Source organism: Mesoplodon bidens, assembly GCF_964165515.1.
Source record: "Mesoplodon bidens genome assembly, chromosome: 5".
Taxonomy (NCBI): domain Eukaryota; kingdom Metazoa; phylum Chordata; class Mammalia; order Artiodactyla; family Ziphiidae; genus Mesoplodon; species Mesoplodon bidens.
This window is the reverse complement of record NC_138161.1, coordinates 138,113,396-138,401,753: the sequence shown is the minus strand read 5'-3', so window position 1 is coordinate 138,401,753 and position 288,358 is coordinate 138,113,396. Positions and strand designations below refer to the sequence as shown.

The following is a 288,358-nucleotide window of genomic DNA, read 5'->3' as shown; positions in this document are numbered from 1 at the left end:
ACTTACATTTTAAGGGACTTCCCTGGAGGTCCAGTGGTTAGGACCCCACACTTCCACTGCAGGGGGCACGGGTTCGATCCCTGGTCGGGGAACTAAGATCCTACAAGCCGCACAGTGCGGCCAATAAAGCAAAAAAACAAAAACAAAAAACAACCCACCGCTTACATTTTAGATTTTTTCCAACAATGCGTTATGTCCAGTCCACATTGTTCATATTGTTCATTTTTATTTATATTTTCTTATACTCTAGGAAAGAAAGTTGAAGTTGAGTGGAGAGTAAAAAAGATGGTGAAAGACTTTGCCTAAAAGACCTAAGAGGAATTCAGTTGAATTCAATAAGGATTTATTAAGTACCTACTGTGCTAGAGACTATGGGTGTAAAGATGATTAAGAAGCATCCAAAGACAGCCCACAGAATAGGGGAAAATATTTGCAGATTATATTTCTGAGAAGGGACTTGTATCTAGAATATGTAAAAACTCTTATAACTTAATAATAAAAAGACAAATAACCCAATTAAAAAACTGGCAAAGGGAAAAAAATGGGCAAATCACAGCATCCAAGACCCCAGTAGTGGGGTCAGACTCCAGTGTAATCTTGTGACCTTCCTCAGGATTCCAGGGGGTTCCATCCAAAGAGCAGGGCAGCCGCATCACTGGGGAGCTTGGAGCTTGGTGTTAAGTCATAGAAGTCAGTGTGGCAGGAGCCTCAGGGAGCAGTCACAGGGCCCTTGGAGATTAGATGATGACATGAGGCCAAAACATGAGCTGACCAGGCCGCAAGGCTGGACAGCTCCCAGGAGTAGGGGAGGGAAGATGGTGGAGAAGGACTCTGAACAAAGAGGGCCGAGCAGGTGGATTGCCTCTTCCTTGGTGGCCACAGATGCTGGAAGATGGCATCTAAGACCACAGCATGCTTAGGCTTCTAGTCCACGCATGGTCTTCTGGTCCGTACCAGCAGAGGGTGGTATCCTAGGCTCCCTGCTGGTTGACGATTCCAGAGCAGAGCAGGTTGAAGATTGTGGGGCCACCGCAGAGAAAGAAATGGACTGACATCTTGAGCAACCACAGTGGAGCCAGGGCCAGGCAGATTTCAAAGTATGATTCTCCTTCTGGGAAAAGAATATTCACAAAAGCTCTGCTTCAAACGTGGTGTGACCTTGAGAAGGTTGCGTGGCTCAAATTCATGGCAGTTGTCTCCTTCGCCTGTATGCCCCATGGCATGCTCCACTGTGTGAATTCCATGAATGAGGCCAATGGATACTCTTGTCAGTGATTCTCAAACATTTCCATCCAAGAGCCTCTAACAGTAGAGGAGAGAAAACTTGGATTCTGGAAACTCTGGCAGACGTGGCTCTAAATAGTACGTCCAAAGCATAAAATCTGCTTCATGTGTTCCATTTACCTTAGGAACCTGGGTGTACTTTGTATTCTAGTAATAGCAGGACAGGAGACCTTAAACTGTGCTCAACTTTTGGCTACGTTTTAGTCAGTTCTGTAATTTTCCACTGTTGCTGTAAAAATCACCACATACTTGGTGGCTTAAAATACATACTTATTGATAGAGGAGACAAGATGGCAGAGTAGAAGGACGTGAGCTCACCTCTTCTTACGGAAACACCAAAATCACAACTGACTGCTGAACAAGCATTGATAAAATACATACTTATTATCTGACTGTTGTGCGTGTCAGAAGTTTGACATGGGTCCCACTGGGCTAAAGTCAAGGTGTCAGCAGGGCTGTGTTTCTTTCTGGGGGCTCCAGGGGAGAACGCTTTTCCCCACCCTCCCCAGCTCTAGAAGCTGGCCCCCTTCCTTGTCTCGCGGCTCTCGTCCTCCCTCTTCAAAGCCAGTGATAGTGTGTCCGCATGGCCCGTCTTCCATAGTCACGGCCCCCTCTCACTGGCTCCCTGCTTTGAAGGACTCCTGTGATTACATTGTGCTCACCCAGATAATCCAGCATAATCTCCCCCTCTCAAGGTCCATGACCTTAATCACTTCTGCAGAGCCCCCTTTGCCATGTAAAGTGACATGTTCACAGGTTCTAGGGATTAGGACGTGGACGTCTTTGCGGGGGGGAGCCATCATTCTGCCAACCAGAATTGGTGAGGCCAGAAGCCCTTCTGTCAATCCTAGGGAAGAAATAGAGTGATTTCCCATCTTCCCGAGCAGGTAGCTAGGCCTGGTATATATCTAGACACTTCTTATCATCAAGGGTCTAGACTTTGCTGAGTATTGCCAAGAGTTAGCAACTGCCTCCCCCCGCCCCAGATGTGCTTCTGAGAATGTTTTGCAAAAGAAAGTAGCTGGGTAAAACTCTATTTGGGTGGGTTGAAAAGACGAGGCAGCCACTCTGGATAGATGTCTGGTCTGGGAAGAAGCTCTGGTGGTTTCTGTAGGAAAGGGAGATGCAGTGCTCCTAGGAAGGCAGAATATTTAAATATATATATATATATATATAGAGAGAGAGAGAGAGAGAGAGACAGAGAGAGAGACAGAGAGAGAGAGACAGAGAAGGCTTTGAGAGGGTTGGTCAGAGTCAGTCCTGGGGACACAGGTGGGGAGTGGCCACAGAGGTGCCCCCTGGGGATGGAAGGTCTGGGCCTGGACAGCTGATATTGGACCACCTGTGCTGGGAAGGGGCAAACACTGGCCCGTGGAGGATGCAGGGATGTGAGCATTGGAGAAGGTGGAGTTAGGATGCAGGGATGTGAACATTGAAGAAGGTGGAGTTAGGATGCAGGGATGTGAGCATTGGAGAAGGTGGAGTTAGGATGCAGGGATGTGAGCATTGGAGAAGGTGGAGTTAGGATGCAGGGCTGTGAGCATTGGAGAAGGTGGAGCTCTGCTCTGGCTGCCGCCCTTCCGTCCCACACGATCTGAAGCCAAGCAGACCTCACGGTGCGAGGAAAGAGTCCTCTTTTCCCGGCCCCATCTGCCTGCACGTGCGATTCACGGTGCTTCTGTTCATTCAACACTGAGCTGCTTTCGTGTGAACTAATTCTCCTGCCTCGCTGTGCAAGGAGAGTATTCTCCCGTCTCCCCATCGGGTTCCATCTCTGAGCTGGCATGCGTTGGCGTGTTACTTCTCCCTGAACTCAGAAAATCTGTAGAAGGGTGTGGTGTGTGGGTGAGCGTGCGTGCGTGCGTGTTGGGGGCCGGAGGCGTGGGAGGGTGGGATCCCGCTCCTCTCCCAAGTGCCCGTCCCCGTGCCTGACACGCAGTAGCTTTCCAACATTAGTTCCTTCCCCACCCCTCCCTTACCCACTCCAACCGCTTAGCTTCCTCCCCAAGCCCCAATCTTGGTGGCAACTGAAAACACCCCCGTGGAGTTCCCAAAGGCCTCTCAGGGGACAAGATCATCCGCATGGAGAACTTGTGCTCAGAGCCTATGAGCAGAGGGCAGTGCCTGTCCTCTGCAGGGGCTGGGGTGGCAGTTTCTGGCTTACTGAGGCCACTGTATGGGAAGAGATTTCCTGGAACAACCCCCGACTGGCAGCCAGTTCCCTAAGTAGTGACTTGATTTTTTTACCAGTGAGAGCGATCACCTCCCAAACTCCTGCCGTTCAGCCTTTGACCACGTTCTGCCCAAGGCAGGGGCTCACATCGGCGGTTCTCAGTCCTGTCTGCACGTCAGAATCACAGGGACCTTAAACATACTGACACCTAGCTTCTCACCCCAGAGACTCTCACTTAACTGGCTTGGCTAAGGCTTCCAGGGATCAGCCGGCAGGGCTAACCAGTTACCAGGAGACTTTCTTTGTGAATACCCTTGAGGCTGGGGTGCCGGTGAGGGTAGCAGCATTGAAATAAACGTTTCCCAGTAGCTGGGAAGTTTCTTTGTTAGCTCCTCCCCTTTCATTTATTCTACCCTTTCTCCTTTGCTCCCTTCTACCCATTTTTATTATAATTACTTAGAATTCATTGTACAGTTGCCTTTTGTTCATCCAAGCTGTTGTTCCACTGCAACAAAGGGGGAGGATGAGAAAAGGCAGCACACTCTACAGCTTCTTAACGTTTTTATTTCCTCTTGGCTTGAAAGTCTTGCTGAATGAGCAGAGGGGAGTTGGGGTGAGACGCTCAGACTCAGGGTAAATAGGAAATGAGTCAATGTCCAGTGTGGCCCAGCCTGGTCTGCTCCATGTAGCCAACCATCGACTTTCTAGAAAGCACAGGCCAAGGGCATGTCTCAAACTCTCGGGGTTTCCTTTATGGCGTAGTGCTCAGGTCTGAAGGAGACTAAGGCTCAAGGCTCCTACACATACCCGGTAGATTTCACAATCTCTGAAAGAAGGCACTGTCTACTGTGAATGTTTTATTCTGCTGTCTGCCAGGAGGAAATTAGTGTGGGAAAACAGCCAGCTCAGCACTTCCACTACTAGCTTTTATAAAGGAAGAGTCAAAGAATTATTCTTCATTTTTGTTGCAAAGCCTGGGTTTCAGAATATTATTCTTTCATAGTCTCATTACATTTACCGAAGAGGCTTTTTTAAAAAAATAAATTTACTTATTTATTTTTTTTTTGGCTGCGTTGCGTCTTTGTTGCTGAGCATGGGATTTTTCTAGTTGCAGCGAGCGGGGGCCACTCTTTGTTTCAGTGCACGGGCTTCACGGTGCAGTGGCTTCTCTTGTTGCGGAGCACGGGCTCTAGGCACATGGGCTTCAGTAGTTGTGGCACATGGGCTCAGTAGTTGTGGCTCACGGGTTCTAGAGTGCAGGCTCAGTAGTTGTGCACGGGCTTAGTTGCTCTGCGGCATGTGGGATCTTCCCGGACCAGGGATCGAACCCGTGTCGCCGTGCATTGGCAGGTAGATTCTTAACCATTGTGCCACCAGGGAAGCCCCAAGGATCTTAAACTTGGTGGTGCTGGTTTAGAAGTCATATGGTGTGTGCATTCTGTGTGGGTGGGCATTTATGCCATCATGGAAATTGTAGTTGTGCATCTTAGATTATATGCTCCTAGAATTAGGATTAGAGATAAAATGAGAGGAAAGAAATGGTGTCCATGTCCAAAGGCTGGTTGATATGTTTTCTGATTTAAAAAATAAAAGTGTCATTTAATTGGCAATAGTTATTATATTAGCAATAGTTTATGGCTCACTTGCAACTGATCTTAACCCATTAAGATAACCCTGGCTCAACTGGCCAAGACTATGGCTCCAATTTAATCTGAGTGCACACAGAGCTGCAGAGGTATACACATATATATTCATATTATACATAGACACATATATTTAACCTAAGGAATGTCCATACAATGTGTAATGCTATGTACATGTTGCTCGGGTCATAGGCCCATTGGTTTCAGATCCATTCCTTACCTTCCCCTGCTCTGCTCTGTGTCTCAGGGGGACTGGCCACTGTGGCTTTTCCAGGCTGCCAGATCACCTGTGTTCCAGCTGGGCTCAGCCAATGAGAAGCGCTGGGCTGGGGGAAGGGAAAGGCCAGGGTGTTTCTCTCCCAGGAAGCCTCCGGCCCTTCTATGACATTTCTGACTGTAGCTGTAGCAAGGCTCCAGCTCCTGCCAGGAGGGCTAGCTGTGCTTCCAGCTGACATCAGTGACATCAGTGCCCAGAGTCGCTGGTCTCCGGTAACAGCACCTCCTCTGATTTTCCCTCTGGCCCAAGCTTGGCAGTGACATCCACGGTCACTCATGTAAACTTCTCAGAGTGTCCATCAACTGTATAACCAATTACCTGCATTAAATTCCCTCTGTTATAAATATGTGTGGTCATTTCTGTTGTTCTGGGTAGACCCTGACTGATAACATATGTCATGGTGAAAAGGTATTTTTAACACAACATTGTAAATCAACTCCAATTTTTAAAAAAAAGTATTTTTCTTTAACGTAGGTTAGCCACTAGCAAATTCTTTAATTAGCATTGTGGTTACCAATGTAGTATTATCTGTAATTATTTGTTTGAAGAGCAGTTCAGAATCTATTGAAGTTATTCTTGCCAGTAATAAGCATTTTAAAATGCTTAAATAAATAAATGGTTGTGAATTCTATCATCTTGAGCCTCAAAGCAGTGGCCTGATTTTACTCAGTACATTCATAGGATAAATGTAATGGAAATAGTGCATCACGAGCCCACGGATGGTGGTTTTTCAAACTAGAACTACCACTCTTTTGTATTTTTCAAAAATAGCTCACGTTCATTCTTGAGCTAAAGTCCATACTGACTTCCAGCAATAATATCACAGAGGAATGGTCTGGTAGTAGTCACAGTAAAAGAAATACTCATAATAACTACATTGAAACTGGGACGTAAGTTACATCTCCCTCTCTAAGTGACTTACGTTTATCATTACTTGCAATATATTTCCTGAACCTTTGCCTAAAGCCCTCACTGCTGCTGACTGCAAATTCAGATCGACTGTATCATTCCAGGAGGGGAACGCATTAGTAGACTATCTTCTAAGAGCCTTCAACTATAGCAAGTCACTTTGGCTACCACTTCCTGTCTTCCCTCCCTTCTGCATCTTGCCCAAGTTTTTTTGTGTGTGGTTGTTTTTTTTATAAATTTATTTATTTATATTCTATTTTTGGCTGTGTCGGGTCTTCGTTGCTGTGCACAGGCTTTCTCTAGTTGCAGCGAGCAGGGGCTACGCTCCGTTGCAGTGCATGGGGCTTCTCGTTGCAGTGGCTTCTCTTGTTGCGGAGCACGGGCTCTAGGCGTGCGGGCTTCAGCAGTTATGGCATGCAGGCTCGGTAGCTGTGGCTCGCAGGCTCTAGAGTGCAGGCCCAGTAGTTGTGGCGCACGGGCTTAGTTGCTCAGCGGCATGTGTGACCTTCCCGGACCAGGGCTTGAGCCCTTGTCCCCTGCATTGGCAGATGGATTCTTAACCACTGCGCCACCAGGGAAGTCCCTTGCCCAAGTTTAAAGGACCCTACAAGTGAAAGAAATGCGTGTAAAAGAGCCAGGATTTCAAACACAGAACTGGCACTGTATCTATCAAGAGAGTGTATGGATGTCTGATTAAAGATGGCAGATGAAGCATGCTTGATTCTATCCTCACCAAAAACCCCACTAAAATGATAAGAATGACATTTAAAAAGTGATAAATACTCAGTAATGGCAAAGGGACTCTCAGCAGATAAGAGATTTCAAAGAATTTCTGGAGGGTAGAGAGTGGATAGAGGAGTGATGGTAGAAGAAAGAGAATAGAGGAAGCTAAGCTTATGTGGGTGGGGATTTGAAGGCAGATAGGACAGAGAAGGAAATCTTTTGCAAGACAGAACTTGGGATACCAGGCAATTCATAAACAGCAGCTGTGAGAGTGATGGGGCTGAAACTATGGTGACTGATAAAACGGCACAAAGGAGCAGTTGGCCTCTCACCCCACTTGACAGCCAGATAGGCCGCCCCTGACACATTCCCCCTTCCTATAAAAGACAACTACCTTGTTCTTCTCTCTACAAAATGTAATGGCCCCAAAGATAAGACCCTGACATGCTGGGATTTAGGAGTTCCCTAGCTGGGTCTTTGCCAGGTAATTATAGTAAAAAGCAAAAGAAGCAGTAAATAGTTATATAACACTGTAATGAATACATTACATATTAATTCATTTAATGTTCACAACAGCTCTAGGAGAAACTGAAGAACAGAGTGGTTAGATAACTTGCCTAAGGTCACACAGCAAGTAACTAGCAGAGCTAGATCACCACAATGTAAACGCGCAACTAATAAGCCCCCTCCATGTGCAATAAAAAAGTACCAATTAGCATCTTATTGCCTCATTCTGAAGTAAAGACAACTGAGGATGTTGTGAAGAAAGGTCACAACATCAAACCTAGATGGAAATAAACACAGGTGTGATCCAGAGGAAAAGAGTAAAGACACGAAACACAAAGAAAGAAACCTCCAATTCGTGTCCTCAGAGAAATCTGAAAAGAGATTTCATCGTAAAAGAACAGGATACAATGAATGAAAAAGAAATAACCAGAGAAGTGTAAATAGCCCCTTCAAACTAACAACCACACTTATATTAAAAAATTCAACAGAAGCATTAGAATATAAATTCAAAGAAATCTCCCAGAGGAAGGACAAAGGGATGGAAATCGTAAGAGAAAAAAGTCTTAGAGGCTAATCCAGGATGTCCTACATCTGACCAACAGAAGTTACAGGAAGAAAAATTAGATAATGTGAAATATAAGATGTTTCCCAGAGGTGACGGGCATGAGTCTTCTAGACATATAATCATAAATTTTACACATCGAGGATGTAGAAGAGGTCCCCTATGATGTTTATAATCTGTTCTGAGATCAAAACTAAGTCTTTGGTGCTCTCTCAATAGTCTAGAAGTTGAAAATGAGTAACAGGGTCTACATTACTGTGACCGTGAAAATATTGTGTGCCGTTGGGCTAGTAATCACTCTGATGACATGTTTTTTCCTGTAGAGCTTTTTGGTTTTTTCCCTCCCTGGAGTTTGTATTTGCCTTTGTGAGAATCTTTGCCATTATTTAATTCTCAAGTCTACCTAATCTCCTTATCTGATCAGGCGTTCTTTCAAATCCCCTTCTTTGCTCCTGAGACACTCCTATTTGGACAGTTTGCTCTCCAGTCTCCTGCACCAGAATCACTCGGTATCTTCCCTGGATTCAATTGCTTCGTGGACCCCACATCTTGTTCTATATGGTCTTACTCCCTTGGTTTACTGAAGCAGATCCTCAGGTACCTTCTTTAGAAAGGATGTGTAGGCAATCAATTTTCTTCCACCTTGTATTCAATTTTCACATTTAATTGATACCTTGGCTAGCAGGAGATTTTAACGTTGAAATCTTTTTTCTGGGAATGTTGAAAAATTGCTCCAATGTCTTTTAGCATCCAGTGTTGCTAATGACAGGTCAGATATAATTCAGATTTTTGTTCTGTTGGTAAGCTCACTTCTCTTCTCTACTCTCACCCTCTTAAAATGGGTACCTCATGCCATAGCAACATAAGCATATTGTTAAAAGGTATGGAGATGTCTACCAGAAGAAATGTCTTGGAAGGTAAGAAGTGGTTGCCTCTGCAGAGTGGGACTGGGAAAGACAGAAAACCATGGCTTTTATTTTTTTTCTTAACAATGTGCATGATTATTTGGACAAAACTTTAAAAATTATAAGACATGGGTTGCAAAACTATAAAGAAAAGCAGGTGAAAGATGATCACACAAGTCAGAATTGTGTTACCTTTGGGTCAGGGAGAGAGCTGTGCCCAGGACTCAGGAAGGGGATGCTGGGGGCTCCTGCAGAGCTGACCTCACTGCCATTTGACTTGGGGGGCGCTATTAACCAGTTGCTTGCCTTACACTTATCCTTTATAAGTATAAAGTCTTTGCTTTATATTTACACTTACATGTTTCATGAATTCTTCTGACAAATGAGTCACACTTTTTTTAAAAAAGGCATATGACATACTTTCATTCCAAAGCCCAATTTAAATACATAGTCCAAGTCCAATATACAATACAAAACAATTAGAAAAAATTATAAATAACATCCATCTCCCCTTTTTGTTTCTCTCAGATTCAATATCATAAACTGAAAATATTAAGTGTAATCTTCATCTAACAATGTATTATTTTTATCTGAGTTAAGCTGGTATTTTTTGAGGTTTTAAAAATCTCCATGGAAAAGAAAGAGAAGATGCAGTTTGAACCTCAGGTTGCTCAAGATTTCAACACAAAGTGAAAGCCTCGCTTTTTGAGGTTATATTTCAAGAAGTAGACTTCCAATTCTTTAATTCAGTTCCACATTGACTGTGTACCTGAAACTACCAGGAATTCATATACTCATAAGTATTTATGCCAGCCTGATTCTAGGCCTGAGGTACAGCTGGGGTCCTTGTCCTCATAGAGCTTACATTCTAGGGGAGCAGGGAAGGCAGATATTCAGCAATTTAATAAATCAATGTATAATATATCAGGTGATAAAGCAAAATAAAGCAGGAAAATGAGCTGGGGAGTGGGCAGGAGGGCTGCTTTTCCCTGTAAGACCGGAATGCAGTGAGGGAGGAGCCATGGGGTTATACTGGGGAAGGAGAATCATCCCAGCACCTTGCCTGCTTCTGGGGACACACAAACGTCTATATTTCTGTCCTCGAGGTGTGTATAGGCTATGAAAGAACCAGGTGATCTTTTGACCTCTCAGAATCCAAATGTCATGGAATCCTAGGATTCAAAGTATGTTGTAGAGTGAAGATATATAGATGAGGAGAAGGTCAGTGGAAGGGCTTCAAGTTGAAAGAAAGATGAGGAAGGAAACAGAAGTGGAAGAAACATTCATCAAGGGATGGCTGGCTAGACTGAGCAGAGGGAAGGGATAAAAAAAAATGGCAGAAACAACAGTATTGGTGTGTGAGGGGCCTGGGGAAGAACTTCAAGCCATGCTGTCGTCATAAAGGTCATATCTGTAATCATTACAGGCCCACAGGCCAACGAATGGGCTCTGACATCAAACATGCACAGAGAAGGCTGAGGAAACTTGACCACATAATTGAAGCAGGAACACCCCCAAATAAGACTAAGCTGCCTTCAGGCTTAGTACTGATTTGCAGCCCCCAAAAAACCCCCAAACAGTGGGAAAACCTTCCTCCCCACCCAAGAGCCTTGAAAAGTAGCCCAGTGTAGGCCACGGTGGGAGCGCAACACAGCATAACACAGCAAAGCTTCCTCCAAAGGGACAGCAGTCCCTTCCGCCACCCGTCTGCTCACTCACCAGGACTGCTCAGACCCTCTCTCTCTTCCTCTCCCCTCCAAGCTCTCTGTCTCCATCACCCTCGCTGTTTCTCTTCCTCCCTCCTTCCTCTCCCTCTTTTACCCAACCCTAATCCTCTCTTCTTTCAGGGAGATCTGACCCCATTCCCCAAAGGGGGATTCCCCCCTTCTCCAGCCTGTTCCCTTTTGCATCCCTTACCTCAGCTCAGACAAACCAAAGACCCTTCCTCCCACCCACACCCCTTAGAAGAAACAGAGAAGGAAGGAATTCTAGAAACTTCTTGTTGAATGTCTTCACTTATATGTTACTAGACAGAAAGCAAGAGTTGACACTGGAACTCATGGAAGAAAACTGGGAACCAGTCACCTACCAATACAAGAGCGAATTCAGTTTTCCAGTGGGTGGGGATGGTGAGGAAGGGAGAGGGGGAAAAAGGAAAGAGAGGACAGTGGCTCTGAGCTACCATCCTCCCTGTGCACGTCTGTCTCATTCTTGGAGTCGGCACCTTCCATAGCGCCTTAGTGCATACAAATACCTGAATGAAGGAGTGCATTTGAGTGAATGAGTGAACGAGCAAGGTCACAGGGCAAAATCAGACACTGAGTGCAGTGAGGTTGCCCCCAGGTGCCACTTACTCACCTTTAGCTGGGACGGTTTCTCGGAAGCTGTGCTGCACTCCAGCAGTTGTCTCCAGGGACACTCCCTTTATTCCTCCTGCAAGTGTGGTCTTGCAGGACGACATGGTCATCAGCCAACTTCCACAGTTTCTCACGACCACTTTATGAAGCTAACACTTGGGCACTTGGTCTTAGGCTGGTCCCCAGGTTCCTCCAACCCAGACCCTCCTGATTGGACTTGTTGATTTCCTAAATCAACAATCCCTTTCCTCTCCTTTACTAATAGTATGGATTAAGTCACATCAAGGAATAAGCCTCTTTAGAAGCTCTATGCACAACACACACAATGCTTGCGTCTCAAAGTCAACTTTTTTTTTGAATACCAGAGGCATCATTACAAAAAAATCATTACTAACCCAGAGAACCTCTAACACTTGGCATCTCTCATGGGAGCTGCCTGCTAATCCACCTTAAACTCTGCTTTCATCATGGAGTTCTCGTGCTGGAAACTTAACCACCTCATGTCTGAACTCTGCTGCCCAGCATTGAAAGCCATGCACGATCTGGTCCCACCCTCCAGATCGAACTCCCGTGTTCCCCTGGTACTCCCAGCATCACCATCTATCTCACAACCAAGCAGTGAGCATTCTCACCTCTGTCCCTTTTTCAAGTCCCTGGAAAGTTCTCCTTCCCTTCCACCCTTCTCTTCCAGCCAACTGAAATCAGGAAACTGGATGGGACAAGGGTTTCCTCCCAGGATGCCTCCTCCAGGGAGACTTCCCTGACTCATCCAGTCTTTGTGGCTCCCTGGGTTCCCTGTGTTTTACCTATCACCTCGGCCCCATTCTGCATTTCATGGCCCATAGTCTCTCTTTTTTTTTTTTTTTGCGGTACGCAGGCCTCTCACTGTTGTGGCCTCTGCCGTTGCGGAGCACAGGCTCCGGACGTGCAGGCTCAGCGGCCATGGCTCACGGGCCCAGCCGCTCCGCGGCATGTGGGATCCTCCCGGACCGGGGTACGAACCCGTGTCCCCTGCATCGGCAGGCGGACTCTCAACCACTGCGCCACCAGGGAAGCCCTGGCCCATAGTCTTATATCTCCAGTGAGCTGGTTGGTGCCTTCCTCCTGGAAGGACCATATCTTTTACTTCTCTGTATCTGCAGAGTGTACCACATTGCCTTTTTGTGCAGTGAGTGTTAATTTAAAACTCTGACTCGAACTAAATCCCTTTGTGTAGGGACTTGCAGTTCATCCAGTTGTCCCCAGATGTACCTCCTGGGCAGTGGAAGAGTTACTAGTGTCATCAAGATTTAGGCCTAGGCTGGTGTCCCCAATTCCAGACCCCATTTTCATGATTCTTCTCACTCTCTTTTTTTTTTTTTGACCATGCCGCACAGCATGCGGGATTTTAGTTCCCGACCAGGGATAGAACCCAGGCCCCCTGCATTGGGAGCGTGGAGTCTTACCCAATGGACCACCAGGGAAGTCCCCTGCATGTTGTTTAGACAAGAGAGAATTTCTAAGAGGTGAATATTATGGTCAGAGGAAGGAGTTTAGGGAGCTCTGCTCAAAATGTAGGAGCCCCTCTCATTCCAAGGGGAAATTCCATAGATTACATTATAGAGAGAAATGCGGGTGACAGGTAAGAATTGCTCCACCATACCCAGGTGCAAAGGATGCTACATTTTTCTATGTCTCTAAAATCAAATTAAACTTGGCTTCAAATTTCCTACTCACCAAGGTTGGGGAAGAGTCCAATATCATGGTTATTGGGTCTCCCTGTCCTGGCTCCCAGGCTCTAACAGGCCCAGGAAAGAGGGGATGTCCTGATTCGTAGGTCATGGTGGGTGCCATGGTTACCACTGCTTCTTCTGCTACCCCATGTGCTGGCCTTTTCTGGCTTGGAGGACCATGGAGAGGCTTCTTGTTGCTATGTTCCTCTTGCCACTGGCCACAGGTAGCCATGGAAACCCCCATCCACGCTCTCAAAGCAGGAGTGTGTGGTGTCCAGCCCCCGCTGGCTTTCAGGTAGCCTCTCACCTGAGTTCCTGCAGAGATGGTGGGACACAGACGCCCCTGCCACCCTGGAAACCTGCACCCACTACCTCTACATATGCACACGCGCACACACACACACACACACACACACACAGAATTCTCCATCTCAGGGAAGCCACCAATAAGCCTGGGCCAAATATCCCTCCTTTCAAACAGCAACTGTTTCCGCCTGAAAAATTCTTCTTAGTATGACTGGTTTCTAACCGAAGATCTGAGTGAAGGACCTTCACCTGGGACCTAGAAATGTCTCTGTTTAAGACTCTGAAGCACAAAGGACTATTTCTTTTCCCCTGAGGAAGACAAGCCCAGAACTTAAAACTGAAGGCCGAGATGAAAATTACCTTATCATTCTTTTTCACTGATAAGGGCACAACAGTAAAAAGGATAAGACACCAATTGACTTCTCCGTCACTCTCTGTTTCATGGGTGAACACTGAGCCTGTGGGGTGTGTCTTTGTGTGTGTGTGCTGGGGGGAGCGGTGAAGTGGCTAAAAGCATTAACGCAGGAGATTTGGACCCCTGATGAAATCTCAAAGGGCAGCTTAGCAGGAGCAGCCAGGAAAGAAACCCAAGCCACGTGTCTGCAGCATTAACTGTAGCAGGTGCCACTGTGTCCTGTGACCATTCGAAATGAGGAAACGGCAATTTGCAAAGATTTCCTGTGCAGCCGTTGGTCTAGGGCTCGTGTGAGGAACAGGGCTGCTAGTATAGTGGCCCGGGGGTCAGGAGGGCCTGAAGAGCCCCTGTGCTCCACTCACAGAGCCCTGCAGCCTGGCAGGGGGCTGTGCCTGAGGGGACACCCTTTTCTAACTCATCAAATGTGTTATAGGACTGATATGGCCCTATTTAGGAAGGACAGTGGGATAAAGGAATAGACCAGGCTCAGGAAAAGTCTGCGTATTTGGTGGACTGTAAAGATTATAAAACTCTTTACTGAGACCCAACCTTATATTAAAGTAGGGAAACCAACAGCAGGGAAATGAAAAGCATCCATACAACTGAGCCTTGATCAAGGGAAGCCAGGCAGAAGGAAATCGGGACACAGCAACTACCCCATCCTCTCCTCCCTCTCTTCCCTGGTCCCTCCCCCACCCTTGCCCCTCCCCATAGAGGCAGTCAGTTGGTTGTGCACCATATTAAGAAGAAGCCAGGTAATATGGCTAATATCAGTTCAGGCAAACAAAGGAGAATTTTAAAATTAAATTCTCACTTAAAGAAATAGAGTAGGGCTTTTCAAGACGATTGATCCTGCCAGGATTCCTTATTCAGTATTGTAAGCAACCTGAAAATTATCTTTAAAAGTGTACTCAGGGGGGCTTCCCTGGTGGCGCAGTGGTTAAGAATCCGCCTGCCAATGCAGGAGACATGGGTTCGAGCCCTGGTCCAGGAAGATCCCACGTGCCGCAGAGCAACTAAGCCCATGAGCCACAACTACTGAGCCTGAGCTCTAGAGCCTTCGAGCCACAGCTACTGAAGCCCATGCTCCTAGAGCCCGTGCTCTGCAACAAGAGAAGCCACTGCAATGAGAAGCCCGTGCACCACAACGAAGAGTAGCCCCCCCTCACTGCAACTAGAGAAAGCCCGCACACAGCAACAAAGACCCAACGCAGAAAGAAAGAAAGAAAGAAAGAAAGAAAAAGAAAAAAGGGAGAAAGAAAAAGTGTACTCAGTATAAGCCTCTTAGAATGGGGAAATTGGGATAGGAGGGATTTGAGATTTCCTTCATTAACCATCAAGAATGGTTTTTTTAAAGTTGATTTGGGAATTATGAATGTAATACCTGTTCGTGGCAGAAAATAGTTAGATCCTACGAAATTGCTCTTTAAAAATTATACATATTAGGGGCTTCCCTGGTGGCGCAGTGGTTGAGAGTCCGCCTGCCGACGCAGGGGACACGGGTTCGTGCCCCAGTCCGGGAGGATCCCACGTGCCGCGGAGTGGCTGGGCCCGTGAGCCATGGCTGCTGAGCCTGTGCGTCCGGAGCCTGTGCTCCGCAATGGGAGAGGCCACAACACTGAGAGACCTGCGTACCGCCAAAAAAAAAAAAAAAAATTATACATATTAAAATATATATGCAACACTACTATATGTTTGATCTTTTCCCCATATTCTTGACAGTTATGGATAGTCTCAATCTTTTCCATGGTGGTCCATCTGACAAGCAAAAAACCTTCATTGCATTGTCTCCATTTCCCTGATGCTAACGATGTTGAGCATCTTTCATACACTGTCATTTCTATTTTTTCTATGAATCACTTGTTCATATTCTTTGCCCTTTTTAATGTGTTGTTTTTTAGTTAGTACTGATATTCATCTTTTTTTTTTTTTTTTTTTGCTGTACGCAGGCCTCTCACTGTTGTGGCCTCTGCCGTTACGGAGCACAGGCTCCGGACGCGCAGGCTCAGCGGCCATGGCTCACGGGCCCAGCCTCTCCGCGGCACGTGGGATCCTCCCAGACCGGGGCACGAACCCGTGTCCCCTGCGTCGGCAGGCGGACTCTCAACCACTGCACCACCAGGGAAGCCCGATATTCATCTTTTAATTATTATAACTCTTGAAAATATCTTCTCAGAGTCTGTCATTTGTCCTTTAACTTTGTTTATGGTATATTTTGCCATCCAGAAGGCTTAGGTCTTTATGGAGAGAAATCCATCACTGACTTTTTTTTAATATATTTTCTATTATTTATTTATTTTATTTATTTTTGACTCTGTCGGGTCTTAGATGCGGCATGCGGGATCTTCGTGGAGGCATGCAGGATCTTTAGTTGCGGCATGTGAGCTTCTCTCTAGTTGTGGCCCACAGGTTCCAGGGCACATGGGCTCTGTAGTTGTGGCACGAAGGTTCCAGAGTGCGTGGGCTCTGTAGTTTGTGGCACGCAGGCTCTAGTTGAGGCACGCGAGCTCAGTAGTTGTGGCACACGGACTTAGCTGCCCCACAGCATGTGGGATCTTATTTCCCTGACCAGGGATCGAGCCCTTGTCCCCCGCATTGTAAGGCGGATTCTTTACTGCTGGACCACCAAGGAAGCCCCCATCACTGACTTTCTTCATGGCACCTGGGATTTTGTGATATATTTAGGAAGGTTTCCTCCATCATAGGATTATAAAAAATATTCTCTTTTATTTTTTTAAAGGCTTTTATAGTCTTTAAAAATGTGTGTATAATCAACCTAGCTTTTACTTATGTGACGTATAACACAGGGCTTCATTAACCACTAGACCATTCATTAACACAGACCATTCATTTAAAGCACCTAAGCCCATTTTTCCAGGCATTCTGGAGAAAAAGGGAAACGAAGCTCTTTCATCCACCTGAGAGACAGTGGTAAACACTCTGCAAGGGAGGAAAGGATATGTAGCACTAGTCTATGTCTGACAGAGATGGTCCGCTCTCATGGGAAGACTATTATGGCAACCGCATAACTTAAACTCTCTGAAATGGTCTTGATTTGCAATATTCTTTCTTCCTGACACATTGTTACCACCCAACTTTTGATCTGGAAACTGTGGAGCTAATACAGTCAATGAGGTTGTGTGTCTATAAGCCTGTAAAAGGGACAGATAAACACCACATGAAGTATGTTGAATGCTGTGAATTCAGAGGAGCAAGGGACAATTCTGCCTGGGAAGATGAGGGAGAACATTTGAACTGGACCTTGAAGGCAAGTTAAATTTTGAGAGACCAGGGTGGTGGGAGAGATTCTAGGCCTCTAGGCCAAGAGAACATAGGAGCAAAGACAGAGAAGCAGAAAAGCATGGGTTGTATTTCTGGAACCACTCATGATCTGTTTGATTGTCTGCCTTATAGGGAAGTAGCGAAGGATTAAGTTAGATGGTAGTTTGAGGCTGGAGGATGGTAAGCCTTGAATACCAAGGTAATGAATTCATGCTTTATTCTCTAGGTAATGGATGACCACTGAAGGTTTTATTTTTTTAAATAACTTTACTGAGATATAATTCATATACCATACACTTTACCCACTTAAAGTATACAGTTCAATGTTTTTTAGTGTATTCACAAATATGTACAACCATCATCACAGTCAATTTTAGAACATTTTCATCACCTCAGAAAGAAATCTTATACCCTTTGTCTGTCTCCCCCTAACCCTCCATTCCCATCCCAGGCCTAAGAAACTACTAATCTATTTTCTGTCCCTATAGATTTCCCTGTTCTGGACATTTCATATGAAAGGAATCGTATAATATGTGGTCTTCTGTGACTAGCTTCTTTTGCTTGGTATAATATTACCAGTGATGGTGTATGCAACAGAATTCTCCAATCAAAGTGGCTCTAGAGAGAATGTTCTAGATACAGGATGATGGAAGGGGGCTGGATGGTGGAAGGGGGCTGGAAGGCCAAGGAGAGCCATTACGAGGCCATAAAAGTAAGTAGCTGTTTTGGGGTCATGTGAGTGCTCAATAAGGAAGCTTTGGGCTGCAAGTAAGAAGACACTGAACTATAAATGGCTTAAGTAACAGGGACATATTATCTTACTCACAGGAAATCTGGAGATGGGACTAGATTTGATCCATGGCTTACCAGTGTTGCCAAGGACCCACATTCTTCCATCTTTCTCTCTATCATCTTAGTGTAGTGTGTTTTGTGCTCTGACTTTTCTCCTCATTGTTGCAAGATGCCTTGTTGCTCTTTAAGGTATCACCTCTTCATATAGTTGCTTATAAAATATGCATCTTTGTTTTATAAGAGAGCAAACTTTTTCCCTGTAGCCCACCCAACAGACTTTCCCTCATGGACCACTGGTCAGGACCACAGCATATATCTGTGCCTTAGCTTAGGTAGGCCGAAGATGTGTCTATGTGATATTATCATCTTCTGTGATGGGTGGTGGTCTCTGCTAGCAAGAAGGAAGGGAGATGGACGTGTTCTTGGGTAGGCAAACAATGATGTTTGCTATAAGGGCCAAAGAAGAGTCAGGCTAGACCAGCATCTTTAGTCCAACAAAGGACAGTGAAGATGGGAGTGACCAGTAGGGTCAAATGGCACAGTGAGGGCAAGAAGGATCAAGACCAAGAAAAAGGTGATGGAATTGGTTAGTAGTTGGTTACTGGTAACCTTTAATTACTATCTTCCAGTAACAGGAAAGAAGATAGTAAATTAGAGTTTTGAGAAGAGAGGAGATAGATGGCAAAAAAAGAATGGGACCTTTTAAAGAGAAAGCAGGAGAGAAATCGGGCAACAGGATCAAATGAAAAGTGTTTTTCAAGATGGGAAGATTCCTGTGGATAACAAGATAACTTATTGAGACGTTAATTTGCGGTTTTTGTTCTCACTACCATAGGTCATGATCATGGAGATTTAAATAGTGGAGTAAAATAAATAATTAAAAAATATATTTCCAAATTAGGAGTACATTTGTTTAACGTTAAAGCAAAAGGGATCTTAGGCAAGACATGAAACACAGAAGCCATAAAGGAAAGTGTTTGACTACATACAGATTTAAATGTGTTGTATATGTAAGTATATACAACACACAAAGTCAAAAGACCAGTGATAGGGCTTCCCTGGTGGCGCAGTGGTTGAGAGTCCGCCTGCCGATGCAGGGGACACGGGTTCGTGCCCCGGTCCAGGAATATCCCACATGCCGTGGAGCGGCTGGGCCCGTGAGCCATGGCCGCTGAGCCTGCGCATCCGGAGCCTGTGCTCCACAACGGGAGAGGCCGTGACAGTGAGAGGCCCACGTACCGGGAAAAAAAAAAAAAAAAAAAGACCAATGATAGAGAAAAGTGCGTATTTGCAACACACAGCTAATATGTGCCTAAAGATACGTATATTAGGTATCAAAGAGAACCTACAAATTGATAAGAAAATGACAAACAAATCAATCGAAAAATAGGCAAAGGATATGGAAAGGCAATTCACAAAAGAGACATAAAAATGGTCAGTAAACTTACTAAAAGTTATTCAAACTCACCCATAATACTAACCCCTATACAGTGCTCATTATAAGCCAGGCACTTTTCATAGAGCTTTACATATATTTACTCATGTAATCCTCATAGCAACCCTGTAAGGGGGTACTTTGATTATCTCCATTTGACAGATGTGAAAAGTATCTTAAGACTCTTGATTAAGGAAATACAGCCATTAAGTGTCAATATTTGGGCTTCAGACTCTGCTTTTAACCACTATACTTAGGGTCAGGGAAATGCAAATTAAAAGAAAAGCAAGATGCCAATTTTTACCCATCAGATTGGTAAAACTTAAAAAGAGTGATAATACACAGTGATGGCAAAGATGTGAGAGAATGTTGTCTTATATATTGCTGGTAGGAGTATGACGTGCTTCAGCTTTTTTGAAAACCATCTGGAAATATCTATAAAATTAAAAATACACACAAAAAATTTGAGTCAACAATCTCACTTTGGACAGTCTATTCCATAGGAATAAAATATGAAAGTATAAGTGCAAGGATATCTATTGCAGCATTACTCTAATGGCAAAACAAACAAATGAACAAAAATATCTGGGAAAAAAAAGACACGGGTTCGTGCCCCGGTCCAGGAATATCCCACATGCCGCGGAGCGGCTGGGCCCGTGAGCCATGGCCGCTGAGCCTGCGCGTCCAGAGCCTGTGTGCCGCAATGGGAGAGGCCACGGCAGTGAGAGGCCTGCATATAGCAAAAAAAAAAAAAAAAAAAAAAAGTGAACTCTCAAGTGTCAGAGAGATATTAAAGACACACACCACGTGATGCAGTGTCATTTGATGCCTTGTTATAGGCCATCTAATCTCCTTAGAGCCCACAATACCGAGCATCCCCAACTTCTGGAAACATACAGGAGATCCTTATCTGAAGGATCTGAAGAGAGATTCACAATTTACTAAATTAAAAGAAAAAGCAAATTGTTGTCAATTCCAGCTTTTGTACAACAAGCAAAGTTAAAAGGACCCTCCTTATGTGGATTGAAGTTTGTCTCGGTAAGCACATGGAGAAGTGGATGAATATCTTTTTTTTTCAATATGATTTTTTCAAAGAGCTTTTATTTATTTATTTATTTATTTGTTTGTTTGTTTTGGCCTCTCAGCATGCGGGATCTTAGTTCCCTGACCAGGGATCGAACCTGTGCCCCCTGCAGTGGAGGCATGGAATCTTAACCACTGGACCACCAGGGAAGTCCCATGAATATCTTAAGTATTACCACAGGACATTGCCATTTATGTAAGTCAGAAATGATCTAAAGTTGGCATTTTAATATAGCCCCACCTAATAAACCACTAAGGATGTTAACTGATTATGTGAAGGAGTGATGGAAAATCTTTTATTACATTGCTTTTTTTTTTTTTTGCTGTACGCGGGCCTCTCACCGTTGTGGCCTCTCCCGTTGCGGAGCACAGGCTCCGGATGCGCAGGCTCAGCGGCCACGGCTCACGGGCCCAGCCGCTCTGCGGCATGTGGGATCTTCCCGGACCGGGGCACGAACCCGCGTCCCCTGCATCGGCAGGCGGACTCTCAACCACTGCGCCACCAGGGAAGCCCTATTACATTGCTTTTAATTATAAGCATGTATTACTTTTGAATTTTTCTCAATTCTAATAAAAACACTTTAAAAGGAATGAATGAGAGCACTTAGCCTGAGCTGTCAAAGCTGTGAATAAGCTGCAAGTCTTTGTTTATGTGTCAATCATATCTCAATAAAGCTGGGGCGGGGCGGCGGGTGCGGGGAGGAAAAAATGCAAGTTCTTGGGAGGGTCACACCATTTCTCTAATCCACCTCGGCACTATTGACATTTGGGGCTGGATAATTCTTTATTGGGGGTATGGGGGAGCTGTCCTGTGTATTGTAGGGTGTTTAGCAGCATCCCTGGCTTCTACGTATCCCTGACAGTAACATCCCCCCAGCCCCAACCAAAAAACAGCCAAAAATGTCTACAGACGTTGCCAAATGTCCCCTGGGGGCAGAATGACCCTGGATGAGAACCACTGCTCTAGTCCTCAGTTTCTCATCAGTGACGGGAGACCTTGAACCAAGCGCTCTCCACGCTCGCCTGAAGCACCAGCATTCCCTGATGGCATGAACATGGATGGAATCTAGAAATGTGCTTTCCAGAATCTGTTTTCCTCCAGAGCCACTAGGGGGAGCATTCTGCAATACAAAGGCCAAAACAGAGCCCTGGGGGAACTTGTGTGCCCCTCCTCCTTGGACTTTGCTGTTGGTTCCCAACGCCCCAGCCTTTAATAAATAGCCTTTGATGTTGAGAGATGCTGAGAGTGATAACCCTTAACCACGAGGCATGACGAGCTATTTGTCTTGTGATTTGTGCCATAAAAGTCGTTGTTTTAGATACGGTGGAAGAGTGCAAAATGTTCTTTACTTTTCGACATTCTTTGTAAGGCAGTTAGATGAATCATACCACAGAAAAGAAGCTGTGCCTCTCCATGAGGAGAGTCTGTAAAAGGTGAAAGATCTGGTTCTGTTCCTGGTCCTGCCACTTCCAGGCTGTGTGATGTTGGCCAAGTCTCTTAACCTTTCTGGTTATATATAAGAGAGCTGAGGAGATAGGCTGAGAAGTTACTTACTTAAGGTTAAATACTGAGTTAAATGGTCAAGCATGGATTTGGATCTGACCTGTCGACTTCATGGAATAGTTGTGAGAATCAAATGAGATGGAGTAGGTGAAAGAGTTCTGAAAAATAGAAACCACCATGCAAGTTCAGGGTGTGGATTTGCAGATACTGTGGGAGTGAGAAGACGTGATAGCTAAGAGATAGCGGGGGTGGAAGATGGGGGGAGGGAACTGGGTAAGTGTAGGTCCAAGCAGGTTACAGAAGATATTCCTCCATCAAAGTGTTATAAATTACAGGAAAAGGCCTCAATGTCCCCCAGTCTTTTACTACTGACAGGACATAAGGTTGCAATCCCCATCAAAATGAACAGGCCACTTGGAGGGGTGTTACTTTACGCTCTTATGAGATATTTAAACACCTTAATGAAAGTGAAAAATCTATTCCAGGGGACTTCCCTGGTGGCGCAGTGGTTAAGAATCCGCCTGCCAATGCAGGGAACACGGGTTTGAGCCCTGGTCCGGGAAGATCCCACGTGCCGCAGAGCAACTAAGCCCATGTGCCACAGCTGCTGAGCCCGTGAGCCACAACTACTGAAGCCCGCGCACCTGGAGCCCGTGCTCCGCAACAAGAGAAGCCGCCTCAGTGAGAAGCCCACGCATCGCAATGAATAGTGGCCCCCGCTCCCCGCAACTAGGGAAAGCCCGCACGCAGCAACAAAGACCCAAAGCAGCCAAAAATTAATTAATTAACTAATTTAAAAAGAAGTCTACTCCAACACTGATTTTTTTTTTTTTTTTTTTTTTTTTTTTTGTGGTACGCGGGCCTCTCACTGTTGTGGCCTCTCCCGTTGCGGAGCACAGGCTCCGGATGCGCAGGCCCAGCGGCCATGGCTCACGGGCCCAGCCGCTCCACGGCATATGGGATCCTCCCAGACCGGGGCACGAACCCGTATCCCCTGCATCGGCAGGCGGACTCTCAACCACTGCGCCACCAGGGAGGCCCACCAACACTGATTTTTAAACTTTATAAAAACCCTGGACCACAGTAAGAAATAGGTTTCACAGAGAGACCCAGCTCACACACGTTATAAAACTGAAACAGAAGTCTTACGTGTAATGCACTTGGAAATTTTCTATTCTGTCACTGGAAACCAATGCTCGTTTTGACACAGTAGACAGTGGGTCTTGACTTCCAGTTTTAAAAGCATTGTACCAGAAGTTTTCATGGGAGAAGAGGAGGAAACATAGGGTCCTGGTGCTGGGTAAGGGAAGAAACAGAGATATGGCCCCCAAACATGACTCAGGGAGCCTCAAAGATGAACTTCTTACATTTTTCTAGGGGCTGATTCTTTGAGGAGGAAGAAAAAAGAGCAAAAATCCCCAATTCACCTAAATGAGTGAGGATGGGCCCCTGAGCAGTAGCCTCCAGGCTCGATTCTCAGAGGTCCTGATCTAAACCCCACACCATTAACCTAACGTCTGGATGGGCGTGGTGTAATCACCACCACAACAAAAAATAAAAACCCTACCTTTATTGAGCCCTCCATATACATCAGACATTGCGCTAAACACTTTATATAAGTGATGGGACAAAAGTTAAGCTTGAGGGCTTCCCTGGTGGCATAGTGGTTGAGAGTCCACCTGCCGATGCAGGGGACACGGGTTCGTGCCCGGGTCCGGGAAGATCCCATGTGCCCCGGGGCGGCTGGGCCCGTGAGCCATGGCCGCTGAGCCTGCGCGTCCAGAGCCTGTGCTCCGCAATGGGAGAGGCCACGACAGTGAGAGGCCCGTGTACCACAAAAAATAAAATTAAATTAAAAAATTTAAAAAATAAAAAAAGTTAAGCTTGCGTGCTCCCTGATTTTCCTTCCTTCCTGCTCACTAAGAAGCGTTCTGGCTATGCCTGTTCAGTCTGTTTTCCTGCCCCATCAGAAGAAGAACTGGACAGAAGTAGAGGGACTGGAAGAACAGTGGTTAGGGCTGGAGAAAAAGCTTCGTAGGGAGCTTGGGAGAAGGAAGGGGAGGCTACAGCTGTGGGGTATAAAGGGCTTGGATATGAGGGGGAAAAGTCTGTTAAGAAGAATTGCAGGGGGCTCTGTAGGATGTTTGAGAAATGCAAGTATTGAATATAAGTTAACTTGAAGTTACTTTTTGGTGACTGGGCTGAATTTCTCAGACTATAACATCATCCTGACACTGGCCAGGTGGGTCATGGTCTTAATAGGGTTACCTAAGCACTATCTTATTTAATCCGCATTACAAACCCATGAGGTGGTGTTGTTTTTTGGTTTTGGGGTTGTTGGTTTTTTTTCAGACTAGAAAAGGAGGCTGGTATAGGCTAAGTAACATTAAACTCATATAGCTAATAAATTTGGGAAAATACTCCCCAAGTTGATCTATAGGTAGAACACGATCTCCATCAAAATCCTAGCTGGATTTTTTGCAGAAATTGAAAAGATAATCCTGAAAATCATATGGAAATGCAAGGGATCCAGAATAGCCAAAACAACTGTGAAAAAGAATAAAGTTCGTTGACTCATACTTCTGAATTTCCAAACTTTTTATGAAGCTACAGTAATCAAAACAGTGTGGTGCTGGTGTAAGAACAGACATCTAGATCAGTGGAACAGAATTAAGAGTCCAGAAATAAACTAATATTTGTGGTCAGTTGAGATTTGACAAAGGGGTCAAGACAATTCGTTGGGGAAAGAATAGACTATATTTGAATAACTTTTAAAATTCTAGATCAGTTTTAGGTACACAGAATTCTTGTGAGAATAGTCTTTTCAACAAATGGTTCTGGAACAACTGGATATCCATGTGCAAAGAATGAATTTGGATCCCTACCTTGCATAAAAATTAACTTCAAGTGAATCATAGACCTAAACGTAAGAACTAAAACTATAAAACTCTTAGAAAACTCAGGTGTAAATCTTTATGACCTTGGGTTAGACAACAGTTTCTCAGATGTGACACCAAAAGCACGAATGATAAAAGAGAGGATAGATAACTTGGACTTCATCAAAGTTAAAATTTTTTTTCTCCTTCAAAAACTACCATAAAGAAAATGAAATACCTACAGACAGGGAGATGTATTTGTAAAACATATAACTGACAAAGGGTTTGTATCCAGAATCTATTATAAAGCCCTACAAGTAAAAAATAAAAAGACAAATAATTTAATTAAAACATTAGGGCTTCCCTGGTGGCGCAGTGGTTGAGAGTCCGCCTGCCGATGCAGGGGACGCGGGTTCGTGCCCCGGTCCGGGAAGATCCCACATGCCACGGAGCGGCTGGGCCCGTGAGCCATGGCCGCTGAGCCTGCGTGTCCGGAGCCTGTGCCCCGCAACGGCAGAGGCCGCAACAGTGAGAGGCCCGCGTACCGCAAAAAAAAAAAAAAACATTAATAAAGGATTTGAATTGTCTAATTCTCCAAGGAAGGTATACAAATGGCCAATAAGTTCATGGAAAGATACTCCACATCATTCGTCATTAGCGTAATGCAAATCGAAACCAAAATGAGATACTACCTCACACCTCGTAGGATGGCTAGAATCTAAAACACAGGCAATAAGATTGATGGTGAGGATGTGAAGAAATCAGAGCTCTCACACATCACTGATGGGAATGTGAAACAGTACAGCTCTTTGGAAAACAGTTTGACAGGTTTTCAAAATGTTAAACACAGAGGTACCTTATGACCCAGCAATTCCACTCCTTGGTATCCACCCAAGAGACATGAAAACATATGTCCACACAAAAACTTGTACTCAAATGTTCATGGCAACACTATTTGTAACAGCCAAAAATGAAAATAATGTGTTCATCAGCTGATGTATGGATAAACAAAATGTGGTTATAGCTACACAATGGAATATTATTTAGGCATAAAAAGGAATGCAGTACTGATATACTCGACAACGTGGGCAAACCTTAAGAACATTATGCTGAATGAAAGAAGCCAGACACAAAAGGCCACATCTTGCATGATGCCGTTTATACAAAGTGTCCAGAAGAGGCAAATCTACAGAGACAGAAGATTAATGTTTGCCCAGGACTGCGGGGAGGTGTAGGCAAATGAGGAATGACTGCTGGTGGGCACAGGGTTCTTTTTGGGGTGATACAAATGTTCCAACATGAGGTTATGGATCACACACTTCTACAAATAGACTAAAATCCATTGACTTGTACACTGTAAGTGGGTTAACTTTAGGGCATATAAATTATACTGTAATAATAAATTGTTTTTTAAAAAGTGATTGAGATGAGAAAAATTGGAGGCAGCAAGTACAGACAAGTCTTCTAAGTCTTTCTTGTTGTTTTTTACATGTCCAGTATATAACTGCATTTGTTGTACCAAAGAGGAGGGTTCTCCAGATGGCGTAGAGGTTAGCGGTGTCACTGTACTTACATCTCTGTGTCCTCAAATAGATGTTCTGCCCAGTTCTCTGATTTTATCCTCACCGTTAGAATCAACCCCAGAGCATACAATGCAAGGAGCTGCGTCTCACTTAAGCTTATTCGTCATTTCTCCTTCTTTGCTTTATCTTTCTCTTCACATTATCCTGGTCCCACAAGGTAGACTGAAAAAAAAAATCAGTCTCCGTTCATCTAATTAGAGAAATAAATACCGGTGTATATGAAACAATCAAGGCCATGGAGCCTTTGCGGAAACAGCAGGGAAGTGCCCAGGGGCATTTTCTGCAGAGAGGAGAAAAGCATCAACAAGCCTTTGCCAGAAATGCCTGGAACTTAAAGCGCTCTCCTCAGCCCAAGGTCAGGCTCTGTGCGGACCTTGACAGTGACCCGGGTTTCTGCTGCCTTGATCCAAAGCACGTGGCTTTCTCTCTTCTGAAAGTCACCTCTGCTAATTCCTCCTGCCTGGGGAGTCAGACCCCACAGCACAAGTGTAAGTCCTCAGAGTGGCAACTGGCAGCAGTTCCAGGGACAGAGTAACGACGTCCCCAACGATCAGAGGGATTGATTTCCTGAGCCCAGGAGAGGGATCCCGTGACCAGACACCCTGCCCCACAGCGGAAAGGAGAGCCACGGAGTGGCATCACCGAGGAGGCCAGAACCTCTCTGCCCAGTGCCACAAGGGGCTGGAAAGTCCTGGCTTTTATCTTCCTCTTGGAATCATGGAAAAGTACAAACCACAGAATCATGAACCATAGGGGGAGAAGGTACCTCCAAGGTCATTCTTCTCCAGGGCCCGGATACCCCCATAAATGGATGTTCTCCTCTTGCCAGCCCTCCTCGCCTTGGCTTGAGTACAGCCACGGACGGGACTCTCACCCCGTCCCAGAAAGGCAGCTGATTCTTGGTAGGGCGGCGCTCAGGGCAGTGACTGCCGTTGTCAGGTCCAGCTCCATTTCCTGTCACTTCCAGCCCGTCCTGGTGCTTTGAAACCACATGGCAGTTCCAGCTCTTTCTCCAAGTCTCGGGGTCTCTGAGAACGCTCTCGTATCATTCTTCCCCGTTGTCTTCATGTCTGCTGCAGGCTTGTGCCTTTAGCTGCACTCACCCTCCCACCCACACCCCTGAGGCCAGTGGGCAATAAAGACAAGTCTGTGCCTGGCTCCTCTGAGCTGCTCTGCCCACTGTGCTCTCAGACACTGCATCCACCACGCACCACCAGACCTCCCTAGCTTTGTCTTCTGGTTCTAGCTCCTGACCGCCACTTGAACCCGACCAGACTTGCCCGCCCCCTGCCTCATCCCCCTGGCCACTCTGAGTATCCAAGCTTCAGACATCGTGCTGACCCATCAAAAGAGCTTGAGGCCTACTACCCTAAACAGATCATCCCTAATTGCTCCGCTGTTTCCTCATAGGATTTGGTTTCAAGCCCCATCATTACCCTCATTTCCCCTCACCTGCACAGGCTACTTCTGGTCAATATTCATTCGTTCGCTCAGCCACTCAGCATCATGGTTGAGAACACAGGATTTGAGATCAGATGATGCAGACTCCGCCACTAACTAGCTATGAGACTTTAGAGAAGTGTCTTAATCTCTCTGAGCACCTCATCTGTAGAACTGGGAATAATAATAGTACCTACCTCATAGCTTTGTCATGATAAAAATAAACGAAATCATCTCTAAAGCACTTAGCACAGAGGCTCCAACATTCACTGCAAGTATTCGATACGTGTTCTTCACTATTTTATTTTAAAATGATCATTCACTTATACATCATGTGTTTACTGCGCCCCGTGGCAGGCACTGGGATATAAATACCCCTCTTAAAGGGAGGGGCCCCCTTCAATCCAGGATGTACAAGCTCACACTGGTACCCAGAGAGCAGAGAGTGGAGGCCCAGGGTCATGGTACGAAGGCAGAGAATAGACACTGAGCACTGCTTGCTGCCCAGGGTGGGTGACGAGAGCACTTGCCACCTTCCCAGATCTCTTTGAGTACCACGGCAACTCCCTGGGTAAGGTGGCACCACAGGGAAGCGGGGGGATGCCGGAGGGTGAGGTGAGAAATCTCCAGAGAAATACCCTCCCCTGCTTCTTCTTTGGCAGAGAGCGGCCATGCCTCTGCCATGCAGGAGGGCCATGTCCCCTGGGGAGGCCTTGCAGAATCTGCCTGGGACGGTTCCGGAAGTAGGGAGGGCGGCCGGGGGTGGGGAGACGGCACGAATGTTCTGGCTGCTGCTCGTCCAGGCGAGTGTCCCGAGAGGAGGGCCTCTGGACATCAAAGATTCCTTTTGTCCCCTTCCGAGTGGCAGGGCAGACCGGCCACTGGCGATGACTCAGGCCTGGCCCTGACGTCACCCACGCCCGGCCACTGGCCTCCGTCTGCAGCCAGGAAACTGGCTGGGGAGTGGCACTCGCAGGCTGCAGCAAATCTCAAAATAAGGAGGCAACTGCCTCTCTCCTCCTCCTCTCCATCGCCCCCCAGCACACCTTTCTTTTCTTTTCTGCTGCTGCTTTTTTTTTTTTTTTTTTTTGGGAGTCTCACGGAAGGTTTTACTTATAGATCAACTTTCAAAATGTAGGAAGTCAGAATGGGTGACATCATCAGAAAGATATGTGGAGCTGATCTCGACGAGAAGTGAAGAACCCAGAGCAAGAAGGCGGTTATAACTCCTGAGTCCAGGCAGTTGGCAGCGTCTGGGTTTCAGAGGAGCCAGCGCCTCCGAGTAAGTGAAGGCCACCCCCAGACCCCCTCACTCAGCACCCTTCACTGTGGGGCGCCATCTTGTTCCCTGACACCTGTGCCTGGCAGGCCCCAGCCCAGAGGGAGGGAATGGGGGCTGCATCTGGGAGACCCTCCGAATACGGCACCAAAGGGATCTCTCTGATCTTTTTCTTCTCCACAGGACCAGACAAGAATGCGTTTCCTCTCGGAAAAAAAAAAAGAAAGAAAGAAAAAAAATATATATATACACACACGTATATATATATATATGTGTGTGTGTGTATCTGTGTATACACACACACACACACACACACACACTAAGGCTGAATTCTGGGGAAAATGGCCCACGTCGTGCCTTCCACCCCGTCACTCCTCTTGTTTTGTTTCCTCTTCCTCCTCCTGCCCTAGTGCTGTGTTTTGGACGGCCAGAATGTTTGTTCAGTTCTGAACTCTTTGCTTCCTGGATCGTATACCAAGTAATCAGACACAAAAATAAACCCTGTTCTAGGCAAATACGTGCCCTATGCCGTCAAATGGTATTTTCGCACCTAACCCGTTAAAAGATGGCAGCTCTGGTAAGAAAACGACCACAACCAGCTGCCTTTACCCAGCGTGTTTCTGGTTGCCTGTGGTTGTTCTGGTGTGTACACCTCCACTGTCTCACTGCCCTGTTTACAGAGAGCTTATTTTCATTCCTACGTGTGCCATCGCCTCTGGGATGATACTAAACACAAAGACAGATTATAATGTATCTTTGGTGTCTGTTTTAATTTCACCTAAAGAAATCCTAAGTTTCTGCATAGTCTATAATTTACAAGCTCTGGAAGTTTCTACCCAAGAGAGTTAAATTCCCGAGAGAAAAGTTTTAACGTGTACATAAGAACTGCAGAGCACACAGACATAGAAATCATGCCCAGTTCTCCTGGCTTCCAAAGTCATCTCCTGAGTCATTATCTAGTCTTTGTACAGCTTACTTAGCAGAGGAGAATTGTTCTTTATAAATTCAGCTTTATAATGATGGGGTGGGAAGGTATTTTAAAATGTATCTTATGTTATGAACGCAATAGGGAAGCTCGTTGCTTACTGAAAAAAGTGGCAGATTCCTTTATAAACTGAAAACACCCTTTGGAAATTAACCATGGCACACCAATATATCTGTTTTGTAGGTCTTACATTTTACTTTTTGTTTTATTTTCATATATCAGGTTGTCTTGAAGTGAGGCTCTGCTAAACCACTCTTCTTCTGGCTGTAAGAGCTGAATGCTGTGACCATTAATTTGGTGAGTGTCATTTGTCCCTAATGGCTGCTTAAATTTAGTTTACTAAATCTATTCTTTTGCTTTGCAGTAAGGTTTAAGGAAAGGGGAGAAGGCACAGGGACTTCTGCACACAATGATAACAGCTGTATCAAAGAGGGTAACAGGAATAGTTAAGATAGGCTAATTGCTGTAATAGACCAAAAAATGTATAATGACTCAAACATAATAGAAGTTTATTTCTTGGTCTTGTAACAGTAGAGGTTAGTGGGGCAACTCTCTTTCATGCATTCATTCAGAGACATGGGTTGAGAGAGGCTCCACCTTCTGCAGTATGTGGTTTCCAAGGTCACCTGGGATTGTTTCCACTTCCCAGTGGAGGAGGAAAAAAAGAGTGTGAAAAGGTGCACATGGAGACTTTCATGGCCCCTGCCTAGAAGGGGTGCACAAGACTTCTACTCATACTCTATTGGCTAAAATGCTGGTCACATGACCACATCTGACTGCAAAGAGGTCTGGGAAATGTAGTCCCTGGGGTGGGGAGCAGCCACTTGCCAGTGACAGCTCAGGAGAGCTTCTGGAGAAAAGAGGTAGTCCTCTCTGGCACAGTATAATAAGGAACTTAGAGATGCTCAAGGATAGGACAGCAGAATGAAGCAGTGGGAGAAATAAACAGTGATCAGATATTTAGAATTCTCTAACAAACACTCTTAGGTAAAGAGTGGGCAAGGAGCAGTGGGTGAGATTTTTCAAGATGCCTCGGTCCATTCTGACCCTAAGCATTTACATGAGCACCATCAGGCCACCAGTGGCCAGTGAACCACGAAGGACATTCTTCCCCCCTTTTTTCCCCCCGACAAGGTCCTCTTGGTCTAGGACCATTCTGGCTCAGTTTCCTGGTCCTGGGTCTAGTCATGGTTGTTGGAATTGTCCATCAGAATTCTGTTCCACCAGTGGTCACTAGGAAAGCTCATGGTTTCTTTAACTCGTGGTTCTGTCTGCTCTTGGGGGTGTTGGGAAGCTACCCTCCTCCAGATCTTGGCATACTTTTTGATATTGGGAGGTAGTGGAGGGAATTCCTGACAAGATGGGATCTTCAAATCAAGTTATTAGAGAAACATGTAAAAGCAGACTAAAATGGCTCAGTCTGGGGAGATTAATGCTCCCCAAAGGATCTGATATATAATTCTAGCTTTTTCTTTTCAGGAAAAGTTGCAAAACCTTCACTGAAATAATGAGTGGTAAGGTTATAAGCCCTGTCTGAAGAACCCTGAACTAATTTGATACTTTATGTACCCTTTTCACCATTGTTGGTCTTAGTGCAGTATCCCCCTCACTGGTAAATATCAGAAACCATATGGTGGTGCCTTTATGATGGTCCCAAGGCATCCTAAAGACCTCCAATAAAAATGGACTATATGTGCTCACTTCAACAGCACACACACTCTAAAAATGGACTCCAGTCCTTGCCTGAGCTGCCTGGTACCTACTTCTCTAGTTTTGTTGTCAATATCTGACTCGACCGTCCGGTTTCTGATTATATTTTACCCCTGGACTTGACATTTCTGGCACTCACACCCACACCCTGAAGAGTATACATTGTCCCTTGTGCGGGAAGGCCAGCTACTGGCCGGTTTAACACAGCTCTCAGGCTCTCATGGAGCCTAACGTCTGGCCTCATCTCCTATCACTGCTGCCTTGCCTCTGCCCAGCCCCCTCACATCTGGAGTGGGCTAAGGAGGAGTGGAAGAGAAGGACAAGTTACTGATTGCAGAAGTGCTTCAACCTTTGAAAGTCCATTTTCTTGGTTTGGTGGGTCCCAGAAGTGTCTACTGAGCGGAGAGAGCTGTCTGGGCTAGCGGAGTAAACTAAAGATAAGACCAGCTTGAACGGGAGAGTACAGTGCCTGTAACAAGGGAGCAGCCAGGAGGAGAAAGTTGAGAACAAGTACCAGGTTTCAAAAGCTGGAGCCAAGTGGGGACGATCTGTTGCTGCATGTACAAGCCTCAAGGAGTCTGCCAGGAAGGGCAGGGCCAAAGGCCATGGTCAAGGAGGAAAAGGAGTCAGGGTCCATTCGCTGGGGAGACTCGTTAGTCGTAGCTTGTTAATTTCAACCGCCATGTGATAATGACTCCTCAAAGCACTAAGTATGCAGGAATTGACAAGTGAGTGTGTGTAGAAGGGGTTAGCTGGGGTCAACCTGCTGATTTTTTTTTTTTTTTTTTGCGGTATGCGGGCCTCTCACTATTGCGACCTCTCCCGTTGCGGAGCACAGGCTCCGGACGCGCAGGCTCAGCGGCCATGGCTCACAGGCCCGGCCGCTCTGTGGCATGTGGGATCTTCCCAGACCGGAGCACGAACCCGTGTCCCCTGCATCGGCAGGCGGACTCTCAACCACTGCGCCACCAGGGAAGCCCTAACCTGCTGATTTTTAATGTCTAGCTGCCTAGCATGGCAGAGAGAGGAGTGCGGCCACCAAATCAAAGTTTCACTGCCGCCAACACGAACCCTCCACAGGGAACTGGTACAGCACACTGGGTGACACCACGGACCCACCAGCAAGGCAGGGGTAACAAACACACACTTTGTAAATATTTTGATCTTTGACATTTTCCAAAAAGCGTCAAAGTAAACATTATGGGGAAAGTTAGACTTTCTTGAGCTTCCTTAACTTATAATTTTATATTTTATTTTATTTAAAAAAAATTTTGTTGAAGTATAATTAATTTACAGTGTTGGGTTAGTTTCTGGTGTATAGAAAAGTGATTCAGTTTTATCTATATAAAAAAATTGTTTTTGGGCTTCCCTGGTGGCGCAATGGTTGAGAGTCCACCTGCCGACGCAGGGGACACGGGTTCGTGCCCCGGTCCAGGGTGATCCCACATGCCGCAGAGCGGCTGGGCCCCTGAGCCATGGCCGCTGGGCCTGCGCGTCCGGAGCCTGTGCTCTGCAACGGGAGAGGCCACAACGGTGACAGGCCTGCACACCGCAAAAAAAAAAAATGTTTTTTTTTCAGTTCTTAATTCCATATGAGGGGTCGAATTCAAATCTGGGGCCTCATAGTCTTTTCAGAGCTTAGGTCATCCCTGTTGATTTGTGATACGCAGATGTGGTCTGGGCACAACTGGCTGACGTAGGCAGTACCTGGACCAGTTGGTTATTTTTAACCCCAGAGGTTTTATACTTTTCATGGCACAGAAGTACAAGCTCCCCTCTTGCTCTGGGTCAGCATTATGAATGTCCTGTTACTCCCTTTGGAGGATTTTGCAATCAGGCCACATCACAGACACCAAAGCTAAGAATTCACGGTAATGGGGCTTCGTAATTTCTCATGCTGAAATCCCCTGACTTCTTGTCAAGAACGCAGTTGGAAAACACCACACTGAAGACTTCAGGGTTTTGTTTTTAACTCAAGCCTCTGGTTTTCATCAGAACTTTACAGCTTCCTCCCGCTTCTGAAATGGTATTTTTTAAAAATGTAAAACTGAGATTCTGTCAGAATAAGTAAGGTAATATATGTGAAATTGTTTGGGCAACTTAGGAAAATGTGTGGCAAGTCAAGATGTTGATGAAAACAAGTACCATAGTTATATAGGTCAGCATTGGCGTTTGGCTTTTGATATTGCTATTAATATTTTAAGTATCATCATTTTATTTATTTATTTTTGGTCTCTCTAAGTTGACTTTCATCTGAAATCCTTAGCACTACTTCCTTTATATATATACATATATATATATATGTATATATATAAATTATTTATTTATGTTTGGCTGCATTGGGTCTTCGTTGCTGCACGCGGGCTTTCTCTACTTGCGGTGAGCGGGGGCTACTCTTCATTGTGGTGCATGGGCTTCTCATTGCAGTGGCTTCTCTTGTTGTGGAGCATGGGCTCTAGGCGCGCGGGATTCACTAGTTGTGGCACGCAGGCTCAGCAACTGTGGCTCACAGGCTCTAGAGCTCAGGCTCAGTAATTGTGGCGCACGGGCTTAGTTGCTCCGCGGCATGTGGGATCTTCCCAGACCAGGGACCAAACCCATGTCCCTGCACTGGCAGGCAGATTCGGATTCTTAACCACTGCGCCACCAGGGAAGTCCCCGCACCACTTCCTAACTAGCCAAAGCATGTGGTGTAAAAATTTCAAGCACATTTGAAAAGCTTTGGCTCTAGGCCAGGGGTCTAACCACAAAGCTTCTAATCTTATTCAGAGACATTTGACCTGGGACTCACTAAGATCCTTGAGGGAGGGTAGATTTGAGCCATCTCTCTGCCAAAAAAGATGCTTTCTGGCATTCGATGGGGCTCCCAGTGCATTGGCCAGAGGAGATTTTGAAAGCACTCCACAGAAGCACTGGCCCTGGGTGGTATCTCCCAAGCCGGAATAGAGCCCATCATCTGTCCAGAAGCCCCTAAGCAGAGTGCAGTCTCTCTGCTTGGTGTTCTGGGTAGGGGCCAGGGGGATTACACACAGAGGCAACAAGCATGAGATCAACCCAAGAGCAGTAAAGATGTTGTGGAAACTGTGAATTCCCTTCCACATTCCAGTTCCTATAGTCTGTTATCTTCAAATGCAGCAGGAAAGTAGTATCTAGTGAAAAGGACTTTCTCATTGACCCAAATTCCTTGGCATCGACTATATCAAGGTACTTTGCAAAGAGAATGTAGCTTAAAATTCACCCCAGCACCGGACTCAGTCTGTCTGTCTTCCAAGTCCTCTTGCAGCAGCGAGGCCATGGCTGGGCTGGGCTCCTAAGAGGCCTCTCTTCCCTCTCTTTTCACTCTACATGAGGCAAATTCCTTTTCTTTACTTTTAAAAAATTTGTTAAAAGACCCATAACTAGTCACTATACAAAATCTAAATCTGGAAAATACAGAAAAATATCAAGAAGAAACCAACAATCTCTAGTAATCCAACAACCAAGCAACAATTCAATATTAACATGTCAATGTATTTCTTTTCAATTTTTCATATATATTCTTTTCTTCATTTAAACATTACTGAAATGCTATTTTATATGCTCTTTTTCACCCCACTTAATGTTATGTTGTAAACATTTTTTCAAGTCACTAAATGATTTTGAAAATTTGATTTTTAATGGCTGTGTTTCCATTGCATGGATATATCTTAATTTATCCATTCTTTTTTTGTGTACATTTTTATTGCCTCTAGTGTTCCACTATTATAAACACAAAAACATTCTTGTAGATAAATCTTGGTGGACACCTTAGGCAAAATTCCTAGAATTGAATCAGTAGGTCAAACGATCTATTTTTTTTTTTTTCCGGTACGCGGGCCTGTTGTGGCCTCTCCCATTGCGGAGCACAGGCTCCAGACGCACAGGCTCAGCGGCCATGGCTCACGGGCCCAGCCGCTCCGCGGCATGTGGGATCTTCCCGGACTGGGGCATGAACCTGCGTCCCCTGCATTGGCAGGCGGACTCTCAACCACTGCGCCACCAGGGAAGCCCCAAACGACCTATTTTTAAAGTTCCTAATGCATATTGATAAATTCGCCTCTAAAACATTACCAATGTCTATTTCAAAACCTAAGTCCCCTTCAGTTTCTCATGTTAAAATGCATGTTCCTAGGCCCCAGTGGCATCAAAAGCTCTGAGGAGGGGGCCTAGGAATATGCATTTTAATATACCCTCCCAATCCTTATGCACATTAAGGCCTGAGAACTATTGTTAATGCTGCATTCAATTCAATAAACATTCATTTTCAGCAACACTTATTAGACAGAAAATAGTTAACCCTAAGCTAATATATCTAAACCAGAATTTAACTTAAAGGCTCTTTTTGGTGTCTGAATTTTAATTTTAATTTCTCCTTAGTCATGGTTTGGTATAGCTGAAAGATTATCAGCTAGGGAGTTAGGAAACCTCATCGTAAATATGAGGTAACTGAGCCCCAAAATGGTTAATTTACTCACTTATGGTTGTTACCCAAAGATTTAGTGGCAAACGTAGAACTAGAAATTGAATAAACAAAGGACCCTGATCCACGCGACCTCTGGATAGTGTTACCAAGTCCAAGGTCAGTAGTAGTAGCAGGAGCTCGCCACATGACAGGCCAGTAAATCGAGAGACGAGGCGTTGGGGCAAAGGGATAGTGATTTTATTCAGAAAGCCAGCAGACCGCGAAGATGGTGGACTCGTGTCCCAAACAACCAGCCTCTACCAGAGTTAGCATTCAGGCATCTTTTATACTAAACGGGGAGGAGGTGTGATTAGTTGTTGCAAACTTCTTGGTGCCAGAATCCTTTGGTCCTGCAGCTGTCCACGTAGGTCTGGTCACAATGTTCCCATAAACCTCCAACAAGACAAACGTTATTGTCTGAGAAGTGTTATACCTTTAAAGGTCAGAACCTTGAGAATGGGCTATCACGTATATTTCAGGCTATCGGCAACATTGTTTTACAAAAGGTTCAGAGCCAGCATGACTAAGCACAGGCCACAGAGCACAAAGGTTAGAGCTAAAGGAATAGATCCACTATGGAGTCAGCTTTGTTCTTCTCTGTGACACTCGTAGAGACAAGGCGCCGAGAGAAGACTGACTCCCGAAGTGAGCACCTGCTTCCACCAGGGAATTTTTATCTGCCTTCTGATAGGCAGGGCATACCTCAGGACATGTGTGGGCAGCCCAGACCCTGCAAGGGTCACCTCACGAGACCACTCTGGGCCCTGCCCCCCGAGGTGGTAACGCTTAGACCAAGGAGGACATAGGATAGCCACACGGATCCAGACCATGAGGGCTGAGTATGAGGTCGGGTCCAGAATCAGAAGCCAAGAGAACAGAGCAGGGGCAGGCAAGGGCAAGACTCATACTGTGGCAAAAGTTAGGTCGCAGCAGCGTGAGCTGTAAAGACCAAGCCAGAGCTGGGGGGAGCTGCCGTGCGTTCAGCCTGGAGGATGGAGTCTCATTACCCAACTTCACAGCCAGGCAAGGTACTGCCCCAGTCTGCGCCTCCCTCATTACATCCGAAAGGTGCTGTGAGCTGGGCCGCCTTCTGACAGCAGATAAGTAGGAGCACCTGGCTACACGGGGACAATGGGCCACAGAAGCGGTACCCAAGAATGGAAACTTGGAAGATTCTCTGTTACACCAGAGAACGCAGTGAAGAAACAACCACCAAATTTGAAAGTCCTCACCACCTTCTAAGAGGAAGTGTGACTATCCATCCTGCCGGTATAACTCTGCTCAAAGCTGCCGTCAGGCCGTACCCACTGGTCACCTGATCGTATCTGGCTGCCTTCCCACTCATTTTATCAATACTAACCTCAACTTCTGGAGGGTCACTATCATATCATTTGACTTTGGGGTTCAGCCTTCACAGACTGCTCAGCCCCCAACAGTCCCCAGTTCACGGTCAGGTTCTATATATCACCATTTAGGTTCCTCCGTGCCCAAGTTCACGCCCATGTCCTGTGAATGCACCAGGTAAAGCACAAGAGCCAAAAGCCAAAGGAGCACCTTCGTTCACTGCACCCATCCTACACACAGAAGCCTGAAGGAACTTGCCGAGGATCACAGAGCTTCCCTGCTTCTGTGCATGATCTGCATTATCTCTTGGCTGTCCCCATGCAGGATCACCGCCCTCCTGATTCTTGGCCTCCTGGTCCAAACCTGTGGAGCCAAGGTCATGATGGGTATGGAATCTGGGCAGGTCCACAGCCTCCCTTGAATCAGGGGTACAGCAGATGGAAGGTGACTTTCCAGACACGGCTGGGCCAACTCGAGTCATCGCTATGAGGTTGGCCCTTTACAAAGCCCATTTCCCTGGTGTCCTGAACAACTTCCTTGGCTGCGTCACCTTCTGCTGTGCACATGGAATTCTGATTGCCGGCAGGACCTGGATCCCTAGGCTAGGAAGATCCATGGGGTGGTCACAGCAGTGCCTGCAGGTCTAACTCCCAGGAGGTGGACGTCAGAGTTCCGTGACATCCGGACAAGGTGTCCACATGCTGCTGGAGAGTCGTGAGTGGTCAACAGAGCAGGAGGTCCAAGGGCAAGAAGTGTTCAGTGTGGCCTGTGACATCTGACGAGTGCCACTGGTGGTCCCATCCTTACCTGTCTGTGCTGACTCCATGTCCCCCCCACCCCCCCCACACCCTGCCGGAACAAACACACATCCTGCTAATAAGTTACCAACTTTAGGAATAAAAAGCACTTAGACAGTCTCTGGCCAAAGCTGCAGGAGGACGCCAGCCCAGGCAAAGTCCGTCACCGCCCCTTGACTGCCATATCATGGCCCTCGTATTACCCCACGGGAGCGAGTATCACTGCTCTCAAGTCTGCCTGCTGGGCCGAGAGGCACTGCCTCAAAGAAGCCCAACATTCCCAGATGGCAATGTCCCTCTACTGCCGTCAAGAGGAACCAGACAAACCTGAAACCTCACCCCATACAGGAGCCCCATTTTCCATCATCAAAATGCCAGACAGCCCACACTGCTGTGTAGACAAGTATTAGGAAAGCTGGAACAGTGAGAGAGATCTGAAGCCATGCCATGCAAGGCCTGAAGGCCCCACACTTGACTGCCATCTTGACTGGGGACCATCAAAAGGAGCCCCTATGCATCTGTCAGGATGGCTAAAATAAAACATACTGATGTTACCAAATGCTGGTGAGGATGTAGAGAAACCGGATTGCTCATACACTGCTGGTGGGAGTATAAATGGTTCAGCCACTCTGGAAAACAGTTTGATAGTTTTTAATAAACATACACTTACCATACATTCCCACTCCTGGATATTTACAGATGAGAAATGAAAACTTAGGTTCGCACAAAAACTTGTACCTGAATATTCATAGCAGTTTTATTTGTTGTAGCTTAAAACTGGACACCTACCAAGTGTCCTTCAGTGGATAACAAACTGTGGTACCTCCATACCATGGATTGCTATTCAGCAGTAAAAAGGCACATCTTCCCATCCAACATGAATGGATCATAAGGGCATTCTGCTGGGTGAAAGAAAGCCAGTTCCAAAGGGTTACAGACTGCATGATTGCACTTACATAACATTCTTAAAGGGACAAAATTACAGTGTTGGAGAACAGATCTGTGCCAGGGGTTAGGGTTGGTGGAAGGTGTGACTATGGGGGGATAGCACAGGAGTTTCTTTGTGGTGATGGAATAGTTTTGTATCTTGATTGCGTTAATGGCTTCTCTAATCTCCACATGTGATAAAATTTCATAGAGCTCTAGACACACAGACACACACACACACACAGAATCCATGTAAAAACTGGTGAAATCTGGGCTTCCCTGGTAGCGCAGTGGTTGAGCGTCCGCCTGCCGATGCAGGAGACACAGGTTCGTGCCCCGGTCCGGGAGGATCCCACATGCCGCGGAGCGGCTGGGCCCGTGAGCCATGGCCGCTGAGCCTGCGCGTCCGGCGCCTGTGCTCCGCAACGGGAGAGGCCACAGCAGTGAGAGGCCCGTGTACCGAAAAAAAAAAAAAAAAACTGGTGAAATCTGAAGTAGTAGTCTGTACCTGAGTTAACTGTGTCGTACCAATATTACTTTCTTGGTTTAGAGAATGTACTACAGTAGTATAAGATAATACCATTCTGGGAAGACAGATGACATCGTACGGTTACTGTACTATTTTTGCAACTTCTTGTGAATCTTAAACTCTTTCCCAAAAAATGATTAAAAGCAACTTTTTGAAAGTTTTATTTTAGGTTTAAAAAAAGGGGGAGGTTGTTCCTCACCCCAAGGAAGGGGGATTCAGCCACTCCACTGGCTTCTCTTTTATGAGCACCTCCTATTGTTTATTTTGCCGCTTTCTAATTTACGGTTAGGCGTCTACGGCGGCATCCTGGTGGCTTTGGCCTCACCCTCTGCTTCTCAGAGTCAGTCAGAGTCAGCCCATCTCAGACCCAATCACAGCTCGTCTTCCAGCACTGAGTGTGAATATTCTCCCCTCCTCCACCCTGAGACTGTAACTTCAAAGACTCAGATCTAAGAAATGGTCTCACGGTGAAAAATCTAGGACAAATCCTCCTTCTCACCCCTGCACGGTAATCTCTCTTCTGGAATGGCTCTTTGTCTTCCCTGCTCTTCATACAGATTATTCCCTTCACCTTCACCAATGGCCCCTCCTCTAATGGAAGGAGATTAACCCTTCCCTGCCCCCTCTCAATCTCATTCCGCTGAGGGCTTTCTCTCACCAGCTCTGCTGTCCCCGGGCCCCGTGCCGCAGCTGAACGCTCCAGTGTGAGACGGCTGCCTTCCCTTTGAAGCATTTATGCCTCTGTCAAACACCCTTTTGCCAGACTTGGCCCTGGGAAGACAGTTTTGAAATTAAACGTATCGTGAGCCCCCTGGGTTTGCAGTATGGAATTGCACAAGGCCCTGGGCATTTAGGTCGAGGGGTACCCGCTGTGCTCACTACCTTCAGGGCCTCATCTTAGTGAAATTCTAGCATTATTTATTCCCTTGTTTTGTGGAGGGGTCCCCAGCACCACCTAAGATTGAGGCTGTGCATATGGGGCTGATGTCTATGTGGCATCCCGTCCGGATATGACAAGACACACACACACAAGCCACTGTCCCCCAGGACTGGCCTCAGTCCCTAATTTCCTGCCATGCCTTATTCATTAGGGGCAGCCATCTCCAGAGACCATGGTGAGAGGGACATAGGTGTACGTGTCTTAGGCCTGGTTGTGAGCTGTAATCAGGTTGCTGTGCCAGAAAGGGGACTATTCGAATTGTTGATCTTCAGTGGGCGTTGGTGAATCTCCTAGTTTTGCACCTTCTGGTTTCAAAACCATACTGAACAACAGAAAATGAAACCTGAAACTTATTTTTAGCTGCTTATGCTAACTCAAGAGATTTTTCTTTGCAAACCAAATAGGAGAAAAGCCTACTTCAGCTGGTTGAACTTAATCTGATTGACTTAATATAGCAATCAAGCCTATTATCTCTGATACTTCTCAAATAACACTTGGTCCCAGGTGATATTTTGCCTAATATTTACTATTTTGCTAAAAATTATATTTAGCTGAGCTTTAAAAAAAAATAAGTATTCTATAACATTTTCTTCTGAGAGGAACTGGGAAAGAAGTTATAAACCCTCTATACTGGAATCTATTCATTAATTCACTTATTCTATAACCATTTGTCAGGCAGCAATTTAGGTGAAAAGTGGATTTTTTTTTTTTTAGTTGAGCCAGTGTGTTGAATTACAAAGAGCAGAATACTAGTAATTAAGGAATACGGCTTTTATCCTGGTTGCTGAGGTCTTCAGATATCACACTCTCTTTGAATCTGATTTTATCCTCCCTCAGAGAAAGGGTTCAGGGACTTCCCTGGTGGTCCAGTGGTTAAGAATCCGCCTGCCAATGCAGGGGACACGGGTTCGAGCCCTGGTCCGGGAAGAAGATCCCACATACCGCGGAGCAACTAAGCCCGTGCACCACAACTACTGAGCCTGTGCGCTAGAGCCTGCAAGCCACAACTACTGAAGCCCACGCGCCTAGAGCCCGTGCTCTGCAACAAGAGAAGCCACTGCAATGAGAAGCCCGCGCACCGCAATGAAGAGTAGCCCCTCGCTCACCGCAACTAGAGGAAGCCTGCGTGCAGCAATGAAGACCCAACGCAGCCAAAAATAAATAAATAAATAAATAAATGAAATTTATTTAAAAAAAGAAAAAGAAAGAAGGGGTTCAGATGACATCATCTGAAGTGCCTTGCCTATCCTATAATTCTGTGAAATGCGCTATGCCATTGAGAGCCCGAGGAAACGTTGAGGCACATTTTGGAGGCAGTGGTGTAAGTCGTCAAGCCACCCTTATTTCTGTGTCCCCTTTCCCTGTTCTAGGAGGGACAGATATAAACAAAGCCTGTGGTCTGCTTGCCAGAAAACTTTTCCCCCACCCCCTCCCCCCAACTTGGTAAACAAGTGATTAAGAACTTGAAAGACTTCCATAGGTATTTTTAGTCTCCAGATCCTTTCCTTAACTCATGGAACAGGTTCTCTAATTTTAGGAAGTGGTTTCAAAGGACAAAGCTGAAGATTCCACTGGTAGTGGTCGGAGCAGAGAAAGGACCCCTAATCTGGTGTTGGTTAATCAAGATCCTACCCATATAAGCCCCTCCATTGCACCTGGCAATGCTCTAGGTGCTGTGGGAGATACAGAGATCTCACAGGATGCCAGCCAGAGACGCGAGTCAAGGCAGGTAATTCAACACAGCAAAAACATACTGTGCTTTTATCTTTAGTCCAAAGGAAGTGAAGATTCACTGAGGTTTGTTAGGCTGCTCTGGTGAGAAGAGGTTCATGGTTGTGACCTTTCCGAACTACAAGTTCATTCATCTGAGAGAAGAGAAAGCAAATGAATTGGTTCCCGGGTTGTCTTGGAATATGTGCTGCCCAGGATGAAGAAAGACATGAGGAGAGGATGATGTTCTCACATGGGGTAGATTTTACCCCACCTGTAAGAATTCTTCCTTCTCCACTTTCATGTACGTCACCACCTTCCCTCTTCAACCTGGTTGCCTGCTCATCTCTCTGGAAAGAAGAAACTCAGCCTTCTTGCTTTCATCCATTCAGGATCTAGAAGACCCTGCTGTTTCATAAATGCTCTCCATCTGGGGAGTGGCAAACAGTGATGGCTGCAGATGAACGTGTGACTAGAGATGCAGGAATGCTCTTGATCTCCATGGGCACGCAAGGTCTTTATTAGTGCCACATTTCCAACGCACTGCAAAATGAAAGCAGGGACTATTCTGCTGCTAAAGCTGAGGTAGTGACATTGAAAATGGTGGTGAGCCATGCTGAGGATATTCCCACGGGAGAGTCTGAGCTGAATTAGCTTGGGGTGGGATGTTGTCCACCACAGTCTCCCTGGCAACCCTAAGTCACATACCACTTTTTCTCGGTTGAAAACCACATGGTTCACATTTCCCTTCTCGCTCCAACTCTTTCCTCGAGGGTAACCTCAGTTTGGTCCCCAAGGCTTGCTGCCCGGTCCTTGCCGTCAAGTGTGCCCTCCTTGCCCTCATCTTACACAAGTGCTAATGGATGGAAGTGAGAAACCTCCTGTCTGAGAGTTGGAGCAGGCTTCCTGGAGCTCAAACCCCTCCCGCATGTCCATTCGCCCAAGCCTTTGTTCTACCACCTCAGGACCACTGAGAGAGATAATCCTCCTCTCATGTTCCGAGCAGGGTGGAGCTGATGGAGTTGATTTGAAAGCCCCCTTTGCAAGCCATCTGGCTGGCATCTAAAATTACTGCCAATGAGCGAGACAGTCATCTGGTCACCAAGCCAGGAGGCAGGAGACTTGGAGTCCAGCTCTTGGCCTAACCAACCTAGAAAGCAAGCAAGCGGGGCTGGATTGTTTAGAATCACAAACCTTTAGAGCTGGAAGGGACCTTAAATGGGGGCAGAATGTACAGATGTTCCCATAGAGAGGCAATCATTAAAATGATGCATTTGAAACACTAAGCTTGGAAAATCTCTTACTCAAAAGTTAGGCTTTTCAAAAGTCCATTTTTAAAATATGTTGGGGAAGGGACTCATCATATGGACTCAAGTTTTCTGTTCAGGACAGAAATACTATTTGTGAGTAGAAACCAGGTCAGTCTTTTTTTTTAATTTATTTTTTTAACATCTTTATTGGAGTATAATTGCTTTACAATGGTGTGTTAGTTTCTGCTTTATAACAAAGTGAATCAGTTATACATATACATATGTTCCCATATCTCTTCCCTCTTGTGTCTCCCTCCCTCCCACCCTCCCTATCCCACCCCTCTAGGTGGTCACAAAACACCGAGCTGATCTCCCTGTGCTATGCGGCTGCTTCCCACTAGCTATCTATTTTACCTTTGGTAGTGTACACATGTCCATGCCTCTCTCTCACTTTGTCACAGCTTACCCTTACCCCTCCCCGTGTCCTCAGGTCCATTCTCTAGTAGGTCTGAGTCTTTATTCCCGTCCTGCCCCCAGTTTCTTCATGACCTTTTTTTTTTTTTTTAGATTCCATATATATATGTTAGCATAAGGTGCTTGAAACCAGGTCAGTCTTGATTGTTATACTGAGTTTTCTTTGATTATTTATTTGTTTGTTTGTTTGTTTGTTTGTTTGTTTTTTGGCTGCACAGCATGCAGGATCTTAGTTCACCGACCAGGTATCAAACCCGTGCCCCCTGAAATAGTAGCTCCAAGTCTTAACCACTGGACCAGCAGGGAAATCCCTCTCTGATAATTTAGATTAGATTAATCTAACAACTGGATAACAAATTTATTCACAAATGCAGGCTTGTAGAAGAATTTTAATACAGCAAATGGGTAAACTCACTTACTAAGTGTGTGATCTTGGGCAAATGACCAGATCTCTCATAGTCTCAGTTTCCTCATCTGTACCATGAAAAGACTGGATTTCATTAGGTGAAGTAGTTTGCTCAAATGGATGTGTAAGCTTTTCCCCTTATTTCGCCTGATAAAACATTTCCAAATTATGACAAATCTCTGACCAAAACTGTTATCCTGCTTTCTATCCTTAACTTTCCAACATGGTCTAGTTAATTCCTCTTCTCTTAGTCTTTTCCACCTGTTGGTCCAAACTGTCTCCAGTTGGTACCCACAATTCCCAGGGCTTGGAGAGTTGAGGCTGGTTCATCTAAACAGGGGTAGTCCTGGCTCCAGGGAATAGGGGTCCCCTCTACCAGGAGTCTGCACAATCAGAAGATTCCTATCGGTACATTGGGACAGAATGTGGATGGAGGAGGTTTTATCCTTTTAGGATTGGTGGAAAGACCCAGACTTTGGAATCAATTGGACTGGGTTTGAATCCTAGCTCTGCTATGTGTGACTGGTAATCTCAGTTAGTTCCTCACTTAAAATTGATGATAACTAATATCCACCTTGCAGGATTATTGGGTTAGAATGAAATAATATAATATAGCTAAAATATTGAGTACATAGTAGGTTTTCAGTAAATGGTAGCTACTATAGACTTAGCTCTGATCAAAGTAGAAAGCAGAAGTCCCTGCCCAGATATCTAGGCAAAATGTAGATGTTCAAAGTAGCATTGGACTTTCCTAAAAATTTAGGCTAAAATATCATTCAAAGGCATTTTTAGTCATTGATAAATTAAGTCACCATATTGTTTCCATGAATATCCTACAAACAAATGTAACAACCAACCTCATAAAAATGTTTAAGCTTTTTAAATTCAAAGAACTTAAACAAAAATGTTACATCTGGTAAACATTTTATTTTTAAAAATCGAGATTAGGGGAAAAAAATCAAGATTATAGTAGCCGAACCTGATAACAAATTTTACCCACAAATATTGAATATCTATATTAGGTATAAACGGAAACCAGCTGTAGTTTTTAATGCAGTGAATGGAGCAAAGAAATGTGCAAACCAATCCAAATGTTTATAAACCAAGGACTCCTCGGGGACTCAGTGCCCTGACTTTATGTTTTTTTTAAACAGAGAGTCAAGCTTTGTTCATACTTGAATTATGTACTTTGCATAAGTCATGCAATTTAACTTTAAGCCACAGGACTGAAAAGAGAATGAGCTCAGACCGACTGCAGAAGGAGACTGTAAGCAAGTAAGGGCATTAATCAAAGTGCAAGAGGCAGCCCTTACTGCTGGCTCTGTCCTTCTCCAGCCTGCTCCTGCCGGATTTTGGGTTCCTTGTGCCTGACTCATCAAAGAGGCCAAAACAGGTTAAAATTTTCATCACGGAAAAGGGATTTGTCTGTTAAATGAACGTTTGTCCCTATGCCCTGAGGAGGTTGGTGAGCACATAATTTTTAAAAATCATAAATGAGTGCATACCCTTGCCACTTGTAATCATGACAAAGCTTAAGTAATTCGGGCATGAGCATGGTTTTTTTTTTTTTTTTTTATGTGCAAAACAGGATTTACTAGTCGAGAATGTCTGTCTAAACAAGCTCATCCATCTAAATGCTTTCAACTACAGCTCAAATTTGTTTAATACAAGCAGGTTCGGTAAACAAGCCACATTTGCTCGTTGAATGTTTTGGAACATCACAAAATAAACCAATACGTGGCTTTTAGGCTCGATTTGACAGACGGTAGACAGAGAACCCCACTGGGAGGTTTGGAAACCACTTGCCCTGGCATCCGGCTTACAAGCACAAGTAAGGGACCTGACCACATTCACCACCCTGCCCCTGTAAAGTGGACATAACGCTATTCACTCATTTTGTGGGAGCCTGATCTGGATTACTGTCCTTGTCACTGTCATTTATTATCTCAAGCAGAGGAGGCAGCGACTTCATTCTATGTGGTCAGAGTAGATTCTGTATCATGTATATTTAGCTTGCATGATAATAATTTGTGAGTATTTTAATGTGAATGTCTAGCTTTCAAGTGTTACTAATGAGGACTATCTGGACAGACACCAAGGGCATCAAATGTCTAAGTGTTCACCTCAACCTCCTCCAACCCCACTTTAAGGACCCTGCTTTATAGATGACCATATATTAAATTGGTACCTTGCAACTGAGCGTTATAGGCTCACTAATTCTCAACCTCCATGGTGAAGGAGGAATTAGCCTAGGGATACTCCATCCTAATTTTCTGTCGCTGTCAATGCTAACCAGAGCTCATAGAGCAATGATGGTGGGGGCGGGGAAGATGGGTCCACCATCGGGGTTAGACCAGGAGCTACTGTTTCCGTTAAAGCCACGTTTATTTCTGGAGTAGTTGTGGGAGAGAGATGTGCTCCAAAGCGAAGAGGACTCGGAGTGGTTCAGGTATGACCGACCATCTGGACAACCCAGCTCAGAGACTCTAAAGTGTACGGGATAGAGGTGGGCTGGATACTTTCCATACATTGAGCTAAAAAATCACTTGCGTTCGGTGGAAGGAGACAGAATGAGAGCTAGAAACAAAAGATCCGGCTGTGAAACCTAGTACCTAAGTTCAGATGTTCAAATACATTTTCTCCTTTAAAAAAATTCTGGGCAACTTAAATGTTTTGCTAACCTGATTATTTGCAGCCAGTTCTTACAGAAGAGAGAGGCAACCCCAGAAAAGATTAATTCATTTTTGCACGTGTTAAAATTAATTAACATTAGCATATTTAGTGATGCAATAGGCAATTAAAGACTTTTGGAGAAATAAGAAGAAGAAAAACGTACGTATTATATATTCAAAATCAGTCTCATAACATTTTCGAAAAATGTTGGCTTATGTCCAGGATCTAAGGCTGGGGGTGGGTATGGTTTCTTTGTAGCTGAAGAAAGAGTAGAAAAGAATCTGTTCCATTTCCTTAAAAATAAAAGACTTCATGTTTTATACAGCATGGTAAATGAAATGCTTTTCTGATTTTTACCTGCCGGCAGGATCTGGAGCAAATTTTGCTAGCAAGCTATTCTGTTTTCCTCTCTTTTGGAACATGGTGACACTGGTTTTGTAGCAAAACAGTCTTTGCTTATTAGGCATTTCTTCAAAATCCTGAATAAGCAGCTCCTTCCACATTTTTTGTTCCACATGTTAAACATTTCATTGCAATTTGAGCTTCGCCTGTGTGTGTGTGTGCATGTGTGTGCGTGTGTGTGTGTGTTGATAGGAAAGATTGAAAGGGGATGTATCAGAATTCTTGACGGTTTTTTGTTTAAAAAATTAATTCCTACGATTATGTATTGGAGTCTCTACAGAAGGTGATTCCAATTTATTACACACAGCCAAAGTAAAGCCCATCAATCTTGAGCAGCGGCAGTAGGGAGGGGATATGGAAGAAGACATGAAATTCGGTGTTTAAGTAGATGAGATTTAATTTTCGGAAAACATTTCACTCATAAAACAGATAGCACCCCAGTGTCAGCCCTGACCTCCATGATGTCAGTGTCATCGTGGGAGCGTAGCTAAGCCTCAAAGTAAAACAAAGAAACATTGCATGTCAGCTCAACACCATTTCTTCCCTTACACTATGTACAGTATATATACACAAAGCCTTTTGGTACTCCTGTTAATGGCTGGTTACTTTACGTTCTAGCCTTTGGAGGAGGAGGAAGGAGAAAAATCATTTTGCATTTCCTAGGTTCTGAGCAAGTACAGTATGCCGTTGCAAGACGTAACATATTTAGGTCAGTGTCCTAAGGACAGCTTTTATTTTATCGCTCGTGATGGTCAGCTATACATCGAAAGGAACTCAGCATCAGTTTATTTTTCTGTAAGTGCTTTTATTCTGCTTTTAAGTTTCAGCAAATTCATTCACATTTTAATACCATTCCGACCGGGGAGGTATCTGCCGTTCTGTACTGCAGATACATTTAGCAGAATACATTTACACGGCTTGTGGTTAGAGGTTATAGCACGGATACAGACAGCTGATCACGCATTCTTCTACAAGCCTGCCGGCACCATTTGGGATTCTGAAAAATAATCTAGAAATGCTACACCCTTTACAATATTATTCTTTACGTTGCAGTAGCTTAAAAGGTTTGTCCTTGTCATTGTTGCTAGCCATCCTGTGAAATTAACAGTCTGTAAAATGCATCCCGAACCAGATACATACTGTACTGAAAGCTTTCTTCAAGAAGAAGATGTGTGACAGTGTCCGTTCCAGCTTATTTTCTTCCTGAGCAGAAGGATTGTTTGATGCTCAGAAGCAGAAGGGCACATTCAGTGTGCAGCCGCTCTGCTGAACTGTATGAAATGCCTTCTACTGTCTGGTTGCAGAATTTGGAGTTTGCTAAACAGTGTTTAGTGATTGGGCTCATCTTGCATCACCAGTTGATGACATTTTTCTTTGTTCCCTCCTACCCAGTTGAACCAAGACTCTGAGGCTGATATGCAATGTCACTTACAACATTAATCAGACCCTGCATTTAAGGTGAGCTGTCCTTTGCCTCCTCCTTCCCCAGCGCTCGTGTGCTGCCTGCAGTGCGTATCTTGCTTCTGCGAGCCTAAGATGGCAGGCAGGATTAGCCGTGCTTGTGCTGTGTGTGCATGCTGTGTATAGAATTCATTACACGTTGCCTAGTATTTCAGATGTGAGTATGTAAATGCTCGGGATGCCGTATCATCTGGTAGCGAAGACTTGTTTTTGCCTCATTACAGCCTTAGCTATTTCAGCATCACCTTTCAGCTCCGATTCATTTGCTTCTGGATGTTTGCTTTTCATCACATTCCAAATAGAATTTTACCTTTTTTTTTTAACAAAGCCAAAAAAAAAAAAAAAAACCCTAAAAACAAAAACAACAACAAAACTCTGCTACCAGATGGTGTCTCCCCTTTCTTCTTGCATTTGCTGTCTTTTAAATAATGTATGTTGTATTGTTAATTAATGTGAATATCAAATTAAACACTTGAAACTTACATGTTCATTATGCGGGTAGGAGGCAAGGTGGAATCTATTTTTAACTCTTATGCACTCCATGGTGTGCAAACAACTTGGTTCTGAAATTTGTGTTTTCAGTCCTGGTGTCAGTGGTTTGATTTTCAGCAGCTGTGCCAGTGGCCTTTGCAGTGGTCAGCTCCAGGCTTTGAACTCTCAGAGGAGGAAGGGAAAAAAATTCAACACGCTACTTCCTTGGTTGCAGCCTCAGAGAAACCTTGGATGAGAAACTTCTTTTCTCAAACCTGTTTTCCTGTTGATAAATTCAGTTCTCGTGATCACAGTACATTCAAGCTGTTCTGCGTAGGGTTTTGTGTGTGTGTGACAATTGCATCTAAAACTTGAGAGCAAGAAGACGGAGAAATCAGTTGGTCTCCATCGCTTTACATAAAAATGGCTGAATGTCTTGTGACGCTAGCACCGCATTAAGTGCTACATACAGGTAGGTTGACATTTGCATGTTTTATAGATTTTTTTCGAGCCATGTAGCAAGAACATTAAATAGATTGGAATATGACTTTTAAAACAAATTAAATAAGACAGTTGTAATTGGGAGGGGAGGGTATTCAGTTGGGTGGCCTTTCCCATTCAGATACTATACAAATATATAGCTTTTATAAACTTAGAAAATGATTCTGCTATACAAGTGAGATGATTCCTCCTAAAAAATCATATATATGATAGGTGTGGCGCCATTAGACCACAAAAGAATTTTTTGAAAAGTCTGTGGATTCAGCTCCATTTTAGCTTGAAACTAAAAATAAATGGGTTTCTGGAGATAATTCTGAACAGCGCAAATAAGCTTAATAAGAAACATTTAAAATATTTAAATTTTAAGAAGCGGTCTTTAAACGTGTTGTATGAAAGATGAAAATAAAAACTGAGAGGCTTCCAAAATCAATTTTAGATAATGTACAAGAATAAATGCATTATTTGTATATGTATTATTTGGGGAGATGAGGAATCACAATTTTAAAGGGGGAAATATTAAATATAGATGGCTCTGTTAGAAGAAAAATAGCCTCACTGAGTGAAACAGAGTCCCTAGAATGGTTCACTGCAAACCATACAGCTGTGGTTCTGTAAGCACCAAATTCTAGCACTTTTCAAAATAAATTCATGGGTTCTTTCCTTTGAGCTTAACTTCTCAAATATATTTTAGTTTCAAATTAACACTGGGCCAGAACCTGTTTCTTTAGTAACCACATCTTATTTTAAAATGCAGTAACAGATATGCAAAAGGCAGTCTTTAAAAAAAAATGTTTCATGAAAATTTTGCAGTTCTTTTTCCTCTCATGTAGAGTCTGAACTGGTTTTAGACGTTTATACATGCGGTCTTCAAGCCTTAAAAATTAAGCCATATTTCTATACATAGAAACCTTGCACAGTAAGAGCTTTTTCTTTTCCCCTTTGTGCTCAGCACTTTCAAAATTAAGGTTTTCTTTGTCATGTGCTCCAGAATGCTGGTCAAGGCTTGTGTGCAAAGGTGTAGTTTCATTATCACGAGTTCACCAGCGCCACTGAAACAATAGATATCTCAGACATTCTGAGAATCAGAAAATGCTTATGCTGTTGTTTTGCCTGATTCCTCCATTGGTAACCTCTGAGCTCTCAGTAGAGAAGGACCCAAACTCAAGCCCACCCCAGCCCCAACTATAAGTGCACATGGAGCCTCTGTGCAACCATCTTTGTAGGTGTGTTAGGAGGGAGATGCTGCCAAACCCAAAACCTCCCTGAGGTTTGCTCCAGTACGTAGAACATCGAGCTGCAGAACCATCTGGGTAAATAGTTGCTTTATCTTAGCAGTTTGTCTAATATTCCAAAGCACTGTCTATAAAATCAAACCTCTAATGGACTAAAGATTTCTTGTTGTTGTTGTTGTATTGTTGTTTTGAGGCCAACTTAAATATTTTGCTTGGAGTTTTTTCTCTGGTTCAATTATATGAGAACATGATTCATCTCACAGTGATTTTGTTCTCTGGGCTTGCCATGAAGTATCCTTCTTGCAATACCTTTTTTTTTTTTTTTTTTTTTTTTGCTGTTTGGGAGCCATTTTCCTTCTCGCCTGTGACTTAAAAAGACTAAGTACATTTTGCATATAGCATCAATCAGAGGATCGTAAACTGAAGGGAAATGTCGGAACCCTGATTCAGCATTGCCTGTTTATTTTAGTATCAGTAGCATTAACAGTTGCAGTAGGATCAAGCTAATTGTCACTCGTTCTTGAGCAAATAATGAGCCCAGCATTTGTAATTAAAACACTATTGCTGTTCGGAAAGATTACAAGTCAATGTCTTCTATTTTGATAGGCTGGTACAAATTAATCATTTTGAACCCATTTGAATCTTAATCACAAGATTAGATGGATTCAATGGAATTGTTTTACCCTAAAATTGAATGCCTGAGAGATTCAACAGTGTATTTCTTCTCTGTAAAATGTCGATCCTTTTGTTTTTAACTCAAGCATGGTTGTGTTACCTTATAGATTTTCATACCTCATGATTTTTTGTGGCATTATTCATTTATGTTGCTCTTGGTCTCTCCTAAAAGAATTTTAAACACAAGTCAAGGAGCTTGAAAGCCAAATAAGACTGTTGGGAAGTATACTGTACCATTGTCATTGTAATTAATAGACCAGTGAATGGAAGAATAATTATTATTTATTACTTTGTTGTGTTTCGCCTTAATGCTTTGCCTTCATATTTCACCAGGCATAAAGCTTTTCTAAACTTACCCATTTACAATTATCATTGGATTTCCTGCCGATTGTAGAGGATGGCACTTATCCCTTCTCACTGTTGAAAAGGCAGTGCTTAACCCATTTATACTTTTTGGCTAAGGTGTTTACACTGGGCAGGCCAGAGCAGGTGCGACAGGAAGAATGTGCAAACAACTGCCTTGTTCTCACCAAAACAAAATGGGCAAATCTGTGGTTTTCCGCCTGAATGATTTGTAGTCTAAAATTCTCAACTCTTTTTTCGGAGAATAGGAATTGTTTTTCCAAGCCTTAACTCAGTGAAATTACCAAAATGGCATCTCTTGCTACTAGAGGGATGTAGATCTACCTCAGCGATTTCCATGGATCCCCCATAGAGGAAATGGGTACCCAGACCACATCTTAGGGCTGGTTGATATGGGGAGATGGATCTAGAAAGATGATCTTCTCTTTAATACGCTAAGCCTTTGAGTTCCTTGGTACCATATGGTTCATTCTCGCAGCTCCCTTCCAAGGGAAATGCTGTTCTTAATGGCTTTCTTGGTAATTAAACATTCAACAAATATATTGAGTACATAATACATACCAGGCATATTCCAGAGGCTAGAAATACCGTAATGAGCAGGAGAGACCAGGGCCTGCCTCTCATAGACCCACCCACAGTGTGGTAGAGTGGTAGGGGCCAGGGGCACAAAAATAAATATGCAAACAATTAATTGGAGAAGACAAGTGCAAAGGAGAAAGAGAAGATGAAATTAAAAAAACAAGGGTGTGTTGTCGCGAGGCGAAGAGCCACTTTATTTATTTATTTGTTTTACTTTTTTTTTTTTTCTTTTTTATACGCGGGCCTCTCACTGTTGTGGCCTCTCCCGTTGCGGAGCACAGGCTCCGGACGCGCAGGCTCAGCGGCCATGGCTCACGGGCCCAGCCGCTCCGCGGCATGTGGGATCTTCCCGGACTGGGGCACGAACCTGTATCCCCTGCATCGGCAGGCGGACTCTCAACCACTGCGCCACCAGGGAAGCCCGAAGAGCCACTTTAGAATGGTTGTCCAGGGAACGCCTTCCGGAGGAGTGGTATTTAGGTGGAGACCTGGATGGTGACATGGATCCAGACAGGGGAAGGGCTGCTGGAGAGCGTTGCTAGGAAGAGGGGGTGCTCATGCTCAGACCACAAACTCCTTTCTACGAGTAACTGCCATTACATCAGAGCCAGCTCTGAGGACTTGGTGCGTTGAGCCCGACTTAGGTAAGCTGCCCCCGGAGCGAGACGGTGGGCCAGGCCCGCATGGCTGGTTTTAGTCAAATTCCCAGGACTCAGTGCCGGCAGAGTCATTGCCTTTGACCCAGACCCACCGCAACACAGCCTCAGAAGGTACAGTAAAGTTCTGGACTTTGCAGTCCTAGGTGGTATTAAAATTTGGGCACAGATTCAGTGCTAGCCCAAGAAATCCACAGAAGAAAGGAATCCCGGAGCAAGGAAATTTCTGGGAAGCCTGTTGCTTTATTTTCCTTAAGAACTCCAGAACTTCAATTCGTGGCAAAACATTGAGAGAGCCGCTTCCTTTAATTTTTGTTTTCAAAGGCAAGAGGTGGAAGGGTCTGTCCTACCTTGCCAGTAAATTGTCTTTGACCTCTGACCACCTCAAACGCTTCAGTTTCTGCGGAACTCTGTTGGTGGCTTTGTAAAGACCTCACTGCTTGGAGTGTTCTTTCTCTATTTGAACAAATAATACTAAGGAAATTATTCAGAACCAGAACTCTTTCATGCCTTTTAGGTTCATCTGCTAATGAAGCTCCAAGAGCAAAGGGATAGGTTTGCTCTACACCTTAGAAACCATAAGACCCTTCAAAGTCTTCTCAATGTTTCAGAAGCATCTTCTAACACTGATTCACAATTTAGTGGGCTTTGCTTATCACAAGTTAGAAGTAGCCTGGCTGACTCCTTACACTTTGTTTGGTTTTGACTAGCCATAAAACATTCCGCTGCATGAAGAATGTTCTAGCTCTTTGTAGTAGACTATTGCCCATCAGCGGGGAGGGGCTTCAACTGTTCAGTTCACTTCTTCAAATATTTGTTGAGCATCTACTGTGTGACAGGCACCACTACAACCCAGGCAGAATGGAAATGTGACACGAAATTCCCCGTGAAGCTCACGTCCACTTTCACAAGGCTAGGGGGTTGTATGGACAGGTACAATTGTATATCCTCTCTGTTCCAGAAAGAAATGAATGGCATGCTGCTCTCTTAGTGGCCTTTTATACTGTTTCCTGAAGGCTAGCCTTCAGTTTGGGGGCATCTCGACCAATGGAAACGATGGTTCTTCCCTGGGACTCTGTGTCTCATCCTCAATCACCTTCCCCAAATGTCTTGGTTCCTAATAAGCCACCGTATGTCTGGCTGCCCGTCTCCAAGCTGGTCTGCCTGGCCTAGCAGGTGACCTCCATAATGGCTGCCACTCTTTCGCATTCATGAGCAGATGTTAAGTTGAGAAGTCCTTGAATGCAAACATTTGCATTCGTGATGCAGGCAAGATGCTTCTGCTTTTTTACCTTCCCTGACAGACAGTGGGGGTCTCCCTGCTGGCCGTTCTGCTTCTGTGGGAAGCAGGTAAATCAAAGACCAATTGCCAAAGCGCTTGTCTTTGTTAGGTGATCCCAGCATGGCGCTGCCACGGCCCAAACATCTCATTGACCAGAAAATGGCTCTTTTGATCTTGTAATTCATTTTGCATCTTTTCCTTTCATGACTTTCTTGCTTCTGCAGCTATTCCTGTTCAGGGTTCGAGACTAGCATTTGGGTCTACAGTCACTATATTTGGCCTGTGGAGGAAGTTTGTTTTCTGGTTCGGTTTTGTTTTTAAAATGCCAGTATAAATACTTGTTCTGCGTTCATAAAATGCTGTGAAGACTTTCATGATTTTTTTTATATGATTAAACAAACCTCTTCCTTACCCCGTGGTCATTGCTGCCAAATAGATATTTTGAAATTCCGTTTTTTTTGTTTTTTTTTTTTTGCCTGCTCAAATCTTCTACCCTGTCTGAGGCCTTACTCTAATTAAGGCCTCACAGTCCTGCCCATCTTCCCCAGCACTGAGCATGACGTAGAGTCCCTGCCCCGAGGGCCTTACAAGTCAGTGAGACGAGGAAACAAAAGCCACCAGCTGAGAATGTGGTTAAATCCCAGAAGGGCAGTGCCCTTGTCATTTTTTCCCCTTTTCTCTTGTTTCTTGAGCTGTGGGAGGGAAGCAGGGGACCTTTAGTAGGGAAAGAGAGGGGCATCACTGAAAGATCAGAAAATGCAGGATATTGGGGAGACACTGTGGAAGGGCCATCGAGGAGGCAAAGTGGGGAGACCGCAGCAAGGAGGCGGGGAGGGGCGTGCGGAGAATCAGGAAGAGGGAACAAAGCGGGCAGTCGGGAGGCCGGCTGCTGTGCTGCACCCTGAAGCTGGGGGCCTGGGGTACGAGGGAGGAGTGGGAAGGGTTGCAACGCGTAGAAGGAGGCTGGGAGAGCCCCTGAGATGCAGGCTGCGGGCCTGCTGTGTAGGGACTGGGTGCTCTCACGTTCTGTCTGGTTCGGCCGCAATGTTGGCCTTAGGGCTTAACCGTCCCACGTTGACTGTTATGAAAAGCCCACAGATGGGCATCCTTAAGGGTGATTTATCCCAGAAGCTTATGCAGTCTCTATCCCAAGGCTCCTATTCTACATGCTGAGGATGCCAGAGCCCACCCCCCAGCCCTGCTGCCGTCACTTGACTAGAGCTGGGTTAAACTTTAAATGAGCAGATGTTTACAGGGGTTGTGACCAAATGCTTTTGGTTTTCCACAAAGCTCAGCCTGGAGATTGACCCAAAATACCCATTTTAAGCAGCAGACTTTAGAAACTCTTTTGCCCAAAGTCATGTTGCCCTCACAGGTGTGCTGCTCTGCTTTTGGAGCCCCCAAAGCCTGTCTTCCTTACTCTTCACCCACCTTTCCAGGCCCTGGTCTGAGTGCCTGGTAAACCATCCCCAGTGGATATTCTGATTGAATTCCGTGGTCTCCAGAAGCACTGCCCCTGCTGGCACACCAGCACGTAACGCTGCCATCATCCGGCACTTCTTTTTGTTTGTTTGTTTTTTACATCTTTATTGGAGTATAATTGCTTTATAATGGTGTGTTAGTTTCTGCTTTATAACAAAGTGAATCAGTTATACATATACATATGTTCCCATATCTCTTCCCTCTTGCGTCTCCCTCCCTCCCTCCCTCCCTCCCTCCCTATCCCACCCCTCTAGGTGGCCACAAAGCACCACCGAATTGATCTCCCTGTGCTATGCGGCTGCTTCCCACTAGCTATCTATTTTACGTTTGGTAGTATACACATGTCCATGCCTCTCTCTCACTTTGTCCCAGCTTACCCTTCCCCCTCCCCATATCCTCAAGTCCATTCTCTAGTAGTTCTGTGTCTTTATTCCCATCTTACCCCTAGGTTCTTCATGACCTTTTTTTTTTTTTCTTAGATTCCATATATATGTGTTAGCATACGGTATTTGTTTTTCTCTTTCTGACTTACTTCACTCTGTATGACAGACTCTAGGTCCATCCACCTCACTACAAATAACTCAATTTCGTTTCCTTTTATGGCTGAGTCACATATATACAATGGAATATTACTCAGCCAGTACTTCTTGCTCAGCTCTCACGGGAACGTGAAGCACAGACTTCAGTTGCTGTGTGCAACTTAGACTCACTTTATTCTGTCATTGAGGGAACTGTGGCCCGGAGAAGTTCTGATTTCTCCAGGTCACTCAGAGAGTTAAGTGGCCACGCCTAACTCCCAGTCCAGTGCACTTTCTGCTAAACCAAGCTGCTTTTAGGTCACATGGGAAGCCCAGTTCTAAGCCAGAGGTTGGCAGACTTTTTCCGTAAAGGGCCAGATAGTAAATATTTTAGGCTCTGTGGATCAAGGCAAAACTGAGGGTGATATGTAGGTATTTATATAACAACAAAGAAAACAAATTTCTATTAACTCTTTATTGATGAAGTTCAAAACATACTAATATATAATATGAAGTATAATAATAATTATATATGTTTTATATATATACACATAGCACCATAGATACAGAAATGAGTGGCCATGCCTGTGTCCCAGTAAAATTTCACTTATGGACAATGAAATTTGAACTTCATGTAATTTTCATGTCATGAAATATTATTTTACTATTGATTTATTTTTTCAGTCATTTAAAGATGTCAAAAACATCCTCAGCTTGAAGGTTGTACAAAAACAGGTGGCAGGCGAAATTGGCCTGTAGGACGTAGTTTGTGGACCCATTTTCTAAGTCAAAAGCTGCAAACTGGGGGCCCATTGGTCAGTCCAACCCATATATGTACTTTGCTTGACTTCTAACAAGAATTTTAATTGAATCCATTGCCAACTTACTGTTTTCTATTTTTTGAATTGTACTTTTTACTTCTAATTATAAAAGTAATATATATCTACTTTGAAATAATTTGGAATGTTAACATTTTGGCATGCATTCCTTCAGTCCTTTATCTATGCCTGGCGATTTTTTTAATAGTTGAGATAATATAGACAATTTTGTATCTTCTTTTCATTTACTTAATATCATATCATAAGCATTTTATATCATTTTAAAGTCTTTCATTAACATAATCTTTTAAAACTTTATTATGAAAATCTTAAACATGCATACAATATGAAAAAACTATGGGCTTCCCTGGTGGCGCAGTGGTTGGGAGTCCGCCTGCTGCTGCAGGGGACACGGGTTTGTGCCCTGGTCCGGGAAGATCCCACATGCCGCGGAGCGGCTGGGCCCATGAACCATGGCCGCTGAGCCTGTGTGTCCGGAGCCTGTGCTCCGCAACGGGAGAGGCCACAACAGTGAGAGGCCTGCGTACCGCAAGAAAAAAAAAAAAATGAAAAAACTGGTTTAATGAACCCCCCTGTACAGTCCTCGCCCAGCTTCAACAGTTCTCAATGGCTGGCCAATCTTGTTTCATGTAAATCCTCTCCTGTATTATTTTAAAGCAAATCCCAGATCATATCGCTCTATTGCTAAATATTTTAGTATGATTCTCTAAAAGACAAGGATACTAAGAGAAGACACTTTTTTTTTTGAGGAAATAAATGCTAAAGTATTTAGGTGTGGAAGAGGATGTTTGCAACTTACAAATGATTCAAGAAAAAAAAATAGCTAAAAAGATATGATTGGAGTATACGTATATAGTTTTTTGGTACTATTCTTGCAACTCTTCTATAACTTTGAAATAGTTCTAAATTAAAAGTTTTAAAAATATGGAATCCTAAAAAACAATTTAAAAAATGTCGATTAGTAAGAAAGAAAAATAACCACATGATATCGCTTTACAAATAAACTTATTTACAAAACAGAAACAGACTCACAGAGAACTTACGGTTACCAGGGAGGAAGGGTTGGGGTAGGGAGAGTTACGGAGTTTGGGATTGACATGTACACACTTTCTATATTAAAAAAAAAAAAAAAAAAAAAAAAGGAAGAAAAAGAACCACAGCATCATTATCACACCAACAAATAACAATAATTCTTTAATAACTTCAAATATCATAGTCAGCATTCAGATTTGTCCAGTTAGGTCATTAAAAAAAAAAAAAAACTTGTTCAAAGCACAATTCCAAATGAGGTCCATACAGTGCAATTAATATTCCCTTAAATTTCACTTAATCTGTAGGTTTCCTTCCCTCTCTTTCTTTCATCCTTGCTATTGTCATAAAAATTTTGTTGAAGAAACAATTTGACTCATAGAGTTTCCTCAAATCGGAAATTTCAGATTACATTCCTTGGTGCTGTTTTTCTGTTTTTAAATTTAATTTTATTTATTTATTTTTTATACAGCAGGTTCTTATTAGTTATCTATTTTATACATATTAGTGTATATATGTCAATCCCAATCTCCCAGTTCATCCCACCACCACCCCCCAACTGCTTTACATGTTCCTCTGTCTCAGAGACTTTCTGTAAATTGGTCATTACAGCTAGAGGACCTGATCAAGACACAGAATATATTTTATATAAAAGTCCTGATTTGGGATTCATTGGAATATTCTGCAGATCTGGCATTCCCACCTGGCAACAATTGGTCGGGGGCTGGGTCGTGACAACCCCATTCCCCATTTAGGTGGGACATGAATGATCCTGTAGGCCCCAGTTCCTACTACTTCCTGCCTGGCTCCCGGGGCGGGAAGCTGCCACCCGCGTTCTACACACTGCCTCTGCAAGGCCCTTGGTAGACTTCTCAACACGACATCACAGGAGGCTTTTCAGGAATGTGGTGGAGATTAGAGAAGATGATTTGGACAGGGACTTTCTTAAAATGCTTAAAGGGAAAGAGAGAAGCAGCCATATAAGAGGAAGCCAAGCGACAGAACTTGGTGAGTACCCAGGATGCGGGGAAGAGAGAAGTAAAACAATAAATTAAATTAATAGTGCGTGAAGAATGGGAGGCGGAATGAGTTACAGATTCCTAACCCACGGTGGGAAACAAAGGAAGCAAGTGGGTTTCAAAGGGCCACACTTTAGATTGTTTCCTATATAATGATAACATTGAAACCTTAAAAAAGAGAAAGAAGGGGCGCAGTTAATAAATTGGCCAAGAGTCTTAAATCAGAAAGCTGAAACAGGCAGTTGTAACATAACAGAAATCATGTGGGGATTAAATGAAATGAGGTACAAATCAAGGACCTCTTCCTAGAAAAGGCCGCTAGAAAAGGATCAGGAGCCATGCTGTGGAGATGTTGAAGAACTAGTAGAAATTTAAGAGAGAAGAGAATCTTAAAAGTCTTAGGATATTTTTTTCTTATTTGCAAGTGCATTGAAATGAAAAATATTATAAGGATATAAAAATATATCACAGTTAGTTGTTTTGAAAGGAATAAATTTTTACAGAAAAGAATAAAATGATGACAAGTTGGGACGTTCTTGGAAATTTCCAGATAATTCCCCATACTAAGAAGCATGATTAAGAGAGAGAATCTGTGACCGGTTATGAGGAAGGGTGGAAAGTTTTGAAGGACAGTCTGATTATGTAAGTTTTAGGCTGTGGTGTTTAAAACTGTTGCCGTGATATTTTAGTTGTTAATAACAAATTAGGGGAAATCTACTCGCTTTTGGAGAAACATTTTGGCCCTAGTGAGAAAGAAATGCCACTGTTTATGAATTCCAAAGTGGATGTAAGGAGCCATTCACTTGCTAAGCCTCTTAGGAAAACCAGAGCCGATTTCACCCTTAACAAGCTGTTGACAGCGTCTGATCAAGGTACCACCTGAAACATGTTAGCAGCACAGAAAGTGGACTGTGAAGTCAGACCTATATTTAAAATCCCTTTATGTCACTCACCATGTGACCCTGGCAGCCTACCCATGGAAAATTTCCATGGTATAAAAGTTGCTTTACATCCGGGAACTACGATTCTTACTGCTTGGATGGTAGGAACTTAGAACCCTGAATACTTGACCTCGAGCACCGACAGCCGTATGCAGATGCTTCACGCGTGTTACCCCATTTAACTGTCAAAAAGCCCTACGAGGTAAGCGTAATATGAAAATCAGCCCCATTTTACAGATGAGCAAGCCAAGGCTCAGGGAGGTTAGATAACTTGCCTAAAGTCACACAGTGACTTGTAATTTGCCTTGTAATGGACAAAGCTGGGCTTTAAACCCAGGCAGGCAGAATCCAAAGGCCAAATTGCCCCACTCTACCACCTCCCACCTTCCCATCGCTGGGCAGCACAGAGAACAGCACCTCATACTGGCACTTCCCGACTAGAAGGTCCTAATCCCCATGCCTTAGTTTTCCCAAAAGCCTCAGTGGAAGCACATAAACTTGCAATCAGACCACAGATTTCCGTAGTTTGGAATCCATGATTAACAACATGTTCGCTCAGGTTTTGTAGCTCTGATTGGCAATTACGTATACAAAAACATTGCAGGATTGTTGGGGTTTTTTTTAAGTACAAAGATGAATCATCAGTTAATAAATGCAGTTTAGTGGAATAGCTCTTTCTGAACGTGGCCCACGGAGAAGAATAAAGGGCGCTTGGCTCTGCGGAGGTTGCAACCTGCTAGCGTGCATGTGTGTGCAGGTTGCCCATCTATCAACCTTCAAAACCCTGTCTTTATTTTTAAATTACATGATGCTTTAATGTGATTTTAAGTCAGTATACTTCTCTGTGATTATGTTTTCACCGCTTTGTACACAATGTTGGAACCTCCTTTATTCATCAGAATGATCACAATCTTAAAACGTGATCAGGAGCTAGGATGCAGAATTGTGTATGCTGTATTCCACGCTAAAAACAGGATGTAAGGCGTGCAAAGAACCTACTTCTTATCCTTTATAAATTGTAACCTGGGAATGAATCTTTTCAAAGGAAAATTTTAAAATAAGATTCATACTACTGAAACGCAGGGAGCACGGATGGTTGTGTAGAAAACAAGCAAACAAAACCTGTACCTTAGAGCACTAGGCTGTTAGCTCCTCCGCAAGGCGAGTTTGTGGCAGGCCTCAGTAAATACTTTCTCAATGAGCAGTCCCTGAATCTTGGACGAGAGATCCTAGCAGGCAGTCAGTGCGCTTTATTCAAGGAAGAGGCCCGGGTCTTTTGCGTGAACTAGCTTTTATAGCACGTTAGGAAAATCAATCTAGGCCTCTCCTGTCAGCCGTGGGAAAGAGCAGGTGACACTCGATTCCCGAGAATTTAAATTAAAACTGCAGTTGACTTCTCTGAAGCCTGCCTCTTTTAAATGTGCAAGGGTTGGATGTTCTCTGGGATCTGGGTGCAGAACCCAGGGAACCCTCTGCGGACCCAGGCCTGGTTCTGATAGTGACTAGGCTCTGTGGCCGTAAAGCCCCTAAGTCGGCTGCCCTCGCGGCAGGTTCTGAATTGTGTTCTCCTCCGATGAGAGGGAGGCGGAGGCCGCTGCTCCCTTCCTGGCGTCTGGGACCGTCGTGGGTTCCCCCCACCCCGCCCCCAGTCGCACCCAGGTTGGGCCTGAGGCCTCGCGGGGCCGTGGTGCGTCCCTCCGCCGCGGCCCCGCCGTGTCCTCCCGAGGCCGCGTCCTGGGCGCGCTGATGCTCCGACATCCGGCCCGCGGCTAAGGCCGGGGAGCCCTCTTCCCGGCCAGGCTGCGTCCCCAACCCCACGCCGGGGGCGGGCCGGGCCGGCCGAGCCGAGCCGCCGGCGTCCATTTTCTGGGCGGTGCTGCGAGACGCCGCGGCCTGACTCGCGGGTCCGGAAGCGCCATGGACCCCCGGGGAACGCGCTCGCGGGGCAGCGGCCGAGCCCTGTAAGTGCCACCGCAGGGGCCGTATGCGGGACGGGTGGGCGAGACGCGGCCGGCCCAACCCCTCTTCTCCCAGGAGGGAGCCTCGAAACCCGGCCGGGGAACGCTGGCGCGGGCCTGGGAGCTCCGCGGACGTCGGAGAGCCGAGCTGCTACGGCGACCCGGCGCCCGCAGGTGCCGGGACGCCCGGGCCCGCGCCCTGGGGGAGGGGGTCCAGCCGCAGGGTCGGGCACGTTACGCCGCAGCGAGTGGCCCATCTGCGCGGCTGTGCTGGAAGGCGGGGGGCCGGGGACAAATGCGCACCCAAGGGCTGGGGACGTGACGGGCGCCGGTCCAGCAGGCTCGGGAACTGCGCTAACAGCCGCATCTCCCCTGTCCGGGACTGCGACTCGGACCCCTGTCCTGACCCATCGGGGGAACCTGAGCCTTTCCTTGGTCGAACACCAGAGCCCCTGGAATTGAAGGGGACGTGCAAAGGCAGGGCCCTGCCCCCCAGGGGCTTGCAATCTCAGCCTCCTACTTCGGCAGTAGTTAGGTCTCTTCTATTGGTACAACACGACCGCCCGCTGTTAGCCACTTCTTTGCAGGGTATATTATAAATCACCTGAGATTTTAGTCTGTCCGCGGTGCCACTTTATAACTCCTCTGCTATAGGTAAGTGACTAATTCCATTCTGGACTTCGGCCCAAATTGAATATCTCTTCTAAGGATCCATTATGGATGATACGTATTACGGTGCTTTATGTATATTTTAAAGGTTAAAGAGTTTTCTCCTAATTATGAAGCTCAACTGCTCGGTCAGGTTCTCATGGTTAAAAAGCATAGGAGGATTAAGCCCGCGGTTTCAGAGAAACTTCTGGTGAGGAACTATCTCTGAGTGTAGTGTTTTTCCAACAAGAGTAGAGACCCATTAGAAGATTGTGAAATCAGTTTAGTGGGCTACTCCTGGATTTTTTTGAAGATATAGAATATATAATGCAATATAAAAAGTAATAGAGTAGACTAGAAAATATCAGAGTGCATTGCACATAATAAGAGTAAGCATTGTTTTTTAGGCTTTGGGGCTTCAGCTTATATAATATGATTTTTAAAAACGGTGGGTCACTGTCAAAAAGTTTCTAAACCCTGACTAACAGGTTAATAACCCAGGGTTTGGAATCAGTTGAACCTGCATTTAAGTCCCAGGTCTAACATAAACTAGCTCTGTGACCTTGAACAGATTCCGTGACCTTTCAGAGCCTCTTTACGTAGCTGTAAAAATGGGGGAATGTCTCCTGTGAGGACTATATGAAGCCGCATGTGTCAATCACTTTGCCCAGTGCTTTACTTACAGTAGGTGTTCAGTACACAGGCTAATTGCAATCACTTTGGTTGCTGATATATTCAGTCCTGGCACCCAGTTATGGGACACTGCTCTCTTTCTTCTTTTTAGATCTCGACGTGGTGGAGATGGAAGACTCAGAACCAAGGATTTCCAAGTGATTTCTTCCAAAGCACGAGAAACTAACTCTGTTAAGCCTGCTCTGTTCTAACTGAGGTAACTGAATTTACATCTCTCCGTACTCTACGTGAAATAGGAAATTTTTTTTTCTGAGGGACTGAATCACTCCCAAGGAGCTTATGATTTGTTGCCAGCAATCCACCAGGTTTGGGGATTACAAAGTGACAGTGACATTTAGGCGAGCTGTTGTTACGGAGACATGAAGGGGGAACTAAGGGCTTCTCATTCCAGTTCTGTCAGTGACGGTCGTGGGAGCTTCTGTAGGTCTCTTCTTCAGGCCGGAAGGACCCACAGACGTCACTGAGGCCCAGAGAGGTTAAATGACTCTTCAGAGAGACCCAGTGGGCTGGGTGGGGACAGGCCTGGGGCTCGCATCTCAATTGCTTAGTCATGCAGTCAGCTTCTGGGCCTGCTGCAGGGTGACCACCGTGCTAGGCGCTGAGGATACAAGCGCGAAGAACCCGTCCCTGGGACACACACTGTTTGCACAGATGAGTATTGACAGCCCAGAACACTAAGCTTCACCTTTGAGGCATAGACAGGGCCCCAGATAGTGATAATAACAACTACCATTTATGAAGCACTTTTGTGTGTGAGTGCAAGGCAGTGTGTTAAGGGCTTTAAGTGCTGTGTTTTTACTCACTCCTCACAATACCCCTGTGAAGTAAGGAAGACGAGATGTGAAGGATTGAAATGGGAAAACGCAGGCAGGTCATAGAGGGCTTTGCATCTCAGACCACACTTAGGATGCACGTTCGGTATGTAAAGCACAGTGCTAGGACCATGAAGTTCAAGGGAAAGTGCTTGCCCTCTAGGAGCTTATAACCTTAACTCCAGAGAGGTGGAGTCAGGTGGGCAATGCCTGACATGAGCTCCTCTCCCCTTCACCTGCTTCCCCGGCAGTCAGTCGGAGCGGATCCGGAAGAGACCAGAGTAGTTGATATATCATAGTTCTGGCCCTTCAATGCAAGTTTTCATTTTATTCAAATTTAACATACATTTCCATCCACTTGTGAATACATACGCTTTCAATTTATAAACAATAGTAAGGGCTTCTCTGAATTCATTTGTTTATTTGTTCATTCAACAAATGTTTATTGAGCTCCTACAAGGCACTTACTTGGGTATTCAAGACCAAACATATGACTTATGTTTTTACAGTCATGATAATGGTCATGTGCATTCTCTTAGCAAGGAATTATCGTTCAACTATTAGAATTTTTCTGTTAACATGCTAGAATATTGGCTGCAAGGATGTTGGAGATTAACCCATAAATAGGATTCCAACTGGATAAGAAGGAAAATCTTTTTTAAAATCTTAAAATCTTCAGAAAGGAATTTCTTTCAATTTTTTGATTCTGCTGTTACTGTCACCTTTACATAGAGGCCTTTTCTTTGTCCACTTAACCTATCGGCAGAGAAAAAAGCAGTTTGGCGAGGGGGCTTTCTTTGACTTGAAATGCTCTCCACTTTTAGCTTGTAGGCCACACAAGACACTGAATGTTCAGAAGTAAAGCAATTTAAGAGCTCCTTTAATTTACGAGGTACAAAGTTAGAGGTAGCTCCAATGATTGCATTAAGTAACAGAAATCAGATTGTAAGCCTGAATGCTACTTGTAATAAACTTAAGCTCCAAATGGAACAAAGGAGATGTTGAGTATGAACGTGCTTTGCAAACTTCTAGGAGTTCTGTAATGTTACAGCAAATATTTATCGAGTACCTACTATGAGAGCGGAAGGAAAGGCAGGGCAGAAACCAGAGAGAGACAGGGAGACCAGTTAAGACAAGTACCACAGTCCACCAAGGAAAAGGCAGGGTTGGGGGAAACTCAGGGAAGCCCGGAAATGGGTGATAGCAGTGAAACAGGAAAGGAACAGACATGAAGGGAAAAATTGACACAATCTGACATCTGATTTCCAATCTACTCAATTGGAAATCTGAGTAGAGAAGAAATAGCTAAAGTTGACACTGAGATTTCCAAAGCAGCGGCACCCATGAAGATACTTGGAAGGAGGTGAGGGGCTGCATTTTAGAGGGGCTGAGTTTGAAGTGTTGAAGTATGATGTCCCCCAGACGATCAGCGACTTTGTACCCCGGAGGAAGGCCAGGGCTAGTTTGGGAGACACTGGGTTGTGAGAAAAAGTCGAGAGGTGAGAGAAGAGATTTTTCCGGTGGGAGACTGTAGGGAAGCAAAGCTTGAGGGTGGAGCCTTATGAGAAAAGAAGGACCCAGGGAGGACCTAGAGAAAAGTCCGGCAAGAGAGTGAGGAAGAGGGACTTCCCTGGTGGCGCAGTGGTTGAGCGTCCGCCTGCCGATGCAGGGGACACGGGTTCGTGCCCCGGTCTAGGAAGATCCCACGTGCCGCGTAGCGGCTGGGCCCGTGAGCCATGGCCTCTGAGCCTGCACGTCCGGAGCCTGTGCTCCGCAACGGGAGAGGCCACAACAGTGAGAGGCCCGCGTACCGCAAAAAAAAAAAAAGAAAAAAAGAGGAAGAACAAGAGAACAGGGCTCCAGAAGCCAGAAGCAGGGTGTTTCCCGGAGGAGGGAGCCTGGAGTGTTAGATGCAGGAGGAGGAGGGATGAGGCCCAGGAGGGCCATTGGCTTGACAAATGCTAGATCACACACTTGTTGATGTTCTTTCCTTTGTTGGTGTTTTCCTTGCAGAATGAATATCAAGTGGTTTCATTTGCAGAAAATTTGTAGCTTGCGCAAATGAAGTCACTGTTAAATTTGATCCTTGCAAGCCCCAAAACACACTTCTGATTACTAAAATTCAGGCTGTTAAATGTGGTTTTAATGGTAGTCATCCACTTTATTCTGTTGTCAACAGATCGACCAAAGACAATCCGTTGATAGAAAGCTTTTTAAAAACTATATTTCTGTTGACGCAAAGGTTTATAACAGTAATTAAATTTGTATTTTGCCTTTTACCATATGGCTGTTGTATGACATAGAGAGAGAGAGAGAGAGAGAGAGTGTGTGTGTGAGTGTGTGTGTGTGTTTTCATGGGCATATGAGCTTAGTACAATGGAATGAGAAGGCTGGGGTCAGATAAATCTAGTTTCACAACCTAGCTGGGCCATTTTCCAGGGTTGTGACTTCAGAAAAGTTACTCTCTAAGCCTAACTTTTTCCATCCATAACTCAAATAGGATTATTTTGAAGATTGAGTAATATATAATTTGGTCAGGATCTATACTGTAGTAGGCAATTGATAAATGCTGATTCCCTTCCCCTTAAAACTTTTTTTAGGTATATATATTTTTGCATAATATTCATCTATACCCAAAGCCTTATCTTTGTGATTTATTTTAGTGGGTTAGTTTTGTCATGGAAAGAGCATGATAGCTAACCTATCCTGTGAGAGTTCAAGTGACCAGCAGTTTAGTACAGGTAAGAATCCGCTTGGGGAATTTATTAAAATGTAGGTTCCCAGGCCCCTAGCACAGAGATTCGAATTCAGTAAATTTCAGGTGGGACCTCTGAGAATCTTCATTTTAAACAAGCACTGCTGTGATGAAGGTTAACAAATGGCAGTTTCTAGGAAGCAGAGGAAGGGTGTAAACCTGAGACTTGACAGGCTGATTTCAATTCCGTAAAGATATGCCTGTGCTCAAAATTCTTACATTTGTGTTATTCATGTTTACGGATTATATTTGCAATGAGATAAAAACATATGGATCCCAGATGTGAAGGAACGGTGGTCTTATCGCACCCCACTATCGCCATCCGCGGTATATCCACGGCAGTACTGGGTGACATACAGCCCCCAAATCATCTTCTTTTCCCTGCAGAGTAAGTGATGACACCCTGTCACTATGCCCAGAGTTTGCAAAACCAGCGTAACTTTAAATGTCGTTACCAATAATATATTTAATGGCAGTAACAGTGCACAATCACGCCATTAAAATATTTTGATGCATTTGTCTATCTGACTCTGTGTCTTCTGGTTGATAAACATCTGTGTCGTTATATATCCTTTGTTCTCCGCATCTTGGAATCATATAATTTTTAGTTCACATTGTTCCCAACCTCGTTTTATAGATGAGAGAGTAATTTATCCTTTTTTCCCCTCCTAGTCCCAGCTCTCTTCTTTGCTTATTCACAGGAAAGGATTGAGACATATATACATGCTTGGTGTGAAGCTATGTATGGAGAATATAAAACATATATGACTTGTGTATATTGCACTTTACGTTCCTTGTACGTAATTTACAAATCAGATGACTCAATGGGGATATGTTTATTAAAAAACTATACTGAGTCATTTTATAACTGTTGTTGGCATTCCATTGATGGTTTGCCTCTTTTGGAGCAGGATGCCAGTGTCCTGGAGCCTTGCCTAGAATCAGGGTTTCTCTGTCTATCCCCAGAGCCCTTGAGGAGAGAAGACAGAACTGAATTTCATGAAGTCCATTCTATACCTGATGTGCATTATCTCAGCCATCTTATTAGAATCTCCAAATAACCTGGTGTGGTAGAAATTGAGGCAAAGAGGTTCAGTAATGCGGCAGATGAGATTTTCACACCCTGGGCTCTTATCTGGCTCCAAAGTCCAGCCTCCTCTCTCCACACCCCGAGTAGTTTCCCCAGCCACATACCGAGAGTATGAAATAGATCATTGTTCCTGATTGTGGCTTAGAGACCCTTGTCCCTGGTATTACAGTAGACTCAGAATTTTTGACAAGAAGCAAATGGACAAAGGTAATGTGCAAACTTGAGTTAGTTCAACAAATATGAACTATGTGCCAGGCATCAGATCAGGACTCCACCCTTGTAGGCCCTCCCTATCTTTGTCACCTATTCTTATCTACCATCCTAGTGCTGCTGCAGGCTTTTCTTTTAGAGTGAAAACACCAATGGATTTCTGCACTGATAAGATCAAGATTTGGGTCTTGCTATAGCTATCCCGGTCCCTGTGTGGGGCTAAGTGTTCCCAGAGTCTGTCACTTTGAAAGTTTAAAACAGTTCCTTAGGGGATTGCCCGGAGGTGCACAATAAGTGTTTGTTGATTACCCTCTGAGACCCTGAGGAAGTCTACAGGGGGCGAGGGAAGGAGCCCAGAGCTCTGCAGAGGGGGTCTGGGGAGAGGTCAAAAGACCACCGTGTATGAGACAGGACTGGAGGCTTGGCAGTTCTTCCCGTGACCCACTGTGCAACCTTGGGAAGGAAAGTCATGTAACTTTGCTGGCTTGATTTCCTCAGCTGTAACTGGAGAAGGTTTGGCTCAATGATGGCAAAGGCCCCTAAGCAGAGGTGCTGAAGCGAGCGTATGGTAACTCCATGTCTGAGGCATGCCAGGGGTCCCGGATTGCAGCGCTTCCTCCGACTGTCCGCGAAGGGATACGAGTACTGGCCAGACCTCATACGCCTTTGAGGAAAGTGCATGAATTTAAGAGTGAGAGAGATTGTCTGCTTTGGAGGAAATAAGGATTTTTACTGGCTGGGAATCAATCAAAAGGTGACAAAATGGGAGGTAGGGAATCACGGTTTGAAATTTTATGGCTAAGAAGGACCTTAGAAATAAACTAGCCCAACCTCTTCGCATTCCAGATAAGGGACCGGAAGTGCAGGGAAGTCATAGGATTTGCTCAGGGTCACACCGCTAGTGGCAAACTGGGAACAGAAGCCAGTGCCCCTTGCCCGTCCAGTACGCTGTCTGCGGAAACAGGTAGGTCCTGTCCTAAGGCAGATTATCAGGAGAGCAGGAAGTGGCAGTCAGTAAGCAAAGCCTAAGCAGGCACTGGCACTCCACAGCTATTCTGTTGGGGAGCGCAGCCTATCATGCCTGCTGGGCTTCTCACAGACATTTGCTAAAAGAACACTGCAGTGCACACTTTCCGTCCCATCGAAGCCCTTGGCTTCTTGTCAACTAAGATAATGAAGAACAATTTCTTTTTAATCTGGGAGAGGCAGAAGTCTGTCTCCTGTTTTTAAAAGCATTTTCCCTCTCTTATGTAAATGAAAATTGCTAAGGTCTACAATAATGTAGTTTCAAGAGGAATGAAACATTTTCTCAGGGAGTATGAAGAGGAAGACCCGGCTCGCCCACCCCATGTTGCTGGCCACGCCTATGTGCGTGTTCACCGCAGGGTGCCCCGTTGTCATGAGAAATCCAGTGGCCGTACAAATGCTACAGGGACATCCTGGGGTTATTTCAGTAACCCCTGAAGGCCGGCTTTGTGCCAGGTGAGATGGATAGGAGCTGCCACTTCCTGCTTTGTGAGTTGGATGTTGTTTCTAGGTCCCGTTTTATTTGTGTTATTTTTCCTGTTCGTGTGTTAGAACAACTTCTGATTATTTGCAGAGTTGATCACCACTAGGTAAAATAAGACCCGCGATTCAGTAAAAACAAAGCTGAATTTATTATCTTACCAGGCAAGAGAGACTGGCGTTCAGAATCAGTCTCCCCAAACGTATAAGCATTTTTCATGCAAGCATGGAGATTTCTGATTAGTTCTGATAGAATGCTGATTCGCTTCTAGACCAAAGTGAGGATTTTCTGCTTTCAAAACCTACTCGGCATTCTGGTCTGTCCCTGCGTAGACCTATTTATTCTGGTCTTGTGGTCCTTGACCCGAACTCGGAGAGCAGGGGTGCCAAGGTCTCGGGTGGCCCTTGGTGCTCGTGGGGGTAGGCAGTAGCCAGTCATAGCTGCGTCCCGGGTGCCTGCTGCAGATGCCTCCTGTTGTGTGTTCTGCCCTTTCCTTTGCACTAATGCACGTTCCACCTTTGCTTTGAAACGGGAAGGGGTGGGAGGACCACTTTGAGGAAGCAGAAGGCACTGGGATACATGGGAAAAGGGATGACGTGGCAGTGCAGTGAAGCCCCGAATGGGGTTTACTCAGACGTTAGAGAACTGGCCTACCCCGGGTGCTGTGCTAAATCAGGTAAAAAAAAAAAAAAAAAAAAAAAAAAAAGCCTGACCTTTAAAGTTTTTCCTGTCAAGGTCTAGCAATTCTGGAGTTTCTTTAGCCCCTGTACCCTGCCAGTTGACTTCTTGCACAGAAAAAGAGTGAAATGTTCTCTCAGAAATTATCTGGGAGAACGTTTTTTTCTCTAAATGAATATGCACTACGAAGTGAGTTCTTACCTTGTTTTGTTGTTTATTTAATATTCTTAATATTCATCTTTGTTTTTTGAAGTTTTTTCAGGAAATCACTCAGGAGCTTTGTACCATGTTCGAATGATCTGTGTTAAGACTTTCTTTTCTATTTAATGATAGGCGTTTCCAATAAGATGATGTGCGCGTCTCTCTATTTTAGGAAATACTTTTCGAGGCCTTTAATTTTTTCTCTTTTATGAAGCTTAAACGGGAGTCTTACATCCAGGCCTAGCAGCTACGTTCCATTAAAAATGACCTATTTTTCCCCCCATAAGGTTTCTTGACTCAGGGAGGAAAATAAAAGTCGGGTGATTAGTCATTGTGGCGTTCAGCAAACAAATACTTCGGAGGCCATGATTTATGTTGCTGGTAGGAAAAAGAGGTTATATCTGCCTCTAGACAATGACTCTTGTGAAAGGTAAGTGCCCTGTGTTCCCAGAAGGTCCCCAGAGTGCCCCTGTTTGTTACGTTCAGGTTTCTAAAACCCGGTGGCCATTTTCTGTGAGTTTGAATCCCTGTGTTGAACTCCTCCCCCTGTGGAGTCTATGAGCATTTGTTTTCTAAAATGAAAGCACAGGCAGAAACTCGAGCTGTTCTACAGAACAGCCTGTTCTTTAGATGTTTTTTTTTTTTTTTTTTAGATCAGTGTATCTAAAGCATAATTTTTCTAAACAGTCTATTGTGGGTTTTCATCTACAGTGGGTTTGGGTTTGTTCGGGGAATTTTACTTTTTTTTAAATGCAGACAACATAGTTATTGATGTAATTGCTCCCTGTTCCCCTCAGCCCCAGATAATTTCACTCTAAAGCAGGTGAGCAGGGGAACTATTTGGCTATCTACTGCCAGAAACCTTCGTTTAGTTTTAATCAAACTTCTTTGGGGGTAAAATTGGCAAAAGCCAACTGGACCTTAGTTCCTTTCATACTCTTCCCTCCCCCCGCCCCCCATCCCCGGCCAACAGTTTTCCCCAGTCCGTTTCTTTTGTCTAAACCATGGTGCATCCATCTGTGCGTCTGGCCAGAGTTTTTGTAGCATTTCCGCAGTACAGAAAAGCCTCTTTGCCTCTGATTGTACGTCCGACTGGCCGGTGGGCTTGCTTGACAGCCCTGCCAGTCTCCTGCATCTCCTGAAGCGTAGTTTGAGGCGACTTCACAATCCCGTGCTGCCTCAGAGATCTGTGCTGTCGTTCCTGGCTTCTTTCCAGAGACTGCGGTATTGCCAGCAGTGGCTTCAAACTGGAAAAAATGGGAGGTGGAAGAGAAATGATGGAAAACATGGGAGGAGGGATTGTGGAAAACAGAAGAGAAGGAAATGTGTGTGCAAGGAAAGGATGTACGGGGACTCAACTAAAGATCTGGGAGCCCAGGTCTATAAAAATGATCTCTGTGCATTTGGCATTTTGTGTCTGGATCCAGGTGGGGAACCACTGTGAATGTGGGGCTGTCTGTTGATGGTGGGGAAGAGGCATGGCAGAGCTGGGCAAGAGCCCCAGCAGCTCGGGACTTCCTTGGCCATCCAGTGGTTAAGACCCCTTGCTTCCACCGCAGGGGGCGTGGGTTGGATCCCTGGTCTGGGAACTGAAATCCTGCATGCCGCATGGTGTGGCCAAGAAGGAAATTAAATTAAAAAATAAAGTATAGCTTAAAAAAAAAAAAAACCAGCATCAGCAGCTCTTCTCCAGGAGGTCCCCCCATAATGACAGAGGCTTAGCCCGCTCTCCAGGCCAAGTGGTCAGCTCTACACCAGTCCCCTCGACGTCTCTAGAGCGGGGTTTGCTTCCTTGGCTTGACCGCCATTGTTCCATTGAATACTTCTCTGAGATTCCCCGAGGACACTTGTGATCTTGCTGGATATGCTTGATTGTGTTGACCCCATTATTTGACCTCCAGGCTCCATTTCTGTGATCTAGTTTCTAGACTTGTTGTCTCTGTGACGCTGTGATGCAGCATGATATCAGTTCAGAATACTCTGACCCACTAAGCAGCTATGCATTCTCAGCAGTTATTGCTTCCCTTATTACATCACCTGCTTATGATGAACATGGAACCGAAGGCTCTATTAAAATGGAGAGCTGGGTGCCTCTGAGAGTGTGAGTCTGATCGTGTGGAGGGCTGATTAGGAGTTGTCATCTCCTTCTCGAAGGCTGAGCAGACTGTATCATTAAAATGATTTTAGGGGGGCTTCCCTGGTGGCGCAGTGGTTGAGAGTCCGCCTGCCAATGCAGGGGACACGGGTTCGTGCCCCGGTCCGGGAAGATCCCACGTGCCGCAGAGCGGCTGGGCCCGTGAGCCATGCCGCTGAGCCTGCGCGTCCGGGGCCTGTGCTCCGCAACGGGAGAGGCCACGGCAGTGAGAGGCCCGCGTACCGACAAAAAAAGAAAAAAAAAAAAAGATTTTAGGGAATTCCCTGGCGGTCCAGTGGTTAGGACTCGGTGCTTTTACTGCCAGGGCCTAGGTTCAATCCCCGGTCAGGAACTAAGATCCTGCAAGCCGTGCGGCACAGCCAAATAAATAAATAAATAAATAATTTTTTAAAATTGACTTTGAAGCAAAGTGGAGAGTTTGATACCTGCGCCTCTGTCCCCCAGGACTCAGCAGGAAATTTCCCACATGGGAATGAACAAACTGGAGGGATCCTGAAGAAATACCATGTGACCCAAATATATTCCGTGTTAAGGCTTCTCACCACCTCTTCTTTATTAAGATGGAGTACTTTGGTAGTTTTGCAAGCTTGAATACTGGTATCTCACCATTTAAATTTTAGGAGGACTATGAATCACTGTATGGAGGTTGATATATTACAGGCTTAAGTGATCTATCCTTATGTTATAGTTTAGGGTCTAAAATTCAGATACATCCAGGGACAGGAGGGTCATATAAATGTTCAACGTGGGCTGGGTATAGGAAGATAGAATGGTTAGATCGTGGCAAACTGGAGGGCATTAAAACATTTTAAAATACTCTGGGGTTGAATGAAAGGGGTCTGCAGGCTGAGTTCAGCTTCTGAACTGCTGCTCTGCGCGGCAGTTATAGAGCTACACCGTCTGACTCGGTCCACCAGGCTGGGTTTCCTCAATGGCAGCTTGCCCAGTCTTCCTGCAGAGCATTGGGCGTGGAGCTCTCCAAGACCCAGCCCAAGAAAAATTCATGGCTGTTGAACCGTCTCCATGTCACAGCAAATAAAGGAGCTACTCTGGATACGACGTAGGTCCGTGTCATACAGGCAAAGTGATTTGCAGCAGCAGAACACACCTTGTATGTCGGAGGACATCTGGAGAGGCATCAGCCAGAGCAGCCTTGACTAAGCTGCCCAGCGCTCCGTGTGCCCATTTCAGGACGGAACAGGAAGGACCCACCAGCGGAAGCCCTGCCGTACCCGGCCATGTCACTCCCAGGGCAGCTGAATGGAGCCAAGCCTGCAGAGGCTAACCTGGATGGTATTGGGCCATCCGGTGATAGCAGAGGACAGTGGGCACACCTTGATACACCTGGTCTCTGATATTGACCTGCTTGGCCCAAGGATGCTTTCTGAAATACCGGGCAGTTAGCAACTTCCTAACTCGTCCTAGGCTGGGACAACGTGAGAATGGTCCTCTCTCTCTGTTGACACTCCGTTGACCTTCTGCACATCCTGGAATTTATAATGTCTTCCCTTTTTTCTAAACATCTTTTAATCACTCTCATTTTTGTCAGCTCTCTTGGTGCTAAGTGGGTCATAATGTCTGCAAAGCACTTAGCACAGGGCCTGGCATGTAGAAAGTGCTCAGTAAATATTAGCTTTTATTGTCACTGGCATCCTCACCGCCATTATAACTCTTGTCATTTCCCCAGTGGATATGGAAACTTGGTTTCCTTAAACCTTAAACTTGGTTGTGTACCTCTGCCACCAGCACCCTGACATCAAGGAAAATGGACCACGCATACATAACCCACTGTGTCAGAAAATGCGCTTCACACGATCCCCAGCTCACTCCTGTGCACTGATGTTTGGGGAGCACCACTCTAGACACCGTGGTGAAGTACAGAGACAGGCTTGCATAGAGATTGGTCCTTGCGGACTTCCTAACTAGGCGGTACTTTGGTACAGTCTTAGGGGTGGACACTGGGGAGGGATGTGCCTTTTACATTATACGGTAGGGTTGTATGATGGCGTGTTTTTTGTTTTTGTTTTTGTTTTTTGCGGTACGCGGGCCTCTCACTGTTGTGGCCTCTCCTGTTGCGGAGCACAGGCTCCGGACACGCAGGCTCAAGCGACCGTGGCTCACGGGCCCAGCCACTCCGCGGCATGTGGGATCCTCCCGGACCGGGGCACGAACCCGTGTCCCCTGCATCGGCAGGCGGACTCTCAACCACTGCACCACCAGGGAAGCCCAATGGGGTGGTTTTGACCACACTAAGAATCGGATTCTGAAGGCTTCAGTCCCCTGGCTGTGACCTTAACCTCAGCAAAGTACCTGATTCCTCCCCCCACCCTATTGACCTTCTGGCCATGCAAACCCTGTTGCCAAGAAGGGAAATTCCTATATTAGAGGACAGACGACCTTTGTGCATCAGGGAGCCGACGACACAAATGGTAAAACTATAGAACTTTAAAGGTAGAACGTGTATTGGTGTAAAGATGAGGGGCAAGCCCGTCTCAGTGAAGATTTTGGGACCCTGGTAGGTGATGAGAAGGGAGGTGCAGCTGAACGTTTTTTGTTTGTTTGTTTGTTTGTTTGCGGCACACGGGCCTCTCACTGCTGTGGCCTCTCCCGTTGCGGAGCACAGGCTCCGGACGCGCAGGCTCAGCGGCCATGGCTCACGGGCCCAGCTGCTCCACGGCATGTGGGATCTTCCCGGACCGGGGCACAAACCCGCATCCCCTGCATCGGCAGGCGGACTCTCAACCACTGCGTCACCAGGGAAGCCCACTGAACGTTTTTTAATGTTGGTGACCGAGAGTATTGCCTGCTTCTAAGAAACATTTTGAAAAGTGGAAATAACCGAACCCATGCTGCCATGTTGGCTTATTGTTTGGACTGGAAGCTACTAAGGTGGTGAGGAGAAAATGACCACAGTACCTTAGAGATGAAATCCTAGCTTCATATCAAATTCATTTAGTTTAGAAAGTGAATTAACTAAAAGCCTTTTCAGCCCCTCAAAGCTCTCGCCTGTATTTTGAGGGTAATGTGGTCTAGCATTTTGTTAATTTATGACTGTGGTGATTTTTCCCCTTTCTGTACTGCACTTTCAGATGGCCTGGGGCACTGGACACTTAGTGGCCTGGGGTCCTTAGGGCTCCGTGAGGCTCGGCAGTGGAGCTGTATACTTAGCGGTTCCGGAAATGGCTCTCTCTCTTTCTTCCACCTCTTCCTGCCACTGTGGGGAAACGTAGCTTGGAGATCTGGCCCCCAGTCCCCTCTCCCATCCACCCAGATGAGTTATTGCCGTGGTGTCTGGTAGCCTCCCAGAAGATATGTCTAAATCCCCAAAGCTATGTCTAAATCCCCAAAGCTGTGAATGTGACCTTTTTTTGGAAAAAAAAGGTCTTTGCAGATGGAAAAAAAAATTTTTTTTTTTTCCTGGTACGCGGGCCTCTCACTGCTGTGGCCTCTCCCATTGCGGAGCACAGGCTCCGGATGTGCAGGCTCAGTGGCCATGGCTCACGGGCCCAGCCGCTCCGCGGCATGTGGGATCTTCCCAGACCGGGGCACGAACCCGCGTCCCCTGCATTGGCAGGCGGACCCTCAACCACTGCGCCACCAGGGAAGCCCCAGATGGAAATTTTTTAAGGCTCTTGAGATGAGTTCATCTTGGGTTATCAGGTGGGCCCTGAAGCCAATGACAAGTGTCCTTATAAGAAACACACAGAAGAGGGACGCATAAAGAGGAGAGGGCCATGTGAAGATGAAGGTAGAGATTGGAGTTATGCAGCCACAAGCCAAGGAACCCTGGAACCATCATAAGCTGGAAGAGTCAAGGAAGGACTCTCCTCCCTGGGGCATTCAGAGAGAGCTCAGCCCTGCCAACACCTTGATTTTGGACCTCTGGCCTCCAGAACTGTGAGAGAATAAATTTCTGTTAAGTCCCCAAGTTTGTGGTAGTTTGTTTTGGCAGTGTTTGGAAACGGATACAGTGTCAAGCCTAGCCTTGACTCAGAAGTGCCTGGGAACTTGTGAAAAATCAGTTCCTCGGGTCTTACCCTGTGGCTGTTCTGATGCAATCAGTCTGGGGTGGCACCAAGAAACTGAATTTTTAGTAAGAGCCTCCAGGTGATTCTGATAGATCCATTTACCCTCTCAGTATTGGTAGTCCTCAAGTTCCTTCTTCTGCCCTATTTCCTTTTTATCCGCTTTCCTTGGGCATTATCCGTGCTCGTGTGTGCAGCCACCTCCTATGTGTCAGTGCACCGCACAGCTGAATCTTCAGCCCAGCTTCCTTTCAGCATCAGAGTCCGTCGTGGAGGCCTGTTGGTGGAGACTGCCAGCTGCGTCTTCCACAGGCACCTCAGAGGGAACACAGGCCTCATCCTCCTCTTTCCAAACCAGCTCTTTGGTCTGGCTCCCTCCCTGTTAATGGCACATGTAGGCAACAGAACTGGTGTGTCAACCTTCATTCTTCCCTCTTTCTTTCTCCTCCAGTGTCCAACTAGTTGATGCTTCCATCCAAATAGCTTTCACTTCTTTCTCTCCTTGTCATCCCCACCTGTCTCCTTACCTTCTTTCTAGATCCCCTCCAGACATCCTTCTCATCAAACTGTTCCCAGAATGACGTGTCTGCAAATGTGTCAAATGATTCTTGCTTCAAATCTGGTAAATGACTCACCATTGTCCAGGCTGCACATTAGAATCACCTGGAGGGTTTTTTGTTTGTTTTTTTTTCTTTTTAATCCCAATACCTAGCATCCACCCAAGACCAAACAAATCAGAATCTCGAGTTGGAGCCCGACTGTTGGTATGTTTTCAGGTTCCCATAGGTGATTCCAGTATGCAGGTAAGGGTTGAGAACTACTGGGCTAGAGGATCAAGCCCAAAGTCGATGCTTTCTTCACAACTGGGTCCCTGCCAGTCTCTCGCCCTCCATCTCCCACCCAGCCCTGCCCACACCCCATGCCACAGACATCCCACCTCCTTGCCCTTCCCTAAATGCGTCATTCCATTTCCTGCTTCTTTGCCTTTGCTTGACCTTTCCCTAGAATAGAATGCCTTTTTCCCTCTTGGATTCCAAAAAAATGCTCCATATCTCTCCAGACTCCACCTCACCCTCCCTGACTCGCCTTCCGCAAACCCAACTTAAGGCTGCCTGCTCCAGGCCCCTGGGCATGCTCACTAGAGCACTGCCATCGTCATGGAGGAGCTGTTTGTCTGCATGTCTTGTCCTCCACTGGACTGTGGACTCCAGGAGGCTGCTGAAAAGGGAAAGAAAGAAAGGATTAAACAAGGCCGAGGGGACAAAATCATTTTTCTGTTTCTCTGAATCCACGCTGCCTTATGGTTCATCAGGCACCTTTTAGAAAACAAAACTACTTGGTTTTAATGAATGTAACGAAGTTGTAGCAGTAGCGGTGGTAGTAATAGTATGTAATACCATTAAGTGAACACTTGCTAGCTGCGGTCTCTATAGTCATTGCCTCCTTTAACTATGATGGTAATCATCTCAGGTGTCATTCCCACTTTACAGAATGAACTAAACAAGATGCTGTGTGGTCAGGTAATGCAAAATGGCAGAGAACATGAAGGAGAATGTGTAAATGACCACTTGGTCAGCAGTATGTCTGGTATATCGACTGATCAGGAAAAACTGGTTTTATTGGTAAAAATAGCTAATGTGTAGTTTTTTGAGTGACACGTACACATTCGATGCTGAATTTGGCATAAAAAACACTAAACGTATCAATCATAAATGAGATGGTGGTTTATATTTACTAACATTTGGAATCACATAAATATAGTCTTCCTTTTAAGTGTGCTAGAAGGAAGTTGTGACCCAGAGTCACAAGATCAGGGTTGAAAACCCAGCCTTGCCAGTTACAAGCCATGTGGTGTTGGGATTTTGGCTTAATTTTTCTGAGCTTTAGCATCTTCATCTTTGAAATGGAAATATTATTTCACAGCCCACGGGGGCGTTATGAGAAAGGAGAGGAGATGGTGTGTATGAAAGTGATTTGTAAATGGTATAGGGCTCAACAGGACTAAGGCGAGGAGTTCTTGTCTCTGTGCTGCGTTTGGATCCAGAAAGTTGGCGTTTGGGAACAGTCAGGACGGGGAAGGCGGTGTTTTTCTGGGTGAGCGGATATGGGCACTGGAACAGCTGCAGGCTGGCTGAATTCCCCGGTGCGGCAGGGTCTGAGGATGCTGGGATGGGAAAAAACAAAGCGGCCCAGGCTAGTTAGGGAGAATGTGGAAGGAGAAGGATGGTTGGAAATTAGAGTCTTGCTGTGCTTATTGATACAATGGAGCTGAGAGAATGTAACCGTCAGGGTTTTGCGTTGGGTCACCTGTAACCAGGGACCAACCCAGGGACCACAGATCAGCTCTAGGGGCTTGATGTCTTGTTCTTTTACTTGTAGGTTATTCCCAGCAGTTTCACCCCCAGCAGCTCTGAGGTTTTCTGGGTCTCAGAGCAAAAGCTCACCTACCCTGAGGTCCTAGCGTCTCCATTCCAAGCATATTAATGTATTAAGACACCGGAGTTTGTCTTCACAGGGTCAAGGTGACTTCGTGACTGTGTGGCTTCAACCTCCTTCCTCTTTAAAGATGAAGCCGAGGCTTTATCTTTTTTATTCTAATAGATTGAAGAATATTTTCTAAGTCGTCATCAGTATAACAGTTCTGAACTTGAATCCCATTCTGCCACTCTCCAGAGGAGAGCATAGGAAACAGCTTTTTTGTCACAGACATCACCACCCTAAACTTACCTGGAAGTTCCTGGAGCGGGAGTCAGCATATTATTTGTCAGGAATCAGTAGGTATATTTTAAGATGGAATTGTTGTTCTAAAATATTCCAACAGATTAGAGATAATGGACCAAGTGAACACCATTAAATTTGGCCAGAATGAGTGAGTTTTTGAGTGTCAATTAAAAAAATTCAGTCTTGGAAGTTGGGAAGCCAAAGAGGAAGAACACAAGGACAGAAAGAAGAACTCCATGCCAAAAAAAAAAAAATTCTGTATATTATAAATAAAATCAGTTATCGTGCACGTACCATTTGCTGTGCACTTGCACTGACCGGGTGTTCCAGTACTCATTGAATCCCCCCAGCACCCCAGGAGGTGTGTATGATTTGCTCCATTTTATATGTGAAGAGACTGAGGCTTAGGGAGGTCAGGCACTTTGCAAAGTCCTGCTGTCAGTGAGCGGGTCCCAGCAGCTGCCAGTTGAGGAGTATGGTGCACTGTAAGGCATGCGGAGCCAGAAGGGTAGAAACCTGTTTTGGTCACACCATGAGACCTTAGGCAAGTCATTCTACTTCTCCGTCCCTCCATTTTCTCACATCTAAAATGAGAGGGTTGGACTAAACAATCTAAAGTTCCTCATCTTATAAAATTCTCTTTGCTAGGGCATAGTTGAAGGGATGGGAGATGCTTAGCCCAGGAAAGGGACATGCAAACCTTCCAAGGGCTGTCGCATGGCAGAGTTTACAGTTGAGGGCTCCCCGTGAGGACTGCTCCCCTAAGGAGGAAATTCCCACACTGGGTGGAGTGGTCCTCACCCCTGGTCTGCAGAATCTCTAGAATCCACCTGTGGCAAATTAAGAAGGAGTCAGAAGGCACGCTCCACTGAGAAGCTTGCTCCCTTTGCTTTTTGTTATCTAGAACACCCAAGGTCTGTTTACTTTGAAGGGAGGCTCCCTCATCTGACACTTTGAGAAAGGTTTGGGGGACTAGATTCCCAGTTACTCAAGACCCAAGAGCATCTCTTTGTGTGGACTCAGCACCATCTTGTGGACATGGTACTGTGAACTGGGAATGGACTCTGGTCATCAAATGTAAAGGAACCTCAGGACACAATCCTGAAAGAGTTGCTGCCTGGGAAAGGCTCTGTCTAGGGATCATGTTTTGAAGAGGGGCTGCCTGCTTCCAGAGGTAGGATCTGCCTTGGGGAGTTTACTTTTATGACTCTAACCCTATTATTATGCCCACGACACCTGGGAGAGCAGAGTGGACAGGCTCAGTGACACAGTAAGCCGGACCCTTCCAGAGTTGTGGTACAGTACAGCCAGGGTCCTGTTTCCGGGGCGGGGGACAGGGGGCATCAGTACAGAGGCCTCCTCAAGAGGGAGCCCTGAGCCGCTTCCCCTCTGGCCTCCTTCCCCCTGTATCCTGCATCCGGCCTCACCTCTCCAGGTCTAGGACTCTGCCCTGCCCCCTCTCCTTCTTGCTGGTATTGATTGCCGCTCAGAGCATAACTTACCTTATGGTGCTTAAAGGCCCCCTTCCCCAAGAGGTGAGGATGGAGCAGATCGAAGGTGTGAAGGGAACAGAGTGCTTGGGCTGACAACTGCTCTGCCTTCCCCCACCCTGTCTCCTAGGACTGGGGAGGCTGGCCACAGCCGTGTTCTTGCTATGTCTGTGCGGGAAGAAACTGAGTAATGGTCTCATCCAGGGCGAGGATGACGGTCGAGGGCCGTCTTGCTCAGCGCCTTTACCAGACTGGAAGGAGCAACCTGTGGCCCTAGAGAGGCCGCTCGAGGGTAGAAGCCCTCTCTGGATGTTCAGAAGCCCAGCCTCCTCTTCTCTGCTTATCCTTCACAGTGGGGTTGGTAGGGGGTTGGGGGAATATGTGTAAAGGCATGCAGGGCTCCCCAAGATAATAAGAGTCACTCATTTTGCATTTGTTAATACACAGTTATTGGCTCTATTGATATTATATTACATCGTGATGCATGTACCTGTTCTTTAAAAGTGAGTTATTTGCTCTTTCAGTTACATTTCTGTACCCATATTAACATTCTCCCAAGACCTTAGTATAGGAATGCTTCATGAATTACCCACAGTCCCTTATTTTGCTAAATATTTATTTTTGCACTTATGTTCCATAATTATGTTCTTCTAACTTCCCTTCTTTTGGGGTCAGCCTGGCCTGAGCCCCATAGCTCCTGACCGTCCAGCCTGCCCAGAGCTAAGTTGCCCGGGCTCCCTGGAAGCCCTGGAAGCCGGGGACTCTCCAGGCCACTCATCTCTCCACTTCAGCCCCAGGGAAATCCCCACTTGCAAAATGATCCCTGCTTCCAACACCCTTTCAACCAACAAGCATTAAATTGGTTGCTATTATCATAATGAGGTGGGCCAGAGAAAAGGGTTGTAGGAATTGTTTTGTTTTCTGGAATTTTCATGGGAAATTATCAGGGCGAAAAAGAGCAATAGAATGAGATACTATGTTTTATCTGGACTGTCTCTTCTAATCCTATTAAGAATTAAGTTGCACTATTATATCCATTTTATAGATTTAAAAAAACAAGTCTTGAGATGCTAATTAACTTGTTCAAACTCATACAGCTACCAAGTGGCAGAACTGGAGTTGGAACCCAGGAGTATGTAAGCAGGGGCCCTGCTCTACCCTCTGAGGATAAAGATATCTCTACGGGAGGAGAAAGGACGGCCCCCGGGGAACAGGAAGGGGAAAGCTTGGAACAATTGACTACCTCTGACAGTTGTCAAAAGTTTTAATCAGGGACTTCAGTGGAAGCTTGAACCAGAATCCAAAATCAGCACATAAATGTGCAAAGCCCCAGACTGAACCCAAATTAAAAAAAAATTTTTTTTACTGAATAAGCCACAACCTAATGAATCCATTAAACTGAGACATAAACTAAAAAGACTTTTAAATTAAAAAACTGAAACATCAAAATGTTCTCTAAAATAAATCATAACCAAACTGACATATTATTAGGTTCCTAGTTTAAAATAAGAAAGAGGAGGTCTCAAGACTTTATCCCCGCAAAACCTCCTTGGTGTGAGGGCAAAGGAGCAAATGTAGTCTGCCAGGAGTCTAAAGAGACAGGAGAGGTGATGAAGCAGATCACAGGGGAGGCTTTCTTACAAAATAAAAGAATATCGCCATCTAAAATAGGAACGTGACCCCATAAACGGCCAGCACCTGGCCGTGTTTATATAGCCAAATTTGAGTGACCTTCTGACTTAAAAGGACAAGTGCACAGACTGGAAATGTATAGATGATTTAAGTATTTGTTTTAAACATTATTTTAGTTTCCTTTCTATCAAGCTTTTTACTGGAATTGCTAATAAATTGCAAATAGCCAACATGAATAATTTTTATTTAAAATTTTAATGCCTTCCTCCATAGGCTTAGAAGAAATGCTAACAAATGATGCAACTAAAAAAAGAAAATCATCTCAATGATACTTGTAACTAAATGCCCACATATGAGCTAAGGCGCAAATGTAATAACTGCTCTCTGCATTAAAGAAGAATGATTAGTTAACGAGCCCCTCTGGGGTATTACACACTGGGGTGGGGACTGGGGAACCCTGGGTGCACAGTGAAATAGAATACTTGTCCCTGGGCTGCCCTGGTGGCGCAGTGGTTGAGAGTCCACCTGCCGATGCAGGGGACACGAGTTCGTGCCCCAGTCTGGGAAGATCCCACATACCGCAGAGCGGCTGGGCCCGTGAGCCATGGCCGCTGAGCCTGCGCGTCCGGAGCCTGTGCTCCACAACGGGAGAGGCCACAACAGTGAGAGGCCCATGCACCAAAAAAATTAAAAAAAAAAAAAAAAAAAAAAAAAAAAAAGAATACTTGTCCCTGCCATTGAGGAATTTCACATTCCCTAGATTTGGGGCCTGGGGGCCAAGACTTGGTAGTATTTGCTCCTGCTGGCATTTACCACTAATAATAATTAATTGGTAATAGTGATACTAATAATAGCTAATGTTTATTAAGCTTGATTTCGTGTCAGACATTAAGCCAAGCACTTTATCGGTATTATCATTTAATCCTCACGTTAACCTGGTAGATTCTATTATTAGCCCCATTTTGCAGATGAAGAAGCTGAGGTGCAGAGTTTAAGAAACTCGCCCAAGGTCACAGCCAGAATGTGACGAGAGCCCCTTGACACCAGAGTTCAGGCTCTTAGCCATGGTGCCAGACTGGACATGGGCTGCCTTGTCCCAGCTTATCCTTCGGGAGAGCCCTGTTTCAGGAGTGGACTAATGCAGTGCTGTGGGGTCCCTCAGCGCTCTTAGTTCAGTAGCTTTAATCTCCCCCCTCCGCCCCCTCTGGGCCCACTTCTCGTGGAAGCCCCTATGTTACACTCAATAACTGGTGTGGTAAGGCATTCGATAAATATTACCTTGAAATGGAAGTGGATCAAAATGATAATATTCATGAGTGCCAGCTATTACTTTGAAGTTTACTTTTCTTGAGAAAATAAAAGTAGAAATTTATGGAAAATGCTGAATTTCCCTGAAGTGTTCACCCCAGGGCCATCTGGTGGTCCATATGGAGTCTTTGTGCATATCGGGGAAATGGCTTCTCCTGGCAGGGGGATGCAGCCCTCACCAGGGTACATGCCCGGCCAAGCAGAGCGCGGACTGGCTCTCAGCCCCGCCCTTTACCCTCACAATGTACCACAGGACATGACCTGTCCCCCCTGCACACGGCAGCCCTGCTCAAGTCCAGGCTACCGATTGCCAAAGCACTCACACACCGGTAGGTAGGCTGGGGTCGTGAGCATAGGAGCCTTTGATACCAAGAAAGAGCTGGAAAAGCTAAGTGCTTGCTTTCTTGGTGCTCCTGAATCTGCAGTGAAGAGTGTGGTTTTGTGGGGTCATCCTGCCCGGATTTTAATCCCAGCTCTACCACTCACTGGCTAAATAACCTTGGTCGAGTTACAGGGTCTCTCTGAGTCTCAGTTTTCTCATCTGCAAAATAAGGTCGCTGTGAGGTTTCATCGGGGTGGTGTATATGGAGTGTGTAGAACAGTACCGGGCACAGGGGTGCGCTCGTCTGGTGTTGGGGGCATGGCACGTGGCTGGCATATTTAGGTGAACTTCTTCCTTCACAAAATGAGTCGAGTTGGGGATGTTGGTGCATTTGTGGCAGGATGTCGATGTCACTTTAAAGCAGCCCTCAGGAAGGCTGCCCAGAGGGGCTCCAACACAAGCAGGGGACACAGTGACCTGATTCTTCAAAGTGTAATTAGAAGTCGTGGACCAGCTTGTGTGCATAACATACCTGGGTAATTTTCAGCAGGATGCAACAATCCTGCCCGCCCAGACCCTGTTCCCGAAACGGATTCAGTGTCAACAGTGTCACCTGGCACATATTCTTCTTGAGGCTCCACAGGTGAGCCTGAGGTGCGGCTCCACTGAGACCCACCATTATAAGCTCACATTACAGTGCCTTTTCCATCTTACTGTTAGTTGCCTGATGGGGGAAGAGGGCTTGTGTATGCCTTTGGAGTGGGTCACAGACTGGTGTACCAGGAAGCACAAGCATCCACAGTTTGGGGACCCAGAAGCAGGCCACAAGCCCAGCTGTGCTTCACTTAGCCCAGAACCTTCTCCAGATCAGCTTCTCATGAGAGGAGGCTGAGTGAGGGAAACGTTGGAAGGAACTGAGAAGTGATTACAGAGAGTGGACCCCTCTGGGAGTGCTTGAAGGGAGGACAGATACAGAAACAGCGTCCTTACAAACACCCAACACCAGGGCCGTATGCTATACCCACATGTTGACTTTAAATTTTTAGTATTTAAAAAAACAGTTAACTTTTTAAAAGTTTGTTGCTAATTCAGTCCAAGCACTCAGTAGACAAAAGGCCAAATCCCTGGAGCTTAAAAGGCAAAAGAACAAAATTCAACTGAGTGCATTTTAAAGATCTTACTGGCTTTATTTAGTGATTCATGAGTCAGGCAGCATGCAGTCTAGCAGATAGAATGGAGCTCCAAAGAGCTATACAAGGTGAGAGATTTTATTGGAGGAAGGGAACAGAACAAGGAAATTATACTAGGCAAAAAGGTGGGTTGATTATTGCAAGGTTCCTTTCCTTATAGGGGATGACAGGGGTTGTCAGGCAGATTACCTAACTAGTGCTGATCAGTCTGTTCCTGATTTAAGCTGATACCTAGTTTAGGGTTGTTTGCAGGAAGAGCCAAAACTTTAAGTTTCCATTTGGTGACATGGGGCTTAGCATAAGCAACTCCATTTTGGGCCTGTTGTTTTGTCTTTAACAGAACAAAGCATATCATTAGAGCTTAAAGGAGTGTTCTTTTCCTGTCTTTGAGCCAAAGCAATAATAGTAAGCAATTTCAGTGTTTCAAGGCTATGTTTCATTGTTTTAACTTGTGTGAGCAGTAAATACTTTGTAGCAGTGGATGGCCCTGGCTTGTCTTATCCAGCTTAGCTTTAGGCCAGCAGAGTTGATATGTGCCTGTGTGTGTTTTTTCTTTTTTCCTTTTACAATGTCAGAACAACCTTTTTGATTTTTTTAATGTTCAACAAAGGTGTTTCTCCCTTTTAGCATAGGTGACAAATAGTAGGGCAGTTCGCGTTGACCTAATGCTGGATCCAGAGAGCTTGGTAATAGTGCCAGGTATGGTGGGCTCTAGAGAGCTTACTGTTTGGGTGGTTTTTGTTTTTGCATTTATTTCATAAAGGTTTATCAGCACTGTTATGTGCCAAGTGTGGTGCTAGGAGCTAGGGGAGACTGTGGTAAACAGTCTCACAGCCCTCACAGAATTTATACTCCTGTGGTAAAGCACACATTTGTCAAATAATACTTAATTACAATAGTAGTAAGTACTGTGAAAGAAGAGTATGCTGAGAGTATAGGACAGATGAACCTGATTGAGGGGGAAGAGATTGTTGGATAGAGATCAGGATAGGCTGCTGCCTAGGCTGCAAAGGCATTCTTGGCTTCAGAAGCAGCATGTGCAAAGGCCCTGAGGTGGGAAGATCCTCACACATTCAAGGAACAGAAAGGAGGCTGGTGTGGATTGGAGTGGCAGGAAGTGAGGTCAAATCACAGAGGACCTTATATGCCTTAGTAAAGATCCTGGAATTTGGGCTTAGGGTTTTAATGAGCCTCACTGGCCATGTCTCAGCTCCGTGTCAGCCAGGAGACTCTTTTCTCTGTCATGGAGAAGGCTCACTCCCAAAGCTGGCCCCACCCTGGAGATTTTCTTCCTCTGGAGCTCCCCTGATGCTTCATACCCACGGGTCTCATGCTTTATCCTGCCTGACAAGTCCCCAGCATGAGCCTTATGATCCTTGAGACCGTATCATCCCCAGGCCCATAAAGGAAGGATTAAATCTAAGTACCCGTGGTGGGTGAGTACCCAAATGAAATGAAAATGAAAACTCATCTTCCTGATGCATTCGCTTCAGATTAGTAAATCCTGGCAGTGCACACCCTTGGCTTTTGTCTCTCGAGTGCTTGGACTGAATTGGCAACAAACTTTTAAAAATCAACTTTTTTTTAATACTAAAGATTTTAAGTTGGCAACATGTGAGTTTAGCGTAAAGGCCTTGGCGTTGGGTGTTTAGCAAATTCTGGGCTGTGGGGCAAACACCGTGACTGACTCCATGTTCGGCTGGCACCTTGAAAACGCCTTTTTCCCCGTTACCCTACACCCGGCCGGCCGTGATGGGCCCCAAGCCCACGGCCCATCATCTGGCTATGCTCGGGTTGCCCCGGAAACTGCCCCCCGTGGTCAGGGGTCTGCTTGCATGAACTCTGATCCTCAGCTGCCCTTTTTGCGGACCCCTCTGGCAGATACTGCTTCGTGTCAGGCAACATTTCCCAGTGACTTCTCGGCATGGGACCCACGCAGGCTGCCCCCGATGGCCTTAGCTCTTAAATCTCACCTGGGCCTGTTCCCGGCCGCGGGCTTCTGCAGTGGTGATCCTGTACAACCGGCCTGCAGCTTGAACTTGGTGCAGAGCCATTTTGTGCTGGAGACAGCGAGTCAGCTGCTCTGACTTCCCTCCTGCTGTGTGTGTGCGCAGGCTCCTGACACAGCAGAGTGCAGGGGGCTGGGCGCGGTGCCGCCCTCAGAAATTACAACTCTGCTGTAAGTGAGGCACTTCTCTGGGTTCAGTTTCCACATCTATACTGTGGGCATGAGAGTAACAGCTTCCATATGGTGAGCACTGACTCTCTTAATTCACTTAACCCTGTGAGTTCGTAGTAGCATCTCCATTTTCTGTGCCTTCCTCGCAGGATTACGAAGGGGATTAAAGTAACGTGAAGTGCTTTACAACCTGAAATGTATCAGATGAAAGCAGTTTTATTCAAACTTGATTGGGGCAATTCACACAGGTGAAGATTGTAATTCGCAGCACTCACAGTGCCTATCCGTATATAGAGCTGATTCGCAAACGTCTGTTTATAGTACAGATGGTTCATTTAGTACATGAATATTTACTGAGGGCCTGCGATGTATCAGGCACTGTTCTAGGTGCTTAATATACATCAGTACAGAAAATCAAAGATTGCTGCCCTCGTGAAGCTTAATAAGTTCTAGCAGGCAGATGGATAATGAATCATGAGCACATTGCGTTATGAGTGCTGTTATGTTATGAGTGCTGTGCACGAGAAACAAGCAGGACAGATAAGGGAGGCCAGGAGTGCAGGTCGCTTTTCCCATCAGGGTGAGTCTCTCTGCTTTCAAATATTTCCCGAGTGCCTGCCGTGCCCTGTGGCCTGGAGACACAGCAGTGAATGGGACGAATAAGGTCCTTTCCCTCCTGGAGTTCACTTTCTGGCAGGTACAGTGGACAGTTAACAAGCAGACAAGTACATGTGATAATTGCAGGTTGAGGTGTGTGACCTGAAGGAAATAAACCAGGTGATGCGAGGGCAAGTAAAGCCGGGAGCAAATAGAGAGATGGGGTGGGCCTCTGCGTTGACATTTGAGCTGGGCCTGAAGTAGGAGTGAGCCAGCCCCGGGGCGGGACCGGAACCAGAGCCGGGAGAGACTCGGAAGGTGGAGTCAGCCCAGGGAGGCCTGAGTGTGAGCACAGAGAGCTGGGCAGAGGGACCGGTGAGTCTGGGGAGAGTGGCTGGGACCCGTGGGCAGTGCAGGGCCTCGCAGGCCACAGCGAGGGGTCTGGATTCTACCCTAACATGTGGGGATGGCCACCGAAGGGCTCTAACTGGGGCCTGACTTGGATGTCCTTTGTGCTGTTAAAAGGCCGCCCTGTGCGCCTTGTGCCTAAGCAGGTCTCTCCGTAGTCACAGGTGAGGAGGACACCCTCAGTTCTCAAGCTGATTCCCGCCCACATTCATCGAACCCCTGCTGTGTGCCAAGCACTGTGTGTGGTGCTTTTCATGTGCATTTCTTGGTTCACTCCTCTCTGCCCAATTTCTGATTTGTCCAGAAAGAGTCCATGCAAACTGTGATTCATTGTCTTGCAGGAGTCCCCCCAAAAGCTGGGGTGCAGGTGGAGCTGGGGGTGGAGAACAAGGGTGCGATGGCAGGTGGATTTAGGTGGTTTAACACCAAAGCAGCAGTCGGTCTCTGTCCTTTTTTAGGATAACCCGTCTTGTGACTCGCAGGAGGTTCGTTGTTGTTCAGAAGCCAGAATGTACAACAGTTCTTCCCTCCAGCCTCCCTGACAGGTAGAGGTCAGCTGAGAGGAACAGGGCCATTCAGTCAGCTGGCCCTTTAAGAAAATGGTATTTGGCTTTTGAAACCAACTCTAGATGATAAGCTCACCCCTAAAATGAGAAGTTCCAGGGGATAAGACCCCTGTCCCGGTCACTCTGGTAACTCAGTTCCCACAGCATTCAAATTTAAAATGCTTTTTCACATTAGCATCTCTAAATGTCAGTGGAATTTGGTGGAGACAAGAAATGGACGCAGCACTTCAGGGCTTCAGAGATAGACTCTCTAAGCCCGTTTTCCCGCTTTCTTAAGCAAGCAGGTGTCCAGGCAAGCTTGATGGTGAGATGACCCCAAGGGCTACCCTAAACACTGCTGTGTTTCAAAACGAAAAAAAAGAAACAAAGCACCTTTTCCCCCTTTCATCTTTCCAAACTAGCAACTGGAAATATTTAACTGGGCACATTGCATCACCCATCAGTCTGATAATACTCGTTCTCACAGTCTATATGCACGCAACTGCAGGTCTGGAGACCAAACATTTACCTCTTCAAAATAATGTATTCAGTTAAGGTGTTTCAAGCCAAACCCCCCCCCCCGCGTTGGATGGACTCTAGCGGCTTCCTGATGTTAGTCTTTCCAACCACCTGAATTTCAGATGAAAAACAAACCTCCTTTGTTATACTACACCTTCTTGAATCTGATAGCTTAAATGCATGAAAGTCTGATAAATGCAGCTCTTCCCTGCTCCTTTTGGGCTGCATTTAGAAGGCAAATCAAGAGGATTTTCCTTTTCTTAGACGTAGCTGAACTCTATAAAGGGCTTCTGTTTTGTAATCTGTTTTCGAGATCTGATGCGTGTGTTTCTAACACCCCATCACGTGAGGAGGTCTGACGTAGCCACCCAACATGACTATGAGAAAATGCACTGCAAAGATGTGTGTGGGATGGTGGAGCCGGATCACTGAAGCAGTGTCCTTTGTCAGAACACTTTCTGCAGAGAATAGCAGATCCATGCAGTAGATTCCACTTGAATATGGGGCCCGCGCTGGCCCAAAATGGACTGTGAGTTTGACTTTTGCAGGATTCCAGGTCAGTATCCTAATACAGTGTGTTCTTTTTTAGTCGGGTTTTATTTCTAAGTGTCTTTTTATAGAAGACTTGTAGTAGAGAGAGGAGAAAGTTGCTCTGTTGATTTAGTTTCGTTATTACGTACGTTAGGAATTGAGTGGCCAAGGTGCTGCAAGAGGGCTCTTGGCTTTTTCTCTGATCAGAAGATACAGAAAAGTGGGAATCAGTCAGGCCCTGGAGATTGGCCTTGAATAAGTGACTTCGAATTCTCACTAAGAATGCAGACTGGACAGGGTTACTTCACTTTCCATCTGTCATGTCTTAAAGATTTGCTAATAAAAGGACATCAGATTTTATTAACAAGGTCTATAAAGTTCTACATAATAGTTACACTGGTTAAACAACTAGAGGTCTATCAATTTTTTTTTTGGTTGACATTGTGAGAGTTAAAATTTTTATGGAAACTATCATTTTTAAGTTTTTTGACTTCTCTGTATTTCAGTAAAATTGCCTTGTCAAATTTGGGGAGGGATTTAATTAAGGTGGAAATACTGGAATTTGTTGGTTGGATCATTGCCAAGAATTGTTTCCTTTGATTTCAAGTTCAAAACCAGGACGAGTATCCAGGATATAATGGGGAGGGGCTCATTTAGTAGATGAATGGATAGAACTGTAAGGGCAGACGGAATGCTGTGACCAAGCTAACCTTTGATGCTTGGAAAGCAAGGATTCAAGCAATGATAGATTGTGCAAACAGAATATAGGCAGCAGCCCTGCAAATCAAGGAACAATTTTCACCTGAGTGTGTAGTGCGGGAAGGACCACACTAGGCAAACTGGTCCACCTGTTTTTCAGCCCTTCTCAACCTCAAGTGATAGATAGCAGTCGCTTCACGCTTGGAAAATTAAAGACAGCTGTAGAGGGTGTGTATACGTGTGACTGTAGGTGTGTCTGTCTGTGTTTCTCTATCCCTTGGTTTTTCCTTCTGTCTCCTGGGTGTTTCTGCTTTGTATTTTAACACACTTTTATTTTGTCTTTAGTTCCTTTAGGCTTATATATGATTCATTTTATTGAGTAAAATAATTTCTAAATAGTTTCTTTAAAAATGATTTTGAGCATTGTCTTATAGGTTAGAGAAGTGGTTCTCAAACTTTTTATTCCCAGGACCCCCTTACACCCTTATAAATCTTTAAGGACCCAAAGAGCTTTTGTTTATCTGAATTATATCTATCAATATTTATCATATTCAAAAATTTAAATGAGAATTTTAAAACTATTAACTTATGAAAATTAACTGTGATAAACCCAGTTACATGATAAAATGATGTATTTTAAAAATAACTATTTTCTAAAGCAATAAATATAGTGAGAGACTTCCCTGGCGGTCCAGTGGTTAAGACTTCACCTTCCAATGCAGGGGGTGTGGGTTTGATCCCTGGTCAGGGAACTAAGATCCCACATGCCTCTTGGCCAAGAAACCGAAACATAAAAAACAGAAGCGATATTATAGCAAATTCAATAAAGACTTAAAAAATGGTCCACATGAAAAAATATCTTATATATATCTATCTATATATAGTGAGAAGAATGGTATTGTTTTATGTTTTTGCAAATACAGTTGACCCTTGAACAACACAGGGGTTAGGGGCACAGACCTTCCATGTGGTCGAAAATTCGCACAGTCTCCCCTCCTCCACGTCCACAGTTCTGCATCTGTGGGTTCAGCCAATCGCGGATCGTGTAGTTCTATAGTATGTACTTAGTGAAAAACATTAGGGTATAAGTGGATCTGAGTGGTTCAAACCTGTATTGTTCAAGGGTACGCTGTATCTTTAATATCTGACTTCAGAGAAAGACAGTTGGATTTTCAAATCTGCTTCTGGATTCAGCTGTAATGTGTTGTTTTACTTGAGTTATATGAAGAAAATCCAGCCTCACACAACTAGGTAATTGGAAAAGGGAGAAGTTTTTTAATAATCTTTTCAGTTAATTGTGGATATTCTTTGATACTACACCAGAATTTACCAGTGGGAATTTCTTAAAGGTTAATTGCCACATGGAATCCTTATCAATGAACTTTCTGTACTTTGTTACATTTAAAGCCACTGCTCTCTGTTACGCCTTTTAGCCCCTGCATGATTTTTTTGGTAATATGCATTGGTCATTTGGAAAATGTTGGTTCACTGAGCCATGCATATCCTCCAGGTTCATTACTCAGTATCCAGAAACCACTGTCATTACATCACCACCAACATCATCAGAAAAATCGTTATGTACTGAGGAGTGTTGAGCTCATTGTGGTAGACGCAGGTTTTCCAAAATTCTGTTTTTGCTTCACAGTCTTTTGTTACTGGCAACAAAATGGCTACTTCCTTGAAATGACAGACTCAGTTCATTTTCAAGGAAGTGTTTGCCCAAATACCCGTATTTGAATAGCCATGGTTTGTCTTATCATTTTTTTCAAGTAAAAATGGTGTTCCATGAAAAAAAAATTGGCTAGTTCAACTCAGAACTCAAAGAAACACCCAAGTGCTTTTTCTCAAGGCAGTATGCACCAGAAGTGTTTTATGTGTACCTCCCATTTTATCACACAACAGTAAGAAGACGTATAGTCAAGGGTCAAGATTTAATAAAATGAATAATTTTTACTCCTTAATCCAAGTGTTACTGGCTTGATGTTTGCTAAGTTGCCGGAAGTTTTCCCCATCTTTGCTTTTGCACCATTAATGCACATGTCAGCATGATAAAAAAGATGAATGACATCTTAGTGTTGTCATGAAAATAGTTTTTTTTTAATGTCTTTATTGGAGTATAATTGCTCTACAGTGGTGTGTTAGTTTCTGCTTTATAACAAAGTAAATTAGCCATACATATACATATATCCCCATATCTCCTCCCTCGTGTCTCCCTCCCACCCTCCCTATCCCACCCCTCTAGGTGGTCACAAAGCACCGAGCTGATCTCCCTGTGCTATGCGGCTGCTTCCCACTAGCTATCTATTTTACATTTGGTAGTGTCTATATGTCCATGCCGCTCTCTCACTTGGTCCCAGCTTACCCTTCCCCCTCCCCGTATCCTCAAGTCCATTCTGTACATCTGCATCTTTATTCCTGTCCTGCCCCTGTGAAAACAGTTTTGACCTCAGGAGCTTGCCGATAGGGTCTTGGGAGACACAGAGGTCCATGAAACATACTTTGAGAACCATCAGGTTAGAAAGAAACTAGCGGGGAGGGGGGGGAAGAACAGGAATTTATTTTTATTTTCCTGGTAATTTTGCTTTCTCTAGAGTAGCATTTGGGTTCACCTAGGTCTAGTTTTTAAAGCTTTAAACCAGAAACCTTTCTAAGCACAGTATGTTATTTAAGGCATTTGCTGCCCGGGGTCTGAGGAGCCAGTGCGTTTCTGCTCACTGTCGACATCAACAGTGCGTTGTACCCGCCCTGCGGGCGCAGAGGGTACCAAGATGAGCTTGGTTGTCCCTGCGCTTAAGGAGCAAACAGGGAAAGATAGAGTTGTGGATAGACGCACAACATTACATGCAACTATAAAGGTCGGAACCCCAAACTAGAAATCCGTGAGGAAGGAGGCTGACCAGAGGAGGTGTCATCTGAGATGAGTGAATGATAGGAATTGCCCGGCAGTGGAGCTAGGGGCGAGGATAGAAGAAGAACCTCAAGAGGAAGTACAGTGTTTCTTCTAAAGCTTCATACAGACAGAGCGTAGAAATCCTCCCGAGTCATGAGGAAAGGACCCGTATAGGGAGTCCCTGTGCTGCGTGTGCTGTGGGTGTACTGAGGAGGCTGGCGTGGGGAGGGGGCCTTCTGCCTTGTACCTTAATCCACTTCTGTACTGTTTGCATACTTTACCATCAGCATAGATTTATTTTACTTTTCTGAAACTAGTTAATTCTACAAGTAGGTGAAGAAAAGTCATTTTAATCATCAAAAGCATCTTATTTAAGTGCCTACCTTTGCATGAGATGAATGTGTATTGTATAAGGCTGGAATATGGCAGGAGACAAAAGCAGCAGCAGATGCTAAATATGCTAATTAAGTAGAATTTCCCAGTGGCATTTATATGAAGTATAATTATAAAGTACATTTATCATATATTTATAAAATTCTTAAAAGCATTTACATATTTATAAAGTATACGTTATGTAAATGTACATATATGTAATTATAACTTTAGAATTTTATATTTAATTTATATAGAGATATATTTTTTGTTTATATATTTATGTATATGAAAACAGGATGACCATTCATCCTCATTTCCCAGGGTACAGTCCCAGTGTGTACCTGTTGCCCTGGCATAGTTATTAATTGCACCCCCTCTCTCTCTTAAGTATCCTGTTTTTAATTTTTTCTTTTTTTTAATTTATTTTATTTTTGGCTGCATTGGGTCTTCGTTGCTGCACACGGGCTTTCTCTAGTTGCGGCGAACGGGGGCTGCTCTTCGTTGTGGTGCACAGGCTTCTCATTGCGGTGGCTTCTCGTGTTGTGGAGCACGGGCTCTAGGCGCACGGGCTTCAGTAGTTGTGGCACGCAGGCTCAGTAGTTGTGGCTCGCGGGCTCAGTAGTTGTGGCGCACGGGCTTAGTTGCTCCTCAACATGTGGGATCTTCCCGGGCCAGGGCTCGAACCTGTGTCCCCTGCGTTGGCAGGCGGATTCTTAACCACTGTGCCACCAGGGAAGCCCCAGTTTATTTTTTTTTAATATTGGCTTACCAAAATTTTTGCATCTACATCATTTTTGTTAGCCTTTTTTCATGCTTATTTATTCCATCTCAGCAGTACTACTGAAAATAATAAATATACTGCACGAAACTTGCTTTTTTGAACACGTTTTAGAAAATTACGTGTGAATTGAGTCTCATCTGCTTTCCAACTTCTGTTTCTTTTTCTGAAGTCTGTTGTGGGCTTTCCATTGGCAGGAACTCCTAAGACTTCTGTTTTCATTTACTCTCCATGAAGAAATAAAACGGAGGAGGAGATCACTTTAATTTTTCTGAAGTCAAAGAATACTGTTTTTGGTGAGAATGACTGCCTCCCCCCCACGAGCTCATTTATGTCTTAATTCTAATTTTAGGGATATCATTAAGTATGTCTGTTCAGAACTGTGGGTGCAAAGTGATTCTGTTTAATGTTCTTACCAGTTGCCCAAACCAAACTGCCTAAAGGGGCCAGGCTGGGCTTTTTACTGAGAGAAGCTGCTGGGCGGTAAGTACTTGGACAGGTAGCACGTGCATGCAGGTGACAGTGACACAGGGACACAGCCACGCGGTTGCCAGGCAGCCAACAACCCCTTCGTTGTCCAGTCTTCCTATTTTTCAAGAAAAGATATGTTGATTTTTATGTTAAATCTTACTGGTTTTCAGCATGAGCTCAGTTTTTCAAAAACATCGTTCCAAAAACCGTGGGGGTCAAACACAGCTTGTGGGGACCAGCTGTGCTTGTAGCCTATGGTGGGTCCCCTCTGGCCTACAGACTCCTAGCTTATTTCTTTGTTGCACGTTGGACAGGCAGAATATGGCTTGAAATTGCATCTTCAACAGCTTTCACCTCTTTTTCACTTCGCATTTGCGGATTTGGATTCTTTGTCCTAAACTGTTACACTGGGAATTCCCTGGCGGTCCAGTGGTTAGGACTCCGCGCTTTCACTGCTGAGGGCCCAGGTTCCGTACCTGGTTGGGGAACTAAGATCCCGCAAGCTGCATGGTGTGGCAAAAAACAAAAAGCAAACAACAACAACAACAAAATAAAAATAAAGTGTTACACTGACTCCTAGATTACAAGGTTCTTGAGGGCGTAAAACTCTCGACTGTGCCTTTTTCTGACTGAAATTCCTTTTCCTCAGCTTTGTCCATATCTGCAAGGTTTTGCTGAGCTCACACCTGTTCCCAAGCCACTCTCCCCTGACTCCTGAAACCTTCTCCCAGCGCTCTTGATCCTTCACCTTCCCTGGGAATCTTTGTTTTACGGCTTTTAGTGAACACATCTTATTTTCCCTGCTATACCACAAACCTTTGGGGGCAGTATTTTTGTTCCTCTAGCGGCCCTGGCTTTTAGTGTCAGCCCCCAGGCCTGTTTCTGGCTGGTTGATAAAAAACCACCTGAAGAGCCTCTGAGACAATGTGGGAAGGAGGCTTGTCAGTGTTTATTCGGTGTGCCTTTCCAATTTGTTATCATATGAATGTATTACTTATTCACGAAGTGAGGTACAAAAGTACCTCTGGATTCCAGGGTCTCACCCCAGCTGTTCCAAACCAGACTCTCTGCAGGGGCAGAGTAGGGGGACTCTGTAAACCTGTACTATTTTAAAACTTCCCAGCTGATTTTGATGCCTAGCCAGGTTTGGGAACTACTGTCCCAAAGCATGAAGTAGATATTCAGTAAACATCTGTTCAACGGAGAGATGAACTCTTGTCTTCCTACAGCACTTAGCCTGATGCCTTGTACTTAGCAGTAGCTCAATAAATATTGGTCGAGGGAATTAAAGTAAATTTTGAGTTTAGATACTAACCCCCGTGGCCTCACTTCCTTAGGTGTGGGTGGAGGCATCGCTCCTTCCCAGGTTCCCACTCTGTCTGGGGTGGATGGATTAATTCTACCTGGACCACTAGGACGGCCTCACTAGCTGGTTTGCAACCAGCTGGCCTCCCTCTGATCCTTTAAACACACTGCAGCCTAAGTGATCCTGAGTGATTTTTTTTTAACTCAAACCTGATGATAACTTTTAATGATAACTAGTACTGGCAATATAAAACTTGCTGTGGGGAGTCCTCTAGAGCCCATTATGGTCTGGGCTGACCCTTCCAAACAGGAGAAGGGTACGAAGTCAAGAGAGAAAGTAGATCCTACAGGGGCCCAGAACAGAGAGACCTCAAGGAAGGCCAAACAAGCACCAGCCAAGTATGGTATTGATCTATAAGCCAGTGAAGGATAGACTCCTGCTATCCATTCAGGGGTGAACCTTTCTCCCTTCAGGGCACAGAGGAAGCCATAAAGATCCCCTTTTCTTTAAGTTTATATTCTTTATTTTTTTGGCTGCATTGGGTCTTAGTTGTGGTATACGAGATCTTCATTGCGGCCCTCGGGCTTCTCTCTAATTGCGGAGCACGGGCTTCTCTCTAGTTGTGGCGTGCAGGCTTCTCTCAGATTGTGGCACGCGGGTTTTCTCTTCTCTCGTTAGGGCACGCAGGCTCCAGGGTGGGTGGGCTCTGTATTTGTGGCATGTAGACTCCAGAGCGCAGGGGCTCTGTACTCTAATTGAGACGTGTGAGCTCAGTAGTTGTGGCACTCGGGCTTAGTTGCCCCGTGGCATGTGGGATCTTAGTTCCCCGACCAGGGATCGAACCCAAGTCCCCTACATTGGAAGTTGGATTCTTTGCCGCTGGACCACCGGGGAAGTCCCAAAGATCCCTTTTCATTTAATTTTATTTAAAGATTTAATCCCCCACATCCCTAGAACAGGTTCATGGAAGGTTCCACTTAAAGGCAGGGAAAACAAGAGTAAAAGAGCTATCACTAAATCAAGAAAGTGAAACAGTAGTCACACCAGAAACCCGGGCTCACAGTGGCTCCAACAGTCGATGGTAAACATTAGTTCTAAGCATCCTTGTCTCGAGAATTAAGAGAGAATAAACGTGGTGAGTACATTGTTCTCATTATCTGAATAATGAAGAATTTGTTAGTAGAAATGCTCTTTTTCCAATGGCTGAATGAGATAAAAAGAAGTTATCGAACGGATTCTTGTATAAAGGACTGTCTAAGTAACATAATGGGCAGAGCTTATAATCCTGACAAAAAGGTAAAAAGAGATCCTTTATGTGGCCATCTGGTCTTTTCCAACTGAATTAAATGCCATGGGCTAAACATTATACTCCAGTGCTAGGAATACACTGCCACTGGGAGTTAAAGAAATAGCAGCAAGATATATGGCTTTCTGGACATCATGTGATTAGAGATAGACTTGATGAACAGCTGGGTAGTATATCCTTTAGACCAAAGCGGGTATTTGAGGAGGGGGGTACAGATTAAGTGCAGGAGTGTTCCATTAGTGTGTAGTGGAATTAGTTTGGTGAGTTGCTGTTAGCATTTTTTAAGTGAAAGAGAATAGGACGGAACAGACTGCATCACACATAGTAAGGGTAAGTTTTAGTTTCATTTCTGTCTTAAGTCACTGTGTACCATGTATTTTTTTTTTTTTTTCGCGGTACGCGGGCCTCTCACTGTTGTGTCCTCTCCCACTGCAGAGCACAGGCTCCGGACGCGCAGGCTCAGCAGCCATGGCTCACGGGCCTAGCTGCTCTGCGGCATGTGGGATCTTGCCGGACCGGGGCACGAACCCGTGTCCCCTGCATCGGCAGGCGGACTCTCAACCACTGTGCCACCAGGGAAGCCCTGTACCATGTATTTTTTACTGTGGGTAACTATGAAAGCCACTGCTTTGGATTGTCCCTCACTAGAATATTAGTGGGTAGGCTCTGGCCATTCTAGGCTCGTTATAGAACATAGAGGATAACAAGACCCGGGCTCTGGGAACAACGGAGGTAGGATCCTCAGACCAGAACAAGAGCCTCAGTGCCTTGAAATTGTGCTGATTTAGGAACCTGTGACTAGACACGGTATTGTAAACTCAGAAATATACTTTCCTTGTTTTGTTTTGTTTCCTTTTTGATTGAACACCCCAGTCTACTTTGGCTGTGATAAAAGCGAAATCAGAAGGAACAGGATGGGTCCCCACAAGGAAGGGCCAGAGGGCAGGGTGCCCCTAGTGGTCAGACTTGGTCATGCAGACTGAGACTTTACACCGAGAAACCCTTCGGAGCCACAAATCAGGAATGGCTCCTCCAGTTCTTGCTTCTTTCCCGAGCAGCCAATGCCTTAACTCACAGGTACTGCTTACTTAGGGAAAACTTTTAAAAAATCATTTTCCTGCTTCATGAATTACGTTTGGATCAGATCATCAGGGCGATCTTCTGAAATAGATAAGGAGGCTTGTGGTAGGACCATGGCATTGCCCGACTCTAATAAGAGTTCAGTGCAGCAGCCCTGCGTGATGATGAGACCTTTAACATTTGGCGGGGGGAACCTTTCTCCAAGCTACAACTTTGGAGAAAGAAGGAGAAAAAGTTCTGGGAGGATTTCCAACTATAACAACTCTTAGCAGTGGTATGAGGAACAGGCTGGGGCAAGATAAAGATTAAACTTCTAAGGTCGACTCCAAGTCTTGGGAGCAGCAACAGAATGAGATTTTTTTTAAAAAAAACATTTATTTTCATACAAAAAACTTTTTTCAAAGAAATTGAAAACAGGCTACAAATAAAGGAGCTCCTTGTGGAAGGGTCTCTGACCATTTCTCTCCTCTCGTTTCAGATGACAGTCATGTCCCTTTCCAGGGACCTCAAGGACGACTTTCACAGCGACACAGTACTCTCCATCTTGAATGAGCAGCGCATTCGGGGCATTTTATGTGATGTCACTATCATTGTGGAAGACACCAAATTTAAAGCCCACAGCAATGTCCTGGCTGCTTCAAGCCTTTATTTCAAAAATATCTTTTGGAGTCATACCATCTGTATTTCCAGCCATGTCCTGGAGCTGGATGATCTCAAAGCCGAAGTGTTTACAGAAATCCTTAATTATATCTACAGCTCCACAGTCGTCGTCAAGAGACAAGAAACAGTCACTGATCTTGCAGCTGCAGGAAAAAAGCTGGGAATATCCTTCTTGGAAGATCTTACCGATCGCAACTTTTCAAATTCCCCAGGTCCCTATGTATTCTGCATTACCGAAAAGGGAGTGGTTAAAGAAGAAAAAAATGAAAAAAGGCATGAAGAACCAGCCATCACTAACGGGCCAAGGATCACAAATGCATTTTCCATCATCGAAACAGAAAATAGTAATAACATGTTTTCTCCACTGGACTTGAGGGCAAGTTTCAAAAAGGTCTCCGACTCCGTGAGAACCACCAGCCTTTGCCTGGAGAGGACTGACGTCTGCCACGAGGTGGAGCCCGTGCACACCCTCGCCGAGCACTCCTACGCCGTGTCTTCCGTGACTGAGGCTTACAGGAGTCTGCCTGTACGGGAACGGGACAGCAGTTCACCTGGGAAAACAGGGAAAGAAAACTGCGAAGCTGTTGCAGCAAAACCGAAAACATGCCGGAAGCCAAAGACAGTCTCCGTACCCCAGGATTCGGATTCACCTCCAGAAAATATACCGCCCCCTCCGGCAACTAACTTGGAAATGAATCAAGAAGGAAGTCCACAGCCAGCTGCAATTCTTTCCCTTTCAAAATCTCCCAACAACAACGAAGGAGAGGTCCATTTCCCCAGGGCAGATGAAAATAAATCCTCTGATGTCCCCACGCTGCCAGCCCCAGAGGTGCCGCCTCTCATTTACAATTGTAGCTGTTGTTCCAAATCTTTCGACAGTAGCACTTTGCTCAGCGCCCACATGCAGCTTCACAAGCCAACCCAGGAGCCCTTGGTGTGCAAGCATTGCAACAAACAGTTCAGCACCCTCAACAGACTGGATCGGCACGAGCAGATCTGTATGAGGTCAAGCCACATGCCCGTTCCTGGAGGGAATCAGCGCTTCTTAGAAAACTATCCCACCATTGGGCAGAATGGAGGTGCATTCACAGGTCCAGAACCTTTATTACCTGAGAACAGGATTGGTGAATTTTCCAGTCCCGGAAGTACCTTGCCAGAAACAGAACACATGGTTAAATTTGTCAACGGGCAAATGCTCTACAGCTGCGTAGTATGCAAACGTAGTTACGTGACTTTATCCAGCCTCCGAAGACATGCCAATGTTCACTCGTGGAGAAGAACGTATCCTTGCCATTACTGCAACAAAGTCTTTGCATTGGCTGAGTACAGGACAAGACATGAGATTTGGCACACAGGAGAAAGGCGGTATCAGTGCATTTTCTGCCTGGAAACGTTCATGACCTACTATATCCTCAAGAACCACCAGAAGTCTTTCCATGCCATCGATCACAGACTTTCCATCAGTAAAAAAACAGCAAACGGGGGCTTGAAGCCTAGTGTCTATCCATATAAGCTTTATAGGCTCCTGCCCATGAAATGCAAGAGGGCTCCTTACAAGAGCTACCGACATTCTTCCTATGAAAATACTCGAGAAAACAGTCAGATGAACGAGTCTGCACCTGGTCCCTATGTTATTCAGAGTCCACACGGCTCTGAATTGCCTACTCTGAATTTCCAAAACAGTGTAAACACCTTGACCAACAGTCCAGCCATCCCACTGGAAACACCAGCACATCATGATGTACCCACTTCCACCAGTGCCCAAAACACAGAGGGTACCAAATGGGGAGAGAGGGGAGAGTTCAAAGTTGATCTGGACAGTAACTTTTATTCAACAGAGGTGTCGGTTTCTTCCGCTGAAAATGCCTTCAGTTCGGGCCTCCGGGCAGGGGACACGCCCGTTTTGTCCGTGAGTAACAGCAGTGAGAACTCCACCTCTGTGATCAGCTACAGTGGCCCAGCCCCCTCGGTCATCGTGCACAGCAGCCAGTTCTCATCTGTGATAATGCACAGCAACGCCGTTGCTGCCACAAGCAGCCACAACCCCAGAGCCCCTTCAGACCTGGCTGGCAGTGAGACCCCGAAAGACGATGGCAAACCCGAGCCAGACAAAGTGGGGAGGGTTGTCAGCAGACCCAAGAGCATGAAGGAGAAAAAGAAAACCATCCTGTGTAACAGGGGAGAAGTACCAGAGGAGTCCAGATACATTGCTGATCCTGGAGGGTCGTTGAGCAAAACCACAAATATCATTAAAGAAACTAGTAAAATTGAAACTTACATCGCAAAGCCTGCTCTCCCGGGAACCTCCACAAACAGCAACGTCGCGCCCCTCTGCCAGATAACGGTGAAAATCGGGAACGAAGCCATTGTGAAAAGGCACATCCTAGGATCTAAATTGTTCTATAAAAGAGGGAGGAGGCCCAAGTACCAAATGCAGGAGGAGACTCCGCCACGAGAGAGTGAACAGGAAACGAACAGAGACAGCCCGATCGGGCTCTGCCAGTCCGAGTGCATGGAGATGAGTGAGATGTTTGATGATGCCAGTGACCAGGATTCCACGGACAAACCATGGCGCCCTTACTACAACTACAAACCCAAAAAGAAATCCAGACAGTTGAGAAGAATGAGGAAAGCCAACTGGAGGAAGGAGCATGAAAACAGGAGCCCGAGCAGCAAATGTAAATACCCGGCCGAACTGGACTGCGCAGTAGGGAAGGCTCCCCAGGAGAAGGCCTTCGAGGAAGAAGAAAATAAAGAGATGCCCAAGTTGCAGTGTGAACTCTGTGACGGAGACAAAGCCTCGGGGGCTGGGAATCAAGGGAGGCCCCACCGGCATCTCACGGCCAGGCCTTATGCGTGTGAGCTCTGCTCTAAGCAGTTCCAGAGCCCCTCCACCCTGAAGATGCACATGAGGTGTCACACGGGAGAGAAGCCGTACCAGTGCAAGACCTGTGGACGGTGCTTCTCGGTACAAGGCAACCTACAGAAACACGAGCGCATCCACCTGGGCGTGAAGGAGTTCGTCTGTCAGTATTGCCACAAGGCCTTCACGTTGAACGAGACCCTCAAAATCCACGAAAGAATCCACACTGGCGAAAAGCGATACCACTGTCAGTTCTGCTTTCAGAGTTTTCTGTATCTCTCCACGAAAAGGAATCATGAGCAGAGGCATATCCGAGAGCATGATGGGAAGGGCTATGCCTGCTTCCAGTGCCCCAAAATTTGCAAAACAGCTGCTGCCCTTGGAATGCACCAGAAGAAACACTTATTCAAAAGCCCAAGTCAGCGGGAGAAAATGGAAGGTGACACGGGCCACGAAGACTCAAATCCCCGGGAGAATCCACATTTCATTGATTCAGAAGACAATGACCAAAAGGATCACGGACAGACCGTTGTTGATAATGTCCTTTGAATGGTGATACTTAGAAAAATCTTTGAAACTATAAGTTGGTGGGTCTGGGTTTTTCGTTTTTTTTTTTTTTTTTTTTTTTTAAGTTAGCCATTTGCTTTTGTTTCTGTTTAATTTTGTTCACATAACAGTCATGAAGGAGTGAAATGTAACAAAGAAAATCTCATCTTTGAAAATCCCAGAAAAAGGATCCTCATATCTACTTTGGGTTTTAGCATTAACTTCATGCAAAGTACACAAAAACAAAGTAGCTGAATCTTCCAATATCCCAAGTGACCTGTGAAAGTTTATGAAGTTCTCAGCTATGATATTTCTGCCAGTCGGGGAAAAGAAAAGAGTTTAATTTTAGCGTAATTTAAAACTTTCTAATAAGTGCTAATAGGAACTGGCTGCTGAACTGTCTTTAGTCACTGGAGAAAATAAGGGTCAGATGTCATGAAAATGTCATCTTCATAAATAAGTTCAAAGGTAAATGAGCTATGACAGTCATTATTCCCAACCAGCTTCTATTAAAATTGTTTAAATTAATGGATACGTACGAAATAATATAGTTGAAAATATGTGTGAAATGAGTAACCCGAGTAGGACATTCATACGTTACCTAGAACTACTTTTCTGCAACACAGACCTTGTAAAATACATATATAAATCACTCTAACTTTTAACTGTCCATGTCCCCTGTAGTGAATTATAATGATGAGCAATAGATCTGCCAATAATGAGGACTGATGTAAAAATCAGTAGAAAGCATTTTGAATATTACTTAAGAGCATGTGTATGCTTTTAGATGGAATGCTGTTCTCTTGAAGTTATGGCTGAGCTGTTATTAGAACTGGTCTACTCAAGTCACAGAAAACATAGGTCATGCCTTATCCATGGGGGAGAGCCTTCCCAGAAGTTACCTGTGGTTACCTGTGCTGTGCTGTATATTACTTTTTAGTGGCCTCACTTCAGAAAATGAAGAAAGGTCAGATTCTTCTGAAACTCCCTGCAGTCTTCCATCCATCACAAGGCCATGGACATGGAGGTCTTTCCAGATAGATTTAACCAGTCTCAAGGGTTCAAGTAAAACCTGACGCCTTCCATGCCACTGAAGGAGTGTCCAGGAAATTTAGCGCAAAGCATGTGTACGGTGGTGAATTCCCAGGCACTTGAAAGTGACAGAAAGCCCAATCCCTACAATTGTTAGCCTTCTTGGAGATTATGCAGCCCACAAACTCATACTATTTAAAAAAAAAAAAAAAAAAGGACGAGAAACACACACACCCCACCCCACCCATTAATAACTTGAGGGGGCAGAGAGTGTGATGACCTTCCTTGCCTCGAACAGAGCTTTATCTTTGGCGGGTGGGGAGATAGAATGTGGAGTGACAAGGTTCCGTCACTTACTGATATGACTCAGAAATAACATCCACAAACCAGATGCCTTGTCTTAATGTTTGCAGACATCTAGCCCGCTTGCTAAAAACCACTTGCGTTTTTAATGTTCTTTTATGCTGACCCACACCATCGACACTGCCCTCAAAATCGAACTGCCCTATAGGATATTCCATCATGTGGACTAGGTTCCTGGGAGGCTGGAAGTCATGATTCTCACTTTTTAAACTGCCAGAATAGGAGAGAGAGAGAAAACATTCTTATCCTTTGATGACCAGTATGAGCAGAATCTGGAACCCGGTTCAAGGACGACCTGGAGCCATTCATGTTCATGGGATGTGATGGCTGGAAACCCAAGATTACCCAAGGTTGCAAGGTTGCCATTGTGAAGAAGTAGCTCAAAGGACCCCAGATTCTCTCTTCAAGCGTTGGGATATCTCCACGAAGAAGACGTAATAAGGATTGGGGTGGGCAAGGAAGCATTTAAACACCCAGAAAAGGACATGATCAAAGCTGACCTTTTTATACTGTAGTACTTTGCTGTTAAATAACCCCAATATTGTATTTGCATTTATCTTTTGTTCATCTGCTTTCACTTACAAACAGTATTATGTAATAGAGGAAAATGGAAGAATGCAAACGAGTTCAACTTTATTTTATACGTTGTATATATGTATACCTGCACTATTCATGTGGGTTTTGTTAAAAAGATAGTTGCAAAGGGCTTACGAATCTTTGAATTGATAATTAGAAAATTGAATAAGCGATCCTGTGATCTACTAATTTGTTTCATCTCAATTAGGCTTATGAATCAAGGAGAATTACTGTGTGTTTCAGTCATTTTGATTTGAGGTAACTCCAAATATAAAATGATGACATGTACTGATGTCTCCCAGCCCTTCCACGTGGATATTTTTTAAGTGGACTTGTATGCTGATAATTCTAGACCAAAGTAAATATGGCAGAATATTTATACATGAAAAAATAATTTTGCAAATATTTTCTATAATTGTATTATTCGTTTAAAATGTTGATAGCTTGTGTTAGTTTCAGGGAGGGGTGTATATTTTGATAAAAAAATACTTGACTTTGTAATTCTGTATATTCTATACAATTTATAGCAGAGCCGTTTTAAGACAGCCTCGTCGCCTTTTTTGTTAATTGTGAAAATTTTATTCTAAGTGATGTTTATGCATTGAGTACATAACGACCAACTAGAATTAAAGTAAGTGTGAACAGTGAACATACTGTATGCTGTACAAGATATATTGTAATTTGCTGTTTTAGCATCTGTATTTTGGTTAGAAGATATTATTAAATACAGATGTTAAGGGTTGGAAAAGTCTAATTTTATTTTTAGAACTAATGGATATAAATTTGTTTTGGCTTGATTAAAATAGCTTATTCCTATGTTGTCTCTTTTTAAACGTTTTAGTGTTAATTATTTTGTGCAGCCAAGCAGCTCTTTCATCTGTGTGAGTCACAGCATTGTTTCACATATGAGTCATTCAATATATTTCTGTTTCCTTTCTTGTTTACATTCCATGGTACCTGCTTACATGCTTAGGACTCAAATGGAATATGACATTAAAAAAAAGCAGAATAAAAGAGACTTGAACTCTTGTTATCATTTAGTGCTTTGGATAGGCCTGATCTTATGATAAATCGGAGTGTTGGAAGTATTCTGCTCTGGACATCCACAGAAAACAAATTACACTCACTACCTACCAGGTATTCGGCAGCGTTCTTTCCACGGGCTATTTCATTCAGTCCTTTCCCGGCGACCTTAGGAAGTAGACCTCATTATCTGCATTTTATAGTGACGTTGAGCAGACCCCACAGCCAGACAGTGCCAGGATCGCAACCCAGGGCTGCCTGACTCCAGAGCCCATGTTTTTGTTCCTTCTCAGCATCTTAGAGGGAAATGCTTAATGTAAACTCAACGGAGAGTGAGGAAAGGAGACAGCTTGTGATGCAGCTTGCGATGGTAGTTGTCACAATGACCGCTGTAAAGAGGCTCAGCCTCCCTGGACTCAACTCTCAGGTACTCACTGAGGCCTCAGTACTTGGGGCATTTGGTTTCTCTTATATTTGAGGATATTTTTGCCCTATGAACTCAGTTTGTAAGAGTTTGTACACTTTTTTTTTTTTTGAATACAGGGTGAAATTATAATGCTGTGATAAACTAGTCATTTTTCACATAAAGTCTGTCCCGTCATCCCTTGCAACCTTAGCTAAGTATCTGCAAATACAGGCAGTCACAATGGGTGATGTGAAAGGAGGGCCAGTGGCTCAGGCAGCACAGCCCATCGGCAGCACAGGGAAAATAACTCAAATTTCCAGCCCTAATGGCTGGCCCACAGCACCAATTTTGTATTTGAAGAGCAACCCAAACTGAATTCTCCAAAAATTCTCTTAACTACTCTCTGCTAAAAGGAACTTAATTATCTATCAAAACAACAGAATTAATATTGAAAGAATTCATAACACTTGGGAAACTAACTGGATTAAAAGCATAAAAGCATCACGCAAAGCAGTCCTATTTGTACATATTCTTTTAATGATTTCAGATCTTTTCGTTCCTCTCGCTCACCTTCCTCTTTCTTCATCCCCTATTGACTGATTTGGTTCCACTTCCTGTCTCATCAGTTCCTTTTTGCAGGGGCAGCTATTCTTCCGTTTCAAGTTCCTCCTTAACCTAAGAACTCACCTCCCACTCCCCATCTTGGACATCTATTAATCAAGCTCCTTTGACCCTTCCCTCCCTCCCCAGTTTGCATCCTTTGACCCTGATTCTTCAAGCAAGATGGTCAAGGGAGCAGGCAAGTTGACTGGGTGTGCAATTTTTAAAACTCAACACCCCAAATTTAGACAACTAATGGAAGAACTGGTTATAACAAACGTGATTACATTTTTATTATTTCATTCTTGACATCTGAGATGTCAAGTAATTCTATTTAGAATATTATACTGAGAAGTCAGAAGCATATTTTTGAATAATCTTTATGTGATGACTTCTGTGTAATTATGAATATTTTGTTCCTGTTCCAAGAAACTTTGGTACGTATATTTAAAAGATGTACCATGCTAACTTACAAAGAATTTTAATTCATTTACTCCAAATGTGCTGAATTTTAAGTGTCGGGCATTTTGTCAAGCCTACAGAGATAGAAGAGGTAGCCTGTGACTTCAAGGAACTTGAGTCCGGGGAAGGAGGCAATAGATGATTACAAGATAAGCTCTGAGCTCCTAGGGGCTCAGAACCAAAGCTCCTAGCTGGGGCTGATGGAGCCTGGGCTCCCCATTTGGGACAGGTCCAGGTAGCTGTGACTAAAACAAAGAAACCACAAGTGAGTATAGACCCTGCAAGCCTGGGGTGTGGGGTGGTGAGTCAGGAGTGGCATGTTAAGGACACATCACCAGGGCCTCGGGGGCCGGCTTTCTAGCCTGAGGGTAGAAGGACCATAGCAGGGGGTGGGGGGAGAGCGTGAGGGGCTGAGTGCCAGGAGATGAGGTCAGAGAGGTGTACCACAGGTCCAAGCAAGATGAGGAGCCATTGTAGGGCTTAAGCAGAGAGGAGACCGTCTGATGTGTTTAAAGGATCATGCTCACTGCAGTGTAGAGACCACAGGACGAGGCAAGCGTGGGTGGGGAGATCAGATGGGAGGCTACGAAAGCGGTAAGACTAGCTCACGTTCTGGATAGATGATTTTTAAGTCTTTAAAGAATTTCAAACATGCAAAAGTAGAATAGCACGATGGACCCCAGTGAACCCGTCATCCAACTTCAACAATCAACCATTCACAGCCAATTTTGTTTTATCTGTACCCTCACCTGCTTCCCCTCTGTACTGTGTTATTTTGAAGCAGATCTCAGACATCATACCGTTTCATCTGTAAATACGTTCATATTTCAGAATGTACCTTTGATAAAAAATAAGCGTTTCCGGGCTTCCCTGGTGGCGCAGTGGTTGAGAGTCCGCCTGCCGATGCAGGGGACACGGGTTCGTGTCCCGGTCCTGGAAGATTCCACATGCCGCGGAGCGGCTGGGCCCGTGAGCCATGGCCGCTGAGGCTGCGCGTCCGGAGCCTGTGCTCCGCAACGGGAGGGGCCACAGCAGTGAGAGGCCCGCGTACAACAACAACAACAACAAAAAAGTAAGCGTTTTCAATATAACTATACCATTATAACCCCTTAAAAAATCCTTAATATTATCAAATCCATCCATTAAAATTTCTGATTGTCAAAATTGTCAAAATCTTTCCTGCAATTTGAATCAGAATCCAAATAAGGTCCCACACTACAGTCGGTTGATACAGCTGAGTGTCTTTTAATCTTCGGTTCCTCGCATCTCTTTTTTTTCCCCCTTTGCAATTTATTTTTGAGGAAATTAGGTCCTGGAGAGTTTCTCACTGTCTGAGAAGTAGCAAGACAACTTGCTAGGTTGGGTTATGTTCATCCATCAGGAGGCACATACAGTTTAGCTGAGGTAGGATAGGTACTTTGAAGATAAACCTGGTAAGACTTGCAGGTGGTTTAGGTCCCAGGGGGTGAGGAAAACAGAAGAGTCAAGGATGACTCCAAGCTTTGGGCTGGAGGAATTGGAAGGATGGAGTCACAAGCAGACAACTAGATACACGGATCAGAAGTTCAGAAGAGGAGACAGGCTTCAGGTATGGATCTAAAACTTATATTTCATTCATTCAAAACATATATGAGAGGGGCTTCCCTGGTGGCGCAGTGGTTGAGAGTCCGCCTGCCGATGCAGGGGACACGGGTTCGTGCCCCGGTCTGGGAAGATCCCACATGCTGCGGAGCGGCTGGGCCCGTGAGCTATGGCTGCTGAGCCTGCGCGTCCGGAGCCTGTGGGAGAGGCCACAACAGTGAGAGGCCCGCGTACTGCAAGAAAAAAAAAAAAAAAAACCATATATGAGCTAGGTAATGGGAATCCAAGAGTGGGCAAAACAGATAGTCCCTGGAGCTTGTGATCTAGTGGGGAACATAAAAAGCTAAATAATTACAACTGCAATAGACGCTGTGAAGAAGAGTTACATGGTGCCATAAGAACATCTAATGCGGGGACCTAACCGAGTCTGGGAGTCCAAGGGACATCCTTGAGGAAGTAACTTCTGAGCTGAGATCTAAGGGATGAATGAGAGTTGAAAGGGGAGAGGGTTTCCAGGTGGAGGGAATCGCATGTACAAAAAGTCTGCTTCTAGAGGGAATACAGTGCCCTGGAATCAGTGGTGCAAGAGAGCTAGGTCTGAGATGAGACTGGAGGACAGGAGCCAGGCTATGCAGGCCTCCCAGGTCATGCTAAGGACTTGGATCTTATACTAAGAGCAACAGAAAGCCACTGAATTGTTTCAAGCAGATTAGGACACAAAGAGGTATTTTCATCAGTTTTGTATTGTGAAAAATCACTGTTGCTGAAATGTAGAGCATGAATTGGAGGACGGTAGTAGCCGGGAGTCGAGCCGTTAGGAAGCCACCGCAGGCTGGAGATGATGGTGGTGTGGACTGCATACAGGCAGTGAACATAGAGAGAAGGGGGAGGATTTGAGAGCTATTTAAAAAGTCAGCAGGACTTGACGTTGGATTGATATGGGAAGGAGGACTGGGAAGGGTCCAGGATGACCTTTTGGTTTCAGAATTGTTGAAACTATGGGAATGTAAGATGTCCTCTATGAAGCTTGTATAGGAAAAGAAGACAGGATCCCGGAAAACACCAGTTTTTGAAAGATGAGTTAAATAAAAGTCTTTAAAGGCTGAGGCAGAGACGGGGCTGAGAAGTCAGAGGAAAATGGGGGGCGTGGCAGCCTAGGAAGCCAGAGATGAAGAACCTCTAAGAGAGGAGAGAATGATCAATTATGTCGAGTGGAGATAAAGCCAAGTAAGGAAAGTCTGAGAAATGCCCTTTTGCCCTCAGCAACTGGAAGGTGGCTGGTAAATGGTTAACCCCAGCCCTGTTGGGGGAGAAAGGCTGATTTATAGTGTGCGCCAGTGTCTGTGGTGTGAATACTCCCACCCTGGATGATTTTAAGCCACCAACACGGTGTCAGTAAACATGAAGTTGGGAAGAGAGGCATCCAATAGGCTCATAAGAGCCGGTATGAGCCTGCTCTAGTGACTCATCTGGTGATCTTGGCACGAGTGGCTCCAGCGTGATGGTGCAGGTGGGAACTGAGGGGTGGATGCGGGAGTGGAGGTGGAGATAGTGAGGGAGACTCTTCTTTTAAGAAGCTCAGCTCTGAAGGGGAGAAGAAAGACAGACAAAGGCAACCAGGGTTTGAAGGTTGGGATTCCACCTGGTGGAACAGGGCGGAACAGAGGATGAGGTGGCGAGGGAGTTAAGAGTACTGGCGAGAGACTGGCTGTAGCCAAGAACTGTGGAGCCTGGGTTTAATTTAAGGAAGTGCAGACCTCAGTATGTGACAGACACAAATGGAGGGTCAGACATGAGGTGTCTCAGGAAAGGCTAAAGAATCTATGTTCCACATAGTGAAGGCTTAGAATTGCCGCAGTTTCCAGGTTCTAATATTTATCTAGGTGTTTCTTCACTGCTGTGTCTCCAGCGCTTAGAACATGGTCTAAGAGAGTAGACCTTAAAAGTTCTCATCACAGGAAAAAAGAAATTAAAACCGTGTATGGTGCTGGATTGTAACTAGATTTATCATGGTGGTCATTTTGCAATATACACTGTTGGGCTCAAGACAGGCCATCCCCAAATATGCCACAATGGCATATTGATTATTTTGAATTAAAGTTACTTAAGAAATGACCAGTGCCGGCTTCCCTGGTGGCTCAGTGGTTGAGAGTCTGCCTGCCGACGCAGGGGACGCGGGTTCGTGCCCTGGTCCGGGAGGATCCCACATGCCGCGGAGTGGCTGGGCCCGTGAGCCATGGCCACTGAGCCTGCGCGTCCGGAGCCTGTGCTCCGCAACAGGAGCGGCCACAGCAGTGAGAGGCCCGCGTACTGCAAAAAAAAAAAAAAAAAAAAAAAAAAAGAAATGACCAGTGCAACCTGTTCTTATATGGCCTCCCATGCAGTTGTAGTCAGATGCTGGTGGGGGTGGAGTCAACTAAGGGCTTGACTGCACTGGGCATCAAAGCAGTCACAGCCAGCCCAGATCCAAGAAAGTGGAGGAATGGAGGCCATTTCTCGATAGGGGAGTCGGGGGCACGTACGGGGAGGGAAGGGATTAATGGCAGGCATCTTTTAAAAAAAATATCAATTTATTTATTTGGCTGCACTGGGTTTTAGCTGCGGCACTCAGGATCTTCGTTGCGGCCTGAGGGATCTTTAGTTGTGGCATGCATGCGGGATCTAGTTCCCTGACCCGGGACTGAACCTGGGCCCCCGGCATTAGGAGCGCAGAGTTTTACCCACTGGACCACCAGGGAAGTCCCACAGCAGGCATCTTTAGAGACAAGCTACTGCAAGGGATAATTCCCTTGAGAAAACCATGGCACAGAGAAGTTAGATAACTTACCCAAGGTCCTACAGCTTACCCGCTGTGGAGTTAATCCCAGGCATCTGAGCTCCAGAGCCTGATGGGAGAGTCAAAGGGTCCTGGAGCCCAAGAGCACAGCACAACCTCTCATAGCAAAGCTGTGGTGGTTAAGAGAACAGCATTATCCATAGTAGAACCAGAGAGTTCCTGGGGTTATCTATCAGGAGTTTGGGAGACAGGAAGAAATTCTAAAAATACTATGAATGGAAAGAAACGAGGAGAGAACAAACCGGGCCAAATTTCAAGGATGATCTAAACAAGGCTCTTTTTTATGTTGGGGGTGAAAATACGGCCTTGTGTGCCCCAAGGCAAATGGAAGACTTCATACTTTTTGCTTGTCTCTCTCCAATCAGGAAATGGAATTGTGTGTGTGTGTGTGCACGCGCGCACGTGTGTGTGTGTGTGTGTGTGTGTGTGTGTTGTTTTCCCTATAAGTAATTGAAATCTAAAACTTTTAGACATCTGCTCAAAAGGGTCAGACATGGGGGGAGCCTATAGCTGGACCAGAAGAGGTAGAACTGAGGTGTAGAGCGGCCTCAGAGAGGTTTTTCAAGCTCCGTCAGCGCCCCCTGCTGTACAACGTCATAGCCCTGAAAGTCTGGGTCGTCACTTAACTTTAGGCAGGTCCTGGCCCTCTACGGAAGGACAAGGAAAGGACGTCTCTACTTCAAAAAGCTTACTCACTTCACTGGAGCAACGGGGTGTTGCCAGAGAGAAGCTGACTCGTTCCCAAGTGGCCTGTTTCCCTCACCCTGACAACCTGAGAGAGTATATAGTTTAGGTCCTATTAATTTCTAGCTTCTCAGTTTTACTGGGTCAAAAGGCCAGGTCCCGCACGTTGACTTGGATGTGCCCAGCTCCTGTGTACATGTGCTGAGTGGGAAGGGTGGCGGGCCATTTCCCAGGTGTTGTCTGACGTTTCTCCTCCTAAAGAGCAAAGGTGAGAATTCGGGGCCACTCTTCCTGTCATCTCTCATCACAGTGAGAACCAGCCTCCTGTTCTGCTATTGCTCATGCTGATATGACAATGTTCCAGCCACTGGGAACTGCTCACCTCTCAGCATCATTCTGACACCAAGTGAGAGGGCCCTGCCCTGGCCTCCTCCAGAGGTCCCCTCCCTTCGGGACAAAGAGTCTGCAGGGCCAGCAGAGATGGGCCCACCCAGAATCTGCGCCGTTCCCCAGACCGCACTCAGAGTACCCAGGACCTGAGAATTCCCTGTCCCCTTCCTGGGCCTGCTCAGGCCTCTTCTCTGCCAGTGTCACTCTGCGAGGCCCCAGGGATGGCAAGGGGCAGCTGTTTGAAGGGGATTTGGACACAGTTTGGGATATAGTTTCCGGGTCCGCGTGAGGCCCCCGGCAGTGTGGGAAGGAGCACAGTTGAGGGTAGGAAGGTACGGGAGGGAGGCCAGGGCCCAGCGCTTCTCGTGCTGCCTCGTTCCAGCCCAGAACACCGAGGAGATGGGAATTCCTAATTCAAAGCTGGCCTTTCAGAAAGCATGTTTGTCAAGGGAAGAGTCGTAGAGCGTATTTTTTTTTTTATTTTTTGCGGTACGCGGGCCTCTCACTGTTGCGGCCTCTCCCGTTGCGGAGCACAGGCGCCGGACACGCAGGCTCAGCGGCCATGGCTCACGGGCCCAGCCGTTCCGCGGCATGTGGGATCCTCCCGGACCGGGGCTCGAACCCGTGTCCCCTGCATCGGCAGGCGGACTCTCAACCACTGCGCCACCAGGGAAGCCCGAGAGTAGAGTGTATTTAATTAAGAACTTGTTAGCCTGATTTATAACTTTTAAATACTTTGATATATGATATATACGCCTCCGTCTATGTGCTTTTGCCCTCAACCCTGCAAATGTTTGGGCACCGTTCCTCAAAATGCCTGGCTTTCCATCACACTGTCTGTGTCCAAGCTCTGGGCCATAATGAAATGTCCATCTCCACCGCCACCACCCCCCTTATCCACAGGCATAATCATTTCTCAACATCTAGGTCAAAACCCCCAGCCCCTCAGACCTCCGCTGGCCTTCGCCTCAGTCCCGCACAGCAATCCGAGATCATTCGTTTTCAATTCCAGCCCTGCTATCAGACAACCTGCCCCTCCAGGCTGAGCCCAGAGCTGGCTCATTTAGCTCTACGTTTCCAGCATCAGAACTTTGCTCTCAAACATGAGGAGTGCCGGGTCCCCATCCTAGGATGACCAGCCATCCCGGTGCATCATTTAGCTCTACGTTTCCAGCATCAGAACTTTGCTCTCAAACATGAGGAGTGCCGGGTCCCCATCCTTGGGTGACCAGCCATCCCGGTGCATCCATGAAGGAGGGTTTTCCCAAGATGCAGGTCTCGAAGTGCTCAACCGAGACAGTCTTGGGAAAACCGGGATGATTGGTGACCCTCATGGTGAAGAAGCTGTTCAGAAAGACACAGGGCATCGGCGGCCAGGCCACGAGTAGAACAAAGTGGCAATTTCAGTTTGAAACAATTAATGGGACTGTTGACTTTCCACCGTCCACCCCTCAGCCGTAAGGAAACTTCTAGACCACACGGAAATCTAGCCAGGCTGTGCAGGTCTGGGCTGGGAGAATGGAGGCCCAAGCATGCTTAAAGATGCTTTCATCTTTATTCCTCGGAAGAACCTGGAAAGAAGGTGTGGTTTTCAGCGTTTAATACTTAAATTATTCATTTAAATGATTTAATTTAAAGAATTAAAGGATTTTAGTAGGGGCAACTCCTACTAAAATCCTTTAATTATTTCACAAAGACTCCCTCTAGTCTCGTTTCTCTGAAGAAACTTCTGGGGAACCCAGCCCATCACACAGCTTCCAGATGCCCACACAAGGCATTTCGTGGAGTCCACTCTGAGGTTAAGTGATGGCCTGTCTCAGTCTTCTCAGCCCTCCCCCCTCCCCCTCCCACCCCACCCCAAGTCCCCCATCTGTCCTTCCAAGTGGGGTGGATGGGGTTTCCTGCTGAGCCCCTTTCTATTTTTATCGTTAAAGCACCTGAACTTCCTTTAGAAACCACCCTTCAATCCCTTATTCCTCAACCCTACCTTCAGACCCTGTGGGGAGCAGCGGGGGCTGGGTGGGTGGGAAATACAAGACTTGGTTTCTAGTACATTGTATGTCTACGTGTCAACACAAGAACAAAGAAACTGAGTCAGGATCTTCTCAATTGCCATAGACAGAATAGTTGGCTTTAAGCAAAACTGGATCCAAGGGCTCAGGCAAAGTTCTATTCTCTCTCTCTCTCTCTCTCCCTTTTCTCTCTGCTTTACTTTCCTCTGGCTTCAGTCTCAGGCTGGCTCTCTGCAATTGATAGTAAAGATGTCCATGCTGAATGGAATAAAGTTTTCCTCCCCCCAAAAAAGTCTTCAAAAAGAGCAAAGACATTTCTAATAATAACCTCCCCCAACCATCAGGGTCTGGATTCAAACCCAGGACATCCAACATCATGGCTGACACTCATAATCTCTGTTAGTAGGACACTTTGATGTAAAGTCAGTCATAAGCACCGCAGAACACACAGCGTTCAGCTAAAGCTGAGCGAGGCACTGTGCCAGATGCTTTCATCTCTATTCCTCAGAAGAACCTGAAAAGAAAGTACTGTTTTCACCATTTAACAGGTGCTAAGGTCCAAGTCCAAGGCCTTCACCACTCTGAGCCATGAGAATCGACATAGGAAATGAGAATCCAGTTTCCCGGCAGTTCCTGGACCTCGGATGAAAATTGGAATCAGGAAGCAGAAGCCTTCTCTCTCTCCCCGTCCCCTCATCTCTGTGTCCCCTCCGTGTTCACATTTACTCGGTTCTCTCTGTGCTGGCTGGCCTTCTCTGCCTCTCCCTGCCCGCAGTGGAAGGTGCTGGCCATCTCTACAGGACACGCAAAGTCTCTATCAGAGACTGACTGCCATGCCTGTGTCCTAACTGCCAATTTCTGGAAAAGGAAATCTGATTCCCACCCTCCGCAACTCCCCACTGAAGGGATTGGTTCCCCTCGGTCACTTTTCTCCTGGTCCAATGAACTCTGGTTAGACAGAGCCCTGCTAGAAGATGGCTGCAGAGACCCAGCCTTGAGGGCAAACCATGATCCATAATCAGAGGCGGCAGGTGGGCTGGGAGAGGCCCTCAAGTGCCCATCACGTGGTCCCATGGGGACAAGAGCTGCTTAGTCAGTAACTGCATCAGTGTGACCCTCAAAACCTGTCATGGTGGCCTCGACTTTGCTGTCCAGCTTTCTACCCCAGCCTCCCACTGCAGTTGTACCCAGGCAGTTAGAAAAAAGTCTCCTGGGACTTCCCTGGTGGCACAGTGGTTAAGAATCAACCTGCCAATGCAGGGGACGTGGGTTCGAGCCCTGGTCGGGGAAGATCCCAAGTGCAGCGGAGCAACTAAGCCCGTGCGCCACAACTACTGAGCCTGTGCTCTAGAGCCCGCAAACCACAACTACTGAGCCCACGGGCCTAGACCCCGTGCTCCACAAGAGAAGCCACCACAATGAGAAGCCTGTGCACCGCAACGAAGAGTAGCCCCCGCTCCCTGCAACTAGAGAAAGCCTGCACTCAGCAACGAAGACCCAATGCAGCCAAAAAAAAAAAAAAAAAAAAGTCTCCTGGCATGGAGGTGGGCTCAGGCCTTACCAACAGCAGCGTTCCACAGGTCTTTGTGGGTGAGAGGGCGCATGACAATGTGAAGTGTGGGATTTGGTAGAGGTATTTGTAAAGGACTCCTCATCCTTTACCTAAAAAACAACTTATTTTGACAGAGTGTCTTCACCTTACTTTGTCAAACTGCAAACATGTTATTCTTAAGAAATTTTATACACTTGTGTATGTGAAACCTGTGTTTTTAATGTGTTCTTTTTGAGAAAAGTATTCCTTAAAAAAGAAAGAAAACATGTTTATATCTGGAAAAGGAGTCTTGTAAACAAGCCATTCACATTTGAGAGAGAGCCAGTGGAGGCAGGTTAGGATCTATGCTTAAACTCCTGACTGCTGTGACCTCCAACCCCCTGGTACCCAGTCTGCCCTACCCTCTCTGAGATCAGTCTTGCGACATCTCTCTGAATCCTGAACCAGACACACAGACCTGAAGGACACTCTAACCCTGTGTGGACCAGAGAGGAAAGTCCTGCCAGCAGAGGGCACTGATGCTCCAGCTGGGACTCAGCAGGACAGCCCATGCCAGTAATGTGCCTGCTCCTCTTCCCTTTCTAGGAACTTGCTCCCTCTTTCACTTATTGAAGGAAATAAATGTCGTTGTGGCACTGACCCAGTGCGTGCATGCTATCAGCAACTTTCTCAGTAGTACCTACCTCTTGATATCCCGAACTTAAGGGTTTTTAGATTAACACTAATACTCAGAACGGGACAGACAATAACAGGACATCAGGTTCTGCTTCAAACTTGGGTTGTACCTGACCACCATTCCAGAAACTAGTTACACTTGCTTCTTACCTGGATGACTGGGAGGTGACCCCACTGCTCATACACACACACGTACGCGCACACGCACACACACACACACATGGCTGAGGGAACATGCAAATACCCCTAGAGTCAGGCTGGGTGCCATGGTACGGCATGGCATGGTACACCCAGAAGGGTGAAAAGAGAACGTGCTTGCAGAGAATGAGGAGTATCTATGAGCCCCTTGTGGGCCAAAGACTAGCCATGGACAATAGCTGCAGACCATGGACCAACTTGCTAGCGCTCTCAAATGGCCACCAGTGCAGCAAAGAGATGCCACCACGGGCCATCTACCCATTAAGGGTGGAAGGGAAGAAACTACATTTGTAGGATTGGGGAGGGCATAATAAAGTACCTGAAAACCACGGAATTGTCCAATGGTAGCACCCGTCTCATATATTGGCCAAGGCTAGGATGCTGCCAGTCTCAGAGGCCAGGTGAGAAGACCACCTTTGTAAGCCATTAGGATATGTGGACTGTTCCCCACGCAGCCAGCCAGGTCATTGCACCTCACAGCCACCGGCCAGTCGACGTGTGATGGTCCCGTGAAAGCAGAAGGAAACCATCGGGGAGGGGAGGTAGGTGTCCATTTGGGAAGAGTTCTGAGGAAGACGCGTGTGATCTAGGCCTAAGCTGATCAGTGCAGTGCATTTCCATGGTCACAGTGATTGGCTCAGCAGTGTGCATGTGACCCACTCAGAGCCAATGAGACTCAGCGACTCCTGGAAATGCTGTAAGAGAGAAGGCGTGATTCTCTCCTGACGGGACTTGGAGCTAGGGAGATACAGGGTCTGGAGATTCTGCTTCCTCCTTGCCTGGAGCGGAGTGGGGCCACTTTGGAGGTCCTGAGATCATGACGCTCTCAGTGGAAGAACCTCAAGACAGAGGGAAATTGAGTCCTGATGACACCGTTTGAGCCCTGAATCCAGCCACACCTGACGTCAATGTTACTCCTGGGTTTTCAGCAAGGCAATGGACTCGCCTTGTGCCCATTAGAGCTGCACTCCTGTGTCTCCTGAGGTGGGAAAGACGAGGTAGGTGTTCTCTGAGCAGGTTCTGCATCTGATACCCTTAGGATTCCTGATATGCCGGTAGATCTGAGATAAAGCCAGTCAGCCGGGGCAAGCTGCTCAGGCTCAAAGGGTCACCGGAGGTTGTTCTCTTACAAACATCCAGACCATTCTGGACCTTGGTGACCATTCCTCACTCCAGAGTGGGAGCCCACAACTCCAAGGTATGAATTCGAACTCTAAGAGCAACACCAAGAGACCAGGATTTCTATTGCAATCACCTGTAGAAAACAGCACACAATGAGAAGCATCTCCTTGAAATTAAAGTTGAAACTTCAACTTAAGTTTTAGAAGGGCTTCCAGCTGGAGAGGATGATAAATTAATTGGCTTATTCCCATGATTACTCATTTAAATATGTAAAGTAACATTGATTTTCCTTTATTCAGTGTTCTGCCTTTATTTCTTTGTGTGTGTGTGTGTGTGGTGGTAAAAAAAATACCTAGGGTCATTTTGTTCTTTTCTGCTTTTCTCTCTTTTTGAAAATCTCACGTGTGCAGCCTGATGGATTTAACATATGTAGACCAAGTGACTCATCTTCTCTGGGTGTGTGTCCTCATCTTTCAAGTAAGTGAGGCAGCGTTTCTAACCTCTCTCCTCAGAGACCTCTTCCAAGCCAGTGACACCCATTCTGCATGTTTTTTTATAAAGTTTTTTTTTTATTTTAATTTTATTTTATGGCCGCTCAGCATGTGGGATCTTAGTTTCCCAACCAGGGATCGAACCCATGCCCCCTGCCTTGGAAGCGTGGAGTCTCAACCACTGGACCATCAGGGAAGTCCCCATTATGCATGTTTTGATGTAATAGCACCTGTATCACGATTGCAGTATGACTTTTACCCCACACCTGACACAGGGGCCCTGCATGATTGAAACGGGATAAATCTTTGTTAGGCTGAGTTCCCCCAAGGGCCGCCTTGACCCTGCCTCCAGAAGAGCCCAGCTTTGGGAGCAGGACGCTGCTAACCAAAAAGCCCATGGCCTACAGGACTGCCACACTTGTCACAGTGCACACAGCCCGTGGCTAAGGGAAACCAGGGGACCCCATCATAGCCACGCTGGCAAATGCTCACACAAAGGTAATTTAATGGATATTTACTGGATGATGGATGCATGAATGGATGGATCTCTGTTCCAAATCCTTCAGGGAGAGAAAAAGGACTAAACAAAGAAGAAAGCCAGTTCTGAGGTAAGCAGGCTGTTGTCGTGACAGGAAAGGGGATTCCCTGGCCATCCAACCTGATGCTTATTGTTCAAATCAATTTCCAGTTCCTCTGCAGTGTAACTGCACAATCAAACTCCCTGGAAATCCTCTGGAGTCCAGCATCTTGCTTTAAGCCATAATGAAACCAGAGTATTTATAAATTGTTTGCTGAAAGGTTGGTTTTATGCCTAATGATGTTAGATCCCTTGGAGGGGGGGAGGCATATATATCTGTTAAGAGGCTTTGGATTGCAATCCACAGAAAAACCAACTTAACGAGAAGTCTCAAAGTAGGCAATTCTGAAGTTCAGTTGTGTCAGCAAGGACTCAGGCCTTTATTTACATCTGTCGATGCTGTCCATAATATCTACCCTCACAGACAGAAGATGGCCAAAGCCAGTCCAAGCGTCGGACTCTTACACAAGTCCAAGAGCAAAAAGAAAGGGCAGCATGGCAGGGCTTTTCTCCCTTCCTCAAAGGTCCTCGGCGACCCACAATTTAGGCTAATCCTTGGTAAAGAGGAAACAGGTGTTCGCAATAAGTGTTACCCCCTGAACTGGGCTCATGGTCACCAAATGGCTGCGTAAAACCTGAGCTCTCTTGAGCACAGCAGGAGAAGAGATGAGTTATGAGTGAGAAGCCAACATGGATGTCATAGCACGGCCACATGGGCAGACACTGGCGATCATCCAGGCAAATCCAAATGGAACTAAATAAATTATTTTTTAAGTTTAAATAATCCACTTCCATAGTAAAATTGGATGACAGCCATGGACCAGGCAACCAAGAGCTCTGTGTAAAAAGCTCTGGTGGCTTCTGGAAGCTCTCAGTGACAATGAGGGCCTTCTTGCTCTATCACAGCTCCTCTGAGGCAAATGCAGAGACTTGATAAGTGTGCTTGGCCTCTTCCTGGGTAAAGGTCACGGCTCTCGGAGAAAGCGGCTCATTGTATGGCCTTGCAGAACAGTCATCATTTGTTCCTTCTCAGTGAAACTCAGCAGCCTGGGAACAGAACCGAGCACCCTTCAGCTTCCCTGGCCAGCTCTGACTCAAGAGCACACCCACGGGAGCCTGGATAAATGGCCCCGTGAGGGAGGCATTGGGGGGCGGGGTGGGCAATGACCCTGGGAGGGCCAGAGGTTGAGGGCAAGGGGTGATTTCCCAGGAAGTACCAAAAATGCCACCTAAGAGGCTCATGTACTAACAATTCGCCTTTTATTTCCACCCTTTCTCAGCAGTTATGGAGGCAGGACCAAGGCTACCCTTGGTGCAGGATGTGTGTGTATGTGTGTGTGTGTGTGTGTGAGTGTGTGTGTGTGTGTGTGTGTGTTCGAGAGAGACCAGGAGCTGGGTATGTGTGTGAGTGGGAGGCAAGTGGGCAGGGCCAGAGGGCCAGCGATCGAGTGGCACCTGCTGTAATGAACCCACCCCCGGGGGTCACCCTGGGTCGAGTGCCACTCCTTTTTCCTCCCCCGCAGGGTTGGGAGGAGCCCATGAGACAAAGTGGGTAGAAGAATAGGTATATGTCGTGTCCTCTCTGGGCCTCTCTTCTACCTTCATCCATGCTCGGCTTCTCCTCTCATCCTTTCCCCTTGTCTGCAGCCATGACTGCGGGAGTCAAGAGCCCACTGCCCCAAGAACAGGCTATGTATGTGTGCCACTAGAGGCACCCAAGATTACTTCAGGATAGATGAACATTTTCTAGTTTAATAGATATGCATTTGTTTACTTTTCATTACCAAAAAAAATTGTAAGTTGTATGGTGGTCGTGAGAATTCCACTGGTTCTTGAGCTCTTCCTCCAGGAAAAGAATGTTGAACTCCCCCTAGTGCTGGAGGAAAGCGGGACCCAGATGGAGGGAATTTGAACGAATGGCATCTTGGAGCGTAAATGCAGTGATTTCAGTATTAAAAAATCAAGTCTGTGGGCTCCACCACATCATACTTCTGATAAATATATGTCTCATCTGGAGCACTTTCTATTTTTACATTAACAAGACTTGTAAATTACTCAATGGAAATAGCTGCTTTCTAGGGGATCGTATAGGAAGCTGGTAATTTCTGGATTGTACCCTGATTTCTAATTCCACTTTCAGCTAAGTCTTTTAATAAATCTCTAAATGTCTTTCTTTTTATTTCCTCATCCAGGAATTTGCAGAACATTACTGGCATTTCAATGAGGTTTTTTTTTTTTTTTTGCGGTACGCGGGCCTCTCACTGTTGTGGCCTCTCCTGTTGCGGAGCACAGGCTCCGGACGCGCAGGCTCACGGGCCCAGCCGCTCTGCGGCCTGTGGGATCTTCCCGGACTGGGGCACGAACCCATGTCCCCTGCATCGGCAGGCGGGCCCTCAACCACTGCGCCACCAGGGAAGCCCTCAATGAGTTTTTAGTTAAGAATTTTAAAGGTAATAACCATAGCCTTTCAAAGAAAGTTTCACTGAAATTAAATTTCAGTACCCCAGGGACTTCCCTGGTGGTCCAGTGGTTAAGACTCCACGCTTCCACTGCATTGGGCACGGGTTTGAGCCCTTGACGGGGAACTAAGATCCCCCATGTCACGTGGCCAAAAAAAAAAAATTTCAGTACCCCAAATAAAAAGCTACATCATATACAAGATTACATAGCTCACGTTTCTGTGCCAATCTTTTAAATAAATTCTTCTTTTCTCATTACAGACTCAAGGTAACTGAGATATCTAGTGTCCAGTCCTAAGAAAAACAAATTTCTACTGATTTTGGGTTTAAAGAATTCACCAAATCCGTTTTATGATAACTGTGAGTAAAACTATTATTCCGCCACCTGCCCCCAATCTTGGAAAACCTCTTCATGGTGCTTCCTGGACTTAATAATTTTCCAGGTAAAAAATATTTTCATATCACAGAAGCTCAAGAAATGTTTCCCACATTTATTGTTCTTGTTATAACAAGTATTGCCATCCCCTCAGTCCCACCCCATCCTCTTCCAACTTTTAAAGCAATTGTCTCAGATAGAAAATGCCTCTCAGGTATTCCCTGGTGGTCCAATAGTTAGGACTCGGCGCTCTCACTGCTGTGGCCTGAGTTCAATCCCTGGTAGGTGAACTAAGATCCCAGAAGCCGCATGGTGCGGCCTTAAAAAAAAAAGAGAAAGAAAGAAAATGCCTCTCTTCTTCAGTGGAATTTGAGTTTAGGGTCATATCTTGTTTTCTGGACCTCCAGTCGCTAAGAATGTACATATAAGCTTAAGGTATTTAAATTACTACACACACACACACGCACACACACACACAAATAACATCTATTTTCACATCATGGTAATTTTTTAAAGTGAATTCTTTCTTAAATATGAGAACAAAAGCAACAAAAGAAAAAAATAGATAAATTGGACATCATCAAAATTAAAAACTTTTTGCTTCAAAGGACATCATTTGAAAATGAAAGAAAGACACCCCTCAAACTGGTAGAAAACATTTGAAAATCATATATCTGATAATGGACTTATATCTAGAATATATAGAGTACAATTACAACTCAATAATAAAAAGACAAATAACCCAATTTAAAAATGGCAAATGAGACTTCCCTGGTGGTGCAGTGGTTAAGAATCCGCCTGCCAATGCAGGGGACACAGGTTTGAGCCCGAGTCCGGGAAGATCCCACATGCCCTGGAGCAACTAAGCCCATGTGCCACAACTACTGAAGCCTGCGCACCTAGAGCCCGTGTTCCACAACAAGAGAAGCCACCGCAATGAGAAGTCCGCTCACCGCAAGGAAGAGTAGCCCTAGCTCGCCGCAACTAGAGAAACCCCGTGTGCAGCAACAAAGACCCAACGCAGCCCAAAATAAATAAATAAATTAAATAAGTTTATGAAAAAATATAGACAAATGATCTAAATAGACATTTTTTCAAAGAAGATAACACAAATGGCTAGTAAGTACATGAAAACGTGCTCAACACCATTAATCATCAGGGAAATGCAAATCAAAACCCCAATGCGATACCACTTCACACCCAATGGAGAGGCTACAATAAAAGAGAAATATAATAGCAGGTGTTAGGAAGCAGGTAGAGAAATTGGAACCCCCATGCACTGCTCGTGGCAGTGTGAAATGTTTCAGCCCCTTTGAAAACAGTCTGGCAGTTCCTCAAAAGATTAAACATAGAGTTACTATATAACCCAGTAATTCCACTCCAAGGTATATACCCAATAGAAATGAAACTATATGTCTACACAGACTTGTACGTGAGTGTTCATAGCAGCATTTGGCTATTCATAATATCCACAAAGTATAAACAACCCAAATGCCCATCAACTGATGAAAGGATAAATAAAATGTGGTATATCCACACTGTGGGATAATATTTGGCCATAACGAGGAATGAAGTACTAATACATACTACAACATGGATGAACCTTAACAACATAATAATAAGAAAAATCCAGACTCAGAAGATCCCATATTACATGACTCCATTTATAGGAAATTTCCAGAATAGGCAAATCGTCAGAGATATAAAGTATCCGTGATTGCCAAGGGCTAGCTGGAGGGAAATGGGGAGTGACTCCTGATAGGCATGGAGTTTCTTTTTGGGGTGAGGAAAATATTGTAAAACTGATTGTGATGATAGTTGTAGAATTCTGTGAATATACTAAAAACGGTTGAAGTATACAACTTTCAATGAGTGAATTGTATGATGTGTGAATTTTGCTGTTACTAAAAAGTGAATTATAAGTAATAACACATTTTAAATCAGTGAAAAGATTTTCACCTCTTTACAGCTGCCTTAATTGTCTTGTGTTCCAGTATTCTGAAACACCTTGATGAACAATATGAAAGGAGATACCCTTTAAAATATTTAAAGTGTCTTACAAATATAAGAAAGTACACACTTACAAATGTTGATGCCATTATTATCTGGTCAATGTTTGTTAGCTCCTTCATATCAATTCTTAATAAATACTTGTTGAATAGGATGTAAAGGGGTGAATCAAAGTTCTAATAGTTGTATTTTGGGAAATAGTGAGATGATTCTAATAGTTCATTTGGAAGAAAAAACAAACAAGAATAGGTAATAAAAATTCCAAGGGGAATAGTAATAAGGAAGACTTAGATACTGAAAGTTATTAAATAATTATTGGAGTTAAATATGTGTGGTATTGGCACAATAATTGACAAGCTGCTGGAACAGAAATAAAAGTCATGAAATTTATTTTTATGTATAAGATTATGAAGTTTATAATTAAAGAAGGAACAGAAACCAATGAAAAGAACGTGGTCTATTAAACACGTGGTGTTGAGATTACTTCCTATTTGGGGGAAATATGTGAAGCTTGGTTCAAACGGTACACTCAATTTCAAATGAATTAAAGAGCACAGGGGAAAATATAAAAATCAGAAAAACAAAATAAAACTGAGTGCACATATATCTGGGCTCTGGAAAGAAAAGATATTCTGAGCAACAAAGTGGTGATAAAAATTATGACAAAGGAAAAGATTGAATTTGGATCCATAAAAATTGACAATTTCTATGAAAATATTACAAACAAGGCTACGCACACACACAGACTATGAGAAAATAGCAGTACATCACATATACATCCAAATGGTTCTAATCTGATGTATGTAAATATTTCCTAAAAATCAATAAGGAGAAAATATGCTTCTCCTCCTACCTCCCCAAATAAAAAGATCAGAAAGAGGTTCCACTTCTGATATGGACCCTGGAGCCAGGAAAGCAAATAAAGATAAAATATCAAATACCAAAACATAGGACTTTAAAAAGAGCTTGGAAATCTGTCCAGACTAGCAAGCCAACATTTTCTCTTTGACATTGACATGAGAAAACCACTGACAAGAGACCCTGGGAACTCAGTATTCTTTAAGCCAATATGCATTTCTCCTAAAACGGACAAATAGGCCAAGGTGTGCATATGTGTTTGACATACAATGTTTGAAAATATATGTGTCCCTGTAAAGTATAAGTAATAACATCTTTGGCCAGGATTCCATTAACTGCTATGTTTGCGCTGTTCCAGTATAGTAGCAGGTGTTTACGATAATGACTGAGGAACTGCATGTTCTTGAAGTTCCCTTTCAATAATCTTTTATTGTGCCATCACACCATGGCTATAGAATGTATTTCTAGAACAGATATCTGTGTCTTCAAGTCACTCATGCATACATGGCACATACGGTAATTCTAGTCATTGTCCCACTCCCTGACTCCTTTTGTGTAACAGAAATTTTACTACAATTTAATATAGAAGATTCCTTTATCTGAAACATGGAGAATGGAATTAAAGCTACTATTTAATAGAGAAAGAGTAAGAAAACGGTACATTTTGGTGAAGAAATGAAGTCAAATTTTTATTTTATTATTATTAATTTTTTAATAGATCTTTTTTGGAGTATAATTGCTTCACAATACCGTGTTAGTTTCTGTGGTACAACAAAGCGAATCAGCCATATGCATACACATGTCCCCATATCCCCTCCCTCTATTGATTTTTATTTTTATTTTTTGGCCTTGCCGCAGGGCATGCAGGGTCTTATTTCCCCCACCAGGGATCAAACCCGGTCCCCCTGCAGTGGAAGCGCAGAGCTTAACCACTGGACCTCCACGGAAGTCCCAAAGCCAGTGTTTTAAAATGTAAAAAGTTTCAAATGCCAGAGAAGATCCTCAGTCGGCAAAAACTAGATCGGACTGCAGCGTGTTTGTTTGTAAACAGATACGCGATTGAGCAAAAAGCTGGATTTTCTGTTTTCTCCAACAGGTGGCGCTACACTAGCACCCTGCCTCATAAACACAGGCAGGGGAAAGGCCACGGGGAGCCACGAAGCCCACTTCCTGTAGCAGTGATCATGGGATCTATTATTTATGTTTGATTGTGGCCCTCGAGGACCTCCCTCCATCACAAGACGTAACCTAGCACAGGCCCACACACAGAGAGGCGCTCGGTGAAGTGTGCTTGAGGAGGATGACTCCAATCATTCTTCCTAAATTCATTTATTCGTTCACTCATTTACACAGTCAGTAAATATTTACTGAGTGCCTATCAAATATCGGGTGGGTCCCATGTTTGGGGCTGGAGATATAATCGCGAAGAAAATACATGGACCCTGTCCCTGTGGTTTAGTGGAGGAAACAGACATTACTGAAATGCTCATGTTAATGAAATAATCACAAAGTGTGGTAAGTGAGCCAAAGGAAACGTACAAGCCATATAACAGTACAGACACCGGGATAAGATGAATCAAGGCAGAAAGGCGGCATAAATATGGACGAACTTCTGTACAGAATGAAAGAGGAATTGTCTAAAATGTTAAAGTCTACCCTGTGACTACATATTAAGTTATTAGGAATATATGTAGCACTCTTTAAAATCACCCACCACCCTTGCCATGGTCACCAATAGACACAATAACCAACAGACATAGAAAAAGTGCCCCATTCACCTCCCACTAAAGATTACACTTCAGCCAAAGTCTGGGATGATTCCATATTTTCTCTCCTAAATGGCTTTCCTTCCTCTAGACTCCCTCCCTCAAAATGTAGTAATTCCATCAGAGGCTGCACGTAACCTACAACTTAAATTTCCCCAACATGGTTTTCTTCGTGTCAGTTCCCTTCTCATGAAAGAGTCAGAAGTTCTGACTCTCTCAAAGCTGACATTCCAGTTTCTCACCCTGTTACTGAGGGATCTCCATGACATGCTCTAACTTCCTTTCAGTCTGCTTCCCATAGGCCCCTATACAAATCCTATAGGCATTTCTTAGTATATCTACCACCCTGGAATAGACATTGCCTATCTCCCTTCCCTGGCTCTGTCCCATGCCTTTGCTCCATGCCATTCCAGGCATCTGTGTAGCTTTCTTCCTTAGCAATAATGATGCCTTCCTTAAAACAAAACCACCAGCTTTTGAGGTGTTACAGTCCTTTTAAAAAAAAAAACACAAAACATTCATGATAGGAATAGGGGTTGGTTTTAAACATACTTGCCTGGCGAAATAAAAAATTGATAACTCACATGTGGAATCTAAAATACGACACATACTGCAAAAAAAAAAAGAATAAAATACGACACAAGTGAACATATCTATGAAACAGACAGACACACAGACTTACAGAACAGACTTGTGGTTGCCAAGAGGGGGCGAGGGGAGGGATGGACAGGGAGTTTGGGATTAGCAGATGCAAGCTATTATGTACAGAATGGATAAACAACAAGGTCCTACTGTATAGCACAGGGAACTATGTTCAATATCCTGGGACAAACCATAATGGAAAAGAATATGAAAAAGAATGTGTATATATGTATAACTGAATCACTTAGCTGTACGGTAGAAATTAACCCAACATAGTAAATCAACTATACTGCAAGAAAATAATTTTTCTTTTAAATTGATAACCCTATGTTAGCCTTCCCGTTAAAAACATTTTATGACATAGATCTTTTGAACTGTAGAATCAGGGAAGCACAGTGCTACAAAGAAGTCCCTCTTGGCAGGCTCTGGCCTGACTTCATTTGGGAGAGAAAATTAGCCCACACCTGGGAGGGCTGTCCTAGTCCTGAGGCTCTGTGATTCCAGGTCAAGAGACCTCAAGGATGGTAAACAGTTCTCCCATCTGTTAAGATTTGCCCTCAGAGTTCTGGTTTCCTGTCTGAGGACCTACATCTTCTTCTGGCCATTCGCTGGACAGACGCAGTCTGCCCACAGTCTGCGGTCTTGGCCTTGCAGGCCTCTATGGAACTACCACGTTAGAACATGACATGTGATAGGAAAAATTATCAATCTATATAATGGTGATAATTTCATCGTGAAATACCCAAATATGCTACTTTCTTTTTTATTTCCTTATACTGCCCTTCCCCCTGCCTTGTATTTCCAGCGGTTTCCACTTGCCTCAGGGAGGTTTAGTGTTGTTACAGAGGGACACAAAGAAAAAGAAAAAAAGATTAAGTATCAGCTTCCAAATAGGATTTTAGTATTTTTCCACCAGATGATCTTAAAAGCTAGGTTTCATAAGGGAGAGAAAAGATGTTCTAGATTCCTTTATTTCTCTTGTTGGCATATCAAAAGTCAGTTTGATCATAGAGTTTACACAGGGAAGTAGACAAGGAAAAGAAAGAATGCCCACCCCATCCCTGCCGCCCCACTAGTCCTAGGTTGTCAGAGGTGATGCTAATCTCCCTTCTCCTGATTCCACCCAAAGTGGGCAGGTTTGTTAAGTAGGTGGGAGAAAGGTTGAGGGCTTCTGAAGCCCTCATCTTTGGGACTCTGGGAGGGGCTTACCTTGCAGGTTAGCTGGCACCCTGCAGGAGTGACTACATCCTGATTTAACTCAATAGCACAGCACAATTCTGCAGGGAGAGAGGCAGAATCTAATTCCCTGGGCTGGCCCTAGAACCAGCATGGAATAAACTGGATGAAGGAATTTCCACCTGGTCCATAGAAGAGGCCTGGAAAGTAGCTGAGTTGAGAGCCAAGAGGCGGCCACACCTCAGCCATCATGAGGGAGAGGTGAGTCGGCAGCAAGATCCTGGGTGAACATTCTAGGCAAAAGCCAGATGGAGGATGAGGGGTCTGCAGCAGCAGCCAGAGCAGCGACAGAGTCATCCATGAGCTTCCAAGCCAGGAGGAACCAGACCATGGGTACTGTAAATACAGCCTCAACGGCAGGTCCTCACTGAACTCCCAGGGATGGGTTAGATACAACCCAGGAGTGCCCAGACCACTCCCACAGCAGAAAGCAGCAAGGAAGCCGAAGAGGCTGCATGCATCTGAGGGTTCCATCTTCTGCTCTCTGTCTCTCCAGGGTTTGTTAGCCCCAGCAGTTGCCTGAGAGACGTAGCATTTTTTACCTAAAGAGATGGACCATTTACCTACAATGTCTATTTAAATTGTGCCAGAATAGTTCTCCTTCTATTTAGTGGTTGGAAGCTGGTAAGAAAGATGAGAACAATTTTGGAGAAAGGAAATGCTACATCTTCTTTGCACATTTGTGAGTAGGGTGAAAAAATCTGCAATTTTTCACACATGTGAGTGTTGCCAGCTTTCCCCACCCTCCTCCCCACTGCTAAATTTGGTGCTGCTCAGGCTGCCCAGTTCCTCCCATCCACCCACACCCAACTGGGGAGAAGAGCTTGGAAGGTCCAGATCGGATCTTTGGAGAATCAGGGGAAAGGAAGAGAGATAGAGTTGCTGTAAGCCACACGGGTAGATTCTAAGGGAAAAAATGAAGAGTAGGGGGCATGAATGTTGTTCAGAGGCATCAAGTGGGAGTGTGGGAGGAGGCCACAGAGAGATGTAGGGAGAGACTGGGTGGGTGAGAGCTGCTATTCTGGGGAAAGAGGGTGAGAAATGGAGGGCTGGATATTAGAGAAAAGGAAAGGTATTTTGATAAGAGCTGCTCTAGATTACATATTGACCCTTATTTATATTCCTTGAGATGAAGAGTAGAAATCCCATCAGGACTTTGCTTCTTTGAACCCCACCCCCTCAGGGACTGGGCCATGTGGATCTCAGGTTTGACAAATCTCTGACTTACACACACAATGACCCTGCTACTATATAAGAAATGTGTTAATGTAGAGCAGGGGGCGATTTTGCCTCCCAAAGGACATTTGGCAATGTCTGCAGACATTTTTGATTGTCACAACAGGGAAGATGCTAGTGGCATCTAGTGCGTAGAGGCCAGAATGCTGCTAAACATCCTACAATGTGCAGGACAGACCCTATAGCAAAGAATTATCTCAGCCAAAATGTCAAGAAGGCCACAGTTGAAAAACTCATACAGAAAAATGGAGGAAACGGGCTGTTGTTTCCTTACATCTTCTCTTCCCGAAGACCAAATGAAAGACAGCTTTTTTTTCCATTTTAAACATTTCAAGTTTGTGATATTAATTCTTAAACAGCACTACATACATACAGTAGTATCAACCAAATCATAGAATTCAGGTTCTTAAAAACATTTAAGGTAGGAGAATTTCTATTGAAGAATTCCACACCCTGTGAAAAAATAGAGTTGAATATGAAGGTTTCTAGAAAATTCATGAAAAGCACTTATACATATTTTTATTCTTAATATAAAAATATAAACCTAGCACACCAAATTAAATAACTATCACATTTAAGACATGATCATATACCCAGAGAAAACCATAATTCAAAAAGACACATGCACCCCAATGTTCACTGCAGCACTACTTACAATAGCCAGGACATGGAAGCAACCTAAATGTCCATCAACAGAGGAATGGATAAAGAAGATGTGGTACATATATACAATGGAATATCACTCAGCCATAAAAAGGAATGAAACTGTGTCACTTGTAGAGACGTGGATGGACCTAGAGAGTGTCATACAGAATGAAGTAAGTCCGAAAGAGAAAAACAAATATCGTATAATAACGCATACATGTGGAATCTTGAAAAATGGTACAGATGATCTTATTTGCAAAGCAGAAATAGAGACATAGATGTAGAGAACAAATGTACGGATACCAAGGGGGAAAGGGGTGGGGAGGGAGGAATTGGGAGACTGGGATTGACACACATCCATTATTGGTACGATGTATAAAATAGACAACTGATGGGAACATACTGTATAGCACAGGGGACTCTACCTAATGCACTGTGGTAACCTAAATGGGAGGGAAGTTCAAAAGGGAAGGGATTGGGCTTCCCTGGTGGTGCAGTGGTTGAGAGTCCGCCTGCCGATGCAGGGGACACGGGTTCGTGCCCCGGTCCGGGAAGATCCCACATGCCGCAGAGCGGCTGGGCCCGTGAGCCATGGCCGCTGAGCCTGCACGTCCGGAGCCTGTGCTCCGCAACGGGAGAGGCCACAACAGTGAAGAGGCCCACGTACCGCAAAAAAAAAAAAAAAAAAAAAAAGGGAAGGGATATCTGTATGTGCATGGCTGATGCATTTTGTTGTGCGGTGGAGGCTAACACAACATTGTAAAGCAACTATACTCCAATACAAATTATTTAAAAATCAAAAGATGTGATAAATATGAGTAGTCATGGTTACTCTCCATCTTTTGCTCACTACTAGAGAATCCTCAGCATCTAGCTCTCCTCCCATCCCACCGCTCAGCACACTTTCACTGAGATCCTAATAAATTTCTTTTGTGTTGTTCCAGATAAGACATCTACTAAAATGGATTACTGGGAGTGAGGATGTAGCCACAAGCTGATAAAGCTCCCTGGAGATCTGACCATCTGTAACAAGTATGAAAACAACTTGCAACTTTGAAATCAATTTTCCAGCTTCTACAACAACCCACCAAAAAATGGAAGATGGTTAGATCTAGCCCACTACTAGACAACAGTTCATGACCCATGAGATTCTGCTCTCCTCAGCTACCTCTGCCCAAAATGAGCTGCTTGTGACATACACAGGCCCAGCCCAGGGGAAGGATTGCAAACCCCAGACCCTGCCTCCTTCCCTTCCACCTTCCTCATCTGACTTCTGAGACGTTGCCTTTTCTTTGCATCTAAGCTTTCTGCAAAGCTCAGGCTCAGCTCAGCATGATTATGTGGTCTGCTCTGGTTTCCCTTGTGGGTTTTAAATTCAGAATTCTGAGCTCATTTATTAGCAGCTTCTCTGAACAGACCATCTAATTAATTTGCTCATTCATTCCTTCATTTATTCATTCATCATTCAGCAATCATTTAATAAGTGCCTTCTCTGTTCTTACATGTTTTCTATGCACAAGAGAGGCAAAGACAAATAAAATATTGTCCAGTTGTAATAGGGAAAAACAAATCTGACTCCATATTGGACTGTTTCTTTTACTTTAAACTTTGTATTCTGTTGCTTTTGCTACGAGTTAAGAATGTTGCCTATAGTCTGAAATATACAGGATAGCCCATTCTCAAGGCTCTGACCTTTAAAGGTATAATACTTTTCCATTCATATAGAGATAAAAAGTTGCAGAACAGAGAATAATATTTGTGTTGTTGGATGGACGTTTACAGGAACATCGTGACCTAATCTACCTGGACAGCTGCAGGAACAAAGGATTCGGACACCAAGGAGTTTGCAACAACTAGCCACACCCCCTCCCCTTTTAGTATAAAATAAGCCTGAATTCAAATTTGGGTAAGGTGTTTCTTTGGGACACTAGTCCACCATCTTCTTTGTCTGCTGGCTTTCTGTATAAAGTCACTATTCCTTGCCCCAATGACTAGGCTCTCGATTTATTGGTCTGTTGTGCAGTGAGCAGTATGAGCTTGGACTTGGTAACACAATCTTTGAGAATCTTACATAGAGGTGAACAAGTGGAAAGGTAAATGTGCTTTGGGCATTACAGTGAATGTACACACAGGGTACTATAGTGACACGAAGAAAGAAGAGGCCAGTTCTACAGAGCAAACCAGATGAATCTCTGGTGTTAGGCGTTATTGAAATATTTTCAGTTGAACTTATTATTGAAAGATAAGTAGGTATGTTGATGTGGTGTACAGAATTGGCTGTCTACTCTGAGGCTACTGTTCCCTTTTCTTTCTCACAACATTGGTTTAGTTCAGGTCTCAGGCAGAAAAGCACTTTGGGAAGGAGAGTCCATCTCCAGATTCAGGGGTATTGATGTTGATCAGGCTAAGACAATTATACATTCATCATGATTGCAAATGTGATGTTAAGGAGAAGACACCTGGTCCGGGTTGCAGGGAGTGTAATGGTGGGGTTGACTTCCAGAAAAACTGTCTGGGAAGGGTTTTCCCCTCTAATAAAAAAAAGAGAAAGAGAGATACTTCGGGAGAAAATGCTCATTCCTGTCATTGGATGTTGAGATGTTTAGAGCTGCAGCAGTCATCTTGTGCTCATGAGGTCAAAGCCAGGAGAATGGCCAAGAAGCTAGCTCAGAAGCTTGATATTGTTGAGTTGATGAATTAATCATCCTGAGGCTGTGTACCTAAGGACTCCCCACCAGAAAAAAAAATTTATTGTGGTAAAATATACATAACATAAAATGTACCATCTTAGCCATTTCTACATGTACAATTCAGTGGTATTAAGTATAGTCATACTGTTGTGCACTTGTCACCTCTATCCTTCTCCAGAACACCATTCATCTTGCAAAACTGAAACTCTGTACCCTTCAAACAATAACTCTCCCTTCCTCTCTCTCCTCAGCCCTTGGCAACCACCATTCTACTTTCTGTCTCTAGGATTTTGACTACTCTGGGTACCACATAAAAGTGGAATTTTTCAGTATGTGTCTTTTGACGACCAGCTTCTTTCACTTAGCATAATAGCCTCAAGTTTCAGCCATGTTGTAACACACCAGAATTACCTTCTTTTTTAAGGCTGAATAATATCCCATTATATGTATATACCCCACTTTGCTTATCCATTCATCTGTCAATGAACATTTGGGTTGCTTCCAACTTTTCTCTACCGTGAGCAGTGCTGCCATGAACATGGGTGACAAATCCCTTTGAGCACCTGCTTTCAGTTCTTTGGGGTATGTACCCAGAAGTGGAATTGCTGGGTCATATAGTAATTCTATTTTTAATTTTTTTTTGGATCCATAAGGACTTTTTTATGGACAAAATATACTGTAACTGTTTAAGCCATTTTCTGACAGTTTTTCTGTTACTTGTAGCCAAAAGCCTCCTACCTAGTACGGTGAGGGGTTGGGGTAGGGAGGATATCTTGGACAAAGGGCTCAGGTGGAGTGCAGCAAATCTGCCCAGAACCACCTGGCACATTTAGGAAGCTGCAAAGAGCTCGACATATCAGCACATAAAGTGCAGGACTCTCTCATTTGTATCCGTTGTTGTAACAACAGAACCCATCCTAGTTAGGTTAAGCAGGAAACAAACGCATTAAAGGTTCTGGGTAACTAAGAATCTCTTGGAGGGTCAAAGAGTCAAGTGGAAAGCTTTTCATCTAAGCACAATACCCAAGTCACACATCTGGTCAACACACGCAGGCACTGTGGTTTGCACAGGATACAGTAACACAGGCCTCTACTTTTACTGCCTGAGGTCTTTCTGCTATGCTTTACTGCCGTCACCAACAATGTCCTCTTCTTCCTCATATTTCTCTCCTCTGAATTAAAGTCTCTCATGGCTAAAGCTCCCTGGGGGAAACTGAGTCACATGCATGCGGCCCAGCTTCAGGAGAGACTTTGACCTTGAGAAGGTGGGACACAAGGTTCTGAGGCTCACTCAAATTCAGTAGGAAAGAGTGTTGCAATTGATTAACAGTGTGTGCCATGGGTATGAGAAAGGGAGATGTGGGAGCCTATTATGGACCGAACATCTGTGTTTCCCTGAAATTCATGTTGAAGCCCTAAAATATGTATTGTGGAATGTGGCTGTGTTTAGAGATGGGACCTTTAAGGAAGTAATTAAGGTCATATGAGGTCACAAGAGAGGGGCCCTGATCCAATAGGATTAGTGTCTCCTTACAAGAAGAGACGCCAGATAGCTCGTTCTCTTTCTCCATGTGCAGGCATCAAAGAAAAGCCATGTGAAGGCAGAGCAAGAAGGCACCATCTGAAAGCCAGGAAGAGAGCTCTTACCAGAAGTAGAATTGACTACAACCTTGATCTGGACTTCTGGCCTCCAGAACTGTGAGAAAAGAAATTTGTGTTGTTAAAGCCACACAGTCTGTGGTATTTTGTTATGGTACAGAGTTGTAGTACATGTGTCATACGGTTCCCATCACTGCCTGAAAACCTCCAGTTTGCAACGACTTCACTAAAGATTTTTAAGTAGGAAAATGCAGATTGGCATTTTTGAAAGACAGCTCTGGTGGCAAAGGCGGGTAGGGTGGGGAGAGGGTTAGACCGGGAGTAGAGAGCCTACTTAGGGGTGCCTCAGTAACTCAAGGGAAAGATGATGAGAAGCTGAGCTAAGCAGTGGTAGTAGAAATGGGGAAGAAGACCAGTTTGAAAGACATGAAAGGGGCAGAATCTATAGGATTTGGTTATTGAACACAAAAGACAAGGAAGAAGAAACAGTGATGACTGCCTAGTTTCTAGCTTAGGCCGTTGGCCAAGTGAAGATGTAATTCATCCAAGCAGAATATGGAAGGAGGAACATGTATGGGGAGACAAAGAAATTTGCTTTTATTAAATATCCAGTATCAGCCCACGAGATACTTATTCATGACATGGGAACACAGTGATCTCACAGGACAAATCTGGCAGACACCATCTTAACTAAGAGATCAAAGTTGACATCATCAGTAGTGGGATAGATGGTCACCAGGAGCTTCCTGAAGAGATGAACTGAGAAGAACTCAGCATCACTTACATAGTGTTCCTACCAAAAATGCACAACACACACTGGGGGATAGTCTGCAAAATAACTGGCCTGTACTGATCAAAAACGTCAAGCTTGTGAAAGACAAGGAAAAACTGAAGAACTGTCCCAGATTAAAGATGTATAACAACTGAATGCAACTCATGATCCGGGACTTTCTTTTTCTGTAAAGATCATTATTGGGACAGTTGATGAAATTTGGATAAAGCCTGTAGATTACCTACTAAATGGTATCACTGTTAATTTCCTGATTTTGATCATTGCACTAGGTCACATAAGAGAACTCTTTTTTCTTTAGGGTATATACATGGAAGTATTTATGGGTAGAGGCACCACATACTCTGGAATGGTTTCAGGAATGGGTGGAGGGAGGGGGAGAGAGACAGAGAGAGAGAGAGAATAAATGGCAAGACCGCAAAGTAAATATTTTAAAATGTTAACATTTAGAGAATTAGATAAAGGGTATATATAAGCCTAAAATGATATCTAAAGAAAAAGTGTTTTGAAAGAATAGATTTTTTTACTTGACAAGTTAGATGTAAGTGCTTGTAGTTATCAAGGTTCAGTGCTTTTTTTTTTTTTTTTTTTTTTTTGTGGTACGCGGGCCTCTCACTGCTGTGGCCGCTCCCGTTGCGGAGCACAGGCTCTGGACACGCAGGCTCAGTAGCCATGGCTCACGGGCCCAGCCGCTCCGCAGCATGTGGGATCTTCCCGGACCGGGGCACGAACCCGTGTCCCCTGCATCGGCAGGCGGACTCTCAACCACTGCGCCACCAGGGAAGCCCTAGTGCTTTTTTGGACTGAGTAAGCATTCCTCCTCCAGTCCTGGAGAGTGAGCCCTCGGCAAATTCATCTCCTGGGTTCAGGTCATCTAACCTTCACTCTCCCTTCATGCACCTTTGTAGGCCTCTCCAGCCTCCCTGGAAGATATACACTAGCAGGCCATCACTCTACTTTCCCCAGGAGCAGCCAGTCATTCAGATTCTGAGACTCTATGTGCCCTGGGGCTGAGAGTCCCCTGGACCTAGGGCCTCCTGAAGGGAGCATCCTGCCCCTGCTGTCTGCAGTTTGCAGGAGCAGTCTGGGGTATGATGCCTTCCTGGGTCAGTCTCAGGATTCCAGTGCCGTCAAGCTCATCATTGCTTGTGCCTCACCCTTTTGGACTATCCTCCTCTCAGGAAGTCAGAGAGGGCCTCTGGACCACTCCCTCCCGGTGGCTGGGAGGCCTTCCCCAGCCAGCCTCCTTTAAGTTCCATCATTTTCTTCTGTGGTCTGGGTGTGATGAGTGGCATGATTAGCCTCTCCCGCCTCACTTTTCTGGTGTGACAGGACAGTCCTCACATCCTAATATGGGAGGCCAGACCCCTATGCAGGATCTGCAAGAGCCAGGGGGAGCCATTCCATGGGCCGGCTTTAGCCATCTTTCACTCTGGCCTATAACAGGAAGAGGTTGGAGAAGTCTTCCAGAAAGAGTTGTTACTGTGCTATGGCACTTCTCCATGCCCCTCTTGCGGGCAAAGGCAAAGAGGGTGTTTCTTATCAAGACAAGTGAAAGTGACCTCGAAGGGACTCCTCATTGCACCTGGGGGTGTCCCTGGAGCGTGACAGACCTGAGAAATCTAAAGGCAAGAAGCTGAGGCTACTGCCCTGAGGTGGCAGAAGAGCACAGCAAAAGTGAGAGAGGAGTATGGAGCAGGAACAAGGGAGAGTGGGAGGGAGCCTCCCGTCCACTGAGAGGGCGCACGATTCCCAGGAGGGATTGACCGGAGACGTCACTTAAAGAGCCTCATCCAAAGTGGAAGGTGCCAGGCGGATTGACCCAGCAGAGGGGTGGGCTGAGGAAACCTAGGGGCCAAATGTTTGGAGTTATCAGCTGCTGGCTGGAGGTGACATGACTAGAGTTGAGATTCAGAAAAGAGAATCTCCAGGAAACCCACCTAAGGGATCCATGAAAGAAAGGCAGCTGTGAGCATCGTCAGACTCAGAGAGCAGCAATGCCACATCATGCCGGGAAGGTCGTCTAAGGCGGTGTCATTCCCCATGTCCTCTTCCCCTGGACCTTGCCTATCCCCAAGGGGTCAGCAACCTCACTGAGTGCAGGAGCCCAGAAAAAAGGCAAGAAGTTCAACGTCACCCTGCCCTCCTCCTGTAAACCCTCCAGCCTGGGACAGGCCTAAATCTGGACAGAGGAGAAGGCTTAGCTTTGAAGTGAGAAGTCTTGATTATTAGTCTGAGCTAGACAGTTAAGTTACTGTCATGAGACATTTTTGGTAACTGAAAGTGACGGGACAAGCAGCGTAACCTGTATGAGACTTCACCGAGGGCTGGGACCGAAGTAGTCGCAGAGCAGGGAGAAAAGGACGTGGAGCCAGAAATAAAACCGTTTTGTACCCACAGAATCCTGCTTATGTAACCAAACGGCGAGTGCAGGAATTGCTGCCTCTGACCCCCCAGTCAGGCCCCCTCTTTCTGGAGTCCTTTTTGTCTACAGGAGCAACCTGTTCCCTTCTTTGTTCAAATAAGATTCTCCTATGGTTCTTTTCTGGAGCCGGTGTTGCTGCGTTGGGGCTAAGCACCCAAACAGCTCTTGCACCTCCAAAATACCAGGCAAGCTGCTGAGAAGTTCCTCTCACCATCAGGAATGACTGACTGCCTTTCAGAACTGAGCTCTCCCAACCTTTTACGGCCGGGAAAACTGCCCAGTGGTATGCAGATCCTCCTAGGATGGCACTGGAGTGGCGCGACTGGGAGTGTGCACTGTAGTCAGAGGTGCATCCGTTCCCCATCCCAGGTATCCTATTTACTAGCTGTCTGACCTGGGGGACTTTTTAAACCTTTCTGTGCTCAGAGACATAGAATAACTACAACAAAAAAAGCAACAATAAACAACCATAATATCAACGCGTATGGGTCCATGTGAAGAGACTGGCACAAATAAGTGCTCAATACAGGGCACTATTAGTTTCTGTGTTTTGCCAGAAGATAGAGATACTTTTCAGAGAGGTTGCTCTTGGGCTTGTGTTATTGAATCTCTCTCCTTATGGATGTTTTCCCCACCACTGACTTTTGCTGCTGAGGTTTTGGGCCATTCTGTAGCCAGCTCCTTTCTAGTTCCATCCAAGTCTCCTTTTCTCTTCCTTCAGAGTCTGGAAGAACTCAAGGGCATCATCTATCCAAGCACCACTCCATTATTCTCCTTTGGCCCTGGGGAGGGAACGGGGTGGGGGACGACATTTATCTCCAACCTGCCATGAGTATAGCCAGGTGGGTCTCTAGCCCCATCCTCCTTTGAATGACCGCTGAAGGTACAAAGTCAAATGTGTACCAACCAGGCAAGCGATGGGGTTCTTGGCCTCAGAAGACCTTAGCTACACCTTCAGAGCATGAAAATCAGGTGGGCCCTGGTCCGGTTCTTGCCAGCTGGATGGAGCATGTCTCCAGGGTTCATGACGAATGGACAACTCTGACCAGAAAAATACAGAAATTTCTTGAGTACAGAGTAGGAGATGAAACAAGTGCATGATTGTCCAACTTTCTAGTTTTCTTTTCAGACCGATTAGTGCATCCGTCTAAAATAACAAGAAAAGTGCAGTGGTGGCGTAGTAGATATACCATCACAGTGCAAAAGGAGGGAGGCTGAGAAACAACTGAAGTCAGGCAGGCCTAAGGGCATAGACTGTCCCATGCTCCAATATTCAGGCTTTCAATGTCCTGTTCCAGGAGCTGAGCAAATTTGAAAATATTTTTAATGGAGGAGCTGGAGGCTTTAGGATAAAAACGTATGAGTAGGGGCCTCCCTGGTGGCGCAGTGGTTGAGAGTCCGCCTGCCGATGCAGGGGATACGGGTTCGTGCCCCGGTCTGGGAGGATCCCATATGCCGCGGAGCGGCTGGGCCCGTGAGCCATGGCCGCTGGGCCTGCGCATCCGGAGCCTGTGCTCCGCAACGGGAGAGGCCACAACAGTGAGAGGCCCGCATACCACAAAAAAAAAAAAAAGAAAAAAAAAAAAAACGTATGAGTATTTTTGAAGACATCCCTGTTATGGCTCTGTTTGATCTTGAGGTGAACAGTTAAAAGTACGTTTTGAGGGACTTCCCGGGTGGCGCAGTGCTTAGGAATCCACCTGCCAATGCAGGGGACGTGGGTTCGAGCCCTGGTGCGGGAAGATCCCACATGCCGCGGAGCAACTGAGCTTGTGCGCCACAACTACTGAGCCTGCGCTCTAGAGCCCTAGTGCCACCACTACTGAGGCCCGCGCGCCTGGAGCCTGTGCTCCGCAACAGGAGAAGCCACTGCAATGAGAAGCCCTCGCACTGCAACGAAGAGTAGCCCCCGCTCGCTGCAGCTAGAGAAAGCACGCATGCGGCAATGAAGACCCAACACAGCCAAAAATAAATTTAAAAAAAAGTGTATTTTGAATATTCTGCAAAATATTCTGAATATTTAATGTCTTACCTCATCTTCCACCACCCTAACTTATCAAAAAGAAAAATGCTGATTGGATGTAGAGGCTAATTGTACAATGTAACTGAGTGTGTAATGCTTGAGGTACAAACGGTACTCTAATGAGATGAATGGGAAACCAAGTCATCAATGACCAAAGGAACTTGCCTCCCCATCGGTTCTGCTTCATGTGTGTAAAGTCCTATGGAAATGATCTACATTTAAATATTGAAAAGCAAGCACATTTCTCTTCCCCTGACTCACCAGGAAGAAGGTGAATAAATAACTCAGGGCCAGGAGATAGCCCCGTATAGTGCCAAGTTATAGGTTGGTGCGTGCTATTGTTGATTCAAAACAATGCTGTATAACTGACACGTTCTGGGATTAGTTTCTAGCTGCGGGACATATTTTTATTAAGAGTTTCCCTACCTTGGCCACCATGAAGCCTGCCAAGTTACAGTGAAAGACTGAACAGGTTAAACACCGGTGAAGAAATAGGAAAAGACAAAGTAGTGAATGGAGGGGGTAGAGATAGGAGTGAGGGCCTTTAAACACATTCATTAATAATTTGAGGAAGGAAGTGAAGGGCAAGTTTGTGTATGATGCAATATTGTTCCAGTTACTAAACATCGTGAAGAAATGAGAGGAACTCTAGTTGAATTTAAAACACGATGCCAGGGCGATTAAGGGAGGGGGAGGCAACAGCCTCCTTGTCATAGTGAGTAAATCTTTCGAGTCTTTACAAAACCTTATTTCCCAAATATTTTACATTAAGGAAACATTGACTCTGCTAAAAATCTCTGCAAAGCAGATCAGTACCAGCAAAAGAATATTACCAAAAGAATATTAATGTCCTTAAACATTTATTCAGAATTAGAGTAATTAGGAATGATTTTGGATGAAGAAAAAATGAAGTTTCTGAGTTTTAGTGAAAGAGTATGATAATTCTGAAATCTGCAACAGGAAGGCTGCCTGGGAGGAAAAATGTGTAATTTTACACTTCATGTAAAACTGTTTTCAAACAATTTAGTGATAGAGTTATGGACCTGGGGTTAAGCTAGTGAAAAGAAAGGAAATTAGGAGAATCTGTACAGGTGTTATTTTAAAGAAAGGAAGAAACCTTTAAACACTAGCTTTTAATTTTCAATTATAGGTTGTTATTAAGGTTTCCCATTCCTATTTTTACCATTTGGACAGGTATGAAAATGAATAATAAATACAAATCAGAATTTCCCAAACAGGAAAATTTCGAGTCTGCAGAGGAGAGGAAGTGAGCTATATGATTCAAATCATTCATTCAACAGATATTTATTGGAAGAGTTAAAAAAAATGAATCTAGAAGAAGAGATAAACAAGTACACAGGTAACATAACACCAGGCAGAAAGTGATCAATGCCATAAACAGGTACAGATCAGAACCTCTGTCTGTGAGAGAAAAAGAGAGATGGATGGAGCAGCATTTGGTCCGGGAGGAGGAAGGGCCCTCCTAACAGAGTCCGGCTGGTGGGCAAAGTGGCTCAGTGTGGCCGGAGATAAGAGGAGTCAGGTAGGCTGGGTCCAGGACCAACCCCGAAAGCTCGCCCGAGGAATGTGAACTTTACTCTTCGTCGTTTCTAGTACTGTTCATGACCTGTACTGTGTAGCTTGCTGCCGGCTTAAGGGATGAATGAAGCCATTGATGCTTTTTTGAGCAGACAAGTGACAAACTCCAATTTTTGCTTTAGAAAGCTTAAGTGACGTGTAGGAGGAAGGAGAGGGATGGGAGACCTGTTCTAAGAGTTCCAGTCAAGAGCAGGAGGTGATGTTTGCTGAGTTAATCCTGCTACCTGCCCCGCATTCCACTAGATGCTTCACACACACTCTCAAGAATGATTTAATCCTGAGAATCACCCTTGGAGGAGGGAGGAGTAAGTATAGAATTCCCATTTTACAGTTTAAAACCAGGTTCAGAAAGACTGCGTAACTTGCCCAAACATCACACGTGTAAAAATGATAGCATTAGGCTCCGACCCAAGTCAGTCTCATAAGCTTCTTCTTTCTGAAAACAAAACACACACAAAATACTATGACATGTTGACACTACTCAAATGAGGACGGTTTTAATAAGGACAATGACAGGGAATGGAAAGGAAGGAAGAGAGAGGAGAGATTTCGGCAGAGTCAGAAGGATGTGGCAACTGAAAACTGTATGGGGACAAGGGATTCAAAAAAAGAGTCAAAGTTTCTATAGCCCAGATAACAGAATATGGCTGTGAACTCAGATTTGGAAATGAAGGTAGGGAATTAAGCTTCGGACCTATTTGTGAAACGACACCAAAACATTCATATAGGAGGAGGTAGGTTCACTTTCTCCAACATGTGTAAAAATCACATGGGGTCACTGGCAACACACGCAGAATTGGTAGTGTCACTCCTTGGCCACAGACACATACCAAGGCCATACTCTCAGGCTGTCCAGCCTTTGCCCAAGCAGCTTCTGCTCCTTGGCCCCTTTCCACCTCTCCCCCTTTGTCTTCAGTTCATCCTGCAGTACATTTCCCAGGAAGGACTTCCCTGACTCCCCAGTTTAATCATCTCAGTTCTTTTCTCCCGGTGCCTCTGCCTTTCTCTGTGTCTCCTCCCAGACTGAGCTGCTGGAGAGCTGGGGCTGTCTTCACCTTGACGTTGTGCAGTCTCTGAAGCTATCATTTGTTAAGTCTGACCCTCAGAAAATATTTGTTGACAGACTGATTCCTATTGTTGCCCTAGAAAACAACCACCCTGCCCTATTAAGTCACAGTTTCTTCCTTCTTAGGGCATTGCAGTTAACCTCAAGACTAGGAAATCATCTTCCTCCTTACATACCAGGGTATTATTCATGCAGTTTACTCACTGCAAAAAGTTCCCTTGAAAAAAAAGCTAACAAACTAGTCAAAGATTTACGAATTTCCTAGTGTCAATCAACTTTTCAACAAGCTCACTTATGGGCGGGGGGGATGGGAGATGCGACCCGACCCTTCTTTGCTCTTTGTTTCCCAAGTACCCAAGCGGTGGTAGAGGCTTCAACGTTTCTCTATGGGAGGGTCTCCGGCGCTGCACTCAGGTTGAGATTGGGGGGAGGGATCTTTTTCTGAACCAGCTTTTGCGGAACGAACACTGTTCTGACTTAAAAGTAAGAATCTGTGTGTGTGTGGCGTCTGGCTTGAGGGTGAGGGCACGTGGACATTACTGGGGGAGTCTCTAAGGCACCTCGGCTCCTTCTGAATAAGGTACTTTGGAGGTCCACGCAACTGTCAAATTCCATTCTTTCTTCCCACAGGGAGTTCCCTTGAGCGTTAGATGTGGAAATCCGCGGACGGCGGGAGGGGGGAGTAATTCCCAGGAGGATTTGGGGAATCTCGGGAGGGCCGGTGTTTTCTCAGCGGGGTTTTGAGGCTGCTCATAGCCACGACTCGGAGCCACACTTGGCTAGAGCCTGGGCTTTGACGGGGCCAAGAGGAGGAAAGCCAAGAGGTGGGTTCGCGCCTGGCTGCCCGGGTTCGGGGGAGCGGGGGCGGCGACTGCCGGGCCCCTGGTGGGGCGGGGGCAGGGACGAGCGGGGCGGGGCGGGGCGGGGCGAGCCCGGCCACGGCCCGGGGGGCGGGGCCAGGCGCGCGGCTCGCCCTCGCGGAGGCCGCGGCTGGGCTCCGCCTCGCCCCGCTACGCAGGCGGCGAGGCGGCTGCGGTACAGGCCGGGCGGCACCATGGCGGCGGCGGCGGCGGCGGCGGCGGCCCCTGCTGCTGCGGCTTCTTCCGATGCGGCGACTGCGACGGCAGAGCCGGAGGCCGGGGACGAGGACAGTCGCGAGGTCCGAGTGCTGCAGAGCCTGCGGGGCAAGATCTGTAAGCTGGGGCCGGGGTGAGGGAACCCACCCGGCGGCGGCGACGCCGCCGGCGGCCGCGGGACTGAGGGGGCGGCGGGCGCGTGGGGGTGGCGGCGCCTAGCCGCGCTGGGACCCCGGGGCCGAGAGGGGCCTGGGCGGGGGCCGGGCGAGGCGCGCGGGGAGGACCGGCCCGGGGAGGCTGAAAGGGGGGTGTGTTGGGGGAGGCGTCTCCCGGACGGGGCGGCGTGGGCTGAGGCTGCCCCAGTCCGGAACGAGTGGAGAGCCGGGAATTTGCCTGGGAATTTGCCTGGGGGGGTGGGCGGTGCGGGGGCAGCGCCGGCGTGAGGGGCTCGGCTTTGGGGCGCGGCCTGGACGCTGGGACGCCCCGGCCTGGGCTGCGGCTGGGGGCGTGAGCCGGGGGCGTGAGGAGCTTCCGGCTGCCCTCCTACGCAGGCCTGCGGGCGGCTGCTGGCGTCGGGAGCGGTCCCGCGGTGGGAGCCGGGCGGTAATTACCGGGAGGCGCGGCCGGAGGAGGAGGAGGAGGGCGGGGAACTGGGGCTGGCCCGAGGGGAGGGGGCTGCCTGTTTTCTGGGTTCACGACCCGGGGCGAGGGTGGAAAAGGCGCCCAGGGCTGGGGAAACGGGCCGCCCTGGGATTCGAGAGGCCGCCGCACGGGTGCTCGCGAGTGAGCGCTCCGGGAGGGGCTGGGGCCGGACACCTGTACTCGCCCCACCTCGCTGCGGCGGGGACTTGAATCGAGAGACAGCGTGACTGACAGGGACTTCAGGCAGGATGTAGTGGCTTCCTGTGAGCAGGTCTCAAAACAGTCATCCAGCCCGCACTTAACCCACTTAATTCCTTTCTTTCTTATGCCTTTAATTGTTACTTTCGTGAGTGAGCCATCCTAGCTGCCTTCACATTTTTGCTCAGAGGCCCTGAGCATTACTGTAGACAGACCATTTGAATCCAGTCATTTGGACATTTATTTTTTTTAAAAATGACCCTTTGAAAAAAAAATAAAAAATAAAAATAATAAAAAAATAATAAAAAATAAAAATGACCCTTTGGCGTCAGATTGCCAATGTTTTCACAGTACTGTAGTTTATTCAGATGAAACACTTTTTTGGGGGGGGCTGTTTTTAAGATATATCAATACAGTTTATTTTTGCTCTGGTCGAAAATTAGCTTTGCTTTCTTGATTCAGTATCCTCAGATTGGAAACATGCTACATGCTTCATGTTTCATGTAAATAGCCCTTAGACATTAGGAGTACTTTTTACTTTGTATGAAGCAAATCGAATCGCATTAAAATGGTTAACAATGCTCTTTCTTGCACAGGGTGTAAAATTTTCCTCTTCCTGAATAGTGATATTATTAAGTGAGTTTGGATTTCCCCACTTGCCTTTTTCAAGTTGATCCCCCTTTCAAGTATTTGGGATTTTATTAAACCTCAGAAGCAGACATGTTAAATTCTCCCACCTTTTTATTTCCAGAAGTAGTGCTGGGGTTCTTAAGAGAGTACAGTTCTTAAAACCTGGAAAAATGACACCAGAGAAGGAGATCTTGTCTATATCTAAGATCCCAGCACAACCTACTAGGGTATAAAATCTTTTCAGTATTCAGATTAAGTCTTATGCTTAATATTTGCATATATCTAATTTAATATTTGGGAAAACTATAAATGAATGGGCCAGAGCACCCCCCACTGATCTGATTTTTCAGATTTTCACTGCTTTACATTTTAGTGTCACTTGATGCTAGGCAGTGTCTATTGGAGCCTCGCTGATTTACATAGCTGCGGGTTGTACCATGGAACTACATGTACACATATCTTGGAATCAAGGGTTAGGGTTGGGCTGTTTTCAGAAAGACTTAGTTGCCCTGCACTTTCACCTGCTCCATGGCAAAGACAGCACAGTTAGTGATATCACTGTGAGTGAAACTTGGGCCTACAAATAAAAAAACTCAACTTTGTTTCTATGGGAGAGCAGCCCCATCACCCAGACTTGGAGATTGAACATCCAGTGTCTGGGAATGATATTACCTCTTTAACCATAGCCGAAGTATTACATCTGTTATCGCAGTCAGCTTCTTGGTTTTTGAATTGTTCAGCTTATAGCTCAGGTCATTTAGTGTCTGTTTCATAGAAAAAGCGTATTAGGAAACTTATATACGAAGCTTCTCCCCATCTCCCTCTCCGTTTCTTTGCCCTCCTTTTAGCTGGTGTAATCTAGAATTGGTTGACCTTCAGAACCCTGTGAAGAGATGCTGTTTTCTGTTTCCCTGAAACTGACATGTGGGTTTTGCAGGTTGTGTCATTATTAGCAGGTGCTAAAGTCACAGAAATGGGATGATAGCGGTTCTGACTGTGCAGATATTAAGCAGCTTGGGGGTGTGGGTAACTGTGTCAGCTTTCTTTTTCACCACGCTGGGAGAGAGACCTCGGAGGAAAACCTGATGTGCCCACCAGCCTGGAGATGTCCTGGCAGATTTCAGCTGCTGATTGAGAGCCTTTGACTTGGGGAGTTATAGATTCATAAGTCTGAAAGGGAGCCTGAAAGGAAATGTTCTTTCTCCTGGACTTGGGTAGGACCCTTCAACTCCAGATTATTCCAGCAGAAAGTGGGAGGGTTGGATTTATATCTCTCTAGAGTCCTAGAATAGTAGTCCACAACCTTCTTTAGGCATATCACTCCAGTATTTATTAAATTTCCCATGTATTTCCATATATCCCATATATTCTCCGTATCCTTCACAAGGTGAAATGGCATTTTGTGGTCACTTTCAAACAATCAACTGACATTAGCTAATCCAGTGTTGCTACAGTATTTGAGCTTATGTGCGGACCCTTAATTCCTTGAAGTCATATTAGTGCAGTAGGAAACCATGGCAGCTCCAAATATTAATATTCAAGAGCCAGGTTTAGTTGTTGGATGTCTTAGAGTTGTATGAACCTTTGATCAAGGAAAGCAGGGTTGTACTCCAGACTCCATCCTTTGGTCTGAACTCCTGTGCAGTGAGTGGCCGGTATGTTAGTCCTCTTGAAGCACTTTGACATTGGCCCCATCCCCCTAAAAAACCCATACACAAGTGAAAGATGGGGGTTGGGGCTTTCTCCTTTATACTTTCAGGCTTCATGCTGTTATTTTGTCGTGTCCTCCTTTTTGGTTACTGCTTTTTGTGAAGTTGCTCTCATCCAGTTAAATCATGTTGTAAAAATGTTGCTCAGAGAGCCCAGACCACCTTAGGCATGGGTTGACCTACTCAAGGAAGACCAGATTGATAAGGGAGCCAGTGAGGATTTATGTGAACGTTGAGATGTGTGGTACAGTACAAGGTCTGTGGGACCACGATATGTCCCAGAACTCACGTGGTCTCCCTGTGTAGGATCCGTGGGATATGGTTAAGTACTTGAGTTTAGAGGCTTGGTCAGGTTAGTCACCTGGATTTGATTCTTCACTTAATTTCTGACTTTTGTTAACATCTGTGTGTTTCTCTGTTCTTGTGTGTAAAGTGGGGGTAGTTAAAACACCTCTATCTCACAGGCTTGATTTGAGGATTAAATAAATCCCCTCCCCAATCATTCTCTTCATCCCCCCAGGAACTGAATCAGATATGGGCCATCTCTTAGGAAGGAGTAATAAAGTAGTAGCTAAAAACTTTACTTTATGTTCTGGTCCAACATGTGCTGGCATTTCCTGGTGTACAAAGCTGATTAAAATCAGGAGACTTGAATTCTGTTTCATACGTTGTTAATTATTATTCATGTGACTTTAGGCAGCTCACTTACCTTTGAGCTTATCTTCCTCACCTTTAAAATGGGAATAATGCCTCATCACTAGCCATTTTGTTCATGTATGTTCCCTGTGCTTGGGCGTGTCTCCTCCTTTCTTCCACCCCATGTTTATGCCAGGGAACTCCTACTCATCCTTCAGAAGCCTGCTCCATGTGATCTCCTGACCAAAGCCGTGTTTGCGGGACATTGCTACCCTCATTCCTGGCGAGAATGTGGTAGGCCTTTGTACCGCTGGGGAATCACAGATTGTTGATTTCCTTGTAACACATTGTATAGAAATCATTTCTTTCCCCCATTAGACTGTGAGTTCTTCCAAGGTAGAATTCATTCTTGTTTTTGTTTTTGTTTTTTAATGTCCAGGTGTCAGCATGGTGCCTAGAACAAAATAGGCCTTTAGAAAATGTCTTGCTTCTCGCTATGTTATCCTGAGGAGGATTTGAGATACGTACTATATGTGAAAGTGTTCTGTAAATTTTACAGCTAAACAAACTAGAAGATGATAGTATTACTAAAAAAAAAAATACATGGGTCTGTGGCAGGAAGTTCATCCCTTCCAAAATCACAGTTCCAACTGAGCTTAGGTTTGAATTGATGCCAAAGTTGCCTTATTAGGAAAAGGATTAAATTTATCTAAATGCTCTGATTGCTTATTATTAGGGGATTGAATATTATCACCTGACTGTATTCCATGAATATTATTACTAATTGGTCCTGAGCCTGTAAAAGAAAAATCTAATAATCCCACCTTACACATTAAATATTTTTATTTGTCATGGGAGGTTTCAATTTTTTGGTAATAACATATAAATCAAAACATTTTAATGACCAATGTGATCGAATTGAGAGGGAGAGATTAAAAAGAGTTTATTCATGCTGAGAATTCATTATTATCAGACATTTGAAATGAGATGTTATTTAATAAATTAATAGAGATTAAAAAAGGGTTTGTTCATGCTAAGAACTCATTATTGTCAGAAATTTGAAATGAGATGGTGAGTTATTTAAGATGGAGGAAGAATCCATCTTTTAGATGGATCGAAATGAGAGAAAAGGGTTCTTTGTAAAAGTTCACAGAGCAGTCTGCTAATCATTTGCTCTGAGGAAGACAGGAGGTAAACCTCAATGAGTTCATAGAATTTTTCCTTTTTAACTTAGAACTCTTTGAATAGACTCTTTTTTTTTGTTTTGTTTTGTTTTGTTTTGTTTGAATAGACTCTTAAGAGACTGTGGAACTAACGTAGCTGAAATAAAACTGTCGTTTTATCCTTTAATCATAGATGCTAATCCTATTTCTTGCTAATGTGCTTTGTGAAATTATTTGACAATAATAGCAGATTATGTTTTATCTACTAATGAAATTCTGTTTGCTTTTGAGTACTGCTATCAGTTTTGTTGTATAGTAATCAATTAATGTAAATTAAGAAACTTTTTATGTATATGAAGAAATTTCTACAATACATCTTTCGTTTTGTATGTCATTATTTTCACCAAAATCCCTAGCTAAAATAATATACTTTATAAGGCTGTACCAGTAGACATGCAAACATGAATGAACAATACTTGACAAATTTGTTACAGTGAGCTTAGTTCTAAGAATATCATTAATGACAGAATGACTTTGGGCAAATTCTTTAACTTTGCTGAGCTTCTGTTTTCTTACTTGTAAAATGAAGGGTTTGGTTGTGGTCTTTAACATCCCGTCTAGCCCTGAGTCTTTGATTGTTGCCTTTTAACTTGAAACATTTATTAATACTTTAAGACAGTACATTGGATGCTTTTATTTATTTGTTTGTTTGTTTGCGGTACGCGGGCCTCTCACTGTTGTGGCCTCTCCCGTTGTGGAGCACAGGCTCCAGACGCGCAGGTTCAGCAGCCATGGCTCACGGGCCCAGCCGCTCCGCGGCATGTGGGATCTCCCCGGACCGGGGCACGAACCCGTGTCCCCTGCATCGGCAGGCGGACTCTCAACCACTGCGCCACCAGGGAAGCCCCTGGATGCTTTTATTTTAATGCTTAAATGTGTTTAGTGTACTTATTGTGTGTATTATGCAATATACTGTAATAAACACTATACTAAATGTGTTTAGTATACTTATTGTGTGTAATATGCACTAAGATTTATTAGATAAGATTGTTTGAATCCTAACAAGTTTGTTTTGTTTTGTTTTGTTTTTTGTGACCATTACTTTATTCAGCAGTACACAATACATATCTGAGTGTGTGTCAGGGCACCAACCTACTGGACTGTGAAATGGGCCTAAGCAGTGAATGAGATGAAAAAGGTTCTTACTAGTTTATCCTAAAGCAATAGTTGCTTTTAGACACCTGTATTCTTAGAGAATTATAAAAGTTTAGAGCTGGAAGGTAGAGAACATATCTTGTTCAGTCCCCTCATTTTACAAATGAAGAAGTTGACACTCAGAGACTCCACTGTCACACAGTTAATGGCCTGTTGGGCACTAGTCCACTACTATCAAAGTTTTTGCTAAAATGCTACATAAGATGAACTCATTAGTATGAGTGTTGCAAAAGTACTGTGTTTAATATATGAAGATTACACTGCCTATCTAATGATAATATCCAGAAGTAGTCCTAGATTTTCACTGTGCCAGCTACATACTGTCATCTGTTCCTTTTTAAGAACTTTGCGAAGTAGTTAGGGTTAGCGATGAAACTGTGGTTGTAATCTAGGTGGAGACTGAGCCTGGATGTTTACCTTTTTTTGTTATGCTCTAACTCAGCTGTTTGCAGACCTGACTGCCCATCAGTGTCACCTGTGAACTTAAAAAATTCTGATGCCCAGGCTTTACTCCAGACCTACTAAATCAGAATTTCTGGGGTGGTACCTGGGCACCTGTAGGTTTAAAACATTCCACAGGGTTTGTTAATGGGCAGCTAGGATAGTGAGCCTCTGCTTTTGCCCATTGAACAGACTAGCCACCAACTACCTGAATGTTAGCAACCTGCTGTGCATGACCATTTAAAGGGTACCAGCGACTTCCCTGGCGGTCCAGTGGTTACGACTCTGTGCTCCCAGTGTAGGGGGCACGGGTTCAATCCCTGATCGGAGAAGATCCTGCATGCTGTGTGGCATGGCAAAAACAACCCCCCCCGCAAAAAAAAAGAATAAAGGGTACCAGTAGAAAGTTTGGTGTGATCACAGAGAGGTTTTCATTTGATTATTTTTAAAGGTTTATTTGTTCATTTGATTAGATAGTACAAATACTTGGTACAATATTCAAAAGGTACATAAGGGTATACATTAAAAAGTTAATTTTTCTTACTTCTTTTATTCCCCTAGCCATTCCCTCTTCAGAAGCAAGCATTACCAATTAATTTCTTTTGTATCCATGCAGAGGTTATTTAAGCATTTATACTTAAATGTATGAGTATTAATATCTCTGTCTCACCAATATACATATCCCAACAAAATACACACATTGTTTGCATCTTGCCTTTTTACACTTAATAGTAGCTTGATAATTTTTCATAAATATATGTGTATATATATGGGGGGAGGGAGGGAAGGAGGGGGAACTGCCTCATTTTTTTTTTTTTTTAAACTTTTTTTTCTTTAAATTTTATTTATTTATTTATTTATGGCTGTGTTGGCTCTTCGTTTCTGTACGAGGGCTTTCTCTAGTTGTGGCAAGTGGGGGCCACTCCTCATCGCGGTGCGCAGGCCTCTCACTATCGCGGCCTCTCTTTTTGCAGAGCACAGGCTCTAGACGCGCAGGCTCAGTAATTGTGGCTCACGGGGCTAGTTGCTCCGCGGCATGTGGGATCTTCCCAGACCAGGGCTCGAACCCATGTTCCCTGCATTGGCAGGCAGATTCTCAACCACTGCGCCACCAGGGAAGCCCTGCCTCATTTTTTTAACAGCTGCATAAAGTTTCATCATCTCTATATACCACAGTTTATTTAGCCAGTCCCCTGGACTGGACATTTAGATTATTTCCAGTTTTTGCTATTACAAACATTACTGCAATAAATAATTTTGTAGGTATTTTATTTTTCATATGAATGCATGTGTCTGTAGGATAAACTCCTAGATGTTAAATTGATGAATTGAGTGGTATGTGCATTTTTATGTTCAAAGGACAGTGGCAAATTGCTTTTCATAGAAACTATAACAGTTTATGCTCCCAGCAGCAATATATGAATGCCTGTTTCTTTACACCCCCATAGTGTGTATTTTAAAACTTCTTGATCTTTACTGGTCTGTAAGATGAAAAGGAACACCTAATATTTAGTTTTAATCTGCACTTCTAAATGAGGTTGAGGATTTTGTCATATTTTTTTAAATAAATTTATTTACTTTTATTTTTGGCTGTGTTGGGTCTTCGTTACTGCACGCGGGCTTTCTCTAGTTGTGGCGAGCGGGGGCTACTCTTCGTTGCAGTGCGCGGGCTCCTTATTGTGGTGGCTTCTCTTGTTGCAGAGCACGGGCTTTAGGCACACGGGCTTCAGTAGTTGTGGCACGCGGGCTCAGTAGTTGTGGCTCATGGGCTCTAGAGAGCAGGCTTAGGAGTTGTGGCACAGGGGCTTAGTTGCTCCGCGGCATGTGGGATCTTCCCGGACCAGGGCTCGAACCTGTGTCCCCTGCACTGGCAGGTGGATTCTTAACCATTGCACCACCAGGGAAGCCCCTTTCTTCATATTTTTAAGAGCCATTTTTTCCCCCATTTTTTGGTGTTTATTTGGTTTGCATTTTTCCCTGCTGGATTATCAGTCATCTTACTGATTTGTGGGAATGCTTTATGCAGTAAGGAAGTTAGCTATCTCTTTAGTGGAAAGATTTTTTTTAATTTAGATGCTTTGGCTGATGTCTCTGTTTATTCTTGAGGAGAAGTTGGTTATGAGATCCAGTGAGGGCAGTCTTTTGTTTGTTTCATCTATTACGTATATAATTTCTGATGTTAGAATAGAGATGGAAAAAGAATTGTTTGAGGAAAAGTAAATGAAGACTTAACTATAAATAGGAGCTAAAAGATAAACAATAGATTGGGAGAAAATACTTGCAGCAAATCCTACAGAAAAAAAGAAAACACTTATATAACACTTATACTGTGCCAGGCACTGTTTTAAAGCACCTTAAGTCCAATAAGGATGTTTAAAAAAAAAAGAGAAAGCACTTTAAGTATATTAACTAACTTAATCCTCACGGTGACTCTATAAGTAACAGTTATTATCCACAGTTTTACAGATGAGGAAGCTGAGGCACGGAGGCCTTAGTTTAACTGAGGCTAAACTAAGTAACTTGTCAAGATCAGACAGTGAGTGAGCCGTGGGTAGACTGGCTCTGTTACTCTTAACCTGCTATCTATACTTCTTATTTGTTAGTGTCCAGAGTATATAAAAAGTTCATCCAAATTTTAAAAAGGAAAAGGCCATTAGAAAAATAAAGGATATGAATAGGCATTCCACAGAAAAGAAGATACAAAAGGCCAGTAAACATAAGAAAATACTGGAAAGGTTTAACAAAAATTAATCAGGGAAATACAGATTTTAAAAAGTCATCAGTTTGTGAAAAAAGAAGAGCTCATTGATTTCAGTATTTGGTGAGGGTTTAGGGAAACGGGTACTTTCTTCACTGTTGCTTGAATTTAAACTGGAAAGCAGTGTTGGAGAGCATTTTGGCAATATCTGTTAAAAATTTAAGTGTGTATACCCTATGCATTTCTACTTCTACATATCTGCCCTACAGAAACACGCGGTTGTAGAAGAGGTATATACAAACATGTTTAATGTTACCTTGTTGGTAAAACAATACAGAGGCAATTTAAGTGTCCATCAGTAGGATGATGGCTAAGTAGTATGTTCATATACATATTTTATAACACACACACACACCCCATATACATGCACCTGTGTGGGTGCAACTTCTTTATATCTAGGTGCCACTTTTTTTTTTTTTTTTTTTGAAAAACTCTGGATCATGATTGAGTCCCATTTTGGCTTCCTGGATGCTGTTATCAGAAATAGTAGCCTTATCCCATATATGGCTAAAAAGAATGAGATGTATCTATAGTATGAAAGGAAAGAACTTCAAGAGGTATCGTTGAATAAGAAAGAAGCCAGTTGTTAGGGTAGTATGTATAGTTATATGTGACTTCTGTATATGTATATGGAAAAATGCACAGAAAGATGTTTGAAAAGATAAACAACATTGGTTATGTCAGTGGTGGACAAAGGGTGTTGGCCTTATAAAGGTTTACTTTACTGGAGAGTGTATTTGTGTATGAGGTATGTTATCAAAAAATGACTATTTGTGTAATATTTGTCTTATTCTGTGAGAGCCTCTCTTTCTCTAACTGTTGAAGACTATCCTATCTGCAAAAATAAGGGCAACCAGATGTTAGGTTGGGTAACATTTTGAGTTCACATAGAAATAAAGTCAATTTTTCTGTCAATTTTTTGGGTAACTTTTAATTTTGGTATAACTTCACACACACACAAAACTGTAAGAGTAATACAGTGAATTCCCATATGCTCTGCCTGTTTTCACCAATTGTTTGTATTCAGAAAGTTAACTTTAAAAAAATTCAGTGTTTTGTTTCAGAGGAATATAGTAAAAAGAATAATTTTGATCCCTTAAAATATTGTTAACATTTGTGTCAGTGGTTCGGAACCTCCTCGTTTTGAATTTGGGCGGTTTTATTTTTTTATTTTATTAAATGTTTATTTATTTGGTTGTGCTGGGACTTAGCTGTGGCTCACGGGCTCCTTAATTGCAGCACGTGGGCTTCTTAGTTGTGGCATACCAACTCTTAGTTGCTGCATGCATGTGGGATCTAGTTCCCTGACCAGGGGTCGAACCCAGGCCCCCTGCATTGGGAGCTAGAAATCTTAATCACTGTGCCACCAGGGAAGTCCCTGGACAGTTTTATTTTATAAAAAAACTTTCTTGGTAGATGGGGGAAGTGAACTCACATTTATTGAGTATTTACTCTTTTCCAGGTACTCTGTTAGGATACTTTGTAAATTATTTCATTTAATCCAATTTCAGGAAGAAGTTTGTTATTAATTCCTATTTTAGCAAAGAAGCAGATGGAAAGGTTATTTGCTCAGGGTTCAAAGGGGCAGGGCCAGGGTCAGGTATTCAGAAGGTCTTTAAGATGCCAAGGTCCATGTCCTTTTCTCTACCAAGTTGCCTGTGAGTTGGTATATTGGGAAGAACTGATGAGTACATTTCTGTTGTCAGGAAGTTAATAATTATCCCTAAATTGGTTATGGTCTAATGTCAATAAAACTAGAATGTTGGAATGCTATAAAAATTTATCTTCAGTACTGTTTTGGGGTTTCACAAAAAATGTTATTCTGTCTGCTTGGCTGTGCTCATGTGGGTTTGTGCATGTTAACGGTTCTCTTAGAAAACACACACATGCACACACACACCCCATATACATGCACCTGTGTGGGTGCAACTTCTTTATATCTAGGTGCCACTTTTTTTTTTTTTTTTTTGAAAAACTCTGGATCCTGACTGAGTCCCATTTTGGCTTCCTGGATGCTGTTATCAGAAGTAGTAGCCTTATCTCATACGTGGCCCGTCCATGTAGCCCTTAGTTCTTTCACCACCTGGCTTTGGGCCTTTCCTTTGCTTGCCATACTAGTGACTCTTGGTCAGCTTAGGAGCCTTTAAGTTTCTTGTAGCTGTAGGGACCACTGGCCTATCCTAGGAGAGATTTCTGCCATATGTGCTTCAGAGTTTGGTTTGCTACTTGAGAAGGGGGCTGTAGGGAGCTTAGGCATCAGCACACGTTCAAAACTGAAACCAGAAGTGGGCAAGGCAAACCACAGGAAGATCCTGCCTGCAGCTTGGTGACGTCTCTCTATAACCCATGGAGGTTTCCTGGCAATACCTTGCGAAACTTGCCTTTTTATGTACAGTAGTTTCCTAACTTCTTGCTCCGGCCTAAGCTTCAGTCAGAGGTGATTAATATGATAGCAATATAGATAACTGTATGATAATTATTATGCACATGACTTGTGTACAACAATTGGCCCCTAACTATGTTCTGTAGACTTTCACACTGAGGAGCTGCATCTTACCTAGTAGGGCAGTTTTGAGGAGTTGCCATGGAATTCATGCTTTAACCTTGACTTTTTGCCTTGTCAAGAGTTGTACTTTATGTTGTTCAGGTTTTATAACCACAAGACAGTTCTTTGCTCACTGCGTTTAGGCTAACCACCTGAACTATACTGGATTCCTGGAGTCCTTTGCCCACTCAAGTGCTCACTCAGCGCTATTACCTCGTTTATGTTTTACTGGTGATTGCACAGTACCTTATTTCCATGATGGAGTAGGAGTGTAGTGTTAGTGAAACTTTATTATTCCCTGTTTCTTTAACCTCCAGGTCCCAGGTTGATGTCATAGTGCCTGTTCTTCGGTAGAACCAGATTTCTGCTAGCAATTATGTAATGTGTTGATTTTTTTAAAGATTGCCAGTTGAGTGGGATTATAGAATCTCAGATTATATTTTTTTAAAGGTAATTTATCATTTATTGGGAGTGAGAAAAGTTGCTTGACAATCTAGTTATCTGATTATGTTAATTTATGCATTGGAAAACCCTACTTACTAGTAGATATTCCAGCAGTCACCATATGCCTGTTGGTGTCTCATTCTCTGCCTCAATAGTATCACAAATATAAATGTATAACTTCCCAGTGGTGCTTTCGAGATGACAACTAGAGAGCGAAATAACAGCTATGTAACTTTTTTCTCTTCAGTGGTTCTTAGGTACCCCCCCCCCCCTTTTTGTTGCTGTACACCTGGGGCAATCTCACATACTCTGGAGAGGGTGCATAGGAAACCTTTTGGAAGGTCATGTGTGATTACGGCAGTTTTTCTCTTCCTTTCTCCATTGAGAACTGTAAAAAATGAACAAGAGAGAGCTCTTGTGTAAGATTTCTTTATAGGAAGTATTTATTAGGTATCTAGAAATTGATTGAACGATAAATGAAAATGTAGCATGTTGAAAACATGATTTTCTGCTACTTTTCTAGTAATCACCTAACCTCTCTGAGCCTCAGCTTCCTTTTGTATAAATTCATAATGGTAGTTATTCTAATCTTACAGAGTGGTTGTGGAAAGATTGGATGACTTGCTATAGTGCCTGGCTCATTGTAACGTAAGCAGTAGTGATAATCGGTAAAGTATATATATTCATAGTTTTCTTGATGAATAGCTATTTAATATAAATGTATATCCAGTTCTTGTAGTGTTCATGAGATTAAACTGGCCACAGGTAGCAACATTTGAAATCAGTGTTGCCACGTGCATTTTAAAACATTTCAGGTGTTATCTCTCAGGATCTTAAAGCTACGGGAGCCTAAAAGATTAACTAGTTAAGGCGTTGCAAACTCCAGTCTACAGAGACCAGGCATAGTGAAGTTAAAGCCAGGTGGGGATTGTTAGGATTTCTAAAGAGGCTGTCTGTCTACAGTTTCTACTCAGAACCACGTTGCCAGGTCTCTGATTATTAAAGAGAAACCAGAAATATGGATTTATTTATTATTAACTCTCCCAGTTTCTAGATGTTGGCTACATTTTTCCTAACACTATGCAAGACAGACAAAATAAATCTCTGGTTAGCTGAACCCCAAATTGTGCCCCCCCATTTGAAATAGTTCAAACCCCTCATTTTAGAGATGTGCAGCCCGAGGTATAGAAAGGTCAGGTGTTTGTGCATCTGTTTCCTCTAGTAGAAATGTATTATTTCTTTAATAAAAGTCTCATTAAAAAAAAGTGAGCTTCTCTGGTATATCTCGTTGTTAAATTACAGATTATCTTTGGTCAGGACCTAATGGCTTGAGTGAATGGAATTGTGTACAGATGCTAATTTTTAGGAATCTCTAACCAAGGAAGGGCACTACTAGTTACTATTTACTGAGTGCTTACTCTGTTCTAGGTATGGTGGTAAGTGCTTGACCTCAGCTAATAGTCACAGTAGTCCTTGAAGCATTATAATTACCTCTTTTTATGCAGGAGGTTGAGACCAGGGACACGCAGATCATTAAGTACGAAACTCACGTTGAAACTCATGTGTCTCCAAAATGAATTTGTTTAACTTGCACCAGTACTGTATATGTTTTCAGAATTTTGTGCAACTTTCATCTTACTGCAAAAATTAAACATCATACGAAAATTTGAAAGACCTTATATGTTAACATTACATAGGATTGTCTTGGGACTCCCCTGGCAGTCCAGTGGTTAAGACTCGGCACTTTCGTTGCAGGGGACATGGGTTTGAGTCCTGGTGGGGGAACTAAGATCCTGCATGCCACGCAGTGCAGCAAAAAAACAAACAAACAAACAAAACACATATAGGATTGTCTTTTTGTCTATAATTAGATGGCATAACAGCATTTTACTTTTATTCTAAGCTTGTCAACACTGAAACTGTTATATTTTTAAGCGTATGTTTGATTCATTCTCCTTCACTCCATTTTTTTGTTGTGTATGTAAATGATAATGTTTGCATAGTTTTATATCTTCCCCCCCATCTGAAGGTCTAATCCTCTGTTTAGGTTGCTATTCCAGTTATTAGAACATCATATCCTAAGTCACTCAGGCCAAATTCTGTGAATTTTCTCTCTGTAGTACCTCTTCCATTTTTCTTTTCCTCCCGTCTCCCCTTTATTCCCTTAGTTTAGGCCCGGTAACTGTTAGTAATTTTCCTGAAGCATAGTTCTGATCACACAGAAACTTCTAGTGACCCTTGTTGCTTCCTGAATAAAGTTAAAACTGCTTAGCTTGGCATTCCAGGTTCTGTTTGATGCCACCTTTCCTTTACAGTCTCATCCTTTCTTATAACCCTTTCATCTCTCTTTACGCTTTAGCCAACTTGTACTCTTCACTGCCTCCTTGAAGGTGCTCCTCCTGTTTCCACCTCCCGAGCTTGTTCACGCTGTGCCTGCCTTACTCCTGGAATGTTATCCCTCCATTCCCAGTTTCTGTATTTAAAAAAAATTACTTGGAAGAAGTTACTGTGAAGATTAAGTGAAATAAAATATATGAAGTCCCTAAAAAAATCTATGTGTAATATATTATTTATTTGATAAATGAATATAGTGAACTATTATTATGATTTAGCTTTCCTCCCACTTCAAATAATCTTTATCTTCGGATCATCTTGTCCAGGACCCTGGCCCTTTGCAGTTTCTCTTGGGAGTTAATCACGCTGGCGGGTCTGTATTGGCTTTTATTTCTGTGCTTAAGGTATCCTTTGAAATAGATTGGAGATTCTACAAGATCTCTTAGGATAGTTTCAGACAGGAATAGCTATCTGTTCCTCTCAACACTGCTGTGTTCAGAAAGACATTAATAGGAATGGAAAGACTAGGCTTTGGAATTTGATTCCTGTCATTTCACTGTGCCAGCTGTGTAACTGTGAATTTTTTTTTTTAGTTTATAAAAGAGAACAGTAATGCTTATGTCACAAGGTTGTTGTACCAACCAAATGAAGTATTTGAGAACATATTTAGCACTGTCTCGGAGCATGCAACTGCTTGATAAATACTTATCTTCTTTTCTTACTTATCCCAGTAGTGTTCCCCTCTGGGACACACAGAAACATGCATACAAACCTATAGATATAAATGCATGCACACAGTCCCCCCAAAACATACACAAAAACACATATATGCATACTCACATCCATGCCCAGAAGCATAACACTGGAATCTCTACCCAATACCTTGATATTTGGAATTCTAGTCCTAGGTAAAATTTATATGGTAGGCTCTGGACCTGTGACCTTTGCACAGAATCATTGATCTTGTACACAGAGAGTTGGCTGTCTTTCTGTTTCTGTTAATCTAGGTTATTGGTTTTGATTCCCAATGGTGTTTACCTTCTTGGTTTAAATTGTTTACTTTTTCCCAATGACTAAGAGCTATCTTCTATAAAATATTTACTCGTCTCCCCTCTTTCTTCAGGTATTTATGCAGAAGTTACCTTCTAGGTGGAGCCTTCCTTGGCTCCCCTCCCTCTGCCATTTCCTGTGGTGCCCATTCCTGCTTAGTACTAACATACCATTTTAATTGATTTATCTTATATCTGTCCATCTGTGTTAGTTCAGTGAGGACACGGTTTTCTCTGTTCTTCTCATTACTGTGTCCCTGGCATCGGAGCAGGCACTCAGTAAACGTTCGAATGTGTGCACTTCAGGACTGGTTGGTTTGTTTTCAATATGATATCTCTGTATTAACACTATAAACATTCTGAAATTTAGTGCTTTTGGTACCTGTATACAGGAGACATTTTCTTTTTAAAACTTTGGAGCAGTTGACATGGATACACTTACATCAAACTTATAAAAAGAAGTTTATATGCAATTTTATAATTCGTGATGTGATATTAGAACCTCTTTTTTTGCCCATGCTAAAGTTATAAACATACACATACTTCTACTTATTCAGTAGATATTTCATTATCTATTATTATAAGCTAAGCATGATGCTAAGCAGTAGTCCTGTCCCTTAAGTTCATACTCAGCGAAGAGACATGTAGCAAGTCTCCTTTGCTGGTTCCTTCTTAACTCTACTAATGCAAAATGATGGAGAGCTCTGAGGCTCAGTCTTCAAATCTCTTTTCTTTTCTCCACATTTACCTTCCTTGTGATTCTGTGTAGTCTTAAGGTTTGAGATATATTATGTACTTGCTAATGATTCTCAAATTTTATCTCTAGCCAGCACTTCTTTGCCCACTTGCATTTGCACTTGGATATCTAATAGGCATCTCAGACTTAACATACTCAATACAAACTCTTGACCCCTCTTTCCCAACAAGAGACTCTTTCCTCTGGAAGTGGCATCTCTGTTCATCCAGATCATCTGCTCTGGCTGAAACCCCTTAAGAAGTGATCCTTGACCCCTTTTCCTCTCACACCCATATGCAAACTATCAAAAATCCTGTTGGCTCTGTCTTCAACATACATGCCCAGCTGACCACTTCTTTCCATGCCAGGACTGCGCCCCTAGTCTCAGTTATCTCTAATCAAAATTATTACAATAGCCTCCTATCTAGTTTCCTGCTTCCACCCTTTTCCTTCTGCAGTGATTCTTTAGACCAAAAGTTAGATCATGCCATTCTTCTGCCCATAATCCTTCAATAGCTTCCCATCTCATTCTGAAAAACCTAAGACTTTCCATTGGCCTACAAGACCCTATTTAACCTGTTTCCTTCCCCAATCCTACTTCATCTCTTACTGTTTCCTCGGTCTTCCTACTTTGCTTACTGTTTTACAGCCATACTGGCCTCCTTGCTATTCCTTCAGTGTGCCAAACTATCCTGTCTCAGGGCCTTTGCATATTTTATTGTTTCTGCTCGTCCATCTCTTTCCCCAGGTATCTGTGTGACTCATTCCCTCATTGACCTCCTTCAAGTATCTCCTCAAATATCTTCACAGAAAGGCCTTCCTTGATTCCCTGTATAAAATAACATTGCTCTCCTCCCTCTCTACCCTCTGGGCCTGGCACTCCCTAACTGTATTACCTTACTTTATTTTCTTCCATGGCAATAAATATTATATACTTACTTGTTTAAGAGTTTATGATGCTTGTCCCCATTGCCTCCATTGTATAAAAGTTCCATGTGGGCAGAGACCTAGTTTTGTTCATTGTTATATTCCCAGCATTTAGAAAGGTGTCTGGCATGCTGTAGGCACTTAATAAATATTTGTTGAATGAAATACAAGTGCAATACAATACGATCCTTAGAGTAGAAGTGCATATAAGATGTATTAGGGAATAGAGGAAAGGGTGACTTGCCTACCTAGGAGCGGAGGGAAGACTTTACAAAGATGGTCTTAAGCAGAGCTTTCAGGAGAAAAAAAATCAGGTGAGAGCATCCCATGCAATGAAGATAGTGTTGAAAATGTACAGGGGCGTGAGAGAACACAGTGTTTTCAAGGAACTAAAAATACAGTACTGCTGGAGCATAACTTGTGGGGGTAAAGATTAAGTAGTAGATGGTGCCAGATTATGAAGGGTTTTTATGCCAGACGAAGGAATTTTAGGTTTTATCCTGCAAGGTGGGCAGTGGTAGATATGGAGGAGCCATTGAAGATTTTTGGGCAAGGAGTGATATATATGTTTACATATTAAAAAAGTAACTGGCAACAGTGTGAAGGAAGGGGGTCAAAGCTAAATACAGCATTTTGTTATATACTCTGTCTATGAAGTTGCAAGATATGGATGATGCAGAGAAACAATTACTGTCACGTTTTATGGTTGACAAAACCAGTGATGTGTAGTGTGAAGGTGTTCTTGGCCTACTTGCAGTACATCTGTGAGGGAGAAGAAATGCCCGGTGGAGGATGGGTTCATCTCTAAAAATCCATGCTTTAGGAGAGAAGATTTTAAAAAAAAAATTTGGCTAACAATTATGTTGTAAGTCATGTAGACTGAAAAGTTCTTAAAGAGTACCAGTTATGAATTCAACAAGAAATGATGTTGTTACAGAGTAAAAGATGTTGTGCTTGAAGGCCAGCCTCCTTTCTTCGTAGAGGAACGGTTGTTTCGTCAATAATACGCCTCCCGCTCTTGATTCATTGTTGAAGGAAATAGCAACAGTTGTAAATGTAGTCAGAGCTATACTGTTTGCTGTAGGGCCAATAATACATCTGTCTTTGTAGAAGTATCTGCCTTTGCCTATTGAAGTACCCTGGCATGCACAGAATTTTTAAAATCAAGAATAAGCCAAAAATATTTTCTACTTTCCTTCAAATGCAAGTAAAAACTATTTCCATTATTTCAGCTGTCTTGCTCAAGTGTCATATCTTAGCAATATATTGAATGTCTTGAACACATTTTAATCTTTTTACTTTAGAGTCAAAATAGGATGTGTAAATTTAAGGATAAGATGGAGGTACTCAAATGGTGCACATGGTTTGGTTGTTGAGAATTTGGCACTCCCAAATTCATGGAAACATGATATTGTATTATTGAGCATGTTTTCAAAACCACATCCAAATGCTGCAGTAGGAAATGAAGAAATGTTTTCCAAAGGCAGATACAACCATGCAGAGAGTTAGGGTCCATTTGTCTCCATTTCCCAAGTTGAAGCATTCACCTTTTGAGTGTGCTCTGCTATTCAACTCATTGTCTAATGGAACCCTGAAAGTGGTTGTCAGTGAGATACTGCTTTATAATTTCTGAGTCCATGTGTGATCCAGATAGCCACATCTAGTTGAAAGACTTACCAAACTCTGATGACCAGTAATGTGAGATGGGACTTTCAAATTTGTTAGAAAAGGTAGAAAGGATACGAAAAGAAGCTAGTCAGGATTAGGTTACAGAATCAACTCTAGCTAGTGTAAGCAGAAAGAGATTTAATCAAAGATTTGTTTTAAAATAAAAGATTTTAAGTGGCTTACAGAATTGTTAGAAAGACTGAAGAAATAGACTCTAGTCCAACTTTCAAGAATGACATTCAAGAGCCGCATTGCATCTGGGCCACGAAGGGATTTGCTACCTCTTTTTGGATCAGAAAGGTGCCTGCAAAATTAGGAAGTTGTAACTTTTAGCTGCTAGTCTTAGAACCTTGCCACCTCTACCATGATCAGGAATCTTCCACTATTAGGAAACAGCCAACGACAAACAACCATCTTCATCGGTAAACTGTGGTCACTGCTGCTGGCTCTAGAAGTAGGTTTTATTATTATTATTATTATTATTATTATTATTATTATTATTATTATTATTATTATAATATTTTGGCCACACCGTGCAGCTTGTGAGATCTTACTTCCCCGACAGGGATCGAACCTGTGCCCCCTGCACTGCAAGCACGGAGTCCTAACCACTGGACTGCCAGGGCATTCCCCTGCTGCTGCTGGCCCTAGAGCTAAGTAAGCCACACTGGCCACAACGTGTGTGACAGAATGGATGCCTTGTATCCTTCTTCTTGACATCTATGAAACCTGTGACTGGATACAAGGACTGCAGCCAGTGCTACTGCGGGAAACTTGGACATCTCCACGACAGTACTTGCTAGTAGAAGCAACATAAATGCAACCTCCCTTCTCTTTTGTCCTCCAAATTTCCAGCGAGTGCATCTAATTAACGGAATTTAAATCACATCCACAACCCTAACTACAAAATAGGCTGGGAAATGTAGTTCTTAGCTTTCTAGTCTCTGCAGTACAGGAAATCGTACGCCAAAGGACATTGTAACAGTTGATGAACACTAACCCACCATATCTGCCACAGATATAGACCCTGATTCTCCTGAAGGCTAGCCATCATCAAATGAGCTATAGATAAATTGAGAAAGATGGCACATAATACCATCAAATAATGTTGAGAAGCTTACAGATATTTGTATTTTAGTATATTTTAAAAATTGTTTTATAATGACATATTAAAAAAAAATGCCTGAAATCGGTTCTCCACCTATATGATGAATTTAGTGGTCTGTGGATGCCCAGAGTTACCTGACATTTAAAGTGTGGGTAGTGGATGAAAAGCCTGAAAGAGGGAGTTCAAAAAAAAAAAATTAAAATGGGTTACCTAAGCTGAGGAAAGGTCAGTGTTATCAAACACTGAAGTGTGATTAAATAAGGTGGGACCAGAAGAACAGTCACTTGATTTGGTAGCACTTAATATTATTAGTGTCCTTGAAAGTTCTAGTAAAGAAATAGGATCAGAAGCCAAATTGTAGGTTTAGGCTGTGAGTAGGAGGGGAAGGATTGAAGCAGAGATTATAGAATAAGTTTTCCGGCAGCTTGCCTTTTAAGGAGCAGTAGTTTATTGTTTGTTTGGTTTTTGTCCAGTGCACTTGCTTATTTATATACACTAATCAACTAGAACTAGTGAGGCCCTATGAAAATATCACAGGACAGGTATAATCTTCTGAAGTTCCTCACTTCTTTGTGTAGCTTAATATAAAGTGTGTGCTATTAAATTAATCTTTCTGCTTAGAGATATATTGAGTACAGCGTCGTTTTTGTTAATTCTCTAACCATTAGTGACTTCACTTTTGATTTTTTAAAATAAAGTGACAGTTAATTTTGATTCATGTTTTTTATAAAGTGCCAGTTAATTACCACTGTATTTTGGAGTTACAGTTTAAAGTCTTGCTAGCTGACTTAATCAACATATATTAGCATGATTAATTGGTGATCTGGCATTGATTAGATGAATTTACTTTTCATTGTAGTTTATTTTGAACATTAGTGACAGATATTCAAAGATTATGACAACTGCTTTTCTAGGAAGTGATGTTGAGTGCATTTTATATATTACGTAGAACTTGAATTTTAATTATTCTGAGTAAATATCTGATAATGTCAAGTTCATTGGATTCCGTAGACAAAATAACCCCCACTGTCTCCCTCTTAGAAAGGTGGGCGGTGGAATATGTGTACATTTATATAGTGTAGTTTTCTCAAATTGCACTAGTGTGAATGAAACAGCAACATGTTCAAGGGCAGTGATTTAGTATTTAAGATTCCCTCATTAGATATGGAGCATGTTTATTATGATTTAATTCCAAATTTGTTTATATTCCAGGCCCTATATGGTGACCTAGGTGGATTTTTAGTTAAAAAAAAAACAACGCAGACCCTCTGGGTTACACAGAGGGGAGACGGCAAAGAAGGAGAGACTTAAAGGAGAAGGTTGAAAGTAATGAAAACAGAATTGCTGGGCAGTGTCCTGGAGTGAGAGGGAGGGAATGGGGTAGAGAGAGCACAGGTAGATGGATGGATGACCTATTAGATAATAGGGAGGGACATGTAGTCTTTTGAGGAAGAGAAGATGGATGGATACAAATTCAAATATATATTATTTTTCCTGTTAGGAAACGTGAAGTTGTAAAGGCCAACCCATATTAGGCAAGTTGGGGGTCATTTAAAAGATTAGATTCCTTTATTTTGACTTGAGATGCTTATTCTATGACGTAACTTGATTTCTTTCCCCTAATCTCTCAGTGACAGGCTTAATAACAGTGATTATCTTACTGGTGCCTTTCCATTGATTTTTCTAATTTTATTTTATTCTACTTTTAGTTTTTGAGAATTCTGTTTTATTCGGTGGACTTACTCAGGACTTAAGCCTGAGAGACAGCCTCTCAGATAGCTCTGAGGGACTGTTCCCTGATTTTTCTAATTTTAATTTAAAAAAAAATCATTTGTTTATTGAGTTTTTCATAAGTGCTTCTTAAGTTTCTGCTAGACTTCTTTAAACGATAATTGGTTTAAATGGCCTTTAGTTTTATTTATTTATTTATTTATTTGGCTGTGCCGAGTCTTAGTTGCAGCATGCAGGATCTTTAGTTGCGGTGTGCGGGATCTAACCCGGGCCCCCTGCATTGGGAGCACAGAGTCTTAACCACTGGGCCACCAGGGAAGTCCCTGGCCTTTAGCTTTAAAGTTGGTAAGCAGAAAGAGACTTGAGTTTATCTAGCCCAGGCTTTCGTTAGGAAAACTGTTCTTCAGAGATTTGTCTGAAGTCATTTGTCTACTTAGTAGCAGAGGTAATACAGGAACATTGGTTTCATGATTCTCACGGAAATGCTCTTTCCCTTATGCAAACTACATTGCTTTCCTAATTTAGTACACTGGTGCCTGATTTCAGCACCTACAGTTTTGTGTGTCCTTTTAGCCAATGAGCATCTCACAAGAACTTCGAAACTAGACTGACTTGATTCTTTAATATTCATTCAGCAAATATTTCTCAGTATTTAACAGTCACTGTTTCAGATCTTGGGGCTCAGTAAGTTCTCATGCATTGAAGGAGGGAACCAAGAACTCCCAAATAATGAGGGAACCAGAAATAAACATTTAGGTAAAAATTAAGAGTTCCAGATAGTTGTAAAGGCTCTGAAGAAAACAGAGACATAGAATATGGTAGCAGGATTATTTACTTTAGATAAATAGTCAGGAAAGGTTTCTGAGGAAGTGACATTTGAGCTGAGACTTGGATGATAGGAAAAGGCAGCCACATGAAGATGTAGGGTTAGAGCATTTCAGGCAGGGGCCCTGAGCTTGAACAAGCTTGACATGGTTGATGAATGGAAAGAAGGTGAACACTGGGGAGAGTGGGAGGAGAAGAGGTCAGAGAGGAGAGGACAGTTCAGTAGGGCTGTGTAGACCATGAAAATGGGCATTTAAAAATGGAATTGTATTCTAAGTGAAATGGAATGGCATTGGAGTAGGGGGGTAATTGACTTGAAAAGTATGTTTAAAAGATCATACTCCTTGGGCTTCCCTGGTGGCGCAGTGGTTGAGAGTCCGCCTGCCGATGCAGGGGACACGGGTTCGTGCCCCGGTCCGGGAAGATCCCACATGCCGCAGAGCGGCTAGGCCCGTGAGCCATGGCCGCTGAGCCTGTGCGTCCGGAGCCTGCGCTCCGCAAGGGGAGAGGCCACAACAGTGAGAGGCCCGCATAACGCAAAAAATAAAAAAAAAAATAAAAAAAAAAAAAAAGATCATACTCCTTGATGGAGAGTGGATTGTAGGGTGATACTAATGAAGGCAAGGAGAAGTGGTTGCATTGGGGATTTATTTTGGAGTTCTGCTGGATTTACTGATGGACTGGACGTGGGGGTGGGAGGTTTGGGGAGCATGGTGAGAAAAAGAGAGGAAGATGGTGGTAGACTGGGGGGAGAGTGGGTTTTAGGGGAGGAAATCAGATGGTTTGTCTGGGACTTGTTAAATTTGAGAAGCCTACTGGATATCCAGGGAGGCAGTTGAGTATTCATATCTAATGTTGAGGAGGAGAAATCAGGCCTGGAAACGCATATCTGGGAGGCATCAGCATGAACACCATATACTGAAGGAATTTTGCATAGGGAAAGAAGAGAAGGTGGTCCAGAACTGAGCCCTGAAGCACTGCAACATTTAGAGGTGAGGAGGGAAAGAAGTCAGCAGAGGTCCATGAGGTAGGAAGAAAGCCACAACTACTGTGTTGTGGGAGCCAGGAAAAGAGTGAGTTTTAAGGAGGGATGTTAGCATTCACTTGTATTAAATAACTAGCATTGTCAGTTCAGGTGTGATGAGCACAGAGAAATGCTATTGGGTTTGGCAGTAATGGAAGGCATTGGTGACCCTAGATGGAGCAGTTTCACTGTTGTCATGGGGTTAAAAGCTGATTGGAGAGGGTCAAAGAATGAATGGAAGGTGAGGAATTAGAGACAATGGCTACAGATGATAGTTTTTGAGAAGTTTTGCTGTGAAAGTGAGTCTAGAAATGGAATGATATCATGAGGGAGGAGACGGAGTCAAGGGAGTTTTTTTTTTTTTTTTTTTTTTTTTTTTTTTTGCGGTACGCGGGCCTCTCACTGTTGCGGCCTCTCCCGTCGTGGAGCACAGGCTCCGGACGTGCAGGCTCAGCGGCCATGGCTCACGGGCCCAGCCGCTCCGCGGCATGTGGGATCTTCCCGGCCCGGGGCACGAACCCGTGTCCCCTGCATCGGCAGGCGGACTCTCAACCACTGCGCCACCAGGGAAGCCCTTTTTTGTGCTTTTTTTAAAATTGGGAAATATCAAAGTTTGTTTGTGAGCTGACAGGAATGATCCAGTAGAGAGGAAAATTAATGATACAGGAAAGGGGGATTAATCGTGGAGACATGTCTTTAGGGTGGTGCTGGTGGGATGGGATGAGGACATAAGTGGGGACATTGCTCTTTTCTAGGATCAGGGATGTGGTGGTGTAACATGACCTCACATGCCCCTTTACACACAGCTCCTCCCTTCCGTCTCACCAGATTCCTTTAGACCAAGTTGATTATCTTTCTTAATCACTAATTTTTTCTTCTGTGCTATATCTTGTATGTTCTTTTGGATTTAATGTGTCCCATATAAGGCTTAGCATGAGGCAGCTGGTGATATTTAACACCAGTTTTAATTTTTGTGCCAACAGGTGAAGCGAAAAATTTATTGCCATATCTTGGACCCAACAAAATGAGAGATTGTTTCTGCACCATAAATTTGGACCAGGAAGAAGTGTATCGTACCCAAGTTGTTGAAAAATCTTTAAGGTTTGTAAAAAATTGGTAAATTATCATTCATATGATATATATTGAATAAAAATTTTTACACATTTTCCTGACTGTAATCAGCAAGAAGACTTTCTTCATCTGAAACTTTTATTTTCCTTTTAGATTCTGAGTTCATTTTTAGAGTTACAGAATCTCAGAGTTTGAAGGAACCTTAATGTTCATTGAGCTGGACTAAATGCCTTACGCTTAGTTCCTCCCAACAATTATTTTTGACAGGTAGTCATATGGCATTTGCTTAATAATGTTCTAGTGACCAAGGAGTTCACTGCCTCCTAAAAGCAGCCTGTTAGGCCTTAGAACTATTCTGATTCTTGAAAAGCTCTTACATTTAATTGATTAATGTCTGTCAAAAGGAGAACCTACCATATGCCAAGAACTTGCTGGGTGCTATTTATTCATACGTCCACAAGAACAAGATAGCCACAGTGCTTGCTTTCATGTGGCTTTTCGTTGCCTCAAAATATATCTTCCTCTTAATTGTTCCTAATTCTGTCCCTTGGATTTCTGGAGAACAGGTTTAATCCATCATTCACGTGACACTCTTTCAAGTTTTTGAAAACAACTACCATATACCTCAGTTTTTTCTCTAGGCTAAATTTCGCCCACTCATTTGAACTTTTCTCAAAGTACATCATTATTTCTCTTGAGAATAAATTACCCCTTAACGTTTATAAAAGTCACTTAACTAAGTAGGGCATTGTAAGGGAATGAACTCTTTGGTAGATTTGTCATTTTTTGGAAGTGTAATAGCACTGCGAGAGTATCATAGTAAGTTATAATTCATAAAATTGAGATGTGCCACCTCTTCCCTGTAATAGTGTTTGTGGATATAATTCTAGTGCAGAGCTGTACTGGAAGGATGCAGTCTTGTTCAGAGACAAGAGTTAAAATAAGGGAATGAAGAGTTGTTGGAATGAACGTATGGTGGATGAAATATTTAGTAACCCAAGGAGATTTGAAGTAATATACTTCACATCTTTAAATCGTAAATCACCTATCCCTGTTGTATTAGAATTTCTTATTATTTATATAAATGATGAAACTGAGTCACCAAAAGCCTGAATAATTTGTGCATGTAATAAAGGAAGTTAGAAGCAAAACTGGGATAGGGACCTGAAACTATTTAAATCTCGATTTGTTATTTAATGTATGTTGATTCCGTATCAAACAAAAATCAGTTATATACAAAACTAGTAATTTTCAATAAATTGAATATTTGTGGTAGTTTCTAATATGTAATATAGCTTTGTAAATGAGTAACTAAAATAAGCTTACTATTTTTCCAGAACTCTTGCCTGCCTTTCCAGATATTTGTGTGGGGGAAATGATAAAACCCAAGTATTTTTATCCATCTTAAATTATTATGCTAGATGCATAGCAACTTGGAAGATATTTTAAGGCTAGCAGTGGTTACCTTAGGTCATTTCAGTATAATTAGATTCTAGGTGCCTCCTAGCATTCTTCCTTATGGAATAGGGTGAAAGAATTTGTAGTATAAACCCTTGCTCACCTTGCTTTCCTTTCAGTGTTTTCTACCCTTGTGAATGTTGTGATAAGCTGTTAAGTCAAAAGTCAGTAGATATCATTTAGATCTTTTATGGGTTCTGAATATTATAGTTTTTATAGGTAGTCTGGATATAGAATTTTTCGTGGCAGGTAAGTAGGAGTCACATGTGGAATCCATAGCTCCTAAATCTCTACCTCAAATCCTTTTAAGAAGTAGGTGGTCTATAAACAAATTGAGTAGCAACACTTCTTGTACCTAGTGCTTCTCTTCCCCACACGAGGAATTTCCTTAGGAGTGATATGCAGGATTATAGGTCAGTGATAACAGTAAAGTATTGCTTTATAAAAACTATATGTCTAGTTATTGCTTCTAACCAACGTTGTTGAAAACTTTTTTCAAATGGATTGATTAATTAATTTATTTATAAAATAAAGATGTGGGCGCCCATATGTGGGGATTAGATTGTTGAGATTGTGATGATACTGTGATACAGATGACTTAGTGAATAATTCTCATCTTGTTCTTATTTGGCTTTAGAATGTGTTTTAAAAATAATATTTGAGTGTGGATGTATAATATATAAAGGAAATTCTCAATTGTGTATAAAATGATGCAAAGGAGAAAAATACCTAAACCTGTCTTTGCCTAATAGTTGTTTTTGTGTTGATTGCTATATTGAGACTAATTAGAAAGACTATTTTGACATACCACCTTTTAAGTTTATTTTGGTTACATTTGAAGTGAAAAATATATTGACAAAAGTTGACCAGGTATTATAACAAATAAAAAGCTAAGTCAACTGTTTTCTGGACAGGGTCAGAAATGACTGCATTTTAGCTTCTCTTTAAGTTGTGACATCCTGAAGAGATGGCATTTTATGGTGACATTTTTAAAGTACCTTTTGTTCTTTAAACATTCTCAGGAAAGAGGTACTCTTGACAAAAGATGTTAACTAGAATTTCAGAAATTCATGTCTTCATAGGAGAATTTAAATATCAAAAGAGCATTCTTAAAATGAACTTAGAAAAATAAGCTGTTTTATAGGAGAAACTCTTAGCAACTTGGGGGTAGACAAAGATTTCTTTACCTAGGATGCCAAAAGCACCAATCATAAAAGAGGAAAACTGATAAACTGGATTTTATCAAAATCAGAGCCTTCTGCTCTTTGACACTGTCAAGAAAATGAAATGGCAAGCCACACCTAGGAGAAAATATTCTGACAAAGGACTTGCATCCAGAATTTATTAAAACAAACAAACAGTCCAAAAACCCAATAAGAAGACAGACAAACCTTGTAAAATATGTGGAGGAATCTCAAACAAATAGTTCCTAAAATAAGGTATACAAATGGGCAACAAGCACAGGAGAAGATATTCAGCATCGTTAGTCATCAGGGAAATGCAGTTTAAAACCATTTCTGTCACTACACATTCTTGAACATAATGTGTCACGATAGAGATCAGATCACTGGTCCCCGTGACAGTATGGAGTGAGTCATTGCACAAGGGAACTTTGTCCTTTATCTTGATTGGGGTAGAGATTACACAGGTGTATACATTTGTCATGTCACATTCACTAGAACAGCTAATTTTTTTTCAAAACAACTTTTTATTGAAGTATAGTTGATTTATAATGTTGTAGAGTAGCTAATTTTAAAAAGACTTTCAGTAGCAAAAGTTAACAATGATGTGGAGCCGCTGGAGCTCTCATCCCTCGCTGGTAGGCATGCAGGATAGCACAGCCGCGCTGGAAACAGTTTGACAGCTTCTCATAAATTAAAAGTTTGCCTACCTTTTAACTCAGCAATTCTATTTTTAGTTACCTGTCCAAAAGAACTGAACACATAAAAGAGCTTTGTATAAAAATGTTCATAGCTGCCTTATTTTTAATAGCCCAAACTGGAAACAACTCAAATGCCATCACTAGGAGAATGAATGGATTGTGGAATATTCATAAATGGAATATTACCCAGCACTTAAAACAAATGAACTAATGATATACACAACAAGATGGAACAAATATCATAGACGTTAAGCTGAGTGAAAGAAGCTGGACACAAGTGTACATACTATTTGATTCCATTTATATGAAATCCTACACCAGATCTTTAGTGCTAGAAATCAGATCACTGGTTGCCTGTGACAGGTATGATGGAGTAGCTGCAGAGAAACAAGAGGGAACTTTGTGGGGAGTTGCAATGCTACTGTATATCTTGATTGGGATGGACACTATACAGATTTATAAATTAATCAAAAGTCATTAACCTCTGTACTTTAAATTAGATTTTATTTTATGTAGTTTATACCTCAGTAAAGTTGATTAAAAATAACCTATTTTAATTTTTTAAAGTATGTTTTAAAATAACATTTTACGTAGCATTATTCATTTTAGGTGTTATGTATTATTGTGATTTACATATTTTTGAGATGATGATGGTGTGAATGACACTGTCCTCAGCTCTCATTTGTGTCCACTTTAGGTGAGCATGACCCCAGGCAGTTACTGGATCTTCTGTCCACAGGACTCCAGAAAATCTGTTTGTTCAGAGCCCAGCCTGGCAATCGAGGTCCTTTCAGAGTTCAGCTTGGTTTGTACAGGGTTTAGCTGAAACTTAGCACAGAGAATTATTTTGGAACTCTTGAAGCTTTTCTTTATGGTGTTTAATCTGTAATTTTAATTTATTTTATTGAAAATATTATAGGAGGACACTGTTGAATTTAAATTTAATGAGCTTTCCCCCTTTTCTCTCTAGCCCATTTTTCAGTGAAGAATTTTACTTTGAGATTCCAAGAACTTTCCAGTATTTGTCTTTCTATGTTTATGATAAGAGTGTTTTACAAAGAGACCTTCGTATAGGTATGTACTATTCATAATTGTCTTTTAATCACAACATTCGTGTTTATATTCATTCTTTCTCTAAGTATAAAGTGTTGAAAACAACAGAATAATATATTCTCAACTTTCTAATCCTTTCCTGTAGACTTCATGTTCATTTGTGGATCTGATTTTTAATTTGAATGCTCAGCTTGGGTGACACTTCCTCAGGGAAGTGACATAACCAATTTCCCCCTGGTCATGGTACCATATGTTTCCATAGTACCTGGTGGGTCCCCTTCTGTAGTATTCATTATAGTTGTTCATCAGTTTTTTTGTTTTTCAGGTGTATCAGAGTCTATTTGTCTACTCCTTTTATGTTATTAGTAAAGCTTGATCCTGGGTAGAACTCTGATTTATATGAATCTGATTTGACAAATCAGTTTGTTGTTTAATGCCTAGGTGCCCTAGTTGAATATATATGATATTTATGAAGGCAGAGACTGTCACTGCCCGGGTGCCTTATATTTAGTAAATGCTCTGTAAGTATTGTTGAATGGTTCAAAGAATGTTTTTTACAAAGATCACAGTATTTGATCCCCACCAAAGAACATCTGTTTTTGAAGTTTTTCTAATAGAAGTAATAATTTGGTTTAATCTAGTCATATTCTTCTCTCTGGCTATCTTGGTGACCGGTAACTGTTTCTTAAGTAATTGTCTGAGGTATGATCTGTAGGCCTCGACTAGGGCAAAACTAACTGGCCACATATTGTCACGTTCATAGTCTTTGCACCACTATCTTTGAATAACAGGTAGAGGTCTTTAATTTACAGGCATCACTCTCCCTTTTTAGTGTCCTGAATTTCATCATCTCCATCTCTCCTTTCCCATTTGAAACATGCTCATCTCCTACAGTTTAAATGATTACCCTTTATTTGGCTTTGACCTCTTAACTACCGTCTAATTTGTTTCTGCTTTTGCTATTGAATTCCTTAACAGATGGTCTATATCCTTTTGCTTACTACTGATTTCTTTTTAAATTGCTGTAATCTGACTTCATTTTTCTGACAAACTTGTTTTTGAAGTTTGCCAAAAATCATTTTAGAGCAGATAAAATAACCTTTTAAAAACAATAATACTTTCTCTTAATTGTAAAATTATTACAAGTTCTAAGGGATTGGTAATGACTCTGCGTGAGAACAGTTAGAGTTAATAATTTGTGTATTTCTTCCCATTCTTTATTTCACACATTTATATTATTACATTGTACTGTTTATTCAAGTTGTTTCCCTTTTTCCTTTAATATCATCTAATGATCCTTTTCCCATGTCATTAAATATTTTTCACAAGTAAATTTTAAAATATCCTTTCTGTAGGAATGTATTATCTTAACCACTCTTTTCGTGGTAGAGATTTATGTTTCCAGATTTTTGTTACTCTAAATGGTGTTGCTATGAACACCCTTCTGCATAAATTTTTGCATGTCTTTTTTTCTAGGATAAATTCCTAGAGGTGAAAATACTGAGCCAAAGCGTTTGAATATTTTTAAGGTTTTTTCTATGTATATTTTTCCATTGGCTCCCAGAAATATTGTACTAATTTACATTCCCCCAAACATGACATGGGCGTAATCATTTCACCATACCCTGGTCATTCTTGGATATTATCATTGAAAAAAATTTTTTTCCAGTTTGATAGGTGAAAGAAATATTTCAGTTTAACTTGTATTTTCTGATTATTAGTGAACTTGAGGAATTTTTTCATATGTTTATTGGTCTTTTACATTTTTCTTCTATGAATTAGTTGTTAATTCTTTTGCTTATTTTTCTTTTGGATGGAATTTTATCTTTTATTTATTCTTATGCACCCATATTTGATAAATATGTTAACTTCTGTCAGCTATATACATAACAAATACTTTTCACAAAAGGCATTTTCATAGTTTTCAATCCTCGTCTGCCTCTGTGTCACATTAGACTCTTTGGATTGCTTATTCAACTTGTTGAAAGCCAAGGAAAAGGCAGTTTAATGACATTGTATTTTCCTAGTTGTCTTCCTTCTGACTTCTTTACTTATATGTAGACTTTTCTCTGTGTAGCAAACCCTTAATTATGGATCACCCCTGAGGCTCCATCCTTAATTCAATTAAACAAACATTTACAAACACTTGTCTATGTGGCGTACAAAAGATGGGGATATTAAGGTGAATAAGATTCAAGTTGCTCCCAGGTTTTCAGGCTGATTTATACTCTAATACTAATATATTTAATAGGGTCTGTGCTGGAGGTAGGAACAAAGTACTTGGGAGCACAGAGTAAAGAAGAGTTAATTTTGTTTGGTGGAGGATTAACAGAGACTACCTAGGTAGGAAAAGGAAGAAGTTTCAAGATAATAGGGATTAGCAGAAGCAGAGAAGAAAAAGTGAATCATGTTTGTGGTGTATCTGCTGGAAAATGTAAATTACTTAGGCCAAGGGTGGTAGAAGATGAATCTGGGAATATGAATTGGACCAAGTTGTGGTGGACCCTCAAAGCTGTGTTAAGGAATTTGGACTTTATCCTGTAGACAGTAGTGTTGAGCCTTTTAAGAATGAGGAACCTTTTAAAAATCATATATAACTGCATATACGAATATAGTTTTGTAGTTTAACAACTTCCTGTGGTGTAAACAATAACTTTCAAACTACAAACTCAGTCTATAGGTTACGTATTTAAAGTGTGTATACATATATATACATATATATAACTATATATACACATATTATTAAAGTATATGAACATCTACTTTAAATATGTCATCTGTAGCAGCAGTCCCCAATCTTTTTGGCACCAGGGACCAGTTTCATGGAAGACAGTTTTTCCATGGACTGGGGGAGGGGTACGGTTTCGGGATGATTCAAGCACATTACATTTATTGTGCACTTTATTTCTATTATTATTATGTTGTAATATATAATGAAATAATTACACAACTCACCATAATGCAGGATCAGTGGGGCCCTGAGCTTGTTTTCACTTGCCACTCACTGATAGGGTTTTGATATGAGTCTGCAGGCAATTGACTTATGATGGTCTCTGTGCAGTCACACCTCTCTCTAACGACAATCTGTATTTGCAGCCACTCCCCAGCACTAGCATCACTGCCTCAGCAGCACCACCTCAGATCATCAGGCATTAGATTCTCATAAGGAGCGTGCAACCTACATCCGTCGCATGTGCAGTTCACAGTAGGGTTCGCGCTCCTATGAGAGTCTAATGCCACTGATCTGACGGGGTGGAGCTCAGGCAGTAATGTGAGCGATGGGGAGCGGCTGCAAATACAGATGAAGCTTTGCTGGCTTGCCTGCTGCTTACCTCCTGCTGTGCGGCCCGGTTCCTAACAGTATGGGTCTGTGGCCTGGGGGTTGGGGACCCCTGATCTATAGTTTATGCTTTAGAATGGAGAGAAGTTAAAGGCAGGGAGGCCATCAAGGAGTCTATTATCAAATGAGATGAGTAGGGTAGTGGCAGTGGAAATGCAAATGAGGGAATGTACGTCACAGGAGTAGCTTTAAATAGGATTTAGGTACTAAGAAGATAAAGAGGATATAAGAAGGGAAAGAGTTAAAAATGGTCTTGTTTCTATGGTTGTCATTAACTGAGATAAGGAGCATTCAGGATGGGAAAGGGAGAGGATGACTTTGATTTCAAACAAGTTAAATTTCAAACAAGTTAAACTTGCATTACCTGGGGCGTATCTTCGTGGACATGTTGGTTGACTGTTGGAAATACAGATCTGAAGCTCAGAGAAGAAATCTGGATTTGATGTGGAGGTATGGATTTGAGAGTCATTAGCACTGAGTGATACTTGAAACCTCTGCTGGAATGAATGAAATTGCCCTGGGAGCATTTAAGGAGGGTTGCAGGGAAAATGAGGCTTTAGTGAAGATTGATTAACTGTATCAGGAAGTTGGAAGAGAGATAGAAGAGATGAATATCTCAGAAGGCAAGGAGATCTTTTAATGGCAAGACTAGAGAGAGGTAGAGTAGGATAAAGATGGGATAGAGGCTGTTGGTGATTATTAATGACCCTTGAGAGAGTGTGTATCTTTGATTGACTAAACATTTTAAGAAAATGTTTTGTAATTTTCATTACCTATTTACAAGTAGTCATTATATAGTATTTCTTGGAAAGGCCTTTAGTTGAGGTTTATAATTATGATTTCCAAAAGTTGCCCTTGTTTTGTTTTTTTATTTGTTTTTAAAGTAAAAATCAGTCCTTTGAGGAGTGGTATCAGAAGGCCATAACTTGGTGTGGGAACTGTTAAAAAAAAAGTTTATTATTATTAAGAAATAAAATTTCTACATTTAGTAGAAATTGTTTTTCCTTTTACAGATAGGAATTATTATTATTAAAGTAAACACAGTTCGTACATAGCCTTTAATTTAAAGTTGGAAAATAATCTTGATATTTTCACTTATAAATTTTTACATTTTTTTACTTTAACATATTTTTCTTTTGCCATTAACTCATAAAGTTAGGCGGTACTTTGTTTTTTTTAATTTTGAGCTACTGGAAATTGAGTTCCCTCAATTATTTTATAACTGAGTTGCCCAATTGTAGGCTAAACAGTGCCATAGCATTTTCTGGGAATGAAATTTGAGCTAGGGTTGAGAGAGCCACCTTTTAAACTTAAGAAGATCTAAGAAGGTGTACTTGTTGAATAGCTTTAAAAGCCTGTTTTGTTTTTTTTTTAATGAAAGCTTCTTCCTTCCTTCCTTCCTTCCTTCCTTCCTTCCTCCCTCCCTCCCTCCCTCTCTCTCTCCCTCCCTCCCTCCCTCTCTCTCTCTCTCCCTCCCTCCCTCTCTCCCTCCGTCCCTCCCTCTCTCCCTCCCTTCCTTCCTTCCTTTTCTTTCTTTCTTTTTGGCTATGTTGGGTCTTCGTTTCTGTGCGAGGGCTTTCTCTAGTTGCGGCGAGCAGGGGCCACTCTAAATCGCGGTGCGCAGGCCTCTCACTATCACCACCTCACTTGTTGCGGAGCACAGGCTCCAGACGCGCAGGCTCAGTAGTTGTGGCTCAAGGGCCTAGTTGCTCCGCGGCATGTGGGATCCTCCCAGACCAGGGCTCGAACCCGTGTCCCCTGCATTGGCAGGCAGATTCTCAACCACTGCACCACCAGGGAAGCCCAGCCTGTTTGTTTTTTATTTTTAATTGTATAATAATATATGGATATTTTCCTTTTTGTAAAAAAAATTTTAATTATAGTATTACAGACAATTAATTTTGGCCACTGACCCCCCTCCCAGTCCCCTTCCTGGAAGTAATAACTGTTATTAATATGGGGCATAGTTTTTCATATTAGGGATCCTTATATGCCAGGAACAGTTAGTATGAAAACTTGATTATAGAGTAATTGAAAACTTGAAACATAGGAACCATGCTGCAAAAAGATAGAAAATTGTAAAATTAAGGCTTTAAAAGTCTTTTACTGTGTGATATATTGTCCTAAGTTATAGTGTCTTCTTCCCTTAAAAGAGAAAAAGAGAAGAGAAAAACTTCATGTAAGAATAAAATTCCATTTCCAGTGAGGATCCTAATAATATTAAAACATATATATTTAACCTTCTAATGTGTATTTTCTAGTTATTTTAGTTTTCAGAGGGATCTAGACTTAAGCAGTTAAACCATGGTTATCTTAGTAGACTGGTTAACTTGTTTTTCTTTCCCCATGGTTTAGAATGTTATAAGAGAATTTCACTAGGATATTAGAGACCTGAATTCCTTTCATGACTCTATCACTAACTGCCTTTGTGACCTTAAATAAGTCACTCTACCTTCTTAGGCCTTGTTCACCTATAAAATAAGGTTGGGTTTAAGATAGAGAAGGTATTTCTTAAACCCTCTGAATTGTAATTTCTCCTGGCATTTAGCTCTTAAGTCAAACCTACTGTTTAAATATTGCTTATGACTACACTTTTGTGTCTGCTTGCATAGGGACTGTATCAGTTATCTATTGCTACATAACAAATCTCACCCCAGTACTTAGTGGCTTAATTTAGCAATCATATATTTGCTCATGATTCTGCAGGTTGTCAATTTGAGCCAAGCTCAACTGGGTGGTTCTTCTGCTGGTCTCACCTGGGGTCACTAATGTGCAGTTACCTGAAAAATTGACTGGGCTGAATGATCTGACCCATATGTCTGATGGCTGGTGCTGTCCATTATCTGGGCCTTCCACTCCACATGGTATTGAGGTTGCAAAAGGGTAAGCCCTACTGCAGGTGCTTATTAAGACTACTTGCATTACATTTGCTGATGTCGCATTGGCAAAAGTAAGTGGCATGGCCAAACCCAGAGTCAGTGCTGGAGGGGACCACACAGTGGCATAGAACAAGGAAGTATGATTTATTGGAAGTCATTAATATACCAGTCTACCACAGAGACCAAAAGGTATCAATCTAAACCCTGTACACGAAGGCATCTAAGTGTTGCCATCGATTGAATTGCTGTTATTGATACTGCCAGAATTTGTTCAGTCCTCTGGTTCTTTTTCATCTTGTATAGGCAGTCACACTTATCACTACTTTTATCTACCCTTTCAGCCATTTCTACTAGTAGCCAAGTAGGAGGAACAAGGCCATCAAGATTTTGCCAGTTGGTGATCTGTATCAGGATGAAATTTCTAAGAATATATTGTGCCTAAAAATGGGGGCCTAGTATAACATGATATTTACAGATGGTAAGAAAATGCTGCTTAGAAGTGGTAATGGAAAGCTAAGAATACTTTTTTTTACTTAGAGACCAACAGAAATGGTTTCTGTGTCCACAGTTCCTTCATTTCTTTTTGTGTTTCCTCTCCTTGTCTGGTTTTAAGGAACTACTATAGCATCTGGTATATATGTGTGTATATATGTGGTCTAAGCTCTTTCTGTCTATGGGTTTGTCAGTACAGTGGGGAAATGAAATGGTACCTTTAAATAATGTGTTGGGTATTTGGTTCCTGGGGTGGTTGGTTGATTATTTATATATTTGTTTATTTTCAATGTTGGTGATCTCACAGCTAGTGAAATAATGAGTTAACTTTGTTTAAAATAGTAAACATTAAACTAAAACACTTTGGAGACCGTTGGAGGCATGGAATAGGTTTCATTAGAGCTGAAAGTTGTTTCAGATACAGAGGAGGTAAATGAGATGTAGAATTTAAATAAATTGCCCAAGGTCACACAGCTTAATAAGTAACAGAATTAGTGTCTGTAGTGTCTGTAGTGTAGACAGTACAGAGTTAGTGTCTGTGTTGGAAGGAACATGAACAGGCAGGCGTACCTTGGTTTTGAAAGCTGGCTTTAGCACTTATTAGTGGGCAGGCTTTTTATATCATTCAGCTTTCCTCATTTGTAATATATCCTCTTCCCCCAAGATTGTTCTGAAGATTAAACAAAATGTGTAAGACTGTTTACTACCTGGTAGCTGTTCAGTAAATGCTGGCTTTTCTTTCAGTTCAGTGCTCTTTCCACTGTATCAGGCTGCCTACCTTTAATATTTAAAAGCTGTCATCTAACCTGTTTAACTAAGGACAGCTCACAACGAATAAGAATGATGAACGATGTTTTTGGTCTTATTTGTATTTCAGACACTTGTTCCTCCCCTCCCTGTTCCTCTCCTCCTTCTCCAAATTCCTTTCCCCTTTACCTTCCCACCTTTCTCATTCATTCTTTTATTCATTTTCCCTCCCTCCCTCCCTCCCCTCCTCACCCTTCTCTACCCTGTTTGATTCCCTAGGGCTGATGACATTTATTTCTTTTTCATATGTTATATTGCCTATTGAAGTGCTGAACATGTTGCAGGTATCCTAATACCTAATGACTTCAAATATTTTTCTTTATTTTTCTCTGTTGTTCTTTGTCAGTTTCTCTGACTTCCTGAGATCATGTGTTCTTCTTCAGGCTGACTAAATCTTTACATTTTAGAAACTGACGTCTTAAAAGGAACTTGATAAGAATAAGAGCTGGCAATAAAATTGCAGGTTTTTCTCAACTTACAAACGGCTTGTTTATACGGCTAGTCAGAAAAGAGTTTCCCTCTCAAAAGACAAGAACCATTCAATTCTTTTGTGACAGTGAGTACCATGGATACATGAGACTTGAAATAGGAGGAAGAGGGTCCTTGCCTTAGGATTTTTTTTTTTTAACCTGTGAACTAAGAGGATTCTCTTTCGGGAAGGCACTTGTGACAAAGAAGATGTGTTTCCAGTGATCTGAGTTGTGAGTTATAAATAGAACAGGTAGATTCCTACTCTGGTTTTTAGAAGCATTATTGGTTAAATAGACTTTGGTTAAGGAAGTCTGGAAATCAACTCACCATTTAAAATACAAAGCCATTGTGATTATTTGTTGAATGAGTAAATGAATCAAACCAGAAAACTTCTGAATAAACTTTTTTAAAAGCCCTTTTTTTAAGTTGGGGGCTTGCTTTAGTGATGTTTGTATGCATTATACATGCACATGTATGTACATCTACATACACATTCATAAATTATGTATAAAACTAAAAATCCTGGAAATTGTAGAATAAGGGTCTTATAATATTAAACTTTTAAATAATAGCTTTATTGATGTGTTATTTACATGCCATAAAACTTACCCTTTTAAAGTGTGCAATGCAGTGGTTTTAAGTGTATTCACAGAGTTGTGCAACCATTACCACTGTCTAATTCTAGAATAAAATTTTAAAGACAGTTTTTCTGTGTTTGTTTTCCTGTTATGCCTTTTCTTTCCACCTGATACACAAAAATTGATATATCTTGACAGAAATTTTTTTTTACTGTTTTCTAAAAGTTTTCAAATGTTGAACTAAAAGACCAAGATGGTCATAAGTGAAAAGGGTATGAAGTATAATTAGGATACTTAAAATGAAAATTCTTGTTTGATAAAATAAAGTGAACTATTTTTTACTTTAGCATATATCCTTTGTTGAAGCTTTTATGTTGAGTGTTGGAATAAATTGTCGGTCATATGCAAAACTATGTCTACTTCTTAAAACTTGAATTGAGGAAGGAAATGCTTTGTACCAACATGGCAAATACTTCATTATAATAAGAACATTTCTGTTTCTTCCTCTCATACTACTTTGTTCATTGTACTGTATCTGTCTCTGAGATGCAGAAACTCTTTAGGGAACTGCTTTGATTTTTTTTGTGTGTGTGTATGCATTGAAGCAACATAAGCAGTGTTTACAGTGTTTTGATAAAGCAAATTTTTAATAAAATTGTTTTAATCTCATAATTTCAAGTCAGTTTTCAAAATTATTAGTGACCATACGATACTGTTTTTCTGCTCTCTTAATTGGAGCTTATAAACTCTTATTAAATGCAGATATGTCTGCTCAGACAGAACATATGGTTTATTCATAGTGTGTTAAAGAGTTGAGAGGATTAGTTTGCACTACATTGAAAACGCAGTTGCATATAAATACAACTGAGTTTTGGTCTAAACCCCTAATTCAAAATGGCCCAGAGAAAGGTCTGCCAATGGGTAGAGGGAAATGAGGCACCTTTTCATTTTTTAGGATATAGAACAATGCTTTATAAAAATGGATTTTTTGATATCAACAGATACAAATTATTTTTCAATGTTTTCTACAAAGTATTATATGTAACAGTGCTAATGATTATATATAATATGTTTCCTCATTGTTTTACTTATTTCTAACAGGAAAAGTAGCCATCAAAAAAGAAGACTTGTGTAACCACAGTGGCAGAGAAACTTGGTTTTCACTACAGCCTATTGATTCCAATTCAGAGGTTCAGGTAAATATTAAGGATTAAGTGATGGAAGAGATTGTTACACACAGAAAATGAGTGAAAAACGAACTAATTATAGTAGTTCATTTAGAGAGAGCTTATCATACCTTATTTTAAATTCTGGCACCAAATATTATAGACCTCTGAAGTAACATATAACTGGAAGGAAATGCCTCGCCACATGAAATCAAGAATGATTTACGTGTATGTGCACGCGTATGTGTTTGGGGGGGGTTATATTAGGAGGACATTTTTTTTTCCTTCCATAGTTCTTTTATTTGGGTCACAGTAGCAAATTACTAATTTTTTTAGATGGGGAAACGGTTTTAATGGAAAAGATATGTTTTATTAACTCTGAGGAGAATCCTTAGAAGTCTGTGATTTATTTCACCTGTTCCGACCAGGATGCTCTCTTTACTCTCTAATACACTAGACTTGGGAAACTGTTATTCATTCAAACCATGCCTGAGCCCACCATGCAGAGCTTTCATTCCCATACCCACCCTTCCTTTTGTTCATCTTTCGTTTTATTTGAAAGGGTATTGTTACTTATTTTAAAGCTCTTCTTTCCTTTTGCCAAAATAAGAGATCTTAAAGATTCTGTGTGTGAATAAAGATGTATGTTTAGCCATGTAGCTTAACTTTTGTATTTGTTTCTGAAAAGTCTGAGTTACTCTTAGAAATTATTTCTATCTAAAGGGAATCCTTTTTTTGTAACCCTATTTATTTATAAAATATGATAAGGATTGTGAAACCATTTCCCAAGGGCATAACTGCAAGCAGAATTCTTCTCTAAAAGAAGTTATAATTTGCCACTGTGACTCAAACAGAAGTTTTAGGCAAGAAAAAAGTACTGCACACACACCCACAGGTATTTGCAAATAAAGTGCCTGTGTCTGTTTCCTCATAACCTCTCAAGCATTCTGTTTGATTAAATTCTCAAAAAATTAAGTATTTGTTTGCTAAGACCCCTTCTTAAGTACAAAATATAATTGAAACTTCTCCTGTTTTTCCACCCTACCCCATTTTAATGTTCTTTTCTTTCCATTTGACAATAACTTTTATTCTTATCCCAGTTATACTGTATGGTAAATGATCCAGGTGAGAGGCCATGTGATGAAGTGGAAAGGGTTTTAAAGTAGAAGTCTAAAAATTGAGGTCCTAATTTTCATATGTGGTTATTCTACTGACCTTGAATTTTATTTCTATAAAATGGGAATGAAAGTTGCCATGTTGACTCATATGATTGTGAGAATTAAATGAAATACCTTCAAGAGTATTTTGAAAGCTGTTACTAGTTACACAAATGTAAAACGTCTGTTTACCACCAGTCAGTCAGGTGTCCATTTCCCTAATACGCCTTTACCAAAAGGCAGACATGAAAGTTTTGAAGTACTAGTTTTTCTTTTTAATAGTTTTAACAAAGAAGAAAGATAAGAAAAGGCTTTGAGAATTTGGTCTAAAATGAAATTTGAGGATTATTTTAAGATGTAGTTTATTAAAGTCCATTCTTTTTCTTGTGGCCAGTGTTACTTACTAAAGGATTTAAGGGACGCAGCTCTCCAAAGTTAGAAATTGCTATAGAATACTCTTTATATAATTATTGGAGATGGTATTAGAGATCAGTACTGGGTAACAGGCTTGTTATTTGATTGTATGTATAAAACTCATGGCTGAAACACAAAAATCTGCAAACAGCATTTAACCGTTAGATATCATGACATTTTTTATTTGCTACGAATTATTTTCATAACCATGAGTTTTCAACCTTTACAGTTCTTTTGTCTTAAATGATAGTTGATTTGTAAGATCTACTCAGTATGTAAAATAAATTTTAGAAGGAAGAGTACTTTAGGGGATGGGAGGTGGTGCATGACACTTACAACATTAATGTGGTACACTGGGAATATTGTTTCGCTCCAAAGCTGATCTAGGAATATTAAATCAGCGTCGTGAGTCTAAAAAAGATAGAAAAGCAGCCTGATTCATACAAATCCTATTTTGTTAATGAATTTGTTCACTTGCATAAGTTTTATAAAATTTCATAAAAATATCATGGAAATAAGAGCAGGTGGTGGAGCCATGGGAGAAAGCTGTGAGACAGATTGAGTTCAGCAGGAATTTAATAATTACTATTAGTAATTAGAACAGCATATATCTAGCACAGTACTAAGGACTTAATATAGTTTATCTCACTTAATCTTCAGATTAGCATTATGAGGTGTAAGTAGCATTACCTCCATTTTATAGATGTGGAAAATGGATTCATAGACGTTAAGTGACATCTGCAAAGTCACAAAACTATTAAGTGATGGAACCATCATTCCCATAAAGAGCATGTCTGATTCTAAAACTCCTAACTACGGTGCTTTACTACCTTTCACTATTCTGTACTGTTGGTCATAAAAAGGCTTCAACATAGATTATTAAGAGAATCACTTAGGAAAATCTGAGTATAAGGCACAGAAGCTTACCCAAATTAGCTCAAAGAAAAAGGGAGGGACATTAGGAAGTTCCTGGGAAGCTCCTTGGAGTATAATTACAAGAATTTCAGTATGGCCAGTGAGAGCTAGAAAGTTGTCAGGCATTTATGTAGGAGCTGCATCCTAAGTGGAGATCAGGTTTCTTACTATAATAGACTAGATACAGTTTGCATAGAATTATTTTTGAAAAGACTTTAATTTCTTATAAAATGAACTAAAATAATGGGTGGTTTGTTTGTTTTTGGTTGACCACCACATAAAATAGCTGGCTTGCGTTTAGCACCACGGTGAATGAAAAATACATACTGTATCTTTAAAGTGTAGACTTCTCAACACAGCAGTAGATACTGCAGGAGGCACATAGGATTGAGACCCACTGATTCCTTTCCCCCTACTCATGTGCTCATTGTGCTCCTTGAGTGTAAGTGCTCACTGTTTAAATAGTCTTTTTCTTCTTTCCCTTTTATTTTGTAAAGTGAATAGTTAATGTTTTCTCTCTATTTTTCGCTCTAATTTTTTTTTTTTTTTTTTTTTTTTTTGGCTGCATTGGGTTCTCGTTGCTGCGCGCAGACCTGTCTGGTTGTGGCGAGCGGGGGCCACTCCTCGCTGCGATGTGCAGGTCTCTCACTGCAGGGGCCTCTTGTTGCAGAGCACAGGTTCTAGGCACGCGGGCTTCAGTAGTTGTGGCTCGCGGGCTCTAGAGCGCAGACTCAGTAGTTGTGGTGCACGGCCCCAGCCGCTCCGAGGCATGTGGGATCTTCCCAGACCAGGGCCCGAACCCGTGTCCCCTGCATTGGCAGGCAGACTCCCAGCCACTGTGCCACCAGGGAAGCCCCTGCTCTAATTTTAATAACTATTCACTTTGCAAAATGAAGGGGAAAGAAAAAAAACGTTGTTTAATGATGAGATTCCATGGTATTCTTTTTGTATGTCTTATGAGACTAACATGTCTCTCCCTTCTGCTTCTCTCTATAAATCCACCCTAATTTCTTGTTGATAGCTAAAAAATGCCACATCTGTCTTTGAGCCTACTTGAGCATACGGCCGGCCCCCTCACCCTCTTAAGGTCTGACTCAGTTCTCTGCCACAACTTAGAAAATTTGGCAGACTTGGGTCAGATGCCCACTGCAGTCTAATTTGATATGATTGGGGATTAAAGTTTTGGGGCGTTGTCCCCTAAGAAAGGGATTTAGGTAGAGGAAATGATTGGTATTTCTACTTCAGAGATGTTTGATTTCCTAGCTATAATTGGCATTTGTACCCAAAAGAGTTGCTAAATTATTGTTGTCTGAGGATCTTCAACTGTGACATGAGAACTTCAGTATATAGGATTCCCTTCAGTTCTAAAGTTCTAGGGAAGTAACATGTAGAAACATAATTTAGCCTTCAGATGAAAGGATTCCATAGTAGTAAGATGGGTTTTATACCAAAACAGTGCAAAAATTGCTAAGAACACTAACCTCTTACCTTGAATTGTTTCCCAGATGCTTTATTATTGCTGTGAATGCTAATTGTTTTCAGTTTTCTTTTCAAACATTCAAGACAATGTTAATAATATCTCATGAGTGTGTTTTGCGACACTTTTCTTTTCCTTTTCTTTTTGTTTTGTTTTGCAGCGTTCCTCTGTGGCTTGAACTACTCAACCCACTCTAATCTGCCTTCAAACCCCACAGTGGGTTGGAGGGAGAGCGTAGACAGCTCTCACTAATGTTACGCATGACAGACACTGTGTTAAGTCTAGTGGACATTTTTTAGTCCTCCTCTTACATGGTCTTTCAGCAACTTTTGATACTGTTGACTGCTCCCTCTTTTTCAAAGCATTTTCTTCCTTAAGTTTGTGGTCCTGGTTATCATCCTATTTTGCTTGGTGTTCTTTCTCTGTATTCTTTGCCATGTAAACGAGGTTAATATGAGTTGTGTCGGTGCCCCTTCCTATAAATCTTCTTTCGGCTTAGGTCATCTGCAGCCATGCTTTTAGCTGTTTGGTCCTGGAACTCACAATAACTTCAAGTATTTTTCCTTTCTTTATTTTTTAGGTACTATGATAAAAAGTATGCCTTCATATAAGACTGATTAAGCCAAATCTCTCATATGGAGAAGTTGGTGCTCTCATTAATTAAGGGTGTTCGTCTCACACAACTTGTACAAGCAGTAAATCCAGATGCAATATCAATCACATCCTTTTGATGTAATTACTTAGTTACTAAGTCTTTTTACCAACAAGCTTATCTTGAATTTCTGGATCCTGCCATAAGTTATTGATTGTTTTATAGGTTGTGTTTTTTTTGGTGTGTGTGGGCTGGTAATATGGCCTCTGCCCTTGTTCAAAACAAGCAAGCATTTAAAAAAATCCAAAGATTATAGCTAATAATGCATAAATCAAGGGGTTTTTTTACCTGCTCAATTAAGACATAATGAGTATAAAGGTATCTTAAAAACTTCATTTGTAAATTTATAAACATGAAATAATAAAGGAATGAGCCATTCTAGATCATAATAAATATTTCTTTAAAGAGAAAACAAATCCATCCATAAACAGAAGGTATTAAGTAAAACCTTTGTTTTTTCATCAGATAGGCAGTTGTGTCCAAAATGATTTATAGAATTAATTACTGTATATAAAAGCATCCATCAGAAATCTAGAAGTTTCCTTCATATGAAGAAAAATTTTCATCTGTTGAAATATACTTGAGTTCTGTGGAATGGTGGTTAAAATTTAATTTAATGGTCGTTTAAATTAATTAATGTTGATAAAACAAAAAAAATGTTTAGACTCAGGAAGTTTTTAAGTGCGTGCATTGTGTTTTGCCCAAATACCTATATTCATTTGAATTTCCCAAATTGTATGCAGAAATTCACATGTCTTCTAAATGGTACCAAGACTATACATTACTATAAAATTAAAATAATCACAGAATTTTCTATGTGAAATTTTTGTAGCAGTAACTGAAATAAAGTTAGAATATAAACCTTCAGACAGTAATAAGTTCCTAGATATGCTGCCTAATACAGATTAATGTGATATAATTGCTTATATCAACCTAATATAATTAGTGGTATTAAATATATATAGAATAATACCTTTTAAGTATTTGATTTATTTTTAAATTTTGTCACTACTTTGTCACTGAACCTCCCCTAGGAGGTTGGATAATAAGAAAGCTGTTGTGGACCGAATCACATTGCATGTTTATCACCAAATATAGTTCCATGCCAGCATCTTACAGTTACCTCTTTGTAAGTACTGTCCCTGTTTTTTTTTAGTTGCCTTACGATTTTCTCTTTATTTATTTATTTTTCTTTTATTTTTCTTTTTATCTTTCTCTTTATATTTTGTTTTCATCAGTTTTACTATGCTGCACCTACGTGTGATTTTCTTTTTATCCTACTTGGGTGTTCCTAGGGGCTCTTGATGACTGTGCCTTGATGTCTTTCCTCAGTTTAGGAAAATTCCAGGCAATTATCTCTTCAGCTTTTTTTTTTCCCCTGTTCGTTCTTTCTCCTCTCTTCTGGGACTTCAGTTACATGAGTAATAGACCATTTTACTATGTCTCATATGTCTCTTATACTCCCTCCCTCTCTGACTAACCTATCTCCTATTTCACCAATCCTCTTTTCAGCTGTGGCTAATCTGTTAAATACATGTTCATTTTGGTTATTTTATTGTTTAATTCTAAATTTTTCATTTGACATATTTTATACTTTACAGGTATTTGCTGAGTTTTTCATTTTGTTCTCTATTTCAAAAAAAGAAAAATCTGTCTGTTAACTCCAACATCTGTGTCTCCTGGGAATCTGCTGCTCTTTGTCAGTTTTTGATTTTTTGGTTTTTGTGTTTGTGGGGGGTGGGTTGCTGTGTGGTCTTAGGGCATGCTTTGTAATTTTTGATGGAATGCTGGACATTGAAATATGAACTATTTTAGAGATAACTTGAAACTCTGGATGATATTTTTTTCTTCCTCCAGGAAAGATTTACTTTAGCTTTTGGCATGTGGTTAGGCTGGAGGCCGATCACTTTAATCCAGTTAGGGATTTGGCTGATTCTAGGCTAAGTTTTACTCTTTGTAAAGGCTGATCTATGTTGTTCACCCTTTGTACTCAAGCATAGGCCTTCAAAGGTTCCTACAGAAAGCCTGGGTGTTTATGAGAGCCCCTCTATCTTGCTGGGCCCTGGGCTCCCATTTTTATCATGCCCAGTGTGAGATTGTGGAAAGTTTTGAGTAAGCTTTCCAGCCTCTCAAGCCACTGCTGAAGTTAGGGAGTCCTTTTCAATAAGCTTCTTTGGATGCTCTACCGGCAACTTCTGTTTATATCTCATTGGCCAGAACTGTATCTTATGGCTATCCTTAGCCACTATCCCTGGCTTCAAGGGAAACTAGGAAATGTTTTGCTGAACTCTCCTCCCTACCCCACAAATAAACTTGTTTTGCTACAATCTAAATCTATAAAATGGTGACAAATGCAAGTAAAACTGAACTGTCAGGTGAACATAGTAAGGAATACTAAATTTTTCTTAAATGTTTTCAAATTTGGGTTTCTAACACTAAAAAGTAGCTTCAAATAATTTTTAAAACTTCTTGTTCATTTTTCTTTATTAGAAAGCAAAACACAATGGTAGTAGAAACTTACAAAATCTAGATGAACAAAAGAAAACAATTTGAAATCCTACCAACCAAAGATAAGTTCTATCAATGTTTTGGTAGATAGCCTTGTAGTAATTTTATATAGTAATATATATAGTATGTTTTATTTTTATAAATTAATATTGTATTATACACCCTCTTTTGTGACTTGTTCCTTCTACTAAGTATCATGTATATATTTCCATGTTAAAGTATATAATGAGGTAGTGTTTTATAGTTTAGAAATTATAATTTCCTTAATTTAACTCGTAATGCTTTTTAATTTTAGTGTTCCACCCTTATAGTATGTGTCTTGTGTCTGCTTGTTCTCTCCCCACTCTTTTCTTGACCAGGTTAATACGTAATTACGTTATTGTTGACTAATGCCAATGGGATGTTCTGTTTAACAGCCAGGGGGAGTAATGAACATATTAGGTAGGCTCTGACTCTGATAATGATTCCTGGTAGAACCCCATTAAATACCTTCTGATTTCTAGTCTTGAGTTGATACAGTGCTGTGATTTTTAATTGTGAATGAAATTATTATACTTTTTTCCTACTCTATATTAAGTTTATATTGTTTTAAAAATAGATTAGATCCTAGACATTTTCTGAGAAACAGTTGGGAGTGCCTTGTTAGTGTACGGTTTCTACCATAAAATACATACATGTTAAAATGGTACAACTGCTTTGAGATGTAAATGTTGGTGCAGTTGGCTAGGCTCGCTCATTTGTCAAGTGACACAGATGCTGGTGTGACAGCAAATATGATTCAGAATTCTGGTTGAGTAATATTATAAATTACTACATATCATGAACCTTCTTGAGGTCACTCTTGAATAGTAGGGGTTGTGAATATTAAATGCTGGACTAATGAAAGACCTATTTTATAAATTATGTATGGTTTTATAAATATTTGTGTCTAGATTTTTAGTGGAAGGTTGGCTAGATATAGTTCCAATTCCACCTAACTGCTAATTTTATGACAGCTATTACCTTCGTTTTTTAGAGCTTAGCTTTCTCATGCAGACTTTTGTGTTGAGATCCATCAGTGTTTATTGCTCATCTATCTAACCCTGAGATTTGTAGTTAGTGGACCTCAGACTCACTCTTGTATAAAATATGCCCATTAAAAATAGGCTGATTCAGGTTAGATTTCTGTGTATGTCTGAAAGGGGTTGTTCCAAAGAGGAACAGTGACTAGATAATAAACTTTCCTATCTCTGATGAAATAACTTATATCAGTAGTCCCTGGATATCACACCCCTGAAATCTCCACTTGGCAGTGTGGCAGTTTGTCTTGTCAGCTGGGTGGAGGTAATCCAACACTGATTCTTAACCAGTTCAGAATTGCTCATAACCAGTTTAGAATTGCTCATCACCAGTGGCAGGGTAGAAATATCAAGCTCTAGATTATATTGTTCCTAAGCCTTTGTTTCTTGAGAAGTTGATAGTTTGCTTTAAACTTATACCACTGAATTTTTTAAAATCCATTTATTAATGGCTGTTTAAGAAAGTAGTCCTTTATTTTCATTTTCAGTATCCCATTTTTTCATCGTGCTCTTGGCCATATATTGTTATCTTTTATTTATTGTCTGCCCAACTAGATTGCGAGTTCTTATAAGCAGTGACTTTGTTTTATACTTCTTTGGATTCCTACCCACTCCCACAGTGCCTCCTAAAATGTAGTAGATATTCCATACATCTTAATTATTTGAGAAAAGTAAGTGTTGGCAAATTGAATCTTACTAGCTTTAACTTAGTTTTATTGTTTTAGAATTGTATGATTTCTCTGTCTTTTAATGATACTGTCTCTATACTTATTATCTTCTCTGGAAAAAGCATTCTACATCTTGTAATTTGCTAAATTCAAAATTTCCTAAAACATAAGTTTTATCTTTCTTTTTGATTCATGATAATTGAGATAAATATTTGTTGAACTGGGCATAAAATTCTTAAATTTAATACCACGTGTGATAGAAGCATTTGACTGCTTATTTTTCAGATTTTGATCTACATTGTTGGTTATTAGTCATTTAACAAGTATTTAATGGAGACAAAGCCATGTGCTAAGGATCACTAGTATTTAGTTAGTGAATAACTAAATATTATGGCTACCATTTGAAAAAGTACATACCTTTAATTAATATTTTATCTGTAAAATAGACTTCTCAGTTTGTAATTTTTTTTTCATTATAGGGTAAAGTTCACCTTGAATTAAAACTGAATGAACTGATCACAGAAAATGGAACTGTGTGCCAGCAGCTTGTTGTACAGTAAGCATATTTCTTTTACCAAAGTCAACTAGATATAATTCTCCATTTTGTATTCTTTGAATTTTAAGCCAACTCCTTATTTTAAATACTTTAGACATTTTTTTCAGAAATGAACTCTGCTATGCCATTCCTTTATTAATTTGTTTTCCACTTTATTTTCTCACATCTAGTCTACTCAGATTACATATGATAAGTCATTAATTCATTCAACCAGTATTTATGTAATGTATGTTACATGATAGATATAGGATCACAGATAAACGTGTCTAACCACCTAGCAGCAACGAGTCGGAAAAGCTTCCCAGTAGAGGGCCTCTAGAAACTCTAGATATAACACAGCAGAGCATTAGGGACCTTGGGGCTAAAACTAAATGTGTACCTTGAGATTACCAGTATTGATTCTCACCTACTTTGAACTCCTTTTTTCCCCCTTTCTCTCCACTTATTTTTATCACCCCGACTCTAATCTTCTAACTGTTCTGGAAATCTGTTTCAGCCCAATCCTCCACCTTTTCCCTCTCACCCAAACCTTTCCTCTGTGTTGTCAACAAACAATGGGATGTCCCTGACTTCTGAATGTTTTCTCTCTTTGTCTTAACTGATACGTGAATATCCCCTGAAGTACTGTTTCCTCTACTGCCTTCTCAGTGTGAGGCTATGTATTCTACCAATACCCATATGCCTTAGAGCCAGGGAGTAGGGTCAGTATTGCTCTCCTACTTCTGCTCCAGACTCTAATTTATTCTCCTAATTATGAACACCCCAGATCCTTTGAGGTATTCTCTCTCTCTATAAATATACATATTGATATTTACATGCTTATATATATACATAAAATACTATATATAATATTACTCAATTTTTTCTGAACTCTTTTAAAGAAGGTTGCACATACTATGATCCTTAATGTATCTGCGTGTATTTCCTAAGAAAAGGGATATTCTCTTAAATATAATATTTAAATGTACTTTAGTACAGTTATCAAATTCAGGAAATTTAACATTGTTACAATAAAAGTATAATCTGTAGTTTTTATATTTCAATACTTTAATCTACAGTTACAATATTTCACTTTTGTCAACTGTTCCAATAATGTCCTTTAAGACACTTTTTTTCTCTCCAAGAAAGGATACAGTTCAAGATTATGTATTATATTCAGTTGCCATGTCTCTAATCTCCTTAACCTGTACTTTTAGCTATTCTTTGTCTTTCATGGTAGTGAGATTTTTGAAGAACACAGGCCAGTTGTTTTTTCACATGTTCCTCAATTTGGATTTACCTACTAAAAACAGGATTTGTTTACAATTTTTCCCCCTAGACTGAGAGTATATAGTGAAAGTATTTGGACTACTCTCTGCCCTGCTCAGTTCAGTTATGCTGTACATTTGAAATACAGTTAATTAGATTGATTTGGTTTGCATTTAGTTTAATGTTGTTTTCCCCCATCCTTGTTGGTTTACTTTTATTTTACTGAATATGTAGACTATCAGGATGACTTCAAAAGTCAGAACTATACCAAAAGGCATTACTCAGAGATGTGTTCAGTCCCCTCTCTTTTTATCCAGCTCTAGGCAACCATGATCTGTTTTCTCTCCTTATAGTTTTCATCTTTTCCAAAATATCATATGAACAAATCTATATAATATATAGTCTCTTGTGTCTTTTACTTAGCATGCTTTTGAGATTCATCCACATTATGTATCAGGAGCTCATCCTTTTTTAGTTACTATTTTCTTTGTTCCTTGCCATAACTTGGTAGATACTGTTGTCCTCGTTTTACAGATGACAAAACGATGCACAGATGGGTTAAATAAGCCCAGGTTCGTACAGGGAGAGTAGAGCCTGGATTTGAACTCTGGCAGTTTGATTTTTTTTTTTTTTTAATTTTGAGACAGTCATAGATTTGCAAGAAATTGCAAAGTGCAGAGATTCTTCACTTAGTTTCCTTCAGTGGTTACATCTTACATAACTATAAATACAGTATAAAAACCGGAAAATTGACATTGTATAGTGACAGGGTATCATTTTATCACATGTGTAGATTTGTGTAACCACCACCACAATCAAGATACAAAACTATTTTATCACTGTAAATATTTCCCTCATGCTACCCCTTTATAGTCACACCCACTCCTTTCCCATCCCCATCCCTAATCTTTTGCAACTTCTAATCTGTCTCCGTATCTAAAATTTTGTCATTTCAAAAGTCTTATGTAAATGGACTCTTAATAGTTTGTGACTTTTTTTTTTTTTTTTGCGGTACACGGGTCTCTCACTGTTGTGGCCTCTCCCATTGCGGAGCACAGGCTCCGGACGCACAGGCTCAGCGGCCATGGCTCACGGGCCCAGCCGCTCCAGGGCATGTGGGATCTTCCCGGACCGGGGCACGAACCCGTGTCCCCTGCATCGGCAGGCGGACTCTCAACCACTGCGCCACCAGGGAAGCCCTGTGACTTTTTGAGATTGGCTTTTTTTTCACTCAGATCCAGCCAGTTGTGCACAAGTTTCTTAAAGATTGAATACAGTTGCGTCACTTTTTAAAATCTGTTTTGCCAATTTCTGTCTTTTATTTAGTGAATTTATACATTTACTTATAATATAATTATGGATATGTTAGGCTTAAGTCCACCATCTTATTTTTTGTTTTCTGTCCCCTCTGTTTTCTTTTTCCTGTGGGTTACTTGAACATTGTTTAGAATTACATTTTGATTTATCTATAGTGTTTTTTTAATCTATAGTGTATCTCTTTGTATAGTTTTTTTAGTGGTTGCTTTAGGTATTACATTGTACATGTGTAACTTATAGTCTACTGGTGTTGACATTTTAGCGGTTAGAATAAAATGTAGAAACCTTACCTTTTAATCCTCCACCATTTGTAATATAATTGTGTTAATTATTTCCTGTGCAACAGTGAAAACCACATCAAAGTGTTATAATTTTTCTTTCAGTTATTAACACAGTTTAGAAAAGAAGAGAATTCTAGGTCTATTGTATTTACTCATATTTTTGCTCTTTCCATGTTCTTTCCTTCCTGTCATTTCAGGATCCCTTCTTTTATCACTGTCTTTATGTGTAGAGAATTTCCTCTTACCACTGTTTTTAGGATAGGTCTACTGGTGACACATTCTTTTAGTTTTTCTTCATCTGAGAATGTCTTGATTTTTTTCTTGATTCCTGAAGGATATTTTCACTGGATATAGAATTCTTGGTTGATAGTCCTTTTTTTTTTTTTTTCAGCACATGAAAAATGTACCACTTCCTCTGGCCTCCATGTTTTTTTTGTGTGTGTGTGTGGTACGCAGGCCTCTCACTGTTGTGGCCTCTGCCGTTGCGGAGCACAGGCTCCGGACGCGCAGGCTCAGCGGCCATGGCTCACGGGCCTAGCCGCTCCACGGCATGTGGGATCTTCCCGGACCGGGGCACGAACCCATGTCCCCTGCATTGGCAGGCGGACTCTCAACCACTGCGCCACCAGGGAAGCCCAAGCCTCCATCATTTTTGATGAGAAATCCACTATCATTCAAAGTGTTTTTCCTATGCAGGTTTTCCTGTTTCTCTCTGGATGCTTTCAGGATTTTTTTCTTTGTCTTTAGTTTTCTAAGTGTTTTAGTTTGACTATAGATTTGTTTGGGTTTATCATGTTTGATGTTGGCTCAGCTTGAATCTATATGCTTATGTCTTTTGCCATATTGGGAAACTTTTAGCCATTATTTCTTGTTAAATTTATCAGCCCTGCCAGCTTTCTCTCCTCCCCTTTTGAGACTCCAGTGGCATGAATGTTAGATCTGTTATTGTCCCACACATCCCTGAGGCTCTGCCCTTCTTTTTTCTGGTCTATTTTCCCTCCGTTGTTCGTATTGGGTTATTTCTGTTGTTCTGTCTTTAAAAGCTCACTGGTTTTTTCCTCTGTCCTCTCCATTCTACTGTTAAACTCAAGTATTGAATTATTTTTATTTTGGTGTTTTTTTTTTTTTTTTTTTTGCGGTATGTGGGCCTCTCACTGTTGTGGCCTCTCCCGTTGCGGAGCACAGGCTCCGGACGCACAGGCCCAGCGGCCATGGCTCACGGGCCCAGCCGCTCCGTGGCATGTGGGATCTTCCCAGACCGGGGCACGAACCCGTTTCCCCTGCATCGGCAGGCAGGTGGACTCTCAACCACTGTGCCACCAGGGAAGCCCAGGTTATTATATTTTTAAGTCCTAAAATTTCCATTTGGTTCTTCTTTATATCTTTATTTCCTTGGTGAGACTTACTATTTTTTTTGCTGAAACTTTCTATTTTTTCATTTATTTCAAACATGTTCATAATTGCTCATGGAATCATTTTTATAGTGGCTGCTTTCACGTTTTTGTCAGATAAGTCCAACATCCATGTTACCTCAGTCTTGTCATCTGCCAGTTGTCTTTTCTCATTTAAGTTGGAGATTGTCTGGTTTTTCATATGTGGAATGGTTTTCAGTTCTATCCTGGACATTTTGGGTATTATATAATGAGACTCTAGATCTTGTTTAAATCTTCTCTTTGAGCCAGGCTCCTCTGACCCTCTGCTGGTGGGGGAAGAGGAGTCCCAGTTTCATTACTGTCAGGTAGAGGTAGAAGTCTAGGTTCCTGACCCAGCCACTCCCGATAACCCTGGGGGAAGAGTCAGAAGTGTTCCTTGTTACTGCTGAACGAAAGTCATAGTTCACGCTCCCCTTAATTCCTTCCTGTTACCACTTTGGTGGGACAGGGAGGAGTGCCTTACTACTGCTCCGCGTGGCCTCCACTGACACCCTGGTCGGGGGGAGTTAGTTACCCCTAGAAAGCGGTGAAAGTCTTGCCTTCCCACTCAGCATTCTCTGACACCACCCTGGCGTGGAGGGAGAGGAGTGCCTCGTTGGTGCTGGCTGGTGATGGAAATCCAGGCTCCTCGTGTGGTCCCTACTGACTCCATGGGAAGAAGGGGCTCATTACAACCTGTCAGAGGTACAAGTCTAGGCTCTCCCCTCAACTGCTGGCCTTTGTTGATGGGGGGTGAGGGTGGATCCACAGTGTTTCTCATGGTGTTTGATTGGAGTAGATGGTTGTTGTCTAAAAATGGTTTCTATCTTGCTAAGCTGCCCAGTTCCTGGTCCTTTGGCTAGAGAAAGCTGGCTTTTCTTAGGGCATTTTGTTGTCTGCTCCCATTGGTGGGTGTTTCTGGGTTGGTAGCTTCTCTAGCCCTCAGTCTGGGATATATAAAGTGTAAGAAAACCCAGGGAATTCACTGCTGGGTTCCAATTTCCTTGGGTCCCCAGATCTCTAATTGGCTTGCCTTCTTCTCTTCACCTTTCAGTTTTCTTATGTTTGTTTAACATCTAGGGTTTTTAGCAATGCTTAATGGGAAGAAGAAGGAGGTATGCATGTACTTCATCTTGTCCTAGAACTGGAAACCAGTCCATTTCTTTTTACTTACAAATAGTGTTCCTTTGTATGGAATTTGTTTACCCATTCACCAGTTGATGGATATTTGAATTGTTTCCCATTTGAGGCTATTATAAAGAAAACTGCTGTAAATGTTCACAAACAGGTCTGTATGTGGACATACGCTGATCTGCATTCTTTTCTTCCTTCTCTTTTTCACTTAAGCCTCCACTGTCCATATTCACTGTCCATACAGCAACAGAACTCCAGTAGTAGTTTTGTGGAACTTATTGCTGATTTCTCAACTTTAGAGGTATTTGAAGTTTGTGGTATTTTCGTTTTTTCAGTAATGCTCAAGGCATGGTTTTATGTATTGTTCTCTTTGTACTCCTTGCTGAACTACAGTTTTGGGGAGTAGTGTGTGGAAAGGTTCATATCCCAGCAGTTGCTATTATTCTCCAGACCTGGAAACTCCCCACTGTAGCATTTCCTGAACTTGAGTAAGACCTCCATCCGCTAATCTCTACCACATTCTTACCTGCTCCTATTTTTACTTTCTTCTAGGTCTTTTTCTATAATCTGTCACTATAGTTATTTTCTTACAGTTTCCCTAAACTCCCCTGATCTTCTCTTCCTTTTATATTTATATCCCTTCTATATGAATGAACTCAACTTCTTCTGTGTTCAGTCTGCACCTGAATATTGCTGGAGAAAATCACACAGAAAGACTAATTTTACTTTAAATTCATGATCACAAACCTCACATGGATACTTACAACTATCACGGAGTTTTCCTGTGCTTCTCTAATACACCTATGAGATTCTGCATCACTACAGACTGCAAATTGGTCACATCTTCCTGAATCCAAATCTGCAAACCTGTATTGGCCTCCATCTTTTTGTCCTTATGTTTTAGTCGATGAGGTGCTCCTTTTCTTGTTGGGAGTGAATTCTTCCATCTGAACTCTGGATTCTTTCTCTTTCCCCTACAAAGGACTTTGCTCCTTTAGCTATCCCTTCTTCTGTTTCATCAGCTTTACTTGCTCTTTTAGATTGTTCTCACCAGCATGTAAACATGTTCTAGGATCTTCCATTCTAAAAGACATGCCTTCCCAGACCTCATCTCCAGCCCCCCTCCCAGCTACCATCCCCATTTCTCTGCTCTCCTTTGAATGCAGACTTCTCAAAGATTGTCTAATAGATATGGGTGTGTGTGTGTGTGTGTGTGTGTATACACTAGCTCTGAGTGTTCACTGAGAAGGCCTGCAAACAGTGTCATCCCAGTAGCAATGAGCATACTTAGCACCCATATCTTGATTTCTAAATACCATTCTCTAGTCAGCACTATGCACTAGATCTTTCTGTGATGATGAAAATGTTTATGTCTTAACTGTCCAATATGGTGGCCACGAGCTTTGTGTGGCTTATTAAAAACTTGAAATATGACTAGTGCAACTAAAGAGCTAAATTTTAAATTTTAATTAATTATAATTTAAATAGCTAAATGTGGCCAATGGCTACAGTATTAGAACTGCTCCAATAAAAAGAACGTGGAGGGGGTTTTTTTTGTTTTGTTTTGTCTTTTTAGCAGTGACTAGTTTCCGGGTTTGGGCAGAGAAAAATACAAGATGAGCCCAGAGCATCTATGGAATCAGAAAGTAAGGAATTGCTCAAAAAATAATGAGGGCATGTGGAAAGGATGTTGAAGTCAACTTGAAAGAGCTCCAAATAAGCAAATCTGGGACAATTTGATCATCAAAATAAATAATGATAATAATGGATTAAAACCTGTAGAATAAAATAAATATCCATGAGCCAATGCTGATGTAACAATTAAGTAAATACATGGGAGAGAAAGGACTGCTTTTCCTTATTGATGAATATAGGACAAGTGATGGAAATAGAAACATCACTATTAGCAAACACTACAATAATAATTAGTACAGGGACGAATCATCTAGAGATGCCAAGTAAGTGAGCATAAGTGTAATGACAAACAGCATATATGCATAGTCTCAAAGAATAACCCTATAAGATGTCAGATAGGTACCATCTTAACTGAGTGATCAAAGTTAATGTCACTGATAATGAGACATTCAGTACCTCCTGTTAATTTGCATTGAGAAGGATACCAAGACACATAACCTCAATGTAATCATGAACAGACATCAGACAAGTTCAATTTAAGGAATATTCTACAAAATAACTGGCCAGTACTGGCAAGATCATGGGGCAAAGCAGGAAAAGGAACTGTTTTAGGATGGAGGGGACTAAGGAGACATGACAGCTAAATACAACTTGTTATTTATTATTAACTAATATCATATCAATGTTAGTTTCCTGCTTCTATAATTCTACTCTGATTACACAAAATGTTAACATTGGGTGATGGGTATACAGGAACTCTGCATATTATTTAACAACTTTTTGGAAGTCAGAAATTATTTCAAAATAAAAAGTTTTTAAAAAATTGTCTACACCTTATGCCTTCAACCCAGATCATTTTTCTAGCTCCAGACTTACATGTCAGCCTACCTTCGATGTCTCACAGCGTTGCAAATTTAACACATTTAAAGCTGCAATATTGATTCTTGTATCTATCCAGCTCCTCCCCACAGCTCAAGCCAGAAATATGGGAGTCACTTAAAATCTTTTCTCCTCTCTCTCCCCCAAGATTGGATCTATTTCTTACTGATTCTATAAAAATTTTTCTTGAATTTTCTAATTTTTAATAATACTTACTGACATCTCCTTATTTCAGCGGCCATGGCTCACGGGCCCAGCTGCTCCGCAGCATGTGGGATCTTCCCGAACCGGGGCACGAGCCCATGTCCCCTGCATCGGCAGGCGGACTCTCAACCACTGCGCCACCAGAGAAGCCCCCTATCATCTCCTTATTTCAAACCACCAATCATTTCTTACCTTGACTATTTCAATAATCTTTTAGCTGGTCTTCCAGTCTGCAGTCCATTCTCTTTATAAGCAGCCCAGAGCAGTCTTCTGAAACATAAACTAGATCGTGGCAGTCCCCTGCTTAAACACTTAGTGATTTTTGCAATGCTTTTAGAATAAAATCCAATCTCCTTACCGTGGCCCGTAAGAACCAGTGACCCGGCCTGCCTCTTTGATTTCATTTTGTGGCGTGCTTCCTCTTCATATGCTTGCTGGCCTTCTCTCACTTCTTCAAACGTGACATTACTCTTCCAGCTCAGAGATGTACATTTGCCTTTCCTTTTGCCTGGAATGCCGTTATGCCCATTCTTCTTCTGGCTGGTTCATTCTTGTCCTTTAAGTTTCAACTTAAATATCACTTACTCTAAAATAGGGTACCCTGTTCTTTTGCTTCCATAGCACTTGCCAGTATTTCTAATTGTTATTATTTTTCATTTATTGCTTGTTTTCTCTTTCTTCAGGTAGACTGTGCTCCATGAGGGCAGGGGCCATGTTTGTCTTATTCACCTCATGGCCCCAGCATCTGGCACTTAATAGGCACTAAATAAATTTTAAGGCAACTAAATGACGAAAGGTAACACTGTCTTCTTAAAGGATGAAGAGAAAGCAGCTTGCCTAGAAAAAGTGAGGGTTTTTTTTTTTTTTTCCCCAGAAGGAAAGAATAGTATAGGCAGAAATATGGAGGCAAGAAACAGCATGGTGTTTGTGTGTGTGTATAATTAAAAGCAGTTTGATGTTGCCTAATATATGAACCTTGAGTCAGAGATTGGTCAGAAATTGGTAAATAGGCTGGAGCTAGATCTTAAGAGCCGCGTATGTACCATGTGACCTTATAGAACTTATATGAGCTTATGGAACTCTTGGAAGAGTGTAGACAATAGAGTGTGGACAACTTTGCATTTTAGGAAGATGAGATTTTTGACAGCAGTCAGTATAGAAGGTGACTTTGGAGGGTGTCAGGGTGATCCGAGTCAGAGGTGATGGCTTCTGTGCCAGAGCAACAGTTGCAGATGTGAGAAAGGAGGCCAGATGAAGTCATATTTAAGGAGTAGACTCACTGAAACTTACTGATTGATTAGATATAGAAAGTGAGGAGGAAGGAGAATTTAAGTGTGGCTCTAGATTTCTAGATCGTGTTGGTTGGTGGTGGTGGTATACACAATGAAGAGAAAATACTGGAAGAGAAGCTGCTTTAGTAAGAGATGGTAATGAGTTGAGTTTTAGCGGCTCTTGAACATCTAGGTAGGGATTTCCATCAGGCATTTAGATATAAAAATCTTTAACTCTGTGGTGAGAGCTCATATAGAAATGTATGGTTGATGGTGGTTGTGGCCATAAGAACAGATGTGGTAGAAATAGGCTTAAGGGAGGTTATGTAGCATAAAGAGAAGAGAGCAGTTGACTGAGAGCAAATCCAGCAGTAGACGTAGAAAACCATGTGAGGAAAACATGAAGGAGACAGATAGGTGACATGAGGGAAGTTAGGAGAGTGAGGGTCAAGGAAACCAAGAGAGAAGAGGGTTTCAAGGAGAGAGTGATCACGAATATTGCGTGCAGTTAAGAAGTCCAGTGAGAGGAGCCCTGAAAAATATGGAGAGCATTTGACACTCAGTGGACCTTAATGAGGAGACTTTCCATAGAATGACAAATGCAGAAAAAACTGGGTTTCAGTAGGGTGAGGAGTGAGTGGGGAGGTCAAGAAATTTGGAGAGAAAAACAAAAATTAGATAGGTACAGAGTGACTTGAAGTCCAGGCAGTGATCTTTTTGCGGTACGCGGGCCTCTCACTGTTGTGGCCTCTCCCGTTGCGGGGAACAGGCTCCAGACGCGCAGGCTCAGCGGCCATAGCTCACGGGCCCAGCCGCTTCTGCAGCATGTGGGATCTTCCCGGACCGGGGCACGAACCCGTGTCCCCTGCATTGGCAGGCGGACTCTCAACCACTGCGCCACCAGGGAAGCCCCTGGATACCTTTTATTTTCTGCTTCTTACCTTATTGTACTGGCCAGAACCTCCAGTACAATGTTGAATAGAAGTTGTGAGAGCAGACATCCTTGTCTTATTCCTTATCTTAGAGGGAAAACCTTCAGTTTTTTACCAGTAAGTACAATGTTAGCCATCCTTCATCAGGTTGAGAAACTTCCATTTTGTTCCTAGTTTGCTGAGAATTTTTATCAGGGATGGATATTCAAATGATCTTATGCTTTTTTTGTTTTCATCTGTTAATATGGTGAATCTTGTTGATTGATTTTTGAATGTTAAGCCAGCGTCCACTTGGTCGTGTTGTGTTAATATTGTCATGTATTGCTGGCTTTGATTTGCTGAAATTTTGTTAAGGATTTTTGCATCTCTGTTCATGAAGGATATTGGTCTGTACTTTTCTTTTCTTGTAATGTCTTTGTCTGGTTTTGCAATCAGGATATTAATGGTCTCTTTGAATGAATTGGGAAGTATTTTCTCTTCGATTTTCTGAGTTTCTATAGAATTGATGTAATTTATTTTTTATATGATTAATATATGAATTCACAAGTGAAGCCATCTGGGCCTGGAATGTTTTTGTTTTGTTTTTTGTTGGAAAGGTTTTTAACCAGGAATTCAATTTCTTTAATAGATACATAATTATTCAAAAAAAATTTTTTTAGTAATTTTGGTAGTTTGTATCTTTCAAGGAATTTGACCATTTAATCTGAGTTGTACAATTCTTTGTATAGAGTTGTTCAGTTATTCCTTTTTATCCCTTTAATATGTGTAGACTTCATGGTGATGTCCTAATGTTGGTAATTTGTGTCTTCACTCTTTTTTTCCTTATCAGTGTAGCTAGAGGCTTATCAATTTTAATGACCTTCTTAAAGAAATGGCTTTTGATTTTATTGTTTTTATATATTTTCTGTTTTCTCTTTTATTGATTTTCACTTTTATTATTTCTATTTATTTTGGGTTTAATTTGCTCTTCTTTTTAAAGTTTCTTTTGATTGATGCTGAGGTCAGTGATTGGAAATCTTTCTTCTTTCCTTAGTGCTATCCATTTTCATCTAAGTACTACTTTAGCTGGATCCCACAAATTTTGATATACTGAGTTTTCACTTTCATTCATTTAAAAATACTTCATAATTTTTCTTTTATTTTTTGACCCATGGGATTATTTAGAGGTAAGTTAATTTTGTTTCCAAATATTTGAGGATTTTCCAGATACCTTTTTGTCGCTGATTTCTAATTTAATTCCACTGTTGTCAACATATTTTGTATGGTCTGAATACTTTAAAGTTTACCAAAACTTATTTTTTTCCCCAAAATATAGTTTATGTTTTGTGTGCATTTGAAGAGTGTTTTCTGCTTTTGGTGGATACACTGTTTTTTATAAATGTTAATTATGTTAGGTTGGTTGACAGTATTGTTTAAACTTTCATTCTTAATTGCTTTATTGGGTGTTGAAATCACCAACTATTTGTGGATTTGTCAGTTTCTCCCTGCCGTTCTATCAGTTTTTGCTTCATTTGTTTTACAGCTATAATAGGAACTTAACATTTAGGATTTTTATGCCTGCTTGATAAATTGAACTCATTATTATAAAATAACCCTCTTTATTCTAATATTGGTAATATTCTTTATTGCAAAATCTACTTTGATATTAATATAGCCACTCTGGCTGCCTGGCTGGCTGGTTTACTTGCCTTCTTCCTTTTTTTCATGTTTCTAAATTTAATATTACAAGATTTTTAATCTAACTTTGATTTTATACTGGTATCTCTTTCCTCTAACATTGAAAATCTTAATCCCTAACTTTACATAAATACTTAACAATATAATTATTTATTTACCTTATCTTCGAAGATATAGACAATAGATTCAAAATAATAATACCAGTATTACCACTGATAATTAGGTTACTGAATGAAGTTTTAGAGGTCTTGCTGCTGTTTGTTCTAAGAATATAGAATATATCGCTAAGGATATAGAATCAAATACTGTGCTCTAGTCCTTTGAACTAATTCCCTTTTTTTTTTTTTTTTTTCTTTTTGCGGTATGCGGGCCTCTCACTGTTGTGGCCTCTCCCGTTGCGGAGCACAGGCTCCGGATGCGCAGGCCCAGCGGCCATGGCTCACGGGCCCAGCCGCTCCGCGGCATATGGGATCCTCCCAGACCGGGGCACGAACCCGTATCCCCTGCATCAGCAGGCGGACTCTCAACCACTGCGCCACCAGGGAGGCCCTAATTCCCTTTTTTTGTGTGTGGTTTCTCAGGTTTGTTTTTGTTTACTTTTTAAGGGCTATTTCTTAAGTTTAATCTTACTTTTGAAATGTAAAAGTTTTCTATGTTGCCAAGCTCAAAACTATATAAAAGTATCTTTGAACAAGTCCATTCCCAGTCCTCTACCCTACTAACTCCTATATTTAAAAGTTTTGGCCTTTCTTTCCAGTATTTTTACAAGTATAAGCAAACAAATATATGCACATGTATAAATAAAAATTAAAATATATTCGTGGGCTTCCCTGGTGGCGCAGTGCTTGGGAGTCCGCCTGCCAATGCAGGGGACTCAGGTTCGTGCCCCAGTCCGGGAGGATCCCACATGCCGCGGAGCGGCTGGGCCCGTGAGCCATGGCCGCTGAGCCTGTTGTGTCCGGAGCCTGTGTTCCGCAACAGGAGAGGCCACAACAGTGAGAGGCCCACGTACCGCAAAAAAAAAAAAAAAAATATATATATATATATATATATATATATATATATATTCGTGTTTCTCACTCCATTCTTACACTTATAGAGTTCTGTAACTTCCTCTTTTTTCAGTTAAGAATATATCCTGAAGATCACTCCATATCAGAGTAATTAGAGAATAGAGATTTACCTCATTCTTTTTGACAACTACATAAAATTCCATCCTATAGATACTGTAATTCATTCAGCTAGACCCTTGCTAATGGACATTTGGTTTGTTATTACCCATTAAATCAGCTTTCTTTTAATTAGTATGGTTTATATTTTTCCACTTTTTTTACTTTTAACTTAATTTTATCTTATATTTAAAGGAGTCTTAAAGTCAGTGTATAATTTTTTTGTCCTATCTGAAAATCTCTGCTTTTTAATTGGCATGCTTAGGCCATTTACATATCTATGTAAGGTGTCTGTTACTCTGTCTTCATGTTTACTAATCTTTTCTTCTGCCATATCTAATCTTCTGTTAATGCCACTCAGTGTGTTTTTCACGTCAAACCTTGTAGACTTTCAAAACTTAATGTCTTCTGTGTCTTTACCAAACATATGAAACATAGTTATAATAACTATTTTCATGTCCTTGTCTACTAATTCTATCAACTGTGTCATTTCTGGATCAGTTACTCCTGATTTGCTTTTCTTTTTCATCATGGGTTGTGTTTTCTTGATTCTTTGTGTTCCTGATTATTTTCTGTTGGTTGCTAGATATTGTGAAGTTGCTAGATATTTTTTTATTCCTATGAATATACTTGAAGACTTAGTTACTTGGAAATAGCTTGATTCATTTGTGGTTTGCTTATAAGCTTTGTTAGCTGGAACAAGAGTGGCCTTTAGTCTGGGACTAATATTTTCCCACTACTGAGGTAGCACCCATAGTTACCAGCTTTTTACTGTGGCCCATGTGATCTCTTGTTAGTCATTTGTGGGCTTCTGGAACTGTTCCCTCTGCTCTTTTCTAATGGTTCTTTCCCCAGCCTCAGATAGTTTCCTCACATGTATATGTTTATCAGCCCTCAGCTGGAGACTCCGGTTATGGGTGGGTCAGGGAGCCAGTTCTTTTGTAGCTCTCTGGAGGTTTCTTTCTCTCTGTGCAGCTGTCTTTCCTCCAGTACTGTGCCCTGGGAACTCTAGTCACTTTGGCCTTCCCCAGCTGACAGCCCTTTCTTTCTTCTCAGGGAGACCATCTAACAGTAGGCTGGGACAGTTAGAGGGCTCACTTTGTTTATTCCCCCCATCAGAGATCACTGTCCTGAGCTGCTGATACTACCCTTTTTTTTTTTTTTTTTAAGTGTTTGAGGTGGGAGGATATATCTGTTCCCTGTTACTCCCTGTACTACGTACTCCTGTATGTAGAAGTTAATATTTGTCTTTTAGTTAAAAAAAAAAAAATCCAAGGAAAACAATCAGATCATTCTGTATTATAAACAAGTCTGGACTAAACTTATTTTCCTTTGTAATTCCTAAAAAATGTGTCAATATCAAATACGTTATGTGTCATATATAAATAAAATACAAGATAATTTAGCATACTAAGTTTATTTTAACATTCATTTTCAGCTTATCCATGGTTTATGACGTGAAATTGCTTGATTTACCAATTAGAAGAATAGTTGTATCCTAGGTAATTAGGAAAATATTTCATAACATACGTAGCAGATAAAATGATCTGTATTTAATAATACTACTTGTGTGTCAGAAAACCCAATTTTTATACTTAGATTTAAAAATTAAGAGTACTTCTGATTATTTTTATAGACTCACACTTTTGGATTATGGGTATTTTTTTGGTTTGTGGGTATTCTTATAGAAGTGTTTGTATACTGAACAGCATTTTTCTCTTTTTTTAAATAAATTTATTTATTTTATTTATTTATTTTTCGCTACGTTGGGTCTTCATTACTGTTCATGGGCTTTCTCTAGTTGCAGCGAGCGGGGGCTACTCTTCATTGCGGTGAGTGGGCTTCTCATTGCAGTGGCTTCTCTTGTTGAAGAGCATGGGCTCTAGGCACGTGGGCTTCAGTAGTTGCAGCACGCAGGCTCAGTAGTTGTGGCACGCGGGCTTAGTTGCTCCGCGGCATGTGGGATCTTCCCGGACCAGGGCTCAAACCCGTGTCCCCTGCTTTGGCAGGCAGGTTCTTAACCACTGCGCCACCAGGAAAGTCCCCATTATTCTCGTTTTTTAAAAATTTTGTTTTAAAAAACATATTTATTTATTTATTTGTTTGTTTATTTTTGGCTGTGTTGTGTCTTTGTTGCTGTGCGCGGGCTTTCTCTAGTTGCGGTAAGCGGGGGCTACTCTTCATTGCAGTGCACGGGCTTCTCATTGCGTTGGCTTCTCTTGTTGCGGAGCACGGGCTCTAGGTGCGCGGGCTTGAGCAGTTGTGGCACGTGGGCTTCGAGTAGTTGTGGCACGCAGGCTCCATAGTTGTGGTTCGTGAGCTCTAGAGCGCAGGCTCAGTAGTTGTGGCGCACAGGCTTAGTTGCTCTGCAGCATCTTCCCGGACCAGGGCTCGAACCCGTGTCCCCGGCACTGGCAGGTGGATTCTTAACCACTGTGCAACCAGGGAAGTCCTCTCAGTGTTTTTATACCTCATAAAATTATAGTGAATTTTTATGATTAAGATTTTACATAATTAGTGTTTACATGAGATAAATTTGGTATTAGAAGGAAAGTAATACAGTATATTCAGGCACAGTGGGACTGTAGGAGGACTTAAATTTTAGAAGTGGGGTTAAGAAAGTAGAAGTTGAGTCTCGGCCCACTTCTTACAAGTTGTATTAGCCTTATTTTGTTACTTTCTCACGTAAGCTTTTTGAGCCTTACTTTCTTCTTTAAAATGGCATGATGATACCCTTCTTAAAGGCAGTTGTGAGAGTTTGATGCATTTTGTGAAAATAAATAGTAAACTGCAAATACTGTATCAAAATCTGGTATCATTTTGAGGTTTAGCCTGAGAAGTATAAATTTCAAACAGTATGTACAGTGGGAAAATTTGACTGTACCCGGGCCTGACATTAATAATCAGAATTGTTATCTTGGCCTGTACTTTCTTCGGTTAGTTTCAGAAATTTTTTAAATTTGATTTTTGATACCCAATTTAATAGAAATGAGTCATATTATCATTCCTTTCTTTACTCGGCAGCACACCATTTGCACCTCACCCACGTATATGATCTGTGGGTTGTGGAGAGAAATTAGGATGTTGCTCAATAGCCCACATCTTTCAACAAAGAATACTTTTCACTAACACTCATGAGTTTCTTGTAGGCACTGGGAAATGCACACCCTTAGATGCTAAACTAAATACGTGAACTCAATAAAGAGAAAATTTGAGGAGCAGGTCATTCAGTCAGATTCTGTGTTCTCTGTAAATACCAATGACTGTTGTCATGGAGTTGATGAGATGACCTTGGTTTTTATGGTCTAAAACTTCTACAGAATGATGCAGGAGCTGTTATTGAGAGTCAGAATAAGAGGCTGCAGAACTGTATGTGGCTTGCCCTTTATTTATGAATCAGATTTGAAGTGGAAACCACAGCTGTTTCCTTGTTTCTCATTCATGCTTTAGCAGAGGATATGATGCCACAGATTTGACTTGGTTTGTAGTGTCTCCTTTAAGGTTCACACAGCTTTCTTTTCCTTTTTAGAAGCCACAGTAGTTTTAATGTTATTATCAAACCACAGCGTGTACCTTGTTGGATAGACCTTGTGTATATCCAAATATTATTTGGTAGTCTCAGTACTGACTGTGGTGGTCTAGTCCTATTTGGAAATACAGCAAAAGTAAATAAATGCATATGTACATATGTTTGGGTAGGTAGTATGTAGGCATACAACTTCAGACATGTGGAAAGCAATTTTAACCCTTTGAATGTATTAATTCGTATTTAAAGATAATGTTTTAGGTTGTTTAACTTGAATATAAATGTTTTATGTTGCTTAACTTGAATATAATAATGTTAATTTTTCTTTATTCTTCCTTAGTGTCAAGGCATGCCATGGGTTGCCTCTCATAAATGGACAAAGCTGTGACCCTTATGCAACAGTTTCTCTTGTGGGCCCTTCTAGGTAATGTTTATTGAATTAGTATTAGATTTTTAAGTTTTAAAGTTTAACAGTTACAAAATTAAAGTTCTAAGAGAACTTGCTAAATAGCTATTTATGACACAAAGTAACGAATGCTTTGAAAGAAAAATCTTCGGTTAGTTCTATTATTCACTTTCAAACAACCAACTCCTATTTTTATGAAAAAAAGTGAGTGCCATTTCAAATCTGTCAGACTCAGGCTATGGGGAGCAACCTGTGTTTTATAGTAGTTAAAATGTACTTAAAAACATAAACCTGACCTTCATTCATCATCAGCCTTCCTAGTTTCAAACGTCTTAGATTTTATTGCAGGTAGAATCCTGTTTTAATAAATGCTAGCTCAAAATAGCAAAGGAATTTCTATATTTTTATCTGGAAAACAACTCAGGACTAAAAATACCTTTTTTGCTCCTGGCATCTGTGCTGTACAGAGAGAATTCCAAGCTGTAGACAAACTGCTGAAGTACCAGAACATGGTGAAGTGCACTGTATCATTGATTTTAATTACTTATGATAATTTATGGAAAATCTATCACACTTTGTAGTATTTTCTGTTTTATAATTTCATTATGGTTTCTTTCAGAGCCTGACTAGTCTGAAATTTTCTACAACTTGAAGGTTTAGAATCAGGAAACAAAGAGCATACTATTCCCTCTACACAAACATATGTATATACACATAGACATTCACTGCTTCTTCCCAACCGCAAGCTATGTATTCTTATTTTTTAGAAAATCACCAGTAAGTCACTTTGAAAAATGTATTTGTCCCTATGTATGTAAAGCACCATGCCTGGTACTTACTGGGTTCTCAAACAATAGTATCCTATTATTATTATAGATGGTTTTTTATTTAAAAATATAAACCTGACCTGTTTGCTAAACGCAGATACTCAATCCTATAACATTCATACTATCAGAGGGATTGAGTTTTGTGTGTTAAAAATGTTTAATCTAGTGGAGCTATTTTTGGTTTTGGTTTTGGTTTATTATCAATACCTGATAGATTCTTTAGTGTAATTGCTTAGTAATGTACAGATAGAAATTATTTGGCTTGTGAATTTGTTCTAAAAAGTCACTGTTGGTTTTGATATTGTACTGTCATTTGGAGGATGTTACCATTGGCGGAGGCTGGGGAAAGGTTACATGGGACTTCCCTGTACATTTCTTTGCAACCTCCTCTCAATCTGTAATTATTTCAAAATAAAAAGTTTTTTTAAAAAGCCACATTGTGGGGCTTCCCTGGTGGCGCAGTGGTTGAGCGTCCGCCTGCTGATGCAGGGGACACGGGTTCGTGCCCCGGTCCGGGAAGATCCCACATGCTGCGGAGTGGCTGGGTCCGGGAGCCATGGCAGCTGAGCCTGCGCGTCCGGAGCCTGTGCTCCGCAGTGGGAGAGGCCACAACAGTGAGAGGCTCAAGTGCCGCAAAAAAAAAAAAAAAAAAAAAAAAAAGCCACATTGTGGCTGAAGCCCAAGAAGTAAACTAAGAATGCTTTTCGTGTTCCTCTGGTATTTTTCAGCATAGATAAAGGTACCCTGAATCTCATTGTCTTCCTTCTACCATTTATTTTGAGTTGCTTATATAATAGAATGTGTTATTAAAAAACCCTGAAGTAAGCTTGGCAGTCAATCTAGTATAACCATAGAATAATAAAATCTTGGCATATATCAGGTATACAAAATTTGTGTATTCTTTGATTTGAGGTTTTAGAGACACCTCAGTTTTTTTCCCCCAAGTAATATTTAAAGCTACTGCCTTCCCCGAGTCATCTTAACAGTTAAACAGAAAGAGGTCAGGCTCCCTGGTTGGAAATAGCATGTTTTATAATTGTGTACTATTAAGTTCTACAAGGTAAAACTCTACCACATTGGAACAGGAATGACCAAAAGAAGACAAAAGTAAAGAAGAAAACAAGCAATCCGCAGTTTAATGAAATCTTTTATTTTGAGGTAACATTTTGTTTTATTTAAATGTTAACATTTAATATTGAATGCTGATTTACTTCTTTTTTCAAATTCTGGCCATAGTCATAATTTTATTAACTAATGCAACTAAGCATTTCTAAGCAGTAGAACCACAGTGTAACACAGTAGAGGCCCAGTGCATAAAACAAATAATGGCAAAGCTCTGATTGATTTGAGGATGGGGAGGTCTAGGACCACACCTACTCTTCAGTCATCCTCAATATCACAACCCCCTTCACACAGAACCCTACCTTATCCAGCCCCTGACCTAACATGCAGTGGCCCCAGGACTCTTGTGCAGAATATTATTTGAAAACCACTAGTTAAATAAGTACGATATCACTTGGTAGATCTGGGTTCTGGTCCCAAATCACTACATGGGAGACTCAAATTTCTTATCTTGTAAAAGGATAATTTTGTAAGAGAAAACAGTAGCATCCCTACCTAACTCAGAGTTTTTAGGAGGTTCAAATGTGAAAATGCTTTGAGACTATAAAGTATTATATGATTAAGGCCTTATTATTAAGTTCTTTTTAGCTAAATCACTCTATGGACACATGCTTATTTTCATAGAGAACGTCAGCTGCCTTGAAGTTGCCCAAAATACAGTGCTTTGGAGTTCTTTACTGTGGAGCATTTGTTAAATAAATCCTTTTTCATATTATTAGAAAACTATAGGAAAAAAACAAAAATAATCAAACTCTATTCTAAAAGAGTGTATTCTACCCATAGAATATGTTGCAGTTGAGATTACCATGTAGGGAAGATTTGAAAAAAAGAGTTACATTTTGTGCTTTTCCTTCTTTCTGTGTGTGTTTTTCTTGGTGTTTCAAAGTGAAAAGAGCGAGGGCACATCTAGCCCTGCCTGATTACTGTGCTTCAATAAGGGAACACAGTTGAAGAAATGCCAAGATGGAAGTAGGAGGAATCGTGGGGGGTGGGGGCAAGGAGGAAAGAAAACAAAAGAAAGTGCGCCAGTGTGAGACGCCCCATTTCCCGGCTCAGGACTTGCTCAGTTCAGTTGTTCTGTACTTACAAATGGCTGTTACATCTAGCCTGGAGAAAACCAAGAAGGGGCGACTTGCACCAACAAGCAGATGGTCCTTTGACAGTCAAGACCTGACCTCTTTGCTATATGCAAGCATACATATTAGGCCTTGAACCATTCATTCAAAGGGCCCTTTGTTGAGTTGATTATAAAGATAAAAGTCCAATCTCTGTGCTCTAGTGAGAGCAGGAGACCCAAAGCGTACACGTGCGTGCATACACTCAGCAGTAAAATGCAGTAGTAGATACTGGGTAGCTCTGCTCTAGGTGAGTTAAGCCAGAGGAAAGAGTATGAGAGAAGGAACATTTTGAGCAGAGACAGAGAGACAGAAAAGCATAAAGTTATGTCCAAAGAGTAGCAAGTAGTGATTTGACTAAAAGGGAATAATGGGAACTAAGCTTAAAAAGATAAGTGTAGGACCAACTAATGAAAGGCCTTGAGAGCCAGGCTGAAGTGCTGTGTTAGCCATTGAATGTTTTTGAACCTGGAAGTAATGAGTAATGCACTGTTTTGGGAAGAATTAACCGTGATCTGTGGGCCAGATGGCTGAGAGAGAGAACAGAGATCAAGAGACTGTTGTAGCTTAGGTGTTTTTTAAAAAAAGGAAAAAGCAGAAGGGGGAGGGGCTCTGATTCAAGAGAGTAATATGGAAATGAGAGGAAGAGTTGGATGAGAAAGAAACTGCAGATGGCAAGATAAAAAATTGGTTATAGAAGAAGAGAGAAAATGAGGAGTCGAATGTCTTCATGATTTCAAATCTGGAAAAAATAGAAAAGTTAAGGAGGAGAACATAAGTGGTTCAGTTTGGGGCATAATGAGCTTGAACTCAGATATGTAAAATCCTCCCATGGGAAGTTCATAACCGAGATGGGTGATGGTTGTAGATAAAGAATCAAGACTTGCTTACAGCAAGTCAGGAAAGAAAGCCACGGGAGCAAGGTGTACAATAGAGGGGAAAAGTGAAGAAAGCCGGTTCTGCCACATATTAGGTGTTCGACTTTGAGTACGTCTCTTAATTTCTGTACTTCAGCTTCCTCATTTTCGAGATGAGGGTAATAAATCTAGCCCTGCCTGCTTCAGAGCAGCGTTCTGATGAATAAAAGAGATAATGGGTGTGAAAGCGCTTTGTACAGCACTGGGCAGCTCTTAGAGCGAAAGAAAATATAAAACCCTGGAGGAAGCCCATATTTATAGGTTCTGCGGAAGAAGTAACAGAGGAAGAAGCAACGAGAGCAGAAGGTGGCCAGGATAGTGCTGGGTAAACTCAAAGACCAGAGCAGCTCTGGGAGAAGGGAGTATGGTTGTATGGTCACTGGTCCAGATAAAGGGGTCAAGGAAGGTGAGAGCTAAGAATGTCATCACCAGACTTGATGAGTAAGAGAGGGGTTTGGGGAGGGTGATCTGTGAGGAAGCCAGATGATAAGGAGTTACTGTAGTGAGTGGGTGGTGAGGAAGTGGAGGCTGTAAGGATGGGTAACAGTTTTGAGATATCTGTCTGTGAAAGGAAAGAGATAGGAAGACCATAATTTAAGGGGAGAGTTTTTCTTAGACTTGAGTGAGGTGAACAGTCTGGTCAAGAAAGCTGTAATTAAAATAGATCGAATGCTTGCTGCGTGTTTACTGCGTGCTTATTACTGCATACTGTGTGGGGACGGAGCAGTCTTAGAAAAGAGGAGGATCATCTCATCTTGTTTGGAAGAGGATGAGAACACTCATCCAGTAAACAGGCCTGTGTGGGAACGGACATGTTCAGGTGGACAGCAGTTGAGGAAGTTCCTGCCAACAGCCTTGATGTTTTCAGTAAAAATGTGAGAAGGAAGTGTACGGGTGGCATTGGTATCTTGAGAAATGTGGGAAGGTCTTCAGACAGTTCCTAGCCTATGCAGCTTCCCTGAAATAGAACACTTTTACTCTGAGTCACCAAGAGATTACATATGAGCCAGAGAACCCAGTGTTGCCATAGATTGAGTTGATAAGGAAGGGTATGGAGGTAAGGTTGATTTTGATTTTTTTTTTTGCCACCTTATTCTTGCCATTCTGCTACTTCCATAGCTGTTTTTGTATTTATCGTTTGGGTAAAATATTACTTAGGCATTTTCCTCTGTTTATGATATACACAATCGAACATTTTAGGGATGATAGTTTTTTAAAGTTCATGTAAGAAAAAGATACTTAAAAATTTTTTTACTAAAATATTTTGTTTATAGGTAACCAGATCCAGTAGTTACACCAGAAAGTCCCAGTTTCAGGTAGAAGAGGAGGACATTGAAAAGCTGGAAATTAGGTATGTGTCTTGGGGTTTTACAGAATTGCTATGTTCTGTGCCAAAAGAAAATCCTAAATTTAACTGAACAAGGTGACTCAAGCTTAACAGAATTCTCTTTAGCAACGTAATCGATGAAACTTAGAGGAATGTGCATCTAATTTAAACCCAAATAATCTTTTCAAAATCCAATTTCTTTGCACTAATAGTTAAGGTGTATTTATTTTAAAAATAAAATGAGCTAATTTTCACCTATTTTATTCTATTTTTAGTTTTTCCCAAATTTAATTGCTCCTTAAATTTCAAAATCATAGCATAATGGATGCAAAGAATATATAGAAAAGTAATTATATATTAGCCAATTTAGAAATAATTTTTTTATTCTTCTTAACATATCTGCTGTCTAACAGAAATTTCAGTGAGGTAAGAAGTCTTGTAAGATGATTCAACAGGTGCATGTGTTTGAAGTTTGTGCTATTTCCTAGGTCTTAAATATCTATGCTGTTTGGGAGGGGAAAGTTTTGTAAATGCATGTATAGGTGTGGTGTTAACAGTGTGTTCATCTAAAGGGTGTATTAATCACATGTTTGGAATGATCAGGTAATGTATTTTTCTAAATCACCTATCTTTACATATTAACTGGTTTTAATTGAGAAAGAAACCATAGTCTTGTGTTGGTTTCTTTTCTCAAAAACAAAAAAGGAACTCTGTAGTCCTTATTTTTACAGGTTAAAATAAAGCGTAGACTTTGAAACTAAGAAACTTAAGTGCTTTCTTTTAGATTATTTAAGATAGTCACTTTCTATGCTTTTAAGTAAAAGCTACTGCAGTATTCTGCTTTCTTAGTTTAGATAGTGAGGTATAAGACAATGCTAACATCTCTTGTTTTTAAGCATGTAAAATTATGTCTGGTACTTTCGCCATAAGCATCTTTGCCGCAGGCATTTTTGCCGCAGACATTTTTGCCACATGACTAATAGGCCATAAATAACTGGTTGACAGTTTGGTTTCAACTGGTTGAAATGTGTTAGCATTTCTCCTGGTTATCGACGTTATTGATAGCTTCATTGAGCGGACAGGTGACAGTGATTTGCCCCAAGGGTTGGTTTCTTATTTGGAAACAGACCACATTGGAGGAGAAAGAGGCTGAGGGCCTGAAAGGCACAGAGTCAAAGCCACATTTCACATAGAACTTCGAAGCATCCATCAGCAGACATGTGACACTATGGCAAGAACAAACAACAGTGTGGAGGCTTCAGTACAAAACTCAGAAACCAATACGCGTCCTAGAGTTTGGAAACGCATACCTCTCTTAACGAAGGAAGAAATTTTAGGAAAAAAGTGCAATGCTGAATGAGGAGACAAATCAAGAAGCAAAAACAAAAACAACGTGTGAAATACTGTGAACGAAAGACTTGGAAGATAAGCGTTTAGGTACAGCCCACAAAATAGAATCAGTATTTGCGCAGCATTGCCATGAATTTACACACATTTTGAATGTATTCAAATTTTGTATTTTGCAATAAAGTCTTTTTAATTTTGTTGTTTATTTTTTATGTTTTATGTTTGTGTCTTGCGGTACGCGGGCCTCTCACCGCTGTGGCCTCTCCTGTTGTGGAGCACAGGCTCCGGACGCGCAGGCTCAGCGGCCATGGCTCATGGGCCTAGCCGCTCCGCGGCATGTGGGATCCTCCAGGACCGGGGCACGAACCTGTGTCCCCTGCATCAGCAGGCGGACTCTGAACCACTGCACCACCAGGGAAGCCCTATGTTTGTGTCTTTTTTAATGTCTCTCTTATTTTTTATTTTATCTTTTATCACAGAATTGCCTTTTGACCAATTAGTTATGTGGTGAAAATGTTTGTGGCAAAAAGTGCTTGAGGCAAAGACGTCTGTGGCAAAGATGCTTATGGCAGAAGTACCCAGAACCGTAAATTAATGCTATAATATGAATCATAGTAATTTGAAGCTTTTTGGTCATGTGCGTTCTCTTACACATTGTTTGCAAAAAATAAAGCCAGTTTTTAAATTTTCAGGATCGACTTGTGGAACAATGGAAACCTGGTCCAAGATGTTTTCCTCGGTGAGATTAAGGTTCCTGTGAACGTGTTAAGAAATGATTCTTCTCATCAAGCCTGGTAAGAAGACAAACATTGTAGTGAACTACATAGTAGGTCATCCCCTTTCATGCACTGTATATGCAAATAAATGCTTACTTTGAGCATATTTTAAGTTTTTAATGGATAAGCCCAAAGTTATTAACATTAACTGATTTGGCCATTAATTTATTGTTGCAGAAATATAAGTACAATTATATTAGTTTTATGACTTGTCCTCTGGTACTGAGATAAAAGAACTGAATTGCCTAGGAATATTTTCCTGTTCAAAAACTTAATCTTAACTCTAAAGAAAAAATATAAAACATTTCGAACATTATGTAAGAGTTGCCCATGTGAGAAGATGCTTGATCACAAATCATCTGTAGTTCAGAAGCTTTATTAATGGGCATGGGAACTGTAGATGTTTGAAAGCAAAAGGTTTATTGTAGGGATTCAGCTGTTTACGGGATTTCACCAGTGATTTTCCTACCCCAAATCCCATTGAAATGCACCATGGATGGCTCTGAGGTTATTTTCTAAATGCCTAGATGTTGTTGAGCTGATCCAGTTAACACACTTTTCAGGAGCTCTAGTGGCCCAATATTGGCTACAATATTACCTTTTCATGTCACTTCTAATAGTGACATTAAACTCATGTTAATGTTCGGACATTAAACTGATGTTAGTTTCCTTAGTAGAATCAGTGTGAAACTTTTTTTTTTTTTTCTGTCTACAGCACTTAAAAGCGTGTATATCCTTTCCCTTCCAGTAGGTTGCCCAGTAGCCCTCATGCTAGACTTGGGTTTCAACTGAGTATAAACAGCATGCCTTTCTCATTTGCCTCTTAAGGCCCCCTTTTCAGGGCTCAGTTTCAGATGCCTGGAAGAGGAGTTGAAACTGAGTGTTCAGATGTTTCTTACTGTGGACAGCAGTCTCATTACCTTTAGGATTTTGCTTCTCCTGAGTGCCGTCAGGCATTCTTCACTCTGGACTCTGTTGTCCTCAAACAGTTCTCCCTAGTAGACTGATATTTCTTTCTATCTGTCTATCTATCTGTCTATCTATCTATCCATCCATCCATCCATCCATCCATCCATCCATCCAACCATCCATCCATCCATCCATCCATCCATCCATCCATCCATCCTAGGTCTTAGTTGCAGCATACGGGATCTTTAATTGTGGCATGAAGAATCTTTTAGTTGTGCCATGCGGGATCTTTAGTTGCAACATGTGGGATCTAGTTCCCCTGACCAGGGATCGAACCCGGGTCCCCTGCATTGGGAGCACGGAGTCTTAGCCTCTGGACCACGAGGGAAGTCCCTAGACTGATATTTAGAGTCTCAAAAATTTTATTTTATTTTTACCTCTTGCTAATGCATATCTAAGATTTATTAGTCTTTATGGTGGCGTTTTATATGCTGTAATTTCCAAAATGTATCCATAGATGGAAACTTGGTCACTATGAAAAACTGATGAACATTTGAGGCTTGTCATTCACCCCTGCCAATCTTCTTCCACCTTCTATAAAATTAGCATACTGTTTAAAAAATATTTATTCATTTATTTATTTGGCTGCATCGGGTCTTAGTTGTGGCATGCAGGATCTTCGTTGCGGTGTGCGGGCTCTTCGTTGCACTGCACAGGCTTCTCTCTAGTTGTGGTGTGTGGGCTCCAGAGCATGCGGGCTCAGTAGTTGTGGCACATGGGCTCTCTAGTTGTGGTGCGTGGGCTTAGTTGCCCCGCTGCATGTGGGATCTTAGTGTCCCGACTAGGGATCGAACCCGCATCCGCTGCACTGGAAGGTGGATTCTTAACCACTGGACCACCAGGGAAGTCCCTAGCATACATTTTAAAATGAAAATTTCTGAACTCAGTTCATTAAGTCTTTAAAATGATATGCCTTTCCACTTGGTACAAAATAAAATGTGAGTGATTGTGCCTCCCAAGGCCCCTCAAAGTGAACTTGAAATGTGCCATTGTAGCCTTATTTTAAGTAAGAGGTCTCCAATTTGGAGGCCCTCCAAATTTGGCAAAATTTGTAGAACTACCTAGGCAGGATGTAAGAACACTAACAAACAGAAGTTAATTTTATTCCCATAGATTTATTTTTTTTTTGCTAATAACATTTTAAAAGTAACCTGCCCAAAAGTATGTGTTAAAATTTATACAGCATGAAATAGAAACATCTGCTAATTCATTTATACTTCCCTGCATGTAAGGAAATATAAAAATGTGAATGCAGTTTTCTTTTAAGTCAAATTAAAACTCAGCCTCCTTTGTCAATTGTAGAGCTGCAGCATCCCCTTGTGGGGTTGATGGTAACTACTGCAGGATTTCAGGCATATTCTTTCTTCCTTTTTAAAAAATATTTCTTTCTTTCTTCTTTCTTTCTTTCTTTTCTTCCTTCCTTCCTTCCTTTCTTCCTTCCTTCCTTCCTTTCTTGCTTGCTTGCTGTGTTGGGTCTTCGTTTCTGCACGAGGGCTTTCTCTAGTTGCGGCGAGCGGGGGCCACTCTTCATCGCAGTGCACGGGCCTCTCACTGTCGCGGCCTCTCTTGTTGTGGAGCACAGGCTCCAGACGCGCAGGCTCAGTAGTTGTGGCGCACGGGCTCTAGAGCTCAGGCTCAGTAGTTGTGGCTCATGGGCCTAGTTGCTCCGCGGCATGTGGGATCTTCCCAGACCAGGGCTCGAACCCGTGTCCCCTGCATTAGCAGGCAGATTCTCAACCACTGTGCCACCAGGGAAGCCCAGGCATATTCTTTCTAATCTTAATATTCTAGCTCATTAATGTTGATAATATCTAGTTTTAACTTTATCATATGTAGATCACAGAATTTGATTAGACTTTTTGAATATGTAGTATACTCACATGGTTCGCAGTTCAAAAGGTAAAAGTCTGTCTCCTGCCCCTGTCCCCCAGCTAACCATTTTCCCTCTTCTGAGGCAGCCACTAGTTTGAGATTGTGGAAATATTTTATGTAAGTATAGGCAAACATGGATATATCCTTCTTGCCCATTCGTTACACAAATATACACATTAAAAATTTTTTTTATTTTATGTTGGAGTATAGTTGATTAACAATGTTGTGTTAGTTTCAGGTGTACAGCAAAGTGATTCAGTTATACATATACACGTATCTATTGTTTTTCAAATTCTTTTCCCATTTAGGTTATTACAGAATATTGAGCACAGTTCCCTGTGCTATATAGTAGGTCCTTGTTGGTTATCTAGTTTAAATATAGCAGTGTGTGTACTTGTCAATCCCAAACTCCCTAACTCTCCCCCCCCACACCCTTCCCCCCTGGTAACCATAGGTTCATTCTTTAAGTCTGTGAGTCTGTTTCTGTTTTGTAAATGAGTTCATTTGTGTCTTTTTTTTTTTTAAGATTCCGCATATAAGCGAAATCATATGATATTTGTCTTTCTCTGTCTGACTTAACTTCACTTAGTATGATAACCTCCACGTCCATCTGTGTTGCTACGAATGGCATTATTTCATTCTTTTTTAATGGCTGAGTACTATTCCATTGTATATATGTACCACATCTTCTTTATCCATTCATCTGTCAGTGGACATTTAGGTTGCTTCCATGTCTTGACTATTGTAAACAGTGCTGCAGTGAACATTGGGGTGCACATATCCTTTTGAACCATGGTTTTCTCCGGATATATGCCCAGGAGTAGGATTGCTGGATCATCTGGTAGTTCTATTTTTAGTTTTTTAAGGAACCTCCATACTATTCTCCATAGTGGCTGTACCAATTTACATTCCCACCAACAGTGTAGGAGGGTTCCCTTTTCTCCACCCTCTCCAGCATTTATTGTTTGTAGACTTTTTGATGATGGCCATTCTCTCTGGTGTGAGGTGATAACTCGTAGTTTCGATTTGGATTTCTCTAAGAATTAGTGATGTTGAGCATCTTTTCATGTGCCTCTTGGCCATCCATATGTCTTCTTTGGAGAAATATTTGGTTAGGTCTTCTGCCCATTTTTTGATTGGGGTTTTTTTTTTTTTGATATTGAGCTGCATGAGCTGTTTGTAAATTTCGGAGACTAATCCTTTGTCAGTCTCATCGTTTGCAAATACTTTCTCCCATCCTGTGGGTTGTCTTTTCATTTTGTTTATGGTTTCCTCTGCTGTGCAAAAGCTTTTGAGTTTAATTAGGTCCTTAATGGACACATTCTGTATCATATTCTGTACCTTACTTTCTTTCACTTTCAATTTAGTAGAACTTCAGTAAGTATTTGTTGACTTTTTATAGTGGTTAAGTGTGGACTCCAGAACGAATCTGCCTTGGTTGAAATCCCAGCTACCTGGGTGACCTTGGACAAGTTGTTCCACCTGCATGCCTTCGCTTTCTTTGGCTATCAAATGGGGATAGTACAAACAGTGCCTGCCTCCCACAGTTGTTAGGGGATGACCTGGTTTCATGTACAGTGAGTTACAAGTGGGTGTAGCTCAGGCTCTCATCATGATAGGTATTGCTGCTGTCATTACCATTATTCCACATCAGTACAGATAGAATGTCTGCATCTGTTTTGTTTTTGGTACCAGTATTCCATTGGTTTGTAATGGTCTAAATAAAGAGAACCTTAGTGATCATCTAGTTCAGTCTCATTTCACCAGTTACATCAGTGTCAGAGAACTTAACATGTGCAAAGCCTTTGTGTGACTGTACACACTGGTACAGTAATTTCCTCCTAAATGATCCAAAATGAACATGAAGAAAATAGATGCAAACATCCTTTCATGTTATAATTTAAAATTTTGAAAGTAAGATTCAAGTAGTAAATAAAACACATGGTTGTAGTTTTTTTCAATTTAAGCACTTTATACACATTTAAAACTAGGTTAATATTTACTTTAAGATGAGTTGGTTTTCTGCTTTGCTAATTTTGGCACCTATCTTTAATCTCCTATCTTTAGTAAAAAATCTGTTGATAATGATTATCTTTCTGGAACCTGAAATAACATTTAAGTATTAGTAAAGGTGCCTCTGAACAGTTATTTTCCAGATTAGGCAGCATTATACACAAATAATTGTAGTTTTTGCCTGCCTACCTCAATTTTAATTATACACACCTTGTTAAAATTTTTCAAATGCTGATTTTTTTTCTGTTAAGGGGCTGTCAAAACTGCTGACTCTTGAGAACATTAGGATTGCTTTTTTGTCTAAATATGAATGAAAAAAATACATGTGAGCAACTGAGTGCCACTTTCAGTTGATAACTTCTCTTTGTTTCCTGTTCCTTATTCTTTCACACTGAAACACTTCATTCAAACACTGAAGAAAATATATTTGAGGTGTTTTTTTTGTTTTTTGTTTTTTGTTTTTTGTATCCCTAGACCTCAGACACACAAGATATCCTCTACTTAACAAATCTTGAGGTTTTTCTTTTTAGCTCTAATTCATACAAGATTGCTTAATTCACCAGGGCTCCTTTAGATTGTTTAAATTGAGATTTTTGTAACAGTGTTTTAAAATAATAAATTACATGTACCTAATTATATAAATAATGACATTATGTATAGTTATTTTACATATATATGTTTTTTAACTTTTACTTGAATTTATTTTTTTGCAGCATTTATTCCCAGGCCATAAGTTTTTGTTTCTTCAGTTTCTTCTGGGATATCTTTTTCTTCTGTGCAACCTCCTCTTCTGGTTTAGGAACAATCTGTTCTTTTTCAGTGAGGATCATCTCATTGTGGCAGGGAGAGCTCATGTATGGGTTGATCCTACCATGAGCTCTATAAATCCTGTGCCGTATCTTGGGAGGGCTTTGTTCACCTGGATGTGCTCAATGACCAGAGAATCTACATCTAAGCCCTTAAGTTCAGCATTACTCTCTGCGTTTTTGAGCATGTGCAGTAAAAATTCAGCACTCCTTTTGGGCCTCCAACCCTGTGTCCAGCCCCACTGTTTGGCCTGGGGCACACCCACGAACTCCACCATTGTAATGATGGAATGGCACACATTGCTTCTGTAAAGTGACATCCTTCAGATACTCGGTGGCTTTTCAGATATGCATACACTTAATGGCCTGGGCAGATTCACAAGTGTTCTTAAAGTGAACACGAAGATTTGAACCTCTTGATTTGCCTGATTTTTTGTGGTTTTCTGGGTCAAGTGAATAACGAACCATTTTTAGAGGTTACCTCAGGCCGTTTACCGGAAAAGCTATTTAATATATTTTAAGTGGTAACAGTTATATGTATATAAATGTTTTATAAATAACATTTACTGTGTACAAGGCACTATACTAAGTGCTTTACTTATATAACCTCCTTAGGGATTAAATCAGTTAGATACTATTATTACCCCTTATTTAAGAGGTAAGGAAACAAGCACAGAGAGATTGAGCAGTTTTCCCAAGGTCATACAGCTGTGATTTGGACCAAACTCTTTGACTCCAAAGTTTGTGCTCTTAACCAGTGTACCATAATAAATTTGTACTTTGGCATAAATATTTTTGAATATATTTAAAACTCAAAAATATTCTGTTTTAAGCTGTCAGCAAAGATTTGAGTGTCCCTTGCTTATAAAATATTATTAAAAAGAAAATTGAGTGAGTGGTCCCTTCTCATTTAAAAAAATGATCTTTTCAAGGAATGGGTAGGACAGTTTTGAAATTCTGTATTTTGTTCAAGTAGACATGGGTGAAGTACTTTGTCCATAGGAATTTCTTATCCTGCCAAAGGAACCCAAGGAGACAGGTTTAAAAAGAGTGGCAGGAGCAAGCCCTCTGGAGTTCCTGAGCGTCCTAGAACAGTGTATGCATAAAAACGAATAACTGGCATAACACTGCCCGAATCCCTCTGCAAAGGATGTGCCGTGTTAGGACTGTAGACCTGTTTTGTGGGTATTTTGTAGTTTTATGGGAGTACCAGAGGGATAAAGCATATTCCTTCCCCCAGTAATTCGGAGATAAGGGAATTAGAGATGCCCTCTGAGTATAATTTCCATAGAACAAACCAAAACAGAGTCTGTAACCTGACTAGAGTATGAGGACACTGTTTAGGATGGGTAGGCGCAGTCCCTGGGAGGCTGGGTTTTAACTGTAACACAAGTAATTTTATCCTTCCATATACAGAAAACATAAGTTAAAATAGATGGGGCAGAATAAAAATGTGTCCCAAAGAGGCCAACATGGGTGGCTGCTGCCCATTCAAGCACAGTCGAGCGGTAAGGGGATTCTGTTCTAGAAGTATTGTTCTTTCCTTGGCAAAATTGTCTTAGCTGAGAGATTCTTCAGATTTCCTTAGATCTCTGTGTTGTGTCTCTGTACTCACCACAGCACCTTCCGATAAATAATTTGGCTTTCCAAATAGCTTACAAATAGGTAAAAAATGTACTGATCAAACATAAACAATTGTATTAACAGGTAAAAAAAAGGTATTAGTTGAAGTAGGAGATGTAGATGAAACACTATGGGAAATGGTGATAATTGTTGAAGCCAAGTGATAAGTGCATGGGGGTGATGGTGAGGGTGTTGCTTACTAATATTATCACCCTTCTCCCTACTTTTGTGAATTAACATTTCCATAATAAAATGTATTAGTCACAAAAAAGTGTGGGTCTCTTTGCCATTTGACTGTTGTACAGTCTTTGCTCGGTATCCATGGGGGATTACTTCCAGGAACCGTGAAGTTCAAACCCATGTTGTTCAAGGGTCAACAGTATTTCTTTTCATAAATTTAGTAATTGGCCTTCTGTTTTAAATATATTAGTCTCTGTGCTCAATCATTGCAATTCAGGTTCACTTTGAGATGTGCTGTTAAAACTAGGTATCTGAGTCTGCAAAGCTACAGAACATACACTGCATTGTTGGAAATTGACCATAGTGATGCCCACATCAGGATGCTTGGGGATCAGCCAGCTAGACTTCCCTTAGAGGCACTTCAGAGTCATCTTTGCTAATAGGCTTATTTCCAATTATTTCCATAGGTAAATTCTTTAAATCATTATTTCTCAAATCAGAGACTAGAAGTTCTGAAGGTTGGTCTTCTGAGACAAGAATTCCTGTTTTGTGGGTAGTGATACAATTTCTGTATAATTTCTTCTCCTTACATTACCATTCCTTCATCTTTTAAATTTTTCTTGGTTAATTCTCTAGTTCTCTTTTATATCTTTATCATATCTTTCTGAAAGCTAGAATTCTATTAAAACCCCCCTCTCTTCTATTTTTAAACAAGTTAGTCTGTTAGGGGAAGACATCAAAAGTAAATATCAAAACTACTGACTCCTTTATAAAAAGCATTCTAGCTAATGAGTGAAGGAGGGATGATAGAATTATAGTTATCATTTTGCAACCTGTGCAGATTAATGACTCTCGGCAGTGGTCATCAGTGATTGCTAATATCACAAAAAGAGAAAACAGTCAGACATTAGTGCCTCTTGGTGGGACTACACAGCACTCTAAATGAAATGTTCTTGCCAGAATATGAAATCGGAATCTAACCAAGCGCCTAGATCTATCTACAATACTACAGGAAATACAGAGGAGACAAAAGAACATGTTAAATGACATCATGGAGATAGAGTTAACAGAGTCCCAAGTCTGGAAAACTGTCTAGATAAATTACCTGATTTCTTAGTGGTTAGAGGGAATCTATAGGTTAAAAGAAACTTAAGCTATCAACCAATTACAATCTCTAAAACTTGGATTTGAATAGAATATAGAAAACTGTTTAAGTTTGGGAGAATTGGCATACTGACGGGATAGCAATGATTTTTAAAAGTTTATATATATATTTATAGTTATATAGTTATATATACTTAAATATTTATAGATGAAATTATAAAACACCTGGAAATTGTTTTAAAATAATGCAGGAGTGGGATGGGAGGACTGAGTAGAGAGATGGCTAAAACAAGAATAGCCTTGAGTTGATAATTATTGAAGTTAGGTGATGGTACATGGGAGTTCAGTATGCTACTCTTTTTACTTTTGTATGTATTTTTAAATTTCCATGACAGAAGGTCTTTAGAAATAACTTAGATTTCTGGTTTTGGTCCTATAAACTTCTCTTGATTTTTAAACACTTCTCTTTCCTTAATATTCCTTTAATATTTCTTAAATATTCCAATTTAAAGCTGCCTCTATTTTGTACATATATATTTTTTGCCTTTTACTTACCTGAAAAAATTCATGTAAATCTGATTGTTGCAAATAAAAACATTTTCAATATATTTGCACTGTGAATCCTTTAATAATATAAAAATCCTTTATAAACCTTCAATCACTAACTTTTAAAAAATAAGTTCAGGACTTCCCTGGTGGTGCAGTGGTTGAGAGTCCACCTGCCGATGCAGGGGACGCGGGTTCGTGCCCCGGTCCGGGAAGATCCCACATGCCGCGGAGCGACTGGGCCCATGAGCCATGGCCACTGGGCCTGCGTGTCCGGAGCCTGTGCTCCACAACGGGAGAGGCCACAACAGTGAGAGGCCTGCGTGTCGCAAAAAAAAAAAAAAAAAGTTCAAATTTTTACAATGTAGGATTTACTTTAAAATGAGATCACTTATACCTTCTTGTAGTATGTCTTATCTATTTCAACCAAATGTGTCTTTCTTAAATTTAGTTGGTAAAGAGTTATTTTTGATAATGTGTTGGATTTTGTGTTTTATTTTTTATTATTTTTTTCCTAACCTGCAAGCTAATCAGACTCTTATTCAGTCCTTTTGAGATCTTGATTTTTGTATTATCTATACTTTTTTTTCCTGGATTAAAATCTACTTTTAGCTTTCTAGTTCAATAGACAGCCACTACTAAGCCTCTGAAAATGAATACTCTGCTATTTAATGAATTATCCTAACATTAAATATTAAGTTGACTTTTTTGATTTAGTTTTTTGATAGCTTAGCTGTTTGTTTACCTCACCAACTTTGATGCCCATTACCATTGCATAGAATTGATTCTATTTTTACTTTAGGTACTTGCTACAACCAAGAGACAATGGAAACAAGTCATCTAAAACTGATGACCTGGGATCCCTTCGATTAAATATATGTTATACAGAAGACTGTGTGCTTCCTTCAGAGTACTATGGTCCTTTGAAAACTTTGCTGCTAAAATCACCAGATGTTCAGGTACTTTAAAAATCTTGTGTGTTAACTTAATATGGAAAGGCTAAAATAATTCTGTAAATGATGAGGAAAAGATTTCAGAGTATCAGGTTTTATTAAAACTATGTATACGTGTATATATATATACACACACAGACACACTCTGTATGTATGTGTATATATATATATAAATATATATATACATTCTGAACCAGAGTACTGTATACCAATATCTGCTCCAAATTTCATCTCTGATAAAAATCTAGAATATTAAATATTATTCTATACAACAGTTACCATTAATGAACATATTTGAATTACTTTTTAAAGGCTAATGATTGAATATTTAATCATGCTTCTTTGATTTTGTGCTTGTTTTCTACCTTTCTGTATTCTAGCCAATATCTGCCTCAGCTGCTTACATTTTGGGTGAAATATGTCGAGATAAAAATGATGCTGTTTTGCCCCTTGTACGACTGCTGCTCCACCATGATAAACTTGTTCCTTTTGCCACTGCAGTAGCTGAATTAGACTTGAAGGATACACAGTAAGAGTTATATTTTACTAAATGTTAATTATGTGCTGTTGAAATTGGACCTTAATTTGCCAAATTGTTTCTTTTTTTTTAAGTATTTCTTTTTTAATTATTTTTTATAAATTTATTTATTTTATTTATTTTTGGCTGTGTTGGGTGTTCGTTGCAGCGCGCGGGCTTTCTCTAGTTGCGGAGAGCGGGGGCTACTCTTCGTTGCAGTGCGCGGGCTTCTCACTGCAGTGGCCTCTCTTGTTGTGGAGCACGGGCTGTAGGCGCGTGGGCTTCCGTAGTTGAGGCACATGGGCTCAGTAGTTGTGGCTCACAGGATCTAGAGCACAGGCTCAGCAGTTGTGGCGCACGGGCTTAGTTGCTCTGTGGCATGTGGGATCTTCCCAGACCAGGGCTCGAACCCGTGTCCCCTGCATTGGCAGGCAGATTCACAACGACTGCGCCACCAGGGAAGCCCCCCAAATTGTTTTTGTAATCTCAGTTCTCTTGTATTGACCAGCCTTTCTGTATAGAGGTTGTAAAAGAACTGCTTAGCAAGTAATAAAAGGCAGGTCTTTAAGATAGCAAGCAGTATCCACCAACAGTAAAGTTAACAATTAAAAGATTTTTTTCACTCATTGTTAAAATTTCCTGTTATTAATCTTTGCTTCTTTATTGTAATGAGTCACATGTCACAAATAAAACACCAGGACAGAAGGGTTTTTTCCCCCTTATCCATTATGTAGCACCCTTATATGCCCATGTGTGACATTAAAAGCAATCAGATGGCTTCCTGTTCCTGTCATAGTCTAACACTTGTTTTAGACACACACTACTTTTGTAGTTCAAATATAGGTTACTTTTTTTTCCTAACTTATTTTTTTATGTTTTTGGTAAGTTTGAAAATCCTAATTGTAGCAGGTTGGTAAAAATTACTAAAATTGTTTATATGACCAAAGTCAAATACCTCATTATTGATTTTACAGCCTTTGTTTATTACACTTGATTTCACCTTATTTCTATTTGTATTTCAGAGATGCAAACACAATTTTTAGAGGAAATTCCTTGGCTACCCGATGTCTGGATGAGATGATGAAAATAGTGGGAAGGCACTACCTGAAAGTAACATTAAAACCTATTCTAGATGAGGTACAGAATATAACCTCTGATACTAATAGTTTGTCCTTATTATAGCATCTCTTTCATCAAGTTATCTACTGATGGGGATGATATATCCATTCACACATTAGTGAAAGAACACAGGTGAACACTTTAGAAGTAAAATAAATGATTTACTTTTCCATCAATGGATTTTTACTTGAAGGGCACATTGTAGTATACTCTACATAATTATTTCTTTGTTATAGGGTTTATTTTAGCTGGAGTTTCAAATATATGAGAAATGTTTTTTGATACAGTTCTTTAGGCATATTGTATACATTATCTCTGGATGGGGGTTTTAAACTTTGTTACAGTTTTAATTTTTATAATTGTATGATCAGAAAAATAATAGTTATTTTCATTTTGCCCCATTATTTAGAGCATTAGATGAAAAATTGATCTATTTTCCAGATATGTGAATCCTCAAAATCCTGTGAAATTGATCCTATTAAATTGAAAGAGGGAGATAATGTAGAAAATAATAAGGTAAGTCTTCGCTGTCTTTATAACTGCATTAAAATTGGTCTTAATGGTATACCTGTCTCCCACTTATGTTGTAGTAATGTTATTTGGAGGAGAGCAGTGCTTTTCATTTGCATGATGCCCATACTATTAGCAGCATTTCCTGTGTCTAGTTTTTAGAATGTTATTTCCCTCATTTCTCTTTGGATCATTTTATTCTCTGCTGCTTCTTATGAATTTTATTCCATACATTCACCTCTTATATCTAACTAGTCTAAATCTAATTCATTAAATGAGTTCAGGATGCAATTGTCCTTTAGCTGAGTGTGTTTAGAGAAGGGAAGCAAAGCTTTAGAATACTAGATGGTGACTGCCTAATATATCTCATTTTCGCTGAATTTTTTTCCATAAAGGCTATTGAAGATGCATAAAAGTCAAAATCTTAATGTTTACCTTTTTAAATCCTACAGGAGAATCTGCGCTACTATGTAGACAAGTTATTCAGTACAATTGTAAAATCAAGTATGAGTTGCCCCACTGTAATGTGTGATATCTTTTATTCTCTAAGGCAAATGGCCACTCAAAGATTTCCTAGTAAGTGCCTTGTTTTACTAAAATACGCCATTTTTTTTCTATACTTGATTTTTCTGTAGATTTGTTATCTGTTTGGTTTATGTGAATGTGTTTATGGTTTGTTAAGTATAGTCTTCTTTCATTTTTCAAAATAGTTCTAGCTTTTTAATGAAACATCTGATTTAATTTTCTTGTAATCTCTAAACAGAATACTCTTGTTTATTTCAATATAATAGCAACTTTATACAAGCAAATCAAAATCAACACTAATTTTAAGAAAGGCAGAAATTTAGAACCATAGCAGTATATAAGTAAATATTTATACCAGCTGCTTACGAGACTGTTAAATATGATAAACAAAAACAGCTTTGTTATTTGTACCAACTACCTTTTCCACTTGCATGCACTCAAAATAGTGAGAATTTTTAAGTTCTGTACAACTGACTAGATTTGACAGTTTGAGAATGCTAAGGTCTTAGTGATGAGAGGTTTTTGCAAAAATGGTTTTAGACATTAGAAACATCTCTGTTGCAATATACATAGAATTTTGAGGTAACATATATCAATATCTGGCATGCTTTAATTTTGCAAGAACACCTGTGTCAAGGCTTTGCTTAGAAACATTTCAATTAAATTAACAGCTGCTATCTCTGATTGTCAATACTTGGAATTATTCTAATTATATGCATCTCTGATAAGTAAATAAACTTACTATGGCTGTCTTTCCAGATCTGCCTGTAATGGGCGGGGGGAGGGTAAGGAGGTAAGGCAGCTGCTTAAATTATCAGTCTTATCCAGCCGTGTGAAACTGTAAGTTTATTTCTGTAACCATCTGAAGAGATTTTGCTATTTTATCATATTTTTTTAAGTGTTGTGTGCACACAGGTGTGTGCAGTTATCTGCTGCTCCACTAAATTACCCAAAGCTAAAGTGGGTTTGAGTTGTCTAACTAACATGTGGATAAATTCAGCCCTAGATGTCTTTGCTAATTATAGTAAAAATATAAACAGTTAACTTGAAATAAGCATACTAAATCTAGACTTCGTAATGAAAATAAGGGAGCAGAGACATTAAAGTATGGAAAGATGAAATGCTGACTGAAGTTATATATTTATATATATATATATATATATATATATTTTTTTTTTTTTTTTTTTTTTTTTTTTTTTGCGGTACGCGGGCCTCTCACTGTTGTGGCCTCTCCCGTTGCGGAGCACAGGCTCCGACGCGCAGGCCCAGCGGCCATGGCTCACGGGCCCAGCTGCTCTGCGACATGTGGGATCTTCCTGGACCGGGGCACAAACCCGTGTCCCCTGCATCGGCAGGCGGACTCTCAACCACTGCACCACCAGGGAAGCCCTGAAATTATATTTTTAAATAGTGTGTTAGATCATAATAACCACATTGAGGACTTAGTGAACAGGCACAGTGCTAGCCTCACTATCTCCTCTCTCTCACCTACACAACACCACATGAGATAGGTACTGCTCCCCTGCAGTAGTTAATGAAACTGAGGTTTAGGGAAGTCAAGTAATTTGCCCAAGGTCCGTGACATGGCCAGCAGGCGAGCAGGGTCTCACACCTGGGCCCGGCCCACTCCAAAGCATGCTACTGCTCACCGTGCTCTACACTACCCAGTGAATTTGGCCTTCAGTATGCATCAGCTGTTTCATTCTTGTTTATGTGAATAATCTATAACACATCCTATGATTTTTTAATAAATGCAAACATATTTCCTTAACTATCTTTTTGTTGGCCTTAGATATTCTCAGTAGACTCCAGTAGTGATAGTTCTGTTCTCATAAAGTATTTTCATTATTTTCTCATTTGTTCTTACTGCCCTGGGAAGATGGGTGGGGAGTGGGGAGGCAGTCATGGGAAGCAAGTGTTACTAAAGAACTACACATTAAATGACTTGTGGGTGACCACCTGCTGAGTGACTTAAAAGAGGTAAAACTCAGACCAAATGCAGACATTGTTTCCCTCACCTGCTTCTCTACCATCTGATTGATTGTTAAGTGTTGACTCCAGTCAGCAACAAAAGCTGTAGCTGAATGATCAAAGCCACAAGTTGTCTTCAGTTCATCTGCATTTTTATAGGGAATATTGGTAGCTTTTTTAAAGTAAAGATTTCTGTCTAATTGTTTTTATTACATAACCTTTGATATTGTCAAGATTTTTGAGGGGAAAATTGAAACAGTATCCTAAAACTGAAGACAATCACCTATCTTAGTCTTAGGGGATTCAGTATTACCACTAGGTAGTGCTAGATACTACCTTTATTTTTGTTGTTGTAATTTCAGGAGTCTCTTCTTGCAGATGAGGAAAGAGGTATTTTTCCAAATTAAAGTATTTCTGACAACCTAGCAGCTTTGTCTTTCACTTTCTTTATTATTTATTATTTCTTTCAGATTTTTTTTAGTTATAGGATTTTTTTCCTTTAATTTAGTCATAACCATTACTATCATTTCATCAACTCAGTTCTTACTATACAAATTATATTTATCTCCTATTTAATTTACATGTTTTTCCAATATTTTTTACCTGGTCATCTGTTTTTTAATTCAGTGTTTTTGTGCATGACATTTCACCATTTTTTTCCTGCAGATGACCCTCATGTTCAGTATTCTGCAGTGAGCAGCTTTGTGTTTCTTCGTTTCTTTGCTGTAGCGGTAGTGTCACCTCATACTTTTCATTTGCGACCTCATCATCCAGTAAGTGTTGTTCTTCTCAAAGCTTTATTCCATTTTAATTTATTTTTATTAAAATAAGAAAAGATAAAATAACAGGCAAGTTTCACTTGGCTATGTTTTCTTATAACAGATAATTAAATTTACTGGGCATTTTTCTTAGCCATTTCATTCTTTCACAGAAGGCGGAAAATTCTATTTTTTTGTTATTGTTAAAAGATATGCACATGAATAATAATACTGTGTTGGTAATAGCTGCAGCTTGGTGATGGGTACAAAGAAGATTCATCATCTTCTCCCTCTGCTGTTCTGTATGTTTGTAAATTTCCGTAATACAGGGATGTCTTTTTTTTTCTTTCGTTAGTTATAGGTTTAGTTTGATCTTGCAGATAGCTTTAAATCTCACAGAAATTTGAAGAGGCTCATTTCTGAAAGGTGTAGAAACTTTCATTGGAATGTAATTTGTTTGGTATCTCCATAGTTTTACTTTTTATTCACCTGAGATGATGATATAAAAATAGGAGATTTAAAACTTAAGGCATATAATCTGTCTGTTCTGAAGTCGTATTTAGTTACTTAAATCTGAATCTGCACTGCATAGATTTACGTTTCTTAACATTTTAAACTTCCTTATTTTTGCTGTTTCTTTTTCCTTCTCCTACAGTGTATTATTGCTAATTCTTTAACCTTCTATGTTCCAAACATTTTATAATCTTATCTAATTGTTTTTGTTGCTGATTTTTATAACAAATAATAATAATAAAAGCCAACATTTATGTAGTCCTTGCTTTGCACTAGGTCTTCTTCTAGGTACTTTATATGTTCTAACTTACTTAGTCCTCCCAGTAACCCTGTGAGGTAAATTCTATTCTCATCTTTATTTATAGATAAGAAAACCACAATTCAAGGACTTCTCCAAGGTCACACAACTAATAAATTATGATTTGATCTCACTCAATTTGAACTGGATTAAGAAAGTTCACTGACTGACCCACTCAGTCTTCCCAGGCTGTAAGCTTACCCGTGTTCCTTCCTGCCTCTTAGGCAGTCAGGTGTTTGAGCTCCTGCAGTGTATCAGGTGCTGTGCTCAGCACTGGAGATGCAGTGATGAGGGAGAGACACTCCCTGCCCTTAGGAAACTCACTAATACAGTGTAGGGAAGACACACAGGTTTTGGAGTTAAACTGGGCTCTGCAGCCAATGCTTCTCTTGACAGCTACACATCGGCCACTTTTTTAACTTGGAGAACTGAGTAAAACCATGCTGCTGTGGCAGCAATGCACACTTTCTTGTCAAAGAACAAATGGTCTCTGAGTAGCTACAGCGGAGGATTGGGCCAGTGCCTTTTGTTCACAGGGCTGTCCTTTCTGTGGCTATGTTACTGAAGCTGTACAGAGCTGTGGGGCATCAAAAGCTTGATGATATTCTGGACATAAACAGAACTCCTACCTCTGAGCTTGTGACACTGCCTTATATTCAGACTTGAATTTGCATATCCCTGTAACGGATGTTACGATAAAGTCCTTCTAACCACAGACTCTGTACTTGAAGTCACCTTTCCAATCAGTATGTCAGAAGGATTGCTTCAGACTGTCATATAACTTTACTGTTTGCTTTTAAGTGAGCCTTTCATTCTAATTGGGGAAATAAGGCAAATATATAAGACACATAATCTAAAGCTACATACCTAAATCTAAAGCTAGCACCTGATTAGTACCAAGTAAGGAGTATAGACAATCCATACTATAGAAATTGAGAGCAAGGAATGATCCCAGTGACCTGAGGGTGATGACATTGTCAGGACTAGTATTGAAAGTTACAGAGTGGTTGAGGAGGAGAACCAATTAAAGGTTGTTAGATTTTACATTTATAAGTTCTTTGAATTTTGAGAATATTAGTAGAGTAGAAAAGAAGAAAATCCAATTGCAGAAGATTAAGGGATAAGTAGGTGAATGCAGTTTTACCTAGGAAATATATCAAAAGTGAGCTCGCCCTGCTGCTAAAAGACATGGGCAAATTCAAGCATGTACATGTGTGTGTGCATATACACATGAATAAATACTTCTTTTGAAAAACACTAATTTTAAAATATGGGTTATAGTAACATTGACATGGTAGACCATTCTTTTGAGAAGTTTCACAGTGAAGAAGAAAGATTGAACTTTCCTTCTCATCCTGTCCCCTGGTCTCTCACTGATATATCTCCTTCCAAGACTCAGCCAAGGCAGACTTCTCTAACCCTTCAGTCTGGGTTAGGCTCCTCTCTTATATGTGCCTGTAGCACCCTGGGGCTTTCTCTGTCATGGCACTTGTCATACTGTTCTATAATCATCTATTTATTGTCTCTGCATGTGGACTGTCAATACCTTAACAGCAAGGGCTGGATCTTTTTCAAATTTGTGTATCCCAAGCACATGGCACAATTTCTAGGACAAGTAGGTGCTCAGTAAATGTTTGATAGGTGAAAGATGGTCGCTCAGAGAGAGAGCTCATCAAATGATGTCTTTTTCAAAAATGGGAAAAGCTATGTGTGGTTTAAATAGAGGAGAAGAGACCAACAGAAAGGGAGAAATTAAAGACAGAAGGGGCTTTACTAATACGTCAATATACTGGATGATTCAGAAAGAGTGTCTTTAAAAGAAAAAGTGATAGGATAAACTTGCCGGGGGAAAGAACCGTTTCTCCTTTGAAGTATTATGGTGAATCCTATGAAATTGTTTTGGTTTGTTTTTTTTGTAGATCAAAAATAGTCAACAGCAATTTCATATGGTTCGACTTAATATAAGGAAAAAAGGATAGGATATGTTGTTTTGGGGTGACAGAGTCAACGTTTCAGTTCAATTTAATACATGTAATATAGCATCTACTATATGCTAGTGCTAGTCTGTGTACTAGGTGCCAGATGACTTAAGGTCCTGGGCATCTATGAAAAATTATGATGGCAGATAGCAGCAGAGTGAAAATTTAGAACAGCTTCTTTGTAGAGTACACTAGGGAATCAGCAGTAACTAAATGATACGATTGTCAAATAGTAGTGAGGGCCATATTGGTATAAACAAACCTCTGACATGCAGAAATTATGCAAAATATGGTTTGCTCACCTTTTCCAGTTCAGGAAAATAATGAGCTAAAACATTGATTTCAAAACCAAACTTGAACAGGGAAGTCTTGATGAAATCCAGTTCAAATTCAGGTTGTTAGCACGGCGTCAAGAATTGTATATTCTTCAAGGCAGAGAATTGGAGGGACCTTTTATAGATATTGTAGCTAAAATGTCTTCTGGATGTTGTAGCTAAAATAATTCTGAATAACCTCAATTAAGGTGCGTAACTGTTTCACGAGTATATCGTAATGATCATATCTCAGATATTCCTGCTTTTCCAGAATTGCCTTACATCCTGGTCATCTCTTCACCTTCACAGTCACTGTCTATTTTCAGTGTGGGGATATGAAAATATTAAGGAATGTCAACCAAACACTAAACTAAAGCATTTCTGTATCTAAATTTTCTTGAACATGTCTTTTGCTTTTTTAATTTAATTTTATTTTGATTCTTTTTCATCTCTTTTTTAAAATATTTATTTATTTATTTATTTTGGGCTGCATTGGGTCTTCATTGCTGCGCGTGGGCTTTCTCTAGTTGTGGCGAGCAGGGGCTACTCTTCGCTGCAGTGCGCAGGCTTCTCATTGCGGTGGCTTCTCCTGTTGTGGAGCACGGGCTCTAGGCACGCGGGCTTCAGTAGTTGTGGCACACGGGCTCTAGAGCTCAGGCTCAGTAGTTGTGGTGCATGGGCTTAGTTGCTCCGTGACATGTGGGATCTTCCCGGACCAGGGCTCGAACCCGTATCTCCTGCATTGGCAGGCGGATTCTTAACCACTGCGCCACCAGGGAAGCCCTTGAACATGTCTTTTGATGGCAGATTATGGGTATTTGAATCTCCAAAACAAAGAAGATGTTTTATATAGTGATAACGGAATTGGTTATACAAATGGATGGATTGGTGGAAACTCATCAGACTATATACATTTAAAATCTGTTCATTTTATTGTATGTAAATTATACCTCAATTTAAAAAAAAAAGGAAGCAGCAAGGATTCATTAGGGAGCACTGTTTAGTCAACTTTATTTGTATTTAGTTCTTTCTGGCAGATAGGCCTGGATAATAGACTCAGATAGTTACCTTGTGCTAAGATCCTACATGAACTAAGTGACTTCTCATTTCCTAAGTTGAATTTAGGTCTTTGCTTCCATGGTGAAAAGAATTGATTGCAGAAGCCATAAAAGTATTGAATATGCTTACAAGTGGGTTGAATACAGAAAATTTGGAAACTGCCATTTTAAGTCATATGGTAGAAAAAAGTAGATGCCATTGACATTCCAAAAGTGAATACAATTTTTTACGTGATCCCATCTGCCATACTGTACCCACCCCCAAAAAATTAATATTGATTAAATTATGGCTTTCAAAAGAAAGTATAACATGTCATTAGGTATAATTACTTTGAGAGGAACTGTCAATTACATGTGGCTTCTTTAGTCTCTTAATTCCTTAGTTCAGTGAATTGTGCCAAACCTTAGCTAGATTTTAGCTGGTTTGAATGAACATCTTTGAGTCACTGTTTTAGAGCAAAGTAGCCCGTTCACTCTATTCTACTTTTTACACAAATTCTATTTCTTGAAAACCTAACAAGACTTTTTGTGTCTTTTCTACATTCTTTAGGATTCACAGACAGTTAGAACATTAACTCTCATCTCAAAAACCATTCAAACTTTGGGAAGCTGGGGGAGTCTGTCCAAAAGCAAGGTAAGTCTTTACATCTTTTGCTCTGTATTCACACTTGTAAATGTCGTTGTACCCTGTGATCCCTTCTCCCTCACTTTACTCCCTTTCAAATTAAAAACAAAGCAGAACCAAAAACATATATATGTATAGATGGCGATAGGTGTCTTTTAGATGTTGTGTCTTAGTCACCTGTTACAGAAGACAGTTTCATTTAAACTAATGTGTCTAAGATGGGAGAGAGAGTTTAGTTAACAGATGCAAAAGCCTTGTATTTATCTTTTTGTGCCATAATCATCCAGCAGCTGTTGAGAGAAATCTTCAGCTCCAAGCCCTATAACTCTCTTGAAATATACGATTGAATCCCTTTAGGCCCTAATCCTAAGTTTAAAAATACAGTCAATTATATTCTTAGTTCTCTACTTAACATATATAAACTCCATGTGTTTTTTTCTTAGTCAAGTTTCAAAGAAACATTCATGTGTGAATTTTTCAAAATGTTTCAAGAAGAAGGATATATTATGGCAGTTAAAAAGGTATGATTGTTTTACTCTGGAAATATTAACTTCTTATCATATAGCATTAGGCAAATAACATTTTATATTGTTCCTAGGAATCAATCCCCAGTTTTAAAAAAATGTTTAACCTGTCCATCAAACGTGAAAAGGCTGTCTTTTACTATATTTCTCCTCCCATACAGAACTATGGGTTTTTCAGCTGTGAAAATACCTAAATGAGTTTTAGCAACAGCTACTATTGCCAGTGTCTTAGTAACACAAATTACAAATACCTAGAGTTAATATTTCTTAACAGCAGCACTGTTGACAATTTGGTTGGGCAATTCTTGACTATGAGGGGCATTTTTGTCCACTGTAAAATGTACAGCAGCCCTGGCCTCTACTATTAGATGCCAGAAGCATGTTCCCAGTTTTTACAACTAAAAATGTCTCTAAATGTTGCCAAAAGTCCCCTGAGGGACAAAATTGCCTCTGATTAAGAACCTTTGGTCTAGGGGGAAAGACTTAATGGTACCTGATGTATAGTGGGCACTTAATTGCCACTGGAGAAAATATATGAATTATTTGAATATCTTATAAACAATATAGGCTTGTGGTTAGTAACCTGAGGAAAGTTACTTTAATTTAAAATGTACAAAAGTCTATAGTATATAAGGTCATAACAAAAGAGCTGCAACAAACAAAAGTTGCTATACTTAGAAATTGAGAATGTTTGGGGAAGATTTTTAATTTCTTGAGTCTTTAGTTCTGAATCACCCCAAACAAAATGTAGCATTGTTGTAAAATCCTAAAAATTTGTAAAGAAAAGTTATTTTTAAGTACATCTAAACTTAGCTTGAAGAAAGTACTGTATCTTATTTATCACAATTCTAACTTAATGAATCTAAATTAGCATGGTTAGATTTTAAAGACTGCATTCAGTTTCTGTAGCATAATTCACAGGTGACTGCCGGGAGTATATTTTGTTTGTAGTTTTTTATGTGTGCTTTTAAATTTCTTACAGGGACTCGTAAATGAAAGTGATCATTTAAAAAATTAAAGCCAGTTGGATTTTTTTCATCTTGAATAATAGCGCAAGTTCAACCAAAAAAAAATTTTTTTAAGCAACCATTGAATGTTTTTGAGGAGAAAGTCTCTCAAAAGAATAGGCAAAGAAAAAGCTGCCCTTTTATTCTCAGGACATTGTTGAAACAGTTTGTGGGACAGTGTAGGCAGACTTTTGTTGGCAAGATTATGATGTTCTGTCTTTTGTTTTGGGGTTGTTTTTCCATTTTTTAATGACCTAGGCTATGGCAGCATCTGATTTATTTTTCCTGATACAATCGGAATGTGTATAGTTGGTCATGTCAGTGGAGAAATTATTTAAGGGTGCCAGGAGTGTAGTCTGTTCCTGATCTGCTCTGAGTCACCCACTCACATTCTCATGCACTATCACTGTAGTACATCTCCTGTCTCACATTTACATAGGATATTTTGCCCTAATATATGAATTTTCTTTATTATTTACTAGTCTAGATATGTGCAGTGCTAGAAAGTACAAAAGCTTATGAAACCCAATTTCTCAATTAGTGGTGTTCTCACTAGTGACATTGATCACTGCTCCAGAAGAAAGTAGTTTATAATTCTGAATCCTATACTATTTCCACAAAGTTTAGGAAAAATAACCTGAATAGGTCTGGAAACAGGCTGACCATATAATTTAGTGTCCAAAACTACAAAGTTTTCAAGGGTGAAAAGGAGTACTTTGATTATGAGGGGACCAAAGTTGTAGACAAGGATGGCCCTGAGCAAACTGAGGCCTATATTTACCCTGCCTATAGTCCATCTTAATTATTATGTTTTCTTTCACCTTATATAAGTGGATTTACCTCATATTCCTTAACAATATAACAAATAAATAATAAATTTAATAATTACCATAAATAAATAATAAATATTTATCAAATAAGAAAATTAGTGCCCGCAGGCAAATATTAAGAAATGAAATATTCAAATAACTGTTTCACGCTCCATTAGTGGATGGTTGATCTGTGAGAACTGAAGAGGTAATAGGACATTTCTTTAGTTTCCTTGGATACTTGTTCTGTGTCACCCATATATAATTCAAAAGAAACTCTGTTCTTGTTCTTTCAGTTACCAAGATTTCTTCCAGCAAACTAGAAGTAAACATTCCACTGGAAAATCCCACAAGTGGAGGTTCTGGTGGGCAATCTACAGCCAGTCTTAGGAGAAAATGACTGTGCCCACAAACTCTACTTTAGATTATTCACTGGTGCCTCAATGTCATCCTTATTGGAATGTACTTTGTTTTTGTTTTAAACCCTAAGCGGGACAACATAGAAAAGTATAAAGGAAAAAACAAGGACTAAACAAATAAATAGTTCATTTATGGGGCAAAATAGGATTCCTCTCTAAGAACAGGAATTGTTTCTGAACTACTAATTTCCCTCTCCCATGAAGAGATGCCACATGTCAGGAATCTCTTGACCAGTTGAGGTAGCGTATTCTTGAAGCTTAAATGCTTTTCACTGGGTAGTTTGCCATTGCTAGATTTGGGTACTTCAGATTTTCTGGACCACCACATTTCCACATTTTCCATGGGAAGTTTCTAAATGGTTATTAGATTTTCAGGCTATTCCAAAGAACCCAATTACACTTTAGTCATAACTGAAATACTAGCTCTCAGGGCTAAAGTCAATTATATATGATGAAAGTCAGCAAACTCTTCTGTAAAGGGCCAGTGAGTAAATACTTTAGGCTTTGATGGCTGCATAAGGAGACTGCCACATATTTTTCTTTGTTTTTACAACCCTTTAAAAATTTAAAAACTGTTCTTGTGGGCCTTACAAAAACGGGTTGAATTTGGTCTGCTGAGCTATAGTTTGACAATTCCTGACCCACAGTATAGGTTCACAATCCTGTATCTGAAATCTTTGGGAACGGAAGTATTTCAGAATTCAGTTTTTCAAAGTTTTGAAAGATAATAGGTATATGCTATATATTATATAATACCCCCAGTGTGTCACACAGTAATGTTTATGTAGCACATTAGTGAATATCCACACTAAGTAGGATAAATACAGGCTGTAAGTAGCCTTCCACCAGTTCAGGTTAAGTTACTGTAAATGAGTTTACCGTAAATCAAAAGCAAACCAAAAACCTCTTTGTACTCAGAGCTTTTTAGATTTCAGAGTTGCAGTTAAGGAATTATGGGTTGAATTATTTCTACAGGGACATATATTCTGGGTTTTAAGTAACTTAACGATAAACTTTTAGAATACCTGTCATATGTAAATTAGGGACTTCCTCTACAATTAAATATGTATTTTGCTTTATTCCTTAATAATGAAGAACTTCACGATATTATCTATCAGCGACATTGATAAACTGAATTTATGATGTACCTTGTCACAAAGTGTAATATTTGCCCCTTTCCCCGTTTAGTTCTTGGATGAAATTTCATCTACTGAAACTAAAGTGTCCAGTGGTACCAGTGAGCCTGTGCACCTGAAAGAAGGGTAATTTAATGAAATTAGATTTTAAAGTCATATTTCAGTATAGACATTAAGTAAGTACAAAGAGCATGGGTCCAGGAGTGAGGAGACCTGGGCTTTATTCTGTGCTAAAACTGCCTAAGTAACATCAATCAGGTAAGTCACCCTCACTGTCCTATAAACTATACACCAGATGGGCATGACTTCTTGTCCATACAGTGCTATAGTTGTTTTGCAAATATAATGAGATTATGGGTGGTAGAGTAGTACTTTGAAAAAAGTAACAGCATTATTCAGTCGTAAAGTAGTGTTTTCATTGGAAGTTAAAGGGGAAAATTACTCACTTGGCCTTTTTAGTTCTGGATAGTACAGTTGTAAATATCAAATTATTTAAGGACTTTATTCCCTTTGTATGGCCAAAATAAATGCAGGAGTTACAGATGGCAAAGACATTTTCATAAACTTAATATAGTCTTTGACAGCTCTTCATGTCATTTAAAATTAAAGGATAATTCTTTGATTTGGATTAATTATTTTAATATTTATAGCTAAATGTTTACTCTGTTGTTTTGGCAGTGAGATGTATAAAAGAGCTCAGGGAAGAACTCGGATTGGAAAAAAGAATTTCAAGAAACGGTGGTTCTGCTTAACAAGCAGAGAGCTCACCTACCACAAGCAGCCAGGTAGTTGTGTTTATGCTCTGTTGTGGGGCTTTTCCCAATTCCCACTGAAGATTTCTTTTTCTGCTGCTTAATGTGACTAGTGAACCTTTTTACTAATGTTACTGTAGTTCATGGTTTCTCACAGTGATGTACACACACTAAAAATGTAATAAATATTTGACAAGTAACACCATGTAAATTACACTTTTCTCTCTACGGTAGGTGTTCCTACCGTATGCTCTGTTTTCTAAAAATCCCTGGTGAATCCCTGTTTTTGTAATCAATCCATAAGGAACAACAGTTAGATATTTTGAAACTCAGAATTTTAACTTCCAGAGTCAAATTGGTAAGAATCAGTTTCTAGTAAATGAGAGTGTTTCAGTGGTTTGCCAAAAGTTGCCGCAGTCATACCATAGGCTGTGATTCCTATTCAGTTAAAAGATTCATTCTAGACTATTGCCAAGCTAACTCCAAGATGAAAATTCTAGTAATTTGCCCCCTGAAAAGGCACAAATTGGCTATCTATTTGGGTGCAGAGAGCCATCTTCCTACAGTGTGATTTGAGGGCTTCGGAGAGGCAAAGTTTGTCCCTCAGTGGACTGATATAATGCCTAAAATCTCTACCTTTTAAGTTTATTCCTTTGGGGGTAAAGCATTATCCATAGAAGGCCACTAGTTTCTGATACCTTAGCAAGAATTTAGTATCTAGATCATAGATCACATACAGTAAAATTCCTTCTGTTCAGAGTGATCAGGATCCAAAGTTGTTCACTTAACCAGAAAGGTCAGTTAAAGCAAGAATCACTTAAAAACAAACAAAAAGATGCATTCCTACCTTAAATATTTATATGTTTGTTTAGCAGTCTTATGATAGCCAAGATCTTTTCTTTGCCTATGGATCTATAGATGAGATTTCCCCTCTGTCTTTCTTGTGCAAACATAACCCTAATGCATCAGTTTTCAGGTTGATTTCTCTAACGTGAAGCTAGAACTTAAATACTTGAAACGTAGTCCAATTGTAGAATCCTTTTAGAGTCATGATGGTCACCCCAAGTGTTTACAGCTGTCACACCCCCATAGAAATCAACTTTATTTGTGTTGGTCTCCTTTTCTGAAAGGCTTTTCAGAGTGTTTGCCTGATTTTCAAATAAATGTATGCCTCTTGGTAGGTGGCACGTCTTTTGTCACTTTACATAATGTTTAAGTAAATTATAATTACACCATGAAAAAATGGCATAAATAGGTCTGGGAACAAACACAATGGACTTGGTAATCAAAACAGCCTAACCAATGGAAACAGAAGGGTACAAGCTTAATAGTTAGTACCCTAGCAGCCACAAGCATTCAGCATCCCATGAGCATCATTCAGTAAGACTCTCCAGAAATGGAGAGTCTTGGTTAATCTGACAAATCTGTTAGGTAAAGATCTGTTAAGAGAACTTCTGGTATAAATTCTGAAATGATAAAACAAACACCAGACATAAGATACTTTCAAGAGAATGTAGACTCAATTAAGCAGAGTGCTTCAGTGGAGAGTCTAGAAGAGTGAAGTGAAAAGAAATTTTTTTGTTTCATAATTCCTGAGGATCCTTAGCCAGAATGACTATATATGTCCACATATATTAGTAAGACATAAGAGGCCAAATGCACTATATTTTTAGGCACCCAGATAATTTGTTGTGGAATATAAGTATTCCAGTGACTAAGGATCAATCGGCTACATACTTGCCCTCCAGACAGCATTCTTTAAGCTAAGCATATTTTTAATGTTTTAGAAGTTACAGTTTATGTTGAATACTATATAAATGCTCTCACATATATAGCACCATTTTTAAAATAGCTGGCATAATATGCTAATTATGTTTACATCAGCAGTACACTGAAATAAAGTTAAAGGTAAGTTAGTCATTCTCTGTGAATAAGTTGGCTATTTTCTCCCCATTTAAAGTATTTTCTAATCTAAACCAACATTCTAAAGTCTTCTTTGGCTTAAGGCTTTAGGAATCAGATGATAACTTTGGACCCTTTTTCTCTAGAAAAATTCATGAACAAATGTAGACACAAAATCTTGCATATAATTTCAGGGAGTTCATAGTCCCAGAGTCCATGCACAGTTCTCAAGAACTTCTGTTCTATCCAGTGATCTTATGAGGATAAAATTCCCTAGAATGATTAGACTGCTCTAAAGTATAAAATAGACACATTAGAAGTTACATTATTTTCAGACCTTAAGAAATTTAACATGTTGGAATGGCATTGGAGGAATGAGCTCTATTATATGAAGTTTCAAGATTATTTACCAAGGCCTACAGTTTTAAGCATCCATGCTTTTTTTTAAACTATTTTGTTGGATTTCTCCAAAATGTATTACATGCTTCCCTGCCTTCTAAAAAAGAGTTCATTGAACGTAAGTTAACATTTTCTAGATGGCTTGGGGCTGTCAGTGATAATATTAATTATTATATAGTACTCTGATTTAGTGATGTTTTCTGGGCTGCTTATGGGTGTGTGCAGCTGTTTACTTCCCAGCTACATGCCTTGGACTGCTGTGCTTTTTTGTGTTCCTCTGTTTGCTTTATACAGTTTTTCATTATCCCCTCTGTGTTCAGGCTGTCACCTTAAATTTCTTGTGCTGTCAATGAACAATAATGTAGCATCTCACTCCCACCTCTTATCCCCTACTTCCATTTTTTACTGCTAATATACTATGAGCGAGGATGTAGGTACTGTGTTTGTTAAAATTATGCATAAGATTAAAAGGCCTTGATGGACGATTTCAGGACTTTCCTCTGTGAATAAAATACATAGGCTTTGGATTCTCTCTTTGGTTGTTCAGCAACTGTTTTGCTTACTTCCTGTTTCCTTGCAGTTTTTTGCATAGCTAAGACTGCTAGGTAATTAGTCTCTTATTACACTTTACGACTTTGGTGTCTGAAAAAGCGCCTCCCACATATTCTGTAACGTCGCTTTAAATCATGGAGTCTTTCACTCTTTCCTCCTACTGAACGCTAGTATTCTGAATCAAGTATTTCTACCACTTAGAATCAAATAATAGTTTTCCAGTTTACTGGAAAAGTAATTAATAGAATTTTCTCAATTTTAAGGGTTTTTCTCAAATAAGTTATTAAATTTTGATGCCCACTTAGTAAGCAATCAATCTTCAATATCACTAAATTAACATGTGGCAAATGAATATCATAGGGCATTCAGTCAGCTATCAGTCATGATTACCTTGACAGTTTCTTATGGATCTGAGTATGATTATGATTTTATATTGATACACTATAACGTGGTCATCTTCTACAAGTAAAAGTTCTCCTAGTTGTATGCTGGAATCAAATGAGTTATTGATGTTCCAGCCTTTTCCTATCTCATCCAGCCTCATCTATTGCATTCTCCATATGTCACTTTGCCAGACTAACTCTTGAAGCTCCTTTCAGTTGTGCTCTTTTACATTCATGCTTTTGCATTTGCTCTATCTAGAAATCCCTTTCTTTCCTTCTTAACCTGTGTGATCTGTTGTCCTTTAACCCTCAGAACAAGTGTCAGCTCTTTATGGAAGTTGTTTTCATAAAGCTTCTGGCCACCTCAGTTGAGTATTCTCTTACTATGTTTCTTTAGCACATTAGTGATAACTTATGTCACACTGTGTGGTCATTACTTTTTTCTATCTCTTGCCCTAGTTTTTTAAGATCCTCAGTGGTAAGGACCATGTTTTTACTACCTTCATTAAGGCATTTATTAAATTTTAATAAATGGTTTTCTTCAGAGGACACCATGTTTTCCAGATATGCTGTTATCTGAATACATTAAGAACCACTGCTCTGGGTTTCTAAAATTTCTGCCAAGCTTACTACTAATAGGTTATTTTTTTAAATAATAAGTTACTAACAGATTCATCTCTGAAACTCCATTTGTGTTCTCCAAACTTGATTAGATATTGTCTACTTATGGATGACCTGTTATACACAGATACGTACATACAGCCTACAGAACTTCCATATGATATCAGTGTTCTAGCTCATATAACCTGTGGACAATATAAAAGAAGTTTCCATGATGTTTTAATCACGCATCTCAATACATTTAGGTTGATTTGGTTTTTGCCTGCTCATATTTTCATACACAGGGCTCTGCAGTATTTTTTTTCTTTAATAACTAAAGAACACCATTGATTTGTCTGTGCATTATATTCAACAGATATTTTATTGGGTGCCTGCTGTGTGCCAGATGTTGTTCCAAGCTCTGGAGAAAACAGTAGTGAACAAAACATACCAAAATCCTTACCCCCATGGATCTTATAGTTTAGTAGTGATCGACAGTAAACAAGCAAACAAAAGAATTTTATACTATATGGGATGATTATAAATGAGATGAACAAAAATAAAGCAGGGAAGGGGAATAGAGAACTCAGGAGAGTTGCAATATTAAAAAGTCTAGTCAGGGAAGGCTTCACTGAGAAAGTGACATTTGAGCACAGACCTAAGGAGGGTGAGGGAGTGAGCTATGTGGATAACTCTGAGGTAGTAGTGACGCAGACATAGCTAACAGCAGCTGGTACAGAGGCCCTGAAACAGAAGTACACCTGGAGTATTCAGGAGACAAGAGAACGCTTTTGTGACTATACAAAAAAAAAATGAATAAGGGAGTAATCACAGGAACTGAGATCAAAAAGACCATGGAGGAGCTAGATATTATAGGGCTTGTGGATCATTGAAAGAGTTTGAATAAGATGGCAGGGCACTGGAGAGTGATAAGCAAAGGAATGATAGCATTTGAATTATGTTTTGATAGGATTGATCTCCCTTGCCATGTAGAGTGCTGTGTGGAGATTAGACTGAAGGGGGCAAGGAGACCAAGTAAGAAGCTACTGCACTAATTCAGGGGAGACAAGATAATGGCTTGGACCTGTTAGTAGCAACGGAGGTTGTAAAAATAGATCACATCTTGGATCTATTTTAAAGATAGTATTCACCAGATTTGCTATAGGGTCGGATATCAAGAGTAAGAGAAAGTCAAGGATAACTCCAGGGATTTGGGCTTACACAAGTAGACTGATGAAGTTGCCTTTTTAAAAATAGACATGGGAGTTCTGGTAATAGTAGAGAAGCTTGTACTAGACTAACTCTCTCATAGATAACAACTAAAAACTTTGGCCAGAATATATAAAACAACTCTCTGAAGAATTTGACCCTTGGAAGATGAGAACTATGCTGGGTGAGATTTATGTTTATGTGGCTTTTCCCCCTGAGAGCACTCCCAATCTGTGCAGTATGAGGTGGCTAGAATTCAAACAGAAAGTCATAGTTTGCTTTTTTTTTTTTTTTTTTTTTTTTGGGCCACACCACATGGCGTGCGGGATCCTAGTTCCCCAACCAGGGATCAAACCCATGCCCCCTGCAGTGGAAGCATGGAATCCTAACCACTGGACCACCAGGGAATTCCCAGAAAGTCATAGTTTTATTGCCTTGAAATGGCAAAGGACAGAGTCCAAGGCTGCCAGAGAAGGCAGAAATTGAGGAGATTAAAAGGAGGAGCCTTCCAATCTGCTTTGAACTCCCCTGAAATCCTCAGCTGACTTGAACTGCTCATGCTAGGGGGAACTTCAGACAGGCTAGTGAAAAGCAATAACTGAAAGATTAAAAAAGATGAGCAGAGATCTCAGCTTCTTTCCTCCTCAGAGACAGAGTTTGGAATTTAGAAGGCGGTGGTTCAGAAGTAAAGACTATGCCCTAGGATTAAGAATAAACAAAGTATCGTATAAACAGAGTATAAAACCAAGCCTCAGAGTGATCAGCTAATGATGTAGCTTTTCGAGGGAAGATAACTGAATCCAGAGCTCTACAATGTATTACTCTTAGTGTCCAGTATACAGTGAAATATTAACAAGTTTGAGAAGAAACAGGAAAATACAACACTAGTCAAGAGAAAAAGCACTTAACAGATGCAGACCCCTATATGGTCTACATGTTGGAATTATCAGATATGCACTTTAAAGCTGTTATAAATATTTCAAGGGTTTAATGGAAAAGATAGTCATCATGATTAAAGAGATGGGGAATTCCAGCAAAAGAAAAAAATAGAAACTATAAAAAGGAATCAAATGGAAATCTGGAATTGAAAAGTACAACATTGTAAATGAAAAGTTTATTGGATGGGCTTAACAATGGTTTGGAGATGTCAGAAGAAAGATTCAGTGGACTTGAAGACAGATCAATGAGAATTATCCACTCAAAGAACACAGAGAAAAAATATTGGGAAAAATGAACAGAACCTTAGTGAGTTGTGGGACAGTATCAGGCAGTCTAACATATGCATGATTGGTATCCTAGAAGCAGAATAGAGAAAGAGGCAGAAAAAAATACTAGAAGAAAAAATGGCCTGAAATTTCCCAGATTTGGCGAAAAACATTATATTACAGATCTAAGATCAGTGAACACCAAGCATAGTAAATACAAAGAAGACTACACTTAGACATATAATAATCAAACCAGAGATAAAGAGAGGAATCTCAAAAGCAGAGGAACAAAAGACAGATTACATACAGGAGAACAATACAAGTGACAACTAACTTCTAACAAAAAGCAACCAAAGCCAAAAGACAGTGGAATGATGTCTTTCAAGTGCTGAAGGAAAAAAGCTCTCTACTTAGAACTCTAGTGAAAATTTCCTTCAAAAATGAAAATAATCCTTTAGGTAAGTTGTTAAGTAGACTTGCACTATATGAAATGCTAAAGGAAATTCTTCAGGCTGAAGTGACATAACACCTGATGGAAACTTAGATCTACAGGAAGGAATGAAGAGCACTGAAAATGGTAACTATGTACATAAATGTAATCATGTCTGTCTGAATTTTTTAAAAAAACAGCTGTTTAATGCAGAATTTATAACATTGAATTACAGCATTTATAACAAATTTAGATGTAGAATATATGACAATAGTAGCACAAAGGAAGGGGGTGGAGTAAATTATTGCAAGGATCATCTATTTTATGTGAAGTGACACAAGAATAGTTTTAAGTAGACTATTACTTAAGGCTGTATATATTAATCTCTAGAAGAAAACTTTAAAGAAAAGAAGTATAACCCATCTCCTCTCCCCTGCACAAAAAATAAATTTAACAGGAGGGGAAGAACGGAGGAGCAAAAACCGGATGGGACAAATAGAAAACAAATAGCAAAATGATAGGTTAAGCCCAACGGTAACAAGTAATTAGAATACACGTAACATCATATCTAAGATCTGGAGCAAAGCAAGGATTATGCACTTCAATCAGTTCTCTTCAGCATCGTATTGGAGGTTGTAAACAATGCAGTAAGACCCCGCCCCCCCAAAGGAGAAAAGGACATATGGAGTTACGTAAAAAATCCTAAGGAATCTTCACAACAACTGTTTGAACTGATAAGTGAATTTAGCAAGATCTTGGGATACATGATTTGTATATACAGATCAGTTGTATTTGTATAAACTGGCATCAAAATGTTAGAAGATGAAATTTAAAAAATAATACCATTTACAGTAGCAACCACCCCCTTCAAAAACACCCACTTAAAATACTTAGGATCATTTTTTTAAAAATAAGTATAAGACTTTAAAGAAAATTATAAAACATTGCTGAGATAAAATAAAGGAGATGCAAATAAAAGGAGATATACATCATGCTCGTGGATTTTAAGGTTCAATCTTTTTTAAGAAGTCACTTCTCAAATTCATCTTGATTTTAACACAATCCCACTCCAAATCCCGAGTTTTTTTGGGTAAAAATTGACAAGTTGATTCTAAAATTGATGTCAATGGGAAAAAAAAGGACTTAACATGGCTGAGCCAATGTTGAAAAAGTAGAACAAAGTTGGAGGACTAAGACTTACTAAGACTACTAATTACTAAGTAATTCAAGTCTGAAATTTTGGCATAAGAGCTAGAGAGATCAGTGAACAGACAAGAGTCCAGAAAGACACACACACATATATGGTCAATTCAGTTTTGACAAAAGTGTCAAGACAATTCAATTGGGAAAGGAAATTCGTCTTTTCAACAGATGGTGCTGGAACAACTGGATAAACGAGAAAACGAACTTCACCTTACCTCATACTACACACAAAATTTAATTCAAGATAAGAGGATCATAGGCCTCAGTGAAAACATAAGAGAATATCTTTGCAACTGTAGAGTATGCAGGGATTTCTTCGGATATCAAATGCACTAAACATCTTTTTAAGATAAATTGAACTTCATTAAAGTAAGACTTTCCCATTCTTTATATCATCACTCCTTTTTCTTTCTTTTTTGTTATGATAATGGGCATAAAATGTGTTGCTTGGCAGTTGAAATTTTTCAAGAGGTTGTTGGGATTTGAGTTTCTTTAAACCATAAGCTAATGTTTTTCACCAAATTTGGGAAATTTTTTACTTCAAATATTTTTTTTCTGTCCATTTTCTCTCCTTAGGACTCCAGATATACTTATTCAGTCATGCTTGATATTGTCTCACAGGTCTCTCTGAGACAGTTTGTCTTCTTTCCCTTATTTGTCTTCTTTCCCTTTTATCTTTGTTCTTTAGATTGGATAGTTTCTGTTTACATTCATGATTCATTTACCATCTCAAATCTTCTCTTCAGCTCATGTAGTGAATTTGTCATTCCATTTATTGTGCTTTTCAGCTCTAAAATTTCTGTTTGATTCTTTTTATGGTTTCACTTTTCCTGTTTAGAGTCCATATTTGTTCAGTCATTATTAGCATATTTTCCTTGAATTATTTGAACATATTTATAATAGTGGCTTTGCTCCCTAATAGAATAAATTCAACATCTGAGTCCACTTAGAGTCAGTTTCAGTTGGCTGCTTTCTTTCCCAAGTATGGGTCATACTTTTCCTGTTTCTTTCCACATCTTATTTTTTAGTTAAAAACTGGGCTTTGTAGGTAATACATTATAGTGTGTCTGGATTCTGTTTGTTCTTCTGAAGAACTCAGACTGCAACGTCTGTTCTGTGTGTGTGTGTGTCTGTCTGTCTCTTTTTATCTTTCTCTCTGTCAGTGTATAGCTGCTGTTGTCTTTGCTCAGACTTTTTTTTTTCCCTCATCCTAACTACCTCCCTAGGGCTCTCACCTGAGCTTGCTTAGTTTAGTGATCAGCCAGTGATTTGAGCATAGTGCTCAAATACCTGAAGCCAGTAAGTCTTCCACCCTTTATCACCTGAGCTGTTTGTGAATCGGAACACATTCAAAGGCACAGCAAATTCACATGTCTCCCCAGGCTTTCCACTTTTGCCAGACTCTCTGGGATGGTCCACATACATGCATCTTTAGCAGTCAGCCAAGGATGTGGCAGGTTTATTATCTCAGCCTTTCTATAGCTCTCTTGTTTCCAAAATCTCACCCTTAAACTGAATTTGTAACCTCCAGCCAGTAAAGCTGTGAGTTTTCACTGATCTGGGGAATTATGGAAACACCTTCAGGGAGGAAGACTGTAAACACACAGTTCTTATCCTATGCGGTAGCAGTTGTTCGTTGAGTAAACACGTCTCAGATTTTTACTTGCCTTTGGTTATTTTCCAGTGCTCTGAAGTGGTTGTTTTTAATAATTTGCCCAGTTGTTGGTTTTTTTTTTTTTTTTTTTTTTTTTTTTTTTGCGGTATGCGGGCCTCTCACCACTGTGGCCTCTCCCGTTGCGGAGCACAGGCTCCGGACGCGCAGGCTCAGTAGCCATGGCTCACGGGCCCAGCCTCTCCGTGGCATGTGGGATCTTCCCAGACCGGGGCATGAACCCGTGTCCCCTGCATCGGCAGGTGGACTCTCAACCACTGCGCCACCAGGGAAGCCCAATTTGCCCAGTTTTATACTTACTTTCTAAGGAATGGAATTACTCAGCTTCCTTACACTACTATCAAAAGATAGATTCACAGTTACTTTATTTCATCTGTGTTCCTTGGGACCGATATATAGCTGGAATTCTGTTTTTCTTGGGGTGGTAATGATTTTTTAATGGAGATATAATTCACATAACCATAAAATTCACCCATTTAAAGTGTACAGTCCATTTTCAGTATATTCACAAAGTTGTGCAATCACCACTAGTCACAGCACATTTTCATCCCCCCAAAAAAGAAAACTTACACCCATTAACAGTCACTGCTCGCTCCTCCCTACTCCCGGCCCCTGGCAAACAAATCTGCTTTCTGTCTCTATGGATTTGCCTATTCTGGACGTTTCATGTAAATGGACTTAAACTACGTGTATGTAACCTTGTAAGACTGGGTTCTTTCACTTCGCATAATGTTTTCAAAGTTCATCTATGATATGGCATGAATCAGTACTTTATTCCTTTTATGGCTGAATAATATTTTGTTGTTTGGATATATTCCTGATTTTGATTATCAGTTCATCAGTTGATGTACATTTAGATTGTATCCATTTTTTTACTATTATGAATAATGCTGCGAACATTCACATATATGTTTTTGTGTGGACATATGTCTTCAGTTCTCTTGGCTATGTACTTAGGAGTGGAATCAGTGAGTCCTATGGTAACTAACTTTATGTTTAACTTTTTGAGGAGGTAATGATGATTTGAACCTAAACTGAATTTTAGTTATTTAATAAGGAAATTTAATACACTCACATTAATTGTGATTACTGTAATTGCTACTTTGTTTTATGTTTTTTGTTTATTAGGCTTTTCTGTTTATTGAGGGTTTTTCTCCTGCCTTTTTAATGGGAATAATCAGTCCCACTCATGTTCATCCTGTCCTACCTAGTGAGAGAATTTGGGCATCCTATTTCTACTTTTAAATTGTTAACAGACAGGTTTAAACTTACATGTTTACCGTGTTGTCTGCAGTTAATCACAGTCTCTGTTCAAGCTGAGAAAGAACATGAGCATGCTTTCAATTTATTTTTCCCTAGCGTCTACCTAATGAAGTCATCTGGAATTTTAGTACTAGGTTCTCTTGTTTCATTTTTTTTAACATGTTTATTGGAGTATAATTGCTTTACAATGGTGTGTTAGTTTCTGCTGTATAACAAAGTGAATCAGGTATACGTATACATATATCCCCATATCTCCTCCCTCTTGCATCTCCCTTCCACCCTCCCTATCCCACCCCTCTAGGTGGACACAGAGCACCGAGCTGATCTCCCTGTGCTATGCAGCTGCTTCCCACTAGCTATCTAGTTTACATTTGGTAGTGTATATATGTCCATGCCTCTCTCTCACTTCGTCCCAGCTTACCCTTCCCCCTCCCCGTGTCCTCAAGTCCGTTCTCTATGTCTGTGTCTTTATTCCTATCCAGCCCCTAGGTTCTTCAGAACCTTTTTTTTTTTTTTAGATTCCATGTAGATGTGTTAGCAGGCGGTATTTGTTTTTCTCTTTCTGACTCACTGCACTGTAGGGTCCAACCACCTCACTACAAGTAACTCAATTTCGTTCCTTTTTCTTCTTTACCCATTCATCTGTCGATGGACACGTAGGTTGCTTCCATGTCCTGGCTATTGTAAATACAGCTGCGATGAACATTGTGGTACATGACTCTTTTTGAATTATGGTTTTCTCAGGGTATATTCCCAGTAGTAGGATTGCTGGATCATATGGTAGTTCTATTTTTAGTTTGTTAAGGAACCTCCATACTGTTCTCCATAGTGGCTGTATCAATTTCCATTCCCACCAACAGTGCAAGAGGGTTCCCTTTTCTCCACACCCTCTCCAGCATTTGTTGTTTGTAGAGTTTTTGATGGTGGCCGTTCTGACCGGTGTGAGATGACAACCCTCGGAATGGGAGAAAATATGTGCAAACAAAGCAGCTGACACAGGATTCATCTCCAGAATATACAGGCAGCTCGTGCAGCTCAACATCAAAAAACAAACAAACACCCCAATCCAAAAATGGGCAGAAGACCCAAATAGACATTTCTCCAGAGAAGATATACAGATGGCCAACAAACACATGAAAGGATGCTCAACATCACTAATCATTAGAGGTTCTCTTGTTTCTTTTACCTTTTTATGTTTTAATGATTTTTCTAACCATGCTTATCAATTTTTCTGATTTCTTTGCCCAGCACTATTTTTTATATAACGTACTTGTCTTTTTCCTGAATTCTTACTTATTTTGCAGGAGTATGTTCTCAAAGAATTATTTCAGGTAGGCATTAGGGCTGATAAATTTTCTGAGTCCTTGCATGAGTCCTTGCATATTTAAAAAAAGAAGTCTATTTTACCCTTACACTTGAATAAGTTAGATTGGATTTAAAATCATTTCCCACAGAACTTTTAAGATACTTCTCCATGGTTTGCTAGTTTCCTTTGTTGCTGGTGAGAATTTTGATGTCATTCTGATTCTTAGCCTTGATTCTTCTCCCTAGAAACTCTTAGGACTTTTCTTTAATCTTCAAGCTCTAATATTTTACTGCCCAGTGTCTAAGTATTACCTTTCTTCCATCCTGCTCAGCACTTGATGGATCCTTTCAATCTGAAGTTTTATACCTTTATCCTTGGGACATTTTCATTGGTAATTTTACTCTGAACACTCTTTCTGTTCTGTTTCTGGAATGCTTATTAGACAGGTACCAAAACTTCTAAGTTCATCCATCATGGCTCTTAACATTTTTATTTTCTGTTTCTTTGTGCTTTTGTACTATATATTTAGAGTCCTCAGTAAAATCTTCCATCTTACTAATTCACCTTGCAATTCATTCCAATTGACATTATCAACTGAAATTAACTCTAATAACATCATATGTGCCTGGAGCAGTGCACTTTCTTTACATATGCTGTATTGTCCAGAAATGAACAAATACAGCAATTCTAGGATATGGGCATGCTTTTGTGTATTCAACAAATCTAAAGATAGAAACTTCCTGCAAAATTTTTAAATTCTCTGCAATCTCTGTGGTGCCCCATGTAGATGAGTACCGAAAGACATGTCTCCTTTGCCCCCTCATTTATTATACCCCTGATTTCCTCAGATGTTATTCTCTTTGTTGTATGTGTGTCTCCTCCAGAGTGCTGATTTTCCTCATCTGTTTGGTGATTTTTTTGGCGATTTGCTCATCTTTGTGTTACAGTCCATTCACCTGCTTGCGTGTTCAGTAGCTTACAGCCAGTGATTTCAAGGGAGGGACAGGACGAGCTGCTGAGGGGCAAGGGTGCTAGTGCTTGTCTTCTGGCGTGGATGCTTTCAACAACCTGTGGCAGCCCTGCTTTACAGCCCAGTACGCATCCTTACTGCTTTAGCCTGGGGCTATGCCTCTGTTGACTGCTGCTTAGCACAAGGTGGCGGGGCGAGGGGGGCAGTGAGGACCTAATTGACCCAGCTGTTGCAGATGCAGCGTACCAATCAGTCATCCTGATATGACTGTCATCACACATGTCTGAGTGTGTTCCCCCTCGCCCCGCCAACTGTCTTGTGTCCATTGACTCTGGCTTGAAGCTTTTCTAAACCAGTCCTCCTTTTACAGATGTCTTTTCCTACGTGTGGTTTGGGCTGTGGCTTCTTCCAGTTTACTCCCTTCCCCACTCCCCACACCTCCTCATAAATTTGATCTTGTAGCTAGTAGCTCCCAGGACACTGTTGATAGTCTTTTCTTATTTTCCCATGTATATATAATTTGTATTTGTTGAACTGAAATGTCGTTTCCGCAGAAAAGTTTTCCCTACCTGCCCAGTTTAAAGTAACTTCCCAGCTACTTTCTATCATGTCGCCTTGGGTTGTTGTCATCATAGCATTCATCTCTACCTGATATTTGTCTTTCGTCAGTCTTTCCAGACCTAAATGCAAACTTCATTAGGGGCCTTATGCGTTCTGTTTACTCCTGTATCCCAAGTGGTTACAGGACAGTGTCTGGTGTATAGTAAACATTCAGTGTGTGATAGTTGAATTAAGTGACTTTATCTTTTTAAAACAATTGTACATCACATCTTCTTGAATTACACGAATTTTAGATTTTACATCAGGAACCAGGCTTAGCAAATACTCTGTTAACCTCTCTGTTCAAGAAAGAAAACCTTTATTAATCAAATTAGTGTCTTTGACCAAAAAGCTATACATTAATCCATGGATAATATAAAGGTCTTAGCCTCCATCACTTCAACCCAAATGTCATTAAAGCAAAGTTTGGTGGAAGGGGAAGCAAAGCTTTGATTTTCTAAGAACATTACAAAATGACCAGAAAAAGTCATAATTATATTTGCTTATAGTTTCTATGACTATATGAATGTAGTTTATTCTCAAGTAAATTGTAAGTTGAAATGCTTCATATCCTCATGCCATCTTATTATGAAGCTCTTTTAGAGAACCCAAATTTCCAAATTCTTTTTTTAAAAAATATTTATTGTTATTATTTTTGGCTGTGTTGGGTCTTAGTTGCGGCACACAGGATCTCCAGTTGTGGCATGCAGGCTCAGTAGTTGTGGCGCTTGGGCTTAGTTGCCCCGTGGCATGTGGGATCATAGTTCCCCGACCAGGGATCGAACCCACATCCCCTGCATTGGAAGGTGGATTCTTAACCACAGGACCACCAGGGAAGTCCCCAAATTCTTAAATTAGGTTAATGATTAACTCTACCAAATAAAATTTTACTTTTATTTCCTGTATCTCTTAGAGTAAATTTGGTAGCTCTAGTCAGCTGACCAGCCATTATGTGATAGTAATGAACAATTTTTCAATTTCAAATCACTGTTTTGAGGGTTAATTCCTTAATTAAATATTTGATTAGAAAAGCAGAAAAATCCACTTAGATACAGTCAGATTCATTGTTTATTTAATAACTCCATGAAAGAAAATTCCACATTTCCGCAAGTTTTGAGTAGACCTTTATTGCTAAGTATAGTCCCCACATAATTAATGTTACAAATATAATATTTTTATTTTCTACATGGAGATCAGATTTATTCCCTCATTTTTCCTTGCAAATGTTTGAATTTTATTTTTAAAAAAATAAAGAGGAAGTCACATAGAAAACAATCAAAATTCATTTGTTCCACAAAACAAAGGATACTTATATATGCACCATTTGGAAGTCTGTAAGTTTCTTATACACCTACCATCAAGAGAACGATCTTAAATCTTATAGAGTTAACCTCTCACCTCTATAATTTTGATGGAAATTATTTTAATTTTATCCTACTTCTTTTATAATTTAGGCAAAGATGCAATTTACACGATTCCAGTGAAAAACATTCTTGCTGTGGAAAAACTGGAAGAGAGCTCTTTCAACAAGAAAAATGTAAGTTACATAATTTAAAGCTTTTTAAAGTGCATATATTACTTAGCTGGAAATTTAAAAAGAGGTTTATTTTAGTATTTGTTATTAATCATTAATATCTTATAATTGGTGGCTAGAAATCTGTCTTAAACTTGTCCATTATTGTTGATGCTTTATGTAGTCTGCCTCCCCTGTTAAGTTAAAGGTACTTTTCTCAATATTTGCATATTCTCAAACTTCTCAGCTTGACATGCAAGTCTCTAAGAATATAGTCCCGACCAGCCTGTGCAGCCTTATCTTCTGCTACCCTTCAGTACATACCAGTACACTCAAGTCAGCCAAGATGATTTCCTTGTTTCTATTTTCCCACTGCTTTGTCTTTACTCATACTTCTTTCCTCCATCTGAAATTCTGTCCCTTTATTCCTGATTATATGATACTTCCTTCCTTTGGATTTGTGCGATTTCTAAAAATTATACTCTGTTGTACCGTTTAGTACCATGTGACTCAGACAGTCCCAGGGACTAACTTGCTTGAAACATAATAGTTTATAAGATACCTGAGCAACAGTTACCTAGCCAAGCAAACTAGATTTCTCTTATGTACCTTTTTGTGTTTTGTACTGTTTGGTTTTTAGACTCTGTCACTAACTTTTTGTCTTAATTGCCTATGAAGATGTTCCAAGTGATACACACGGAGAAACCACTCTATGTCCAGGCAAATAATTGTGTGGAAGCTAATGAATGGATAGATGTCCTCTGCAGGGTGAGCCGATGCAATCAGAACAGGCTCAGCTCTTACCATCCCTCTGCATATCTGAACGGAAACTGGCTCTGCTGTCTGGAGACCAGCGAAAACGCTCTCGGCTGCAAGCCATGTACTGCGTAAGTTTCTTGTTGATTAAAGAAGCAATGTTTTAAATGTGTTATAGTCATACAGTGGAATATTATTCAGCCATAAAATGGACTGAAGTCCTGATACATGCACGGATGAACCTGGAAAAGATGCTGAGTGAAAGAAACCAGACACAAAGGCCATATACTGTATGATAACATTTACATAAAGTATCCAGGATAGGTAAATTTATAGAGAAAGAAAGTAGATTCGTGGTTGTGAGGGACCAGAGGGAGGGAGGAATGGGGAGTACTAATGAATACATGTTTCTTCTGGGGACGATGAAAATGTTCTCAAATAAATTGTGGTTGCACAGGTCAAAAAATAAAAACAGGGCAATGTTTAAATAGATGTGCAAGCTTGAGCAAGCTACCGAGGACGAAGGGCTTAGCCCTGTAGACTTAAAAATTAATGGGATGAAGCACAGGTAATGAAAGTGGTTTCACTTTAAAATTCCCTTCCTTTTGGTTAGAGTCGCATAATGACCAAACCTCTCTTGGCCCCATTTTATTTAATTATCAAATTAGACTAGATTCCTAAGGTTCCTTCTGCAAAATTCTGTGGTTCTATTTTCAGTCTCAAACCATCAAAAGTCTTTAGCATGTTAACAAAGTGATATTTTTCCAATGTCTTTGATTTCATTTTTACCATAGAGGTGTCCCTGCAGACATCCAAATAGATATTGATGAAGACAGAGAAACAGAAAGAATTTATTCCCTTTTTACCCTCAGTTTACTTAAGCTGCAGAAAATGGAAGGTAACTATACAATTAAAATACTTTTATATAACCATGATCCTTCATTACCAATGCCTGAAGTGTTGCTTTGGCATTTTCTTAAAGTCAAAGATACCTCATAGATTTACCAAAATGTTACTTATATGAAAGTTGACAAACTCCCAAAGGGAGCCTTTTTCATAGATATTCATCAAGTAAAAATACTGTTTTTGAATAAATGTGATTATCATAATTAATAAAATATATGTATTTTGGTTATCTATGCATTTCCAGGGGAGATCTTCCCAGCTTGAGCCCCTTGAAAAGTTTTTTTTTTAATAAATTATTTTATTTTTGGCTGCACTGTGTCTTTGTTGCTGTGCGCAGGCTTTCTCTAGTGTGGCGAGCAGGGGCTACCCTTGGTTGCGGTGCACGGGCTTCTCATTGCAGTGGCTTCTCTTGTTGCGGAGCACGGGCTCTAGGCACACGGGCTTCAGTAGTTGTGGCTCGCAGGCTCTAGAGCGCAGGCTCAGTAGTTGTGGCGCACGGGCTTAGTTGCTCCGCGGCATGTGGGATCTTCCCGGACCAGGGCTCGAACCCGTGTCCCCTGCATTGGCAGGCAGATTCTTAACCACTGCGCCACCAAGGAAGCCCGAAAAGTTCTTACTTATACTATCAATACAAATTACATTTAATGAATTTAGTTGTCTGATCAGAGATTTTATTGCTTCTTGTAGAGGCTTGTGGAACTATAGCAGTCTATCAAGGACCACAGAAAGAGCCTGATGACTATTCTAACTTTGTAATCGAGGATTCTGTAACAACCTTTAAGACAATTCAACAAATAAAAAGCGTCGTAGAGAAGCTAGATGAACCTCATGAAAAGTATAGGAAGAAAAGATCAAGTAGTGCAAAATATGGGAGCAAGTAAGTATTTTTAAGATACTTTCAACATTTTCCAACAGAGTTTGAGATTGCCTCTGCTACCCTGTACTCACACCTGAAGTGCAGGCCTCCTGCTTACCTTCGTCTTTCAAAACCGGCTCAGAACCTTTCTCTTGTGCAGGAATCTCCCTGGCCACTCACACAGGGATCTTTGTCTTTTTCAATTCTGGTATCATTTCATTATATTGGTGCAGTACTTCGTCATCACTTTTTAATGTTATATTTCAATGTAATCTTTGAACTGAATACTTAGTAGTTTTCTGTTTTTGTTTTGTTTTGCTGATCCTCTTCCTTCTATATCTCTTACAGTACCTTTGTACATACTAAGTACTAGAATAAAAGGATCAGCTACGTAGTGCTGGAAGTAGTTTATAGTTGATGCTTTGGATCCATCTCAGATGCAGATGGGCACTGGTGGAAACAGCAGCATGAGTTAATATTTATTAAGGAGCTTACTCCTTACTACTGGGCACTGTACCTAGTACGTTACATTGCATCAGTTAGATAGTTTTTAGCAGCAAGTAACAGAAAATCCCAATTGAAGTGGCTTAAGTAATAGGACATTTTTTAACCTCAGAAATTAAGTCCCGATTTCTACAATCGGTTAGCTCAGCTCAACAGTGTCATCAAGGACGATCCAGCCGCTCAACCATCTTCAACAAGATGATTTCTGTCTTCCTCAAACTTGTCCCCTCATGGTCACAGCTGGGCTGCAATAGTTCAGAGCCCCACATTTTTAATAATAGCAACCAGGGGCAGAAAAAGCTACTTCCTCCTCAAGAGGAAGGAAACCTTGTCCAAAGTTACCCCTAGCTTCCCCTGAAACACAGGGCTGCCCAGTACTAGCACTAGAGTCAGGTTTCGATTTGCACAGAGGTAGATAGGGAGAGAGAGTTCTTGGACCAGCAACGAAGTGTTTGCCACAATGCACACTCTCTCATTGATCCTCACATCAGCCCAACAGGGTTATATTCCCATTTCACAACTAGAGAAACCGAGGCTCAGGAAAGTTAAGTGTCTTGCACAACGTCATACGGCTGTTTAAGGAGGGGCTTTGAATCTTGGCCCTGCTATTTTTACTGTTTTTTTTTACCTATGTGGATTGATAATTATATATATTTTATAAACAATAAAAATCAGTTTGACAGGTATAAATATTTGTGTTCTCCCTAGATAGAAGGCTCAGTACATTAGGAAGATTAGTGTAAGCATCCTAATACTGTCTTTCCTACATTCGTATACTTCGTTCTCTTCCAACAGTAGTAATCCAGTTTTCTTGGAGCCCTGGAAGGTTTCCATATGAGGTCCTAGTCAATGCTTGACCATCCTTCTTTTAAATTTTATTTTTTTTTATTAGTTTCTGCTTTATAACAAAGTGAATCAGTCATACATATACATCTGTTCTTGACCATCCTTCTTAAATAGCATTCTCCCCCTGTAGCCACACACACTCCCCCTGTACCCACACCCCCTTTCCCAGCTGTATTTTCCTCTGTTAAAAAATACCAATCTCTCTTGTACTAAATATTTTATTTATTCATCTTATTTCCTCTAGGGAAAATCCAATTATTGGGAAAACATTTTAGAGTTTGACCAATTGACTCAGAAGAACTGGAAAATATTATTTTTGTTGGAGTTTTTCAATTCATCATATATTTTGTTCATAGTATTTAAGAATGAACATTGGCTTCACTGTCACCTGCATTCACCTTGTATTTAATATTTAATAATTGAAATTAACTGTTTGGGAATCCTGGTATTGATGTGTTCCTAGAGAATTTAAAACCCAAGATTCCCTTCATGTCTTACGTGTCGAAAGCCATGTTTCTGCAACTTCTTTTTAATAGAAAGAATCTTCCTAAAGAAGCTTTGTAACAAAAGGAGAACTCCTCCATAGCAAGAAACCATTTCTTCTTGTAACACTCTGTGTTCTGTGGACTTTTCACTACCATTAGTGCCTGCTCTATACTGCCAACATTGTGTTTTACTGGAATATTTCAATCCATGACTATTCAGAGCTTTCCATTTAGTTCATCTAGACCCTCCCTCTTCAAAAAAAAAAAAAAGATCTCTTTTGGTCCATTGGTCATTACAGATTACACTAGGAACAGCGACAGAAATGTTAGAAAACTGCCAGAGTATCCTTGAAAGCTGGTAGATCTTTTGTCTATTTAGAGATGATGTAAACAGAACTCAGATAGGAGAAATCAGGGAACATGTACTATTGTCTGCATCTTGTTTACATTTGGGATGAGTGACGGCAGATGAAATAAAATGAGACCACTTAATTTTTTTCATTATTTAAACATCAGGTACTCATTTTCTTGATTTGCGAGTTCAGGTTAATGTGACTTCTAAGGACTTCACTTTTGAAAAAGAAGAGAAAGTAAACAATGGGAAAAGGTGGTGGTAAACTCACTCCACTTCACTCATTACTCCATTATTATAAGGGCCACCACCACAGGACGCCCTCCTCCCAGCGTGAGGCTGAGATCTAACTCGAGAACAGTCACTCGGCGCACTTTACTCATCTGGGCCACCCCAGATTATACTTTAGATACTCTGTGGTATCTAATCTTTATGATCAGTTGAATGATCAGTGTTTAAGTCTAGAAATAGTGCTTTCCTGAAAATGTTTATATTTCACTGCTGTTTTCTTATTGCCTGCTAGCCAAATGGAATTTGGGCAAGCAACTGTTTGAATCCTATTTTTCCCTAATTTACTTTTATCCTAAAAATCATAACTGTAAATAAGCAATTGAAGCGAGTTGCCACCTTGAAGTTAAGAGGTATGCACTTTGCTTCATCAGTATTAAAAACCATGGTACTCTTATTTTGTCTTTTTAAATTCAAAACATTTTCTAAGTGTGGTACTTTGAACCTTGGAGTATTTTACATGTTTCTGTTTAAAACTGTGACTACTTATTAATGTAAATCTAGCTAGTAGTGCTTTTTTTGTTTCCCTGAGCATAAGCTATATTTCAAGATATACTTTGCCAATTATGTTATTGGTAACTGTTTTTAAATTATGTTACTAGGTAATTATTTTTAAAGACCATTCGCACACAGTCATCAAAGTTGTTCCATAAATGATTATAATGGAGCAATGTTTCTAATGTATAAGTCTCTAAAGGACTTGTAAAAATCAGTTGGTTTTATTTAAGAATCAGTCCTAGTCTGCATTATGGTAGGTCATTGCTGGCCCATTTTAAAGACAGGTTTGAAAAGTCTTTTAAATTTCATGAGCTTGTAGATTCCATAAACTACACTGATTCATCATTGTGAAAGAATTTTACCATTTAATAAATTTCTCACTTTTAAATTTCATTCAGATTGAAATTTCATTTTAAGGGTCTCTGAATGTCTGCCTGGAAAGGCCATGTGAGCATTGCCAGGTACCACTCATTACTCTCTAGTGGCTTCTTTAGTTATAGTCTTCTAATATTTCTAATGTCAAGCCCTCAGTTATGACGGTTTTTAAAGATCACAGCGTTCTCAAAGGGACCAAGGCTGTGTGAATACGTAACTCAGAATTTGAAGAGTTCAGTTACTAGTTATTTTCTTCACATGACACTTTTTAAACAGCCAGTTTGACTGGAATTAACCACCTTGGCATAGCCTAAAAACAAGTAATATGACATGAAATTTTCTTTGAAAGTCTTCTGAAATAAGAGGCCATGTCAGTGGGACCCCAAAATAACCAAGGTACTTACTTGCTTCCAAGGGGCTCCTCATTCCTCTGCTGTTACTTATGAGTACTTTGATTTTTACTACCTGATCTGCTTTCTCTGCCTTTTCTAAACTTGAAAAAAATACATGGCAGCTCACTTTACCCTAAAACCCTGAAAACCCCAAGAAGGAAAGAAAAGGATGATATGGAGAAACTCTTGCCATAAATGCCAATTCTGGTTCTTAGTTTAGCCATTTCTATCATTTGAAATTATGCTGGTATGTTGCTTGTTTTGTTGTTGTTATCATTTGTTCTTCATTTAGCTTTGTTTTTTTAATATTCATTTAATATGATAATGGGCAATAGCAACATTTTTTTACTCCCAGTAATATAATTTATCAAACTGAACTATTTTCTTTGCCAAAGAAAAGAAATTTATTTGTTTATCATGGGTAGTGGTTAAGTGTCAAAACAAGGCTTTCCGTATTGTACAAAAAAAGATGATGAATGATGTGGCTTTTGTTTTTGTTTCTGAAGCCATTCATTTATCAGAAAGGCTCATTCATGCCAGATTTTAGAAGACAGATTTCTTTGTTTTTTGGTTTTTTTTTTAAGTAAAAGCACCTTTAATTTGTTCTAATGGTACATCCTGTAAAGACAAAATGCTACAAAGCCTTTTAGGTGTCCTTACAGTATGTGAAAAATACAGGACTCATTCTAGAGTTAAATTGCCAGTCTTGATTGATATTATCTGCTTCCATTTTTATTAACTTTTGGAAATTAACGTTGCTAGTAAATATTGGTTTTTACAGTGTCCAGTTTGAAAATGTAAGTTATCAAAACTTAATGTAGTGAATTTGTGTAACCATGTTGTATTGTTGAGAATGTATTTTTATTTAAATTTTATTTTCTTATCAAAATATTATAAAAATTAAGAACTTTTGTAGCTGTCGCTTGGAAATAACTCAAATAAATTACAAGAAGCCTGTCCACTCTTGGCGTGACCTTACTTTCTCACTGATGTAAGAATTTCTTCTCATTTAAAATTATCGTACCTCACCTATTAGGAAGGGAATAGCAGAAGTGAGGAGTCCTCAGTAACAAAGAGCAAACCATCTGGAAAGGGTGCAGTAGTCTTCTGCATTTATCTAGGCTGGTTTTTGATGGACTGAGGTCCTTATTTATTCATTCAGCAGACTTGTTTTGAAGACCTACAGTGTGCAGGTGCTGTGAAGGATCCCATCATTCCCTAGAGCCGTGCACATCTGGTGTGTGGGAATATATCCCCCTCTTTTCTGAGTAAATAGTTTAGAGCTGACTTGCACCCCCAACGAGAGAAGCCAGAATCTTCCCCATTAGTGCCTCAGCAGCCTCTTAGTATCCTCAAATAAACCTCCATAAAACCTAGTCCCTGCAACTCCAGAGAAACTGAAGGTTAACAAAGAGGAAGGAATAGGGTTCTGACTCTCTAAGCATCTTGTTTTTACTGAAATACCAGAATCCCACTCATACTAGCCCCTGTATTAGAATAGACCTTAGAAAAATCAGTAAGGACACAGTTGAACTCAACAACATCAATCAACTGGATACAATGCACATCTGTAGACTAGTTCCTTCAAAAGAAAAAAAAAGAAAAGAATAGACCTTAGAATAGAAACATCAAAGGGTTCTGTATGGGTTCTATTCTATGACATAACAGACCAGTTCTTTAAAGAGAGAGGGGGCAATACTTCTGTTGGGTTTCTCTTTAAGTTTCATGACTCCAAAACAAGAGACACCTAAGGCCAAGCAGAGTCCTTTTATGTTCCATTCGCTGATGTAAGTTTCTCTACTGCCCCAAGTCTCAATGACCAGTGTGGCCCTTCAGAGAATACCTGCATTGGGTAGACATGACGTACTTCAAAAATAAACTGATCCAGGGCTTCCCTGGTGGCGCAGTGGCTGAGAGTCCGCCTGCCGATGCAGGGGACACGGGTTCGTGCCCCGGTCCGGGAACATCCCACATGCCACGGAGCAGCTGGGCCCGTGAGCCATGGCCACTGAGCCTGCGCGTCCGGAGCCTGTGCTCTGCAACGGGAGAGGCCACAACAGTGAGAGGCCCGCGTACCGCAAAAAATAAATAAATAAATAAATAAATAAACTGATCCATGTCCAGAGACCTCGGGTTGTCATTCCTCAGATGTATCTTCACCTGAGGTTTAGTCTTTTGTGGCCAAAAGTCTCATTCATTGGCTTGTCATTTTGCCATGTGACTTCTCAGTTTGGTGAACCATTTGCCATCATATTTTAAGCTTATACCTAGATTTTATATTAACAGCAGAGAAGGTAACCTGTTTAAAGTCCTATTAAGATTCATTCAGTTTTCTGCCTTGTATGTTAAATCATTTTTATTTCATACTATCAAAGCCTTTGCTGTCTTTGCATTTATCTACTTTTTGACATGGTCTTAGATACATGAAGTTTTTGCTCATCAAGGAAAATTCTGTCTGGAGTGAACAGTATTGTTTTCCAAATTTAACATTTCTCAACTCCACCCAGAACTGAGAAGGCCACACTGCAATGTTACAGAAGCACCCATCATTTTAGTCAGACTCAATGCAGTGTGGGGTAAGTGACCCCTCGAGAGGCCTATCAGAATCTCCCTGAGGAGAGAGAGGGCTCAGGTGTAGTTTGAAAAGGCATGAGTCAATATGATTTTTATACTTGAAAATGCAAAAGACACCTATTTTTGTAATTCATAGAACAGAAAAGTCAACAAAATATTGACTGGTACAAATAGCATAGGTGAGACCATGATTCTCACCTGAAGGCCCTTTGCAATATGGAGCTTGAGGTATTTGTGTTAATGTGGGACATTTGTTTTCAAAGTTTGGGAAACACTGGAATATGGGCTAAATTCCAAATCCTGATCCCAAGTCTCTTAAACTGTACATCAGAAGTAGTTGTCAGGAGTAAAACTACAACCAAAATCACTGCCTCCTTGGAGTTTGCATTCTGGGGCGAGACGGAAGATTAAACAAACAGGTAAAATATGTCAGATGGTGATAAGTATTATGGAGCAAAGTAAAGCGGGGAAGGGAGACGGAGTGCTGCATGTGGGGCCGGGAGGGCTGGGAGACGTTTTAAAATTAGGTGGTCAGACAGGCCCTCACAAGGTAGGTGACATTCGAACAAAGATCTGAAGAAGGTGAGCAAAGGGAGCCTTAAGGATATGAGGGGAAAGATCCTCCCAGGCAGAAGAAAGAAAATGTGTGGTGTGCTCGAGACAGCAAGGAGATTAGTGTGACCAGAGTGAAATGAGAGAGGGACTGGGATGCCTGGGATGAGAGACCATTTTGAGCAGTGGAGTAATGTGGTGGACTTGGCTTTTTTGGATTGCTCTGGCTGCTGTGTTGAGAAAGGTCTCGCAGGCATAGGCGGCAGCAGGAGATTGGGTAGGCTAGCAGCCTATTCGTGTGAGATTCGTATGGAACCACAGAGGACCCCGAACAACCAAGGGGGGGATCCTGACAAAGGAGACCAGCAGCTGGAGTAAACAAAAGAGGCACACGGGCCAGAGGAATAGAATAGAGAGCCCAGGAATAAACCCACAAATACGTGGTCAGTTCATTTATGACAAAGCTGCCATACAAAGGACATGCAGTAGCCAGAGGACATGTTCCCCAATAAATTGCTTGGAAAACGGAACATCACAAGCAGAAGGACACTGGACATCGTCTGCCTCGCACACAAAGCTAACTGAAATACACAGTTCTGCACATCAAGCCCTTCCTTTGCTGGGTCCTCTGATGACAGACCCCCAGCAGTCAGCCATGCACAAAAGATTCTCCTCAACTTTTCATCACTTTTCTTCCCATGGCAGCACCTTGCGGCAGGTCCTAAAGAAACCGAGATCCACTCAACATGGATGCAGACCTGCATTGTCCTGAAACCAAATCCCTGGTACGCCCTAAGGAGACCTAGCTCCTGTCAGCTGTGCACAGAGCCAGGTCTGTGGGCAGATCAGGCAGGCCCTGCACTGGTAAGAGAGACGGGCTTGTCGCCCTCTGCTGGCAAACTAGGAAATGCAGGCCGCACCCACTCAGTTTAGTGGAGGCTGAGTTCACTGCTGGCAGTCCTGCCGAATCCACTAATGTTTGGGAATAAAGATAGATGCAGGCAATGTCCCATGAATTCTCAAAAAGTTACAGAACAGTTAGAAACCATGTGCAATGAAATGAACGTAGATACAAACTTTACACCTTACACCCAAAGTCACTCAAAATGGTCCACACACATTTAGAAATAAGACTATAAAAATTATAGACTAAAACATATAAGAAAATTGACATGGCCATGGATTTGGTCACGTAGATCATGAACTTCGAATTTTATCATACAACACGTAAAGCCCACACACAAAAGGGTAAGACTATTCATAATATGTGTTCTATAAAATTAGAAATTTCTACTCAGCAAAATGCCTTACTCAGAAAGCCAAAAGACAAGCAACAAACTGGGAGAAAAATATTTTCAAAATACATATCTGATAGGGCTTCCCTGGTGGCGCGGTGGTTGAGAGTCCGCCTGCCGATGCAGGGGACACGGGTTCGTGCCCTGGTCCGGGAAGATCCCACATGCCGCGGAGCGGCTGGGCCCGTGAGCCATGGTCGCTGAGCCTGCGCGTCTGGAGCCTGTGCTCCGCAACGGGAGAGGCCACAGCAGTGAGAGGCCCGCATACCGCAAAAAAAAAAAAAAAAAAAAAACATATCTGATAAAGAATTTGTACCCACATTATACAAAGAACTATAAAACAAACAGCTGCATTAAAAATGGGTAAAGATCTGGACAAACACCTGGCCAAAGAAGATATACAGATAATAAATAAGTGTACAAAAATATGATCCACGTCGTATACCATTAAGGAATTACACATGAAAACAATAAGACAGCACTACACACATATTAGAACTGCTAACCTCCTCCCAAAAGGACAACACCAGTTACTGGAGGATGGGGCAAAACAGCAACTCTCCTTCATTGCTGATGGCACACAAATATGGCCGCTTGAGATACAGTTTGGCAGTATTTTCCAAAGCCAAGCAAGTCTCACCCCTTGAGATCCATTTTTATGCCTCCAGTATTCACAGAACTGCTTTGAAAGACTATATCCAAATGAAAAAGGAACAATATTATGCACAGAAGCTCTACTCATAACGTCGAAACCTTCCAGGAATCAGGGTTTCTTCAGAAGACGAATGCATAAGGAAATTGGGGTACATACATGTGAAGGGGAGAATCGGACACCCCAAACTATCAAATTTCAGTAGACCCCAAACATCTAAAACAATTTTGACAAAGAAAATCAAAGTTGGAGGCTCACACTTCCCAATTTCAAATGTTAGTACACAGCAACAGGAAATAAAACACTGTGATACTGGCATGAGCTGTACATAGAGATGAATGGAATTGAATGGAGATCCCAGTAATAAAGCCATCTGTATAGGATGAACTGATTTTAGACAAGAGTAAACAGCATGAAATTGGGGGGAAATGATGTTTTCAACAAATGGTGCTAGGCAATTGGCTATCCATAGGCAGGGGAATGAAATTGGACCCTTACCTCATCTCACACACAAAAAGTATCTCAAAATACATAAAGGGCTTCAATGTAAAAAGTAAAATTTTACTCAGCCCCTTGTGTCTACTGGTTACATATCCATGGATTCAACAAACTCCAGATCAGAAATATTAGGGGGAAAATCCCAAAATTTTTCAAAAGGAAAAACTTGAATTTTCCACATGCCAACAACTATTTACATAGAATTTACATTAAATTTACAACATTTATATAGCATTTATATTATATTAGTTCTTATAAGTAATCTAGATATGATTTAAAATATAAAGGAAATGTATCTATGTTATTTGCAAATACTATACAATTTTATATAAAAGACTTGAACATCCGCGGATTTTGGTAAGCTCTCAGTGACCTGGAAACAATCTCCCATGCATAACGCGGGACAACTGTATAAAATCTCCAAGAAAACATGAGGATAAACCTTCACAACTTTGGGTTTAGCCATGGTTTCTTAGATCTGACAGCGATGCACAAGCAACCAAAGGAAAAAGATTGGATTTCCTCAAAATTAAAAAACTGTGCATCGAAATAAGCAATCTAGAAAGTGAAAAAACCCACAGAATGGAAGAAAATAATTCAACATTTTATATCTGATGAGTCTTTATCCAGTGTGTATCATGAATTCCTACAACTCATCAACAAAGAAAACAACCCAAGTTTAAATATGGACAAAGCATTTAAATAGACACTTCTCCACATACAACATGCAAATAGACAGTAAGCAGATGAAAAGACAGGATGGAAATGCAAGTTAAAACCACAATGCAATAACTCCGTCACACACTCTAAAATGGTTATAATCAAGAAATTTAAAAATAACAAATGTTTGCAACAATACAGAGACATCAGAAACTTTAATCACTACTTGTGGAAACTGAAAAGGGTGGAAACTGAAAAGGGTGCAACCTATTTTCTGATACGAATATACAATTACCATAAGGTTCAACAACTCCACTCCTAGATAGATTACACAAAGAATTGAACACAGGCATACACATTTATTTCCAAACCACATAGCCAAAAGGAAGAACTAATGCAAATGTCCACCAGTGGTTAAATGGATAAATAATATGGCACTTGATCCATAAACTGCCATAAAAATGAATCAAAAGAAATAGTGGGGCTTCTGTGGAAAACAGTATGGCAGTTCTTCAAAAACTTCAGAGAATTAACATACGATCCATCAATTCCACATCAGGGTATATACCCCAAAATTTGAAAGCAAACAGATATGGGTACACCCATCTTCATAGCAGCATTAACCAGAGTAGCAAAAGGTGGAAGCAGTCCAAGTGTCCATTGGTGGACGAATGGATAAACTGAATGTGGTATACACACAAAAGGTTGTAAACTCAGCCTTAAAAACTAAGAAAAATTCTAACACGTGCTACAACATATATGAAACTTGAAGCCATTAGAAGTGAAGTAGCCCTGTCACAAAAGGACATAAATGATATATGAGGTATCCAGCGAAGTCAAATTCAAAGGCAGAATACAGAATGCGTTTGCTGGGGCTGAGGGAAATTAATGTCAAATGGCTAAAGAGTTTCATCAGTGAAAATGGAGAAGTTCTGGATGTGGATGGTGAGGACATTTGTACAACCCATAAAAACTAACCACCCCCGTATTTCGAGGCCTCTCGCCTTCTGAGATGGCCCACACTCTGTGGAGTGTGTTTCTCTCTAAATAAACCTACTTCTTACCTAATATAAATAAATAAATAAATAAAAATTTTAAATAAAGATTACATTTTAAAAAGGGACAGAAAAGAAGAGAAAACATCAATCTTTGCAAAGAAGCCAAGCCCTACCCAGATCCTGCTCACCCAGAGAGATGATGCAGTTTGCCTTTGGAGGGTTTCACATATTTTTAAGGGGCACTGTGTTAAGATTATATGTGTAGCCACTATGTCTTGGGTGTTGTGGATGACCTGGATGTGGTGGAAACAGTGGGATTTCTAATTTCAGTTTTACATCTCAAACCTCCAAAACACTCTTATAACTAGTAAATGAATTCAGTAAAGTGCAGGATTCAAAATCAATACACAGAAGTCCTATACACTAATAGTGAATTGTGTTGTGTTCCTATACACTAATAATGAATCATCAGAGAGAAAAATTATGAAAACAAACATATTTACAATAACATCCAAAGAATAAAATACTTAAGATTAGGGGGCTTCCCTGGTGGTGCAGTGGTTGAGAGTCCGCCTGCCGATGCAGGGGACACGGGTTCGTGCCCCGGGCCGGGAAGATCCCACATGCCGCGGAGCGGCTGGGCCCGTGAGCCATGGCCGCTGAGCCTGCACGTCCGGAGCCTGTGCTCCGCAATGGGAGAGGCCACAGCAGTGAGAGGCCCACGTACCGCAAAAAAAAAAAAAAAAAAAAAATACTTAAGATTAAATTTAACCCAAGACATGAAAGAAATGCACATGGAAAATGTAAAGACATCGATGAAGTAATTGAAGATGCAAATAAATGGAATGATATCCTGTGCTCATGAAAATCGTAATAATTGCCTCACTTGGAGGTTATGTGCTGGTTCCCTGGAATAGTGTCCCTCTTCTGGGTAAAACACACTGGAGTATTTTGTGTGAAGTGACAAGTGCACTAAAGAAAGGAAGGCTCTGGGATCCGAGCATGCAGATAAACAGTACTTAGTTCTGCTGTTGCCAGTTGCCTGTAGGTTTGAAATCACTGGAAAGTCAATAACTTTCCAAACCACATTGTCACACTTTTTTTTTTTGAGATGGTGGAGAGGAAGGAAACATTTATTTAGATCAGCCAATCGCTCTGTTTCCCTTATAGCAAAAGCCTAAGAGCGGCTCAAATTTTGTGAACACTATTCTCTTACACACACACACACACAAAACCCCCTAAATTCAAAAGTAAAAAACCATTAAAAAAAAAAACCCAAAACTTAAAAAACCTAAAGAGAGCCTCTCCTGAGCCACCTCAAAATTGAAACTGTTTCCTTTTTCTTCTACTCAAGAAGTGCAGGCAATTAACTAATTAAACATTTACTTTTCAATTTAATGACACTCTCCATATGTTCTACTTAATGTTTACTAGACAGAGCTGAAGTAGATGTTTTGGCTATAGCCCATCTAGGGTGCCAACATCACTATTTTATAAATCGCTTGCTAGTAGCAAGTGAGAAAGTGAGAAACATCACACTTTGTTACAAAGGCCGAGCCTTACCCAGATCCAGTTCACACAAGGTCATAAACGTGATCGCCCTCCTAGGAGTCCACATGGAGTTGACAGGAACCTTGAGAAGGTTATATTAGGGGCCACTATGTCTTCTGTGTTGCGGATGCCCTGGATGTGACAGAAACAGTGGGATATTCCAGTTCCAATTTTCTATCTGTGGAACCAAGTCCAAGGGTAGAAAGCGCATGCCCTGTATGTCAGAGAGGTGGGCTCAACCACCCTGTGGGCAGTGCGGGAAGTGCGGTAGTGCCTATATCCCAGTTTTCTGAAGTCAGTGCTCTTTGCTGGCAGAACTGCTGAATCCACTAATTTTTGGACATTCACACTGAAATGGAGTCTACATCCCATAACTTTTCTAAAAATAGATAAGGAAAAATTAATTGAAAACTATTAGGCATGAAATAAACCAAGACGCAAACTTTACAACTTACACCAAATTCACTCACAATTTTTTATAGACCAATGTTAAATCCAAAACTATTCAAAATTAGAGAAAAAAATAGACATGGGCTTAGGTTTGGTCATGTAGATCATGAATTTTGAGTTTTAACACACAATACAAAAAGGCAATGCAGAAAGAAAAACAAGGAATACTGTGGACTTAATAAAATTAAAGATTTTAATCTGTGAAAGATCTTATTCAGGAAATCAAAAGACAAGTCACATGTTGGGAGAAAAATAGTGGCAAATACATATCTAATAAAGGATTTGTCTCAAAATATACATAGAACTCTTCTCATTAAAACTTGGGAAAGACTGGAATGGACACCTAGTCAAAGAAAGTACACAGATAGTATAAAAAACTATGCCCAGGACTGAGTGGCAGAAAGAGTTGTCCAGGTCAACTCCCTGAGTCATGTGTGACCCTGGACTAGTCCTGTCCCTCCTGAAGGCCTCAGAGAGATGGCGAGGCAGGAAGGGGAAGGGGGCCAGTTATTCTTAAACCTAACTCTAACCTTGACGACTCACCACTTTCATTCAACATGGTCTAGGAAGACCCAGCCATGGTAATTAGATGAAAAAAACAAGAACTAAGAGGAATCTGATGGCAGAGGAAAAATGAAAACTCACACTGTTTGTAGATGACATGATACACTATAGAGAAAATCCTGAAGATGGCACCCAAAAATATATAAAACTCATCAAAAAGTTCACTTAAGTTGCAAAATAAAAAATTAATCTACAGAAATCAGTTGCATTTCTATACATTCACAACACACTATCAGAATGAGAAATTAAGAAAACAACCTCAATGACAATGACATCAACAAAAATAAAATATCTAGGGATACATCTAACCCAGGAGGTAAAAGACCTGTACTTGGAAAACTGGAAGACACTGATAAAAGAAATCGAAGAGTACACAACCAAATGGAAAGATATGCCATGTTCATGGATTGGCAGGGCAATCTAGAGATTTGATCCCTTTCCTATCAAAATACCAATGGTTTTTTTTTTGTTTGTTTGTTTGTTTGTTTTTTGCGGTACGCGGGCCTCTCACCATTGTGGCCTCTCCGGCCTCGGAGCACAGGCTCCGGACGCGCAGGCCCAGCAGCCATGGCCAACGGGCCCAGCCGCTCCATGGCATGTGGGATCCTCCTGGACTGGGGCACGAAACCGCACCCCTGCATCGGCAGGCAGACCCTCAACCACTGCGCCACCAGGGAAGCCCCCAATGGTTTTATTTAGAGAATTAGAACAAAGAATTCCAGTATGTGTATTGAAGCATGAAAGAACCTGAATAGTCAATCCAATCTTAAGAAAGAAACACAAACCTGCACGTATGACTCTCCCCTATTACAAACCATACTAGAAACATAGAATCATCAAGACAGTATGGGCTAGGTATTTACAGAAGCTGTCTTGTAACATTAGGTACCTAGCACCTGGATATTTTTAAAGCTAATGGATTTGTTCAAGATGGCAGGGAAGAAGGAGATGCTCTCAATCCCTCTTTTGAGAACACTGGAATCATAAGTAACTGTTGAAAAATCATCGACAGGAAGACACTGGAACTCACCAAAAAAGATACCCCACATGCAAAGACAAAGGAAAAGCTGCAATGAGACGGTAGGAAGGGTGCAATCGCAATAAAATCAAATCCCGTAACTGCTGGGTGGGTGACTCACAAACTGGAGAACATTTATACAACAGAAATCCACCCACTGGAGCGGAGGTTCTGAGTCACACGTCAGGTTTCCCAACCTGGGGGCCTGGCAACGGGAGGAGGAATTCCTAGAGAATCAGACTTTGAAGCCTAGCGGGATTTGATTGCAGGACTTTGGCAGGACTGGGGGAAACTGAGACTCCACTCTTGGAGGGCACATACAAAGTAGAGTGTGCACTGGGACCCAGGGGAAGGAGCAGTGACCCAACAGGAGACTGAACCAGGCCTACGTGCTAATGTTGGAGGGTCTCCTGCAGAGGTGGTGGCAGCTGTGGCTCACCAAGGGACAAGGACACTGGCAGCAGAAGTTCTGGGATGCACTCCTTGGTGTCAGCCCACCCAGAGTCTGCCATTAGCCCCACCAAAGAGCCCAGGCAGGCTCCACTGTTGGGTCGCCTCAGGCCAAACAACCAACAGGGAGGGAACCCAGCCCCGCCCATTAGCAGTCAAGTGGATTAAACTTTTACTGAGCTCTACCCACCAGAGCAACAGCCTGCTCTACCCACCACCAGTCCCTCCCACCAGGAAACATTCACAAGCCTCTGAGATAGCCTCATCCACCAGAGGGCAGACAGCAGAGGCAAAAAGAACTACAGTCCTGCAGCCTGTGGAACAAAAACCACATTCACAGAAAGATAGACAAGATGAAAAGGCAGAGGGCCATGTACCAGATGAAGGAACAAGATAAAACCCCAGAAAAACAACTAAATGAAGTGGAGATAGGCAATCTTTCCAGAAAAAGAATTCAGAATAATGATAGTGAAGATGATCCAGGACCTCAGAAAAAGAATGGAGGCAAAGATCGAGAAGATGAAAGAAATGTTTAACAAGGATCTAGAAGAAGTAAAGAACAAACAAACAAAGATGAACAATACAATAACTGAAATGAAAACTACACTAGAAGGAATCAATAGCAGAATAACTGAGGCAGAAGAATGGATAAGTGACCTGGAAGACAGAATGGTGGAATTCACTGCTGCGGAACAGAATAAAGAAAAAAGAATTAACAGAAATGAAGACAGCCTAAGAGACCTCTGGGGAAACACTAAACACAACAACATTCTCATTATAGGTGTTCCAGAAGGAGAAGAGACAGAAAAAGGACCTGAGAAAATATTTGAAGAGATTATAGTCGAAAACATCCCTAACATGGGAAAGGAAATAGCCACCCAAGTCCAGGAAGCACAGTGAGTCCCATACAGGATAAACCCAAGGAGAAACACACTGAGACTCATAGTAATCAAATTGGTAAAAATTACGGACAAAGAAAAATTATTGAAAGCAGCAAGGGAAAAACAGAAAATAATATACAAGGGAACTCCTATAAGGTTAACAGCTGAATTCTCAGCAGAAACTCTGCAAGCCAGAAGGGAGTGGCATGATATACTTAAAGTGATGAAAGGGAAGAACCTACAACCAAGATTACTCTACCCCGCAAAGATCTCATTCAGATTCAATGGAGAAATCAGAAGCTTTACAGACAAGTGAAAGCTAAGAGAATACACCAAACCACCAAACCAGCTCTACAACAAATGCTAAAGGAACTTCTCTAAGTGGGAAACACAAGAGAAGAAAAGGACCTACAAAAACAAACCCAAAACAATTAAGAAAATGGTCATAGGAACATACCTATCGATAATTACCTTAAACGTGAATGGATTAAATGCTCCAACCAAAAGACATAGGCTTGCTGAATGGATACAAAAACAAGACCCATATATATGCTGTCTACAAGAGACCCACTTCAGACCTAGGGACACATACAGACTGAAAGTGAGGGGATGGAAAAAGATATTCCATGCAAATGGAAATCAAAAGAAAGCTGGAGTAGCAATACACATATCAGATAAAATAGACTTTAAAATAAAGAATGCTACAAGAGACAAGGAAGGACACTACATAATGTTCAAGGGATCAATCCAAGAAGAAGATATAACAACTGTAAATACTTATGCACCCAACATACGAGCACCTCAATACTTAACGCAAATGCTAACAGCTCTAAAAGAGGAAATCGACAGTAACACATTCAGAGTAGGGGACTTTAACACCCCACTTTCACCAATGGACAGATCATCCAACATGAAAATAAATAAGGAAACACAAGCTTTAAAGGATACATTAAACAAGATGGACTTAATTGATATTTATAGGACATTCCATCCAAAAACAACAGAATACACATTTTTCTCAAGTGCTCATGGAACATTCTCCAGGATAGATCATATCTTGGGTCACAAATCAAGCCTTGGTAAATTTAAGAAAATTGAAATTGTATCAAGTATCTTTTCCGACCACAATGCTATGAGACTAGATATCAATTACAGGAAAAGATCTGTAAAAAATACAAACACATGGAGGCTAAACAATACACTACTTAATAATGAAGTGATCACTGAAGAAATCAAAGAGGAAATCAAAAAATACCTAGAAACAAATGACAATGGAGTCACAACGACCCAAAACCTATGGGATGCAGCAAAAGCAGTTCTAAGAGGGAAGTTTATAGCAATCAAATCCTACCTTAAGAAACAGGAAACATCCCGAATAAATAACCTAACCTTGCACCTAAAGCAATTAGAGAAGGAGAACAAAAAAAACCCAAAGTTAGCAGAAGGAAAGAAATCATAAAGATCAGATCAGAAATCAATGAAAAAGAAATCAAGGAAATGATAGCAAAGATCAATAAAACTAAAAGCTGGTTCTTTGATAAACAAAATTGATAAACCATTAGCCAGACTCATCAAAAAAAAGGGAGAAGACTCAAATCAATAGAATTAGAAATGAAAAAGGAGAAGTAACAACTGATACTGTAGAAATACAAAAGATCATGAGAGATTACTACAAGCAACTCTGTGCCAATAAAATGGACAACCTGAAAGAAATGGACAAATTCTTAGTAATGCACAACATGCCAAGACTGAATAAGGAAGAAATAGAAAATATGAACAGACAAATCACAGGCACTGAAATTGAAACTATGACTGAAAATCTTCTAACAAACAAAGGCCCAGGACCAGATGGCTTCACAGGCGAATTCTATCAAACATTTAGAGAAGAGCTAACACCTATCCTTCTCAAACTCTTCCAAAATATAGCAGAGGGAGGAAAACTCCCAAACTCATTCTACAAGGCCACCATCACCCTGATACCAAAACCAGACAAAGATGTCACAAAGAAAGAAAACTACAGGCCAATATCACTGAAAAACATAGATGCAAAAATCCTCAACAAAATACTAGCAAACAGGATCCAACAACACATTAAAAGGATCATAGACCATGATCAAGTAGGGTTTATTCCAGGAATGCAAGGATGCTTCAATATACACAAATCAATCAATGTGATACACCATATTAACAAATTGAAGGAGAAAAACCACATGATCATCTCAACAGATGCAGAGAAAGTTTTCGACAAAATTCAACACCCATTTATGATAAAAACCCTGCAGAAAGTAGGCATAGAGGGAACTTTCCTCAACATAATAAAGGCCATATATGACAAACCCACAGCCAACATCGTCCTCAGTGGTGAAAAACTGAAACCATTTCCACTAAGATCAGGAACAAGACAAGGTTGCCCACTTTCACCACTCTTATTCAACATAGTTTTGGAAGTTTTAACCACAGCAATCAGAGAAGAAAAGGAATCCAAATAGGAAAAGAAGTAAAGCTGTCACTGTTTGCAGATGACATGATACTATACATAGAGAATCCTAAAGATGTTACCAGAAAACTACTAGAGCTTATCAATGAATTTGGTAAAGTAGGATACAAAATTAATGCACAGAAATCTCTGGCATTCCTATACACTAATGATGAAAAATCTGAAAGTGAAATTAAGAAAACACTCCCATTTACCGTTGCAACAAAAAGGATAAAATATCTAGGAATAAACCTACCTAAGGAGACAAAAGATCTGTATGCAGAAAATTATAAGACACTGATGAAAGAAATTAAAGATAATACAAATAGATGGAGAGATATACCATGTTCTTGGATTGGAAGAATCAACACTGAAAATGACTCTATCACCCAAAGCAATCTACAGATTCAATGCAATCCCTATCAAACTACCACTGGCATTTTTCACAGAACTAGAATATAAAATTTCACAATTTGTATGGAAACACAAAAGACCCCAAATAGCCAAAGCAATACTGAGAACAAAAAACGGAGCTGGAGGGCCTCCCTGGTGGCGCAGTGGTTGAAGAGTCCGCCTGCCGATGCAGGGGATACGGGTTCGTGCCCCGGTCTGGGAGGATCCCATATGCCGCGAAGCGGCTGGGCCCGTGAGCCATGGCCTCTGGGCCTGCGCGTCCGGAGCCTGTGCTCCGCAACGGGAGAGGCCACAACAGTGAGAGGCCCGCATACCGCAAAAAGAAAAAAAAAAAAAAAAACGGAGCTGGAGGAATCAGGTTCCCTGACTTCAGACTATACTATAAAGCTACAGTAATCAAGAGAGTATGGTACTGGCAGGAAAACAGAAATATAGATCAATGGAACAGGATAGAAAGGCCAGAGATAAACCCACGCACATATGGTCACCTTATTGTTGATAAAGGAGGCAGGAATTTACAGTGGAGAAAGGACAGCCTCTTCAATAAGTGGTGCTGGGAAAACTGGACAGGTACATGTAAACATATGAGATTAGAACACTCCCTAACACCATACACAAAAATAAACTCAAAATGGATTAAAGACCTAAATGTAAGGCTAGAAACTATCAAACTCTTAGAGGAAAACATAGGCAGAACATTCTATGACATAAATCACAGCACGATCCTTTTTGACCCACCTCCTAGAGAAAGGAAAATAAAAACAAAAATAAACAAATGGGACCTAATGAAACTTCAAAGCTTTTGCACAGCAAAGGAAACCATAAACAAGACCAAAAGACAACCCTCAGAATGGGAGAAAATATTTGCAAATGAAGCAACTGACAAAGGATTAATCTCCAAAATTTGAGCAGCTCATGCAGCTCAATAACAAAAAAACAAACAACCCAATCCAAAAATGGGCAGAAGACCTAAATAGACATTTCTCCAAAGAAGATATACAGATTGCCAACAAACACATGAAAGAATGCTCAACATCATTAATCATTAGAAAAATGCAAATCAAAACTACAATGAGATATCATCTCACACCAGTCAGAATGGCCATCATCAAAAAGTCTAGAAACAATAAATGCTGGAGAGGGTGTGGAGAAAAGGGAAAACTCTTGCACTGCTGGTGGGAATGTGAATTGGTACAGCCACTATGGAGAACAGTATGGAGGTTCCTTAAAAAACTACAAATAGAACTACCATATGACTCAGCAATCCCACTACCGGGCATATACCCTGAGAAAACCATAATTCAAAAAGAGTCATGTACCAAAATGTTCATTGCAGCTCTATTTACAATAGCCAGGAGATGGAAGCAACCTAAGTGTCTATCATCGGATGAATGGATAAAGAAGATGTGGCACATATATACAGTGAAATATTACTCAGCCATAGAATGAAATGAAATTGAGTTATTTGTAGTGAGGTGGATGGACCTAGAGTCTGTCATACAGAGTGAAGTAAGTCAGAAAGAGAAAGACAAACACCGTATGCTAACACATATATATGGAATCTAAGAAAAAAAATGTCACGAAGAACCAAGGGGTAAGACAGGAATAAAGACACAGACCTACTCAAGAATGGACTTGAGGATATGGGGAGGGGGAAGGGTAAGCTGTGACAAAGTGAGAGAGTGGCATGGACATATATACACCACCAAACGTAAAATAGATAGCTAGTGGGAAGCAGCTGCATAGCACAGGGAGATCAGCTCAGTGCTTTGTGACCACCTAGAGGGGTGGGATAGGGAGGGTGGGAGGGAAGGAGATGCAAGAGGGAAGAGATATGGGAACATATGTATATGTATAACTGATTCACTTTGTTATAAAGCAGAAACTAACACACCATTGTAAAGCAATAATACTCCAATAAAGATGTTTAAAAAAAAGACACTAATGGAAGAAATTAAAGATGATACCAACAGATGGAGAGATATACCATCTTCTTGGATTAGAAGTTAATATTGTGAAAATGACTATACTACTCAAAGCAATCTACAGATTCAATGCAATCCGTATCAAATTACCAATGGCATTTTTTACAGAACTAGAACAAAAAATCTTAAAATTAGTATGGAGACACAAAAGACCCTGAATAGCCAAAGCAGTCTTGAAGGAAAAAAATGGAGCTGGTGGAATCAGACTCCCTGTCTTCAGACTATACTACAAAGCTACAGTAATCAAGACAATATGGTACTGGCAAAAAAAAAAAAACAAACCAGAAATATAGATCAATGGAACAGGATAGAAAGCCCAGAGATAAACCCACACACCTATGGTCAACTAATCTATGACAAAGGAGGCAAAGATATACAATGGAGAAAAGACAGTCTCTTCAATAAGTGGTGCTGGGAAAACTAAACAGCTACATGTAAAAGAATGAAATTAGAACACTCCCTAACACCATACACAAAAATAAACTCAAAATGGATTAGAGACCTAAATGTAAGACTGGGCACTATCAAACTCTTAAAGGAAAACATAGGAAGAACACTCTTTGACATAAATCACAGCACGATCTTTTTTGATCCACCTCCTAGAGTAATGGAAATAAAAACAAAAATAAACAAATGGGACCTAATGAAACTTCAAAGCTTTTGCACAGCAAAGCAAACCATAAGCAAGATGAAAAGACAACCCTCAGAATGGGAGAAAATATTTGCAAAGGAATCATCAGACAAAGGATTAATCTCCAAAATATATAAACAGCTCATGAAGCTCAATATTAAAAAAACAAACAACCCAATCCAAACATGGGCAGAAAACCTAAATAGACATTTCTCCATAGAAGACATACAGATGTCTGAGAGGCACATGAAGAGCTGCTCAGCATCACAAATTATTAGAGAAATACAAATCAAAACTACAATGAGGTATCACCTCACACCAGTTAGAATGGGCTTCATCAGAAAATCTACAAACAACAAATGCTGGAGAGAGTGTGGAGAAAAGGGAACCCTCTTGCACTATTGGTGGGAATGTAAATTGATACAGCCACTATGGAGAACAGTATGGAGGTTCCTTAAAAAACTACAAATAGAATTACCATATGATCCAGCAATCCCACTACTGGGCATATACCCAGAGAAAACCATAATTCAAAAACACACATGCACCCCAGTGTTCACTGCAGCACTATTTACAATAGCCAGGTCATGGAAGCAACCTAAATTCCCATCGACAGACGAATGGATAAAGAAGATATGGTACATATATACAATGGAATATTACTCAGCCATAAAAAGGAAAGAAATTGGGTCATTTGTAGAGATGTGAATGCATCTAGAGACTTTCATACAGTGTGGAGTGAGTCAGAAAGAGAAAAACAAATATCGTGTATTAACGCATATATGTGGGACCTAGAAAATGGTACAGATGAACTGGTTTGCAGGACAGAAATTGAGAAACAGATGTAGAGAACAAACGTATGGACACCAAGGGGGGAAAGTGGCGGGGGGGTGGGGATGGTGGTGTGATGAATTGGGAGATTGAGATTGACATATATACACTGATGTGTATAAAACAGATGACTAATAAGAAAATAAATAAATAAATAAATAACATTTTTTAAAAAGACAATATGGTATTGGCACAAAGGAAATACACCTAGATCCACTGAACAGAACTGATAGCCTGGAAATAAACTCATGCTTATATGGTCAACTCATCTATGACAAAGGAGGTGAGAATATACAATGAGGAAAAGATTACCTCTTCAATAAGTGGTGTTGGGAAAACTGGACAGCTACACATGTAAGAATCAAATGCTACGGATGGTATGGAATCCTTTTCAATACCATCTACAAAAATAACCTCAAAATGAATCAAATACTTCCAGGTATGACCTGAAGCCATAAAACTCCTAGAAGAAAACAGACAGTATGCTCTTTGACATCAATCTGAGCAAGATTTTTTGCATTTTTCAAGCAAGGGAAACAAAAGCAAAATAAACCAATGGAAATCCATCCCCCTGAAAAGCTTTTCAATGGCAAAGGAAATCATCCACAAAATGAAAAGGCAACCTACGGAATGTGAGAAAATATTTGCAAACAAAATACCTGAAAAGGGATTCATACCCAAAATGGACCAAGAACTCACCCAACTCAACCTCCAAAAGACAAAAATCAAGCTCAAAACTGGTAGAAGACCAAAGATTTTTCCAAAGAATATATAGAGATGGCCAACAGACACATGAAAAGATGGTCAACATCACATAGCATAGGGAAATGCACATCCAAAGCACAATGAGATGATTATCTCAAACCTGAAAGAATGACTACCATCCAGATGAAAACAAATAGGAAGTTTTGGCAAGGATGTGGCAAAAAGGGAATACTCGTGCACTCTTGCTGAGAATGTTCATTGGTACAGACACTATGGAAAACAGTATGAAGGTTCCTCAAGAAATGAAAAATAGAACTATCATATGATGCAAGAATTACACTTGGAAGAGTATTTTTCTGAAGGAAACAAAAACACAAATTCAAAAAGATATACCCCTGGGGACTTCCCTGGTGGCCCAGTGGTTAAGAATCTGCCTTCCAATGCAGGGGATGTGGGTTTGATCCCTGGTCGGGGAACTAAGATCCCACATGAGCCCATGCACCACAACTACTGAGTCCGTGTGCCACAACTAGAGAGAAGCCCATGCACTGCAACAAAAGATCCCGCATGCCGCAACTAAGACCCAACACAGCCAAAAATAATAAATAAATAGATAAATTTTTTTTAAAAAGAGATATACCCCAATATTCATGGCAGCTTGGACAACAGCCAAGATATGGAAGCCAAAGAGTCCATTGATTGGTGAGTGGATAAAGAAGATTTCACATATATATTTACACACACACAGTGGACTGTGAGTCAGCCATAAAATGAAATGAAATCTTGTGACAACGTGAATGGACCTAGAAGGTATTATGCTAAGAGAGAGATGTTAGACAGAGAGACAACTTATGATGTCACTTCTATGTAGAATCTACAAATGAACAAACACAGAAACAGAAATGAACTCATAGATTCCAAGAACATGTTGGTGGTTGCCAGAGGAGAGAGGGTGGGGGCATGAGTGCAATAGATGAAAAAGATTAAGAGGTTCAAACTTCCATTTATAAAACAAATGTCATGGGGATGTAGCGTACAGCATAGGGAATAGAGTCCATAATACTGTAAATAACATTGTATGGCGACGAATGGTAACTAGACTTATCTTGGTGATCATTTTGTAATGTATAAAAACGTTGAATCACTATGTGGTATATTAGAAAACGAATATGATATTGCTTGTCAATTGTACGTTAATTTTAAAAAATGCTATCTTAAAACAAGAAAAGTGTGTAGTGAGATCAAATGCAGATGTCAGATGAAACTTTGAAAGGATGCGGGTTGAACAATGTCCACTGAAGTTCAGCTCTCAAGTGGTCCAGAGAAATTGAGGACTTGAAGAGGAGCAGCCATGTGATACTACTGGAATGTTCGTTTGTTTCTTTGTTTAAATAGGATTTATTATTTATTTTTTAAAGACGTTTTGAGCTCACAGAACAATTGGGCAGAGTACAGAGAGGTCCCACATGCCCCTGCTCTGCTGTTACTGCTGCCCTGACACACACCCCAGCTCCCACCCACACAGGTGCTCAGAGTCTCCCTCTCCCCAACTATCCTATTAACATCCTGTCTGTTGGTCACTATCAATAAATCTACAAGGACGCATCATGATCACAAAATTTACATTAGGGTTCACTCCTGGTGTTGTACATTCTATGGGTTTTGACAAATGTATCTCACCATGAGTGTATCACAATGAATAGTTTCACTGTCTTATAAATCCTCTGTGCTTGACCTACTAATCGCTCCCCACCCCCCAACCCCACCACAAACCCCTGGCAATGGACTGATCTTTTCACCCTTTCCCTGCTTTGCCTTTTCCTGAATGACATATGTAGTTGGTACCCTCAGGTGTGCCACCTTTCCAGATTGGCTTCTTTCAGTGAGTAATATGCATTCAAGGTACCCCACCTGTCTCCCCATGACTCCATATCTCACTCATTCGTTTTCAGTGCCAAAGAACATTCTGTTGCATGGATGTAACCCAGTGTATGTGTCCATTCACCTCCCAAAGGACACCTTGGTTGCCTCCAAGTTCTTTCAGTTATGAATAAAGTAGCCATAATATCCCGGCAGAGGTTCCTGTGTAGATGTAAGCATTTGACTCCCTTGGGTCCATTGACACCAAGGAGTTCAAGCACTAGATCATAGGGTAAGGATGTGTTTCATTTTCAGAATTTCTTAAGATGGTAACTGGGAACATAGCATATTGAAGAATCAAGCCAAGGAAGAAGGTAAAATTCAAAGATGCCTGCAAGAAAGACTGTCATTGCAGAGCCCCACCCCAGAGACCTGTGAGGAGCTGGTTGATGGGGCCACCCAATCCATCTCCCCAAGTGAGGGCCTGGTGCACCACACTGCCAACAAGGGCCAAGGCAGGCTAAGAGTGAGTGTGGCCATGGAGGCTTCTCCAAAACCAGGGCCCGGAGATGAACAGGGAAGTCCCCCTGCTCAGACACTACCCAGGCCACTCTTCAGGGTCCTGTCCAAGGCTTCTGTGTCACTCAGCACACTTGGCTCAGACCTGGGGCACTGTGTCACCTCTCCCCTGAGTCAGCTGGAGGACCTGGAGACCACCGAGGGCAGAGCCTGAAGGTGAGAAGCCCAGAGGTGGGTGCGTGTGAGGGTGTGGGGAGGGGTGCGTGCTGTGCCACACAGGGAGGAATCCCCAGAGACTGGTCTTGTGCCAGGAGCAAAGACTGGCCTCAGACCACCCAGCTGGTAGACTGCAGTCTGAGAAGATATCCGGTTGTGATTTTCTGGGCTGAGACTTTTCTGAAAAGCTCTCAGAAGATTTGTCTTTTTTTTTTTTTTTTTGGCCATGCTGCATGGCTTGCGGGATATTAGTTCACCTACCAGGGACTGAACCTGGGCCACAGCAGTGAAAGCATGGAGTCCTAACCATTGGATCACCAGGGAATTCTTAAGATTTCTGTCCTTGAAAAGGCACACGGAAAGGCAGGCATGTGGGGAAATTTTTCTTCTCTCACAGCTCCAGCACTTCCACAAGAATTAAAGCTGGCTTACCTGGAACATCTGTACATTTGGAGGAATATGGTGCTGGTGCAGAAGCCAGAGAAAAATAAAAGTGGGACCCAGAGCCAGATGAGAATCCACCACCCCTGCAGGGAGAAACTGCCTCTGCTCTTATAGGAGACCCAGAGCCAGGTCAGGATCCACAACTCCTGCAGTGAGAACATGAAGCTGTTCCTGCAGGAGGTACAGAACCAGTTCAGGATCCACAATTCCTGCATGAAGAACATGTACTTGATCCTGCAGGAGATACAGAGCCTGGTAGGCTCCACAGCTGCAGGAAGAACCTGCATCTGCTCCTGCAGGAGATACAGAGTCAGGTAGTATCCACAAATGCAGAGAGAACTTGTACCTGATCCTGCAAGAGATCTAGAGCCATGTAAGGATCCACAAGTCTGGCAGGAAGAATATGCATCTGCAGGAGACCCAGAGCCAGGTCAGGAAGCAACACCCCTGCTGACTGAAACTGCAGCTGCTCCTGCACCTGCACCTGCATATGTAGGAGAACCTGAGCCATTTCAGGAATCACCACCCCCAGGGGCAGATTTGGCTCTGCAACCACCATCACTGTCGGCTCTGGATCTACACCAGCAACCCCCTCCCCTACCCAAACTGTACTTCCTTTCCCCGTCCTTGTTTCTGTTTGTGGTTTTGTTAATTTTATTTTTTCTTTCACATTATTTCCAGCATTCTATATTTTATCTTTCAAGTTTAAAATAATAAAATTGAAAGTTCTTCCATTTTAAAATGTGCAATTCAGGAGCATTGCAAAAATCATGTTAAGTGTGATCCATTCATCACACATCTATGGAGAAATTAAAGTACATTATTTCCTTTTTATTTTTAAAATATTTATTACAAGAACATTAAGCATTTATAAGAGTAAAATAATGAATTCTAAAGGAATTAATAACCAAAGAAAGAACAAGAGAGACAAGATGGCAGAGTAGAGGGACGTGAGCTAACCTCCTCTCATGAAAACACTAGGGTCACAACTAACTGCTGAACAACCATTGACAAAAAAGACTCAACCCTACCAAAAAGGATGTTCTACACTCAAAGACAGGGAAGAGGCCACAACCAGATGGTAGAAGTGGGACTTTCATGATATAATCAGGCCTCATGCTCGCCAGGTGGGCAACCCACGAACTGGAGGGTAATTGTATCACAGAGGTTCTCCAACAGGAGTGAGAGTTCTGAGCCCCACGTTGGGCTCCCAAGCCTGAGGGCCTGGCATTGGGAGTGTTTGGCTTTGAAGGCCAGTGGGGCTTTAGTGTGGGAGCTCCACAGGACTGGAGAAGGCAGAGACCCCACTCTTAAAGGGCATGCACAGGGTTTCTGGTACACTGGGACCCAGGGCAGGGCAGTGACTCTATGGGAGCCTGTGCCAGACTACTTGCAGGTCTTGGAAGGTCTCTTGAAGAGGCTAGGGTCAGCTGTGGTTCACTGCGGGGTCAGGGGCACTGGTGGAGGATGCCCCAGTGAATGCTCATCAGCGTGAGCTTTCCTAGAGGTTGCTATTTTGGCACTGAGACCTGGCCACACCCATCAGCCTGTAGGCTCCAGTGCTGGGATGTCTCAGGCCAAACAACCAACAGGCTGGGAACACAGCCCCACCCATCAGCAGATGGGCTGCCTAAAGTTGTCCTGAGCCAAAAGGTGCCTATAAACACACCCCTTGACATGGCCCTTCCTACCAAAGGGCCAAGACCTGGTACCACTCACCAGTGGGCAGGCACCAGTCCCCACCACCAGGAAGTCTGCACAAGCCCCTCACCCACCAGGAGGCAGACACCAGAACCAAGAAGAATTACAGTCCCACAGACTGAGGAACGGAGACCACAGACACAGAAAGCTAGACAAGATGAAGTGTCAGAGAAATATGTTCCAGAAGAAGGAACAAGATAAAACCCCAGAAAAAT

The 288,358-nt window shown here is 41.6% G+C and overlaps 2 protein-coding genes and 1 pseudogene across 10 annotated transcripts in view; 2 read left to right on the top strand and 1 right to left on the bottom strand.

Moving 5' to 3' along the window:
- ZBTB38 (zinc finger and BTB domain containing 38) overlaps nucleotides 1-106,657 on the top strand; it is a 119,989-nt gene extending 13,332 nt beyond the window's left edge. Inside the window, exons 2-6 of one of the 6 annotated variants that reach the window (XM_081235076.1) lie at nucleotides 28,907-29,050; nucleotides 30,255-30,329; nucleotides 49,067-49,132; nucleotides 64,113-64,217; nucleotides 100,280-106,657. In XM_081235076.1, coding sequence (XP_081091202.1) covers nucleotides 100,280-103,873 — 3,594 coding nt within the window. In that variant the 5' untranslated portion in view covers nucleotides 28,907-29,050; nucleotides 30,255-30,329; nucleotides 49,067-49,132; nucleotides 64,113-64,217 and the 3' untranslated portion in view covers nucleotides 103,874-106,657. Of the gene's footprint in view, nucleotides 1-28,718; nucleotides 29,051-30,254; nucleotides 30,330-49,066; nucleotides 49,133-62,368; nucleotides 62,684-63,019; nucleotides 63,335-64,112; nucleotides 64,218-71,411; nucleotides 71,705-95,912; nucleotides 95,935-100,279 lie in introns of those variants that run through there. The other 5 variants (XM_081235075.1, XM_081235074.1, XM_081235077.1 and 2 more) reach the window with 5 other exon arrangements.
- A 38,233-nt stretch (nucleotides 106,658-144,890) lies between these two features.
- Nucleotides 144,891-265,172, top strand: RASA2 (RAS p21 protein activator 2; the record flags this gene model as incomplete). Of its 3 annotated transcripts, none has more annotated exons than XM_081235288.1 (24): nucleotides 144,891-145,063; nucleotides 169,713-169,830; nucleotides 174,111-174,214; nucleotides 183,862-183,956; nucleotides 193,255-193,331; nucleotides 210,357-210,440; nucleotides 212,335-212,407; nucleotides 215,678-215,754; nucleotides 217,770-217,871; nucleotides 227,769-227,925; nucleotides 228,300-228,448; nucleotides 229,459-229,573; nucleotides 229,997-230,071; nucleotides 230,518-230,641; nucleotides 233,228-233,334; nucleotides 238,032-238,115; nucleotides 238,550-238,627; nucleotides 242,054-242,127; nucleotides 242,680-242,786; nucleotides 257,902-257,984; nucleotides 258,639-258,847; nucleotides 259,511-259,614; nucleotides 260,310-260,499; nucleotides 262,073-265,172. In XM_081235288.1, the coding sequence occupies exons 1-24, from the start codon at nucleotides 144,925-144,927 to the stop codon at nucleotides 262,101-262,103; spliced, it is 2,556 nt and encodes an 851-aa protein (XP_081091414.1). In that variant the 5' UTR covers nucleotides 144,891-144,924. The 3 variants fall into 3 exon arrangements, with proteins under 3 accessions (XP_081091414.1, XP_081091413.1, XP_081091415.1); XM_081235287.1 differs by having other exon boundaries at nucleotides 242,680-242,789; XM_081235289.1 differs by lacking the exon at nucleotides 262,073-265,172 and having other exon boundaries at nucleotides 242,680-242,789; nucleotides 260,310-260,503.
- On the bottom strand, nucleotides 223,424-224,074 carry LOC308617864 (large ribosomal subunit protein uL22-like; annotated as a pseudogene). The gene has a single exon. The product of its transcript is annotated as a large ribosomal subunit protein uL22-like (transcript).
- Nucleotides 265,173-288,358: the final 23,186 nt, after the last annotated feature.